Source organism: Strix uralensis, chromosome 27, assembly GCF_047716275.1.
Source record: "Strix uralensis isolate ZFMK-TIS-50842 chromosome 27, bStrUra1, whole genome shotgun sequence".
NCBI classification, from domain to species: Eukaryota; Metazoa; Chordata; class Aves; order Strigiformes; family Strigidae; genus Strix; species Strix uralensis.
This window is the reverse complement of record NC_133998.1, coordinates 5963649-6225187: the sequence shown is the minus strand read 5'-3', so window position 1 is coordinate 6225187 and position 261539 is coordinate 5963649. Positions and strand designations below refer to the sequence as shown.

Sequence of the window (261539 nt, the reverse complement as noted above, 5' to 3'; positions counted from 1 at the left end):
GTCTCCTCCAACAGCGGGTACGTGTCGTACAGGATCCCTGCCGGGAACACCGGAGACGGTCCGTTAGCCGGGAGAGACCACCGAGGCGCCGGTGGGGCTCACGTGCCGGGGGGAAGGTCCCTGTCGTGGCCTGTTACTATTTTTTCCCTATTTAAAATTGCACCCCGTGTCTTCAACCCGAGAGGCGGCGATGTGCTGCTCCCCAGAACAAGGTGCCGCTCCCCGGGGACACCAGCTGGGAGCTCGCCTGCACCCTGGGCTCTGCCGTGGCGACCCCCCACCCCACCGCCCCCCTCCCCGCTCCCGCCGGGCTCGGCTGCGCGGTGCCTCACCCCTGAAGTGCCCGTCCGGCAGCGTCGGCACCACGTCCTCCCACAGCCCCTTCAGGGCCACGACCTGCGGGTGGGAGGGCAGAGCCGTGAGCTCCGGCGACCGACACCCGCCGGCACCGCACACCGGCACGGCCCCCCCCAGACCTTGTGCGGCTGCGTCTTGGCCCACTCCTCCAGCCGCCGGAAAACCCCCTCGTTGCACTCGATGATCCAGTGCTCCTCGATGTCAAACTCCTCCACTTTGGTGGCGGCGATGGCCATGCCGAAGCCGACCTCCAGCACACGGCCGCCTGGGGACAAGAGGGCAGCTGGGGGGGGCGGGTTGTGCCTCCCAAGCCCAGCACACGCAAAGCCCTGTTTTTTCTCCACCTCAGAGTCCCCCCAGCCCCAAATGCTGCCCCGTTCTTCCCCCGAATTGGGGTTTTTTTGGCGCAGGTTGGGAAGGCGTGGTGCTGCCCGCACTGGGGTGAGAAGCCAGGAGCAGCCCCGTGTCCCTGTCACCCGCTGCCTCCCCAGCTGCGCAGCGGCCCTTTGCCCCCACCAACCCCCCCCCACCCGAGCAGTTGCAGCGGGAACAAGCAACCGCCCGCTGCGGCGCTGCCGAAACCCTCCCACCGCCGGCATGTGGGAAACGCAGCCCGAAAAGCAGCAGGTCCTGGCCGGGCTGTGCTCTGCCCCCGCGCACGGCTGCATCACCCCCCCCGCGGCCCAAACCCCTTTTGGGAATGTGTCACCCTGACACGAGAGCACAAGTGTCACCGCGGCCCCGCTCCCACCATTGCTGCGTGGGGAGCACCGGCGGCGAGCGGGGCGCAAGCAGTGGGGTCCCCCAACAGTAACACCCCCCCAACACTGCTCACTCACGGGAAAGCTGCCCACTCCCCACGCCCCAGCGGAACCTCCCAGCACGGCCCCGAGCCCACGGGGCCCCCGTTACCCCTCGACGCGGCCACGGCCGCCAGCGAGTGCATGTAGGGAGTCTCCCAGCGCTCCATCACCGGCTTCCCCAGGATCTCCAGGTGCGCGTCCGGCGCATCGTAGCCGGCCGCCGCCTCCCGCCAGGCCGCCCGGCAATCCTCGCCCTCCGCGAAGATCGGCCCCGCGGCTGCCGCCTGGGTGCTCATGGCTGGGCCGCGGCGGCGGGGAGGAAGGTCCAGCGGCTCGGCGGGGCTGGGGGAGGGAAAGGGCCACCCGGGCCTTGGCCGCCTTTAAATAGCCAGGGCTGGAAAAGTGCTGAGTGTGCGCAGCGGGCTGGGGCCTTTCTGGGGGAAAGGGAGCCCTTATCGGGAGCGGGGGCGGCCGGGGGGCACCGCGGGGGCCGGCAGGATGGAGCGGCCACACACGGCTGCCTGCACCGGCACGGCCGGCAGGAGCGACCGGTACCGCCGTCAAAGCGGGGCTGGGGGGGTGCAGGGATGGGCCCCGCTCCCGGTGGCACCGCGCTGGGCATGGCCGGGGTGGGCACCACTGGCACGTGGTGGGACGGACACACAGACACAGACACACGGAGGGTTCTTCCCCATGGGCCGTGCCCCGGGGATGGGCCGTGCCCCGGGGATGGGCCCGGTGCTGAGCCCCACGCTCCTCGGTGGCCGGGACGAGCCGCACCCCCACGGCAGAACCGGGCTGCGCCGCACCGCGCGGGGGGGAGGGCGGCTCCCGGGGGGGGGGGAGGAGGGGGCTGCAGCCACCGCTGAGCCACGCACCGGCCCGGCCGGGCGGCCCCGGGAGGCCCCAGGAGGCCCCGGCGGCCCCGTCCCCCCCCCCGCGGCGGCCGCACGTGCGGCGGGCGGACTGTCCTTCCCGTCGGCCCCCGCGCGCCGCCCCGCCCCGCCCCGCCCCTCCCTGGGCGCGGCCCCGGAGACCCCGTAGCGAGGGCAGGTGCGCGCGCAGCGGCGGTTGGTGGCGCTGAGGGAGCGCGAGCGCGCGGCGGGGGGGGGCCGGGCCGGGCCGGGGGCGGCCGTTGCGCAGCTCGGGAGAGCCGGGGGGGGGGGGGAGGAAAAAAAAAACCACGGGGGACGGCGAGGAGCGCCCGTCCGCAGCCCGCGACCCGCCGCTGGTGCTGCCGCCGCCACCGCCGGAGGAGGGAAGAGCCGGGCGCGGCCCCGGATACCGCCGAGGAGCCGCCGCCATGAACAGCGTGGGAGGCGCCGACGAGATCGGGTGAGGGAGGGGAGGGAGGGGAGGGGAGGGGAGGGGAGGGGAGGGGAGGGGGGGGCGGCCTGAGGACGCGCCGGGGCGGGGGAGGGGCGGGGGTCCGGCCTCCCTTTGCTGCGCCCTGAGGACCGCGCCGGGGTGGGGGGGGACCGCCCTCCCCTCCACTCCCCTTCCTCCGTTCGCCTCGGGCCGCCCCCCCCCCCCCCCCCCCCGCCGTCCGCCACCGGGCCCGTCCGCCATGCTGGGCCCCTGCGGACCGGGAGGGTGCGCGGGCCCCCCCATCACGTGACCGGCCCGCGGCGGGCTGCGGCGGCAGGTGCGCGCGGCCCAAGGTCACCCGCGGCGGTTCCCGCGCCCTCCCGGGAGCCCCGGCCCCGCCGCGGCAGGGAGGGGGGCGGCTCGTTCTCCCCTTCTCCGTCGCTAACGAGGGGACGGGGTGTAAAACCCCGCCGGTGACTTTGTGCCGGTGACTCATCAGGGCTTCCCCCGCGTGTGCCCGGAGGGGCCGCGGGCCGGGCGGGCCGCGGGGCAGGACCGGGGCTCTGCGCGGGGGGGCGGCAGGACAAAGGCGGCGGGCGGGGGCCTCCCCTCGCCCCTCGCTTCCCTCCTCTGGGCTGCAGACGAGTCCCTGCGCTGGTTGCTGCTGCCCTTCCAAACTTCCCCTCCGCTGACAGACGCCTCCTGCGAGCTGGCCTTAGGCGCGAGCTGAATTTCAGTCGGAAAAAGGCTGGTTTTACTTTAAAGGCTTTCCAGAGGTTTTTGTGGCTTCTTCAAACTGATAGCCTGACATAGGTCGAGTTCTTCTGAGATGCCTTTAGTACTATTCTACTTCCGTGCTGCATTCTGAAGCCTAGCGACGTTTAAATTACAAGACTATCGACTTGGCACATTAGAACTGAAAATAGCCAAAATAAAAAAAGATTGGCTGCTTAGCTCTCAGTGCAAGTTTTGGCACGGAATATGCACGTCGTAACTGGTCACCTGTTTCGGTGGACACGCACCAGGCTTCCGTTCTCACGCTGTCTCCAGCGCGTAGTAAGCTGCTTATTTACTGTGCGTGTTCTTAATTTGCCCAGTCTTAAAAATACAAGAGGCAGGACAACTGTTTTGAAAGTAAGATGTTGCTATGAACACCACATACGGTGTGAGCCGTGCTTAAACGTGTAGGGTTTGCTCTGAAATTATTTTTATTTGGTCCTCGGCCTTAATTACCGTCTAGTGCCTTGTGAGAGACCTGATGAGCAAACTTCTGTGTGCTGCTGTTCTGGAGCGGTAGGTGAGCGCAGGCGGCGAGTTACTCGGTGAAATATTGTCAACTTTCATCCTGAACAGGCCCGGTTGACACAGAGCGTGTTCCCAGTTGCAGACTGCTTAGATTTTGATCCTTCTGAGGTGTAATCAGATTTGAAAGGATTGGATTTTAATCAGAGATGGTAATTTTCTTTCCCCCAGAAGTGCTCAAACAGAAAGGTGAAAGCATGAACTGCAGTCAGCTGCCTGTAGTTGTGTGAAGGAAGTTCTGTTCTGAAAGCTGTTGTGAGATGCAAGTCTTAATAGGAAGTTATGAGTTTAGCTGCTTTTCTAGACAGATTTTAAGTTAAGAAAAACTACTTACAAAGGCTGAGGCCTTGCAGTGGTGTTGATAGGAGTAGGTAGGGCCTTGTGAGCGTTATTTGTTGTAATTAGTACTTGGGAGTATTTTAGATGAAAGAAAAGTGCTGATCTTGAGATCCTTCTGTCCTGCAGGACGTAGCTGGTTGGGACTGTGCTAAGAGCAAGGATAGATGTTACTCAAACTGCTAGATTATTTTACGTAGGCAAAGAATTTGTGCTTTTGTTTCAGCAGTTTTAAAACACCTGTATGTGCTTTCTGGGGTTAGCTGCTCCAGCGACACATAGATTTATGGCAGAAAAGAATAAATTAGCAAGTAAAAGTTTGTCAGGAAATAGTTGAAGCGAAACATGTGGGTTCATGAAACTTGGTTAAAACTTATGATACGTCCTGTAGCTTCTGAAGAGTCATTATTCCACTTCCTGCTCCCGCACTGAGCGCTGCGAGGAGCGCCGCCGCTTCAGCGCGCTGTGCCGGTCGGGGTCCCTCCCTTGCTGGTGGGCAGGGCGAAGCGTCCCACCGTTGGTGGCGGAAGGACAGAGCTGCCCAGAGAAACGGGCTGTCACGTCCTTCCAGCACTACATCCGCAGCTCCGTGGGGGTGCGTGTTTTTGAGCGTGGTGTAAATAGGTATGAGGATGGTGATGTCAGCAGGCTCAAACTGATAGCATCATTTTAATAACTACCAGCCCATAAACTCTTTGAACAAAAAAGTTTTGTAGGAGGCCAGGAAGCAGCGTACGTAAGACCTTATGAACGGGCTGGTGATGCCAGCTGAGCACAGGGAAACAAACACTCGCCTGCCGTTATTTCATACATCTGTCTTGCATCTGGCAGCCGTCTTGTACGATACCACATCTAGATTTTTGTGTTAGGTAGGGATTAGTTAAGTCTTGCATTTGTTCAGCGTGTTCAATCCACCGAGGAGTCCCAGGCGGGGTAGTCCTGGCTTTTCGCATTCTGTAGTGTGCGTATAAATGCAAACCATGTATTTACATACAGCTGCTGTAGTTGACCTTGGGCAACCCGGCTTTTTTTGTTTGTTTAAATGCATGTAGGGTGACTACAAATAATTAATAATGGAATTGAAAGGTTTCAGTGACCATGAACTGCAGGGAGTCCTCTGTCCCTGCAGACAGCTTGATGTTCTGTCAGAATGCAGCTGGTATTTGCAGACTGATCTTATATAGATTGATATTGTATACCAAGCTATCAAATTTAGTTTAAAAAAAAAAATCCTAAAATGTAGCTGACACACAGTCACGGGCTACATCAGAATTTTAATCTGAATACAGCATTAGATCAGTTATTTTTTTCTTTGCTATTAGGAACTAAAGTTATTTCCCTATAGAACTTACTTTCCCTGAAAGTAATGGCACAAGAAGGGGCACACGGGTTTGTGTGTCCTGGATGCGGAGAGGAAACGTCGTGAAGGGACAGTCGAGGCCGCCAGGAAGTCTGAGCGTGGTGAGGACTGGGTGAAGTTTGGCTGTTACCAGCAGATGACCTGTTGCTGGGGTGGAATCGGCTCCTCGAAGTGGTGCCACGAGCGAGCGCTTTGCCGGTAGAGGGAGGTGGGGGGAGGTTTCCGATCTTTGAAACTTCGTCATCGAAACAGGCCGGCTTTCAGCACGGGTTGGTCATGGCCCCGGCGTCCTGCTTGTGCTATCGGATGCGTTACGATAACGCAGGAGCAGATGCAGCCGCTGTTTTCTGCAGCACTCTGAAGACTGTACTTCCTTTGCATGCTACCACCACAGTTATTTTCTGGCCTGCTTAAGAAGATGCTTTGATCTGTGCTTAACAGTTGGTCTCTTGTTTTTTTTTGAAAGGCAAGACTACATCACCTCTCAGCTAGTGACTTAGAAATAAAGTTTCCCTCAATGGAACAAGACTTGTAGGTACTGTGTAACACCAAATTTAGTCGCCCCTTCCTTTGGTGTGTAGTCCACCTGCACTCTTAAGGTGTTGGTTCAGTCACTGTTGGCTGTTGCGTGAGGTTCATCACACGAAGTCACATCACAGAGAGATGAATCGTAGCAGGGAGGCTGCCCGGCCACGCAGGACCTCCCGGTTGCAAGGCTTTCACTTCCCTGGTGCTCCCCGTGCACCAGCAGCTCTGACCAGGGAGTGGGGGGGGGCGATTTCTCACTGCAGTTAGCTGCTCCTGAAAAAAACAGGCGAGGGGAAGTTTAATTTTTTTTCAGTTAGAACTTCAACTTTCCCCATGTAAGGGAAGGTGAGCAAATTCCCAACCTCAGCTGAGCTGCAGCTGTGCTGGGATGTATCTGAGGGCCAGTAGAAGACGAAGCAGAATATGGTTCCTCTCTTTGAGCTCTGATAAGAGAAATGGAGGGCATCCTCCAAAGAGAAACTATCCCAGCACTCCTCTGTGCAGACCCATGAAACTATTAACAGAAGAGCTTCGAGTTGGTGCTTCTTACTGAAAAGGGCCAAGTGTTGAGGTGGCTTTGAACTAACCTTTAATTATGGAGTAAATTACTTTGCATGGAAGTATTGTCACACCCTGGACTTGATAAAGAGTTGCAGAGCAGGCAGTCTGGCATCTTGCCGCTCCTCTTTGTGTGCTTACCCAAGTACTTTGGCGTGCTCGGACACGAAATGGTGCAGATTCGGATGAGCTTTTCAGAAGATGAGTTGGTGCAGATTTGTCTTTTAAGTTTTAAGCATGGAGTTTGGTTTGGGTTTTAGCCATGACTTTCTCATCTATTTGGAGATATCTTTAAACCAGATTATAAAATGGTTTCACAACTAATTGCCGAATTAGTGCTGCTCTGTTATTTAGTACTTGCCTCACAAGTTTGCCTTCTATCTTAGACTTGAACTGGGTAGTTATACTTTTGCTTTCATTTAACTAGAAGATAATGGTAGACAAAAGTCATTCTGACTGGTCTTTCTGGGTGGGTGAGAGAGTAGCGTATAAAAGGAATGGATGAAGGTTTTTTGTTTGTTTTAATCAGCAGTTGAAGGACTTTTCTTTACCAGGACAGTACTTTGAGAACACAGGGGCAAGGAAGTCTGAGGGCTGACTTAAGCTTTTTTGATCTGAGGATGGAAAAAATTCACACGCTCTCAGTTTTACCCAATTATGCAGCTAGAGAACAAGTACAGAAATTCCAGGTGGTGCCCGAATCCACCCACTGCACCCAGTTCAGCGTTCCTTCCTGTGGAATCTGTTTCTTTTAGCTGCGATGCCCGTTGGGCTTTGACCTTCTGGCACGTGAAAGTTGGCCTGATCGTCCCAGGGCAGATGCGTTTACATTGCTTATTATTTGTAAGTTGGTATTAAATAACTTCAAACGCTGGCGTTACTTTTCATGTGGCGGTAGCTGTAGATGTAGGACGTGGTAACATTGTGTTGAAACTTCAGTGTCTGGTGTTATTTTTGCTGCAATACCTGTTACAAAAGGGCTGCAGCAGCTGTGTTGCTAGTGTATTTTTGTAGAATAATCTTTTTAACCTATTTTGGTTGTCAGTTATGTTTCTGGTAACATTCAGCTAGCAAATGCACGTAGGAGAGCTCAGCTGTTCTTCGAACTTGGCTTTGGAGGCCTAATGCCAGACTGCACCCCTCTTGATCCTTAACCTGGGATTTAAGCAGTTAATGAAACAGATTTGAGTATTTAAACTAGGATGTCTGGTTTTCTGTGGGTTTGCTTTATCTCAGAAGTTTTGGATTTTGTTTTCATCCTTAAGTTGGAACTGCAGGGACTCTGCAGCTGTTTTCTTCTGTTGCTAAGAGAAGTCCTGTAAGTAACTTGGAGCCAAGGATCCAGTCCTTGGCAGGAATCCAAACGTCCCGTTTTAATTGGGGGGTGGGGGTTAACCAGGTACAATGACTTTATAACGGTGTTCTTGGATCAGTTTTCAAATTTCAGCAATGCTTTATACATATTTTTCTGAACTATGAAGTGTTGCATGCTGGAACTCCTTTCTGCCCCAGAAGAGCAGATAAATGAACCTCCATGGGGTGTTCTGTGTTGGTTTTTTTCCTTCTGGCTACACTAATGATTTCGCAAAGCCACACGGCCTTCTCAGCCGTTTGGAAATCAGAAGTTTGGAGGAGCTTAGGCTATTCTGATATTCTTGTGTTCTCTTTGCATGAAAGAATAAAATGTATTCCTGTGATAAGCTTACGATCTGTGTTTGTGCTTGTGATACACAAAACCGGATGCTTCAGTTTTATGTGAATCTTCATGAAACAGAAAGTAGCTGCCACAAAGAATAGTGAATTCTAGTGAAGAACGGGCTTTGTAGTGTGTTGTGGAGGCCGCAGTACCGCCAGACCTCTTCAGAATAGCTGACTTCTGCGTTAAATAAGACGAAGCATCTGTCGTGTAGCACCCTAAAACTGCTGTATGCTTCATTTGCAGAAAACTGTTTGTGGGTGGCTTGGACTGGAGTACAACACAAGGTAAGCTATGTATTCTACAGTCGTTGAGCCGGGCTTTGTGAACAGCAAAACAGTGGACAGATACGTAGCTTTGTAACAGGCAGAACTGTGGTAGGAAGACTGGGATGAGATTGTGCTGCTCTCTCCTGTCAATGAATCAAATTTTCTGTGGAGAGAGTTCAAGTATATGTTCATCACGTTTGGTTTTGTATTTTCTGTCAGTGTTTGGTACTGAAGTTTTTGTCAACTCAGAAGGTGACAATGTTTTATCATTGCTTTACTACAGTACTGCTTTCCTTTGTATGAGTGGAAATAAGGCATCGTATACCACTTGTTTAGAAGAAGTAAAATTTGATCACTTTCAGAAGATGAGTTTGCACTTGTTCAGCTGTTTGCTTATCTTTTGTCTCATAATTGTGAACACAGCATGGTAAAATTAATATCTGGTTCTGTTTAATATATGCTTTTTTTTTTTAACAGAAACTCTTCGTAGCTACTTCTCCCAGTATGGAGAAGTTGTAGACTGTGTAATAATGAAAGACAAAACAACAAACCAGTCTCGAGGATTTGGATTTGTCAAATTTAAAGACCCCAACTGTGTGGGAACAGTACTGGCCAGTAGACCTCATACGTTAGATGGCCGAAATGTGAGTTGCTTTTGTGGTTTTTTTTGTTTTCCGCTTCAGAACTTTCTGCTCCAGGCTGCTTCAAAGTTCTGTTTTAAATTCTGGCTTCTTATTTGCAGACTGGATAGTGTAAAAGTTACCTGGATGTTGGTTTTGATTATTTATCGTAAGACAGTTTTAACCTGATGATTTGTGTCGCGTTGTAGAAGCGATGTATTGACGATAGCTTTGATCTGAGGAGCTGGATTTCAGCAGTGCTGTGTTCAGCTGCCATAAACGTAACTTTTAGAACAATATTCTGCACGCTGAGATCTGACCAAACTGGAACTTCTTCCAGATTGATCCAAAGCCATGTACACCTAGGGGGATGCAACCAGAAAGGACACGACCGAAGGAAGGATGGGTAAGGAAAGATACTTGGTGTATCCTGCCTGTTTTCCAATTTTGGCTTCCCTTCTAGTAGTCTGATTGAATTCACTTGGATTATATCCATGTTTTAAAATCAGGAGTCAGTATGCAGGCCTTGAGTGTAAATGTTTTTTCTTTAAAATGTCTTCTACTTAGATTTCTATGGTAAGACTCCAGGTACAATACAGTGTTAACAAACACTTTGTGTCAGACTCTGTGGGTGTGGTGTTTTCTTAAGCTCTTAGCAGTGCTTTTAGTCGAGTTCTTCAAAACTTGAAACAAGTGTCTGGAAGTGCACTCGCAGGACTGATGCTCTTTTCCAGCCTACTTCACACCCTGCGGGTTAATATGATTTCACTGTAAAATTAGTAAATGGCCTCGGAACACAGTCCCTACTTCTCTGATCTTCTCAAGAGCAGAGACTGGGTTTTAACTGCGAACATGAAACTTCTGAGCTCTGAACATGCAGTTGCTTCACTTTAATGACTAGGAGACTTCAAGCCTGGAGATGGCTCCCCCTCAGCCCGCGAGAGACCATTGTTCATGTTTAAGTGTAAAATGATAGAAATAGCCAACTTGATTTTCCTCTGACTGAATTTTTTTCCTCCTTGATTTAGCAGAAAGGATCCAGGAGCGATAACAATAAATCAAATAAAATTTTTGTTGGTGGAATTCCTCATAACTGTGGCGAGACAGAGCTCAGGGAATACTTCAAGAAATTCGGAGTGGTGAGTCATTCCGCATGATGGCAGTTATCAGTCAGTTGCAAGATGCTTTCCCTCCCCACTGCCTTTTCTCAGATTTCGTCAAGCTGTCACATTTTGGGTTAACTTAAACAAACTGCTGTAGGGACGTACTGAAGCATTTTGTGATAAACTGTAGTAAACGGTCATCATCTTGAAATGTATCTTGCTGTTTGTCAGAATCTATTGCTCTGGTATGTAACTTCCTTTGCTGCTTCTGTCTCCTCTTGTTTAAGTCTACCTGATGAATTATTCCGTTCCCTTCTTGCAAAAACTCCTGAGTTGAGTTGTCTTAAGAATATTTTTTTTCTCTTTTCAATCGATAACTTACAGCTTGGCGATTAAAAACGTTTTTGTTGGGGTTTTTTTTGGGGGGGGGGGGGGGGACGGGGGGACGGGGACAGGGAGTACTTCAGTGAACTTATGTCTGAGATCCTTGTCTTTGACTACGTGTACAGATGGGTTAAATTCTGCAGTCCCCTGCCATTATTTTGGTAACTGTAGTTGCTTTTAAATCATCATCTGGAATCAGCTGGGTTCTGTCGTCCCTAGAACCTCCATTCTAGAGGCAAACTACTACTGATGTTACACACCTGTTTTTATTTCAGTTTGTAACCTCGGACTGAAATGACTATATCTTCCGATTTTAGTTTTTGGTTTCGATTTAGTTTTAATTCCCATTTAGCCCAACTATTGTTGCCCCTTTAAGATGGTAAACTTACTGAACTAAATTACTAAATTCAGCTGTGAATAAGTTTGAGAAACTTAAAGGTTGCCTGAGTTACATTCAAGATTGTGCCAGTGGGCGAGAACTTGCTGCCTCTGAGTGGCCTTTAGTGTGTTCTTCAGATGCTTTTTTTTAATCATCTTTCTCTAAGATCTCTTCTTAGTGGCAGCAAAGGATTTGTTGATTTTTTTCTCAAGTGGCTAAGTTTATCAACAGTACTGTATTTAGAATTTGATTAAGATCATTTAAAAAAAAATAACAAAAGGCAATGGCTAACAACTGTTTCTTTAGTTTGAAAGGCTGCAGTAGACTTGTAAATAAAAATGGGGGAGCATGTTCCATAGCTGTGGAGCATAAGTTCTAAAGGCTCTTCCTCACAGACTTTTGGCTTTCCAATTCTGACCTCTGGATGGCTTGGGAGATACAGGGTTATGTTCCACCAAATATAGAAGGCAACAGCCACTAAGTGTAAGTGCCTTTAAAAGTAAGTAGTAGAACTTTAACAATAGTCTAGAAATTGGGGAGTCTGGTGCTGCTAATGAGTTATCTTTGGAGAAGTAGAGGCTCTTATATATGTTTTGTGGCCACAGAGTGAAGAGACAAAAGCAGGCATTGCTTCTTAGACATGGTAATTGCTTGGTAAATAAGACCAGTGTGAAGAAGGGGATCCAAATGGACCAGTGGGGAAAAAAATCTGGCACTGTCACCTGGCGTAATCCCCAAATGGGGATAAATCCCAGCTCTTAGCATCCAGTGGGATATATTCAAGTGAGTGCATGCGGTGTAATAACTTGAAAAGTGTGTTTTCTAGCTGTAAGTGAAAGGTGAATTTGTGTCAGATTTTAAGCTAACTCAGGGGATCCAGTAAAAAATATCCTAAGATTGACTTGAAGGCACAGATGTGATTCCATGAGATCACACACGTTTTGTGACTATTCTGCATCTGAGAAATTTCAAGGCAGTTCCTTTCAACTGTTTTAATATTGTCTTTGACAGAAATGTTACACCTCTGGTCACAGTGGTGCTTATTCTGAAAAAAAATTTTGAAGCCCTCGAACAGCTTGCATTTTCCATTTTTTTTTTTTTTTTTTACATTTTTTTAAAGTTAAAATCACAGTGATACTGATCATAACTGAGGGGGTTTTTGTAATGTTATTTAAAGCATCAATTTGTAACGTACTCTGTGCCACACTGATACTCAAGTAATTCAGAGAAGCTGTGCAAGTTCTTAAATGTGTTTGGAGTTAAAGCCGCTTTCCATGTTGAGAGTGAAAATGTTTAAAAATGGAAAAAGTAATCTTTTACGAAGCTACACTGATGAATACTATGTTGAAAACCAGAAACCTTTGGGGTTTTTTTATAGGCTATAGTATGGATATAAATAGAGTAGCGACCTTAATGGTAGATTAAAATCTTAAGTGTGATGAGACCTTAAAAAGCCACAATGTAGCATCTTTTCAGAACAGATGAACTCAGGCTTTTCTTAAACTCCCATAAAGAGCAATATTCCCAGTTTGTTTGCACTGTGCTAGGACAGCCTGGTATTGATGGCTACATCGAGCATTTAATTGTGCTTTGTGAATAGAGTGCGGGAAACCAGCCTGTAGTAACTGTTTATAACGCTCCCCTGGTAGCACAGTGAGTAGAATTTCCCTTCTCTCTTCCAGGTCACTGAAGTTGTAATGATCTATGACGCAGAGAAACAGAGGCCCCGAGGTAAAGGCTGATCTAGTTTGTCCTTGAAATTTCTTCATACTCTCCTATAGTCAGATGGCAAACTATTTCACACCATCAGAAAAGGTAGACTTTTTTTTTTCTGTGTTGCCTCAGGAAAAAGAATAATTCACTGGGCAAATATCACTTCAAGTCTAGACTCTTCATCTACAGCTTTAGTTGGTATTTGTGCATTTAAAGTCAGATGTTTCATGTTCATTTATGGTTTTTTTGCTAGTTTTTTAGTTGAATGAAATTTGATTCTCAAGCCGCTCCTGTGGCTTTAAGGTACTATTGGGGGAAAAAAAAAAAAGCAGACTTTTCTCCTGTTCCACATGAAAGGTATGTTGCTGTCTGTAATTGCATGGGGGGGGTACTCCAGTTCAGAGTACTTCTGAACACGAGATTAGAACAGAATCCATCCATTATCTGCTTTTTGTTTTGGTTAAATGGCTTCACTTAAAATGAAAGAAAACCACTTCTTAAACTACACCGAATAATTCTGAAATATATGTATTTTGATTGGGACGTATCATCCCTGTATGATAGACTGCCTTTTTAACAAACAAAAACAAAACAAAAACGCCCAAACAATTGGAAGTTTCACTAGACTATTTAATCAAGTTGGTAACCTTTGGTCAAAATACGAAGCAAGTTTCGTGTCATCCACTTTCCATTGCATCTGTCATCTGTTTGACAATTAAGAGGCAATATTTTAAATACGTGAAGCTTAGTTGCACTGACCACCTTGTAGCATGTTCTACATGCTAGAGAATAGTTTGCCATCTGAACTTTCATTTCTCTTCTGACTCATTATTAAGAAATATATTCTTCACTTCATATTTATTAAGCTGTTAAGTCTTAGTTTTATTTTTAATTTAGACATACATCCTTAGTGACATATTTAAGTGTTTCATAGTAAAGTATGGTAATGTTAAGTAAGTTGTTTTTTTTTCTTTTCTCTCTGTGAATTGTTTGACTGTGATTAACGATATCTCTTTAGATTTCTTCTCTCTAGGTGATAATTTATCACAGAGGTACAGGCCAGTTCCACAGTCAGAGGAGGGACGGGCTTTGTCTTTTATTGGAGTGTAAACGAAGTTTCAATATATTTGTTTTTTTGTTTTCTTGCTTTAGCTATCTTAATCTTCTTTCAACAGATACCTTTTATTTAAGCAGAACATAAATTCATCTATTTAAATGCTCTAGAGCATCTGATTTTAAATAGAGGAAGCAGTGGAGACAAAGATACGGGCATCAATATAATTTGTGGCTGAAGTTCTGCAATATTTCAGTAATTATTGTATCATCTCTATCTTTATAATATTTAATCCCAGCCTTGCAGCCCCTGAGCAAAAGATACTAAACCATCATGCCTGGTCTGGATTAATCCTGGTCTCAGTTAATGGCTTCTCTGCTTAAAGCTATACTAAAAAAAAAAAAGAAATGGAGGGCTTTGGGTCCACTTACAGGTGGTAGCTTAAAGCAGAGGTGACAGACGTGCGCAGGTTTGAAAACCTGTGTGTCCATCCAGCGTGCAGATGTACTGCAGAGTGCTTTCTCCCTTAACTCTTCTGCCTTCTTAAACAACGTTCTTGAATCCTGTTGCTCTGGCTTTCATTTTTGTTCTGTTACATTCTTTTATGTAGTGTGGTAACTAACTCTCATCTCCAAAAATGGCCTTGTTAGTCCCTGGGGGTGTGCTAGAAAAAATTCCTCATAGTTTGTATTCAGTACTCCTGGTCATGCATCCCAGAATACATTTTCTCTTGCCTTCTTTTTCTTATCTGTATTCTGTTGCATAGCGTGCTGCTCAGTCTGTACACTTGTTCTTTTAACACGATACCTAAATGACTATATATTTATAAAATTTAAAAGGCCAATTCACTGTCATCTTCTACTCGTACCATTCTGAATTTTGCCTTCTTCCATAAGCTTCACCATCCTCGCGTTCTGAGCAGACCCCTTACTGCGTGTCATTTTACTGGTTTGCTGGTAGGAGGAGGGAAAAAATTATCCCTGTTACTAATCCCTGTAGCATTCATCTACCTTCAGCTTCTCACAAGAACACTGGGAACCAGATTCTCGGTTAGTGTCAGAGCTTCAGTGATGCCCTTGAGGAGCTGCTGTGTGTCTTCAAGTACCCAAGTTGTCTCTGCTCCCTCGCAGTCCCTACCTGCTCTGTTGGCTCTCCTGCAAGCAGTGCTCTCATCAAAATTCTTTCCAGAGTCCCAAGCATAAGCTCAGCCAGCCTTGTTATATCTTAAAAGAAACAGTGGCTTTGTTGCCGTCTCTGCTTCTCGTGCTTTCTAGTCTTGGCTAAACCAGCAACTGTGAAGTAATTTACAGGTTCTTGCTGTGTTTGTTCTCTTCTACCCCTTGGCTGCAAACCAGCGTCGCTGCTCTGGTCGGCAGTCCACTTGGATTCCTGCTAAATGCTATTAGTTTCTCTAGCTTTCAAAAATTTTCTTCGAAAAATAAAGCTACTGAGTGATAGGGCTCATCACTTTCACCGTATTGAAAATTTCACATTGGAATTTTGCTGTGTATTGTATTCTGATTTCTTCACTGTTCCTTATCTCGTGGTGTTTGACTCTTTTAAATACCCCCCCCCCCCTTTTTTTTTTTCTTTACCGGCTTCCTCAACGACCTGTTATTCTCCTTCCTCCTCCCCCTCCAAACCCCATCCCCATACCACAATCTGTTCCCCTCCTTCAGTCTTCTTGGAATCTAGTTAGACGAGCAACCTGCATATGTAGATGGTATCCATCGTTTTTCTTTCCCATGTCTTTTTAGATAAAGGCTGTAACACAACATGTGTGATTTAAATACCAATACTTTCCTTTTGGCTCTAACACTTAGATTGCTAGTTAACCTCAGACAAATATATTGTGATGAAATGCTGCTCTCGGTTTGGAGGCTGCTTTCATCACAGGTCAACAAAACTTCGTTTATACTGCCAGTCTCTTGTGTGTGGGAAATGCTAAGTTTTTTCCTTTTTATTTTAAGTTTATTTTAGTGATGTCTTTTGCTCTTGTTGCTGACAGCAGAATTTGACCTGCTGGAATCTATTTTGGCCTGTATCTTTGTGTATTTTTTTATATATAAACTTTCTCTACAATAGGCCTCTTTGGGCTTACCCAACCCAGTTGGATAAGCTTAGAGAGACACTAACTGTTATAGATACTGTATTTCTGTTTAACGCTTTAGAGCAATATATGGCTGCTGTCAGCACTAGCTGCAAAGCAAAATGCAAACCAAGGGGGAAATCTTGGGTTTCAGAAAAGCAGAAATGCATCCATGTTCCATATGCTTTTGATGCCGCACCTCGTTTTTCTTTCTAATTTTTATTGCTCTACCCTTAGCTAATCTAAAGAATGGCACAATTTATGTACTGCATGTGTTCTTACCTTTCCTGGGATTTGGTTGTTACACCAGCAGCGAGTGGTTGATGGCATGAACCGGCCGCCGTGTTCTGTGAAATTAACCACTATTTTGCCACTCTCTCGGCAGTATCAGCAGCTACAACCTAAGTGCAGTGGTTCTCAGAGTGTGACCTCAAAAAGCGATCTGGTCCTGGGGCTTTGCCTCTTTTCCAGCATCTTCTACAGGTGCCAGACACTCCCCCGCAACCTTTTTAAAAGCTGCTGGATTCAGCTGAGCTGCCACCATCGAGGGCTACGGTCAGATAAGAGCCATGAGCCACCCTTGGGGATCTGGAGGAGTCAGTAGCAATGGCTTGGGCAAAAAGAGGGACTGAAAGTGTTGCATAGGTTGTTTGTTTTTTTTTTTCAGTAGAAAACCAGCAGGAAATACAAGAAATAAAATAGATTAAGGGACGTGACAACAAGCATCGCATTCTATATAAGCAACACTTCTTTAGCTGGCAGGGCTTGCCGTGTTTGGAAGGAGTAACGTCTGTTATGTGCTTTTTCTAAGGTGTGGAAACTTGAGAACCTCTGATCTAGGTTGTTAGCTTCTGAAGCTTCTCATTCATCCATGGAGTGGTAAAATTTTTCATGCTTTAACAGCTACATTTCAAAGACAACTTTCTTCTTTTCCACGGAAAATATTCCGTAATTGGAAGACGGGATAAGGGATGGGAGGAAGTTGCTTTGCAGCTTTGGGGAGCAGGGACATAATAGTTTTTCCTTGGGAACCTAGGCTGAATCAAAGATAGGAGCAGCAAAGTTGCTTGACTTTAATCTGCTGTCCCACAAGTATATGTTTTTAATCCTGTGGCACAGTTATATTTATGACTATATTAGCACTTTTTTCCATTTTCTGGTAGGTGGGTTAGGAATAAAACCAAATTAAAAGATAGCTAACAAGCTCAGTTTGTAAGTTGCATGTGTGAAACCAAGATGAGGCATTAATTGCCTAATTACAGGAAGTATCCATTGCAATTTTCTCAGATTGACTTTTTTTGAGAATTTAACACAAGTCTCAGTTATCTGAAACCCCTGCTTGAACCCTTGGTCCGCCCCTAATACTGTTCATCATCCTGTTTTGTGTCACAACACCCTGCTACCTTGATTCACTCTTCGTCGTTGGCTAGGTTTTGGATTTATTACTTTCGAGGACGAACAATCAGTGGACCAGGCTGTCAACATGCATTTTCACGACATCATGGGCAAAAAAGTGTGTAGTTGTAGTTTTATTTTACCTTAAGAAAGAACCAAGTCTTGGGCAACTAGCAATTTCACTGGTGAAGAAAACCTAGTAATTGATGCAGTTAGGCGGGAGAGCATGTAAGTCCAAATTCAAGGCTTTATCCATGAAGGTGGGGAAAGTCTTCTGAGTTTGCTTCAAGGGGGGAGGAAGGCAGTTAGCTTGGGCTTAGCCCATAGGGAGGCACGGATCTTGAAAGCCTGAGAACTTAGGCTGTGGGCTGTCTTGTTTTGGGTAAGGCCTTGTGCTTACAGGCCTGGGGGGTCGCTCCGGCTCAGCACAGCTCGCATTGGAATGAATTGACGATGCCTGCCTTTGTTTCGAGCACTGCTTAGGTGCAAGGATAGAAGTTAGTTGTTTCCAGCTGTTGGAAAATCAGAATCCCAATGAAATCTGAGTTGTTCAAGGCTTGGTTTAAGATACCACTCCTTCAGATGTGTATTTGATACTCAAATTTTGAGGTGGTGTGAGACAACCTACTTTATATAATCTTAAACGTAAAAAGAAAAAGGAAAAAACATCATGAAGGATTGGTTTTTTAAAAAATTGGGTCACTTACTGTGAAACTTTGATACAAACCCACGTACTCTATATAGTATTTAACCACAATGCAGTTAAGTGACCTCTGGTTGTTTCATCTTCATACTGTGTTGTCAGCAAATGGATGTTTGATAGGGAGGAATTTTTTAGGCTTGCTTTGATGTTACACGGCAAGGAACGTGCTTGTACCTGTGGAAAAAACTAAGAGCAACGTAAATTGTTGCAGGACACCCAAGTTTTATACAGAGGAAATAATCACTTCTTAAAGAAAAACTAACCACAGGAAATTCTAGTACAGGTAAAGTCCCTGCAGCTTTACAGTATATCCGCAGTTTTTAAAGTAAACTGCTAACCTTAGTGAATAGGGAAACACAAGAACACTGTCACTTTCCTTAAATTATTGCATTGTATAATTTTACATTGTCTTCTGAAGTCTTTCTATGTGCTGATATTTCATAAGCATTTATTTAGCTGGCAGGGGATATATTCTTGCACATCAGGAGAATTCTGGTTAATTATGTAGTATATAATGCTTTTCTTCCTATGAACTTGTTTTGGGGTTCCTAATAATGGAAATGAAGCAAATGAAGAAATGCGCTTGTGTAATCAAGCCCATTAGTGTCTGTTCTTGATTACTGGTGTTTTCCTCTTGTGAGCAGCTGAGCGCTCCGTTTGTGCGCAGAGGCGCTGACAGCAGTAAATGTGCTTTGGTATGTGTATCAATTATCTATATCCTACGTGCATCCTCTGATCTTTCCTCGGAATTGCCTTAAACCTCCATGAACCACTGAAACGAGAGGTCGTATCACAAAGCGGCACGCTAGATATAAATAGGAACAAAGGATAGTCCATCTGCTGTAAGGGCTCTGGGAAGGTGTGGAGAACCCCGGGTGAGCCTTCCAAACATCACCTCTTACGCTGCCGGTTTTCAGAATACGTCAGGGCTAATTCAGAGTTCTCCGTTGTTTCCAAAACAATCTCAGTACCAAAACGAAATAATCTATTTTTGCCCACCCCCCCCCCCTCGCTTTTTTTTTTCCTTTCAATGACATAAAAAGCAGAAATGTGCAATGTTTTTTCAGCTAGGAGCAGTGGAGATGCCTCATTTCTTGGTGTAAACTGGGCTTTGGGCAGGTGTAGAATTTTAACCTCGGCACTAAGAATATTGCACAGGGGTTTTTCAGTCCTCGGTTTGGCAGTTCACCGCTTCCAAATGTGCACTGAAAAATTAATGGGATTCTTCCGCATAGATTAATGAATTCCAGAAACTCCGCTCTCTTCATTGACTAATAATGCCAACTTTAAAAATGGTATCTCTTTCTTTTTGGTAATTAAAAAGGTATTGCTGAAATGAATCCATATGTTGTTGAAAGGAAAAAAAAAATTAAAATTGCAAGGAGGACTCTGCTTTTGTAAGCAATAACTGAATTCCCTCGAGGCAAATGTGTTAAGACTCATTAATTTGAGCCCTTTGAAAAATTCCCTTGGTTCCTCTCTGGAAGGGCCTTCAGCTGACAGAGATTTGGTTACTGTCATGTCTCATGTCCTTGGGGCATCTGCAGTGGGGTGGGGGCGGGGGGCTTTGTCCTTGCCTTGTGCCTGTTTCCTGTTTGTTCTCTGACATGAATGGTTTTTAAGACATGGCAGGAAGAATTCTGAATACTTTATTTTCCATACTACTCAGGCCCATTGATGATTGAGATTTATTTTCTTTGTACTCTGGCACCCATTAAAATTAATCATAAAATAAAAAGGACTTTAATTCAGCATGCATGAGTGCTGAGAGTGTTTCATTAAATCAGAAACTGGATTTTTTTTTGAGAGGTTTATATTGAATGTGCAGCTTATTTTAAGTAGGTCAAATGCACTTATTCGATGGCTTGGAACACTAGGACACTTTATCTTTGAATAAAATAAGTTAAGCACTGTGGCTTACTAATTTTAAAAACAGGAGGGCTTTTGTCACTGACTTAACACAGTATGAAGATTTGCTTCTTATTGACTCAACTGTCCATTTTTATTACTTGCATGTTTGTTTACTTTTTTGTTAGATGTAATGTAAGATTCTCTTATCACATCCATTCCCTCTGACATTGTTTGAGTTAATTGAGATTCTTTAAGCGTTAGCCTGGGGAAGGTAAGTCTTTATCTTCCATTAGACATTTAAATAAAATCTAAGTTTAAAAACAAACCAACAAAAAACCAAACAAACAAATGTGTGTTTCTCAGGTATGAGCAGAGCTGAAATTGTAGTTAGACGGGGTGGGTTTAAACTGTAACTTTCAAATGAACCCCAAACATGTTTGAACGGTTAAAGCATTAGTACCCTTTTTCAGAGCGTACTCTTTACTCAAAGTTTTCTTTTTACCGAAAATGTCACCTTTAACTCCTGCCTTAAATGTTAAATTAGTATATAAATAATTTAAGATTATGCTTTTTTTAAGTGAAGAGCCGTTGTAAGAGGGTACTGCTGTTTTAAGATTAAAGCCAATGAATACTGTACTATGATGAAACATAAGTGATTTGTAGGATGTGTTTTACTTGAAATACCTCAACAGTAGGACTTGTAACGTCCTACCATCATGTATATTGTACCTGAGAAACATTTTAAATTACTGGCCTTAAGTTTAATAATTAAGTATTTAGACATAAGTCATAAGATGCTAAGTGTAGTCTTAAGTGTAATTAAGGGTGTGTGTGAAGGGAAGGGGGGTTTTTTAACCTGCACCATCTCTCCTAAATGGTGACTCTGTTTGTTTAGGTGGAGGTGAAACGCGCAGAACCTCGCGATAGCAAAAGCCAAACTCCAGGGCCGCCCGGTGCCAGTCAGTGGGGAAGCAGGATCATGCCAAGCGCTGCCAATGGCTGGGCAGGTCAGCCCCCTCCGACCTGGCAGCAAGGATATGGCCCTCAAGGTACTGCTTTAGTCACCTCGGACTCGCTGGCGCAAGAGTCTGGCCTTTGCAGCTCCCTGGTAATTTGGTGTTGCTGGCAAGTGACGTTATTCCCGGGTTTATCAGTGCCGTTGCTCTGCCGGATTGCCGGTAGCAGAACTGAAATTCCACACGTCGGTCCTTCCCGAGTCTGCTGAGGTTGTTCCTTCGCTTCTTTTCCCAAAAGACTTTGTCTCGTGGGGCTGAAGTCGGTGGGTTGAGCCGAGTCTAGCGTGTGTCCCAGGCAGCGCTTGGCCTCTTCGGTTCGGTTCTGCCCCGCCCCAAGTAGCGTCGCCGTGGGTTTGGGTAACGCGAAGAAGGTGTTGGGAAAGCTCAGCGGCTCAAGTTGTGACTCCAGCTGCGGGATTGTGGCCTGTGTGAGACCCTAATGAAAAATTCTGTTGAAATACGGGTTTTCAAGGGTGAGGCAGTTTCAAAGGAAGTTATAAGTAAAATTTGAAAGGGATGGGAGAAAAACAGATGGTCTTGTCTTTGGATTTTATTGCTTAATGTAGCCCGGAAAAATAACAAGCAGCTATGGGGCTAGCAGTGGTGCAGGGGAGCACTTACTGCATATAATTTTCTTGATTTAGCTTGAACCCTTCAGGGCTGAAAGGAGCAGCCGTGTGTTTTGGGTTTGATGGCTGAAACCCCCACAAGATTTTGAAGACAGGATAAATATGCTGAGTTCATCCAAAGACAGTTTTGATAACTTCTGGAGAAATACGGTGGTATAATTGAGTTGCGTTTGACAGAACAGAACTTGCTTGCTCTGATATATGAGAAATTTTCACCTGGGGGGCTAAAGGGAGTGTCACTGCTTCATCTATTGCTACAATAGATGATACCTCAGTGGAGGGATTGCTTGTTTCCCCATGGTGCTTATTAACTTGAAAGCTGCAGCTGAGGCTTTGACATTCTGCACAGATGTGCTAATCTGCAACTGCGCAAATTGAGAAACTGGATTATTTTCGATGTGGTTATTTGTAGAGAGAACGATATCTGATGTGCTGCAGAGATTAACGTAAAACATAAATGCATTTATCTTTCAATCTTAATGCTGCAACAAATGCAGATGATGGTGGTTTTTATGGTTCAAAAACTTCAAAAATAACTCTGATAAACCTGGTAGTGTATTAAAAATGCTTTGGATATGTAGTCTGTGATTCTCAGTGGGTTTGTTCTTTATACCGGGATAGTTTCCTGCTCTTGGTATGCTCGCAGCTCTTGAACGTTCCATCTGATTCGAGTTGGGGACTGCTCTCTCTTCTGTGCGTTATTTGCTGAATGATTCAGAGTCTTTTCAGAATTGCGTGTTCAGAAATAGTCCAAGACTGTTCCTTGGACCGTAGATCTGTAAGGGACACTGGGAGGATAGCCAGAGCCCAGAGCAAGATCAGCTTTCTTTTAAATCATTCCTGTTTCATCGTACGCAGCTTCAGTGCATGTGTAAGTTGCTTTTTTTGTTCTGTTTTAGGGATGTGGGTGCCAGCTGGACAGGCAATTGGTAAGTACGTTATATGGGACCAATTCTAAAGGAAAAATCCTACTGAACAAGGGTGCAGTTCCTTTAAGAATTCAGTGATTTGTGGATTTCTGTAGTATTTAACCTTCATTTAAAAGCTTGATTGAATTTGTCCTGAAAGAAGGAGGATAGTGCATTCCTAACAAATCAGTAACGGGACCTGACACACATCCTGCTCTTGCCAACCACGCCAATTTGTTACCAGGGAATTACATACTGAACTGCAGTTATTTACAGTGGGGATACTCAGAACAAATATTTCCCAAAGTAAGAATTCGTAGAAAGCTGAAGCTGCATCTGAAATTGTATCAAACAGCTTTACCCCATCTAGAGGATGCTGACTTAAGCGGCAACTTTTCGTCATTAAGCCGCTTTAGTTCGTGGTTTCTCTTTATTTTCCAGGTGGATATGGACCACCTCCTCCAGGAAGAGGAGCCCCTCCACCACCACCACCATTTACCTCATACATAGTCTCTACACCTCCGGGAGGGTTCCCACCTCCACAAGGATTTCCACAGGGCTATGGCACCCCTCCACCATTTAGTAAGTCACCTGCAGGAGTTTGAGTACAGTCCAATACCAAATTCAGTTTTCAGCTTTTGCTTATCTTTCTCTGGACCTGGATGTTTTTTTTTTTCCCCTACGTTTCATCTATCCTTAGATGTTTTGCCTAGATTGTGTATTCTGAGCTATAATTAACTATATACGTATTTTTGTCAGTGAGTTGGGTTACTTTTTTCTTGGGTGCAGTAATCATGTGTGTTCTCTAGTTTAAATCTGTGTTGCTAAACAAATTTAGATTTTTGGTGTACCCCTGTTACGACATCTGAGAGAAGAGTTAGAGATTACTGCGTGATGACCTGGGCTAGACACAGGCTGGGATCTTCAGAGAAGCTTAAAGAATTAAGGTCGTAACTGGCATTGGAAATGTAAATAGGATTTTAGCACCTACACCCTCAGGCCACCTTTTGAAAAGTCTAGTCTCAAACCTGCTTTAAAAATAGCACCCAGTTATCTAAAATTACTTCTTCCTGTGAGTGCCTGGAGTCTGGTCCCTGGTTCTACTTTATCACTTTCTCTTTGCTGGTGGCTGATGTGGCTGCAGCCTTCCTTTGGGGTGCGATTTCATGTTAGAAGGTATGTTTTTGGGGTCTTTTAGCCACAGTGGTTGCCAGAGTGTAGGAGTGAATGGCCAGCTGTAGGTAACAAACACTTTGGTTTTAGTAGACTTGGAAGTATTTTTAAAATAATTGTATCGCACTCTAAAGCCAAGCAGGAGGTCAGGGTGTCTCTTCACATGTGCTGTACTCTCCTCGTGTTGCAGGTTTTGGTTATGGTGCTCCACCTCCTCCACCTGACCAGTTTGCCCCACCTGGAGTACCCCCTCCACCTGCCACTCCAGGGGCAACACCACTAGCTTTTCCACCACCACCACCACCATCTCAGGCAACTCAGGACATGAGCAAACCCCCAACTGCTCAGCCGGAATTCCCTTATAGTCAGTTTGGTAAGTAACTGCATATAAAATAAACTCAGCTTGATATTTTTCCCCTTCCTGCTTTTCTTTTATACTTGAGTAGAAAGTCAGTGTTCAGAAACAGTTTGCTAACACTGAGGCACTTCTCTCCAGGATGGGAATGCCAGCCACCAGCTCTCAAGTGATCCTTAAATCATGCAGTATTCTAGCCAGGGGGTATTTTCTTAATCAACTCTAAAACACCGCTTGTATGCTGTGAAATAGTCTTCAGGGGCTTGGGCACTGCCAGGATAAGTTACTCATTCGCACTCTCCCTGAATCTGTAGTCAAAAGTTTTTTTCCAAGAGCTTCATGGAGCTTGAAGGCAACTTTTTTGTGTAATGGCTTTGATCAGGTTGGAGAATAGACTTCCAGAGTAGTAACAACATGGAGAGGCAAGCAGTACAGGGTGTAAGAATCCAAGCTGCGTGCCTTCTCCTCCCTTCTCCCATTCCTTTCCTGTCTGTCTCAAGTTATAGTTCTGTCTGAAGTCTGTAAAGCTTAATTGTGCTCTATAGATAACTCTTTAGATAGCTGATAGAAGACATTGATGCAACAAGTTCTAAGCCAGGCAGACAGTGCTACAAAATAAAAAAAAATACATTGCTAGACAAGTGCTTGTGCTCCTCAGTAGAATTTCTGCTCCTCCCTGTGGAAGCTGAGAGGGAGTTCTCATCTTGCTCTTCCACTCAGCCCTGGTTTTGAGCAGTGTTCTCCAAAGAGCTGTTTGTGGCATACTGGGTTTTTTTGGGGTTTGTTTTTTTTTTTTTGAAGGGACAGTAATTGGTCATTTTTTACCTCCGAAGTGAACTTTTTGCATGCAGTAGGCCCATGGGTTAAGACTGTTCCCCACTTGAACAAGTTCTCCATGTGCCTACTGCTGCGTTTGAAGTGCCTGCAGAAACTGTTAGGAGATGAACACTTCATAAAGTTATTTACATAGATGCTGTTCGAAGTTCCAAAAATGTGAAACAGACTCTGAAGGAAGATTAGCCTTTCAGATGTGTTTATAAAGCAAGCATATGTTTTCATGTTGATTTATTTGAAATGTTTTTCAATTTGTTATAAACACAGTTGCTTTCGTAGATAGCTTTGCCCTTGTGACTCAAGAGGAAGTTTTTCTTGTCTTGCCAGAACTTGTCTCTTTGCAGAGTCTTTTTGAAGGGGGTGGACCTTACTAAATAAAGTATAAATACTGGGCACGATCATTTCTATTCAGCGGGGAGCCAATATTTGGGATGTGTTGGAAGTTTAGGAAGAATCTGTTTTCCAACATTGTGAAAAACTGGGGAGTGGAGATTCCAGTATTTGGGGGGTGTGTGGTACCACTTGCCTCTTGTATATTCTAGGAAGCCTCTTTGCCAGTGTTCTTAGTCTCTTAAGAGTGCTGGGCAGGGAGGGAGGAGGGAGGAAGAGGTGTGTAGTACTGCATTTTGAGGAAGAAGGCCAGGAAGAGAAGTTGTTTAAACCACAACTGCAGTTAGTCTCTCACCTCGAGTGCTTTTCTAGCCTGAAAGCTGTTACAAGTGCTACCAGGGATAGAGGTGTTTAATATGCTACAGTACCACAGAGTCATCCACCTGTTCATAAAGCTGTGTGTAAAATCTTTTATGAAACTTTTTTAAAGAGCTTCAGCACTTCATGTGATCACAAATTAGTTAGCAGCATTGCTGTACAATAGGCAGTCTAGCTGCTCTGCATGTATTTACATAAATGCATAAAGCTTATGGGCTTTAAAGAGGCACTGAGTTATCTAATCGTTGTGGCATTTTAAGATTTGTCCTGGCTTGACAGCATCTTAAATGCTGCTATGTTTGCAGCTAGGATGAATGTAAACACTAGTAAATTAAACGCTAACATGGGTGTGTCTCCCTCACCCTGAAAAATTATCTCTGTACAGGGCTCTCTTGGGGTTCGTCACCCTGGTCTCCTCATTTCTTACTAGGGCTGGGTACCTATTCTCAAGACCCTTCAGGCTACGCGCCAATACTTTGTTTACACTCTTATGGTCAGGCTGAGCAGTGAGAAGCCTTAGGTAGGTGGTGCCTATTTACAACCAATGCTCTTGATATATCTGCGTTTGGGAAATTAACTTGTGTTTCTTGCAGGGTCTCTTTTAAGAGGGCGGGGGGGAACAATGCGGCTCAAATGTTGACTTTTGTGAGTAAGGGCAACGCAGCCCTTTCTGTTCATTAGCTGGCTGAAGTGAAAACTCACGACTGAAGTGTGACTGAGGCTGCTGTTCGCTTCCCAAGCTGCTGCATTGGCGAGGCTTTGTCCTGTGGCATCAAACGGAGCTCAGGTTCTTCAGACAGCACGAGCGTAACGGTGGGCGCAGCTCCCCGAGGGAGTGGAGCCCCTGACACGGCGGGTGGACGGTGTCCTCTGAGGCGCTGGTGCAGGCCGAGAGCTGCAGCAGGAGTTGACAAAGCCGGGGGAAGACAGTATCTACTTAAATGTCTGGCTGTTCAGGTTTATGCTGTAGGTTTCCTTCATGATAAACAAATGGAGAACTGTGGTTTCCACCACTTAATGCTGTAACGCTGCAGTGTACAGTGAGAATAACTTGATTTTTTTTTTTCCACTCCGAGCCTCACCCCCTGGCAAACAATCAAATCGTATTTTTGGTTGCCTGCTTATCTCTGCCTGAAAAAAAAAAAGACTGGATTAGCATTTTGAGCTAATAGAGGCCTGTGATAGATGTGTTTTAATGCTCATTAGTGGTAGCAAGTCCTGAGAGACAGGCAGAGCTTGAAATTGAAATACTGAAGACATGCTAAGAGACTTTGTTTTGGATTAAGAGAGTTAAACCTGCTTTAAGCCTGCATAGAGAGAAGCAGAACTGCAGAAATGTACTTAGTAATTAGGACTCTTAATACCATCTTTCATAGCAGAGGCTTGCACTGATGCCACTATTATGATTAAGAGTCGTATTTAATTACAGGAACTTTTATTAAATTTCTCAGTGTTCTCAATTTACATCTAGTTGTCTTTCATATTGGCAGCGAGAATTCCAGCAAGTCTTTCATCTTCACCCTGCCTTCCTACCCCCAAATTCTGCTTACTCTAGACCTCTGCTGAATCTGGGCTTAGGCAGGGGCCGTGGTGCAGAGCGGTGGTCGCCGCCCCGCTGAGCGGGCAGGAGAAGGGTTTAGTTCCTCAGACTGAGGAAGAACAAGTCAACGTGTAACTCACAGCACGCGTTAGCGTAAACTTTAGTTGAGAGACAGTTCCTGTTCAGGCTTAAAACTAACCGAGCTTGGGTGCAGTTGGTGGTGCAGGGGACGTGGGAGAAGGGCGTTAGAGTTGCTGACTGACTGCTGCTCCTCTGCAGCCGGGCTGCAGGCGTTCGCCACCCTCTGCAGTAGCAACAGGGTGTCAGGTTTTGGAATGCAGCTTTGTTTTTTGAACTCGCAACAAACACACTTCAGCCTGCCTGTGCAGTGAGTTTTTGGGGAAGGACGTTAGTCCTTTCTAAGGGCACCTTTGGACCCAGGGTTCCATGGTAAAGTATATAATGGGCGCTGTAGTCGCAACCTTCTGGCTTCTGCTTTGCCAACTTTGCCCCCTCAAGCTTCAATTGACATTTTTTGAGCTGAGTATTCCTTGAAAGAGAGGCTGATTAGTTCGTTTAAATATTTGGGCAGCAGTACTCTGTTTTTTGAAAGTGAGCTTAAGATTGTCTTCTCTGGTGTGTCTTTTCAGCGAAGGAAGTTTTTTGACTGTCCAGGGAAGGTGGTGGAGCTGGTTCGACAAAGCCAGAGTCTAAGAACTCTGCTCAGTCAGGCTGAGGTGCTGCAGTATAATAGCTGTGAGATTTCAGGAAAAACTTCCTTGCTACATCTTCATCTCTGCTGAACCTGACAGTACTAGTTTTTAGCCCATAAAAAACCCAACCCAAAACAAAGTAAAAATACTTGGAATGAGCTGACAGCAAACCTGCAAGCCACTTCAAGCTTCTGAACAGCCGTAATAGGATAGTTTTAACTTCCAGCCTGGGTAGGATTACCTCAAAAGCAAAACCTGCCATTTCTGCACACCTATTCAGTTCTGCTTTTTGCCCGTTTCTTCTGTATAGAAGGTAAATAACTGCAGGAACTGAAAGCAGCTGCTTACCTTAACGTGTAAGACCGAGGTGTTTGTTCCTGAGGCCGTGCACGGGGGGAGGGAGCGGCGGCCGGTTTTGAATTTGCGCCTCTTGTCGTGGGTGGGGACGACGCTGGGAGCTGACTGCTGCCTCTTTCCCCTTCTCCCCAGGGTATGGACAAGACTTGAGTGGTTTCGGACAAGGTTTCTCTGATCCCAGCCAGCAACCCCCTCCCTACGGAGGCCCCTCGGTGCAACCATCCAGTGGCCCACCGGCAGGAGGAAGTGGTTTTGGACGAGGACAGAACCATAATGTGCAAGGATTTCACCCCTACAGGCGCTAGCGTGGGCTGGCAATCAGGGAATTCTGTCCACAGGGATGTCTGGTACCAGCCGAACCCAGGAATCCCAGACTTCTGAACTTGTGACAATCACATACTTGATGGAAGAAAAACCTAACAACATTTTTTTTTTTTTTTTGGGGGGGGGGTGGGGGCAGATGGCTTCTGAAGGCAAAGCTGTGGGTGTTTGGACTGCAGTTTTTAAATATTTTCCTTTCTCTAACCCATCAGCACAAATAAAGAAAATGTCACTGGTTCAAACTACAGGGTTTTAAAAATGTCTTCAGCTTTAATTCAAAACTTCAGGTTTCTTTTTTTTGAAATTATTTTTCCTGAGCCTTTGTTTTACCGTATATTGTAAACTTTTATGTTTAAAAGAAAAAAATATATACATTTACAGATTGTGAAATTTTTAAGAGAAATTTTCTACTATGTATGCTGGCTTATTTTTTAATTTAAAACAGGGTTTCCGTTAGCACTGTTGGAAGTGAGGGTAAGCTGCAACCCCCTTACTCCTGACATTAGTGGTGGGGCGGATGGTTCAGAAACTCTGGGAGTTAAAAGAAATCTACTGAGTGTATTTTGCTTTTGTTACCTGATGGTATAGAGCTGGTAACAAGGCAGGTGCAGACTTGTTGACGCACAGAGTCACTTACGAAGCGCAGTGTTAGATCTGTGCTTCAAACGCTTTCAAATCCTCTGTGGATTTCGTTAGGGGTTAACGGAGGCCTTGTTAAGATGTAGATTTCCCTCAGGCAAAAGGTTTAGGTGCATTTTGCACTAACCAGTGATTACCCCTGGTTTGAATAAAGAGAAGTACATTTGGACTAGAAACACAAGCCTGTCTCCATTTTTTTTTTTCTTTTGACAAAAAAAAAGTTTCTTGTGAATTTGTGTTTTCATGAGAAATCAATTGGCAGCCATGAAAATCACGTCTTAACATCAGCATACAGGCTTAGCTGTGCCTCAATGGACTGTTAAACCACTAGCAGTGGGGTTCCCCCAGCGGCTCCTCGGGAGCGGACGGGCCGCGCTGGTGCGGGGTCCGGGGCGGCGCTGCCGGCTTCGCCTTCTCACGGCTCTCGTTGGCCCGGACCTGACGCGGCCAAGGGCTCCAGGGCTCTTGCTCCGAGGCTCCTAAACCCGGCGGCGAGCCCGCGGGCGGGTCTGCGCGCGTGGCGGTGGGTGCTGCTCCCCCTCTGACCCGGAGGCTTCGAGGGGCTCTGAAAAATGTGTTCTTGCCTGTGCAGAGGCCTCACGGGTTTGGGCAGCTGCAGGAGCGTGCCCCTCGTCTCTCTTTCCCCGCTTCTGAAATCCAGAGGTAATTTTGCTGGTGACGTGATCTACTGGTGCTTCCTCGTGATCTACTGGTGCTTCCTCGGGGCTCACGCTCCTCGTCTCTGCCCTGAGGTGGCTCTCGCTGCCTCCGATGGATGATCCAGTTACCCTGTACCTCCTTTTTGGGCCGTTTCTCTCCAACTGCTGCGTAAAACGCTTTTACGAGCATCTTCGTGTAGCTTAAGTGTCTGTAACTATTTGACCTGGGTCTTCTAGAACCCGCTTCAGTGCTCGTCTCGTTAAAACACGGGGTTAAGCCCAGGGGAGAGGAACTGTCCTAATAACCCCATAAACGGTGCAAGGTGCTTCCTGTTGTCCGTCCTCTACGTGAGGCAAGTGCCCTGTCAGAACCAACTCCTACCCAGCGCACTGCTGGGTGGGCGGCTGCGCTTGTTGGTCCTCTCTGCTCTTGTTAATTCATTGCTGTTCATAAGGCTGAACTCTTCAGGTGTGGATCAGTGCCCTGCTGCAAGTTTAAAAGACTTTTTGCAGGAGCAGACGTGGCGTTGCTAAAATTCAGGATGTGTTGGGATGTATCCGTGGCGCTGGGGGTCACTGGGTTGCTCCTGGAAGGACTTTGATCAGTTCAGAGGTTGGGTTGGGTTGTTTTTTTTTTTTGGTGGTTTGTCTGGATCGTATCAGTTCCACTCGCTGTGAATCCTCTTGGCTCTGCTCCTCCCTCGGTTACCTCCATGAGCACAAAGTGTGCGGAGCCTCCCTGCCAGCGCGGGAGCTGCTCCTTTTTGTCCCTTTGCCCAGGGGTGACGTCCGTGCTCTGCCTTCCGCGTGCTGCGGCCGCTTCGGCTCAGCTTCGGCTGCCTCGCGGAGGTTCTGGTTTGTGACTTACTGCGACGGGAAATACACCGCGGGAAAGGGGGGGTAATGCAAACCCGTGGCACTTCAGCTCTCCTTCCCTGCTGCGTGCTGCTGAAGTTGCTGCTCTTTCAAGCTCTTCTTGGCTAAAAGGTTTCGGAGACGGATACCTTCTGTGCAGAACCGGCTCTAGGCCCTTGTGTCCACGTGAAACTCAGCCCAGGGACAAACCGAATCAACCTCCGCCGAGAGACGAGCCGGCGCTGGTCTGCTGCCCCCCGCTCAGCCCTGCGAGCAGGAGGGGCTCGGGGGCGGGGGGCGAGTGATGTCCTCGGGACGGAGGAGGCACCTGAGGCAACAGCCCGGTGCCACCGGGGAGCAGCTTTGTCACCCGTTCTGCTCTCCCGCTGTGCCTGTAGCACCTGTCCTGCCTTCAAACCTCTGCCTGAGCTGGAGCCGCTGCGCGGCTGCGGGGGGAGGCGGGAGGCGGCAGCAGCTGAAGGGCTGTGGCTGGAACACGAAGACAAGCGCCAGGGACGGACACTCGGCGCTCGGCACGTGGCGGCAGCACCGCTCCCCAGGCCGGGACGGTGACTTCGGGCTCCATCGCTGCTGCTCTTGGGTCCCACCTTGGGCCAGCGGCCCGGAGCAGCCTCCCCGTGCCCCCCCCGGAACAGCAGCGGCCCTTGGCCCCTGGCACGGCGCAGGGCTCCGTCCCCCGGCCGGGCGGCTCCTCTCGTGCTGCCGCCCTGCCCCTCGCCTTGGGCCGCGCTGCCAGCGGGAAGCGGCAGCTGGAGGAGGAGGAGCAGCAGGTGGAGGAGGGTCTGTCCCCCGCACAGGACCCGTGTAGCGGTTCTCTGCGCCCCCGCGTTATACCCCGTTCCCCGCCTTCCTGGAGGCTGCGGCCCCTTTAAGAGAAGTGAGGGCGGAAGCGCTGCCTGAGGCCGCGGGGGGCGGGGCTTGGCGCCACTTCCGCCCCGCCGCTGCTCTCGCGAGATCCGCCGCTTCCGCCCTGCGCGCGGCCTTTTCCGAGGAGACGCGGCCAAGATGGTGGGTGCGGGCGGCGGGACCGGCGGCGCCAATCGGGCTCCATCTCCCGCGGAGGGGGCCGCCGGGGGCCGGGGGCGCCGAGACCGGCGCGGCCTCTTCCCTGGGGGGCGGGGGGTTGCCCCGGCCGGGTTAGGCCTCAGCGCGGCGGGAGCGGTTCCCTGGGCCCGGCCCCCCCCCGGCCGGGTTAGGCCTCAGCGCGGCGGGAGCCCGTTTCTCCGGGGCTGGTCGCGGCGGTGCTGAGGGAGTCGCGGGGTCGGCGGGAGGAAGCCGGGGGGGGGTTGGGCGTCCTGCGGGGCTCGGTGCTTGCGGCCTTTCCCGTGTGTGTGGTGGGGGGGGGTGAACGCGGCCCGGGGCGGCCCTGACACCCCCCTCGCTCCCTCCCGGTTGCAGGCGGAGGTGGAGCAGAAGAAGAAACGAACCTTCCGCAAATTCACCTACAGGGGGGTGGACCTGGACCAGCTCCTCGACATGTCCTAGTAAGAGCTGTCAGGGGCCTGTCCTCGCGCTCGGGCTGCGTTTAAAAAAAACCCCACGGGTTTGGGTGGTTTTGCAGTTCTGTGTCTGGGCTGTTTGAGGCCCCTGAGTGGGGCCCGCGGCCGGGGCGGGGTCCCGGGGGGGCTCCAGGCGCTCAGTCTCTCCGTCCCTCACAGCGAGCAGCTGATGCAGCTGTACAGCGCCCGGCAGCGCCGGCGCCTCAACCGCGGCCTCCGCCGCAAGCAGCACTCGCTGCTGAAGCGGCTGCGTAAGGCCAAGAAGGAGGCACCGCCCATGGAGAAGCCGGAGGTGGTGAAAACCCACTTGCGGGACATGATCATCCTCCCCGAGATGGTGGGCAGCATGGTCGGCGTCTACAACGGCAAAACCTTCAACCAGGTGGAGATCAAGGTGAGGCGGCGCGGCGGCGCCTCACGCTGGGCCGAGCTCAGCGGCCTGAAGGCCTCTGTGTTAGTTTTTTCACGCTTTGTGTAATCCTGCTCCTGCCCTGTGGCTGAGCGGGAGGTCGAGGCTCCTTCTTGGGGCAAAGCTGGTGTTGAGGGACGCCCAGGAGTGTCCGAGGGACACCCAGAAGTGTCCAGGGGATGCCCAAAAGTAGCCAAAGTGTCCAAGGGACGCCCAGAAGTGTCCAGGGGATGCCTAAAAGTGTCCCAAGGGACACCCGGAAGTGTCTGAGGGATGCTGGAAAGTGTCTGATGTGTCCAAGGGAGGCCCAAAAGTGTCCAAAGTGTCCGAGGGACCCTCAGAAGTGTCCAAAGTGTCTGAGGGATGCCCTGAAGTGTCCAAGGGGGAGGCCCAAAAGTGTCCCAGAGACGCCTGAAAGCATCCAGAGTGTCCAAGGGACACGCAGAAGTGTCCCAAGTATCCCAGGGGTGCCCCAAAGTGTCCCAAGTGTCTGAGGGACGCCCAAAAGCGTCTGCCCTGAGGACGGGCTCCTCACAGGGGGGTCTCGAGGCTTCACTGCGGTGTGGAAGTAACAAACGTGGTTACGAGCGTGTGTGGGGAGGGCCGGGGCCCCGCGCTGGCTCCCTGCCTGCTGACACCCGATGAAACGGATCCGTGAGGTTTCCGGGGAGTGGAATAACCCGCGGGGGGTGTGACCTGATACCTCTGCCGGGATCAAATGGTGTTTTCTGTGGTAAATGCGACCAGTGCACCAGAAAGCCCCCGAGGCTGGTGCGTCCCCTCTCCCGGGTGGCTGGGGGCTCCTGGGGGGGCAGAGGGACCCCCTGACCTGCTGAACCCCCCCATCTCCGCGCGGAGCCAACTGCAGCGGAGCCTCTGCCCGCGCGGGGACCAGGGTTGTAACTGGGGGCTCCGGGGAGGCCGGTGGCCAGTGGCCCTGGGCCAGGCCGCCGCCTCCAGCGCGGGTCTCTCCTCTTCCAGCCCGAGATGATCGGCCACTACCTGGGGGAATTCTCCATCACCTACAAGCCGGTGAAGCACGGCCGGCCCGGCATCGGCGCCACCCACTCCTCCAGGTTCATCCCGCTGAAGTAACGCAGGAGCCTTTTCCACCTGTAAATAAAGAAATTTCTGCCAGCTGCCTCGTGGCCGAGCGGTTTGCGGGGCCGTGGGCTGGGCCGGGGCACGGGCGAGCAAAGCTGCTGTCTTCACCATTCCGTGTTTTCCTGAAGATTTCCTCTTTTTTTTTTTAGCACATTTTTCAGCAAACACTTCTTTTCAAGGGGTTTATTAATGAAATTCCTCGTCCTTCGCTGGGAAGCGAATGGTGTGTCCATATTCTTGATGGTGCTTCATCTGTTTGACTTAATTTGTGGCGTTTCAGTGACGCTGGGAGCGCGGTGAAGCGTGAGCTCGCTGCGAGCTTAGCCCTGGAGGTAGAGAAAATGGGGGGGGGGGCTGTTCCCTGGGGGTTCGGAGCCAGCCCCTCTCCTGGGGGAAGCAGCTGAGGACGTGTCGCAGGACGCCGAGACCCCAAACAATTAGTTTTTCATCTTAAATTTGGGATTCTGAAGGGTTTTGGTGTCTGTTGCCTCAGGGTGGTGGCGGCTGGTGGTTCACAGCCTGGGCTGGGGGCGGGACGGGGAGAAGCTGCTCCTCGGGATGGGGTTGGGTGACCCTGGGTGGGTGATTCTGGGCAGATGATGCCGGGAGGGTGATCCCAGGTGAGTTGTCCCGGGTGAGTTGTCCTGGGTGGATGATCCTGGGTGAGTTATCCCGGGTGGATGATCTAGTCAGGGCCAGGAGCTGCCCCGTGGCCTGGGCCCAGCCTAAGGAAACCCAGCCAGCACCTGGTGCCTGAGCGGAGCCGCTGTCAGGGATGGGGGGGGACAGGGGCGACTGCCCAGGGTGTGGTGGTGACCCCCACTGCGAGGAGCCAAAAGCCCCCGGGCCGAGTCCCCAGCCGCTGCAGTGCTGAGGCCCGGCGCTGCCGCGCTCTGTGAACCCATGGCCAGAGGTGACAGAGAGGCCGTTTGTCACCGTCCCCGCTGTTCCGGGCACGTTTGTTCCCCGGTTTTCCTCCCCGCTGTCGCCGCGTCGGCACCAACAGCACCACCCTGCCCCGACACGTCGCGGTGGCGGGCGCTGGCACAGGCTGCGCCGGGAAAACCTCACGGGCAGAGTTGCAGGCACATGGCCACGGCCTCCCGCGCCGGGGACGGTGGCAAATGGTCTCATCCCAGTTTTACTGGGACCGAACGGCCGCACCTTTGCCCCGTGAGGCCTCGGCACGCGGAGCCGCTGGGCTCAGCATCGGCCCGGGCTGCTCATGGAGGGGACGGGGACAGCAGGGGCCGTGCCTGGGGACACGCCACGCTCCAGGGTGGCTTCGGCTCGGCCCCGCCTCTGACCCAGGGAGTGTTACGGGTCACTCGGGGCCTGGCGCCAGCCCTTGGGGTCTCCTAAAGACACCCCAGCCCTTTCCGCCTCCCCGGTGATGCCGCAGCACGGCTGGGGCCGGTTGTCCCTTGGGGAAGGTCTCACAGGGCTCCGGGTCCCATTTAAGCAATGTGACCCCGATGATCCTTGTGCGGCTCCTGCTGGCGGGGGGGGACGGGGCTGGGGTCACTCTGCCTGGTTGGGGCCGTGTGTGAACCCTCAGCCCGGCTCCGGCCCCCTGGGCCAGCCCTGGGGAGTTGCCAGGATGATGACACCAAGATGGTGACACCAGGATGGTGACACTGGGACAGACGGTGGCACAGGGATGGTGATGCTGGGACAGACGGTGACACCGGGAGAGCCAGGGTGCCCCAGCTGGGAGGGGGGTGCCAGGGGTGCACAGACAGGTCACGGCCACGGGCAGAGCAGCAGGATCCGGCCCGGGGCAGGATTCGGCCCCAGGTTGTGTCCAGCCGGTCCCTGCTCGATGCTGGGGGGGGGTGGAGCTGATCGGCCGGGGGGTCCTGCTCCTCCCGGGGTGATGCCGGGGCTCAGCTCTGCACCGGGCAGGGTGCGGCCCCCCCAGGGCTGATCCCCCGGGACACGGTGACACCCCGGGTGACTGGGGGGGGGCAAATTCAGCCCCAGGACAGGGGGAACGGGGCAGCTCCTGCAACCCCCAAGGCTTTGGGAGGGGTTAGAAAAGAGGCGGCGGGGGTGGGGGGGGGGATGGAGACCTCCATGGGCAGCGGGGGGGCCCCTTCTCCCCCCGGCCGGGCACAAACCTGGGGTGGGGGGCGCGGGGACCCCCCCGGCTGCCGCCCTCTAACGGCCGCGGCGCCGCTGGAAAATCCCGGCCGGGAGCGGCGGGGGGGGGCGGGGGCGGGATGCGGCTGCTCGGGGCCGCGCCGGCTCCTCGCCCAGCTCCGCAACGCCGCCGCCGCCGCCGGGGATGAGGTACGGCCGCACCTGCACCCCCCCCCGCACCCCCCCGGCACCCCCCGACCCCCCATCCCCGACGGCAACGGCCGATGCAGCCGCCGGGAATGGGGGGGACCCAGGGGCGGAGGGGGGGGGAGCTGCGCGGTGGGGGCGGGAGGGGCCCCCCGGGGCCGGGAAAGGGGGGGGGGGGGTGTCAGGGTGCGGTGCCGGGTTGTGGGGGGGCTGGATGCGGCCGGGGGGGCCCCGATCTTCGCCTTCTCCCCACCCCGCAGCGGAGGGACCCCCCGGCCCTGGCTGCGCTGAATCGGCGCTGCGCTGCGCTGCGGCGGGCGCGGCTCGGTCCCGGGGGGTCGGGGGGGAATTGGGGGATCGGGAGGGATCGGGGGGTCCGGGGGGGGGTGTGTCGGGCAGCATTTAGCCCCCGCGTCCCGCATCCCCGGCTGCGGGGACAAAGGCCGGACAATGCCGGGGCTCTGCGGGGGGGGCAGCACCGACCGTCCCCGTCCCCATCCTGCGGGCAGGGCGATGGGGGGCAGCGGGGACCGCGGCTGGGAGGGGGGGGGTGTCCCCACTGGGGTGGCACATCTCCCCCCAGAGCCCCTCCCGGGGGTCCTCGCCCAAACCGCTCCCGGGGCGGGGGGGGGGGGGGGCAGGCCAGGAGGCTGGGGCTGAACCCCGGACCTGAAGCCCTAAATCTGCACCCCAAATCCGCATCCCCCCCCGCAACCCTGCCCCTCAAAAATCTCAGCCTCTAAACCAGCACCTCAGCCCCACCCAAGGCGGGGGGGGGATCCTGTGGGTCCCCGGGCAGGGGCGTCCCCAGCCCCCCGTGGATGTGGGGGTGCGAGGGGGGTGCAGCCCCGGGTGGGGGCTGGTGACGTTCTGGCCCCGGTGCACACGGGCTGGGGCGTGGGGTGGGCGTGGGGGTCCCTGCATGGGGGTGTCTCTGCTGGGGGCAGGGGGGCCCCCATCGCTCACCCCACTGCAGCCCTGCCAGGGCCCCCAAGGCCGTGACACGCGTGTGCATGCGTGTGCATGCAGCATACGTGTGTGTGCACACGCGTGGGGGGGGTGCGTGGGAGCAGCCGCTGGGCGGGGGGGATGTGGGTGCTGCGGGGGGGGGCGTGGGGAGGGAGCGGGTCCCCTGTGCCCGTGTCCCTACGTGTGCCCCCACGTGCCCCTGGGGCTGCGTGTGCGGGGCTGGCCTGGTGCTCCCCAGGGGGGGGTTGGATTTTTTTGCTGTGGTCGGGGGGTCCCCGGGGCCACCGCGCGTGGCCGGGTCGATCAGCGGGAGCTGGTGACAACACGCTGTTTGTTTAACGTCCCCGGGGGCTCCGGGGGCCGCAGCCGGTCGGGGGGCTCAGATGTGGCTTCTGGCGGAGGCGGCTGCGCCCGCCTGACACCGCAGCGCTGGGACCAACTGTGGTCCCCGGCCTTGTCCCCATCCCCGTCCCCATCCCCAGCGCTGCCCAGGGGGTGCGGGGAGCAGGGGATGCGCGGGGTGCGGGGCTCCCCCAGCCCTGCCCAGGCCAAGGCTTGGGGCGGGGGGGCGGGTCGCGGTTCGGTGCCATGAGGCTGCAGCATCTGCCGGGTGGATCAGGCCCTGCCAGCCCTCGGCCAGGCCGGGGGTGCCCTGAGCAGCTGTTGGGGGTCGGAGGAGCGGGAGGGGTCCCCATGAGCCACCACAGCCCCCCAGGGCGTTGCCCCCAGCCCCCTCATGGCCCTGCCTGGGATCCAGCCCGTGGGGGGGACACCGGTTCCGTGGGACAGTGACCGTCACGATGCTGGAGCGTGGGCTGCAGGAGCTGGAGCTGCAGCCCTGTGCCCCCCCCTCCTTCCCGCAGCCCTGTGCCTCCCCCCCACTTCCCGCAGCCCTGGCCCCCCCTTTCCCGTTGTGTCTAGACGCTTCGCAAATGCAGGTGCTGCCGCGCCAGCCCCTCCCCGCAGGCTGCAGATCCCCAGCGCTGCTGCAGGCCGCTGCGCTCAGCCCCCCCCCCGCCAGGGGACGTGGGGGTCCAGAGCCCAGACTGCCCCCCCCAGCCCCCCCAGGCTCCCCCCCAGCCAGGGCAGGAGTGGGGCAGGAGCTGGGGTGAGGCTGGGGGGGGGGGAGCGGGGCTGGTGGCATGGGGTGCCCCAGCTCTGCATCTGCACTGACAGCCCCCCCCCGACCTGCGGGGGGGTCCCACAGACTGGCCACCGCCCCACTGAGGGGCTGCAGCAGCCCCCAGGCCCTTTCAGCCCCAGCAGCATCCCACCGCCTGCAAAGTGAAGCTGTCACCGCAGAGCTGGGGAGGGGGGGTCCCGGGGAGCAGGGGGGGGGAAGCACCTTTGTGCCTCAGTTCCGCCCCCCCGCCAGTGCTGGTGCCATGGGGTGTCCAGCAGCCGAACGGCCCAGCCCATCCTGACCCGCCGCAGCATGACACAGCGCGGGGGGGGCGGGCGGAGCACCCCGACATGGCGCAGGGTGGGGGCACCCCGTGGGCAGCCGCGGGGGAGGGGGCTCAAGCAGCACCCACCTCCCAGCTCAGCCGGGGGGTCCCGACTCGGGGCAGTTGGGGTGGCGATGAGAGGTTTGGGGTACCGGGGGTGGGGACACGTTCCCCTGCAGGTGCGGGACCCCCCCGCCGGGTTTCATCCTCACCCCGCTGTGTCCCACAGTCCTGAACGCCCCCCACCCCCCCCGTGTCTGGTGGGTGCTCAGGAAGGGCCAAGGACCGGCCTGTGCTGCCCCATCCTCTGTCGCCATAGCAACGGGAGGCCGTGCTCAGCCCGCAGCCCGCATCCCTCACCCATCTTCCCGCATCCTCTATCCCGCATCCCTCCCCCTGCATCCCGCATCCCGCATCCCTCCCCCCATCCCTCCTCCCGCATCCCTCATTGTCCATCCCGCATCCCACACCTGCAGCCCGTGTCCTCACCCCCCCCCATCCCACACCCCCATCCTTCCGCCGCCACCCACCCCTTGCGCCCCCACCCTCACCCTCCGCCCCGGCCCCCCGCTTTACCCCTCCCAGGGGTTATTTCCCTCCTGGGGGGTTATTTGCTGCCTGGGCAGTGGTTGCAGGGGGGGATTTGGACTGTGGGGTCTTTGTCTCCCTCCAGACGCGTGGCAGAGCCGGGGGGTGGGGAGGGGGTGGCACACCCAGCTGGGGCAGGATGGGGGGCGTCCCCCAGCTGGAGTGGGGTGCAGGGATGAAGGAGCAGTTTGGGGTGGGGGTCTGGGATGGCTTCTGGGGTGGGAAGGACATCAGTGGGCCTTGGGGAGGGTGCTGGGTCCCACTGCTGCCTCTGTGCTGGAGTGGGGGGGTTGGACACCCCCCCCCCCCCCCCCCCCCCCCCCCCAAAGGGCTCCCAGGGCGTTCGGGAGCCTCCGTGGGGCAGCTTTGGGTGGGCCAGGACACACGGGGGGTCGATCTCTGCCGCCGTCCCTGACCCAGCTGCGGCCGGGGGACGGGCCCCATCCAGCCCCTGGATGCAGGGGCTTTGCAGTGGGGTGGGGGGAGAAGGGGACACCCCCCCCTTCCACCATGCACCCCCCCCAGTCTGTGCACACCCATCGCACGCACACTCGTGCACACACGTGGCTCTGACGAGGGTGGTGGGGGGCCCTCGCGCTCTCAGCCGCCAGCCTGACACTCTGGGGGGGTGATGAGGGGTCCCCAGCCCCGGCCCTCCCCATGCCTGCGTGTGCCGGCACCGTGTGTGCCCCCCCCGGCAGGTGCGAGGGGCGGCCGCGGGCACTGCGGCAAGGAGGAGGTTTGGGGGGGGGGCCGGGGCCGGCTGGTGGGGGGTCAGGGGGGATGGGGGCGGTGGAGGGGGCAGAGTGGGGCTGGGGGCGCTGCCGGGGGGGGCTGGGGCCGGCCCTGCTGCGGGGGGGGTGAAGCGGGAGATGGTTCAGGGAAGGAGAAGACAAAAGCGAGACAAAGGGGGAAGGGAGCGGAGGGCTGAGCTGCTGCGGAGGATGGAAATCAGGCAGGGGCTGGGGGGGGCGCTGGGGGGGGCCGGGGCTGCCTTGCCTGCGGGGGAACGGGGCCGGACACCCCCCCCCGTGCTGGGGTTGTCCCTTCTGGGAGGCTTTGGGGGGGCACCGCTTTTGCAGGACAGCCGGGGCGGGGGGGGGGATGCATGGTGAGGGTCTCCCAGGCCAAGCTGCGATCCTGGGTGGGTGGTGGGGTGCTGGGGGGGCAGTGAGGGTGCTCAGGGGGGGGCAGGCTGCCCACCTTCCCCCCCCACACCCTGCAGGCGCTGGAGGAGGTGAAGATGTCCGGCTCCATCGCCTCGTACGACCAGCTGGTGCGGCAGGTGGAGGCGCTGAAGAAGGAGAACAGTCACCTCCGGCGGGAGCTGGAGGACAACTCCAACCACCTCTCCAAGCTGGAGAATGAGACCTCGGACATGAAGGTGAGGACAAACCCTGGGGCGAGGGCGGGGGGACACACGACACAGACCCCACGCTGGGGCTTCCCCTCCGCATCCCCCCGCCTTGCCCCGACGGCTCCATCCCTGGTTTAGGAGGTCCTGAAGCATCTCCAGGGCAAGCTGGAGCAGGAGGCGCGAGTCATGGTGTCCTCGGGGCAAACGGAGGTCCTGGACCAGCTGAAAGGTGGGTCACAGGCCAGGGAGGGGGGGGGGGGGGCGGGGGGGGGATCCCCGCTAAACCCACCCTCACGCCGCTGTCCCCATCGCCAGCCCTGCAGATGGACATCACCAGCCTCTACAACCTCAAGTTCCCCGCGGAGGCGGCCGGAGGCGGCCGCGGGGCCGAGGACACCCCCCTGCCCCCTGCACCCCACCGCGACGGCGCCGGGGACCTGGGCAGAGCCTCCCTCCGGCTGCTGGAGGAGCTCGACCGGGAGAGGTGATGGGTGGGATGGGGTGGGGGGGGATGCAGGGGGTTGGGGGTGGCCGTTCTGATGTGGGGTGTGTGTGTGTCCCCCCCAGGTGCTTCCTGCTGGGGGAGATCGAGAAGGAGGAGAAGGAGAAGCTCTGGTACTACGCCCAGCTGCAGAGCCTGGCCACGCGCCTGGATGAGCTGCCCCACGTGGAGACGGTGAGTGGGGGGCACCCCACCAACCCCCCAGGGTGCAGGCAGGACCCTGCACCCCCCCTTACGGCGTGTGTGTGTCCCCCACTTTACCCCCCCCCCAGTTCTCCATGCAGATGGATCTCATCCGGCAGCAGCTGGAGTTCGAGGCGCAGCACATCCGCGCGCTGATGGAGGAGCGCTTCGGCACGGCCGACGAGATGGTGCAGCGGGCGCAGGTCGGGGGGGGGCAGGAGCCGGCCATTCCCCCCCCCACCCCCAACCCTGCACCCGCCCTCCTGCTCCCAGGAGGCTCCAGCTGCCCCGTCCCAACAGACTCAACCCCGTGTGCCCTCACACCCAGCGCCGCGCAACCCTGCACCGAGGCCTGTGCACGCTGCACCCAGCCCCCTGCACCCAGCATTTGCACCCTCACACCCAGCTCCTTGCACCCTTGCACCCAGTTCCTTACACCTTTTACACCCAGCTCCTTGCACCCAGTTCCTTACACCTTCCACCCAGCTCCTTGCACCCTTGCACCCAGTTCCTGGCACCTTTACACCCAGCTCCTTACACCCAGCTCCTGGCACCCTGACACCCAATTCCTTGCACCCTCACACCCAGCTCCTTGCACCCTTACACCAGCTCCTTACGCCCTTGCACCCAGCATTTGCACCCTTGCACCCACCCACCCCCGTGCCCTCTTGCATCACCTCTGCGCACCCCCAAGGCCACCTTCAGCCCTGCGCACCCTCACGCCTGGCTCTGGGGGTACCGGGGGCCCCGGGGGGGGTATGGGGGGTGTCCTGGCCCCCCGCTGACACCCGCTGTGCCCCCCCAGATCCGGGCATCCCGGCTGGAGCAGATCGACAAGGAGCTGATGGAGGCGCAGGACAAGGTGCAGCAGCCGGAGCCGCAGGTGACGGGGCCGGGGGCCACCTCGGGGTCTGTCCCTGCGGAGGGTGGAGGAGGGGGCCAGCACAGCCCCCCCCCGCCATTGTCCCCGCACTGTCCCAGTCACCCGCCGGCGCGGCACAGCCAGGGCTTTGTGTGGCTCGGGCACCGTGAAATGGGCAGTTGCCATGGAGATGAGAAGTAGGCCATGGCGCGGCGGGCGGGCGCGGGGGCTCCCGCAGCATCTGCCGGACGCCAGAGCTGCCAGGGCGGGCACCCCCCATCGCCACGGCCCCGCCAGCACCCACAGCTGCCCCAGCACCCACAGCTGCCCCAGCACCCACAGTCCCTCCATCACCCCCACCCCCATGATCTTTGGCCCCTCTGTCACCCCCATCCCCTCCATCACCCCCAGCTCCTCCATCACCTCTGGCCCCTCCATCACCCCCAGCCCTTCCGTCGCCCCCAGCCCCGCCGTCGCCCCAGCCAGCCCCACATCCCGCACAGCCCCTCCCTTGCCGCCCCCCGCAAGCAGCTCCGTGGGCTCGGCCCTGGCACAGTCCACGCCGCCCACCCCGCTCGCCTCACCCACACTCTTCCTTTCCCGATCCTGCGGCTCTGGCAGCGCCCCCCCCCCCCCCCGATCAGCCCCGATTCTGGCTTAAAATACAACCCCGGCACTGACGAAAGCAGCAATTGCACCGATGGGGGAAACGCTGCCGGATTTAATGGCACCAGTGGGCTCCTGAAAAGCGGGGAGGGGCCGGGGGTGGGTGGGCGAGGGCGGCGCGTTGCAACCCGGCCCCATCTGCCCCCTCCTCTGCAGCTCTGCGGGAAGGTGCCGGGCGTGGAGGGGGACGGCAGCCTGGACCCCCCCACGCACCCCGAGGAGGGGGGCAGCAGCCTGGGCAGCAGCAAGGTGAGGGGCAGCCCCACTGGGCTGGGCTGGTGTGTGTTTGGGGCGGGGGGGGTGTGGCTGTGTGTAACCCCCAGTCCCCCTCCCGCAGGTGGAGGTGGTCTTCTGGCTCCTGTCCATGCTGGCCACGCGGGACAAGGACGACATGTCCCGCACGCTGCTGGCCATGTCCAGCTCGCAGGAGAGCTGCTTGGCCATGCGCAAGTCGGGCTGCCTGCCCCTGCTCATCCAGATCCTGCACGACTCGGACGGAGAACCGGGCCCCCCCGAGAGCCCCGCCGGGGCCAAGGACGCCCGCATGCGCGCCAACGCCGCCCTGCACAACATCGTCTTCTCCCAGCCCGACGAGGGCCAGGCCAAGAAGGAGATGCGGGTGCTGCACGTGCTGGAGCAGATCCGCTCCTACTCGGAGACGTGCTGGGACTGGCTGCAGATGCAGAGCAGGGACGGGGGCAGAGGCCCCGAGGGCGGCGCGGGTACGGAGCCGAGCGGGGTGCCGGCGGGTGCGCGTGCGGAGGCGGCGGGTGATGGCGGGGACCGTCGGTGCCAGGCCCTGGGGCTGACCCCCGCCTCTCCCCGCAGCGCCGGTGCCCATCGAGCCCCAGATCTGCCAGGCCACCTGCGCCATCATGAAGCTCTCCTTCGACGAGGAGTACCGGCGGGCCATGAACGAGCTGGGTGAGCTGGGCGGGGCGGGGGGATCCATCCCGCTTGCACCACGGCCGTCCCTGCCCACCCTCCTCCCCGGTGCAACAGCAGCAGCGCTGGGGGGGGGCGGTCCAGGGGAGTCCGTTGCCTGAGCCATCCCCTCTCCCATCCCGCAGGCGGGCTGCAGGCAGTGGCCGAGCTGCTGCAGGTGGACTACGAGATGCACAAGATGACCAGTGACCCCCTCAACCTGGCGCTGCGGCGCTACGCCGGGATGGCTCTCACCAACCTCACCTTTGGCGACGTGGTCAACAAGGTTGGGGAGGGGCCGGGGGCTGTGGGGTGGGGAGCGGGGCTGGGGGGAGGCTGCGCCATCGCCCTCACCATCATCATCCTCCCCACAGGCGACGCTGTGCTCCCGCCGGGGCTGCATGGAGGCCATCGTGGCTCAGCTGGGCTCCGACAGCGAGGAGCTGCACCAGGTGGGTGCTGGCAGCGCAGGGGGGATCCCCCGGGGAGGGGGACGGGCAGGGGGACGGTCCCTGCGCCCACCCACCCCGCTTTGCCCTCCCAGGTGGTCTCCAGCATCCTGAGGAACCTCTCTTGGCGGGCTGATATCAACAGCAAGAAGGTGCTGCGGGAGGTGGGCAGCGTGACCGGGCTGACGCGGTGCGCGCTCCACGCCGGCAAGGTGAGCACCGGGGTGGCGGGGGGAGAGCGGGCGCCGGGGCGGCTGGACCGGGGGCTGACGGGAGGGCTGAGAGGAGTGTGTGTGTGTGTCCCCGGGACAGGAATCCACGCTGAAGAGCGTCCTGAGTGCGCTGTGGAACCTGTCGGCGCACAGCACAGAGAACAAAGCCGCTATCTGCGGGGTGGAGGGAGCCCTGGGCTTCCTGGTGAGCACCCTCACCTACAAGTGCCAGAGCAACTCGCTGGCCATCATCGAGAGCGGCGGCGGCATCCTCAGGAACGTCTCCAGCCTCATCGCCACACGGGAGGACTACAGGTGAGGGTCACCACGGGGTGGGGACAGCACTGGGGAGGGTGTCAGGGACCTTCCTGATGGCTGGGGATCCGCCCCCTGTCCCACAGGCAGGTGCTCCGGGACCACAACTGCCTGCAGACGCTGCTGGGGCACCTGCGCTCGCACAGCCTCACCATCGTCAGCAACGCCTGTGGCACCCTCTGGAACCTGTCGGCCCGTAGCCCCCGCGACCAGGAGCTGCTCTGGGACCTGGGGGCGGTCAGCATGCTGCGCAACCTCATCCACTCCAAGCACAAGATGATCGCCATGGGCAGCGCGGCCGCTCTCCGCAACCTCCTCACCAACCGGCCCCCCAAGTACAAGGACGCCGCCGTCGTCTCGCCGGGCTCCTGCATGCCCTCACTCTACGTGCGCAAGCAGAAGGCGCTGGAGGCCGAGCTGGATGCCAAGCACTTGGCCGAGACCTTCGACACCATGGAGAAGCAGAGCCTGAAGAGCCAGAGCGTGAAGAAGCCGACGCGGCACATGGAGAGCCTGGTGAAGGACTACGCTTCTGACTCCGGCTGCTTCGACGATGACGAGGTGCCCAACATCTCCACCGGCGTGGAGACGGCCAGCGCCTCCGTCCTCTCTATGTTCCTCAACTCCTCCTTCCTCCAGGGGCAGGCGCTGCCCCGGGCGCTGGCGCAGAGGCGATGCCCGGAGCCGGAGAAGGACGGCAGCGGCAAACCGGCCGAGCCCAAGAAGCCGCCGCTGCCGGAGGATGACGTCTCACTGGCCGCCGAGAAGTTGGCCAACAAGATCTCCAGCACGGTGGCCAAGATCGACAAGCTGGTGGAGGACATCTCTACCATGCACACGTCCTCGGATGACAGCTTCAGCCTCAGCTCGGAGGACCACTGCCTGGACTGGCAGTACGGCCCCGAGGAGGTGCACGAGGCGCGTGCCCAGTCCTGCTCGCCGTGCCGCCTCTCGGACGCCGGCGGCTTTGCCAAGCGGGAGAGCCTGAGCCGAGCGCACACGCTGCTGCGCCTGAAGAGCGCCTACACCAGCCTGTCCAACGACAGCCTCAACAGCGGCAGCACCAGCGACGGCTACTGCACCAAGGAGCACATGAAGCCCTGCACCAGGGCCGCCTTCCTCGACTACCGGGATGAGCTGCAGCGGTACCAGAAGCGGCCGAGCCGGCTCGACCTCAAGAGCATCCTGGGCAACAAGCCGGAGCGGGGAGAACCCCCCACCCTCAAGGGCAGAGACCCGCCCGAGCCGGACAAGCTGGAGCAGCGAGACCTGCCTGAACGGGCCAAGAAGACGGTGACGTTCCCCAGCCCCAAAGCGCTGGAGAAGGAGCCCGAGTGGAAGAAGGAGGCGGGCAGCAAGCTCTCCCCCGACCCCCAGGTCCGCACCATCAAGCTCTCCCCGTCCTACCAGCACGTCCCCCTGCTCGACAGCCTGGCCAAGAGCGGCGCAGCCACCGGCGCCAGCCACCACCCCTCCCTCCTGGGCAGAAAGCAAGCCTGGCTTCCCCCCACGCTGCTGCAGACAGCCGAGACCTTGAGCAAGATCCCGGAGAAGCTGCCTGCCCACCCGCCGGCCACGGCGGAGCAGGAGTCAGTGCAGAAGTACTCGGTGGAGGACACCCCGATCTGCTTCTCCCGGTGCAGCTCCCTCTCCTCCCTCTCCTCGGCGGATAACGTGCTGGACGGACAGAGCCACAGTGAGAACGACCTGGACAGCGACTCCTCCCTGGAGATCCTGGAGATGGAGGAAGGGGACGGGGAAGGGGAGGACGGGAGGCAGGAGAAGGAGAAGGCTGCGGATCCGGGTCTGGCCATGCCGGTGGGGATTTCCCAACCCATCACCATCCCCTTCCCGAAGCGCGACAAGGTCTTCCTGCGGGAGTCCTCGCCATCGCGCCAGGAGGACCTTACGCCCTCGAGCTCCTCGGAGAACTACATCCAGGAGACGCCTCTGGTGATGAGCCGCTGCAGCTCCGTCAGCTCCCTGGGCAGCTTCGAGAGCCCCTCCATCGCCAGCTCCATCCAGAGCGACCCTTGCAGTGAGATGATCAGCGGCACCATCAGCCCCAGCGAGCTGCCCGACAGCCCTGGGCAGACCATGCCACCCAGCCGCAGCAAGACACCCCTCTTCGAGCTGGGCTGCCAACCCGAGAAGGAGACCAGCCAGTTCAACATCCAGTGGGAGAACAATGTCAAGAAGTTCATGGAGATCACCGACTTCAAGGAGCGCTTCCAGCTGCCCCAGGACCTGGACTCCATGGTCTACTTCACAGTGGAGAAACCCAACGAGAACTTCTCCTGCGCCTCCAGCCTGAGCGCCCTGCCCCTCCATGAGCACTATGTCCAGAAGGACGTGGAACTCAAGCTGATGCCCACCTTCCCAGAGAAGAACAGCCTGAATTTCGCAGCTCACGAGAAGCGGGAGGAGCGGCGGGAGGAGCGGTACCTGGAGGGCCGGCGGCGGGCCGACCGCCCCGAGCCCCCCTCTGATGATGACATCGAGATCCTGAAGGAGTGCATCAGCTCGGCCATGCCTTCCCGCTTCCGCAAGGTGAAGACCTCCCTGCTCTCCGGCCAGGTCCTGCACCCCCAGACGAAGAAGCCGGTGCATGTCCCTGTCTACATGCTGGTGCCAGCCCACGCGCACCCCAGCGTCCCCAAGCACCTGCGTGCCACCGCCCGCGACCTCTTCAAGGACGACGACTCCTTCACCGACTCGGCCGATGGGACCCCCGTCAACTTCTCCAGTGCCGCCTCGCTGAGCGACGAGACCCTGCGCTACCCGGCTGCCGAGGATGCTGAGCACCCCCGCGGGCCAGGGCCGGGGGTCCTGCCCGAGGGGCACCGCGAGGTGGGCAGCGCTGCCGCCGTCCCGGCCAGGAGAGCCGCCTCCGGCAGCTCGGCACCCGGGCGGCTGAGCTCAGCCTGCAAGGGGAAAGCAGGGTCGAGCCGTGGCCAAGGCGGGGAGGGGAAGCGGGGCCAGCCCCCCCTGAAGAGTGGACCCAGCCTGGAGCTGGAGGTGGGGAGGAGCAGCAGTTCCCCCGGCAGGAAGGACGTGCCCCAGGAGGACGGGGTGGCCTTCCAGTCGCTGTGCCACACCACGCCGACCGAGGAAGCCGTCTACTGCTTCTACGAGCAGGACTCGGACGAGTTGCCCGAGGCGGGCAGGGAGGTGCCCGGCAGCAGAGCCCAGCCCGGCCGTGCACCCAGGCGGGAGCGCTGGGGCGGCTCCATCCCCCGCAGGGACCCCGAGCCCGGACCCCGGCCAGCAAAGGCGAAGCCGCAGAACAACCTCATCGCCGATGAGACGCCGCCGTGCTACTCCCTCAGCTCCTCCATGAGCTCCCTGAGCGACGCCAACCTCTCCGACGGCGAGGAGCGGGGCCAGCCCTGTGGCAAAACCCCCCGGCCGCGGTCGGCAGCGGCGGCAGGGCAGGCACAGGGAGGGTCCCCCAGCTCCCCCAGCCTCAACTCGGAGGATGACCTGCTGCAGAAGTGCATCGGCTCAGCCATGCCCAAGCGCCGGCGGCCCTCTGCTCGCCGGAGGATGGCGGAGCGCAAGCAGAAGCCGCCGGCTGCTGGCGGGAGGGAACGGAAAGCTGATGCAAGGCATCGCCCCGCCGAGGACACCGGCTCCGACCATGGCTCGGACCTGGACAGCGTGGAGTGGCAAGCCATCCAGGAGGGTGCCAACTCCATCGTCACCTGGCTGCACCAGGCCGCTGCCTCCCTCTCGCGGGAGCCTTCCTCCGAGTCCGACTCCATCCTCTCCTTCATGTCAGGGCTCTCGGTCGGGTCCACCCTGCAGCTCTCCCTGGGCAGGCAGGAGAAGCAGCGAGCCAGCAGCGCGGCCGGCCGGGACGCAGCGAGGAGGGAGCACAGCAAGAGCCGCCCAGAGAGGAAGGATGCGCCGGGTGCCCGTCCCGCCGGCCGCGGAAGCGCCAGGGCGGAGCAGAGCCCGGCGCCCACCAAGCCGGTGCCCAACCTGCCCGTGGTCTTCCGCGGCAGGACCGTCATCTACATGCCCAGCCTGGCCAAGGATGCCCCCAGCCCACGGGCCACTCCGAAGAAAAGCCCCACAGCGAAGCCCGAGGCGCCGCCAGCCAAGAACCTCTCCCTGAGCCAGCAGCGCTCCCGGAGCCTGCACCGGCTGGGCAAACCCCCCGAAACCGGGGACCTGGCGCTGCCCAAGAGGAGCACGACGCCACCCGCCCGCATCGGCAAAGGACCCCCCTCCTCGGGCTCCTCCCGCACCTCCACCCCCTCCCAGCATGGCCCCAAGAAGCTGCCGTCACCCTCCCAGCTCGCCAAGCCGGCTCCCCCGGCCACGGGCAAGGCAGGCAGCTCGTCCTCCCCACCGGGACCCCCGGCCAGAGCCCCGGCCCCCAAGTCCCCGGCCCCCAAGCAGTCCAAGACGCAGAAGTCGCCCGTGCGCATCCCGTTCATGCAGAAGCCCAGCAGGAAGGTGCTGCCGGGCCGGGGGGCCATGCCGGTGCTGGAGGAGCAGGCGGACGGCGGCAAGGTGCGGAGCGGCAGGCCGGGGGGGCCGGGGGGCAGCCGGCTCAACCTGGTGCGGATGTCGTCCACCCGTTCCAGCGGGAGCGACTCAGACCGCTCCGGTTTCCTGCGCCAGCTCACCTTCATCAAGGAATCCTCCAGCCTGCTGCTGCGGCACCGCACCGAGCTCTCCCCGGCGCAGCCGGCGACCTCGCTGCCTCGCCGCACCTCCCCACAGCGCAGCCGCGCTGCCCTCCCGGCCGTCTTCCTCTGCTCCTCCCGCTGCGAGGAGCTCAAGGCGGCCAAGCCAGCGGCCCCCGGCCCACGGCCCCTCGTCCCCAGAGCCCAGCCCGGTGGCAAAGTCCCCACTGGGGTCAAGCCACCGCGGAGGACCAGCTCCGAGAGCCCGTCCCGGCTGCCGGTGAAGACCAACATCCCCGCACCCGAGCCCTTCAAGAGGTACTCGTCCTCTCCCAACATCAGCGTGGCGCGGAGGACGGGCAGCCCTTCCTCCGTCCTCTCCGCCCGCTCCGAGGCTTCGGCGCGGCGGCGGCAGAGCGAGGCGGTGGCCGGCGGGCAGCCGGCGAAGCCGCCGGTGGTGGTGATGAAGGGCACGTGGCGGAGGATTCGGGACGAAGACATCCCCCACATCCTCAAGAGCACGCTGCCCTCCTCCGCCCTGCCGCTGGCAGGCGCCGGCGAGGAGGAGCGCCCCAGCACCCCTGGCCCCAGGAAGACCAGCGACGCCGTGGTGCAGACCGAGGACTTCTCCACCACCAAGACCAATTCCAGCACCTCTCCCACGCTGGAGAGCCGCGAGGGCCCCCCCCACGCCCGCGCCGCCTGCGATGGCGAAGCTCCAGCCCCTGCCAAGGCCGCCCTGCCCATCTCCTTCGGCCACGAGGCGCCTGCTGGGACCTTCCCCGCCAGCCGGCACGGCTCCCCGAGCAGAGCCGCCCGCGTCACCCCCTTCAACTACGTCCCCAGCCCCATGGTGGTGACAGCAGTGGCCGACAAGGCGGTGGAGAAAATCCAAGCTTGAGCAGCTGCTGCAGCTGAAGCCCTGGTGAGGGTCCCCTGATACCCCCCCGCCCCACAGGACCTGGCCAGAACTCTGCAGGGACGGGGGGACGGTGACACGGGACGGCTGGGGACTGGCGAGTCACCCCACCCCGCTGCCTGCCCCAGCTGTACTGGAGCATCACAGGTCCCAGCACTGAGGACTGGGCAGAGCCAGGGGGACCCGCTGGGCGCTGGGGCTGATGCTTCAACCTGGGGTGAGTCTCGGTGGCCATCTCCTCCCGCTGATGGACACCCCGGGACAATTTGAGGGGTGGCCGTGTGTCCCCATGTCTCCTTGTCCCACTCGCCCGCCTCAGGCAGGGGCTGAACCCTGATCCCACGCGCCACCGCGCCCCAACGCCAGGTCTCCGCCGCATGCTGCAGCTCGTCTCGGCACCAACACCCGGCTCTGCCAGCAATCACAGCTCATTTATTAACGGGGGGACGGGAACGCACGGCTGGATCGATGAGGGGAGAGGCTTCGTGGCAGGAGAGCGCGTGGCCGTGGGGAGACGGGGGCCAGGATCCCCCACTTGTGCTGCTGGAGGCTCCTAATTAAGGTGTGCGGCTGATTGCTAATGGGTAACCCGCAGCCGTGGTGCTTCCCTGGAAAAGGCATGGGAGGAGCTGGGCAGGGGCCCCGCCGGGGTCGTGCCACCGGGCTGGGGAGCTGCCCTGGGAGGGGACGGGGTGCTGAGCTGGCACTGGGGTGCCCAACCCTCAGGGAAGGGTCTGGGGCCCCTCGCCCCCATCCGCAGCCCTCCCAGCATCCCACCGCCGGGGTGGAAGAGCCCTGTCCCAGCTTGCAGGCAGGATCCCGGTGCGTCCCCGTGGACACGAGTCCATCCAGGACTGGATTACGCCCACGGGCGTGGGGGGCTCCCAGCCCCCCAAAGCACCAGGGACACCCCCATTCCTGCTGCCGCTGGCCCTATCTGCCGAGGTTGGCGTGTGCAGGAAGCGCCTCGGCCCAGGGAGGGGATGGGCTGTGAAGGGACCCCCCGAATCCGGGTGCTCCCCGACCCCCCCGGGTGTCTCCCGGTCCTCCCACCCTACGGCTCGCTGCCTGCTTTGGATGGGGTGACCTATGGGCCCCCCCAACACCAGCGCCATGGCGGGGCTGCAGGGACAGAGACGGGGCTATGGGGACACAGGGATACACCTGGAGGGCCGTGGGGCTGCGCAGTGGGGTACACAGGGAGACAGCAGGGCTGTGGGGACATGCGGGGGGTCCCCCAGGATGTGCACAGGGGTTGTGGGGGTGGGCACGTCCTGGGGGACCTCGGCTCTGGCAGCAACTGGGAGGCTGCAGCCAGCACAGCGGGACCCGCGCCCGGGGCTGAAAAAAAGGGGGCAAAGTCCTGGGGGGCAGCGTGTGTCCCCACTCCCGAGTGCCATAAGCGAGCCGAGGATGTGCCAGGAGGGCCAACATCACCCCACACGCTCGGCTGCGGCCCCCGGTTCAAGCCCCACTGCCCAGCCCCGCTGTCGCCCGTCTCTGCTCCACGCGTGCCCGTCGGCCTCAGCCCTCCCCTGCGGACAATCCTGCCGGGTTTCGCGGTGCCCTGCTCCCCCCGTCGCTGTATGTATGTACTAAGGATGTTATTTTACCGGGACTCTGGACAGTATTAAGAATTAAAAGCCAACCTGTGTAAATAGGAAGGGGTGGTCTGTGTGTCCCCTGCGCCCGGGCTGGGGGAGCAGCAGCCCCTCCGCAGCGTTTTCTGGATCCATTTCTTGTGCTTCACAGCCGAGGTGGCGACCGGCGGCTTGAAAGGGTCGGTGGGGTCTGGGCTGCTGAAGGACAGGACACCGGCCACCGCCGGCCGCTTCCCGCACACCAAGGGGCCCCCGGAGTCACCCTGGGTGGAGGTGACAGTGGGGACGGGACCCCAACCAGGGGCTAGGGACCCCCCCATGGCCGGGGGGGCCCCTCACCTCTCTGCTCAGGGTGAATCCCAGAATCATCTGGGTTGGAAAAGCCCTTGAAGCTCCTCCAGTCCCACCATGAACCTCACCCTGACCGTTCCCAACTCCACCAGATCCCTCAGCGCTGGGTCAACCCGACTCTTCAACCCCTCCAGGGATGGGGACTCCCCCCCTGCCCTGGGCAGCCCATTCCAACGCCCAACAGCCCCTTCTGCAAAGAAATCCTTCCTAAGAGCCAGTCTGACCCTGCCCTGGCGCAGCTTGAGGCCATTCCCTCTTGTCCTGGCGCTGGTTCCTTGGCTCAAGAGACTCCTCCCCCCTCTCTGCACCCTCCTTTCAGGGAGTTGCAGAGGGCCATGAGGTCTCCCCTCAGCCTCCTCTTCTCCAGACTAAACCCCCCCAGTTCCCTCAGCCGCTCCCCATCAGACCTGTGCTCCAGACCCTGCACCAGCTCCGTTGCCGTTCTCTGGACACGCTCGAGTCATTCAATGGCCTTTTTGGAGTGAGGGGCCCAAAACTGAACCCAGTCAAGGTGTGGAAATCGAGGTGAGCATCCTCCCCAGATCCCCCCACACCCAGGAATGGTGGCTCGGGGAGGGGGGGACGGAGCTTTGCAGCCACTTGTTCCCCTCGCAAAGCCCTTTGGCCCCCCCCAGCTCCTCACCTTGGAGGGGGCTGAGCCCTTGCGGTGTCCCTGGAAGCAGATCATGGCGGGGGTGATGTCGCCGTTCCAGAAGCGGCTGTTGTTGCACATCCGCGTGTCCAACACCGTGACCTCCAGCTCCTGCAGCGTGGGCGAGAGCCCTCCGTGCCCGCGGGACCCCCAGCCCGCCAAGCTGCACGTCACCCCGGCCACCGGCTCCCGCCCCAGCAGCCCGATGAGCCGCCGCGTCCTGCTCAGCGTCACCGTCCCCTGCAGCTGCGGGCAGGGCAGCGTCAGAGCCCTGGCGGCGGGCGGCTGAGGGTGAGCGCCGAGCGGTGGGAGCGGGGAGATGTCACCAAGCTGTGACATCTCCGAGGTGAGAAGAGGAAATGTCACCCAGCCCCTCGCGCGCGCGGGACGAGCCCGCTGGGCCCCTTCCCCGGCAGCGCTTCCTGGCGCCGCCGCCGCCGCGCCCGCTCCTGCAGCCCCACGGCAAACCCTTCCCCGTGGCCGGCGCGAGCCCAACCTGGAGCAGCAGAAGGTCGTTTTCCAGCGTCCGTCGGTCGTAGCCGGGGTGGGGACAGGCCTCCCGGATGGGGAAGGTCTGCGTGGCCGCCCCGCGCTCCCGCAGGTTGTGCAGCCCCACCACCACCGTCCCGGTGGCCCCCGTCCTGCCCCGCAGCGGGACCCAGCGTTGGTGGGAGCCCGGTGCCAGCCACAGCCCGGTGCTGGCCACACCGAGCCCCCCCACCACCACCATGAGCCCCCCGTCCCTGCACCGGGCAGGATGCAACCGCTGCGGACTCACCCCCGGAGGCAGTGGGCGGCCGTCAGCACCCAGCGCCGGTGCAGCAGCGCTCCCCCGCAGGCGTGGACCCCCCCAAACCGGACAGACACCACGTAGGGCCTGGAGTGGGGTTTGGCCTCGTGTCCCCCGATGACCGACGGCCGGAGCCAGCCCCGCGCTGCCGGGGAGATGAGAGCCTGTCCCTGGTCCTGCCGCCACATCAGCCGCCCCACCAAGAGGCAAAGGCTGGGGGTCCCCCCCCCAGCACCCCCCAGCACCCCCATCCCTGTGAGGCAGCTGCCATGCGGCCAGCGATGCCAAGAGCCCACCGGCCACCCCTGACCCACTGCCCCGGCGCTCACCGGGCCCGGCCAAAGGGAGGGTGAGCAGCAGCAGCAGCCCCAGGCTGCCCCTCGCCCCCATCCTGCGCCCGCCTGCTCCGCGTCCCTCGGTGAAAGCAGAGCGGGGTGGCAGTGGGACACAGACCCCCCGCTCAGGGGGGCAGGAAGGGGAAGAGGCACCCACAGGGTGACGCCTGCGGGAGTGGAAAACCACCCACAGCCACCCCGGTGCTCCCTGGGGTTTTACTTTTGACTTCAGCCCCACCTCGCCGAGCGAAATGAGGGCGCGCGGACAGAAAGTCGCATCTTCAGTTCTCCGAGAAAGGTTTTTGATCAGATTTGTACCAACCCCCAGGCGTGGGGGGGCAACACGTTCCCACCACCTTTATTAGCTGTACAGGACAACTCTGCTATCGCCGCGGGGCTGCAAAACCGTCCCCGGCCACCCCCGGTCCCTCAGCTCTTGGCTTTGGAGGAAGGCGCAGGCCTGGCTTTGCGGGTCGGCCTCAGGCTGTCCACGAGCCGGTTGAAGAAGAACTCGGTCTGGTACTCCAGCTCGATGAGGTGCCGCAGGAAGGGAGGCACCTCGGCCTTCTTCACGCCCACGTACACGGGGATCATCTTGGTCCCGCGGCGGTGGATGATGTGATACAGGTTCCACTGGGAGACACGCTGGCACCACGGGTCGCGCAGGGACTTGGCGGAGAGGAGGAGGATGGCCACCCGGCTGGCCTCGATGACCTCGATGGCGGTCAGGACGACAGACGTCCCAGCCACTTGGTCCTGGTGCTCTGCGTAGCCCCGAAAACCCTCTTTCTTCAAGCGTTCCGAGATGCGGGAGGCAATGTGGTCATCCTCGGGGCAGTACCAGATGGAAAAGTCGTAAGTGAAGCCGTGGCACGAGGGCGCAGACATGTCACCCGCCGGGGACGAGGGCATCAAGTTCATGGACAGCAGGGACCGAACTCGGGGGGGTCTGAGCCTTTCCTCCAGCACCGGGAACCCGCCGCTCCCCGGGGAAAGGTTCAGCTGCCGAGGCGGCACAGCCCCGGCCCTCTCGCGCGCCGGCAATGCCGGATCCTTCCGTAAGTCGAAGGCGATCGGTTCTACCCCCGATTTGGGGAGGCAAAACCGCAACCGCGGGGTGTCCCGAGGCACCTGCCGCAGTCCAGGAGCCCCGCGAGCACCGTCACGGCCCGGACGGGGGCCGCGGCCTCAACACGCTTTCTGCCTCATCTCCGCGATGCCGCGTTCCAGCGCCGCCCCCGCCCGCCGCAGCTCCTCGCGCTGCTCCCGCAGCCGCTCCCGGGACTCCTGCAGCCGCTGGTTCATCTCCACGTAGGAGCGGCTCTGCCGGTACAGCCGCTCCCTCTCCTCCGCGGCAGGGCCTGGGGGGGTGCAGGGGCGGGGGGGGCTCAGCAGGGGCTGGTGGAGCCCTTCCTGCTGCTCTCCCTCACCCCCAGAGACTCACCTGGGGAGGGGTCGTGGTCCCGGTGGGGCTCCGCGGGGAGGAGGAAGACGGGGTCGGCCGGGTGGGTGCCCCGCACGTCGGCCAGGATCTGCTCCAGGCTGGGGGGCTCAGGGCGGGTGGGCAGCACCCGCTTGGCCTTGGAGCTCATCACGGGGCGGCCTCATGCGCGGGGCTGGGGGGGGTGGAGGGAGCGTGAGGGGGCTGCGCTGCCCCCACCCCGACCACCAGATAGACAGACAGACTGACAGACCCCCGCCACGCTGCCCTTTGGACAGACACACAGACATTCCCCCCTCCCTGTCACCCCCAGGCAGACAGAGCCCCCTCACTGCCCCCCAGGTCAGACCGACTCCCCCCTACTGCCCCAGACAGACAGACAGACCCCCTCGCTACCCACCCCAGACAGACCGACTTCCCCCACCACCACCCCGGACAGACAGACCCCCTCATTGCCCCCCCAGGACAGACAGCAGCCCTCTCGTTGCCTGTTAAGACAGACAGACCGACCTCCCTCCCTCCCCCAGGACGGACAGACTCCCCTCCTGGGACTGACAGACTGCCCCAGCCCGCCCTTAGGACACACAGACAGAGCCTCCCCCCCCCCGCCTTGTCCACCCCAGGACAGACAGACAGAGCCCGCCCCTCCCTTCCCCCGGGACGGACAGACAGACGCCCCCCGCCCTCCTCGGGACGGACAGAGACGCCCCCCGCCCAGGAGGGACAGACCGACCCCCGTCCGGACGGACAGACGCTCCTCGCCCGCCGCCTCCTCCCGGCCCCCGTAGCTCCAAGGCCCCGCCCCTCTGCGTCACTTCCGCCCCGTCCGTCACGTCCTCCCGCCGCGCCCCGCCCCCTCCGTGCGGCCCCGCCCCTCTCGTAAAGGCCCCGCCCACCTCCCGCCGCTCTTAAAGGAGCCGCGCGGTTTCACGGCGCCGCCGCCCCCAGGGAACACACGGCAGAGGCGGTTCGCGAAGCACCGGGACCCCCCGGGGGTTTATTGGGGGCAGCAGCGGTGGGGCCTGGGTCTGGGCTCAGGTTTGGGGGACCCAGGCCTAGGCCTGGCCTAGAGAGCCCCAGACACGGGGTCGCGGTGCCGGTACCACCGGGGGCCGCTGTCACTTGCTCTTCGCTTCCCCCGCCGCGTTCAGGGCTGCTCTGGAGGCTGCGGGAGACACGGGCGTGGCGTCAGGGCCCGTCCCCGGAGCAGCGGCCACCCAGCCGGTGGCCCGGGGGCGAGCCCAACCCGGCCACGCGTCCCCATCCCGTTCCCTCCCTCCCCGCCGCGCTGGCAGCCGGCTCCTGCCCCCCCCGAGGCCGGCGGGCAGCTGCCCGCTCCCTGCCCGAGCCCTGGCCCCCAAGTTGCCCCCAGCGCCGAGGAAGACACAGACACGGCGGGGCCGGGGGAGGACGCAGGCGCGGGGGTCTGGCTACGGAGAAGCAGGAGGGAAAGCGCCTGCTCTACCCGCGCCGAGGGACGAAGGGACGGTTGTGCGTGAGCCACGCCGGCGTCTGCAAGAGCAGGAGCTCGGCCTGGCCAGCGCCAAGGTGGCCACAGCCGGCCACAGCGGCTGGCGGTCACGGCGGGGCGATTCACGCAGAACGGGCCCTTCTCCCGCCGGCGGCAGCGGGAACGGCGGCTCTTTACATACAGACAAGCTGAGCTGCGGTGCCACCTCGGCCGTCAGCCGGGCTCGGCTGCTGATCAGAGTCTGCAGGACTGGACCGTGAGGCGCAAAGAGAAGAGAAGAGAATTACGGAGAGGGGGAGAGCGAGCGGCCACCGCGGCGGGACGGGGCTGCGGCTGCCAGAGCACGGCCCGCGGTCACGGAGAGACTGGCCGGTCATGAAAACGAGAGCTGCCCGTGTCCCAGCGGAAAACCGCCTGCCCTGGACACGGAGCAGGATGGTGGGACCAGGGGACCCGCGTTACCTTCTCGGGCGATGCCGGAAGCCGCGTCCAGGGCTTTGGTGCTGAGGTTGCCCAACACGCTGTCCACGGCCTCGTGGTGCCTGAGGAAGCAGGGCCGGATGACGTTCTGGTAGAGCACCTGCGACCCGTTCCAGGACACGGGGGCCATGCACCACAGCAGGAACAGGCACTGCGGGGAGGAGAGACACGCCAGAGCTGGAAGGTGGCCGGGCAGGGCAGGGGCAGGGACGGGGCAGCAGCTGAGCTGCTCCAGTCCCCCCCAAAGCCTGGCCCAAGGCTGGAGCTCACTGGAGGTACCAGGCCCTCAGCTGGCTGCGGGGAGCTCCACGCTGGACTGCGGCCCCACCACTGCCCCGCTACCAGGGCAGAGCCCACCACGTTCAGCCAGCGGGAAGGAGGACTCCGACCCCAGCAAAGCCATTACCTTCCCAGCGTAGTAGAAGGGGAACCAGTAGAGGAAGGTGTCGGAGAAGAACTCGGCTATGCTGAAGACGCCGTACACCACCCAGTACGTCAGCCACGTGGTGTCATCCTCCTTGTTGGAGCTCTCGATGGCTTTGATGCTGTGGCAGGAGAGGGGCAGGGCACTGCTGCTGCTGCCAGGGTTGGCACCTCCTTCCCAAGTCCTCCAAACCCTGGAGCAAACCTGCCTACGAGGTGCTGCTGCCCCAAGCTGGGACCGTGCCAGGTCCCAATGTTCTCAGAAAGGTCTCAAGAGCTTCCCAACCATAACTGCCTGTTCGTTGACCAGGGAGACCCTCAGCTAAGGGCAGGGAAGGCTCCCCAGATGCTGCAGGGGGGCTGGGCTGGGCCATGGGTACTTACGAGACGTAAGCGGGGTAGGCGAAGCCGATGAGGTTGCAGAGCAGCGAGGCGCCGTAGCCAAACACGAGGTACAGCCCCAGGAACGCCACAGAACCTGCCGGCGGGGACAGAAAGGACGGTCACGTCCGTGCCGACAGCCAGACGGCGAGGAGAGACCGCGGCTCAGTCTGCTGAGCGGGTTTCTCATCCCAGTAGTGAGAAGAGGCGCATGCTGGGACCCTCCAGTTGGGAATAACAACCACCCCCAACTAATTCCAGCACAACCCTCCGCACAGCAGACCGCTGAGGTGCTTGACACGCCGCTCGCGCAGCTGCACTGAGCCACGGCACGTGGCAGAGCCTGTCGGGGGACGCAGGTGCTCGCTCATCTGTTTGTCTGTCACCGTTTGTCCCCTCCCTGGCCCGGAAGGGACTTGACCACAACACACTCGCAGCGCTTTCAACCTGTCACCAGCCTGGACCCGGGCCAAGGCTGCAGAGATGTCGGAAGCGGAGACTGTAACACACACCTACAGTCCAAAGTCAAGGCGTTGAGCTTCTCCATGGGGCTTGGAGCCACTCGGCATTTTGATAACGACTGTTCAAGGACAAGCCTTGTTACCGGAGCCCAGTGCCAGGAGCAGCCTTGCTGCCAGAGCCTGAGTCTCCTTTCTGCTCCCTGTACGCATCTGCACGTGCTTGTGCCGAGCAACAGCCGCTGCTCCTTAAGGATTCAGCCCCCTGAGAACCAGCAATCCAATCCTGCTTCCCTGTTATTCAATTAAATCGTTCAAATTAAATGTCAGCCAAGGCTTTGGTCATCTGGAGCCTGCCCAGCCCTCAGCTGCTTGCAGGAGGCAGGATCAGCAGAGCCGGGGGGCAGCCGGCACAAGGAGCTCTCGCTGCCGAAACCACAGTCACAGCCAGGAGCCCTCGCTCGTGCCTGGGCTCTGAGGGCTGGGAGACGCCAGCACCCAGCAGCTCCCTCCCAACCTGCCCGAGGCAGCCGAAACACAGACCCCGAAGGGGCAGAGGAAAGCAGAGCCTGAGTCGAGGGCATTTACTGTCACAGCCCAGCAGCACCTCCCCTGCCCGGCGTACACACTCCTCCATTAACGTAAGCGCCTTGCCCTGCCGTGGGCAGGAAAGCCAGGACTTAACCTGTCTGTGCTGGTGAATTAGAGGAAAGCCCTTGCTCGGGCTCGGAGGACGGATTATCCCTGCTCTGCTCACTGCAGCATTTCTGTGCCCTGCTCTGGCCCCTGGTGCGGGGCAGCCGCGGCTCCGGGTACGAACGGGGCTTCGGGTCCTTCCCAGGAGACGGGCAGCAGCAACACGGCTTTGGAGCAACCACAAACCCCCCTTTAAGGCAAACTAACAGGCAGGTTCAGGCAGTGCTGGGTTTTGTTCCTCCAAGAGCCTTAGAAAGGATTTCATGGGCTAAGTTGTGCCCCCAGAGAAATTTATGTAATAGCAAAAAAACCAAGCAAAAGGCTTTGCTTACAAAGAAGAGCTGCTGAGGGGGGCGGCTGGAGCCATCCCACGGTGCCTGTCCTGGCAAGGGGGGCAAGCAGCCAGCGTGATGGCCAGCCTGGCCAGCCCCGGGAAGGGGACACCGGCCTCCCCCGGGGTGATTTTTACCAGCTGAAGGCACCACGCAGCTGACCTGGCTGTGCTGCCCAGAGCCCAGGCACGATGGGCTCCAAACTGCAGCCCGTGGGTCACTGCTGGCTCCAGAGATGCAGAACTGACCCACACGGGTTCAAACACAAATCAGGAATTGCTCCAGAGCTGAAGGAGGGAGAAATTGGGTATTTTTAGTTTAGCAGCAGCTTCCCCTTTCCAGGACAGGGACCGAGAACGTGGGACCATCGCTCTGGGGCGGAAGCGGTGCCTCCGCGCTTCCCCTGCCCCCAAAGTCCATCACACCTGAGCACGACCAAAGCCCCGGGTCTGTTTTGCTCGGAAGACGCCCAACCTCCGCACACCACATCCCAACACAACCTGCTCGCAGCGGCACGTGCCCGTTCACGGACCCTTTTGCCCCTTGGAGTGGGAAAACGAGCCCTGCAACAGGTAAAGGGCCAGGAAATCGCACCGAGAGGTGAAAGGGGGGACACAGGGAACTGCGAAACCCTGAGCCCCTCCTGGGAGGTTTTATATCAAAAATATCAATTCGGAGAACGCAGATGGGCGAGTCGTAACTTGGCAGAGCGCAGGACGGGGCTGAGGGTCGGAGCCGCAGCGAGGACAGAGGAGAGGGGTCACGTCGTGCCAGGAGGACGCTCCCCGGGGAGATGGCGGCTCGTTTCTCATTAATGAGCAACAGGATCTGGTAACAGCCGGACCTCTGCCCTCCCGCCGGGGAGGGAGGCGAGTCCCACCGGGCGAGCGGGGCACGGGGACAGGCGCTCCCGTCCCCAGCGCCTGGTCTGACGCGCCACAATTTGGGGGCTCAGCCCTCAGGGAGCAAGGACACCCCCCCCCCCTCCCCCCCCATCAGGGCCAGGCTCCCTCAGGGGTCTTGAGGGTCCGGCCGACACCTCCGACACACAGACCCCCCGGGTTTCGGGGTGCGTCTCCCCTCGGGTCGGGGTGCGGTACTTCGCGCCTGCTGAAGGCGAGGACAGACGGCACGGCCACCCCCAGGCCCCCATCCCCGTGCGGCCCCGCTCTGCGAGAGCGCCTAGTGACCCCCAAACTGGGGGCCCTGCCCGTCCCCTGCCTGCCCTGCCCATCCCCTGCCTGCCTTACCCCTATCCCCTGCCTGCCCTGCCTGTCCCCTGCCTGCCCTGCCTGTCCCCTGCCTGTCCCCTGCCCCCCCGCAGAGCCCAGAGGCACGGTGAGGGGCTGCCAGGGCGCCCCAGGAAAGAGGAGGGACCCTCGGGAGGACACCCCACTCCCCTCCCCCCCAAAAAAAACCGGGAAGGGCAGGAAGGGAGCGGGCAACGCAGCCCCGGAGCGGGGCCGGGGGGTCCCGGGGGTGCCGGTCGCACCTGTGGCCAGGTAGAGCCGCCGGACGCCGGTGCGGGTTTCCAGGCGACCCAGCAGGTCCCCGAGTGGCCCGGGGCGATCGAGGAGGCGCTGCAGGCGCTGCGGCACCGTGCCCATGGCTGCGGCCCCGGCCCCGGTCCCGGCCCCGGTCCGACCCCCCCCCGCCGCCCCGGGCCAATGCGGCGGCGGGGCGGGGCGACGCCGGGGTGGGCGGGGCGACGCCGGGGTGGGCGGGGCGACGCTGTCGCCATGGCAACACCCGCTCAACGCCTGCGGCCTCGATGGCGCCGCCGAGGCCACTCCCGGGGCCGCTCCCGGGGCTGCTGGTGCTGGTGGGCGCAGCCGCCGCCGCCCCGCCGGGCCCCACCGAGCCCCGCGTCTACCTGAGCAGCTGGGCCGTGCGGGTGGCGACAGGGCCGCGGGGGGCCGAGGGCCTGGCCCGGCGGCACGGCCTGCTCTGCCTGGGCCAGGTGCGGCCTGGTCGGTGGGCCGGGGGGAGCCCTGCACCCCCCATCCACGCACCCTGGTGTCCCCCCGCCATGTCCTCCTCTGCTTGTCCCCTCTGTTCACCCCCAGCAGCTGTCCCAGCGCAGGCCGCTGGTTTAACGTTAAAAAGGGGACGTTTGGTTATTCCCCGCTGTGGTTTTAAACCCTGACAGCAGGAGCGCAGGAGGGGGGCGCGTCACTAACGGCCTCTGCGTGTGCGGGGCTGAGCGAGGAAACCCCAAGGGCACACACCAGCCGTCCCTGGGAGCCCGCCCTGTCACCAAGGGACACTTTCTGCCTGTCCCGCCGCCTACGACTCCACTAAATGCGTCTTTCTGAGCTCTGCGGCCCACGCAGAGCTGGCACAGGTATCCCCAGCCCTAGAAAAGTCTCTTACAACAGCTCTTTGTGCCTGCAGGTGATGGAGGGGGAGCCTTATTACCATTTCAAACACCGAGGCACCAGGCAGAAAGCCTTGAGCAGACACTGGGGCTGGAACATGCGCCTGAGAAAAGAGCCAAAGGTAGGGAGGAGGCGGCTGCAGGGAGCGAGGCCACCGCATGCCATGGTGCGCAGGCTCTGCCGGCCACCCACAACGCTGCTTCCCACCCAGGTCCTCTGGTTTGAGCAGCAAACCATAAAGAGACGCACAAAGAGAAGCATCAGCGTGGTGCCAACAGATCCCTGGTTCCATAAACAGTGGTACATGGTGAGATTTTGCCGCTCTCGCTTCTAATCCTCAAGCACCTCACCTCCCCGACGCGTAAACAGGACTAATGCTGACGGTGATGAGGCAGCAGAAGAAGCCTTGAAGGTCACCCGCAGCCTGCTGCCCAGGGGCTGATCAACTTTAATCCGTTTTCCAGAATAATGACATCAATCCTGATCTAAACATCCTCACTGCTTGGAGCAAAGGGTACACCGGGCTGGGGGTCGTGCTGACCATCCTGGACGATGGGATCGAGAAGGATCATCCGGACCTGTCTGCCAACTACGTAACTACGATGGGCTGCAGCAACCGGCTCCTGCGGGGCAGGTTGTCTCCAGGGGAGGGTGGGAGCTGGGCCTTCATCCCACCCGTGGGACTGTGCGGTGGGAACTCAGCCTCTCCGGGGCTGGATCAAAAGGTTTGGTGTCTCCCGCAGTGAATTCTCACATCAAGGAAACGTTAGGACTTGTACACGCTCAAGCCCCCAGAATAGACGTAATTACAGCAAGCTGCCGAGCCAGTAAAGCTGGTAAATCCTCACATGCTCTGAGAGCTGAGAGGAAAGGGTAGGTCAAGCTTAGTTGTTCAAAACAACATCGTTTCAGTGGTTTGTAGTTCCCCTCTCCTAACTGCGCGGGCAGCAAGGCTCGCCCCCGGGTGACACCCCACACTGGCCTTTCTCCCCGCACGTGAGCCTGGGCCCAGCGAAGCAGCACAGTGACATGTGAAATCACGCTCCTTTAGCGAAACCCCGTTTCCAACAGCTCCAGGTTAACCCAGGGCAGTTGGGGGGGGGTGCAAAGGGGCCCCCCCTGCCCTATCCGGGCCGGGCAGGCAGCGAGCTGGCAGGCAGGCAGGGCAATCCCCGCTGCCAGGCTCCGGGCGAAGGGCCAGCAGCCTGTCGAGCTGACACAACCCGCGCCGAAAGGCAGTTTGCTCATGCTGGTGCCTCTTTTTACAATAGGACCCCCTGGCAAGTTACGACTTCAACAGCAACGACCCCGACCCCCAGCCCAGGTATGGCGCCGGGGATGAGAACCGGTGAGTTTTGCCCAGCACCCTGGGCTGGGTGATTTATCTCTCCAGGGTGGGGGCAGAGCCTGGCCTGGGCCCCTGCACCCCTCACAGGCTCCCGCTGTCCCTCAGGCACGGCACACGCTGTGCAGGAGAAGTGGCGGCTGCAGCCAACAACCGATTCTGCGGAGCAGGCGTCGCGTACAACGCCAGAGTCGGGGGTGAGCTGTTGCTCCAGCGTGCTGGTGGGATGGAAGTTCCAAACCAGCTTCAGCACCCAGGCAGGGTGGCTCTGGGGGGTTGCAGGGGACTAGAGGGTGCTGTGGTGTTACCGCACATCTGGCCACGGTGCAGAGCTCAGCCCTCGCTGGGGTTTAACACCCATCACAGCACTGGGCTCTGGCAGGCAGCACCGTGCAGGCTCAGGCTCCCCTGTGGAAGCGAGTGGGGCAAAGGGCACTAAAAGCTGGGAGAACTCACTGGGCTTAATTGCAAAAGGCTTAACGGGGAGCTTTGGGAACCAGCTCCCAGACCTGCAGGAGCCTGATCTCCTTAGGGCAGCGTGGTGGGAAAGGTGCTTAAGGCAACGTGGGGGTGTGGGGTGTGAAGTGGGGGTCAGCAAGAGGCCCCTCAGCCCTTCCGCTGGGGTGACACGTGTGAGAGTCCCATCCAGCCGGAGCTGGCGTGGCCTCACAAGCGCTGCCGCCCCTCGGACGCGGCTGCTCCTCGTCCTGGCCCTGCAGGTGTGCGGATGCTGGATGGTCCCATCACGGACGTGGTGGAGGCTCAGGCCCTGAGCCTGCGGCCCCAGCACATCCACATCTACAGCGCCAGCTGGGGCCCCGAGGACGATGGGAAGACCGTGGACAGGCCGGGGGTGCTGGCCACAGAGGCTTTCTACAGAGGGGCCACCAAAGTAAGCTCAGCACTAGCCTCGGGGACCTTGCTGGCACAAGGACTCCCTGCTCACCCCCCTCTGCCTCCCCCTGTGCCAGGGACGGGGTGGCCTCGGCTCCATCTTCATCTGGGCCTCCGGCAACGGCGGGATCAACCATGACAACTGCAACTGTGACGGGTACGCCAACAGCATCTACACCCTGTCTGTGGGCAGCGTGCTGGCGGGCGGACAGAGGCCCTGGTACAGCGAGGGCTGCTCCGCCATCCTCACCACCACCTACAGCGGCAGGACCAGCGGCGAGGAGGTGCAGATCGTGAGTGCTGAGCGGCTCCACCGCTTCCCAGCACAGAGCGGGCTCATCCGAGCCCTCCTTACCCGGGGAGGGAGTGGGGGGCTTTATTAAAGTGTCTGCAAGACCCCAAAAAGCACAAAGGGAGCTGGAGGGAGTGTTTGCTGAGGTTACCTGACTGCAGGCAGCGGTGCTGAGACCCCCTCTCTCCCCCCCAGGTGACCACCGACCTGCACCACCACTGCACCAACAAGCACATGGGCACCTCGGCCTCGGCCCCGCTGGCCGCGGGAATGGTCGCCCTCGCACTGGAGGCCAAGTAGGTGACGTTGTGGCAGCAGGATGGGCCCCAGGGAGAGCCTGGTTCCTCGCCAGGACCTTGCAGGGACAAGGAAGGGGGGCTTTGCTGCCAGGGTGGTTTGGGGTGCGGAGCTGAGGTCTCCCTGGGGTTTTGGTGGGGCAGCATCTTCTCCCAGAACGCTGTGGGAGAGCGGCCGGAGGCAGGAGAGTTCTCTGGGGTTTCTGGTTCTCCCATTTCGGCAGCAAAGGAGGTTGTGGGGGGCCCAGTTTGGAGCCAGCCAGCTAGCTTACCCCCATCACAAGTTGAAAGAGCCAAATGTCCCCCTCAAAAGCTACCTCAAAGCAGAGGCCTCTGTCCCCACGTCCTCCTCGCCTCTAGCCCAGCGCTGACCTGGCGGGACCTGCAGCACCTCGTCGTCAGGACCTCCCGGCCCGCTCACCTGCAGGCAGAGGACTGGGCCCTGAACGGGGTCAGGCGCTGGGGTGAGTTCAGGAGCAGGCAGGGCAGGCAGCGCTGAGCCCTGCCTCCTCCCCCGGCTGTGGGGGGGATGTGCTGCCCCTCAAAAACTCCTGCCAGCAGACCTGGGGCAGGAATTGCTGGCGCTCATTCAAGGGTGAGGGGCTCATGGGTCCTCTCTGGGGTGGAATGTGTTTTTCAGTGAGCCACTACTACGGCTACGGGCTGCTGGACGCGGGGCTGCTGGTGGAGATGGCCAAGGCGTGGGCAGGAACTCTGCCTCGGCGCAGGTGTTCGGTCAAGGCCCTTCACGCCCCCCGGTAAGGGACGATACCCCCGGGTCTGGCCTCACCCAGGGACCTCCCTGTACCAAAGTGACGCTGCGGCCGCTGTGGGAACAGACGCGGCTTCTCCGGAGGGGCGCTGGCGGAGGGCGGGATGCCCGTGGAGGGGGGAAGAGGTGCCCTTCCCTCCACCTTGCCCTTGGCAGGACCATCGGCTCCCAGCTCACCGTCTCCACAAACGTCTCCTCCTGCTCCGGGAGGACCAAGTGCATCCGCGCGCTGGAGCACGTCCAGGTCCAGCTGTCCCTGAGCTACAGCCGCAGGGGGGACCTGGAGATCGCTCTGACCAGCCCCATGGGGACCACGTCCACGCTGGTGAGCGCACGGTAAGGACACGCTCTGCGGCCTCACGGGGAGCGTGTGGCAATGAGACTGCTGGGGGGGGAGAACTCCTCTCCCCCTGTCCCCCACATCAGTGGCTGCTCCTGGCCCCCGCAGTGAACAGGCTCACCCAAAACTCTGCTGTGGCCCTGCCACGTCCCAGCACTGCCCCCTCACACTGAGAACAGGGTGACTGTAGGGCCCCCGTGGGCCAAACCCCTCCCCTCCCGGCTCTCCTCTCCTCCAGCCCCTACGACACCAGCCAGGAGGGCTACAAGGACTGGACCTTCATGTCCACACACTTCTGGGACGAGAACCCCAACGGGACCTGGACACTCCGGCTAGAGAACAAGGGTGATGCCTATAACACAGGTGGGTGCCCCAGGGGACTGAACCCCACTCACGGGACTCACCCAGTGCCCCATCGGTCTTTCTTCTTCCTTCCCCCACTTTGATTAGTAACTTGTTTACTTGTTTTCCTGCTGCTTGCCAGCGGGTGAGCCCGCTTTTTCTGCAGGGCCACGTTTGTTTGTTTTGAGGGTCTCTCTGGCCAGGAAGGGGGAATGGCTTGCTCCCCCCCCTCCATGTAACCCTGAGGCTTCCAGCCCCACACCCGCCACCCTGCAGCCCCCAAACGCCACAGCGTGGGAACCAGCACCCAGCCCTGTCCCTCCCACCCCCAGGTCTGCTGACCAGCCTCACCCTGCACCTCCACGGCACGGAGGAGGCCACGACAGCCAGACGCTTCGCAGCCTCTGCCCCGGACGAGTGCCTCAGGCGGGACGCGCGGGGAGCGTGCGAGGGTGAGTCTCGGGGCGGGAGGGGACAGTGCTGGTGGCCCGGGGCAGCCCGACTCAGGCCACCCTCCCTCCGCAGCATGTGGCGGCTCTTCATATGCCCATCAGGGCTCCTGCCTGGCCTACTGCCCTCCTCACCACTACGGCCACAGCCAGCGAGCTGCCACCAACATCACCCGCGTCTGTGCCAGCTGCCACCCCTCCTGCTACACGTGCCAGGGCGCTTCAGCCAACAACTGCACGGCCTGTCCCCCCTCCCACACCCTCAATGAGCTCGGCCACTCCTGCTCCCCTCCACTGGCCTCCCGTGCCAAGGAGGGGCTGCATCCCAGCCTCCTCCCTGCCCTCATCGGTGGGATCCTCTCAGACACCCTCTCTGTCACACACCACGTGGCCTTTTGCATCGTGACACGGAGCTCCTGCTGTCCCTGGGCGGGAAGGACACCGTGACACCAGCCCAGGCTGGATCCTTCCTGCACTTCCAAAATAAACTGTTTGTTGCCTTTCCAGACCGCCCTCTCCGAGGGGTCACTCCCCTTCCCGGCAGCACCCGGGCGATCCCACCCCATGTCCCGGCTCTGTGTGGCAGCGGGGCCACGCTCATGACCTCCCTCCCCACCCCACATGTCCCCTCGCACCCCGCAGGGCCCCGAGTGGTGCTGGGGGGCCCCGGCCTGGCACGCTGCTGCGAGGGAGCGATTTCCAGCAGGGCCAGGCCGTGTGGCCGGGTGCCCTGTGCCCTTTCCCAGGCGTGGAGGCTGCGGGGAGGAGGAGGAGGAAGAGGAGGAGAAGATGTGATTTCTCTCCAAGCAGCTTCCCCCAAGTGACCACAGCCAGCTCCTGGGGCTTGGGCAGAGGGGCAGCAGCCGGACCTGTGCCATGGTGCAGCCCCCAGTTCCTGTTTACCAGTCCTTAAAAAAAAAAAGGGGTCCCAGGGTTGCTGCACCCCACAGCCACCCTGCTCTCCCCTCCCAAAAAACACCCCCGGCCCTCACTGTTCCCTCAGAGCTGGCAGCGGCGCGGTGGCAGCTGCGCCACGGCACGGCGAGCACTGCCAGCTGGGGCCCTCCCGGGGGCACCGGCACCGCGCCGGGCGCTGGCTCCCAACCGCAGGAGCCCGGGGCCGTGGCGCAGCGGGGTGGGGGCAGGTTGTGCCCCCGCCAGCTGAGCCACCCCCGGCCTGTTTGCGAGCCAAGGAGTTAGAGAGCGAGAGCTTTGTCCAAGCGTATAATCACCCGCAAAAAAGCCCTTGGCCGGATCTCGGACAGGAGGGAGCCAGGACGGAGCTTTTCCTCAAAAGGCAGCTTGAGAGTGTGTCGGGGGGGTGGGGGGTGTCTCTGCAGTGGGACCCCCCCAGCCCTGGGGTGGGAGCCACAGGCCTCGCAGCGTGGAGCGGAACGTGGCTGCAGAACACCGAGGGGCAACGGCTGGGCCAAAACCGCGGCCGGCCCAGCGCCGCAGGAGGGGCTCGAGCCTGGATGCGCTTCCCCCCGCGGCGATGTCAGACCCACCAAGGGGTCTGGTTTGGGGTTTTTTTTCCCTCCGTCCCGCTCCGGCCTAGTCCTCGGCGGGCAGCGTGTGGCGCGGGAACTGCCGCTGGATCTCGGCGCGCACGTCGTCCTGCACAGGGAGAGCCGGGGATAGGGGAGGGCTGTGCCCGGAGCAGCCCCGTCCCCCTCCCCAGCGCCCCCCCGGGTTCTCACCGCCTGGCCGAGCTGCCCCAGCAGCGGGGTGAGGCGCAGCAGTTCCTCGTCCTGTGGGTCCCCCCACCACCTCGGCACCGGGATCCAGTTGGCAGCCTGGGGAGAGAAGGGTGACCACTGGCCACAGAGGAGCCGCGGTGCTCCTGGGGTTGGGGGGGCTGGAGGCGACAAACCCCCACCTCCGTGAGGCCAGCGCTGCCGGTACCTGCGCAGGGAAGCCCTGGATGGTGTGGTCCAGGGCCACCGTCTTGGCCAGGTCCCTGCCCAGGCGGGTCAGGTCCTTCCAGTAGCAGCCCTGGGCACAGAGACAGTCCCGCTGGGAGAGGAGGTGCCTGGAGGGGGGAGGCAGAGCCGTGGGGACCCATCCTGCCACGCAAAGTTGGGGGGTCCCCAGTGGGGCTTCACCTTGGCCATCACCTGATCAGCTTCTTCTTGGGGTCCAGCACAGCCAGAACCTTCTCGGCATAATCCTGCTTTGCAGTTGTGAAGACAAAAATCTGGGGCGGGGGGGAGAAGGCAAAAGTCCCTGTGCACGTGTTTCCCACACACGCACCCCAAAACAGGGGCACCCCATGAACCCCAGGGGAACGTGGCGGGTTCTGGGTACCTCGTAGGTCTTGGAAAGGCTCTCCAGGAACTGCTGCACGTGGGGACGCAGCTTCACGTGGACCTGGAAGGGAACAGGGTCCCCGGGCAGCCCCAGAGAACCACCAGCACCCACGTCCTGACCCCAAGGTGACCCCCCGGGAGGGGAACCAGCAGCCTGAGCGGGACCCCCTCAGCCACCCTCCCCCCTGGGATTTCAACCCCCAGGACCCCATCTACAAGGGAAGGGTGTGGCCATGGAAGCTTTTTGTTGCCATCCCACAGCCCAAACTCACAGCGCCCCCCCCCCCCCCCCCCCCCCCCCCCGAGGACCCCAATGTCCCAACCCCAGCACCCACCTCGTAGGCATCTCCCTGGAAGGTCGTGGTGACAGTGGCCATAGCGCCTCGCCGCCAGCCAGCCAGCACAGAGGAGCAGACCAGGGTCCCCTCCTGCAGAGCAGGAGCAGAGTCAGACCCCAACCCCGGGGTTGCAGCCCCCCCCAGAGTCCCCCCCGCCCCAGCTCACCAGCTCCAGGACGAGGGTGCGCCCCGGAACGCTGCGGGTCTTCCGGGGACCATCCCAGCCCAGGGCCGCGGGCACCAGCCTGGCCGGAGGAAGGCAGAGGGTTGGCGGGGCTGGGAGGCCGTGGGGACCCCCCCCTGCTGCGTACTCACGGGCTGGTGGGAGCAGGATCCTGGCACTCATCCGTGGGGAGCCCCGAGAAGTAGATGCCCTTGTAACAGGGCTGCAACGGGGGGTTCGCAGGCTCTGCAGGACAGAGGGGGCCTGTCAGCGCAGCCTGGGGGAGCCCCCCCCTTCCCCAGGCAGTGGGGGACACACACACTCACCCCTTTCCTCGGGGCAGGGCGGGGCAGATGCCAGTCTGCGACGTTCCCCTTCGTGATGCAGCCTCACCAGCCGGCCCTTCCTGGGGGTCTCGGGCGCCAAGGGGGGACATGGGACACGTCCCCAGCAACGCTCCCCCCAGTGCCCTTCTCTCTGCCGGCTCCGGGTCCGCCGGCGAGCCCCAGCCTTGGTGGCCGAGAGCCCCCGGTCCCCGCTGCTCTCCCTGCGGGGCCTTTTTGCCCGTGGGGTGACTGTCCCCACAGCCGCCATGGCTGGGACACCCAGGCAGGGACACCCCAAACCCAGGAGGCCCAAAGGTGACAGCGCAGAGTCCCAGCCCAGGGACTGCCGGGCATCGCTCACTCCAACAGAGCTGCTGGAGCTGAGGGTGCTGCCCTGGGGACCCCCCCAAAGGGTGCAGCAACCAACACACCCACCCACCCACCCAGGGACAAACCCCCCAGCAGCCTCACACCAGCCATGGGGGGGTGGGGTTGGAGGGGGCACTTTTATAGGGTGGAGGCACCTTTCCAGCCCTAATCACCGCAAGGAGCCTCCGCTCTGGCTCCAGAGCACCTGGTATCACTCAGGCTTTACTGGGACCAGCTGGGGAGCCCAGTACAGAGCCCCAGCTGCCCCCAGGGCTCATCTCTGGCTCCTGGTGATTAATTACCCAATGTACTAATGACCCTCCTGAGCTGGCAGCTGCCACTCGGGGCACCCCAGGGCACCCACCCTGGGTACCCCCCAGCCTCGTGCCTAGTTTGGGAACAGTCACCAGCGACACGAGCTGGGAGAGCTCAGCACCGGCTCCAAACCCACTCCTGGATGGGTGCGAGAGCACCCACAACCCTCCCGGGCACGTCCCGTCCCGACACGGGGCCCCGCGGCTGCGCCCGCCAGCCCGCGGGTTGGGTTACGGGCGAGGGGGCTCTGGCACAGGGAGGGACCCGCTCGCCTCCGCCGGAAGAGAGATAAGCGGCAGGTCCCCGACCTCGAAAGGCAGAACCTGGCCGGCGTCCATCTCGGGGACAGGGACACGCTGCTGGGCCGGCGCGTTGCTCCAGGGGCTCAGCACGGGGACGCGGGAGGGGACACCCTGGGACGCGGGTGGGGAGGGCGTGGGACACCCTGGCTCCAGCCAGGAAGGGGCACACGGCGAGCAAGGTGATATACGGGTTTATTTTCTGCAAAAAAATAAATTACCACCCTCCTCCACCCCCAAGTTGACCCCAAGGACGGCGCGATGCCCAGCACGGGGCAGAGGGCAGGACTGGGGGGGCCCTGGCCCCTCCCCAGCCATGGAAATGACTCGGTGCACGGCAGGAGGGTTTCCACCCCGCGGGTTCACGCTCGGGGTCCCACCGGCCGCCCCCTCCCCGGGCGATGGAGCTCAGAGCGGGGGCTCAGGGCGGCCGGGGCTGGGGGCAGTGCCGGGCCGCCTCCCGCACCAGCCGGTCCTCGCGGGGCGTCCACGGCCGGGCGTAGCCGTCGTCCTGCAGCAGGAGGCGGTTGAGCGTGCGCTCGTAGTTGACGTGTCGCCGCGCCATCAGCAGGTACTGGCCCCCCTCCCGGAGCGGGGGGCAGCCGCAGGTGTTGGGCACCCACACGTATTCCCGGGGCACCAGCGGGAAACGGTGCCGATACGGCGTTTTCACCTCCACCTCGTAGCGCGTCTCCTGCCCCACCAAGCGCCGCGCCAGGATCCGGCCCTGGAAGACTGTGGGGGGCGAGCACAGGGCAGCCTGAGCCGGGCACGTCCCCCAGTGTCGCCCCGAGCCCCTTCCCACCCCTGGCACCCACCGAAATCGCTCTGGCAGAAGTGCCGGATGCGCTGGGAGCGTCCCTTGGCCGGGCGGCACCTCCCGCATCGCCCTGCGGGGGCAAAACTGCAGCAGTTTAGGGGGGAGAGGGGACACAGCACCCCCAAAACCCCCTCCTGCCACAGTGGGAGGGGGCATTGAGGGTCCACACCCCATAAGAAGACGGGACACAGGGGGGTCCCGAGGGTCCTGGGGAGGGTTAAGTCAGGGGGCCTTTTTTTAGGGTCCTCATTTCACGGGGAACCCCTGGGGCTCCCCAGGAACCCCCCCCGAGGAGAGAGCCCAGGGGTGCAGGGGGCTGTGGGGACCCCCACGGGGGAACAGGCACCTGTGGCAGCCCCAGCCCCGCTCCGGCCAGGGGGGCTTCTCAGTGGCGGCGCCGTGGCAGAGCCCCAGGGTCGGGGCGGTGGCGCGGGGGCCGGGCTGACCAGGGGCTCCTGTGGCGGGGGGCTGCCGGCCCCCCGGGGCTGGGGCTGCCGCAGGGGGCTGGCGTCACCACGGCCAGGCTGGGGGTGCCCGCGGGGCAACCAGAACTCGTACTCGATGCCAGGGTTGGGCTCCTGCAGCAGGACCTGCGTGGGCAGGGGCAGAGCTAAGGGGAGCGATTGGGGGCCGGGGGCCGGCTGCCCCCCGTCCCCGCACCACCCCCACCCTCACCATCACGTGCAGATCCTCCTCGGTGGGTCCGGGCGCCTCCAGGCTCTCGGTGCCGTCAGGGGCCCGGGCATAATGCAGCCGGGTGCCGGCCACCTCGTACGGCCCCGGCCAGGCGATGGACCAGTCTCCGTTGAGCACGTAGCGCCCGTCGCTCGTCATCAGGGCTGCGGGAGGGAGCGCGTCCAGGGGCCGAGCACCGCATGGTCCCCGCGACCCCCGCGCCGGGGGCAGCCCGGCCGCCTGGGTCCCCACCGGAGGCCTCTCCCCGAGCGGGGAGGGCAGCGTGGGCTGGGAGAGCTGCGCTCGGGCTCGGGAGAAATCTGCTTTCTTGGAAGATCTTGGCTTTGGTCCCAAGCTGGAGCCAAACCCTGGTGTGCAAAACCCCCCGAGCCCCCAGGCCCCGGTGGGGGACGGGGCCCCCACTGCAGTGGGAGGGGGACTGGGGGGGTCTGGGGACGGGGGTCCCAGTCCTGGTCCCATGGTGACTGCCCTGGCCCCACTCCAGCTCAGCCCTTCCCAAAACCCACGGCCGCGGCCTCTGGAAAATTGCCCCGAGCGCCAGCGAGTTCCCTGAACCCACGATGCTCAAAACAGCATCTGAGTGGGGGAACCGGCACAGCACGGCCACCCCCACCCTGCCCTGCCTGCACCCACGGGTGGCACCAACCAGGACCGACTGGGACGGACTGGGACTGACTGGGACGGAGACAGGACACGTCCTACCGAGGTAGTTGCGGCTCTTGTCCGTCACCTTGATGTGGGTGGCCCCAGCTGGGATCTTGGTCACATTCATGTACCCAAAATAACCTGGCAGGGGCGGGGGGGGGGGGGGGGGGGGGGCAGAGTCAGGGCAGAGCCAGGGCACGGCCCGAGGGGACAGTGTGGGGATGGGGGGGGGGGGATGGGGCAGGAGGGAATGGGGCTCTGGGGCAGCCCCAGCCCCATCCCAGGCACCAGCAGCATTAACTCAGCCAGGCCCCATGTGCTGGGACATTTGGGGCACCTGATGGTGGCCCTGGGGGGCCCTGAACTGCCATCGAGGGCTGTTTGCCCTCACGGGGATCATCGTCCCCACAGCCTGGCCAGGCACCCCATGGACCGTGTCCCCAGGGACCCCTGGACACCCCCTGGTGACCCCAGGGGTGCCCCAGAGGAGCGATAACCTCTGCGACGAGGCAAAATCACCCCAGTGAGGGGTCTCCTCTGAGCCCGCCGTCCCTGTCCCTGCATGCTGAGGACAGGAAGGGATTGGGGACGATGTCCCGGTGGCGACGGGGCAGATGGAGAGGAGCCGGGGTGACAGGGGACCCAGGCGATGCCTTGGGGACACAGACGGGGGACGGGAGGACAGGGGAGCCAAGAGCCAAAGCATTCACCCATGGAGGGGGCCGGGGCAATGGTTCATTCACCGGAGGAGGGCTCCGCGCCCTGGAAGAGCCGGTGCACGAAGAGACACGAGTCGTGGTCGCCGCCGCACTGGCCGCAGGCGTCGGGTCGAGCGCCCGAGCCCAGGATCCCGTCACAGCCCACGCTCTGCGGGGAGCCGAGACATGGCCTCAGGGTGGGGGGGGTCAGAGCTGGGGCTCCCGGAGGGGTTCCGGGGGGGGGTCCCGGCCCTGCGCACACCCACCAGGCAGCGCCCACCGACGCAGAGGTCCGGGGAGCCGGGGCCGCAGCGGGTGCCGTCCAGCACCCGGCCGAAGGTGTAGTAGAAGTTGTGCCCCACGGCCAGGCAGTTGAGGTCGCAGAGGTTGGGGGCTGCCGGCGCCGGGCGGTAAGGGAAGAGGGTGATAGCGGTGGCAGCCGTGGCCCCCGCTCAGCCCCGGTGATGCCACCCGCCACCCTGGGGACTCACCTCCGTGGAAGGGCACCCAGCGGTACCGGGCCGGCGTGCCCAGGACAGGCTTGTTGTCGTAGAGGGAGCACTGCATGGCACGAAAGGGCACGGAGCCGCCGGGGCAGCCCTGCGGGAGCGGCAGGATGGAGCCCGGCGGTGCGGGGCGGGGGACGGAGCCCAGCGCGGGCCCCGAGGTGGCCACGCCGTGTGCCACGGCCCCCACACGCTCACCTGGAGCTGGCAGAGCCGGTACTGCCGCGGGTCGCCCGGGCACGGCTCCTCCTCGGCGGATCTGCGGCCACAGCCTCAGCACGGAGGGGCCGGGGCACGGCCCCCCCAAACAGCCCTGCCTGCACCCCGCACCCCCCACGGGGACTCCCCCTCATCTCCGGGGCCAGGATGGCACCGAGCCACCAAGCCACGAGTGCTGCTTCCCCACAGGGGAGCCAGAGCGGGGCCCACGATGTCTTGCGTGGGGCCGCATCCTGCCAGAGCTGCACCCCAGGATGGAGGCACCACGGTTCGGCTCCCCCCCCCTCCCCGTTCTCCCCCCTCCCAAATCAGGCTGAGGTTTGGTGAGGGCGTAGCGCGGTGCCCACAGGGACACGTGTGGAGGTGGTGGCAGAGCCGTGGCTGCCGGATTTGGCCGCCCCGCCGGGGTTTGGGTGCTGCGGGGGGTGCAGGGACGCCCCGGGGGGGGCCACGCTGCCCCGTCCCCCACTCACCGCAGGCACCTCCGGGTGCGGAGCGCGACGCCGTCGCCGCAGGAGCTGGAGCAGGAGCTCCAGGGTCCCCAGGGCCCCCAGACACCCCGTCCCGGCTGCCGGCGGGGCCGAGCAGGGGCTGGGGGCTTGGGGACCCGCGTCGGTGTCCCCAGGGCTGGGCCCTGCGTGGAGGAAGGTGCCGGTCAGCGCCGGGGCCGGGTTGGAGGAGCCCGGGGGTGCCACCGCGCACCCCGAAACCCCCTCACCTGCGCTGTGCCGACGCCGCAGCCCAGGCTGAGCCAGGCCAGGAGCAGCAGCCGCCACGGCCGCCGGCACCTGCGGGAGCGGAGAGCCCTGAGCCCCGGCGTCCCCAGGGAGCGGGGGGGCGGCAGTGGGGTGCCCCACAGCCATCGGTCCCACCAGCGCTGCCGAGGGCCGGGGGGGGGACCCCAGCGAGGGGGAAGGTGGCGAGATGGAGGGAAGGGGAGCCACAGCGGGAGGGTCCCCGGCGGGGATGGGGGGTCCGGGGCCTCCGACGCCGCGAGCGGGGCCACGCGGGTGGGTGCAGCCGAGCGGGCGACGCCGCGTCCCGCACACGTGCCCAGGCGGCAGCGGGCACCGGAGACGGCACCGCCGCACCCACGGCCCCGCGGCGGGAGCCGGGCCGGGCTCGGGGCCTGCCGGGACAGGACCAGACCTGTGCGGCGGGGCTGGGGCTCCGCGTCGCTCCCTGAGCCGGATCCGGCCCCACCGTGGGGTGAGCAGGATGGGGGGCTGTGGGAGGGGGGCCCCCGGGTCCCCAAGCGTCTGACTCCGGAGAACCCCAACCTGCCCAGCCCGGGGGTGCAGGGGGGTGCAGGGGGGTGCACAGGGGTGCAGGGGGGTGCCGGGGGGTGCCGGGGGGTGCCGGGGTCCCAGCCCCGTGTTGGGGAATCCCCCAGCCGAGCCGGTTCCCTCCCGCCGCGCAGCTCCCACAGGAACCGGGGGACCCCCCGGCAGGGCTGGGGCTGGGCGCGGGGGGGGTGGCGGTGCCGTCGCTCCGGGGTGGGGGGGGGGGGGGGTCCGGACCCCGGTCGGGTGGTGCCAGGACCCCGCTGGCGGCCGGGGGGGGGGGGCGGGCACCGCGTGCCTCAGTTTCCCCGCAGGAGCGGAGCTGACCCCGGGTGGGGCGGGGGGGGGGAGGGGGTGGGTGGAAGTGGGGGTACCTCGGCGGTCCGCGAGGGGTTAAGCAGAAATCGGGACCTTACCCGGCACCGTGGGGTCCCCCGCGGGGGACCGGGGCTCCCCGACACCCCCACCCGGCCATGCCGCCCCTCGGCCGGGGCGTCCCGGCGGCTCAGTCCCGGCCCGGCGGCGCGGCGGCGGGGAGGGGGGACCCGGGACGATCGGGCATCGCCTGCGCAGCTCCGGGGGGGCCGGGCGAGGCTTCCCCCCCCCTCCCCTATCCCCCCCCCCCGCTCGCCTCCCGTCCCTCCCCGCCGCGTTATTAATATCCAGCCCCAAAGGTGCGCCCAGCCCTCCCCGGCCGCCCGTTAACCCTTCGGGGCCCGGAGCTCCGGCGGCTGAGGGGGGGGCTGCTGGGGTCCCGGGGGGGCACAGAGGCGTCTCCGCAGCATCTGACGCCCCCCGGGACCCCACCAGTCCCAGTTGCAGAGGGGAAGGGGCAGACGAGACCCCCCCTCCCCGGTCTCATCCTGATCCAGGACCCTCCCGGTACCCCCTGATGCTGGGGGCATCCCGGGGGGGGGGGGGGGGTTGGTCGCAGTGGGGGTCCCCGCTTAGTGATCGGTAGATGCGGCGGGATCTGCCGGGGAGGGGGGAGCTCGGAGTGCCGGGGACTGGCAGAGCTCAGGGTGCTGGGTGCCCCCCCCCCTCGCACCCAGCACCCCCGGGCCCCATGGAGCAGCCTCAGCCACCCCCAGCCCGGAGCTGAAGGGGTTACGGTGCAGGGGTGCGGGTGTCCCTTGGGGTGCCCCCCCCGCGGGGCGCAGCAGAGCGGGCAGGATGGTCCGGGGGTGCGCGGGGGACGAGCTCCCGGGGTGCTACATCGCGGACGCGGGCAGCGGGACCCTCTACAAGCGGGGTCAGCTCCTGGGAGAGGTAAATCTGCCCCCCCACCCCCATCCCCATCCTGCCCCCCACCCCAGCCAGCCCCCCCCTCCCTGCTCAGCACCCCGGCAGCACCACACACCCACACCCCATGGGACTGCAGGGGGTCCCCGAGGTGTCCCACCCTGAGGGGGACCCACCACATCCCCTCTGGGGAAGGGGAAACTGAGGCAGGGGCCTGTGGCCAGCACTAGCCACCCTGGGCTCCTCAGCCCCCAGGGAAGGGCATGTGGCTGGGCCCCCCAACACCTGGGCCCCCCACTTCTGCCACAGTCTCTCACCCCTCGGCTTACTGGGGGGGGGGGGGGTGGGGCTGCTCACCCCCACGGGACCCCTCGTCGCAGGGGGCTTTCGGGTGCTGCTACCGGCTGGTGGAGGTGGCCAGCGGCCGGGTCTATGCGGCAAAGGTCATCCCGCGAGCCCAGCTCGCCGCCGTGGGCGTCGCAGAGAGGGTGAGTTGTGGGGGGGGACACCCTAAAAATCCCCAGGGAGGGAGGGGGGCGATACCCACGGGGACCCCGCAGAGCCCTGCCCTTGTCTTCTCCCTCCTTCCCGGTCGCCGGGTGGGTTCCCATCGCTGTCCCCCCAAAGGTGGGTGCTGGGGGGGTGGTCCCCAGATCCAGAGGTGGTGTTGGGGGGGGGGGGGGCTGCCGGGCTCGTGCCACCGCAGGTGGAGCGGGAGCGGGAGCTGCACGGTCGCCTGCGTCACCGGCACATCGTCCGCCTGCACGGGCACTTCGCCGCCGGCACCCACCTCTACCTGCTGCTGGAGTACTGCGGCCGGCGGGTGAGCGAGCGCCCGCACCCCAAAACCCAGCACCCCCACACCGGGGCGGCCCCGGGGCCCCGAGCTGGCGGCTGGTTCCGTTCCTCAGTCGCTCGCCCACATCCTGCGGGCGCGGGGGAGGCTGACGGAGCCGGAGGTGCGGTATTACCTGCGGCAGATCATCTCGGGGCTGCGCTACCTCCACGGCCAGGGCATCGTCCACCGCGACCTCAAACCGAGTGCGTGGGGCAGCGGGGAGGAAGGGGAGGGGGGGGGGGGGGGTAAGCCACGCCGGCCCCCCCACCTCGGGCTCATCCCCGGCCGCAGGTAACTTCTTGGTGACGGAGAAGATGCAGGTGAAAATTGGGGACCTGGGGCTGGCGCAGCGGGAGGCACCGGCCGGCCGGCGCTGGGGGTGAGTGGGGGGCTGCGGCGCTGCTGGGGGGGTGCTGATGGGCTGAGGGGGGGTGCTGCTGCCAGGCCGGGGCGGTGACTCCCTGCTTGTGTCCCCAGGGCGCTCTGCGGGACACCCAGCTACCTGGCCCCGGAGGTGCTGGACCGCAAGGGACACGGGGTGCCCTCGGACGTCTGGGCGCTGGGCTGCAGCGTGTAAGCGGGGATGTGGAGGGGTGTGGGGGGGGAGTGGGGGGGCCCCGGGCCCTGCTGAGCAGCTTGGAGCCCCCCCCGCCCCCCCCCAGGTACACGGTGCTGACGGGGAGCCCCCCGTTCGAGGCGGCCGAGCGGCAGGAGCTGTACCGGCGCATCCGGGCGGCGCGGTACCCGCTGCCCCCACACCTCTCGCCCCACGCCCGGGCCCTCATCGCCCGTCTGCTGGCCCCCGAGCCCGCGGCACGGCCCAGCCTGCGCGACGTGCTGGAGCACGGCTTCTTCACCCAGGTGGGGGGGGGGGACGGCGAGGAGGGGGGGGGACACAGCCCATGGGGACACCACGGGGGAGTCACTGCCTCTCGCTCCCCAGGGTTTCACGCCGGCCAGGCTGCCGCCCCGCGCCTGCCGCTCGGTGCCCGTCTTCGTGGGACGGGAGCCGCTGGGCAGAGCGCTGCGGGGGGCCGCTGCGGCGCTGGCGAGGGGGTGGCCGTGCCCCCTGCCCCCCCGCGAGAGCAGCTTCCTCGGCAGGACCCGAGCCACGCAAGCAGCCGCTTAGGAAAACCTTTATTAGTGCTGGGAACCGTCTAAAATCCAGTCACTGAAACAAGCAGGGTGGGACGTGACCATTACGAACGGCACACACGCGCTGGTTTGCCCTTAAAAAAGGTTAACAGAATAAAATAAAAAATAAAAACAAAGCCAAAAAGGCCCTCTCTGCCCCACCAGCCTGGGACGGGATGGGGATGAGGAGCTGGGAGGGAGAAGGTGCAGCTCCAAGGAGCCAGGTGGGGGTCCCGGGGCTCACCCGTGCGCAGGGAAGGGCAGCGCTCGGAGGGGCCCCCAGTCCCCCCAGTCTGCCCAGCCGCAGCCTCCGGCAGCGCCCCCCACCCCCACCAGCACCGGGGGTCACTGCCAGGAGGAACGGAGGCAGCGGCGGCCCGGGACGGAGGGAGGAAAGCGCGCGGTTTCCCTCTTCAGCTTCGAGTTCTCTCCCTCGAGAGAAAAGCTCTGAAAGAAAACGCTGGAAGCTCGGTAAAACGTGACACATCACACACGCGTGGCCTCCAAAGCCCCTGGGACACTCGCCGGTGCCTGAAACGGGGCGGGGGGGACAAAGACAAAATGCACCAAGGAGGCACTTTCCTGCTTATAGACCCGGCCGCGTGTCAGGGACCGGCGAGGGAGGTGGCACCGGGGGAGGGCGGGAGGTGACAGCACCGACTCTGTGCCTGGGGTCGCTCTCGTCAGCGGCGGCGGGAAGGAAGCCGGAGCCGCTCTGGTGACAGGGCCCAGATGGGGGGAGAAGCAAAAGGAACCAAGTGCCCAGGCGGGGAGGGAGGGACGGCAGCTCCCGCGCGCAGCCCTGGGACCGGGGCGGTGGGTGCGAGCGCGCGGCCTCTCGCCGGCACCTTCCGTGTGCCCAAACGGCGGAAGAGCTGCGGGGACCGACCCTGCAGCCCTCAAATGGCGCCACGCGAAGTGCCCGAGGTTGGAGGTGGGGTGGGACACCAGAACATGAGTCTGCCCTCGGTACCCCCTCGCCACAAATCCCTCACAGCGGCGGGGAAGCTCACAGCTCCCCTCCCTCCCCTCCGCCTGCCCCGCACGCTCACAGAGAGCGGAGGGAGCCACGCCACACCACGCCACCGCCACGCCACCGCTTTCAGGCCTTCTCCAGGACACGGCAACAGCTGGGGAAGGGCAAGTGGCACAGCCCGGTGGCTCCCAAGGCCGGGCAAAGGGCTGGCTGCCGTCCCCCAGCTCGGTGCCGCACCCAGAGCTCGGCTGCTCAAGGCCTGGCACAAAGCCCGCTCGATATTTTTATCCCCGGCATCCGTGTTGTTTGAAGCTGTCCACTTTTTTTTTTTTTTTTTCTTTTTCCACAGCCATCCCCTGTCCCACCCTGGCTTAGAGGTGACAGCAATAGCAACGCACCCTTCTGCTGCTCCGACCTGAGCCCAGAAGGCATCAGCTGCCCTAAGACGGCCCCGGCAGCCCCGATACGGCCTGGGGGAAGGTACAACCCCCCCAAGGACGCTGGGCAGCGCGCGGGGGCCAGGCCACGCTCCCCACACCCCCTGTTCTGGGAATAGCTGTGCCGGCAGCCTCCACCCCCCCTCCCAGCCCTGCTGCTCTGGCAGGAATGTCCGAGGGGCTCGGGGCAGGACGTTCCAGTAAATGCAATGGATTTTAAGCTCTGGGATGTCCCCATCTTTATTCCACAGCCGCCAGCTGCCCGAAGACAGGGAGAGCACAACCCCCAGCGCAGCTTCTCAGGCCGCTTGTTTCGTGCTCCGAACAGTAAATCTGCCCCGCGGCACAAAACAAGCCAAGCCCGGTGGGAAGCCTCGTTTTTCTTAAAAAGAAGGGATTTTAAAACAATGATTCAAGTTTGGTAACTCCTCTCACCCTCCTCCCCGGCTATAAATGAGGCCGAAACTCACCCTCGTGCAGAAATCAGGTTCAAAGTTCAGCCAATTTGTGTGGGCCACCGACAGCCCCATCCCCCTCGCGGGGGTGACAAGGGCAATACAACTCCCTTTGCAGAGCCCTGGCCCGGGGCTGAACCCGGCTCCTGAAGCCCGGGGTGAGCTCGGAGCAGGATCCTGGAGGAACGGCGCCAGGCAGGGGCCGGCCCGGGTCGCGTTTGGTGACAGAAATACCGGGTACTGCTTGGCCTGAGAGGGCTGGTGCGTCGGCGAAGGAGCTGGCTTGACTCAGAACGGGCTGGAGCAACGTCTCAGCAGGCCGAAGGCAGCGAGTTGCTCTCCACCTTCAGTCCTTTGCTGGCCAGGAAGGCGTCCTGCTTGGGCTCGCGGCCCAGGAACTTCCTCAACATGTCAGAAGCATCCAGGGAACCGCCAGGATGCAGGATGCAATTCCTGTAATCCATGCCCACCTGCGAGGGGAGAACAGAGTGGGACGCGTGGGACGGCCGCCCCGCCCCGCACCGGGAGCCCGGCGGCGCAGGACGCCCTCCCTACCTTGCAGTTCATGATCCCCTCCTGCTTGAAACGCGTGTGGAACATATCCATGGAGTACACCTCGCTCCAGAGGTAGCCGTAGTACTGGGCATCGTAGCCTCCGGCCAAGTGGCCAAACGTAGCGGGCATGTTTGTACCTTTGAGGCAAAGGAAGGGAAGGGGTGTTAATGGGGACGGCTGCCGGAACCGCTCGCAGCGCAGAAAAACCCCTCCGTGCTGTAAACGTGTCAAAGCAGGCACTGGGTCAGCGGGTTCACAATCCCAGGGGGACGAGGGAAGAACTTTCTAGTTCTTTTTGTATAGTTTTAGCTCCGCTTTTCCTGGAGCCAGCAGAAACGGTCCCCATTGAGTCAGCCTGAAGCCCCGGCCTTGAAAAGAACCTGCTGAGCCAAGCTTGCAGGCCAGGGCTAGAGAGACAGCGAGAGCGGGACCCCCCAGGCCCCTGGGTACCTGGGGTGGCAGGGACGCCCAGCACCTCCTCACACAGCCGGGCAAACACCTCCACGGGGTCGGCCTTCGTCTGGGTGTGCAGCGCCTGGTCCACCTTGGCCAGGACGATCTGCCGCAAGTTGAAGAGCCCTGTTCCCGGGAGGAGGAGGCAAACTGAGCTCCTGCCTGCAGGCAGCAGCGTCTCCGAGGCCGGGACGCAGCAGGGCAGGCCTGGGGGACTCCCACACTTCTCCCCACACCCAATTTCTGACCCGCTTCCCCAAACCAGCCCAGTTCAGCAGCACCCACTCAGGCCTAAGCCGCAGCCCCTGCCTGCGGGTAATCTCTGCCCTCCCCGGCACCTCCTCTCACCGTGCCACCACCCAGCCCGCTGCGCCTCTGCCACGTCACCCTCGCTCTTCCCAGATTAACAGCAGATGTGGCTCCTTCCCCCCCAGTCCCCTCAGTCCCCACAGCGGGTAAAACAAAGCCTTTTTGCTACCCGGCCAGGTCACTAAGGGTCCCCTTCCCCTCCCCATGCACCAGGGACACCACGGCGAGGCTCTGCCCTGGCTGAGGACAGCACAGAGCCCTTGCCCCCCGCCACCCCCTCCTTGCTGGCTCCCACTTCCCTCTGCAGGGACCTACCTGTGTTTGCCTGCCGGGATTTAATGAGCTTCTCCAGCAGTTCATCAGGGATGGGGCTTCCAGTTTTGTAGTGCCTGGACATGCGCAGCAGCGGCTCCTTCTCCCACACCCAGTTCTCCAGCATCTGTGACGGTGCCTCGACAAAGTCCCGCTCCACGTGTGTCCCGCTGAACATGGCAAACTCCGCCTAGGAGACACGGCAAGCTCAGAGCCGGGTGTCATTTAACCCCCCCAGGGAGCACGGCAGGGGAAAAGCAAGAAACCAACCCTCTGCCAGCCCAGCCAGGCCTCACCTGAGAGCAGAGCTGGTGCATGACGTGCCCGAACTCGTGGAAGTATGTCTCCACTTCATCGTGCTGCAGCAGGGAAGGTGCATCCGGCGTGGGCTTGGTGAAGTTGGCCACCATGGCAGCCACCGAGATCTGCCGGCTGGAGTCCGGCAAGAGGCAGCCCGGCTGCAGGCCGAAGCAGGCCGCGTGCCCGTACTTCCCCTCCCTAGGCCGGGAAGAGGAGGCTGTTACCTGGATCCTCGCCCACGACCAGCCAGGAGCCACTGCGGTCCCGCGCCGAGCAGAAGCCCCCGGCGAGCCCACGCTCCTGCCCGAGCTCACACCGCTCCCTCCGCACAGCCACGCGCCTGGGAGCGGGACGGCCTCTCCTCTTCCTCAGGCGCGAGGCAGGCTCTGCTCCCCGTGCCCTAACCCTCCTCCCTCGCTTCGCCTTGCCCAAGGCCTCACCGTGGGTACAAATCCAGGTAGAATTTGCCAATGGTCTCCCCGGAGGAGGTGTCCTTCACCGTGTAGAGCTGGACGTCCTCGTGCCAGACCTGAGCCTTCTCTTCCAGGTGGAAGGAGAGCCCCAGCAGCTCCTGGTAAATGGCCAGCAGCCCCGTGGTGACCACCTGCATGGGGAAGTATTCCTTCAGCAGATTCTGGTCCACACTGTACTTGGTCTCCTCCACCTGGTTCATGTAATAGCGCATGTCCCAGGCATTGATGCGGTTGTCAAACTCCAGGCCGCGCTTCTCGCACTCTTTCTTTTTCAGGTCCAGGATCACAGCCCGTTCCTTCTCCCCGAGGGGTTTCAGCTTCTGGGCCAGCTCATCTAGAACCAAAGCAGGCAGGGTTAGTGCCCCAGAGCAGCACACCCGGCCCAGCGCACGCCCCTGCCCTTCCCCTCTGCAGCCACGTGCCGTACCCAGGAAGGTAGCCACCGTCTTGCTGCTTTTAGCCATGTTCATCTCCAGCACAAAGTCCGCGTGCGTGTTGAAGCCCAGCAGGCTGGCTTTCTGAGCCCGCAAGTCCACCAGCTCCTTGAGGATCAAGCAATTCTCCTGCGAGGTAGGAAGAAGAGTGAGGTGGGGTACGTGGGCAAGAAAGGAAGCAGGAGCCCCAGCGTGGGAAGCAGCACAAATCTCAGAGACCCCTTCAGCGCCCGGACCCGACCCACATCCCGTCTGGCCCTGCTGGCAAGCAGCAAGGCCAACCTACCTCTTTGCACCTGGAGTTGAACATTTCCTCCACCTTCCTCCTCGTCTCAGGCACGTAGCACTTCTTCAGGAGAGGGAAATAGTGCGGGTATTTCAAGGTGACTTTCAGTTTGCCATCCTCTGTCTTCTCCAGGGAGTTCAGGAAGTCCTCAGGGAGCCCCCCTGAGAAAAGACAGGACTGATGGAGAACCCCGGCCTCTCCAGAAATTCCAGCTCTGGGGCTGAGCACAGGAACAGGCTCCTTGGCCAGAGGAATCCATGCACTCAGGGCCACACCAGCAGAGAAATAAGCCCGAGCGCTCCGTACCTAGTTCCTCCTTCGAGAAGGGCAAGTAGGTGGTGTCTTCATTGAGGTTCTTGTTGAAGTCTATGCAAAGGACGCTCAGCTTTTTCTTAATAGCTTTGATTTTCTTTAAAATACAGATGAACAGAGAAAAGTCAGTCCCAAGGGGGAAGTCAAACAGCACCGCTCCCCGGCTCCAGCCCGCCTGCCGAGTGGCCCAGCAGACCGCTCTTGGCTTTTATTCAAACGCAACGCTGCAGAATTAATTGCATGCAGGCGCTGAGCTCTCAGCCTGGAACAGGCTCCCTCTGATCACACCTGGTAGGGAAGCAGCCACCTCAGCAAGGTCCCAGCTGTCTCCTGCCAGCTCAGGAGCTGCAGGTGTTTAAGCAACAACCTCCTCTACCCTTATTTCATTTCACCTTCTCTTCTATTTTTAACCCAGCTTCGAGCTCCTTCACTGAGCTGCTGGCGCATGGAGAGAGAAGGGGACCCTGAGCAGCTCAGCCCCCCCCAGCTCCAGGGGGGACCTGCCCTCACTGTCCCTTTGCACCATTTGCAATTTCAGCTTCTCAGGAGCCCCCCAGCTCCCAGCGTTGACCCCACTTTGTAAATGACCTCCCCTTCAATGGAAAGGAAAAAGAGGGGCACGGAGACATCACCCAGAGCACCCAAAGTCACAGGAATCGGCGCAAAATTCAGGAGTCTGAGCCTCAGTCCTCTGCTCTAACGCTACACTGCAAGGCCTCTTCTAGGCGTCCTTACTTCAAGCTCTGTGATCTCACCTCCTGCGTTTCCTCAGGGAGATGGAGACCGTTTCTTTTACCCAATTTGATCAGCCTCTCTAGATATCTCTTCGCTTCGGGCTTCAGCGCAGCGCTCTCTGCTTTCTCCTGTAAAACAAAACCTATCAGCACAGGGAACTGCAGGATCAGGTGTTGCAGAAAGTTGGTTCCTGGGGGGAGTTGTGGGTTATTGTAACACCAGTGACCCAGAAGTAGGTGGAAACACCCCACAAGAAGGCTTTGGTGTATTGGTTCCTATCAGATTGCTTTAAACACCTCAGCCTTATGCTGTATTACAGCACTTTTCAGGGCGTTACGCAGCCCCTCCCCGCCTCAGCCAGGCTGGGTTTACTAACGTCACTTCACCAAAGGGACAGTCGAGGCCCTCAGCAGGAGCAGAGCCCTCAAACACCAACTCCCCAGTTCTCACTAACAGCTGGACCATTCTGCCATGATCACACAGCGATTCAGTTCCAGACCTGACTCGGTATCACTCACTTCTAAGTTCTGGGGCAAAGGAAAAGGCTTTTCTGTAATTCCAGGAGGTTTCAGTGCGCTGCTCAGGTGTATCCCTGACAGAGCATCCTCCCAAGCACACACCTGGAGCCAGACAATCCTCTGGTACACGTCCTGCCTCATGCTCATCTCCACGTCGAACTCCGAGAGCTTCTTGTCAGCCTCGGTGCTCGCCGTACGGATGTCTTTGCAAGGAGAGACGTGCTGGGGGAAGTCCAGCATGTTCCGACGAACTGGAAAGACAGAGAAGGGATTGGGGTGAAGGCAATGGCTTCATGTCCCAGAACTGCTCACGAGTGGGAGCGTACAGAGAGCCTGTGTTAATTGGGAGCCAGTTTGATGACCCTGGAGCCTGACCTGCCTGCCCACACAAAGGAAGAGCAAAGTACTGCTGCCAGAGAAACCCAGCGCTGCGCTCTCTGAGCAGCACCCAGTCACCCACGGTGCCTGTTCACCCCTTCCTCGCTGCCGAGCACATCTGTCCCACTGGTTTCCCACTACAATCCATCTTTCTGACAAAACTCACAGGAATTTCATGCCCCTGAGTTCCCAACACGTTTGCCCCAGCTACAGCTGGTATCCTGGTATCAAGAGTTTCAAGAATCACAGGACTCCTACACTGGCAGACACATGGGCAGCATCGCTACGTGACTCCTCTCTGTAGAGGACCAGGCTAAAAGTGACACGTCTTTACTGCAGACGCTCTTCAAAAGCCATGTCCCAGGTGTGCTCTGTCCTGACGTATTCCCAGTTTAGAAGTGAAAACAGGGAGAACATTCCCTTCCACAATCTGTACAAAACCTCAAATAACACAACTCCAGCGGGAAGGGGCTGCCCTCCGCGCACAAGCACTCTCCACCCAGCAGAAGGTGAGCAGGCAGCTCCTCTCTGTTGCCCAGGGAAAGTGCTGACAGTTCTGCTGAAGTTAACATTACCCTTGCTTAGTAAGGGCTTTTCCTCTTATTTTAGTAAAAAGAAATCAGAGAGAAGAAAGAAGAGGCTTGTGGGCTGGCTGCTGCTTCGTACAGACGCGACACCTCGCAACACGGGCAGTCAGGACAGCTGCAGATGCCGTGAGGCAGGAGGGGGGCTGCGTGACTTTGGCACTCTACTGCTGTGAATAATCAGCCAGAGATGTATCGAAACCGGCATCATCTGCCAGCACGATGCCACCATGTCATGTCACCTTACACGCAATCTCTACAGCGATAGCAGTGTTTAAACAAGGCACACGGAGAGATGTTTATCCGCTGTCTCAGGGAAAAAGTTAGAAAAGAGCTGCAGATTTCTTAGATCACCCGAACCATTTCTGCCAGTGCACAATTTGTTCCCACTAATGCACCTTGACACATAAAAGCAGGAGACAACCTTGACAACCTCGCTACTCCTCCCGCGGACCATCCTGCTGCCAAAGCGTCGTCCTCGTTTTAGACTCGCTCTTCCGTTCCAAATCTACTCTAATCTTTGTACTTATGTCTAGCTATATAAACACTAACTGGAAAAAAAAAAAAGCCATACTGCTGAGGGAGCCAAGGGAATTAAAAAAAAAAAAAAGGAGATGACAGCACGGAGTAAAAAAAAAAACCACACCTTAATAACCACATGTTGCTTCGCAGACAGCCAGTACTCCCTCTCGGTGTACGTACCCGTATATTCCACTTCCACATCTGCCAGTGCCTTGAGAGTGTTTTCATAGGACACCTCGCCCTGCTCCTGGGAGCCCACCCGGTCGTACACAAGCTTTGTCCTCTCCGTGAGCTCTGCTGCCATGTTTTCTATCTCTTCGGCAGTCAGGTCCCATCTTAGCTGATTTGCCAACAGCCTGGGGGACTGGCTATCCACAACGTTACCTGGGGACGTGGGGAGGAAACGGTCTGTGAGATACAGTCGTACACGGCCTCGAAAGAGAACTCTGCTGCATAGCTAAAGCTCGATAAAAGCACTCAAAGGAGAGGCCCAGCAAACAAACCATGCTGACGGGCAACCCGGCTTCTAACGAACCGGGGCGCTGGCAGCAATCGGCAGCCGGATTATTTTCCGGGCACTGTTTACCCTCTCGGTCATGACAAGCCCTTCCCAGAAACCTGACTCCCTCCCCGCCCTCTCCCCGCCGTGCCCCTGGCAGGTGCCTCTGCCCACGGGACGGGGCGGGGAGGGGGGCGGCTGTCGCAGCCCGGGGTGGGAGCTGGGGGGCAGAGAGGTGACAGCAGGACATCCCACGCGACCTTGGGGGGCTGCCCCCAGCTCCCTCCTCCTGCCCCCGTCCCTCTCTCCTCCATCTTCCCCTTGCCACGCCACGCCAGCCCCTCGCCCTTGCCCTCACCTCCTCCCCTCCGTCGCCCCCCCGCCGTGTGCTCCCCCCCTCCAGCCCACTCGCTGCCCTCCAGGCCTTCCCCCGCCGCCGCCCGGTACCTGTGGGGGGGGCCATGCCGGGGGTGCCGGGGGTGCCGGGAGGCCCCGTTCTGCTGACGAGGCCGGGAGGAGACCGCGCCGGCCCCACGCAAGGAGCATGTGCCCCAACCATAGAGGCGGGCAGAGAGAGAGGCCGCACCGAGGGATTCTGGGAGCGCGGAGGACTGGGCCGCTCTCCCCTTTCCTTCCCCCCATCCGGACCGGGGGAAGCGGCCCGCCCGCCCGCTCGCTCGCGTACAGCTCCATCCCCGCCCCAGCCCTCAGCCCTGGCGGCTGCGGCGCGGGGTCACGGGCCCGGGAGCGGGAGCGGAGCCCCGCCGGGAGCAGCGCCCCGGCCCGCGGCAGCCGCTCGCCCGTTCCCATGGCAACGCCCCCTCTCTATGGTAAAAATCAAGGCGGAGCGACAACCGCACTTCCGGCCTCCGGCCCCGCCCCCGCGCGGCACACACTGCGCCTGCGCCGAGGGCTCCGCGCAGCGTCCCCGCCGCCTCCCGGCCGGACCGGCGGGGCGGGGCAGGGCGGGGCCGGGCGGCAGCGGCGCGCAGGCGCGGGGGGCGGAGCGCAGCGCATGCGCAGTGCTGAGCCCGCCCCGGCTGAGGTGAGTGTCGGGGCGCCCGGTGAGCGGGGCCGGTGGCGGCGGGGGGGGCCCGGGCCGGGCTGCGCTGCGCTGCGCTTCCCGCCCCGCCGGGAGCTGTCCGCCTCCAGCCCTGGGGGGAGCAGCGGTCGGGCCGGGGCCGTGGTGGGGCCTGGCGCTTCCCTCTCCCGGGGCCCGGTGTGGGCCGGGGCTGTGGCGGGGTGTCCCCCCCCCCCGCGCAGGCCGCGAGGGCCAGCCCCGCCTGTGCCCGTTTCCTCACGAAGCCCTGGGGGAGCGGCGCTGCCCTGCCGGGAGTGGGGCGGGGGCCCGGGGCCCGCCGCACCCCTTGGGCCTGCCTGCCCAGGGGCACCGGTAGGAGCTGCGGGCACGGCCCCGGTGTACCGGGAGGGGAGGTGCCTTCTTCCTCTCTGCCGGCCCCTGGGGGGGTCTGGGGGCTCTCCTGGCCTCGCCTGTCCCTGGGGCTGGGAGCCCGGCGTAGGCTTTCACCCAAGGCACGCACCCGCCATGCCTGTCTGCGACTGGGGCCAGCTTAGCTCTGTTGGGCTCTCCCTCGCAGAAATTGTGTTTAAACAATTTAATTTCTCTATTAAATCGCCCTGAATGGTTTTCTGTGCTACAAACCCAGTTAAGCCTTCTGGAGAGGCAGAGCAGTTCAGCGCAGCAGCAGTGCCGTGCAAGGAGCTGCCTCTTGTGCTTACAGGATCTGCCTCAGGGTCTCCGGGAAGCCCCAGCCTTGGGGTGTGTTTGCGGGGGTCGCTTTGCTTTGGGTCTTCGCTCTCCTTTGCCATCAGCATCCTGGCAGGGGAGGCTGGCAAGTAGCACGGGGAGTTGGCAGCCCTGAACCCCAGCTCTGCTCACAGGGGCAAATTGCTTCAGCGCTTGTTTTTGTTTCAGAATCAAATTATGCTCTGGAAGGGGACGACTGTGGTTTCGTAGTGGTGAACTGCTCAGTGCTCGGTTTGTCTAGTCCTGGTCAGCCAGAGATGTTTTGGTAGCCAAAGTGCCTGCAACACCTTTGATGTATTTCCCTTGGCAGGAGCATTGTGGGGCAGGACTGTGCTGTGCTGCTCACGCTGAAGAGGGTGACTTGAGGCCTGGAGAATTCAGGTAAAGGGGTCGTGGTTACAGCAGAGAGTTTAACGAAGGCTCCGGAGGCCTTGGCCAGTCCCTTATCCCCCTGATTCATACTGGGGGAGAGCTGCAGAAAAGCTCTTTGACTTCTTCCCCATCAAGTCATATAACTTCTCTCTGTACAGGCTTTTTTTTCAAAGGTACAAGAAGTTGAAACAAACTGCTCGCAGCCTCCCGGAATGGCAGACCAGAAGCGCCTTGCCTACTCCATCATCCAGTTTCTACACGACCAGCTGCAGAATGGGGGTCTGTCTCCAGACGCTCAGGAGAGTTTGGAAGGTGGGTGGTTGTACGTGCGTCCCAGTTCACACGCCTGGGTCTGTCAGCCCAGCACGTGGGGATGTTCGGACACTGTTGCTCTCTTGTGCATCTTACTTGGCTGGGCTGTGCCTAACGTCAAGCCTTGCTCAACTTGAAATGAGTTTGTTGTCTTGGGGAGGTATCCAGGGCATTAGGGATGCTGATTGCTTATCTGATTTCTTGATATCTCTTTCAAAAGCAGATTAGCTCAAGGAAGGGATATACCTGAAATCAAAAGCCCCTCTGACCCAGGCTTTGAGACTTACAAGTTTTATCTTAAATGAGGTGGAGTCAGGAGGCTTGAAGTGTAAAATGCAAACTTTGTACGGAAGTGTTTTGTGCTTGCAGAGTGCTTTTCCCGTTCTGCTATCAAAATGCTTTTCCACAGCGTGCCCTGGAGTATTTGTACAAGCTTTTTCAGAGGGCTTCACTGGTAACAAGAGCACATGGGTCTTAAAAGATCCACTTAAGGCGCCTTAGTCTTTAGTCTTGTACATTTGTCTCACTGAAAGAGAGCCCAGGCACGTCTGCAGAGTGGTGGGTACATTCCTGGCTGAGGCAGGAACAACAGAGTGGAAGGAGGGTTTGTTCCTGGTGCTTTTGGACTGTAAAATATGGCACGAGAGCTCTGTAAAACTGAGCTCTGTGTTGCTGGGCTTCCCCTCTGTGCTGGGAACGGCTTCCCGCCCAGGTGCCTGGTGAGGGAGGAGGGTGGGTGGGTGGTGTCGGCACGGAGCAGCCACCCTTTAGCAAGTGAGACTTGCAGATCTCTCCCTGCCCTGTCCACCCGTGGCTGTGGGAATGTCAGCAAAGGCCCAGCTGGGTTAACTTCTACCCCCAGCACATGGGAGTTGTGACTGACTCAGTGCAGGAGCTTGATCTCTAGAGCTGAGGTTTGCCCAGCTCTCAGGTTTTGGCAAAATTTGAGGATATGGCCCAAGTACTAAGCCTGGTCTTTGGAATTGTGTAGTTTAGAGTGGCTTTGTTTTCCTGTTAGTTCAACAATAAGAAATTCAGGTGCTATGGGAGGAGGCTAACTATTTCACAGAATCATCTAGGTTGGAAAAGACCTCGAAGATCAGCTAGTCCAACCATTAACCTCACACTGACCGTTCTCAAATTTAGATGAAGTGAGAAAAGCTAATTACCTGACTCTTCTTGCCCAGTGGCCATCCAGTGCCTGGAGACAGCGTTCGGGGTCTCGATGGAGGACCAAGGTCTAGCTGTGTCCCAGACTCTGCCGGAAATATTTGAAGCTGCTGCAGGAAAGGTGAGTGCCCTAAAATATGTGCTGAGTTTCTATTTAAGCAGCTAAAGCGATGAGCTCTGCTTGATTTCCGTGGCGATGCTGCCCCCTCGGAGGTGTGTGGGAGTGAAATGTTTTGGGCTTGATGAGCCAGTGCCTGGAAAGGGGGAGGTGTAGTACAGCTTGACGGGAGCCCTTACTGCAGCATTCTCCCTTTCCTTGTAAGGAGCCTGAACACATCAGAACAAATTCGGAGCCCATCACCCCCTCTGAAGATGACATAGCTGAAGCTGAAAGGCTCAAGACTGAAGGTAAGCTCCTCTGGAGCTGGTGTATGACGAGGTTTAGATGAGAGCGGGGAGGGAGACTTAATTCACTCGGCACCTGGGGAATGCTTGGAATGGGGAAAAAAGCAAATGGGATCAACCCTTCCATTTGTGCTTGTTTCTCTGCTTGTGCTCCAGGAGTGTGTGTAGGTTGGCATAATTTAGCTGCCACAGAGCCTGGATAGACAGCTGGGTCAGCGTTTTCTTTTGCATCCTAAGAAGCCGGCGCTGTGTAGAACAGGGCATCTTCCCTCCGGAGCTCTCCCCTTTGTGCTGCCTTTTCTCTGCTCTGCGAGAGCGCGTGATTAGTGCTGAAGGACAATGGAGAGCTTTCTCTGAGCCAGCACCCTGCAGGGCTTTTCAGGACGTGGTGCTGCTCTGGGGGGAGCCTCAGGTGTGCCCGAGGAGGGGGGACAGCTGAGGGCGCTCGGGGAGCTTGCGGGATCAGGCAACCTGGAATTGCCAGGACGCGGGTCCCCTCCCTCGCTGCCCACCGCGCCTCACGCTTGCGAGTGGTTGAATTGACCAGCAAAAGTTGCAAGCGGTTGGTTTCTCTCTTGTTCTATTTTCTGAAGTAGAACGTAGATCCAGGCCTGTTGCTTTTGTCCCCTTTTTTCGCTTGTTAATGAGCGTTTCCTCCATCTTTTTAGGAAATGAACAAATGAAGGCAGAAAACTTTGAAGCTGCTGTGTCTTTCTATGGAAAGGCAATTGAATTAAATCCATCCAATGCTGTGTATTTCTGCAACAGGTACTGATTATCCCTTTCTCCACCTTTGTCCACCTGTGGTTTTGTTCTGGCTGCTTCCATCTAAGACTCCTGAATGGTCAGAATCCCTTTTTTATGATTCTGTAGACTGCTTATTCTGTTGCTGCTCTTTGTGTGGTTTTTTTTAAGCTCATAGTGACACACTTTCCTGTGCCTCCTGCCAGCTCTGTGCCCTGGCATCTCTAGATAGGATGTGGGTGTGGAAACAAACTCTATTAGGCATTTGAGGAGATCTAAGGATGCCAAGAAATGCTGTCTGCTTTCATGCAATTAACTCTAAGTGGGATAGAGAGCCCAGGTTTGAGAGGCTGTGTTGATAATAAAAACAAAGGGGTGAAATGAGACAAGTTGAAGGCTCGTTAATGAGAATTGTGTGAGCTGATGTGTGTGCAGAATTGGGTATGCAAGCGAATCTCCTATTTTTCAGCGCTAAGCAGAAGTGTTTGAAAGTTGCTGGGAAGACAGTTGTTGCATAAAGCACTTTGAATTGGGATTTGGTTTAGTTATGTGCTTATCATGAGTACATGCGTGCAGCTGGCTGCGTGAATAACGTGTCTGTGCACTCGCCAGTGCCGTGGTGAGGTGTTTCTTGGGGCAGGGAACTGCAGCTTTTAGCTGAGCTTTGCTTCAGCTGCCTGAGGGTCAGTCCCAGGAGGTTTTGGGCAGGTGCCCTGATGTCAGTAAGAGTTGGGAGATTGAGCCTTGAAGGAGCCATGTTATGGTTTCCAAAACAGTTTTCCCTCTTACGCGGAGCGTGTGGGGAAATGGATGAAACGGTCGTTATGACTAAAATCAAGGTGTGAGGGAAGCTGGAGCTGGCGAGTGGGATACTTGGGTGCCTCCCTGCGGCCTGGGCTCCTCTTGGAAAGTCTGTACGGAGAGGTAAGAGCCTCGATTTATTTGCAGTAGAAGCGGAACGTGGAGCTGGGTGTTTGGAGAGCAGCCTGCTCACCTAGATATGGCCTGGATTTATGTCAAGTTCACACTTGACCTTGCTGTGTGCAACAGGAGACTACAGAGAGGGAACAGGGGTGACCTTGATCAGCATATTCAAGCTAAGTCTTTTCTGCACATCTTTCTCCATTCCCTCCAGAGCTGCTGCGTACAGTAAACTAGGAAATTATGCTGGAGCAGTGAGAGACTGTGAAAGAGCTATAGGCATTGATCCAAACTACAGCAAAGCTTATGGCAGAATGGGGTAAGTAAGAGCAGGGCTTTGGGCTAATTTTTTAATCTCAGAATGCTTTGTGGGGGTGAATACTATCAGTGGTATTCTGCCCCGGAGTGGCGTGCAGAAATACCTAGTGTTTCACTTCGGGGGGTGGAGGAAGACTGCAAGTGCTTCTCTAACTCTGTGACTTTTTATTTTATTTCCACTTTAATAGCTTGGCCCTCTCCAGTTTAAATAAACACACAGAAGCTGTCGTTTACTACAAAAAAGCCCTGGAGCTGGATCCAGACAATGACACCTACAAATCGAACCTTAAAATAGCTGAACAGAAAATGAAGGAGACTCCTAGTCCAGTAAGTTCTGAAACTAATGCCTGTTACACGTGGGGAGGATTAGGAGGAGGCTTCTTCACTGCAAGTGCTACCAGGTGCTGTCTGGCAGAGCCCTGATGACCTGGGTTGTGTTTAGAATACAAATCCTGTTTGCAGGCAGAGGGGAGATAGGTAATGAGTCCTGCTGCGGCCCTTTCTGCTAATATCCAGAGAGAGTAACTTCACTGCTTGAGCACAGTCACCTTGGGCGTATTTGAAATGAGACTCATTAGAAGGGAGTGTTTTGAAGGAGCAATTTTGCCTTAAGCACCTTTCTTAAAGTCACTACTAAAATCCAGCTTTTTGTTTCTAGTGACCTGTTAGCGATACCAAAAGGGCATTTTAGGTGGCTTTTTTTCCTTATCAAGACTCTTTTCTTAAGAAAAGAGACCTGGAGGTTTCCTAGCCAGAAAGCTGGTGACTGCGCTGCTGACGTGCTCCGTGCAGGACCATGTTAGTTTATCATTTTGAAGGGGATTTTAATTTTCTAAAGACTTCTCCAGCGCGAAGGTGACCAAGTGGATGTGTTTAATTGGGAAACTGTAACGGGTTAGAGCTGTAACGTGGCTAGTGTGGCTCAGCTGGTGAGAGGTGACCAGTAAGCCACGTAATGGAGACATCTGCCCTTAGTGAGCCTAATCCCGAGGCTGCCTGTGACTTGGAGCTTTGCAGAGAGGGTGTGGACAGAGCCTCTTCGCTTTGCTGTGGTTTAAGGGCTGGATTCTGCTAACAGCGGGAGTAAAGTATTAATGTTCATTGCAATGTGCGTCAGGAAGTGAGAGGATGTCATCATCTGCCTGTGGTTTCTTTATTCTCACAGACGGGAGGTCCAGGAGGATTCGATTTAGCTGGCTTGCTGAACAACCCCGGCTTCATGAGCATGGTAAATCTGGGCACGGGTCACAGCCAGGCCGCGCGGCCCGTGCCTTGGCCTGCCCAGGATGAAACGTATCCCTACGTGGCGCGGGGAGCTCCTCTTGTCTCTTCAGCAGATTTATTTTCATTTCATGTCTCGGTGCTGCTGTGTGGAAACTCTGCTTGTATCTCCTGAAGGTCAAATGACTTATTGACAGGCTTCTCCTCGCGGTGTGCCGGGTGTGGAAAGGGTGCCTGTTCCGCATTACCAGCCCTGCCTTGTGCGTCGCGCTGCGCTTCTCTCAGCTATTTTTATCCTATTGATCTGTTTCAAATCTGCCCTCACTTTGTTTGTAGTTGAATGGCACATCATCTGCATATCTACCCAGTCATTTCTGACTAAATAGGGTGTCTTTTTTTCTCCCCTCTTTAAATAGGCGTCTAACCTAATGAACAATCCACAAGTACAACAGCTGTAAGTTTGATCCCATCTTGTATTTCCTCTTTGAATCGCTCGTTTGAGGCTCCGTGTGTGGTTGGCATTTGCAGTAGGTCTGAAGTGGTGGGAGCAGGGTGGTGTATGGAGGGCAGCCCTTAAACCAGTCCAGTTGCCTGAGTTAGTGTGTCCTCTGAGTACTCGGGACTGTGCTGAAGAAGGGTCTTAGTATAAAGGTTTGCAGAAGGGAGGTGGGGGAGATCGTGGGGTTGGGAAGCTCGGGGTCAGTTTGGCTCTGCTGCGCAGGATTTATGTGGCCTGGAGACAGGATTTCACAGCTCCATCTCAGAGTGAGAATATCTCTATTCTTTGGGCTACAGGGTTGTGAGGATCAGTTCCCAGTGTTTGTGAGATGCTTACATAATACAAAGGTATAAAATTAAGAAAGCACATACCTCTCCTGACCGTCCTTTCAAGAGCGCAGGTGGGCAGCGAGTTAGAGACCTTCTGGAGCTCATCCTCTGATTACCGTGTGAGATAATTTGGCCGAAGGGCTGAATGTCAGCCACCATTTCCGTTTGCTTCTGCCTGCTCCTTCCACTGCTGCTGCCAGCTGAGGTTCTGCACCAGATGCAGCCTGAGGACTCCTGGAGGAAGGGGCTGGGTAGACCCGGTGTATTCTGGGCTGTTCCCCGTGAGGGAATCGTGGTTAGGCTGCCCTGTCAGTAGATCTCGCTTGATGCAGAGCAAGCAAATAGCTTCTGTGAGGAAGGGCAGTGTTTAAATGTAACACAGGGCTTGCACACAAAAGGGGGAATCTCTGGGAATACAGTAACTGACACTATTAGAAATATTTCTACATATTGTGCAGCTTAATGTTAGTTCTGCAGTTAATGTAAAAAAAGTTTTTGCAGACGATTCCCTTGCAGGTAACTTCATAATCTGTGTGGGAAGGTGCTCCAGTTACACTGACACTCCCCTCCCAGCGTAAACCAAACAATTTCTGTGGGTTTTTTCCCCGCTCTGAGCAACGACTGTTACTTCCACAGCATGTCCGGGATGATTTCTGGTGGCCACAACGCCATGGGAGCAGCAGGCACCAGCCCCTCCACGAATGATCTCGCCAGCCTCATACAGGCGTGAGTAGAGCTGGGTGTTTCCCATTGCCTCGGTCAGGAAATGGATTTGGGGGTTTCCTGACCAGAAGTGGAAATTTTAATGTAACAGTTGAGGGAGGCTTAAATGCTGGGTGAATTATCGCCGCTTTTGGTGATGCAAGCTGCGTGGTAGAGTTTTGACAGTCGGCTGTGGAGAATTTCTGAGCACCAAACCGTGTTTGCGTGTGTGTGAGAGCACTAATGGGGCAATTTCTTGTTCTTCAGGGGCCAGCAGTTCGCTCAGCAGATGCAGCAGCAGAATCCTGAATTAATAGAGCAGCTACGAAGCCAGATTAGGAGTCGAACTCCAAGTGCCAGTAACGAAGATCAGCAGGAATGAGCACTCCAGGTGAGGCTGTAGCCGGGAGTGCTGCTGTGCTGTGGCCAGCTGAGTGAGAATTTAGGAATTTGGCTGCAATATCTGTCTTGTGCCTTAATTGAGCGATCTGGTGTGTCTCCCCTCCACGCAGACGGGGTTCTCTGTGTCAGTACTGCGCCTCAGGTGTAAGGCTCAGCCCTGAGGAGTGGTGAATAAGAGCTTCCCTCACACACTGTGTGACTGACAAACGAGTCTCGTGATCTGGTGTTCACGGTGGTTAAAGGGACGCTTGATTTTCATAAAAATTGAATTTGCGAATGTCTTGTCTCCCTGTCTCTGCAGCGCAGTCCATGGGAACTATGTTCTTTGCTTTAAAAACTGGAAGCCATGTGCGTGTTGCCATTTCTTGAGTTGGAAGTGTCCAAGAGGGGGAAAAAAATAATGGAAAAACAAAATACTTTATATGACCTGCATGTTAAAGACAGATTCACGCTTTCTTTCCCTAGTCTTCGTCCCTGCTCCTCCCCCTCAGCCTTTCCATTAGTCTTTTTTTTCTTCTGGAAGATCCAGCAAGCCGAACACAAACCAGCATCAACAGTCTTTCTAAAGAAACTCAGAAAATTAACTACACTGTTACATTTCTATGTTATTTGCTACATGGGAATTTTTTAACCCGTTTTTGAAGAACGATGCACTCTTCACTACAGGACGTCTTCACTTTCCTGCCCACGTGCCACTTCAAAGAAGTGTTCAAGTCCTACCTAACCCCCGTCCTGCCTCGTTTAATCTTCCTGCCAGTTAGAGACAGTAGTGTTTGACCACTCTGGGGATCACGGCATCTTCTTGCCTCCAGGAACAGGGTTTCTGTTGATTAGATTGACTGCGTTTCTCCTTCAGGTCTGTAGCAACATTGCCAGCGTTGTTAGTACACGGGAGTTTGGTGCTCGCCTCTCACAGGTCAGTGTAAATGTGTCGGGGGTTGGGACTGGCCGTGTGCGACGGCTCCTTTCCTGAGGGTCTCCTGGCACGCTGCTTGAGGTTCTTTCCCAGTCCTGACAAAATTTGTCTAGTGTTTAGTAATTATGGCTATGTTGTTGGAATGATCCAATCTGTGAACTAGTCAGGTGGACAGTAAGAAAGATGTTTTTGGTGTTTAAAAGGATTTTTTTTCTGCTTTTTTTAATCTTTTATGCATGTAAGTAATCAACCTGGTTGTGCTAATGGTAGGAGTAGAGGGCGCCTGAGTAGAGAGCAGAAGGAATAAAAAATGCTGCTTGGATAGTCAGAAATCAAGTGGCTGCTGGTTCAACGTGGGGGACGGGCGAGGAGCGGTTACACCTCAGCGTAGAGACGAGGGGAAAAAGCTCCCGGAGCCAACTCGAGCCACCCGCAGCTTTCCACCCCTCTAGTTCCCTCCCCGGGTCCTTCCTCGGGCGAGCGGAAAGCTCTGGCCCCTTCCCCTAGAAGTCACTAGTTGAGGCCAGAGACTTTTCGATGGACCTCAGAATTGTTTTTAAAGTAGTTAATTCAGTTGTTTGTGGCCTGACCACGGGGCAAAAAGCGTCTGGTCTGAGCGTGGGGAGGTGCGAGGTGGGAAGCGCCCTTTCACGAGACCCGCTGGTGGGAGCGAGCAGGTGTATCTGAAGATTAATATCAAGAAAAAAAAAAAAAGATTTGTAAATGCTCCATAAAGTAATATGTGGTTAATGTAACTTGTGAAGAATAAAATATTTGGACACTTTCTTTGTTATCCCTCTTGCCCCGATGACTGAAGCCAGACCCGGGTGTGCGATGGGCTGCGGTGCCCCTTTCCCAGCGGGGTCAGGGCTCCGCTCCCTCCGGGCCGGGCACATCCCCCAGGGACGGGTTTTATCCCCCTCTTCCAGTTTTTTGTTCTTTCCTGCTGAAATGCTCCTCCCGTGTGTTCCTGCAGCACGGGAAGGGGAGCTCTCTTCCCATGGCTGCCTCCCCTGCGCCCTTTGTTCTCTCCAGCTGTTTTTTTTAGTCGAGCAAAGTGGGATATTTGGGGGATGTAGGACAGCGTGGAAAGAAAAAGCTCAAGAATTACTGAAAAGGGAGCTGCAGGGATTTTTCCTCCTTTTTCAGGGCTGTTCCCCTCTCTCCTTACCCTCCCCGCTCCGCTGTAGCTATAGATATTTTTTTTTCCCCGTCTCTTGATAATTTTCTGTTTACACCCGTGAGTTCAAGGCGCAGCTCTCCGGGGCCGAGCTCCTGCCCGGGCAAGGGGGGGCCCGCAACCCCGCTTTGGGGGGCCGGAACCCGGCTGCGCCCCCCGCGTTTCCCGCGGGCGCCCTTCGGCAGCGCACCGCACCGCGCTGGGCGTGGGCGGGCTGACGGGCGGCCCTCGCGGCCAATGGGCAGTCGGGCTGCCCGCCGCGGCCAATGGGAGGGCGCCGTGGGCGGGCGGACGGTGCGGGGGGCTGCCTGGATGGGGCGCGAGCGGGAGCCGGCGCGTGAGTGGAGGGGAGGGGGGAGCCGTTACCGGGGTAACCGGAGGTGGCGGTTGGGGTAAGGGGGGGGCCGGGGGTAGTTTCGTGAGGTAACGGCGGGGCCGTTTCGTGGCTGATGTTACGGGGGTACCACCCGGGGCTGGGGGGCTGTTACTGAGGTACCGTGGGGGCTGGGGGGGGGTGGGCGGTGGCGGGGTTTGGGGGTGCGGGGGGCCCCGGGAGAGCGGGGCTTCAGGCGTGGGGGACACCCCGCGCCCCGGCTGAAGCGAACCCCGGCCGAGCTGCCCACCCCCCCTCCCAGCGACACTCATAGCGTCCCCCCCAGTTCTGCACCCTTTTGGGGTGCTCAAGCAGGTTTGGGCCTGCTCTGGTGGTCTGGGAGGGCCCCCCCCCCTCCCCGCACCCCCTTCTCCAGGGTGACCAGGACCGTTTCAAGTGCCTCCAGGTGTCGGGAGGTGCTGGGACAAGTGCGGCTCTGGGGAGAATCCAGCCCGGTTTCAGCATCACACTGTGCTGGTGTGTTGGGGGCACCGTGAGTGTGTGTTTTTAACAGAAAAACTGAGATTTAAAGGATCGCGCATAAGCAAACCCTTTTTTTTTTTTCTTTCCCCAGAGGGCGGTCTGCTTTATAGAATATTTTTCATGGCTTGAATGTCTCATTATGGGCCACTAAGCCAAGCAGTACCTGTCCTGAGTTAATTCTTTATTACAGAAGTTTTCGGGCTGGGGGAATAGTCCAGACGTTGGCGGCGCTGGCTCCTGAACGCCGTCGGGAAGAGCAGGCGGGGAGAAACACCAGGTATTTCTCATACTTACAGCTTCATTTGTCACTAAACTGCTTTCTGCCCCGGGTCAGGGGGCACTGAGGGGCGGCTGCGCCACTGGCTGTCAGGAGCTTGAGGCTTCACGCTTTGTTGGGGTGTTGCTGGGTTAAAAAGAAAAGAAAAAACAATTAGGTTTGGGGCGGTTCTGAATTTCTGAGTGGAAGCCAGGTGTGTTCCAGAGGAGGTGTGAATTCTGGAAAAGGAGGTTTTTCTTCCTCTCCGCTGTCCTGGGAGCTGTCTGGCCGCCTCACGCAGCCGGTGTGGGTGGTACCTTCGCACCCGCAGCCTCCAGCTCTCGTGATCAGTGATCCCGCGGCGTCGCTGCCAGCGTTGTTTTCTGAGAGAGTTCATTTGAGAAGCTTGGCAGAACGACCCACCGTCACCCCGCGAGGTGAAATCCTTGTCGTTCTGTTGACGCCGAAACCGCAGCGCGTGCTTTACAAAGGCGGGGTGACTCGTTAGCTGTGTCAGCGCGGCGCTGACGAGCCTTGGCAGTCCTGGAGTCAACACCTCGGGAGAGGGAGCCGCGCTGACAGGCTGCCTGCTGCGGAAGCCCTGTCAACGTACACCGAGATTTCAGGCTCTGGGCTTGTTCAGACCTGGCTCGTCTGCTGGGTTCACCGGGGAGCGAGTCAATCAGTGTCATCTGAGCAGGGTTTTCTTCTGATGAACATCCCTTCCTGGGGACACCCGGCTGAGAACCAGAGCTGCCGCAGATGGCCTGACCGCTGTGACCTCTCTGTTCGCTCCTGCTTGAACTGCAAACTCAGAAAAAGGCTTTAAACTCCCTTACTGGGTAGGGTCATTCAGTCCCTCACTTTCCTTTTAGTAAAAGCACCATTTATGCAGCCCGCTGCGCAGAAATGGTGATAATGATTAATACTGGCAGCCCTCAAGGGAGACTTTAGCCTCAGGAATCTTTCGTATTAAAATTAATTTGCCGCTCCAACAAACAGGTATCCAATTATTTACCTTGTCCATCACGGGTGTGGGTGTCAGCGTGGCTGGGGGTGTTGGGTGTTAGTTCCGTACCCCGAGGCGCCGTCGCGTCTCCTCAGGGCTCGGGGCTGTCGGCAGCCCTCACCTGGGTGACCTGCAGGAGAACCCTCGAGGTGCCGTGGATTTGACTTTACAGGTCAGTTTGGTACAAGTGGTAAGTGAAATCCTCCGAGGTGCTGGCTGGGCTGCTGCGAGAACGAGCAGGAGTAGAGGGACCTGTTCACACTTACGTATTTTTACAAATAGATTTTATAAATAGCGCTGTTATTTTGTATAGAAAAACAAGTTTCACTGCTAGCGCATGTAACCTGGAGGGAAACGCTTTTACATTTCAGATTGAGTCAATTTTTGTGACCTAGGCAGCTCAAACCGTGGTGTTTTTCTCTTGTATGAAACTAGCATCTGCCTCCTCTTTTGTTACACCCTGTGGGCAATAGAGAACCTTGCAGTGAATTTCTCTGTAGGGTTTCTCTTTAGAGACGTGCGTATCGATCGGCAACCGAAGCTTCCGCCGACTCCTGGTACAGAGCAAACAAGCGACTGTACAGGCCGTGACCCACCCTGGTGGGATGGTGACGGTGGCTCGGGAAACCGAGCAGCAATGAATCCGATAGTCTTGTGTCAAGGACAGTACAAAAAAAAAAAACCAAAAACCTGTGTGAATATCGAAGGGAGATATTTATGTTTATTTCTGGGCGACAAATACCACCAGCTCAAGTCCATGTTATTTCCTCATGGTTAAAAACCAAAGACTTGATCCTTTGGTTGGACTCAGGTGGATTTCACCACAAGATCAAGGTTTTGTGTCTGTCACGGTGTCGGCATTTCAAATGAAACCTCTCAAAGCTGAGGCCGTGCCGGTTCTGGGTGGCCAGTGCATTTCTTACAGGGTTTTTAAGTTACTGTTTGCTGCAGTTCCATTTTTCTCTGCCGGTTTCTCTACCCGTTGTGTGTGAGGAGCTGCCGCTGTGCTCCCCACCCCTTGCCTCTGGGGAGTTACGGTGAGGGCTAGCACGCAGTTTGGGGTGCAGGGTGCTGTTCTGCATGATATATGCTTATATAGGAAAATCTCTCTTGTTTTAGTCCCGTCCCCAGGTGCTGAGCCCAGGAGCACCTTTCCCTCGAGGTCTATCTGTGCCGTCGCCAGCTCTAACAGCAGCCGGAGGGGCCCCCACCAGCCACCGTCCACGGGGAGCGTCCACCAGGAGACACGATGAAGATTGTGGTCGCCAAAGTGCTGTGTCTGATGGGCATCTGCGTCCTCATGCTGGCTGGGTCCCTCCTCCCCGTCAAGATCATTGAGGCCGATTACGAGAAAGCGCATCGCTCCAAGAAGGTCCTTGCCCTCTGCAATTCTTTTGGAGGAGGGGTCTTCCTGGCCACCTGCTTCAACACCTTGCTGCCTGCCGTGAGGGAAAAGGTAACAGCTTTTGGGTGCCACTGGGTATGTGAGGTTCCCCTGTATGGGGGCACCACCCTGCCCTCTCCTGCCCTGCAGCAGCCCAGGCCACCAGACCTCTGGCTCTGGGCACGTGGAGGGTCTGTGTCTTGCCAGAGTGGCCCATGAAGCCTCCTCAGAAATGGCTGTGCTGGGCCTGGTGTTTCAGATCAGGAGGGCGAGCTGCGCCCGCCTCCCGTCCGGCTACTGCTGGCTGTCCGCGTGGAGTAACTGGAGATTTTTTTGGTCTAGAAGAAGACTGAGCATCGCCGGGGTGTGAGGCTTCAACTCCTGCTGTTTAGCGTGTGTTTAACACACTTGCAGGCAGCCACGAGCCTTCTGCTGGAAGGGAAGTAGGTTCCTGTCCCTTACACTGAGGCCTGTACACCAGGGTATTAAAGCCTCATGGATCAATTTAGTGTCTGTTTAGAGTTGTGTGAACTCAATCGGAATATTTCCCTTTAGAGGGACGAAGGTGATTGATTCCCTGGGGTTTGTTTGCTTCATTCCAGCTCGCTGAAGTTCTCAGGCAGGGGAACGTGACCACGGACTACCCGGTGGCCGAGACCATCATGATGGTTGGCTTCTTTGTGACGGTCTTTGTGGAGCAGCTCATCTTGACCTTCCAGAAGGAAAAACCCTCCTTCATTGACTTGGAGACCTTCAACGCCGGTTCGGATGTGGGGAGCGACTCTGAATACGAGAGTCCCTTCATCGCGTCTTCCCGAGGGCGCACGTTACACAGCGAACACGGTCAGCGCTCCCACAGCCACGGCCTGAACATCCAGGAGCTCTCCCGCTCCGGACCCTTACGGCTCATCGGGCTGGTGTTTGCTTTGTGTACGCACTCCATCTTCGAGGGACTGGCCCTGGGCTTGCAGGAGGAGGGCGACAAAGTCCTGAGCTTGTTCCTAGGAGTTGCCATTCACGAGACGCTGGTAGCGGTGGCTTTGGGCATCAGCATGGCCAAGACCTCGTTGCCGCTGAAGGACGCTGCGAAGATGGCCGTGACCGTGAGCCTGATGATTCCTGTGGGCATCAGCGTCGGGATGGGGATTCAGAGCACCCAAAACGCAGCCAGCAGCATTACTTCCCTGCTCCTGCAAGGCATCGCGGGGGGCACTTTCTTGTTCGTCACCTTCTTTGAGATCCTTGCGAAGGAGTTGGAAGACAAGACCGACCGTCTCCTGAAGGTTCTGTTCCTGGTGCTGGGCTACGCGGCTCTGGCGGGGCTGGTTTTCCTCAAGTGGTGAGCGCGGCAGCGATGGGCAGCAAACCTCACCTCCTTCCCTCGCAAACGGCGCCGGGGCGAGCTCCTCTTCAGCCGAGGGGGACGCTGAAGCTCAGCCGCCAGGTGGACCATCACGGGCCAGGCTGTATTTCCGTCTTGACCCAAAGAAGGAGAATTTCTCCCTGTGTGCTCAGAGGGAAATAGAAATGAGGAGTGTCCCAGTGTAGGTGTCATAAGGTCTTGTCCCTGCCCCTTGGATCTGCGGGTGCAGCAGCTTGTGCGGAGATTAGTCGACACAAACATTAAGAATCTGGTTCTGAGGCCGCCTTCAGAGAGCTCAAGCGTGTGGTTTCCTGCTAATCTGCACAGGCAGCCCCCTCCCTCCATCCCCCCACCCTCACTGCAGAAACTGTGGCTGAGAGTCTCCTCCCTTCGCTCTCGGGCTCCGAGAAGGTGAGAAACAGTAAGAGAAATAAAGTCAAAAGCAGGTGGGCTGACGGATTGCACAGCTGCACTAAGCTGCTTTTGCGAGCTTAGTTTTGAGCAAAACCTGGCTGTAATAGCTGCCAAAAATAACATCCCTGGTGGGGCTGCTCGGTGCCACGGCTCCCCCCGCGCAGAGCTTCCATTTTAGCCCACGAGTGGCTCTGGGAGCTTTTGTCTCTCGGAGTGATTAACAGAAGAAACGAGGCCGGGCCCGTCCTGCGCGTCGTTTTCCGTACGCTGAGCCTTCCCCAAAGCAAACCCCCAGCAGCGTGGCCCTGTCTGAAGGCCTTTCCGCAGCGCTCGCCCAGCCTGGGATCCCTTAATTCCTAAGAAACAGGCCGCAGCGATTTCCAGCGTTAATATTTTAGGGCAAGTGCTTGTGTTTGAAGGGTCTGCAGCGATGAGACGGGTTTAGCCGTCGCCATCGGCCGCGGGCGCTCGGCTCTCGCTGGCGGCGGACGCGGGGGCCCTGCTGCTTACAGAGGCTTTGCCGGGCGTTTTGTTGATGTTTTCAAAGGAAAAAAAACCTCTTCCCCGGGGGTTTATGAGGTTGGGGAAGGGCTGATCGGAGGCGCTTTGCAACCTGCCTGCGCACCAGCAGATCTCTCCCTGCGTCTCCAGAGCGCGTCCCCCGAGGAAGCTCAGCCTGGAGCTGATCCCATCGGATTTTCCCTCCCAGGCGGGGAGCTCAGATCCGGGGTCGGAGCTGGGAACCTTCCCCCCACACACACCCACCCTCCCCGGCTGTGACACCCGTGCGCGGCTCCCGCTCCGCGCTCCTGGCCGGCCTCTCGCGGGGGGATCCGTTTTGGTTAGACGTAGCCTTCGCTTCTGCGGCGGCTCCCGCAGGCAGAGCAGAGCTTTGGGGGAGCACGGATGGAATTCTAACCGTGCCGAGCGGGGCTGAGCCGCGGCGCAGTCCCTGTTCCCGTGCTCCGAAGCGGGAAGAAGGATGAGGAGGGGGGAGACACGGAAGCGGCATCTCGGAGCCAGCGGTTGGCACAGCTGCGGCGTACGGAGGCTGATGGGCGTCACCTGACAGTTCCTGGTGCTCGCTTATTTTAATTGCTGCAACGTACTAAAGGCAATTAATCTTGCTTTGAAAAACCTGGAGTGGAAGCGGGGAGGGAGGGTTATTTTAGGCCTCGGATGACACAAATTAGCAGGGCCTGATGCGACTGTAGCTTGCCTGGAGGTGGTGAACCCCCGGGTGTTGTTTCACCGCGCGCGGGCACGGCAGCGTCGCGCCCGTCACCTGTTTCTCCGGGCCCGTGGTTGTCCCCGGTGGGTGGGACGAGGGGGGTGAGGTGAGGGGTGACGCTGGGTTGGCCCCTGGGTTCCATTTGCCTCTTCCTTTCTGCAGCTAACCCTCTTCTTGGAGTTTGTTTTGGGTTTTTTTTCCCCATATCTGGGCAAATACGAGCAGCTCCCTGAGTACTGGTGAAGGCAGAGCCCCAAGGGCAGGGTCTATCCTAGCGCCCCGTCCCCCCCCTCATCTTCCTCATCCTTCCTCTCCCCCGGCCCCATCTCCAGGCCGGGGGCTGATGTACTGACCCCAGCACGAGCTGCTGAGGGGAGATGGGGGGAGGAAATTTCTTCCCCAGTGCCCAAAAGCTCAGCAGGGATCCGCTAACAGCAGCAGGAATCGGGGATCCCCCTGCGGTCAGTGTGACAGTGGGGGGGGGCCGGGCTGCAGCCTCCATTTTACCCCCTTTTCTTCTTCTGGGGTGTCTGGGCTCAGGGCTGGCCGGGGGTGCAGGGAGGGGGGCTGTGAAGTGCCGTGAGCTGTCACCCCTCTTCCTGCCCCCCTGGGGGTGCTCCCCGGTGCTGGGGGGGGGGTGGTGGTGAGGGGGGGGTGGTATTCACCTGTGAGCAGCTCCTGGGGTGGTTTCGGAGCGGGGAAGGACGAGCCCCAGCTGCTGCTCCCAATAAAGCCTCTGTGCTTCTCCCCGGGGTGTCACTTGTTTATTTGAAGTCCCGTGTCGTCCGTCCCCCCCCCTCAGTCCCCAGCTCACGCGGTGGGTGCACGTGCACGTCCCCGAGGTGGGCTGAGTCCCCCTGACAGGCGAAGCCCCGCCTGGGGACGGGGTGGCTGGACCCTCCAGTTCCCCCCCCCCACAACCCTGGTGGGGTTCAGCCCCCCCCCGCAGCGTCCCCGTTGCGTCGGGCTTGGCGGGGAGCTGGGGCCTGAATGAAGCGGAGGAGGAGCCGCGGCGAAAATGATGAAGGAAACTCATTCATTTCCGCTAACGAGGAGCATCCCTCCAGCTCATCACGCTGGGGGGGCACCCGCCGCCGTGGCTTTTCGCTGCGGGAAGGGGGGGGGCTGTGGCTACCCGCCACCCCTGTGGCTACTAGCCAGCGCTCTGTCCCGAAGGGGAAGGCTGGTGGCCCCGCTGGGGGCCAGGTGGCTGCAGCCCCCCCCCGCTCCAGCGACGCTTCTCCATGGGCTGCGTGCCGCCAGCCGCGTGGGTGCCGCCATGGCCCCGCTCCGCCGCCCGCAGCTATTAATAGCCGCTGCGGATTTTAATTGCTGCCGCTCGGGGAGGGAGCGTGAGTCACGCAGGCCGGGCTGGCAACCCTTCCGCCAGGCCAGTAGCCCCCAGCCGCTGGCCCCAGCAGACCCGCCCCCCCCCCCGCCACCTCAGCCAAGGACCTTTGGGGCCCGTGGTGGCCTTGGGCTCCAGCCCCGCTGTCCCTGTGCCAGCGGTGGGGCGGTTTTCCTCTGGGAGTGTCCCCTCGAGGGGACCCTCCGGGGTTTTGGGGTTCCTGCCCCCGCTCTGTCACCCCGTGGTTGGTGACAGAGCCCCCGTGGTGCCACCCCAGGCTCCCGCAGTGACATGGTGTGGCATGTCCCCAAGGCCAGACCGCCTTGCCCAGGCCACCCCCAACCATGGCGGGGGCTCACGGCACCCTGCACCCTGCCAGCTCGGGGTGCGGGTGTCCGTCTGTCCTGTCTGGGTGTCCTCATGTCCCTTGTCACTGTCCCCATGGCCCCAGGCTGGGGAACATCCAGGTTTTTCTCCATGTGTGTCCATGTCCTCACCTGTGTCCGTGTGTGGTCCCTGTCTGTGTGTCCCCATGCCTGTCCATGTGTCCCTGTCTGTCTGTCCCCATCCCTGTGTCCCCATTGCTGTCTGTCTGTCCCTGTCCATGCGTGTTCCCATGCCTGTGTCCCTGTCCCCATCGCTGTCCATCTGTCCCTGTCTGTGTGTCCCTGTCCTCATCCCTGTCCGTCTGTCCCTGTCTGTGCATTCCCATCCCCATCCGTCCCTGTCTGTGTCCCTGTCCACGCTGTTCCCATCCTTGTCTGTCCCTGTCCCCGTGTGTCCCCATCCCTGTCCGTCCGTCCCTGTCCGTCTGTCCCTGTGTCTGTGCATCCCCATCCGTCCCTGTCCCCCTGCGTCCCCATCCCTGTCCGTCTCGCCCTGTCCGTGCGTCCCCGCCCCGTCTCTCCGTGTCCGTCTGTCCCCGCCGCTGCTGCCGCCGCCCCGTCCCGGAGCCGCTCGGGGCTGGGCCCGGGGGTCCGGCGGCCCCGGGCGGGGCGGGCGCGGCGGGCGGGGCCGGCGGCGGGGCGGGATCGGCTCTGCGGCGGCCGCACCGCACCGAGCCGCGCCGAGCCGAGCCGAGCCCAGCCGAGCCCAGCCCCGCCGAGCCGAGCCCAGCCCCGCCGGGCCGGGCCGGGCCCCGCCGCACCGAGCCGAGCCCCGCCGCGCCGGGCGGACCGGAGCCGCCGCGCCGGGACCGGCCCGGGCCCGGGCCATGCGCTGAGGCCGCCGCGCAGCCAAGGGCGGATCCCGGGCAGGACACGGTGAGGCGGCGGCACCGCAATGCGACCGGCGGCGGGGGGGGCCGGGGGGGGCCCCGGCAAGGGAGGGCACGGCCGGGAGCGGGGCCGGGACCCCGGCCCGGGGCGGTGCGACCCTGGTCCCTGCTCGCCATCTCCATCCTGACCCCCCATCTCCATCCTGACCCCCCATCCCCATCCTGAACCCCCATCTCCATCCTGACCCCCCATCTCCATCCTGACCCCCCATCCCCATCCTGAACCCCCATCCCCATCCTGAACCCCCATCTCCATCCTGAACCCCCATCCCCATCCTGACCCCCCATCTCCATCCTGAACCCCCATCTCCATCCTGAACCCCCATCCCCATCCTGAACCCCCATCTCCATCCTGAACCCCCATCCCCATCCTGACCCCCCATCCCCATCCTGAACCCCAATCTCCATCCTGACCCCCCCATCTCCATCCTGACCACCCATTTCCATCCCACCCCCATCTCCATCCTGAACCCCCATCTCCATCCTGACCCCCCATTTCCATCCCGCCCCCCATTTCCATCCCACCCCCCATCTCCATCCTGACCCCCCCGCCCCACTACCCTCCATCCCAACCCCCAGCACCCCCTCAGCTGTTTGTCCCCCCCAGCGCTGGGGGTCCGAGTGGGAGGATGCTGGAGGGGGAGCGCAGAGCCCGCCGCCCCCCGCCCCTGGCAGGATCAGTGGCGAGTGGCCCCATCCCGGGGGGCGAGGGGCGGCTGGGGGGCCCGACCCACAGGCACAGAGGGCTCTTTGGGGCTGGGGGGCTGCAGAGCACAAGCCGGGGGGGGGCTTTGGGCCCCCCCTCGACCACCGTGAAGGCCCCATCCAGCCCAGCCCTCGGCCCCAGCGCCCCACGAGGCCGCGGGGCCGCTTTCGGCTGTGCCGTGGGCAAGTGGGCCAGGCGGGACGGTTGCCAGCCCCGGCCGAGGTTTGACGTTCCCACACACCAGCTCAGCCCCGGCGCCCCCCCCGTGTCCCAGCGGCGCTTCCAACGGGGCGGGGGGGGGATCCGAGGGGCATTTCCGTGGGTGCCCGAGGCCGTGGCGATGGGCTCCTGCCCATCTCCAGCCACTAGCCCCTGCCCGGGCGTTTGGGGCTGTGCCGGGGGGCCGGGGGTGCTGTGGGGACGCAGCCGGGGGACGAGGGGGCTGCTGTGCCCGGGGCAGCCGCCAGCGCGGGGCCGTGTGTCCCCCCCCCCCAGCCTGTTGGTCCCCGAATTGAGGTGGAGGGTGGCAGGAGCGGAGCCGGGTGGGGACAGACCCGACCCCCTCCAGCATCCGCCCCAGGCAGCGCCCAGGGGCCCCCTCCCTCGCCTCAGGCCACCTTCCAGAGGTCCAGTGGCCCCGTGATGGCCCCGAGGCTCTGTGATGTCCCCGTGGGCCCCGGGGCCACCTCCCGGGGCAGAGCTGATGCTGCCGTTCTTGCGCTGCAGTGGGGAAACTGAGGCAGGGCCCTCTGCTCCCCCCTGCATCCCTGGGGCAGGAGCGGGGCAGAGGGACGGCACGGGGGAGGACAGGGTGGCACGGGGTGACAGGGCACAGCGTGGGGTGACACGGGGTGACAGGACACAGTGCAGGCTGGCATGGGGTAGGACAGGGTGGCACAGGGTGATGGGGCACAGAGTGGGGTGGCACAGGGTGGCACGGGGTGACATGGGGTGGCACAGAGTGGCAGGGCACAGCTTGGGGTGACACAGGGTGACAAGGCACAGCGCAGGCTGGCATGGGGTAGGACAGGGTGGCACAGGGTGATGGGGCACAGAGTGGGGTGACAGTGGCACGGAGTGGCAGGGCACAGCATGGGGTGGCATGGAGCAGCACAGAGTGGCAGGGCACAGTGTGGGGTGGCACAGGGTGGCACAGGGTGACAGGGCACAGCACGGGGTGGCACCAGGTGGCACCGGGCAGCGTGGCAGGCGCCGACCTCTGGGTATGAAATGGCACCTCCGTACTCAGCAGCCGCAGCCACCGCGCGTGGAAGAGCCAAAGGGGCCGGTGCCACCAGGTGCCACCAGGTCCTCGCTGGGCCGGTGGCTGCTCCTGCTGCCCGGGGGGCTCTGGGGGTCCCGCGGGTGCCCAATGTGCCCCCCGCACCCCCCCCCACCCCCCCAGCACGCTGCCTTGGCCACAGCTGCTGCGCCGGTGGCCACGGCTCGGCCATATGGCCACAGCGGGCGGCCAGTAAAAATAGCAAATGCTGCTGCACCCCGGGCGGGTGGCGAGTGCTGGCCTGGCCCGGCCACCTGGCAAGGGCGTCTCAAGGGCGCGGGGGGGGCCGGGACCCCCCGTTTGGGTTGTCCTGGTTGGAGCCGCTGGGGCGGCCGCATCTCAAAGGGGGGCTGTGAGCTGGGGTCAGGGGTGGGGGTGCCCCATTCTCCCCCCACACTGGTCCATCCCAAAGCCCCCCCCCGCCTCGCTCCCGGCGTGACGCCTCCCTCTGCTCCTCTCCCCCGCAGCGGCGGCGGCGACTCCGGGGCAAAATGCCGGAGCAGAGCAACGACTACCGGGTGGTGGTGTTCGGCGCCGGCGGCGTGGGCAAGAGCTCGCTGGTGCTGCGCTTCGTGAAAGGAACCTTCCGCGACACCTACATCCCCACCATCGAGGACACGTACCGCCAGGTCATCAGCTGCGACAAGAGCGTCTGCACCCTGCAGATCACCGACACCACCGGCAGCCACCAGTTCCCGGCCATGCAGCGACTCTCCATCTCCAAGGGCCATGCCTTCATCCTCGTCTTCTCCGTCACCAGCAAACAATCCCTGGAGGAGCTGAAACCCATCTACCAGCAGATCGTGCAGATCAAGGGCAGCGTGGAGAGCATCCCCATCATGCTGGTGGGCAACAAATGCGACGAGACGCAGCGGGAGGTGGAGAGCAGGGAGGGGGAGGCCGTGGCCAAGGAGTGGAAATGCGCCTTCATGGAGACCTCGGCCAAGATGAACTACAACGTCAAGGAGCTCTTCCAGGAGCTGCTGAACCTGGAGAAGCGGCGGAACGTCAGCCTCACCATCGACGGGAAGCGCTCCAGCAAGCAGAAGAGGACAGACAAAATCAAGGGGAAGTGCAGCATCATGTAGAGCCCCGGACTGGCCCGCACCCCCCTCTCCGGTACCCCCCTTCCCCCTCCCCCCCATCACAAAACGGCTGCGACAGCGGGGCCGTCCCCTCGTCCTCGGTGCCATCACTGTGACTGTGCGGGGACGGCGCAGCGGCGGCGGCGTGGGCTGCACTGGCCCCGGGTCTGGGGGCGAAGACGGGGCGTCCCCCCGAGCTGAGGGATGCTCGACCGCCCCCGGTGTGACGGGGACCGGGGACACGCGGCCGGGCGCCGCCGGGGAGCCCCCCCCAACCCCCCCCCAACACACACTCTGCAGCACAAGCGGCGGCACCGTCCCCCGTCCCCTCCCCGCTGAGGGAGCCCACGTCGGTCCTCGTGGGTGGGAAGGACGGTGTAACGTGGGGGTGTCGGTGTCACCCTTGGGGACGGTCCCAGGCCCTCCCCGCGCCCCCGGCCCCACGCCATAGCGCTCTGCTCCTGCAGGCAGAGACCCCCCCCGGGGCGGGAGCAGCCCCCACACAGTGCCCCCGAGCCCCCAGCCCCATCCCGGTGCTGCGGCCCCTCCTGTCCCTGCTGCCCCCGAGCCCCACCCTGTCCCCGCTGCCCCCCAGCGCCACGGCCCCTCCTGTCCCCGAGCCCCCAGCCCCGTCCCGGAGCCGCCAGCCCAAGCACAAGGCATCGGGGCTGAGCGAGGTCCTGACCCAGCACAATCCTGGTGAGCTCCGGCGGGGGGGGGGAGACCCCTGGCCCCGCAGCCAGCCGGGCCCCCCCACACCCCCCTTCCCGCGCAGGATGAGCCCCGCAGCCCGGCTTGGCCACGATGCCACGGTGATGGGCGCCGCAGTGCCCCGCTGGCGGTCAGCGTGTGTGTCCCCCGCCCCAGCTCCCGCAGAGTCCCTGCTGCGGGGTGACCTGTCCCCACACCCTGGGGACTCCCGACAACCCCCCCCCCCCTCACCCCCAGCTCTGGTGCAGCCCTGCTTGTTCCCCCCCCATGGCCGGAGCGGGGTCCCCCCGCGCTGTCACCAGCCCCTCGTCCCAGCGGGGTTTGTCCCCTCGCTCCGGCCCCGCTCACCCTCCGCCGGGGCCCCGAGGGGGTGTCCCTAAGGGGGTGTCCCCGGGCAGGCTGGGCCCAGCTCCCCGCAGCCCCCCCCCCGGCTTTTTACAACACGACCCACGCACCCAGGGGGACAAGGTGACGTTACGATGTAGCCTTTATTCTAGAAATAGTCTTCCTTCAATAAAGAGATGAGAAACGCTCGGAGCAGCGCCCCAGGGTCACGGCGGGGGGGGGGGGGCACAGCTCGGCCCGAAGTGGGTGAAGGGAGGGATGGGGGGGTGCAGCGTGGACGTGTCTGTGCATGCAGGACTGTGGGCGCGCACACGCGTGTCCGAGCCCGCGCACGTGCCCCCGCCGCCTGCACACACGTGCCGTGGCGTGTGCCCACGTGTGTCCCCGCGTGCCCGTGCGCCCCGGCAGCCCCCTGGTGCCGGTGGGTGCCCCCCGCCCCTCGCTGCCAGCGCGGGTTGGCGTCCCCCGTGGGGAGGGGGTGGGAGCCCGGTGCGTGCGTCATCATGCCTGTTGCCATGGAAACCATCTGCTCCCCGGGCGCGGGAGCCGCGTGGGCACGCGGGTGCGGGGGGGGGGTGGCGGTGGCGGGGGGGGGGGAGCGGGGCTGCCGCAGGCTGCAAGGGCCTTGGCAAGGGCACGGCTCCGTGGGGATGTCACGGCTCCGTGGGGATGGTCGTGGCTCTGTGGGGACAGTCACAGCTCTGTGGGGACATCACAGCTCCATGGGGATGTCACAGCTCCGTGGGGATGGTCGTGGTTCCATGGGGACATCACAGCTCTGTGGGGACATCATGGCTCCACGGGGATGGCTGTGGCTCTGTGAGGACGGCCACGTCTCCCTGGGGACAGTCACAGCTCCGTGGGACAGTCACAGCTCTGCTGGAATAGTCACAGCTCCGTGGGGATGTCACAGCTCTATGGGGACAGTCGCAGCTCCGTGGGGATGTCACAGCTCTGTGAGGACACTCAGAGCTCTGTGAGGACAGTCACAGCTCCGTGGGGATGTCACAGTTCTGTGGGGACAGTCACAGCTCCGTGGGGATGTCACAGCTCCTGTCCCCATGTCCCTCCTGTCCCGCCTGTGGGCTGGGGGCAGCCAGGACCTTCAGTGGGTGTGGGGGCAGGAGAGCAGGGTGGGCACACGTGGGCAAGGGGACACTGGGACCCACCTCCTGGGACCCTCCCAGGACCCCCTGGGGCTGCGGAGGCCCAGGCAAGGCTGGGGGGCTCACAGGTATTGGGGGGGGGTGGCCCCCCCTGGGCACTGTCACACCAAAAAGAAGACTCCTGCACCTCCACTCCTGGGTCTCCCGTCCCCTCCTTTCTCCCCGCCAGCTTCCGTCCCCCCGCTGTCCCCCCGCCCCAGGGTGGGGACCCGTCACCACAGAGCAGAAGAGGCTCTTTGGGGGCACACGGTGCTGCAGCATGGGGTGTCCCTCAGGATGTCATTCGGGATGTCCCTCGGGATGCTCCTGCTCTCAGCGAAGGTCACTTGCTCCCAGGAAGGTCTGGGTGACCCTGGCCACCGCAGGTCCCTGTGCCCGAGCCTGGCACCCTGTATCCATCAGACCACCTGCACCGGGGGCACCTTGAGCCCCCTGAAACCCGCAGCCCTGAGCCCGGCTGGGCCACGGCACGAGATCGAGATGGACGATCCTCGCAGGGCACCCGGCGCTTCCCCCGGGCCCGGGGTTTAAACAAATCGTTCCTGAGCATTCATTAGCGAGCGGCGGGACAAGCCGTGGTGCAGCCGTTTCCCATCGCTCCCCCAGTCGATGAGGAGCCGTCGCTGCAGCCCGCAGCCATAAAATGCACAAATCCAGCATTTGGGACCTGAACCAGCTCCTGGCACCGCGCGTCACGCCGGGAGCTGGTGGCTGCGTAGGACATTGTCCCTCGTGTCCCCCCAAGGGAGGGCGGCGGGGGGAGGCTCCCGGCAGCGCTCGTGGCCTTTGTACCCCTCGAGGTGCCAGTCTGAAGCTGGGGGGTCCCGGTGCAGCCCCATCTGTGGCCAAGGTGGTTTATAACACGGCGGGCGAGGGCATATGGGAGCAAACTGGATTAGGAGAGAAATGAGCCTTCATCCCACTGACAGGATTATTGGGTTTTCAGCCCAAACTTGGCACAGCCGCCGGCGAGGGCTGGCGTGCGCCCGGCAGCAGCACCCAGTCCCCCCTGGGGTGGGGAGAGCCGGCGGGGACAGCCTGGACCCGGCGTTTCAGCGCCTTGGTTCATACCGGGATATGGAGCTGCAACTGGTACGTACTGGTGTGGCCCTGCCGCAGGCCGGCACCGCACTGGGATGTGCTGGGAAGCACAGCTGGGGTGCAGCCCCTCCTGCCCTGGGGACATGGTGACTCCCGGGGGGGACACCAGGGCCCCCTCACCCCGCTGGCACCGCAGCCGGGAGCCAGGCACCACTGGGACGCGGCCGGCGGCAGCTGGGGGAATCAAAGCCTCGATTCATGGCGGGGTCGGGCCAGTGAACGTGATTTCCTGCTCCCCCGGCGCCGCCAGCGTGACTCCCGCCCGCTGCTGATTCATCCCCCTGGATTTTCCCCTCGCTGCCCGCAGAGAGCAGCTCCAGGGCCCCGAGGTGGGGGGACACCAGGGTGGGGGCCCCCCGCGGGCAGAGCCCGTCCCGTCCCGGCGTAAGCTGGAGCAGCCCCAGTACTGCTGCACCCAGGGCCAGAGCATCAGGGGGGTGTGGGGTGGGGATAGCGGGGTAGGGGGCTCTGCCCAGGGGCACGGGGCCGCCCTCTCGCCCCCACCCCACGGGCTGCCGGGCACTGCAGCCCCGGGCTGGAAAGGCTCTGCCCGGGGGGCTCGGGGGGTTTGGGGTGCCTCGAGTCCTGCAGCGGGGTCGCGGAGGGGGTTTCCAGGCCGGGTGGGGGCTCCCCCTGCCCCCCCGTGCTGGGAAGGGGAGGTTTCAAGAAGTGGGTGACTCAGAGCGAGGAGGGACCCGGCAGCAGCGGCCTGTGGCCCTTCCTCTCCCCGGCTGGCCACGGGCCAGCAGCCACGCAGCCGTCGGGGGTCCCGGGTGGGTGCAGAGGCGGTGGCAGGAGGGGACCTGGGGGTAAGGCCACACGGGGGGTCCCCGGGCTGTGTCCAGGAGGCCAGCCCCCAGCTCCCCTCCCAGCTCCGAGGCCCGTTGCAGCCCGCCGGGGCGGCCGTGCTGCGGGGCGGGGCCATGGCGGGCCCAGGGGTGCCCTCGCCGCGTGTCCCCCCCCCCCCCCGCGGCAGCGGGCAGCGCAGCACCCCGAGATTTCGGGGGTGCCCCGGGGTCTCGCAGGGGCAGGGCCAGGCTGCATCAAGGACCCCGGTGGGGGGGGGGGGGGGGGGGGGGGCAGATCGGGGGTCCGGGGAAGTGGGGGGGCCCGTCCCGGCTCTGCAGCGGGTGCCGGTGCCTCGCGCCTCGGGCGCCACGTGCCGGCGCACCGCGCCCCCCCCGCTGCGGCGACCCGCTCATGAATATTAATAGAATATTTACATGCGGCCGCCCTTTTTTCCCCGCCCCGCTCGCTGATTGGCTGCCCCCCCTCCCCGCCGCTCCGCAGCCAGTCCCGCCCCTCCCTCCGCTCTCACCGCCCCTCCCTCCGCGCCGCCGTCGCAACCGAACGTGGCGGCTGCAGCCGGCCCCGCCCCCCCGCCGTGACGCCCCCCCCACATCCGCGTGCCCCGCGGCGCCAGCGCCCATTGGTGGGTGGAGCTGCCAGTCAGGGTGGCGGGGCGGGGTCGGCGGTGCCCGCGCCCGGCCGGGGCTGGGCAGCAGGGTGCGTTGCGCGGCGGCGCTGGTGTCTGAGGCGGCGGCTCCGCTCCTCCGCCCCTCGGTGCCCCGGCCCCGCCGAGACCGGTGAGGAGCCGCCCGCGCCGCGGGGACTGAGGGGGGGGGGGGGCGGCCTCCGGCGAGCGGGCTGGGACGGGCCGGTGCAGGCCGCGGCTTGGTGGAGCCCCCGGCCTGGCCTGGCCCTGCCCTGCCCGGGGCCCCTCGCGGCCCGTTGCGGCCCGGGCGGCGGGGCCTGAGGGTGGGCCCTGGTGGGGCTGGGCGAGGGGCGACTGGGGCGGCTCGGGGAAGGTCGTGAGGGGACCCCGAGCAAAGGGAGAGGGGCGGTGGGGATGGGGATGGGGGGGGGGTGTCCTGGGTCTGCAGGTGAAGGAGGTGGGGGTGAGGGGGGGGCCCAGGGCAGGGGCTGGCGGCTGAAGGGGGGCTGGGGTCGGAGGTGGTAGGGTGAGGGGGCTGTGGGGGTGCTGGGGCCTTGAGGGTTTGGGGCTGGTGGTGAGGGGTGCCTGGGCAGGTGGAGGGGGGTGCTGGGGGCCGGGGAGGGGCTGAGGCTGGAGGTGGAGGGATTGTGAGGTCCTGGGGGTGCTGGGGGTCCTGTGGGGTACGAGGGGTGAGTTGGGCTGGAGTGGGGGGGTTAGGGGGGTGCTGGGGTCCCGGGGTACAGGGCTGGGAGGAGGGGAACCCCTGGGCAGGTCAGAGTGGGGGGAGGCTGGGGGCAGGGGGGTGAGCTGGGGTGGGGGTTAAGATGCACTTGGGGGGGGCAAGGAGGACCCTGGGGGTGCTGGAGCTTGTGGTAGAGGGGTGAAGGACAGGGATGAGCAGCTGAGAGGGTTTTGGATGGGGATCACGGAGTGCTGGTGGGTCGGGGGCTGTCATTTCTCCATGAGGATCAGCGCGAGGAGGGGACCCGGGGGTGTGTTTGGGGGTGGATGCAGAGAGGGGCTGTGCTGGGTGGTGGGGGGCCCCGAGGTCTTTGGGTGAGCCGCAGCGGGAGGGTGTTGGGTGGAAGGGGCTGTCGTGACGGAGGTGGGGGGCAGTGGGGTGTGTGGCTGGAGCTGGGGTGATGAGGGGGGTCTTGGGCTTTTGGATGGATGAGGCCAGAGGGGGCAGTTGGGATCGATGGGACGCACAGTTCAGCGTGATCTCGCTTTGGAAGTTGGCTGACTTAACAGGGAATGGGTCTAGACCCTCTTGGGGTATAAAAGGTTAGGAAGCTTGTCAGAAGGGCTAATATCACATAATCTACTTATTTTTTTCTGTGCATGAGTTAACAGTGGGTTGGTGTAGAGAGGTTGCGGAGAGAAGGGGAAAATAGCTGGAGGAGTTGATGGCTGGTGAGGGACAGTAATGGTAGCCTGCCTGTTCTGGGCAGTACTTTGGAGGCATTAGTGAATTGTAGTGCACGGGTTATATAAAGGAGGGGTTGCTGCAGTATCTGGATTTTCTGTATTATTGAGGTAGAGCGGAGAAGAGATAAGTGGGCGCCGCAGACAAAGAGAGAAATCTATCTCCTTCTCCTCATTTCCAAATAGAAGTGTGGATTGAAAAGGCGGGTGTCCTTTAGGAGGTTAAGGGAAGCGTGTGCTGGGTAGGTAGCAGGGACTGGAAGGTGTCGCGGTGCCCGGTTTTGGGAGCTGGAGCCGGGTACCTGATCTCTCTGCAGCTCGTTTTCCTCAGCAGTGCTGGAGCAGGTGAATGGGATTTACCTCTGTACTGGGCCACTGCCATCAGGTGTGGCTTTAAATAAAACCCAGATGGACTGGGATAGAGATTCTGCTCTAAGATACATTCTCTGTTGCTGCTTGTAAATGAGGCAAGAGGTTATTGTGGCTTTTAAGGTGCTGAATTCTCTTTAATGGGTTTTGGGTTTTTTTGGGGAAAACTTGACAACCTTCATGTTTGTTTATAGCTGTGGGCTTCTTGTAAAACTGACCCGGACAACTACAACTGTGGTGATTACTACCAGGAGAAAAACTGGCTTGTGGTAGACCACAGAAGTCAGTAACTTGATATTTAGTCTGAGTCTGTAAGTAAACTTGAGGCCTTTTAGGTAATTGCTTGGTTTTCTTAACGTACTGCTTTTCAGAGACTACTTGCTTCTCAGGCACGTAGTACTGAAGTCAGACCTTCATCCCTCGGAGGTTTTGGGTGTCTTTACCTTTTCTGCCGTGTGGGACATCCCGTTGTGTGCAGCAGATGAGCAGATCGCCGCAGGTTTAGGTTCCAAGTCAGCTGCGTGGTCATAAAGCAAACGCACGGGAGCTCTGTGACTACGTAGCACCATTTATCATATTCTGGTTGTAGCCAGTATTGGGGAAAATGCACCAAAAAAGCTGGATCAATATGTTTAAATAGAGCTTATTGTCTGAGAGGTTTTCTTCTGCCATCTGTAGCTGTGAAACAAATGGAAATAGCTCTTTTGTGTGGCTGGAGTATTGTTGTGGATTTTAATGATTTACACAGGAGGCACATTTCAACGTACCTACCAGTTTTTCTTCTGTATCCACCTTATCCCTGGATATAGTATTTAACTGGTGTTACTCGAGGTAATTAATGCTTTTTGACATCTGGAGTTATCTTAGGAAGGCATTATCCCTGTTTGAAGGGAGGGGAACGGCACCACACCGGGAGATTTGACTTCTCCTGGTTCAAAGGGGCAAGAAGAATAATTCAGTGGCCGGGAGAGGAGCGTGTGACTCGGGAGCCGTAGGTTTGTCCTCTGCTCATCGCACTTCCCCTGCGGCCGGCCCAACTTCTGCCTTCCTGCCTTATTTCCTTATCTGCGAAATGGAGATAACTGCTCTGCCCTACCTCGTGCGCTGGGAGGTTGTCGTGCCCTGAAGTTCGTTAGTGTAACGAGGCGAGTGCCTGGTCCTGTGGTCCTGCTGCTCGTCCCTGGATGTGGCTCCAGAGGAACCAGACACTCTGCCCCTCAGAAAACACAGATTTTCATCGCTGGTGACCCCCATTCTCCTCTTGCTCGTGTGCGAGTAAGGCAGTAGAAGTTGTCGGTGACGGGGAAGCGTGGCTCTCCCTGCCAGAAGTCGTCGCAGCGGTTAGTCTGCGGAGCCGTGGGGCTGGCCAAGTGCCAGCGCCTAACTAATTGCTCTTAGAAAGGTCTGTTTTGTGTAGGGCTTGAAGTAGCCGCTTGTCCACTTGCCAGGGCTGGGGGAAGTTTTCTTTGACGTCTTTGGGAGGAGGTGGCGAACGGCAGAACTCGAGTTGTCACTAAAAAGAAAAAAAAAAAAATCACCTTCTTGCCCTTTTGGCTGTGAAGATTAGCTCGGTTGGAAAGGTGGGATAGTTTGGTGGTCTCGGGCGCAGCTCTGAGCTTGGAGGAGGTTACTAGCCCCTCTTCCACACGCTGGGGGTAGCCACGGAGGTGGCGAGAGGGTTGGCAATCCTGCTGGGCTGTAGGAAGGCGGTGGCTGGATGACCCCAAAATGATGGCTGCGTAAAAAGCAGGGGGAAAGTTTGTAATTGTTTGGGGATTCTTGCACGGGGAGGGTAGAGCGAGAGGAAAAAGGGGTTTTTGAAATAGTGCATCTCTCCCCAGGCAGGAGTGGGTACAGTTTGGAGGAGGGTGCCCGCCGTGGCAGCGGCGCTGGGCCGCTCGCGGGGCTGGTAGGTCCGGTGTTGGTTTCCCCACCTTCATGAGAATTGAGATGCAAAAGTCTAACAGTTGAGCTTTGAGGAGGAGAGCTCTCTAGAATTGCTCAAATCATTTTAATGGGCTTAGCCAGAGACCAGACACCTTTCGGTGGGATCCTGTGCATACGGCGAGTTTCAGAATGTCCCAGTTGTAGCAGCTCTGTCTTTTTTGGACAGTGTCTGTCTGTCAGTTCTGCTCTCCCGTTGCCAGATAACGTGATGCACGATCTTTCTCTCTTATGGGTTTCCTCGCTTGATGTGCACAATGTCAGAAAAAATTAAATTGGGAAGGGAACAAAACTAAAAGAAAATGTAAATCCAGTTCCCTCCTGCTGTGTGCTCTGGCCGTCGTCGCAATAAGGACAAAGCGGCAAAGCTGGAGAAAGCTTTTTTTTTTTAAAAAAAATTAATTTGTCTTTGATTTACCCACTTAGTTTGTATTTAAAAATAAATTGCTGGAACTTAGAGAGAACTGGAAGAGCCAGACCTTGCTTTTGGGTACCAGCTGGAAGCATCTGGTTTCGGCGGCCTCGTGCGGGTGTGAGCGCTGGGTGGTTTGCTCCAGACGCCTCTGCTCCGTCCCTGGGCGATAGCTGCAGCCACACAGACCTTGCTGCTGTCACGTCTAAGCGTCCCCTGTTATCATCTGATCGCTTCGCCTTCGTTCTGCTAAAAGGCCCTTTATTAAAATACCAGAACAAATAGGCCGTTGTGCAACACAACCACGTTTTCATTTTAAACGCTATTTCTGAAAGTGAAAGTTGCTCACAACAGTCTCAAGTTTCTCGTACGTAAATTTTCTCTTCCAGCGAACCCATCAGTTTGATAAACACTTTAAAATGTTCTTTGTGTTGCGCAATTGTGCTGACGGCTTTCCTCGGCCTTCCTGCTGCTGCTCCTCCAAAATACCTGAAAGGCCACGAACTAACTTAAAAACCAACTAAAAGTGGTCACGACATCAGGTTTGTTTGAAAAGGCTGAGTACGGTTAATTCTTGCTGCTGGTGGTGTTCAGCGCAGGCAGCTGTTGTGCGAGAGGAGCTGAAGTATGTTTAATCTTTGTTTTAAGGGGCGTAGGAGCTGGATTTTTCCTGGAAATGAGTTACCAATTCAGCTGATGTTTCAAACTGGAACGTGCTTGAAATCTCCAGTAGTTCTAGATCAGGTTTTTGTTAAATGGATGGGTAGGGATTGGCCGTGATGTTTAAAAAAAAAAAAAAAAAAAAAGAGGAAATTCAGGCACACTGTTAATGCTGAGACACAAAACAAGAAATTTAGTGAAGGATTATGCTTTTTCGTAATTTATTCTATGGTTTTTTTCCCCTTCCTTCTAACAGACAAGGAAAAGTTTTGAAGTACTCCAGCCTGTCTTGGTCCTGTATAACTGAAAATGTTTCCAAATGTGCAGTTAAAGATGTATTTTTTTAATGGACTTCTGAGAAGCTGTAAAAGCTGAGAAACATCGGTAACTCCTGCTTTGTTTTAATTTCATTCTACAGAAGGGGGGGGGGGAAGCTAGAAAACAGACCGTGTAAGAGCAATTTTAAAAATACCTCACTCCTAATGTGAACATACGAGTAGCAAAATGGGGTCTGGCCTGCAGCCAGCGTTAGGACTGGGGGCCCGGGGATGGTGGCAGGGCTGGTCCCCGGCCGCTCGGGTGGCAGCGCGGAGGTGACAGCCTCCTCTCATGGCTCCGGGGAGCAGCCAGCAAGTGAGATTGACAGTCTGCTAATGTTCTCCAAAAGCTTTTTTTTTTTATTATTTTTTTCAACTTAGCCCTTTCAGAAAAAATAATTCTATTTTTAAATATATAGAGTAGTTTGGGTTTTTTTGAGCCCTGAAGTCTTTTTGTCCATTTCTGCCTCATCTGCTCTTTGAAAAATGCACAAGCTCTAAATGTTTCTTGTGTGTTTTAACCCTTTGCAGTTTTTCCTCAGATGTTTCTGCTGCAGTTCTGAAACTACAGAAGAATTTCTCTGTGGACATGCTGCAGAAACTGCTTTTAGGAGGTTATTCCTGCTGTAGTCATGGTTATTCTCATTTCCTCCAGTCTAAGGGTAACTTTTTTTTTTTGCTGGCAAAGGATCAGTGTTTATGCTTCAATAAATCATGACGTATCACAGTTTCTCTTTTCAGTTACTTGCTATGAATTATGGTACAAATGTAGTGAATTTAATGTTACTATGCAACTTTTCTGTTGGGAAAAGAAAAAAGGCCTGAGGGGCTCTTCTTTTTTTCCTTTTTTAAAAGAAAGATACTTAGTTAAGGCCAAGAAATAGGACCTTTTTGCTTCTAATTTCAGAATTATGTTGATAAGCATAATCTTAGCAGTGGGTGCTCTTCCAGCCGGGGTGGGGTGGAAGCGTGTGTGCGGTGGCGCTGGGTGTCTGAGCAGACGGCTCCAGGTAACGCGTTTCCAACGATTAAACGGATCCGGCATCATTTTCAAGGAGCATCACACTCATTGTGTCTTGGGCAAAATGTTGGGAAACCCTTTTTCCTGTAACCCACGAGTGTCGTGAGCGTCCACAGTGGCATCCGACGGCCAGCTTGTGTTACGCCAGTGTCAGGCAGGTTTAACCGCAGCTCATCCCATTAAACGTTGTTGTCATTCCCGTCGTTGAATCGTGTGTGGAGGTACACTGTTGATCTTGACCCGTTGGCCTCCATCCTTGTAAGATCCTGACTGGTAAATCTTGAAACAAAAGTGGTGCTGATCATCTGGAAGGAGATAAAATTAGTTTTTGCCAAGTATGTGTTAAAGCTAGTAAATGGAAGTGGAACATGCCTCCTGGTAGCAGCACATTTTCTGCTTAAGTACCGGAACTGTAGCTCAGAAATGGGGAAATAAATATTCAGTAAGTCATATTCTTTACATGAAATTTTGGAAGGTATCGGTTTTAAAAAGCAAGGAAGGATGAAAAGAATGTTCTAAAATAAAGAAATATTATCTAGCAGTTGAGAGTGGGTTGTTGACCAAGAATGGAATGAAGTTTGGAGACGAAACTGTACAAGACTGGAAATTCAAGTGTTGATGGTCTTTAAACTGTATTTTTTCATGTGGTCAGGGAACCACTAAGCTTAATTTTGTTGGTTTGGTTTGTGGGTTTCTTGAGTGTTTGTTGGTTAAGGAGGAACACAGGAAATGTGTAAGTGAAGAGGACCCTTCCCCCGTGCTCTGGTTGCTGTCTGGAGTCGGGTGAAGGTGACTGCAGGTGGCTGGATTAGACGCTGGACAGCACAATGATTTACTGGGGGTTTTGTTACAGGCGGGACCTGGAGCTTGGTGTCAGGTGGATGTGACTAAGAAAAGTTCTGAAAGAGGAATGTAAAAGTACTTGGAGACAAACTAACCTCTCATGTCTTTCTCTTCCCGTTTATAACCCTGTGCTGCTTTGCCTACAAAGGGTTTCCAGAACCATCTGTTTTCCAGAGTCTGGGTGTCTGTCCGTCAGGAGACCTGTAGGCGCTGTCGGTTTGGATCGGGTGTGCTCGGTGAGAGGTGGGACTGCGCAGCGTGCCAGGCTTTCGGGGAACAAACCCATGATTGGGACATACTCGGGAGACCTTCAGGCACAGCAGTGTGCGCGCCGGTACCTTTTTCTCTCCCGAGTTTCTCCTGCAGCCTGCTTTACTAAGTTGGGTTTGGCTCCCAGCGCTCCAGTAGCCATCTGAAAGAGCTGCTTCAGGCTGTACTGTGCGTTCCCTGCTCCTCTGAACGAACTCGCGTTCCCTGGTGTCGGGAAGCGAGCGGTGGGAAGCGCGTCCCCAGGAAGAGCTGCGGGAGCAGCGGGTGGGTTTCTCCAGTTGTGGTGAGTCCGTGGTCGGTTCTGCGCGTGTTAAAGCGTAAATCCCACCCTGCGCTCTGAAGGGGCTTACTGCAAATATCTTTTCTGGGAAAGGCAACAAAATCCCGTGTTTTCTGCTGATGTACGCTGCAGAGGTGCAACGCCAGATTCATTTGTCAGCGCTCAGATCTGCGGCGCTACGGTCCCTTGTAGAAACTCGTCGAGCGCAGAGCGTTTCCTTTAAAGTCTGATCTATTAGCGCGTGTGATAAATAGCAGATTCACTTCGTAAAGATGCCAACAGAAATATGCAGCTTTTTTAACATAGGGCACTGGGGTGAAAAAAAGGATTTCACATTTGTTAGCGTAGATATAACAGGAGCAGTTGCAAGTGACAGCAGTGGCTCTGCGCTCGCAGCATACCAATGCAGATGGAACTGGTTGGTTGCCAGATATTAGTCATGGCGCACACCTACTTTGGAAGAGTAGCCTGTGGGTTTAGAGAAGTAATTATTTTCTAACAGCCCTGTGGGGCACAAGCAATTCAGCTTATGGAGGACAAGGAAGGGCTTGCTCCAGAACGTTAGTTAAAAAATTGTGTGCATATGAGCTGCAGCTGGTGACGACTTGACTAGAATTTAATTTGTCTGGGCATTGTTCATTACAGGCATCGTGGAGGACACAAGCTTCTGAAGGCTGAAACAATTGCTGACCTGCTACAGCTTTTGTGGCTAATTGCAGTGGAAGTGGGATCACGAGAGCCGTGGTGGGCAGCCTTTCAGCTGAAGAAGCTGAGCTGCTCTGATTTCAGACCTTCTGGTAGATCGTCCCCCTCAGCCCTTCATCTTGCAGCACTGGCTGCTTGTAGCAATTAGCGGCTCTCTGTGTTAGGGACCTGAGCGAGAGCGGCTCCGGCTGAACTGCAGCGCTTGCACGGGTCAATATTAAGCTTTTAAGAAGTCAGCGCTTCTGACTGATCACAAAATTCTTCTTTCTCTGATTGCTAATTAGATGGTTAACATTCTTTGCCTTATTATCCCACCCTCAGCTTTTCTTTCTGGGGATCTGGGTTGACACTTTCTACAGGCTCCCGAGGCGCAGTTAACTCTTACAATTCTTTAGTCTAAAACCAACCTGCTCTTTTGGAGCATGTTTGTGAAAGGTATTTGTGGTGCGTTTGTGTGAAAAACAAAATGATATGCTCTAGATTTAACACTTTTGTTAGGAGTACATATGGTATTGACTCCATGTTACGTCACTTTTTCTCTTTCTTTCTGGTTTATGGATATTTCTGGGGATAGTTCCAGGGTAGACTGGCTGTGGCTGTGACTTCGGAAGGACGACGTTGCTGGTCTGTTGCCAGAAGGCAAAGTTCTTGTCAGGATAGAGGGAATAGATGCTTTCCTGCTTGTGGTGAAGAATATCTTTGCGATAGCCTGGGTAAGACTATTTTGCCCATTCCAGCAGGACAGGAAGTGGGTTACAGGGCAGTGACTAATTTCGTTTTAATCGTCTCAGCATCCCCATGGGTTATGTGTAAGAAAATCCCATTAATGCAGGGAGACCCTGGCTTCGCTGGGGAGGGTTCTTCACCTTCTTGCAAAACTTCTTAAAAATCCATGATGATTTTTTTTTTTTTAAAAAGTGTGAAAAATGCTGTTCTTGTGTTATCTGGAAATAGTTCTCACCTTTGAATAATACTGTTCGGCAGCGCTGGAGAGGCACAGCGCTCAAAATAGCAGCAGCTGCCATAGGCCGGGATGGAGCGGAGTCGAGCGGGTTGTGTTGTCAGTCATGGGAACATAAATCCAATTCCACCTGCAGATGAGCATTCCCGAAATAGAAGAGGGTTGTCAACTAACAGAGGAGATGTATTGTGTGCATCTCTTTGGTGCGCTGTTACTGCGCTCCCTTCGTACTGCATTAAGAAAAAAAAAAATAAATTAAAAGTCGCTGTGGTTTAGCTGTAGCTGGAGAGAGTAACCACTTCCTACTCTCTTCAGTAAATAACAGCTGGGAGAGGTTGTTTGGCTAATAACTGTGTACGCTGTTGTTTTGTAGGTAAAATACAATCTGTCTGCAGGCAAACCACCCTGATTAAAAAGTGTGCTGCTCCCTAATTTTCGGAGGAAAGTTCTGCTAGCCTGGGGAAGATGCGAAAGTCTCCGGGGTGCGGAAGAGCGCTTGGGGAAGGTTGGTGGAGGGGCAGGAAATCTTGTTTGAGGCTTAACAAAGCGAACTGCTAGTGGTGTAGGAAATTCGTTAACACCCTGAGCTGAGGGAGGGGCCGCAGGCTGGCAGGAGGGTTGCCGCCGCTGGAGGTGATAAAGTTCAGCGCCTTTCTGAATTTTTAGCCGTGAGGATCCTGGTGAGTGCTCCTGAGGCATTTCGGGTTCAAAGTTCTCCCGTGCGCAGGCGTTTTTCCTGTAGTTTGAGAAGCCAAAGAGTCCTTGGTGCCACTGGTTTGCTTCTAAGAACTTCCTGAATCTGCTAGCTTTCTGCATTTAACTCTTTTTCCTTGATTTAATCATGTCATCCTTGACTGTTGTCCCCGGCACAAATAAAGCCTTTCTCCTTCATATTTTCCATGTGCAGACTGCTGTGATACGCTGTAATTATGGGTTCAAATTCCTGTGGGGACTGATTGTCTCGAGCTAACCCGAGTGCTAGTGCCCGTGGGTCGGGTTTTGGACTGCCTGGCAGAGCAATGCGGCTGGCTTCTCTTGAGAAGTTGAATTTTTTTAAGTGCATACAAGGTAAAAATTAATCAAATGCAGTATTTTTTTTTTTTTAATTAGTGCAAAAGGGCTCTGTGTTGGCTCTGTTTCTCTCCATTTTTCTCTTGCTGGCTGCTTGCTGTGAATGGTATTGCACTGGAAATTCCCATTCCTTCAAACCCAAGAAATGAGGGACCTGCTGGCTTAACCTGTAGCCTTATGCTAATTAAAAATAAAATATAATGGCTGGGTGGGAAGAAGGATGGTCTTGGACACTTTCCACTTAATCCTATAACAGTATTTGAGAGGCTTTTGTCCACATCTTCTGTGTTTCTTCTGCTTATTGTTGGTTGATACTTGAGCTCGCTTGCAGGTTGCATCTGATCAGGAATTTTTCTTCTTCCAAGTGCTGGTAGCGCTGGGCAATCATAAATTGTGGAATTCCTGCGACGGCGTTGCACCGCGCGCAGCCGGCTCCCGAGGACCCTGCGTACCTGCGTGGTTCTGGCTTCGTGTGCAGAGGCAGAGCAGCAGTGATGCTGTCCCTGGGACAACAGACTTCAGGAACTTCCCAAGGCTCTGATTGGAGATTTTTAGGAGCGTCAACAGGATTATGAGGCAGTGGAGATTTTTTTTCAACACCAGATTAGTAGGGAAGCAAACTACTGCTTCTTAAGAAGCTTTCGATAAAAGATACCAAAAAAGGGCAAAGTATTATTTGGATGCTGCTTTCTAAATATGTTTTTTTAAAAAGGCTTATTTCTGTGATGCTCTCAAGCACAGCAAAGCTTTGTTATGCGAGTAGTTTTTCTGTAACTACAGGGCCTGGAGATGAAGAACACATGCTAAACGGCTCTGTTAAAAACCAACAAACATACATTTTGTTTTGTGGTGCCGTCTCATAACACTAAGTAATTTTTCTTAAATATTTCAGAGTGTGAAGCTGTGTGTTGAAAGCATTGTTGTTCTGGTCCCCACTGCTGCGGCTCAGCTGGGCAGGGATGGGGCTGTGCCGTGTCGCGTGGGCTTTTGTCCTTGCGTTGGTGGAAAGGCAGCGAGTCCTGCGGGGCTCTGCAGGGCGATGTGGGATCTGCGGGGGCATCTTCTGGCAGAGGGCACCACGCTTCAGCTGGGTGCAGGGCCTGGGGTTGCTGCGTGATGGGCAGAGCGGTGCTTTAGCTTCAGGAAGTGAGGACAGATGTGGTTGCTGGCATGCTGCTGCCTTTTTCATCGAGTCTTTTGGGCCTTTTTTTACACTTAAATTTGTTTAGAACCTGTCTTTGAACACTAGGTCTATTTTAACAGGTTTTTTTTGTGGCGGGAGGTGAAGTGATAAAGGAGCTCAAAAGGAAAGGTTTAGCAGGGATGATGCAGATGGCACTTCTGATGCAGCCTTTCTCCATGCTCATCCGTGGAATCTACGTATCTCTGGCAGCAAAGAAAAAGAATAATTTATATCAACTTAAAACGGTCTGGCTTAGTTCTGTTTTATTTCACGTGTTAATCTCAGGCTCCAGCAGCAGCAACCTCCCCTGTGCTCGCCTACAGCTGCAGCTTCAGAGGCTTGCTCGGGAGGGGGCTCGAGGCAGACACCCCTCCTGGACGGAGGCGCCTGGAAGGCGGGTCTGGGACCCTCGTGCCTGTTGGGCAGCTGCGGGGTTTTGCTTTCAGCGGTTGTCTCTGGATTTTTAGCCCAGAGAGTTGAGTTGATAGGAAAGGGAACAAATACATGGGCTGCTAGATATTGATGCCTCGTGGGCTGGACTGGAGTGAGTCTAGCGGGTGTCTTAATGCAGCAGATTTCTTGGAAGCGTAAGAGGACTTGACGTTCTGCGTGTCGTCTTAGCGGTGCCCGTGTCTGTCTGACAGCCGGGTTGGAGCTGTGGTAGCTGATGATGCTCCGAAGCTGCAGGCAGGAGACCGGTGCTGGTGCACGGCTGGGTGGTGGCCGTGCCTGGAGCCTGCCCGTCCCCGGCCGGGCGTGTAGCACGGGATGTCTGGCACCTCTTCCCCGGGGCTGATGTGCCACGCAGGCAGCGGATGGTTCATGTGCCTCCGTTTCTATCTCAGGCTCTTACAGGACTCCCAAGCATGCTGCTTCATCACAGAATAGGGTCCTGCGGGTGCCCGCTGGGGTTGGTTTGCCCTCCCAACCTTACCAGGCAAGTAACGGGGCCGATACGCTTTAAGTTTGCACCTTTCAGACTACGTAAGTCTGCAGTCTTTGTGGCAAGCAGGCTCACAGCGCTGCCACTGCTGCTGCTCCTCGTCTTTAATGGCAGCGGCAGCAGCTTAAAATGCCCCAACGTGTGTGATCTTGCTGCCTTCAGCACGGTGGAGCGAATGCTCTCGCTCTTTGGATGGAGGTCTGAAGAACAACTAGATGACACTTTCTAATTCTAATTTATATTGTTTCCTGTGAAGCTGTCCCCTCTGCAGGGGAAACACGGTAGAGCCATAACAGGAACAAGCAAACATCCCGCGCTTCCTGGCGACTGTAATGACTCTGCGGACTTGAAATGCGTCCTGGCTTTAGTCTATCACTAGCTGACTTTTATCTAGGGTGTTTTTTACTGTTAATGATTAGACATTAAACGGTTCCCTCTAGAAACAAGCTCTGCAGCTACTTGCCCTGGCAGAGCTTGCGTCTGTTTTAGTGCTGTTGCCATGAAAACAGGCCAAGCACCAGCAGCAGCCCAGTTATTGCCCTGTGGCCCCTTGCAGCACCAGCCGTAGTTACCCGATTGTTTTAATCCCACCTTAAAGGAAAGCCAAGCTTGCAAAGGCTTTACCTGAAATAACAACATTCATACTCTCTGTTCCCTTTGTGCTTTCTTCCATTAAATGTTCTAGCATGGATTGGATGTTTTCTTTCTAATAGCTAGAGAGGGTTTCATCTAGGGTCAAGCCTTGGAGGGCTCTCGGTAGCTTTCTGTTCGGGGGGTTGGCTGGCTGTTGGAAATGCTGAGGTGACTGCCTGTCACCATGAATTAAATACTGAAGTCGCATCTGGAGCTTCGGACACAGTGCAATGCAAACAGAAATGTGACTGGGATGTTTACCCTTAAGTCAATGACAAATCTTGCCTGACGTCAGTGCAGCCAGGGCTTTATCAGAGATGTTTCCAAAGGTAGAAATTAAATATTGTGAAGGTTCCTGAAGAAGGGTTGATTAGTAAACTGCAGGGCTGTAAGTGGGTCCTGGGCACATGCCCACCCCAAGTTCTGGTTTTTATGTTGTGTCAAAAAAACCCAACAGCAAAAACACCCCCCACCCCTCCCCAAAAACCTGTTGAGGTCTAAACCTTGTTGGGCTGCGTGTGTGTGCAGGTAGCGCGACGGCTGCAGCTGCAGTGAGGACGTGGGGGAGGCGCTGGGATCTTTGCACAGCTACTTTTGTGTCCTGTCACTGTCACTTAAACACCGCCCAGCAGGGCATATGGGGCCCAGAGCTCCTTAGGTCCAGCTTGGTAAACCCATACCTAGGATTTCCTCCGTTTCCTTCTGGTTCTTGCATGATGGGTCCAGATTCCACATTTTCTTTTGCAGATTTCATTATCTGCTGCTTGACAAAGGAATATAATGCAGCAATTTTCCCAACCTAAATAGTGATTCTGAATGACTGTATTTCCAGCTCCCCTGTAACTTGTACTTAATTTAAGTGTGTGGGCTTTTTAATTTGATCGTTGTGGGGAGGAACAAAAAATGAACTGCGGCAGATATGCCTTCCTCTTCCCTTTCTTTAGTTAAATCTGTCTTTGTCATTCTTTTTGACTTCCATGAGTTGCTCAGGCTATTTTTCTCTAGTTTCTTTTGTTGTAGCTTCTATATCGCAGTCTTACATCTTTAGAAATATATAATGCATGTATGTGACTGCTTCCTTGCCTTCACAGCATCATTGTTGTCAGCATATGACAAATAACGTGTGATTGATGGCTGACTAAGCATTCTGAATATTTCTGCATTCTTTGTGTGCCTAATGATATTTTTTTCTTGTGCATAGGGAGGCTTGCGTGGATGGCATCTCCTGTGCTGATGGAGCCATCTTCAGACTCAGCTCTGAAACTGCACTGAGCGCAGACAGGTGCTCTGCCTCGGTGGCAGGAGTCAGCCTGAAAGCTGGCCGGCCGTCAGCGTCACTGAGTCCATGTGACATGGCCCTCATACCTGTGGGGTGACTTGAAATAGTTCTGTAATAGCCAAGTCTAGGCTGGTTTCAAGCAGGGAGAAAATAGTGCCTGTGTCTGTCAGTGTAAAAGGGGTCTTTGTAGCCATATGGCTACTATGTCTGCCTTCATTACATGAAAAAAAAAAATAAAAGGTGTGAGGTGCTTCCGCTGGCTGGATCAAAGCCTGACGTTCAGAGTAACAGGCATTCCCTGCAGGAACGTTTTAGTTGCTGAAACCTCCCTCCGTTTCCTTTTTTAGGAGAGCTGTCCTTTTTCAGGCCAGAGAGCGCATCTGCCTTTGTGCTGAAGAAGCTGCTGTGAACACCCTCCGAGCAGGTATGTTTACGCAGCAGTGCACCCCAAAGCCGCCCAAACCATCTCTCCTGCCTCACAGTTAATTTTTCCCCATCTTTGTATCCTTGGCTCCCCAAAGCAGGGATATCTTACCAGGCAAGTAGTGTGAGTTTGACCAAGGTAAGTGTCTAGAATTGCCCCGAGGTCACGCCGAAAGCCACCGTTGGCTGTAAGCTGGAATGGTTCTTCTGAATTACGTTGCTTACAGGTGATGACCATTACATATCCCAGCATCACCCTCTTTAGATGTTATAACACTCTCCAGGGTAGACAGAGTTGTGCCGTGCCTTATCTGCCATACAATTCCAGGTGAAAAGATCTAAGTTTTGATAGGATGTCATAAAGGTACTTATAAAGGTTATTAGTCAAAACTGACCTACCTTAAATGCAGCTCTTCCGAAAGGCGCTCGCCCTTCCTCAAAGCGATCTATCGGGCAGGGGGGGCGTTAGCAGAGTTGCTTGTTGCCTCTGACTTTTCCTCCTGGGCAGAAATTATGTTTTCAGAGGTGCCAACAGCGTGTTGCTCTTCAGCGTCCTTCCATGGGGCTGCTTTTGGAGTCCCCATGAGAGGGCAGTGTGGCCCTGGCAGCTGGACCGTGCCGCCTCGGCTTCTGCTCCTCATCTGAGCAGCAGCGTTAGTCCCCTGAACGCTGAGAGAGCCTAAGTCCTTGAAACCATTTGAAATGAGTAATTGACTGGCAGACTCATTAGCAAATGTATTAGGAGCTGTATTTCATCATGTGACTGTTGGTCCTTTCCCCAGACTGTGGCAGGGATACGGCTGCGCTTCCTCTTGCCTCACTTTCCTAAAAAATGTCCTGTCTGTCCCACTTGCGTCATTTTGCCCTACTTTTTGCACTTGGTGTCTCCTCCAAGAGGGGAACGATGTTCGTGGGATCAGCGTAGAGCTTTGCTGTGAGTCAGAGTCGACTGGAGACTTAATTCAAAACATAAGGAATTGGGGAGAAAAACAGAAAAAGGAAAACTAATGGAGGTTGTTATATTGTAATATTTCGCCTTAGGGCACCGAACGGGAAATGCTTGTGCCAGTCTCCATCCCAAAAGCAAATCTTTGTTCACTAAAGAGGCAGATTTTTATGGAAGCATGCATCTCTCTCCAGCCCAGTGTGTTTTTTTTCCTTTTTAAGCTGTTTCTGCAGCAGGGCCTGTGAGCGAGTTGTCCCTGCGAGGTTTGGCTTGTGTTTGCAGGACCCCTCGCTGCGTTCAGCTCTGCGTGGTGAATGACCAGCAGGTCTCTGCTGCCACTCGGGGCTCTCGCAGCACCCATCTGTTATTGAGGAAGTGGTTTTTAATCCTGACAATTTTTGGCTGGTTCTTAAAGTTCTGTCTTGCAGGAACGGTGCTGCCCTGGCCTAGTAATCGCTGATCTGCCAGGAGCAGCCTGTTTCCCAGGGTTCATTAAGGCGTTTTGGTTTATTAATTGACTGTATAAAATTGCTTGATAGCCCCTAGAAGATAGGGCGCTTGTATAACATGAAAGTACATTGAAATAACCTCAAAAGTTGCTTTGAGAGAAAAACGTATCCCAGGAGAAACATCCACATTTAAAACAAAACTATTAACCTTGCTCCGAAATCCTTCCTCGAGACATTTTTCTCCTTCCCCTTCTGTAATGGCAGGATGAAGTGAACTTTACCCATCTGGTAGGAAAGGGGGGAAGATCCCCTCCCTGGGGAGTGCTTTATTGCTAGCTTGGAAGCAATGTTAGTTTGTCGTTATTTTTTTTTTGGTGTGGGGTGGTTTTTTTTTTTTTAGTGATTTGAAGTCAATAGCCTGTTGATGTTTAGTATTTGTTTTACTGGAACAGTTGCTGAATTGTCGGTGCAGCCTATGAAAACAGCTATACTTTATGCCGTTCAGCTGCTTGTCATAATATTTAAAAGCAAATGCCTGTTCACTTTTATAATGGCACTTTAAGAATTATAAACCTCAGCATCCCATCTGTGTTCCACTCTGGTATTTACAGTGTAATGAATTCTCCCTTGCTGCTTCAGCTGGATACTCTTTCACCTCCTCTTCCTGTTTCAAGCAGTTGTTAGGTTGGTGTACGTTTTAAAATTCCTCCAATTTTTAGGAGGCTGTCAGGGACATAAAAGAACTTCTTGTATTGCTTATTTGCCTGGCAGAGGCACTGAGCTAATCTAATTATGTTAAACCTAAGCATCCGTAAAGAAGTGTATTGTCACTGGTTTGATCTGTTTATAACAGCTGGAGGCATTTGCTAAAACTGGAAGATTTTTTTTTAGGAATAAACTTTAAACGTTTTTTGCTGCAGACATACAGATTTTCTTACTGCTATTCTTAATCTGTCCTCTAAAAGGAGGAAAAGGTGATTTTTTGGATGAAAGTAAGTTGGAAAGTCCAGAAACGTATCTAGCGTATCTCCTAGCAAAAGAAGGCTGTTGCTATAGCACATTTTTGTTCCATTAGTGTTTGTACATTCTTAAATTTAATTTTCCAAACAGCTTAAGGAAATTGGCATCCCATAAGTAAAACTTTTAAAAATAGCTTTGTTACGGCTGAAATAAGTCCTGTTATTTCCATGGACTGCTGTCCTGAGTGTATTACTGGCTCTCGAAAACCTTGGAAGTGTTTAGCGTGATACTGCTAAGAAGAGTTGTAACCCCAAATATTTACTGAGGAATTGGTTTGTCCCATTTCTTCAAAGAATGAACTCTTGCAAATGGAATGCTGCTGTCTGCAAGGTTTATTTTAAACTTTTTCCTCTTTTGCTTAGAGGAAAAACAAAGCCTGAGCAGGAATGCACGATCGTGCAGTAACTGCCCCTCTGAGCACCCCCGGACTGCTCGGAGCGCGCTCCGCTGGCTGCAGGCTGGCCGGGCGCTGGAGTCCCACGCTGTGCTGCTCAGTGCCACCCCTCCGTGCTCACCTCTGCTCCTTTTCCTGAGATCGACGAGTGTTTGAGGCATTTCACACTTCAGTTATGAATTACTCTTTATTTTTACCAGGCTCTGTGGTCTGGAGCTGCACCTTCCCCCCGCCCCGTGAAACAGCTCACGCGTAGATGCCTTTGTGCGTGGTGCTGGGCTCTGCTCTGTGCTCGTGCAGCTGCTGCAACGCTGCCCCTTGCTCTGCTCCAGGACCCCGCAGGAGCTGAGCTTTAGGGGAGCAGCTGCTGGTCAGACTCTGCTTCTGGAGGGGCTTTAAAGTGACAAGTGGAGTAGCAGGGGTCCTGTCAAATGGTTTCTGCGGCCTTTGAGCTTGAAGCATAGATCCCTTGAGGTGTCAAGCACTGCGGGACGAAGGGAAGGCCCTTTTTGCTCGCCTCTCCTCCAAGCCTTCCCTTTTTAGGACTTAAAAAATGTTCCAGAGCAAGTTGCCAGAACAGACTTCCTAGCAACTTCACAATTAGCGATTTGCTTCCAAAAGCAAATGTGCCCTGGCTGTGGCAGCTGTTACTTAGCAAAAATCCTGGGCTGTGTGCTGGAAAATGGCAGGAGCTCTGTGGACAAGGGAAAAAGAATCTGCTCATCCCTTGGAGGAATTAATGGGAAAAAGTTAAACTTTACAGGCTCTCCCTTTACCGTGGCTATTTTGTGTTGGTTGTCCAGATGCAATTGTTTGATAATGATTTACTATTTATAGACCCATATTTTTAGAGATATGACAAAGCCTACCTCTGGACCAAGCTCTTTTGCCTATTATTAGAGTACTAAGTAGCAGAATTAAAGCTGCCATTGCTTATCCCATTAAGGTTATTTAATTTCGAGTGTGATCTGAGCAACTTCACCTTCAGTAACACGTTTCTCTCCCTTTAACTTCACTAACGTCAGCACTGGGGGAACCTGAACTTCTGGCCTGGGTCTGCGCCCTGCCTGCCCGCAGTGAGGAGACGTGCCACGCGGCCCAGCAGGTCGTTACCTCGTGTCATTGCAGCACTGCTTAATTGCAGCGCTGCTCTGAATCACAGTCTCGTGCTGATGCACCTCGGTGTCGGTTCGTTATCTGTCGGTCAGCAGTACCTGCCAGTAATGCTTTAATTTAGCCCTGTGGTACGGCATGTAACAGTTCCCACGTTGCTTGATTAGGGATCCACCAGGCATCTGAAAAGGAGCCTTTTGCCATTTGACAGCTTCGTTTCCCATGAGCTGTTCTGCGTTACCCAACGGCGCTGAACGAGGTCGCGTCGTCCGCTGGGCCGGGGAGGCCAGAGCTCCGTCCCGGGAGCACACGGCGCGGAGCGGAGCAGGGCTCCCCTCGGGAATGGGATGCTGACTGGCTCTGTTTTTTTTTTTTTTCTAAAATGCACGGGCTCTTTAGTGCTCAAAATGTTTGAATTCCGACAGCAAAATGAGCAGACCGCAGGCTGCAGTTACTCTTCGGAGCCCGTGTAAATGCAGTTTTTTCTAGTTCTTACTTTAACACCCCGAGTCAGTTTGTCAAGAACATTACACATCAACCTTCATTTGCAAAGGTGGTAGGGTTGGTGTCTCGTTCACTGTATGAATGCAGCGTCTTTCACGTTTACGCTTTTTCATGTATTGAAGCATTCTTTAAAAATTTTAAGGACCGGTAGCACGATCAGCAGTCACCTGCTACAGAAGGATGAGGTTTTGAATCTTGTATTCCTAAGTTCTCTCTGATCTTTTCATAGAATGTTTTATTAATCACAAACTGGTTTGGGTTGGAAGGGATCTTAAAGGCCATGCATTGCCACCCTCTGCCCCGGGCAGGGACACTTTCCACCCCGTCCAACCTGGCCTTGAACCCTTCCAGGGAGAGGGCAGCCACAGCTTCTCTGGGCAACCTGTGCCAGGGCCTCACCACCCTCACAGGGAAGAATTTCTTCCTTGTATCTCATCTAAATCTGCCCTTTTTCAGTTTAAAACCATTACCCCTTGTCCTATCCCTAGCATGGGACCTCCCCCCTTTCCTGTAGCCCCTTTCAGTCCTGGGAGGCCGCTCTAAGGTCTCCCCGGAGCCTTCTCTTCTCCAGCTGAACCCCCCCAACTCTCTCAGCCTGTCCTCACAGGGGAGGTGCTCCAGCCCCCCGAGCATCTTTGTGGCCTCCTCTGGCCCTGCTCTAACAGGCCTGTGTCCTTCTGATGTTGGAATATAACCACAGTTGGAATAGTTGATAGCATCGGCCTCCTGCCCACTCCACGATCTGCCGGATCTTGGAGTGTCCGAGGGAAGTATAGCAAGTTCCTCCTGCCGGTGAGCTTGGCTGGTCCTCTTGGAAAGGCTCTTCTGCAGAAACTGCCTCCCACGGGGTCCCTGGCACCGCGGGGCTGCTGGTGGGCTGGAACGGAGGATCTGGCTTCCTTCCAGCCTTGCCCTGACTTTGAGGGAACATTGGCAGCTGCAGGCTCCGGCCCTGCGAGATGCTTTGCATTACCAACTGTTGCTGCTTCCAGTTAGTTGGGAAAGGAATTCCCCTGCTTGCTGCCCACACCCACTTCAAGGTATCTCTTAAAGTGTTGGTACTTGCGAGCCGCTTGCACGGTCGCAGAGCCGGGTTGAGCAAGGGGTTCTGGCCCGCACCGTAAACAGGGCATAGGTCAGGAAGGTCCAAAGACAACAAGGGGTTTTTTTCCAAACCTGTTGGTGTGACAAATTCCCCTGACGAGTGGCTGTTTCTAATGAGAGTGGTAGAGCTGCTCCGAGTCTTGCACGACGACTTTTAGGTTCTTTGTTGAGGCCTTGTTGCCAGCAAGTGCTGGTGTGCAATATCTGCCTGGAGGAAATTGCAGCCTGCTTATCGCCCGGGTAGGAAATGGTTCGAGGGGGAGCTGGGGGAGCGCGGCTGGCCACGCACGGAGAGGGCTGTGCGGAACAGCCAGCGCTGCGCTCGCCCCGCCGCGGGCCAGCTGATTTACTGACGAGACCTTTGGCCAGCCGGGAAGCGCCGGCCGGCGTAGCCCGACGAGGCAGCAGGACCGTGGCCAGTTTACCTCCTTGGCTCTAGCGCTCTTGTTTTCGATGTCGGTAAACAGGAGTATGTGCGGTCACGCTTCGTCCCGCGAGCTCGGTCACGCTGCTGGATATCATGTTCTTTACCTTTGCACTGGGAGAAGCGTGGAAGGAAGGAGGGGGCAGAGTTTATTCCAGCACACTGAGGTCAGGCTTGTTTTCCCTCTTTGAGCAAGAACAGACCAGCCCCTGGAGTCAGATTCTGCAAGCCTGTAAACAAAAGGCTCGTTTCTGCGGAAAGCCAAAGATGGTATTGTGTTCATCTGGAAAGTTGTTGGGTTGTTTTTTCCCTGCTGCAAACTGTTCCTTGTGTATTAACTTCCAGTTCAAAAGTCTGTGCAGGAGAAATGCTGGTGTTGTTCATCAGGCACAGTTTGGGGTGTCTGCAGAGCTGGTACTGGTGGCAAACTGGGGGAGAGGAAAGCTGGGAGGAGCCCAGGCAAGAGGCTGCTCCTGCAGCAGTGCTGGCCCATGTTAGTTTGACTCCAGCCTAACAGCCTTCCAGCACGGGGCCTGCCTACGGGCACGTCTCCTGCCCAGCTCGCTTTGGAGAGGCCAGAAACCAGTACTGCAGAGCTGGGCTGGCTGGGATGCTGGGGGGTTAAACGTCCTTGTCAGAATCCTAGTGTGTGTCACAGGGAGGGGGGTGGTGGAGGTGTTATTCCCACCTTCGGCATGGGAGCTGCTCAAGGACTGCCTTCAGCTGCAGAGACTTCTGCTGTGGTTCTGGAATACTCCTGAAATAGTGCCTGCAGAAAACCTAAACAGCTCTTAAAATGGTGACGGATTTTAAAAAAAAAAATAAATTAAAATTGGCAGCCCAGAAGGCTCCGTGTTGTTAAAACAAAAGGAAAGAAAAAGCAGTCAAGACAGGTGCACTGACAGTGTTCAAGGAAGAACAATACAAATAAAAATTAAGAATGTGTGTACTGTCATTTCAGGTTTTCACTTCAGTTACAGCTTCAAGACTTCATTGAGTCAAAAGGTAGATTTGGTTTTGGGTGTCTTGTCTCTGAACGAGGCGTCGAGCGCTCTCCTGCAGCTTGGAGGTGGTGACTGATTCCTGTAGCAGCTTGGCATTTATCAGCTCTTACAGAGCACCAGAGGCACTTAAACAACTGCACATACTTCACGGGGCCAAGCTGCTTGCTATTTAAATCTGTTTGCAATTTAGAAGCCGTAATTATTTTTTCATGCTATGAAATCACGTATAGCTGGAAGAGTCGGGAGGCAACGGAGTGGGGATTGCAGCTGAAGGCTGGCTCAGCGCAGGCTGTGATTTATGGGGGCAAATTCATCTTTTTCAGCAATTAGCAAGATATTGGGAAAGTAATGGTAATTTATTTCCGTTGGGAAAGGCACGCCATCCTGTGTGGGAAGGGCTGAAGAGCGTGCTGACTTCCTGAGGGCCGAAATTCCTCCAGAGTGCTCATTGCACCCCTTTTGTGTAGCAGCTCGTTAACCTGGGCTGCAGGGAGAGGCAGAGCCGCGTCTCCGTGCGCTGGAAGCGCCTCCTCGGAGGCAGAGCGAGGGGCCCCCGGGGCCCGCTGCTCCTGGGAGCTTGTTTTTCCGTGTTCCTGGTGGCTGTTCTTACCTGCAGGACCCCTCAGGTTTTTCAGCTCCGCAGTCCTCTCTCCCATACCGTATTCTGGGAGGGCTGGGCCGCTTCATCAACAAAATCCCCCGAATTTCAGTCCCTTTGGGTTTATTCCTGAATTCTGCCGGGGATCAGGCAGGCCCGTGCTGCTTGAGCAGGAGCGATGGTGCTGAGCGAGGCCCCAGCTTTGGCATGTGCTATTTCGGGCCGGGAGGAAGGCGCAGGCTCCTCTCCACCTGCTCTGCTCCGGCCAGAGCCTCGCCGGGGCCGTGGAAATCTCCCCTCGAGCAGGGGCAGTGTGAGGAAGCAGCAAGTGGCTTTCAGACCCTGGAGGGGTGTGTGGGTGCAGGTGGGCTGGGAGCCGTGTGGAGGCTGATCACAAACCTTGTGCTGTTTGCTCGGTGTCTGAAGTGTTTACGCCTTTACCCCATGCTCCTTTTTGGTCTTTTGGTCTCCTAACCGAACGCAAGTTCTTCTGTTTCATAGTAAGGCTTTTTCTCTTGCTCTCACCTTCGTATTTGTGTGGAGAGCTGGCCTTCGCCGCTCTTGTTTGGAATATGGTATTTGTGAGAATTGCTAGTCTAAAAAAAAAAATAATTAAATATTGATTTTAAAATGATTGTTTTGGCAAGAGAGCTATTCCTTACCCTTTGATTTACTGAAATCTGAGGAAGATGGAGGTGAAAGGGGCAAGGCAAGCCATGGCCTGAAACCCAGTGGAGAGTAAATGACGTGGGTTTTACTCCTTTTAAAAAAAAAAAAAAAAAAAAAAAATTGTTTGTGTTCAGACAGTAAGTGGAGAAAACAAGCGGGGTTGGATTTCAGCTCAGATGGATTCTTGGAATTAATCCATAGCGCTCGCTCACAGGAGCGTTGACTTCAGCGGGTGAGCTGGGCTGACCGGAGGAGGGTTGGGCAATGCCTTCCTGGTAGGCAGGAAGCCTGCGGAGCCGGGTAACGTGCTGTGGCGGGCGCATCCCCGCGTGTGAGAAAGCTAAACATGCCTTGGTTTTTCTCAGGGTGTTTTTAATGCTTTCTTCAGGCCAGCTTATTGCTAGACCCTTTTTTTTTTTTTGGTGCTTGTTTCTTGAAAACTAAGCTTGGCAGTATGTGTTTAGCCACAGGACTCTGCTGGCTTCTTTGCTAAAACACTCCTCTGCAGCGTTCCCCCCAAAAATACAAAGGTGCAAACGCCTCTGCCACCACGGGGGGGCTTAAGCTCAACATCTGTTGCCTGTAGTCCAGTAGTTAGACTGCAGTGAAATCTAGAGCAGGATATTTAAGTGAACTCTCATCCAGCAGTTGAAGTCTGATGCCACACATTCACGTTCAGTGTCTGAAATACCCAGCGTGACCTCCAGGTCATGCGTGTTATTTATAAAAACAAATGAAAATGGGTTGCCTGTCAATGCCTGTGTCTGTTGTGTGCAACAAAATAAAGATGTGCTTGGAAACACTACAAAATTCAAACAAATCACTGTTTGTTTCAAAACATACCTGGGACATTGAGTTCTTGGTGAGGAAAACTGCTGTCGGTAAAACCAGACGATGGCAGCGAACGCAGCGCCCAACTTATTGCACTAATTATTGAGGTAAATATTGCTACAGTGAAACTGCAGTCAATGGAGTAAAATCTATTATTTCAAATTATAACTTCATTAATAATGCACCATCTGTTCAGCGTATCCTGAATTCCCATTTCCTTTCCAGAAGGAACCCAACCGGGATCCCCGGCAGCCACGCGCCCTACGAGACAGTAGCCGAAACTGCTCCGCTGCAGTAAGAAGGTGAGCGAGAAGAACTCGACCCTTGTGAAACTTGCAGTATCGTTTCATTATTAATTTACTTTCCACTGATGGTTTAAGCTTTACCTGCTACAGGGAAAACGCCGCAGCAGTTCAGACCGTTGTGGTGTTTGCCCAAGAGCGTTAGCTGTTTGACTCTTCGTGCTCCTGCTGGTCGGAGACAAAGGCTGGTGATTACTCGCTGCCCACGTGGAACGATGTTCTGCTCGTTATGTAACAGTAATCCACCTCCTTAATTAGGGAAGAAGATCTATAGATTCCAAAGAAGACATGTCCCTCTTAGTCAGAAGGCGTGAGGGGTGTGTGGGAGCCTTTGTTCTCGCTGGGAGCCAAGGGAAGCAGCAGGCTTTAGCTGCTGTAGCTGGATGATGTTCAGTTGCCTTTTTTATCTGGCTTTTGCTGGAACGTCTGTGTGTGTTAACCAGCAGCAGACGAGCAGGAGGTGCTGCAGATGATGGCTTTTTCATCCTGTGTAATAGCGGTTTTGCTCAGTGCTGGAATATTAGATGCTGCAAATGTCCTGTCTTCTCCCAGCCCTCTAAGCAGAGTGGTCGAGGGTAGAGGCAGGAGATGCCACACGTGATTTAAGGTGTGTGCCTCACTTGTCCTGTGCTGTTCTCCCTCATCTTTGGCTTCACATTGATCCCACTGAAGCTGCTACTTTCTGGAAGTACGTGACAACCGTAATGATTTTTGTCCGTTCTGCTGAGGACAGTTCTTGCAAATCACCTTGTATTCCATTAAAATTATTAAATCATCGGTTCCAATCTTCCCTATACAAATAATCAACACTAGAACATTGTCTGGTAGTGCTGACTAACAAACCCTGTAATTAGTAATCTCCAGTTAATGAAGCAGCATGGTGATTAAAGCCTCATGACTTTTCCATAGAAGAAATAAGTTAAATATCAGTCGTGCTGTTTTAAATTGCCCTAGAGCCCGTGTGATCTCAGAGCACAGAATAAATCAATAGTACTGTCCTGAAGGTTTTAGGCTAGTTCTTCCAATTTGTTGATACTTTCCCTGTGTGCCCCCAAATACAATATTTAAATTTGATTTTGGAATGATGCCTGCAGCTATAGTTCACCTCCTAATAAGCCGCACTGCATAAAGGAGACGGGCCACACTGAACAAGTGAACTCCAGTGTGCTTGAGGGAGATGATGGTGAGATTAAGCTTGGTGTTCGGTCTGCACCGACTTCCTAGAAACAGCATTTTACCCGCCTATTTCCACTGCTTCCTTTTCCAAAATAGCTTCTGCAGTTTTTCACAGCTCCTTGGCTTCACATATCTCTTTCTTCCGAGCTCTTGACTCTGGTCTGCCGTGCGGGTGGCAGTTCTGCGACACCGCGCGTGACGCGATGCAGTTGGGTCTAACCACATCCCATTTGTCCGTCGTTTCCCTGCTGGTCACCAGATGCTGACTTATAAGTGCAGCTGCTTGTATGAAATAATTCTTAGGAGGCTTTAAAGAAATGATATCTATTGCTACTTGGAACACTCAATAGCTGGAAATTTCACAGGGGACACGGACTGCGGTACACGGGTGTTGGTGTCCCTTTCTCTGGTCACCTCCGTCTTCGTAGTGTAATCCTTGGCACGAGCGCTTTCTGTGGAGCCTCAGAAGTCCCGTCGTGCATCAGCAGTCCCTTTTGTGAAATCCTATATTTCCTGTCCCATGTGTGAAATACCGGCAAGGTAAAGGAACTTAAGCTTGGTGAGATGACTAACCCATAGCTGAGAATAGAGTATCTTGCTCACATAGTTCTGTTGTCCTAGAGATGGATTATCTTTAGATCAAGGGTGCCGTATTTCAAAGAAGAGGAGGAGCGTTGCTTGCTTCTATTAGTGTCCCCGTTGGAATTGACGGGGCAGGAGGCTGAGCGCGTGTTTCAAACCTCCCCGTTTTCGGGAGGCGTGTGATGTCCCCGCTGGGGCTGTGGGGAGAGGCGGCTCAGGCTGATGCTGCTTTGGGGCCGGAGGAGAAGTTGGGCAGATGATGAACGGTGGCTGTTGTGCTGCAGTCGCTCGGATGAGCTGACATCTCTGGGACCCCAGAGCCAGTGGTTGCGTGTCCGTGTGTGTCGCAGAGGCTTCTGGAGGTGGAAATGGTGGCTAAATACACACCTTAGTGCCTTTTGGGTACCTGAGCCTCTAAAACCCGGTTTGGTGGGAAAAACTGCATCTGTCACTGCCTGCAGTGAGCCGGTCTGAACTGCAGAGGTCTCTGTTAAGCCACCTAAGCCTTTGGAGTAGTTTAAATTTGAAAGCTGCTGTTATGCTGAGGCCTGTTAGTATTAAATAATGTATATGCATTTTAATCAGAGAGACTGTCACGCTGCCGTTGCTTTAACTGCAGCCGCAGCGAACAGCGCGGTGCCGCCAGCACAGAGCAGCAGCCGCCGCAGGGCACGCGAGTCCTCGCAGCTCTCCCTGGAGCGCTTGGAAGAGTCAGTTTAGGCTTTGTGACGAGGAGGAGGATGGCTTTGCTCGCTCCTCTTCCTGCTGAGCCCAGCTCTGCAGAGCAGTCTGCTCCAGAGATGCCTACAAGCAGCGAGGTTTCTGCCGCCGCGGTGGGTGTCGGCAGATGGCAGCACCCTGCCCTGCGCCGGCTGTTATTTCTGGCTGGGAGATTCCTCGGTCCCCTGGATTCAACACCACAGTCTAGACTTACTGACAGACAGGATTTTTCTCCTGTTAGGTAAGCAAGATGTAGACGCCCATTATGCAAATTCCCAGCCATAGTGTCCCTCTGTAACATTTTTCAAATTGTCTAAATAAGGTGCTGTTTCATACAAAAATTTGCAGCGAGGCTTTTGGGTAGCTTTCAGCTGCCTTCCCCTCTAGGCATGATTTTTTTCCTTGAAGACAGCAAATCAGTGCTTTTTGCTCGGAGCAGCTGCCCAGAGATGGAGCAGTAGGAAGAGGCAGGCTGCATAAAGAGTGTTCAAATAAGGAACTTAATGGCCAGGAGCTCTTGTCCCCGGCACTGCAGCCTGTCCATGCAGGCTTCTGCAGGGATTCTAGTAAACAGAACACATTTTTTTGCTTTCTGAGCACTCCAAGTGTACTTCCTGGGGAAGAGAAGGGTTGGAGGGTGCAGTGACCCAGTGCCTTTGCCCATGGGGCTGTCAGATCGGGACGGAGGTGTTGCCCTGTTCAGCGGCTCGTCTGACTCATGCCCTTCGCTCCTGGGCTGGAGGAGGTGGGGATTGATCACGACTGATTGTCCAAAGTGGCTGGAAATGTCTGTGGCATTTTTACTCTTTCTTTTTTACCAGAGAAATTAAATGAGCCTTTCAGGCCTGATGACTACTGACTTATCCTTGCAGCTGTAGACCAGAGAGGCTCTTGTCATGTACTTGTTATATCAGCACTAATTTCTGAGCACGTAGTATTTCTTCAAATGTTTTATAATGTGGTTCTGTAACTATTATCTGTCCTTCTGCCCCCAGTCTGAAGTTGCTTTAGACTCTTCAAGCCTCAGAGCACACGGTTTGACACAAATAGCTGGGAAGAGATGACTGGAAGCTTAATAAGACGCTCGTTGGGTCAGTGTATGGCAGCCAACCAACAAGGCAGGTTTTCAAAGTGCTGTTCGTACTGCATGGTGATCACATCTCTTCTCGAGAAAACATTGGAAAGCTTCCTCATCTCGAATTCGCTGCGCAGGCACATGATTTTCTGGGAATTAGCTTGAATGCACTGCAGAATGGTTCATAAATACCTACATGGCCTAATATTAGATAATGGAAAAACAAGTACAGCGGGGGTTTTTGTCAGTTTTCTCCATGGTGGCCCTTCAGCCAGCCCTGGTGGCCCGTCTATTTATACCAGCAGCTGCCAGCTTTGATGTTTCTAGTCCTTACCTAAAAGAGGAAAACCATTTGTATTTCTTAAGTTGCAACATTACTCCTGTTTTACTGAGTGTTATTTGTTTTGGGGCATAGTTAATTCTGTAAAGAATTTTTAAAGCTGTTTTCAGGGGAAACAATAACAGGCTGTAGGCTGTGGTGTCTGCAGAGCTGGTGTTCAGGCTGGTGTTGATAGCCAGGAGCAGGAGTTTTGTCCTTTGCCCTCACGGTGCTGGGTGGGACTCTCCCTTCCCGTCATGTGTGCCGTGACCCCATCCCTTCCTGCGTGGGAAGGCTCCTCCTGCGCTGGGGTTCCCTGAAATGTGCTCTGCCCCGTAACGGCTTATTGCAGCCCCCAATTACTGTCGATGACTGGCGATACGATCTTTCATCTGCAGCTTCCCAATACATCTGTGCTCTTGGTGACTTGCATGAGTTGAAACGTCTGCCAGCTTCCAGCAGCATTATATAAACCATCTCCAGCTCGCCTTCTCATTTTGAAAGCGTATCTTAACATTTCTGCTGTAAGATCTGAGATAATGAAAGGGGGTGAGCGTTGCTGAGTCAGTTCTTACTGGCTCTGGTTTTTGTCCTTCCTGCCCTCCCACATGCTCCACCTGCGCACCGAGCTAACCTTCAGCAGCGACAGCCCCCATGGGCTTTCCTCTGAACAGCTAGCAGTAAACAGAGCCTGCGTTCCTATTCTCCTGCTCCTTGGCCCGAGATAACAACCTCAGTTTTTTGGAAGAGCCGTGGTTGAGGAGCGTTTGGAGATCTGGGAAGGAAAAAGGGGGTCCCTGAAGTTTGGGCAAGCCGCTGCTCTGTCCAAACTGGCACACAGCCAGGATGATTAAATCAGCCTTTCCTTTGGAACACCTAAACTCTGGGTAAACACAAATATATCCTTATGGCTGTTTGCAGCTGCAGAGCTGAGGTTTCATTGTTTGACAGTATTGTATGCAACCCGGAGGTGCTCCACGTTGTCATCTGCCGGCCCGGGAGCTGACCGAGTTAGTCACACGTGACTGAGCAAACCTGACATTTGGGCGTGCGAGATGCTGAGGGACATGCAAGACGTTACCCATCACTGTTTAGTGAGATGGTAATGTGGCATCTATTGTGCAGGTCATATAAATATTGAATTTGGTAGTGTTTTGGTTGTTTTTTTTTTTAGAGAACCATCGTGCTCTAGCACTGCTCACGGTATCACAGTCAGTGAGCCTCAGAGCTGGTCTCTGCCTAAACCAGGTTTGTCTGGCTTGTAAGAAATTCTTTGAAGTTTAGAGCTGCCTAAGCACTTTTCTATCGATGTGCAAAAATGCTTACTGTGATTTTTAAACTAAACCTTTTATTTTCTGGTGAGATAGGAAGCCCTGGTTGTGGGCTAACTGGAAGAACAATTCAGTCCTGTGTGAACTTGTAGACAAGATGGGGAAACGATCTGTCCTGCTGTGAAATTCGGTCTGTTTGAAATGCAAATCGCTGAGAGGGTGCAGGGGATTTAGGTGAATAATCCAGCTGTCAATTGTTTCTGTAATTGATTTCCAACTTTCTAGCGTGAAAACCCTCGATCTCTTCTTATCTGGATCTCGTTGAATTTGTGCTTTCAAGTTGCGGAACAGAGTTGCATAGGCATATTGTCATTAAACAGGCTTGCTTGTTCTTTATCTACTTTTTCTAAGTATAGATATATGTAAAAGTGCCTAAACAGCACTAACTTTACATATTTCCAGCTGGTTTCCCATCCCAGCTCCGGGTGCACATACAGCTGCTCTCTTGCTGCCGTCTGGACAGGCTTGCATTCCTCAGCCCTGAGGCCAGCATTCCTCTGCTCCTCTGCACCAGCTCATTTGTTTAGTATTTGTTTAAATTCTGAATCCCAGAACTGTCTCCAGATCACTTAAGCTACCAGACACCTTTATTAGTTGTACATACAGCCCCCACCCTTTGGCATTTTACATCTTGTTCATACTTATTCAAATAAAATGGATATTGGCAACTTTCAGTTGCTTGTTGCTGTAGTTCACTGGAATTAATCTGGAATCCCCGAATGCCATTTGATTGAGTAAAGGCAGTTGCAGTTTGCTTATTAGGCACTCAGCTATTTCAGTTAAAAATCTGAAAGGAAAGTTGCTTTTTTTAACGTCTTGATGGCAGCTTGGACTGGAGAAATCTCCTCTGTTTTGGGTTTCTCCTTCTCCGCTCTGTGTACACAGGAGCTAATACGTGAGCTGTTTTTTCCTTAGAATTCAGCTTTTCTGCCAGTCCAGTCCAGAGAGACTCAGTGTTACTGTCACATGCTCCCAGCTGTACAAGGCCACGGGGAAAATGTGTGTGCAAAAGTTTCTGGTAAGAGCCAGATTAGTCAGCAATTAGCTTGGGTGCCCTGCTTCTAAACTTGAAGTGCATCTCTGCTTTCTACCTGGTGCTTTCCTCAGCTTGATTTATTGTTGGTAACTATTTGATGGAGATGGATAGTCCACGTCCCCCAGGTCAGACCAACCTTTGTCTGGGGGAAAAACAAACCAGCCCCAAACCCCAGACAATTCATCCCATTCCTCAATGCCTTTGATAGAATTCTGAACTTAGTTCAGCTCCAGCCCAGGCTGGAGGCACCAGGGCAGCAGCGTTGGAATTCTTCATCTTTTTAAAAACTAGACGTAAGTAGGTTTTTATTAATCTGGACGTTCAGTGTAACCACGAGGACATGGTCGGGACGGTGCCAGGCGCAGTAAATCATTGATCTGGAAGAAACAGGCACCCCCAGTACAAACAAACGAAGAACTTGAACTTTCCTTGGAAGCCACCCGTCGGAATGTTACCGTAGCCCGATGATGAAATGTGATCGATTCGCAGGATTTGGAAGCGTTCCAGCAGGGCTCTGACCGTTAATAGCCAGAGGTTGGACAAAGCCTGATTTAACTGTATTGCATCATCTGTACTAGGAGCTTCTTAAACCTGAATCTCCTGGGACTTGTCTTTGCTTCTCCTGGTCTTGGCTTCGGTAGCGCTGACCTGAAGGGATGCTTTATTTCCTCGGCAGATCTCAAATCTGTTTTGGTGTTTCTGCAGATAGTCCCCAGGCTGGGGACAGCTTTTGGTTCTATACAAAATACCTGCTAAGAATAACTTTGCAGAGCATCTGCAACGGAATACAAAAAACCCCTCAGTAACATGAGGATAGGCAGTTTCGTCCAAGAAATTTCCTTATAAAGTATTGCAACGGCTGCAGAGCCTTGCCAACAGGAGTGGCCCGCGCTGCCAGTAATTTCTCTCCTTTTCCTTTCCCTGTTGCAGTAAAGACCGTGCTGCTGCCAAAGTCCCACCCACTGCACCGCGATCGATGCAAAAAGTGTGGAGATGGAAGATCCACAGTACACAGATTTTTTTTTTTTTTTTTTTTTTTATGCCTGGCTTTGGAACTGGAGATGAGGAGAGGGTAGTTCTGCCGAGCAGTTGTGGAGGGCCCACACTGCCACTTGTAATCCTATTGCAGCCAGCCCCAGGAACAAAAGGGAACGGTTCCTTCGCGTGCTGAACACTTGCTGCCCCTCCTCATTGGTTTCACTGTGGGGGGGAAAAAAAAAAAAGTGTGAGTCATGTAAACTGCTTTTGCAAGTCTTTGCCTCTGCAAACCAGTCTGGCTCTTCATTTTTCTTTTACTCTGCAAGGAAAAGTGGCTAAAAACACATTAACTGCTAGTTTTTGTGGGATGGCAGCTAAACATCCAAACTCTTCTTGAAGCTCTGTAAGAAACCTTTCCCTTTCTTTTTGAATTATTGCACTTGAACTAGGCAGCACAAAAGCCTTCATCCTAGCACGTGCTGCTGCGATGGAGCTGCTGGGGATTAGCTTTGGGGACGCAAGCTTTGGGAAGCTCAGATCTGTCAAGAATGACCAAAGCTTGTCATGCTTTGGCGCGAGGAACAATGGGAAGTATTTTGGGGCTGTCCCCTTGAAGCTTGGTTCCTTTTAAAAAGCAAAGCAGATCAGCTCGGAAGGCAGAAATTCAGATTTTTGGGCTTGTACCCTCCAGGGTTCTCTCGTCTGCAGCTGCAGGAGCTGCCCCGGTCCTTGGTTGGAGGGGAGATGACTCTGATGCAGGGCTGGGGGCTTTTATGTCATGGCTGCGTGTTGGAGCAGCCACAGAGTGAAAGTTGTTCATGTTTTGCAGTAAACCTCGTGGTCAGCAAAAAAAGGTTACTCAGTCTGCAAACACATTATGTGGGCTTTGAGATAAACTGTAATTCAACCCTTTAGGTTGTCTTGAGCAGGTTTTTTTGTTAGTTTGCTCCCTACTGACGATGAATGTATCTTACAAAATATTTGGTGGGGTTTTGAATGGCTTGAAATTATCTCAGGACTTTTTGCAGTGTCATGTGAGATTGCGCCAGGTGATCCGTGGAGGAATAATCGTTAACTTCTGCATTGTGCGAAGGATTTCTTTGGGTTAGCTGCTGGTCCTTGTGCAAGCACATTTACAGCTTTATCAGCATGGACAGGAATCCTGTCTCCTCGGTGACAAATGCTGTTTTCTGTCTGTGTCTGAGTGCTTTGTTAAAATTTACAGTGGCCTCGAAGGAAAAGAAGGTCGGTTGTTTTCCCAAGGTCGTGCAGGAAAGCTCTGGAGGAGCCTGAGCCGCAGCCTTCGGGTCTGTGGTTTCACCTCGGGGCTCTCCTTGCTCACTGTGTAGCTCTGAAATGGAGGGTGAGAGCGACTGACTCAGAGGACCCACTTATTTTTTAACTACACTGTGTGCCTCTGCAGAACTGGGCATGACTGGCTGTTCTCTGAGGCAGGCATTAAAGCAACTTTGCTCAGAAAATGCGCCGGGGAACGTGGTGATCTTGGAAGAAGGCTGGAATAAACCAGGCTGCTGCCTTCCCGGGGTTGCTGTGCTCAGAGTCGAGCTGACAGGTGAATTTGTGCCCTGTCTCTGGTGCTCGTATTTAAAAACCAAAAACAAAACCAACCCACTTCTAAATGCAACAGCTGCTGCTCAAAGTTGGATTGCATTTGAACGAGGACAGGACTTTCAGTTCTCCACATCTAATTTGAGCTCAGCGAGGCGCTCAGAGCGTTTTCTTAGACGCTCATCCAGCACCACTTAATGACACCTGATTTCTCAGAAGGTCCCTCTCATGTTCCTGGCTGACAGCTGAGTTGTCACATTTTTCCCCAGTCTGTAATTTGTCGGTGATGGACCATTCTTTGATGTCCCTTCTCTTCACCTCTCTTCTACACGTGACCTTACAAACCAGCTTTCTTTCCCTCCTATGTGCTCGAAATGCTTTTCTAAGAATTTACTTTCTGCAGCATGTGCAAAACTCCTCTGCATTTTTAATCAGACACAATCAGCAGTGTGCAGATAAGCAGGGGAAAATTCCGAGATCGTGGCAGTCTCTGTGTATGACTTTTTAGTATAATTGAGATAATCCCAGTTTAACATGTCAAAAAAAGATCTGGGGCAGCGTCCTGATTCTCTCTCTCCAGTGGCCGTGTTCAGATTTCAGTCTCCTAAGAGGTACCTCGAGACGCTGCGATTTTGTGACCCGTTTGTTTTCACAGATTTCTCCTTTCCTCGTACCTCTTAACATCTTCAGTGTTAAGTTTGTATCAGACTAAATTTGGCGATATGAACACACTTTCTGCCAATTTTCCATGAACTGCAGCCTGATGGTGAATTTTCCTCTGTATACAGAGAAGAGACATGAGACCAAAGCTCAAACAACTTTACCTCAGAAATACAGAGTCAGGGTTTGCTTAGTTGGATGTTTAAAGGAAATCTGTTCTGCTGAGCGTATAGACCAACACCAAGCAACTATTTGGTATCTCTGTCACAATCACGAGTCACCCCTAAAACATTCTTTTTGCAGTAGACTTATCAGTAGGTCTCCTCCGAATGCATTCCTGGTCCCTCTGCTCGGGGCTGCCCTCCAGCCGTGTTACGCTGCAGGGCTTTACAGAGCCTGGCCTGTTTGGGCCCGTGTCTCCTTCGCTGCCCTGGGGTCATCCTGACACAATACCGTCCCTCGGTTACACCGAAGGGGAGCTGGGGGGCCTTTATTTTGGGGTACCCCGAAGCGATGGATGCAGCCCTTTGAGGGGGGTGGTTGCAGACCTCTGGGAGACCAGGGGGAGGGTGTGTCCTGGGAGCACCCACTACATTATGCCCGTTAATAGCACCCGCTCTTACCATTTTCTCAAAGCTGGCTTGTCAGTCCAAGGATCTCTTGCTATTTGGCTGAATCGTGGAAAAAGGAGAGGGGAGAACTGATGCAGGGGTTCAGGTTCAGTGGGCAAGACAACGATAAGGGCTAGCTACCCTCATCTCCCGTGGTTAGCTTGAACAAGTGCAGGGCTGTGAGAGTGCGATCAGCACCAAAAATCTGCTCTATTATAGCTCGAAACAACTTGAGCTGGACGCGACTGAAATGCTGCAGTTGCAGTGGAGGAGTAGCTGCACACATCGCTTGGGGATACGCACAGTGTATTTATTTTTGCTTGGTGGGATCTCTTCCCGTTGCTCTCAGATCTGATGCTGCCTTTGGTCTGTCTTTCTCAGTACGGATGTTGCTATTCGTTCTGCGAATGAGTCGACACCTCTTTGTTTTCCCTAACTTTGGGGAAATGACCTCTGCTTTCCCACAGTCGGGTGCTGGATTTCACAGCTGGCTTCACCAGAACGGGTTTCTAGCCGGTTCCCATTTGAGCATCACATCTGGGAAATGCATTACTGGGTAAGAATGGCTTGAAATAAGGTTCACAGGCCCAACAAGTTCAGTTTAAGGAGCGCAGTTGGTTTCGGAGAGCTTGGACCTTGGGCGAAAAGGGCAGTGATGGTCCCTGGGGGACCCTGAAAGGCAGCAGGACGGGAGGTGAGCTCAGAGCTTGAGATGTTTTGGAGTAAACTGCCATAGTGGGAGAGTGGGAACGGCTGTTCCGTTGTCTTTGTGCCAAAACAACACTGGGAGTCTCCCCAGGAGAAATAAAATGGCTTAGGTCCAGTGTTTACAGATGGATGGGGAAGAGCAGCGAGGTGGTTGCAAGCCGTTCACACGGCTGGGGCTGTGTGAATCATCTCGCAGAGTTACCCAGCCCGGCAGGTCATCTGTCTGCCTCGCCTGGGCCCCCTCCCATCGCCTCCCCTGCCATTCCCGCCGTGGGAGGGCAGGGGGAAGATGATGTGGTGAACTCGGTGAGTTTCCTGCGGTTGGGTGACTGAATCAGTGCTCGGTTGTGTTACTCACGCTCCTCGTGTGTCACTAAGCTGCTCTGGCCTCAGCACCCGAAACCTGCTGGTGCCCGGTTGGCACGTGGGGGCAGCCACCCCTGGTACGGCTCTGGAAACTGCCTCAGAGACCAAATCCTGCTCGGCGCTAGGATGCCTGTGAGCGTACCATAACAGCTTGTATGAGAACTATTCCAGAATGCAGTTCCCCTGGCTGTCAGGTTTTCTTAATCTAAGCTGAATTTAGCCTCTTGGAGCCTCAGCCTGATGCTCCTGGTTTCGATGGAGCCCGGTGGTGATTGTGGGTTACCGCCCAGGTAGGCAGTGTCCCTCCACCCAAGTCTAAACACCCAGTTTCTTTGAACAGCTTTTGCCTGGGTGCTGTGCCAGCATCCTTTTCCAGAACTCCTAAGTGTGAAACTTGCACTTCGGAAAAAACAGCTGCATTTCAAATGATTTCTCTCTTGTAATACCCAACTGCTTTATTTTTCTTCCCTCTAACAAACAGCAGAATTAATGAGGTTTGCAGGTGATGTGCAGCTAATGGTCTCTGTTAATCCTCGCCCCTTCCTTCCTGTTGCTCTCAGGGCTTGCTCTAGTCTCGAGTGTTCAGGGACTGTAATAATTTGCCTCCTTCACACCACTGCTCCTTCCTAATATTAGACTGAAACTAATAAAGGTATAGCTGTCGTTATTCTGAGCATGCTTTGCCGTAATACCTCACCTGCCAATTAAAATGGTCAGCAAAAGTAGGAAAGCGTAAGATTACGTTAGAACAACAATATTCCTTAATGTTTTCAGCTGTTTCTGTGCCTACTGTAGAATTTCAGCGATGAATGTGCTGGTTCATGCCTGCAGCGTGCCATCTCTGGCCGAAATCCCAAGTGACACCCGTATCCCTGAGCATCTCTGGTTTGCAGAGGCTTCACAGAAAAGCCTATTGAATCTCTTTTATAGTCATTAGCTTACAAACCCATGTCACAAAGTTTGTGGAAGGATTATCCACGTCCAGACATCTTGCTCCTGTTTTCGGCAGCAATTTCCTCTGCGTTCCCCAGCGTAACCTCGATGCCTCCGCTCTGCCCGTTGTCCTGCCGGTGACACCACCGCTCCTCGCGGCGCTGGCGGCTCTTTTACATCCTGCAGGGCTGGCAGGGCGGCGTGGCGGGGAAGCCCTGGGCATCTGAAGACACACAGATCTGTTCCCAGCAGTGGTTACTCCGGGAAGAGCAAGCGTGGACGGATTAATGGCAAACAGAAATGCTATTTACGTGGTTCCAAGCAGAGCAAAAAAAAAAAAAAAGATTGCTCAGAACTGCAACCGTTGCCGGAGCTCGGTTCAGCGCCAGGGCTGTCTGTGTTGGTGGCTGGCTCTGCTCGAGTTCGCACCAGCGGCTAAATCAACAGGCAGTTCAGTGTGATGGAGTTCCAGGAAGGGCCTGAGAAACAGCTTTTTGCTGTGGTTGTGCATTGCCCTCTCTCCCTGACGTGGAGCCCTGAGCTCGCAGCGTCCGGATCTGGGGTCTGCACAGGTCCAGGGCACAGGCCGGCGGCTCCAGCCCGGCTCCAGCTCTGCGAAGGGGAGTGGGAGCGAGCGGCTTAATTCAACAAACTGATGCTTAAGTTTGGCCTTCAAATGTTTTTCATATGGGGGCTGTTTATGTGGATGATTTCAGGTGGAAAGCTTATGAGTTAGTTGCATCTGAGGCAGCTTTTTCCTCTTTTGGAGCTGATAAAATTATGTTCTTATGGATGAAGAGCTCAAAGCAGCTTTTCAGAAACCGTGCTGATCCAGCTTATGTGCTGCTTAAAATTGTCACGGTGTCAGCAGGTCACTTCACAAGAAACGAATCCAGCGCTTTAAAGAGCCCGTACAAAGTGCTCTGGGCTGTTTAGTCTACGAGCTGCTCCGCATTCTGGGTTTGCAGGCTTTGCCCTGTGTCCTGCTGCAGGCTCTAGGGCCGGCCGAAGGGGGACACGCCACGACATCGAGGGGTGCAGGAAGAGTGTCGCTGCGCTCCCTCGCGCTGTTCCCGCTCGCACAAATCTCGTCGCGGTCAGTGGGACGAGCGCGGTGCGCGAGCTGGCTGCCCCTGAGGCCGCACCGCAGGCGTGTGGGATCAGCCCCTCGCACTATTTACTTTCCCAGAGGAGAGAAACAGTTGGGAAGTAGTTTAATTCGGGGCTTGTTGGGATAGGTGGGAGGTGGCAAGCAACACCTCGGGTGTTTGTTTCTTGTAATGAGTTTCCCACGTTGTTAGCAAGGCCGTAAATGAGACGGAGAGCTCCTTTCCATGGTCCAGAAATATCGGGTAGTTTAAAGAGACCTGTTTTGTTGCCAGAATATACAAAAGCATTTGTGTGTTGCTCTAAGTTCAGCAGGCCTGGGGCCCTCCGTCTTTGCAAAAGAAGTTGTTGGGTTTAACGTGCTATTAAGAGAAATTTATAATTAGTTTGCTGTTGAGAGCCCACTTCTAACATTTTTGTAGGATCCTAGCTCTGCGTGCTTTTGCGAGTGTCCGATTTAAAGATTTGTTCTCTAACTGCAAATTTATTGTGAGTTGTTTGTTTTTTTTTTTTTTGCGTTCCTAAAGAGGTGACGGCCGGTGGTGGGATCCACAAACATCCAGCAAAACTCGAACTCCCCGCACTCGAAGCTGTTGTGCAGGCAAGGCTGTCCTATAGAAATAGGCGCAGAAGTAAGACAAAGCTCGAGGTGGAGGAAGGTAACCGCGAGGCTTCCATGTGCCCTTGAACCAAGGGGCCAGCTGCCAAACAAGCCAAAAGCAGCAAATACATTTATCATAAATATTAATTATTTGGAAAGGAAAAGGAGGAGAACTGTGGGGTTACTCTTGGTGGTACTCTGCTCTACGACCTGCTCTATGACTCAAGCGTGCCACATGCTTGGTTTTGCCTCCTTTAAAATGTGACGAAGACTTAACTCTAGTGCTTTTAATTAAGAGTTGTTTGTGTTCATCAGTACAGGGTGAAAACAGCCGGAGGGTAGACACAAGCTATCCTCCACATCAGAAGTGAGTCCAACAGATCATATTTTGTCCCTACGAGACAAAGGCACAGCACAGCGAAGACTGACCGCGTGGCTGTGCTGATGGTGAGTTCATTCCTGTTCAGGGACAGGCTTAGCCTATCTCGCCTGGCTAGGGCTGTAGTAGAACTGGAGAGGTGACAAACATGTTCTTGGTGCGGACCTGTGATGCATTAACCTTTGCTGTTTTCATTTTTTTTTTTCCCTGGCTGTGCCTGCTGCTATTGAATCTGCCCTTGGCTGATGCTGATTCCCGGGCAGTGCTGTTTTTCCCCAAATAAGAGCCGTAGAGCCTCAGCCCAGTGATCTGACAGCGATGGCAGCGCGCACCGATGACCACGGGAGCTTCTGCTGTTTATCAGGTGGCTGTGGGGCCGTGTGTCAGGCAGTAGCTGTTCAGTGGCAGCGTTAGGCTGTGCCCAGAGGAAACGACAAACCACGCTCCTCTCACTGATACGATGAGCCAAAGCCCAAGTGGGTGCTTAGGTGCTTACCAGTGCACCCTGGTTTCAACAGCCAGACTCTGTGCTTGTTCCTAATGTTAAGACACCAAACCCCTGGCTTCCAGGCTTCTAGGAAAGTCTGCAGATCCGTGATGATCTCTTTTTTGCAAGGGCAGTGGTGTCAGCAGTGGAAGTTAGCTCGAGGTACTCCGGGGCACAGCACAGCTACCTCAGAGTGCACCTGGCCCGTGCTTTGATTTGTTTGCGCCCACCACAACCTGCCTAAACATCCGTGATACCACCCCTTTCCCTCCTCGAGAGCCTCTTCCTCAGCACAGTTACACGCAGCTGGTGGGGCTGCTCGTTGTCAAGGTAAAGTCATCTCCTGCTGCCTGCCCCCGTCCTGGCTGCCAGGGTGCAGGAAGCAGCACGAGAACAGTGAATCCAATTCAGTTTCTGCTCAAAGATTTGGCACGTCCTGAAACACAACAGCCTCTTCCAGAGGTACGCTGGGATGAATCTGTAAAGCAAGATGTTCCCAGCCTCTTCTGTTGTTTAAGACTTAAGTCATGTAAAGACGAGTTTATGTCTGTTTTATCCATCATCCCCTTTCTAATATACCCAAATCTTAATAACAATCATGTTGTGTCTAAAAGATAAGCTTTTAATACCTTTTGCGAGGACGCCGCCTGTGTTTCACTAGTTAGGGAGGTTCATGTGGAGGCGGCACAGAGCCCGGGGTTTGGTCTGTGTAAAGGGTGGCTGGACACAGCACGGATGCTTCTGCTGCTTACCTGGACGTACCTGCCCTGCCCTTGCAAACAGACTCCGTTCTGGTTTCTCCGTGTGGCCGCGCTGCGTGCCGGGCGCCGAGCGGTGCCTGCCGCTGGCTGCTCGCTGCCTCCACCTCCCCGACCAGGGGCTGCACTGGATTTAGGAAGCGCGAGCTGATCTCAGGTCCTTTACGCTGTCAAATTAGTATCTATAGGAGAAATGTTTTGTTTAGATACCGACGGATAGAGATTGTACGTCAAACTCATGAGATTTGCTGGTGAGTTTTTGTTAATTAGGAAAGTGTTCCTTTAGAATTATCTTTCCTCTTGTCTCCTGCCCCTTTCCTGCTCAGGCAGGAGAACAGCAGCGGCTCTTGGTCTGCAGACAGCCTGCTCTCTGCTCCCCGCTGTCGTCGCGCTTTGCTAGGCCAGACCTGAGCCAGACCTGATCCCGGGTGCTCTCAGCGCAGCGGCAACACCAGACGTTGGCAGCAGCAGCTCCAGTTCCGGGGCCCTGCCGGGAACGGAGGAGATGCTGTAGTAGAGCACACGGGGAAGGAAGGGGTATGTAGGAGTGCAGGGGGGTAATTGAAGATCTGCAGTTCGCTGCTTTTCTGTGGTGCTGTTGCCTCCAGAGTCTTGCAGCAGTTTTTCAGTTAAATCGGCCCTTTCAGCACACTCAGACCTCCAGGACAGGTTAACATTCCAGATGGGTGTTGTCCAGCTGTTGGCACACAGTGAGTGCTGTGTAACTGATGTCCCAGGTTGGAAGGAACAGATGAGATACAGTGGTGATAAGGGAGGAGCCTCAAATCATTTTAATTCCTGGAGCTTTAGAAATCGTAAGAACAGTAGCTATGACCCAGCGGGACTGCCCGGTTTCTTGCACATTTTCCCTCCTCTCCTGCTGGCTGCTATCCAGGGTGAGCAGCTTTGCACAGTGGATCTTTAGGCTGATGCCCCATCAGCTCTGTAGGGGTTCTGTGTGTAGAGGCCGACCATTTTTGTTGGAAACTCCTCCATTCCTTCGTTTAAGTTCGTGGCTTCAAAACACACTACATGCAAATTAATCCGAATCTGGCAGATTTAGAAAAAAAATCTCTAGTGAGCAGAGGAGCTCTTGATCCTTAATCTGTGGCATTTGTATAGGTGGTGCTGTTCTAATTGCAGGATTCTGCAAAACCAGTTTGTGAGTGTCACAAAGAGCAGTTCGGCACAAGCAGAACAGGCTGATGCGGAAGGAGCAGCTCGTTGCGCAGAGCCCGGCGCCGGCGGAGGAGCTGCCTCTGGTCAGGACAGTCTGCGCTGCAGCTGGCTCTGTGCTCGGTCGAAAACAGACAAGTTGTGCACTTGGAACTGGGTCACTGTGTGTTTTCTGGGTTGTGTTTTTCTTGTAGATAAGAGGAGAGTTCTCCAGATGTGCCTGAAAGGAGCGTTAAGATCTGCCAAGAGCTGCGGTGAGACGGTGACAGTGCAGTCAGGGGCTGCTGAGGTTTATCAGCACTGAAGCTGACGGCTTTTTAATCATGCATAGTTTTATTTAGTGGGATTATTTACATGCACTCAAGTGTTTCCTTTTATCTAGTTTAATTCTGTTGTGGTAAATGGATTCCAAACCGGTGGTGAGAGCACCAGTGGTCGGTGCTGTTTCACTGAAGCTCGTCAGGTCCCTTTTCCAGAGCAAAGCTGCTGGTCTCAGGCCAGGGCTTGAGCTCTCTGCTGTGGCTGGTCCACGTGAATATTAATGCTTCACTTTTGTTGTTCTGGAGAACTATACATAGCAATAACCCAGCCTCTCTAAGATAGCTGTGCAAAAATAGGTTATATATCTCCTTTTTCCTCTTTGTGGTATTCGTTGGGACAGAGCTACAGTGAGCACCCCTGGGACAGGCACTGGTTGTGCCGTGCTGAAGGTGCAGCCTGGTCGCTGCCCTTTTATAAGGTGTGTGCTGCTGATCTGCAGTCGAGGAGTTAATCTGGACCATCCAAGGACTGATGTTTATACAAAGTTTAAAGCCAGTGACATTTACCAGGCACTTACTGGCACAGTTGATGGGGAGTCAGTGGATGGGGATTTATTTTTTTAGCTGTCTTTGTTCTGCAGGGTTGCTAATATTCCCAAATGGAGTGTGCTCTTAGCGGCAGCATCTGTGGTGCACGGTCTGACTCATGTGCTCTTTGAGTGAGGATGACAAATGGAGAGCGGAGACAAACAACTCCCCGGGATCAGCGTGCACCAAGAGGGGGGGAAGGAGGGAACGGTCACCTCGGAAGGCATTTCTAATAACGCCCTAATTACTGCCCTCATGTGGGGAAGTTTGGCCTTTTGCTTCTGCAGAAATCTAATTTCGACTCCTTTGGAGGCAGAGGAGGGAAAACGAGCACAAAGGGATTGGAAAACTCTGCAGCTCCTCAGTTCCCTGAGTTCGCGGAGCAGCGTGCCCCCAGTGCACCTCTAAGGCCTTGCCTTGGGTGCTTGAGCCATCTCGGCGTGTTTGCAGCACCCGGGGGCGGTTTGTTGTTGAATACACCCTGCACATGCTTGTCTGACTCACAGCGCTGAATTTCAATCTCCTCCATTCCGGCAGCGGGCTGTCATCCCGGCGCAGCTGCCCAGCAAAGGTACCGCCTGTCCCCTGGCAGCAGCTACAGCCCTGGCAGCAGCACAGGTGGAAACAGCCAGTGCTGACTGTTAAAGGAGCTCAGTCACACTCTTTCCTTTGGTTCATACTCGTTAGGAAATGTTTACCACACCACACACGGGGTTTTAACCTCGTTTATTCAGCAGGTGAAATGTCAGTGGTGCTCCTGGCCTGTGCAGGGCTCGTGTGGTTACCAGTGAAATGCAACTTCGCAAGTGAGCTCTGAAAAATCCAGTCGGAGCTCGAAAGCTGCGTGTTCCCAGCTGGGCCCAGCTGAGACTGGAAGGGCTGGGGAAAACAAACCCAAAGCCCTTGCCCGGGGCCACCTTCTGAGCAAGCGCCTCGGTTGTCACAGCCTCCGTTCTCCTCGTGCTGCCGACGGGTGGGAGCACAGGAGGGATCCGCTCGTCGCTCTCAGTTTTGAAGAGGATTGGGGGCAGGTAGAGGAGTTCCCACACAAACTCTGCTGTGAAGCTGGGGGTACGTGTGTGGGTGGGGAGGTAGGTGAGGTGGTGCTTCCAAATGCCTTTCTGGGAAAGTGAAGTCCTCATTCCGACACTTGTTGAAAGAGGATTGCCTACAGTCATCCTTTTTAGGAATAGATGGTGTGAAATTAAGCTGCCTTGTTTCACTTTGATGTTCCTTTTAATTTTCACTAGAACATACCCATTTGCTCTTCATTTCCCCTATGAAAAATGCTTTTTTAAATTATTCTTTAGAAGAGACCACTAACTGAAACTAAAACACAGTCTTCAAGAAATTGTACAACTTTGATCACTGAACTTAAAAGCTAGGAAGGAGATGGGATTAGTGCTATGACTTCTGCAGATAAATATTTGTGAGCATTTGTGACTCGAAGAGAAATTAAAGGGGGAATAAACATCTGTCCTTTGATCAGCTCTCCAGCTCATTAACCTGTTGAATGCAGTATCTGGCTGAAGAATTCAAGGCCAGAAGAGGTTCAAGGTGTAGGAAACAATCACAAATCTCTTCCCCTTTCTGCGGACAGTGTTTTTTTTCCTGTGGTATTTTAATTGTAAACACAGCAGGACGCCGTTGGAGCATGTTAAATTACTCAAGGTATCTCTAGCCTTACCCCATCCATAACTTCATTCTGCCCAACGGCCCGAGATGCCTTGAGCTGTACCTCGGGTTGGGCTCGTGCGTGAGGTCTTTGCTCGAGTGCAGCAGTGCTTTTGAATTCGGCTTGGCCGGTGGACCTGGAAGGTCTGGCAGAAGACGGAGATGGCTCCGGCCCTGCGCCGAGCGGCGGGGAGCTGCACGTGAGCCACCGGTGTCTTCCAGACATCCCGGGGGTCGGCTGGACAGACAGATGGGTCACTCTCCTGGGTGCCGTGTATCAGTTAATACAGCGTGTAGCTTTTCCCGTGCAAAGCTACATCAGAGGTTTAATTTAAGTTCTACTTTCATGATAACCCTTCACTTAATACTGCTCCGGAGCTTTTAAAGCCAGGCCTTACTGGAGAAGACTACCAGCAGCCTGGCCATGGGCTTACCCGAGCGCAGGCATGCGCACCAGGGTATTGCACGTGGAAGCCGACTTCTGCTCCGAGCGCTGGGTCCCAAACGCCTCCCCGAGGGAAGAGGGAAGATCCCCCCCACCTGCTGACGAAGCGTGAGCACGGCGCAAGGGTGTCGTGCCGGAGCCGCGGCGCAGCCTGCAGCCCGCTGGCTTCTCTGCCCGTGCCCCAGGCTGCTCTTCCAGGAGCTTGGGATAGTTCTGCAGAACTTCAGTAGAAAATTAATTTATCTTGTTTTGGCACAGAAGTTGCAGCTTAATTGCCACGCTGTTTATCTTGCTTGAAGCAGAGGCCTGAGAAGTGGGACGTGTTTACAATAAACTTGCAAATAGCCTTGGACAGCTACTGTAGCTCAGATTTAAACCCTTAGAAAGTGATGTCTGCTGCGGAGAGAGTGCAGCAGTGGGTTAAAGCAATTAAAGCAGCCTCTGCACTCCTCCAGCACTTCCCAGATATCTTCAAAGAACTGTAATTTTTGCATTCTGTACACGCAGAACTGGCTCTGCCGCAACGTGGTGATGCTTCTTTCCTGGTACTTAAAGACATTTGTTAATTTGGAGGGGAACTCGTTAGAAGGATTGTGCATTGCGTGGCCTTTTATTGCCTGAACGCTGCAAACGTACGGCCGCAGCCGCTGCAGGAGGCAGTTGTACCGTGGCGGGCCTTCTCCGGGGGGGGGGATGGCTCGGCAGGACGCTGCGCTGGCTTCCGTGGGCCCCGCTCCTCCGCGGCGAGCCAAAGCCCCGGCGGGAAGCCGTGCGGCACGCTGAGCTCTGCCTCGCTTCTGCGGCTCCGGCAGCAAAGTGGAGCTTTTTGTAATTATCTCAGATGCTCTATCTGGAGCTCCGGGCTATGTAGGAGCCAAGAGGCTCACATGGAGCTTTAGCCGTTTATTGCTTTTAGCTTTGGGATGCTGCTGCCTTCAGATACACTTCCTCACTTTCTGTAGGTCGACCCAAGGGTTTATTTACTCCAGGAGAACATTAGCTCAACGCTGGCTGGCTTTGCCACCTGACGTATCGCAGTTTCTCTGCTCGTAATTCCGAACCGAATGTCACCGCGCTTGTCCGTCACTCGTGGATTTGAGCAGGCGTTTTGTCATCTTGTCGCTGCCGTAAAATTGCCAACGATTTTAGGTTGGCAGCCAAATCTTAATGTGATGCTGGCGGGAGCGAGGTGGTGGGGGGGTGCTGTTCTCCAGCGATGATCTTTGAGGACCGAGGTATTTGGCGTTAGAAGTGTGCAACGTTGGGTCAAAGTGGCTTTTAAGATGTTTCCCTGATGCTCTGACTCGGAGGAGCAGTTAGGGCTGGTGGTGATGAAGTGGGTGATTGGGGGGTGATAGGAGACTCACAGGATTCCTGCAAAACCCTGTCTGAAGTGTCAGCACTGGTTGGCGAGTGAGCTAATATTAACAATAATAAAAATACTGTAAGACTGGCAGTGGATTTCTTGTTACTGTGTGCCTGTTCTCAGTGCTGTCAGCTCCTTTCAGATGTTAATTGGGGTGCTGATCATCTTCTTAATTTCTCTTGCCTTAAACAGCCTCTGGAAAACTTACTAAGCAGAGTCATTTGAAGAGGCTCCTAACATGGAAGCAAACGCCGTGAAGGGAAGGCTCTGTCTTATTCCTACCATCTGTCTCGCCGCACACTCCAGATGATGCAATGTGCTGTATGCTGTATCAAAATAAACCCTTTATTTTTAACGAACTGCATTTAAGACACTTTAGCAGAATATTCAGCCAATCCCTAAATTTGGGACTGACCTTACTTAATTCCTCAAGGCACGCTACCACACTGTGCATCCTTGGGCGCTGGAGCTGGCACTAACGAGCTGCGGACTCCTACTCTGACATTTCAGAAAATGAGACTCTGTTCCACCGTAGTGCTCAGAGCGGCGCTGACTTACGCTGATTCACGGGGTATAAGCAGTGTTTATCTTCAAAGGACGTGCGTGTGTGCTCACAAGGCTCGACTGTAGAGTAATCTCTAGGACAAATTGAGTTTAGAGCTGAGTCTGACAGGTCTGGGCGTGAGAGACCAAAGCTTTGGAGATTAAACTGGTGGAAGTGGAGGAGCCGGAGGTGCCATGGCCACCAGCTGGCACCTGGAACGCCGCTCAGCTTCCCTGTGCCCTGCGAGCTGTGGTCAGGTCACTGGAGTATCAGCTGTTCTTTTTCATTACTAGTTTGTTTTATTTTGTTTGCCTGCAGTGTGGGTGGCAGCATGAGATGTGTCATGATTCTCTGAGTGGTTTAATGACTGTTCTCTGCTTTCTTCTCCCTCTGCCAGCTCTCCCCGTTGTCCTGCAGTTATTGCCTTTGTTCTCCTGTGACCAGGCTGGTCATACTACAGCTGGGCTGCTCCGTACGCCCTTCTGACTGCGGAGGCATGCGTAATTAGTCCTTGCTTAAAATCTGTAAGTCAACGCGGAGTGCTCTGAGTGCAGGCTGAGGACTGTTTGCAAGCAGCAGATCTGCTGCTGTCAGACATGTAAAACTGTCAGGTCTAAGCCATGGCTGGTAAACACACTGGCCTTGGGCACGCAAGCTAGCAATAATTGTGGATTTTACTGCTAGACCATTTGGTGGTGTTTTAAAATTTTGCTGAAAGTGCTTGAGCCATAGAAGTGCTGCCTTAACCCCCGGTGGTCTTCAGGATAAGTAGCTTCTCCTGTCTCCAGCCTGCTCCAAACTGTCTCTTTTTTTTTTTTTTTTCCCTTTTTTGGCTCGCTCAGAAGCAAGCCAGAAGCTTGTGTGTGGGATGCTCTAGCAAAAAAACTAGCTTGCTGAAGAGTAGGAGAAAGTTAGCAACGGGCTGCTCTTGCCTGTGATCCTTGACCTGCTGCCCTGTAGTCGCTGTAAATCAGTTCCTGTATCAGGAACCTTGAGGGTGTTTGGGAGGTGAATGGGTGAGAGGAAAGCAGGCTGGGCTCGAACCAGTGCTTAAAAACAGTCTTTTCTAGGTGAATGTTCATTTTTTCAGGAATTCGGTTGCTTTTCCTCTTTCTATTCTGGTTACAAAAAAAAAAAAAAAAAAGGCAAAGCACCACTTTCCTTCCCATACAACTCAGAGGTATTTTCAGGGCTTGTTTTGTCCATCAGTCAAGAGTGAAATTCAGTATTTACATCTCCTGAGGATGAATGAGGTCAGAGCAAATGTCATCAGTACAGATTCCTGTAGTCCCTATTTATGGAAGCATTTCCTTCCACTTTAATAAGTAAAAACAAGCCGATCTTCCCTTTGCATCAGTCTAGCCGTTGCCCCGGATCAACAGCCTGGGAAGGAGCTCACCAAAAGTCCGTTGCCATCTTCTGCGGTGGTTGAATTCACGTCCTAGTGACCCGGCCGCTTCCCCTGGCACTTCCAGCTCCGCTCTGTGGGATTTACCTGCTGTCAGAGCGATGCCCTTCCCCTGCAAGAACTCGATTTACCTCATTTCACCCTTAACGTGGAGCCGTTCTGCGTGCGATGTCTGCAGCATCCCGAAGCCCTCGGAGGAGGGGATGAATGAACACGCACGCTGGATTTATTTGTGTTACTAGTCTTCAGTGACTAATCCACCTGGCTTCTCATTGTCATATTCTGCAAATGCTTTTACCTTTTCTCTCCATCATTTCCTGCTTAATAGGAAATACCGGTGCTCTGGAGCGAGCACGTTGCCTTTCCTCCATCAATTACCCACTCATCAACTTGCAGGTCGTAGTTCAGTTACTAAATTGGGTCGTAGCTCCTCCTTTTTCCCCACACCGTTGCTAAAACATCCTCCTGCCTTTGCTGTCACTAAGAGCTTATACCGCAAACTCCAGCTCTGTCAAGACAATTTGTAAGACGCTTTTCTGAGTAAGACTGAAATTTCACCAAAAGGTTGCACCCTTGTGAACATTCTGCTCTTGACTGGGAAAAGCTCTCTCTGTGTAAGCACGCTTCTTACAAAATGAGTAAGTGCAGGGTAAAGTGAACTTTCTCCCCTTGTTGTTAACTTTATTCATAACTGTTTGAAAACCATTGGATGGTCACAGGAGTTTTGAGTGGCAAAGCAGGTTCTGCCTTTCTGTAGCGACTGCGGTGGGAGCAGAGGGTGCTCCGAGCATCACATGGGTCGCTGGGTGCTGCCTGTCACAGCGTGTCCCCAACAATCTCTGCTGTATCCTTGGCAGTTTCCAGAATAATAGATTCCCAGGGAAGAGCGAAGGAATATTGTGCAGCAGCTGAAATGATCCTATTTCAAACCATTTAGGAGGAAAAGTACCTTGTGGATTTACAAGCAGAAGTCCCACGAGCCGTACTTCTCCATCAGCTCGTCCACTGCTGCAGTCAGACAGGGGGGATTTTTCTTGCCCCTTTCCCACCAGAACCTTCCACCGACCCTGCGTGCGGCGGGGAGGAGAGCTTGCACGCCTGGTCTGGGCTCCTCGGGGCTCGAGGAGGCGGCAGCGCCGCTCACTCGCTTCAGATGCCGAGTGGCAAAGCGCGGCTCCGCTCTCCAGCCAGCGCCGGGGCGGCTGCGTGCCGGGGCTGGATCCCGGCCACCCGCGGGAGGAGGAGGAGGAGGAGGAGATGCACGATGCCAAGGACTATACTTGTGCTGCCTAGCAGGCTTTTTTTAGCAATAGTAGCAACTGATATCAAAGCAGCTTTTGGCCACCCTGACAAACCCAAATCGGCATTTTTCACAAGATACTAAATTCCTGCCTTTCTTCCCTTTATTTTTAGTATAGGAGACTCCAGGTAGGTGCAGCACTAATTAATCTTAGCGTGAACGAGAAACTTCAGGCAAATAGCAGCAGTCATTTGAGGTTCTCGTATAGCACGAGGACTTTCCCTTTTTAAAATAAACCGCCCTATCTGAGCTAGCTGCTAGGAATAGCCTCTGCCTGCCACCGACGAGGCAGCGCGGGCCTACGCATCATGTCTCTTAATTCCTGCTTTTTGCTGTGAGCCCCTCGGGATGCTGCGGTGGAGCAAGCACTGAGAAATCTGCAGGGCTTCCTCTTGGCTTTCCTGAGACGAGCCTGGTGTGAATCAAATCTCTCGGCGATAACATCAGGCTTTTAGTAGTATCTGCAAGCGGGTCGGGTTGGGTTCCCGTTGTGCAAGGTGCTGATGGAGTTTATGCTTCGGAAAGCTCGCTGTCCCGGTCTGCCCCGCGGTCACCGGCTGCACGGCCTTGAAAACCTGCTCGGAAGAGAGCAGAAATGGGCTGGGAGAGCCGTAGTGCAATCGGCTTCAGGTCTGGGTCCTTTTGGATGTAGCCAGGTTAGTGCCAGACTTGAACAGGTTAAGCAGTGGGAAGGGAAACTGGAGTCCGGTTTTTAATTACTTGGAATTTGAGGAATTGACAATTAGCTTTCATAGCAAAGCAGAGCTGCTAGAAATTGCACTTCTTGCTTAGTTAAGACCTGTCTTTTTTATATGTCTAAATTAAGTTCTGCAGACAGTCAGGAGCCAGTTGCAAAACAAGCCCATAACGTGTAGTTAATGATCCTGTATTAAAATGAAAGTGCGTGAAAGTCCGGTGTGTTGCAGCGCAAACACGGCTGCCATAAATGTGCTTTGCCTGGCTTATTCTGAATTTAATTTTTTTTTAATGATGCCTGAGCGAGAGCGGGGCAATCGCTGTGTCAGGACCAGCTCTTCCTTAGGACCTTTGAGAGAGGAGATTGTTTGCATCCCCATTCCATGCTCTTGCAGGGGCACCCCTGGTCCCTCGGGCTGTGCCTCCTCCCGACCCCGCCGTGGGACGGCTCCAGCCTTTGCATTTTACCTCCACACCTTACAAACAGCCGCCTGTGAGTTAGCGTCTGACTCAGCTTTGTCCTTTTACTGGAGTGAAAAGCGAAGTCTTGGGGGTTTTTTGCCTTCCTCCCCCTCCTCTCGCCGAGCCGGCGGCGCTGCGGAGGGGAGCGGTCCATGGCGCTGGCAGCGTGGGCAGGGAGATGCTGTGGGAGGGTTCCCCGACCCCGGAGCCGCTGCAGTGATGCAGCCGATTGACGTTATTTCGCCTGCATCAAAGCGACGGTTGCCTGGCTGCCTCGCTGAGCCCGGCTGCTTCTTGTGTTTAATATTAAAGTACAAAGCTGCGCAAAACCCACATGCTTTTTTGCTCTTTGAAGTGGTGCTGGCTAACTGCCTGAAAAACATTCTCCAGTGGTGGTGGAAAAAAATCCCATTACGTTTTACAAATATTTTTGTTTTATTTCACCCCCTTCTTTCAGAAGCTTGACAATGGTCCTCTGGAGACTTGATCTCGTGTTGCTGGCAGAGGCTGACCAGTCCCCACAGCTGCCTGCCTTCATGCTGCCAATGGGACTTGATATTAGATTTTTGAAGAAAAAAAACCTCGCATTTAGGTGGCTGGTTTTGTGTTTAGACAGTGTACAGCACCTTATCCTCATCTTGCTCACTGTCTGGCTCTCGGTGAGTTGAATGAGTAGGCAGGAGTTTAAGTTCAGGGCTTAAGTCCAGAGGTTTTTAAGCAGCTTGAGTGTGTTACTGCTAATCCTAATATAGTGGGGTTTAAGATGAAAAATATAATAAAATGAGTGAGGTGGTGTTTTCAAAATTAACATGCAGTTCCTGGGCAAGAAACACTGGACAAAACATTATTGGAATGGGCAAGAAAAGGGGGAATAGGGTCAGCTGTAGAAGCTGACAGCGTGCGGCACTGCTGGCGTGCGTACGTAACCTGTAACTTTTAAATGCCCTGGTAAAGTGTTCCTCGTAACTTCAGCTGCTGAATGAAGATGTTAATTACCCAGGGATTAACAACTGTGCTTTATGCATTACAGTGCCAGCTATACACACCTCGGGTGAGTCTCTTGTGTGATCTTTATCCAGGCTTGGTCACTAAACAGCAGCATTGCAGTGAGAGAAGCGGCCGTCTGTGCTTCGGTGGTCGCACAGCGGGGCAGGTGGCAGAGCTTTTTCGAGCAGAATAGAAATATTGTGTGGCCATGTTGTCTCAAATGCAGTTAGCGTTAAATTGCAGGTATGCGAATTGGGGCTGCAGGGCACACGGCTAGGCTGGACTTGGCTTCCGAGTCATTTCAAAGGTAAAAGGGTTTTTGCAAACGTGAAGGTCAATAGAAATCTTTCCACGAGACTTTTAATATCGGTGCTCATTCAGCTTTCTTAAATACATCAAAATCCATTGCCTCTTTCGGTGGGGGATGCCACCCACGTATGCAAGGCTGTGCTCTGCTTTGTTTATTGTAAGTTAGGTCTTAGCACGAATTCTTTTAATTTTCTCGTGCAGAGGTGCAGCGGTCGCTGAAGGGGTTTCTGCAGCTGTGATTTAAGAGCCAAACCATCTAAACCCTCTGCGGTCCAGGCCCGGAGCGTTCAGCTCCCTCGGCTGTCGCTGTGCGGTAGGCGACGAGCGGCCTGGCGTTGGACAAGCAATGCCAGCGTGGTGGTTCGTGTATCTGTGTAAATGGCTTCGAAAACTAGTAAAATTCCACTAATCCCTCTGTAAGTGAGCTTATCGTGGGATACGAATTTCCTGTTGCCTGTCCCCTGCTGCTGAACGCAATAAAACGGGCAGCCAGAAGATCACGTTGGTTCCTGTATCGGTGCCTGTCGTTTGTTCCAGTTCGGGTTAACTTGCCCCTCTGGAGGTGATGGTTTTCCAGTTTTCCTCTGGCTTTCAGCTCTGTTTTGGTATTTAGAGATGAAGCTTATAAACAGGTCTGTTTAAAATACACAAGCATGATATAAGCTGTATTGACACAAGTGAATGTGGGGAGGGCAGGGTGCTGATGAGCAGACACCTGTGAAATACCTTTTTTGCCTTAAAAAATACGGTATAGTCCCATCCAGTCTCTGCACAGCACCCAAGGCTGCGGAGTGAGTTAAGTGTTGTATTTGCTGCTGTGGCTAAATAAGCTTGATGCATTCTCTCTCCCTTTTATGTGTTTTTATTAACCGAAACAAGGGATTTCTGCAGCGCCGGCCTCCCCTAGGAATGCTGGCTATGTGAAAAATGCCCCGTCCTGCAGCGCCGCTGCTCTCCCTTATCTGCCCGTCCCTCGCTGCCCGCACCATGGGCACGGGCTCTGCTCGCCGCGCAAATACCTTCCTGTCCTGGGAAGTGTCACCGCTGCCGCCGGCGTTCGTCAGCGCCTCTGTCGTCCCCAACCTGGGCCGGGCCCCCCCGGCAGTGCCAGCACACCCGGGTTGGGATGAGCAGGAGGGTCCCCCGGGCGCTGTCGGCACGCGGAGGGCACACGGCAGCCGCCGGCACGGCAGCGGAGATCACCGGGTGTTGTGAGCATCGCCCGTGTCTGATATCACAGGCTATGAGATTTCTTGGTTTCGTCGTTGTGAGGAGGCTGCAGGTGTTTTATAGGGCTTTCTCAATCACTTTGTGTTGAATATTTGTTTATTCTTTCTTCTGTTTTCCCAGGAATATTCCAAGAGTGGTGGGAAACGGTGTGTACATGTTGTGGCCATTTTTTCTTGGAAAAATCACTGAGTGATACTGGATTGAGTTTTTATTTCTTGACACAGCTGTCCACAAAGAGCAGCTTTGGTCACCTGTACTCTTCAGCCTTCGGCTCTCTCTGCTCCCTGGAGTCAAACTGAACTTCGGGTCCATCGTGTACCGGTTTGAATCAATCTGGTTTGAAACCAGGGGAGTGGGTCCTGGTGCACCCCTCGCCGTTGCCAGCTGGATGGAGGTGGGGATCAAACCCCAGTACCTTGGGGTTTGTTTCACCTTGGAATGATCGTACCAAAAGTAAAGGCGGCTTAATTTTTGTCTTTTACTGGGATAATTATGTTTGTTCAAGCTCTTCACTTACTAGGCAAAGCAGGATCTAAATTGGGTGCCTCTTTTAACATCTTTTCAGCGTACGTGGTTTTTTTTGGACCACGTTTAAAAGTACTTTTGTCCGTTGTGTAAACTTTCTTGAAAGGGAGTGAGATGTGATTGTCTGGCACATCTCGGGGTGGGCAGGCAAAGCCCGAGGTCTCATCTGCTCAGGAAGCTGCTGCTGTTGAGTGCGTGGACTCACAGGCCAGTGCCTGTACCAGTACATCTCCCCGACTGGAGGTAGGCCTGCTCTGGAATAGAAGCACCTTATACTGGTTTTAACTAAACCCAGTTGTAGTTGGACATTTTGTTGTAGATTTAAATGGGAAGACTGGGCTGACTGCTCCTTTTGCTTAATTGCCATCACTGTCAGTCATCACTCCCACAAATGAAGAGCCTTGATTGATGGTGTGAGAGCTGCTACTTGCTTTTTGCATAAGGGTGGTGAAAATCTCTCGCTGATTATTTAGGCTCGTCTGGTCTGACTTTACATGGAAATGTTTTAGGAGCCCTTACTGTCTAAACTGTCTAACAGTTTAAAAAGAAATATAAGCAGGAAGCCCCAAACAGCTCGAGAAGATAATTTTTAACCAGTTTTTGCTCTGCCTGCAGGATGTTTTGACCATTTCTCTCCCCCACAAACATGCTTCTTGAATTCAGATTAAGCAAACAGGAACAAAGCGTTCTTGCTCAGGATTAAAAGTGGATGCACGTGAGGGCTGTTTGCGGTAAGTCCGTGTATAGATGAGAGCACTTCTGGAGCTGGGGAGAGCTGTCTGGGCGAAGGGTTGGTCCCCCTGAAGGGCTCGTCCCTCCCCAGGAGCCGCAGGGCTGATGCTCGTGGCCAAGAGGCCATCAGGTGCCTGCTCTGGCACCCCCAGGGCCTGGCACGCCCGGCTGGAGAGCTTCGTGCTCCCCAGGAGAAGCAGGAGGCTTGTCGTGCTTTGGCCAAGCATACACAGAAATCTGTTTCTTAAATGAGACTTTTATCGGAGCAGAGATTTTTTTTTTTTATTCAGTGGTATATTTTGCCTCAAGATCTGTGTGATTTGAAGTAGGCCACCTGCGTTGGAGACTCATTATTATTAAAAATATTCTTGGTGTCCTGCGTTTTCCTGTTTAGACACACAACTGGAAGGCAATACCAGTATTTCTGTGATAACGAGCAGTTTCAGGCCCTGTGGCCCGTGATTGTATTTTCTCTCCCAGCTCTGACTGAGCGGGTGCTGCCGGTACCGACCCTTCTCCAGATGTCAGGGTTTGTGTTGCCGTTGTGCGCAGGGAAAGCTTTCGCCCTTCTCTTTCTTTCGGTTTCAAGCCAGCAGCCAGGCACAGGAGTAATTTTTCTTTTCATTTGGCAAGTGAGTTCATACAGAAATGGGGGGTTAAAGAAGCCGCGGAACTGGGTTTCTTGTCCAGGGTGTCGATAAAAACTGGGGGCAATAAGTGCCACTGGGCAATTCTCAGAGTTTCGGTAGAGGGTTGACTTTGCAGTCCCCTGGGACTTGGAGGTGCAGGCGAGCGGGTGCCAGCGATGCTCAGGTGGGTGCAGTGTGAGAGAGAAGGATGGCACCTGCGTAACAGCAAGTGCTTAATGCCGTGAATTCAGGCAAGTTTGAATGTTTTACATATCTCTGTTTTTTTCTCACCTGTAGTAGATGATTTTCTAAATATAAGCAAATAGTCAGTGAGCCAAAGGTTGCCCATCACCTGAAGGCAGATCCCTCACGTGCTTTCTGGTACAACCCTTTCACACAATGTGTAAAGTTCCTTTTTTAGCCTCTGCCTGGTTTCCAGCCCCAGCCTTTCCCCGGCAGTTCCCAGTCCCAGCCCTGAGCTCAGAGCTGAACCGCTGCCAGCCCAACGTGACTTCTCTTCCTGTAAGAGAGACAAAAGAAAACGACCTTCTGCTTCCTCTCCGTGTCTGCCCAGCGGATTCCAGCGCCGATGTAGGAGTTGCTCCTTGTTGCAAACCCTCACATGATGTTGCAGTCATCGGTATTACCAAAAGACCCGGGTTTGCATGAAAACAGCCGCACAGACGCTGCAGTCACATGGAGATACTGGCCTTTTCTTTTAGGGTAATTACTTTGGCGGTTGAAACAAGTGCAAAAGTAGTCATCGGGCTGATCAAACTGTGTCCTCATCCCCGGTTGGAAGCAAGCCTCTTCGGTTTTGCCTGCCTGCAGCTGACTTGGGGAGGGAGGAGGAGCCCCCAGCTCTGCTGACCTATTGTGAGTTTCTCCTGAGCATCATTTTTGCCCTCTGTAGCCACATCAGTAACAAAAACAAGATGACTAGAAGAAGTCACAGGACTGCTCTCCTATCAGCGTTTTATGGGTGTATGAAGAAAGCAGCAGTATTTACTCTCATGTGATGTCTCTGCTGCAAAAGGTCACTCACATTTCCAGTGACATTAGAAGGAGCTGACCCCAAATGCAAACAAGCCCCTTCTGGAGTCAGTAGCTGGCAGGGAACAAGCATCCCACAAGCGAGTGTCACACCAGCCCAGGATGCCTCGAGCTGTTAATTATTTCTGAAGCATGTAGTGAAGAGTTTGAGTTTTTGCTTAACACCAAGCTATAGGGAGTGATTTTTCAGAAGTACCAGTGTGGAATTACAGGTCTGAATTTTCCCAGTGTAGATGAGGTTCCTGCCTTATGAAAAAGATTCTCATTTTGGGTTTATATTAGCAAAAAAGGTATGTATTTAGTGCAGCACATACCCAGACACGACCGGCTCAGACCTTGGAGCGTGCTGGACAGATGTTGTGATGTTCTGCTTTGCTGTTCAGTACCCGAGATGAGTCCTCCACGCGTGCTACGAGGATGTGCCTGTTCACTTTAGCTCAGTCCCAGCAATTACACAATCATCGATGTTGCCTAATTCCGTGCAGAATCGCTTTCCTCCTTGCTCGTAGCTGTAAGTAGCTCTCTGGCAGCATGTGAGATATTAACACGGACTGGGATCGTGTTTGTGTCGATTCAAGGTCACTGAAGGACTCGCAGGGGTTAGCTTAGTGGAAACTGCTCTTTTCTCACTGCTTGAGGTCTGTAGTCGCTGTCTGGACATATTGCCCATGGCTGTCGAGTCAATGCGTTACTTAATCGGTGTTGCAATATTGAACTTTCTTTAGCAACAGGCTGTCTAGGCGCTGTGTTTTTCAGGGTGCTGTGTTGTTCAGGGCATGGTTGTCTTGATTCATTGATGGCACCATTATGTCTAGAGAGATTTTTGCTTTCAGTCTCTTTGCCCTGAAACCCCTGTTGCTCCACTCCAGCACTGCTTACGAGTTCGTTCACATCTTCCAGGTGACTCCGTAGGACGAGCAGCGAGCGGGTGTTTCAGACCTGAGTTTCACGTAGATTGGAAAAGTGTTGCAAGCTCTCGCTGCAGGTTCGGGTGCATCTGATTTCTTCGCTGATTCCGGATGCAACTGCTATAAACTGAATTCAGGATTTTAAAGCTATATTGTGCTTATTTTGCTGCTCACATCCTCACCCCAAGAGTATTTGCAATGAGTAACCTCACCCACAGCACTACAGAAGTAGAAAGCATTTGCAAAACTAACAGCAGAAAACCTTTGGTGGTAAAGCAAGCGGGTGTGACCCAGATGTGTCCAGAGCAGATGCACTGAGTAAAGAGGTCTCCATGTGGCTGTTCCTTGGCAATAATTGCAGTTTAAAGCAAAGGAAAAAATTCTCATGAGCGGCTCACAGTAAAGATCTGATCTGTGAACCTGGAAAACCAGCTCTTCTGTGTTTTTGACAGAGGAAAGCAAATGCCAGTCAGTGTTTCAAGCTCTGCTAGTTGAGATGTGCTGAAGGTTCTGCTAAGAAATGTACTTTAAAGGCCTCTAGCAGGTTGTTGTCTGGGTGCTGAGACACCCAGCTGATAGAACAACCAGGAATTTAGCACAGAAATATTTGAATCGGCTGGGCAGGTGACTCTTCCCCTTGCTTTACAGAACAGAGTTCCTGGTATTATTATTTAGACCGTTCTTATTTTCACTTAAGATATCACGATGTTCTGAAATGGGGCAGACTGAAAACAGAAAAGCAAAACTTTCTCCATGCAGTGATTATGCAAACCCCATCTGGGGCCTTGGGGCCAACCTTTTAGTCACTGCTGATCGCGGCAAACACAACCAGCAGGAGCCAAGTATTGTGAACGCTCTGGTTTTGATAATGTGGCTTCACAAAGACTTTCTGGACACACGAAGTGTAAAGCAACGCTCTGACAGCCACAGCTATACGGTGATTTATGTGCTTTCTTTGGAAGCTGGCTTAGGTGTGCTGTAGCCAACCCTGTATCAGCCTCTTAGGTCACACAAAAGAGGCTGAAATGCTTTTGGCTCCCGTTCCTAAAGAGGTTTCTTCATGGCTCTGTGCTACACCAAAGCTCATCAACGAGCTAGTCAGCATTTTTCTTGTTTGCTCAGCATCAGCTGAATGCTGCTTCCCAATACTGGGAGGCTTGTCTAGAGAACAGTCATACAAAGAGGTTCGCTTATCTTCCTGCACTTGAGCAGAAGGTATTTAATTTTTAAGTAAATATTTTTGCCATAACCTCAGGCTTCCCCCCCCCAAGCTTGATGGTTGCAAATACTCCCCTTGTGCAGGCACTGGAATGAAACCGATACAAAACGGAAAAATCGGAGGGGCGGTCGGCACATCTCCCGCCCCAGGCTGGGGGTTAATTCCCTGTAGCCTTACAGGGCACCGGCGCTGCTTCTCGGTTTGATTTTTGACGTTGCAGAAAGTGGGCTGAAGGGGGAGACTTCACCCTGAACTCCTTCAGTGCAGGCAAAAGCCTAGAAGGAAATAAATCAGCCTTGAATTCTGGTCCGAAGGTCAACAAGAGTGACGCTGGAGCAGATGGCCCGAGTGCCTCGGTGGGGGATGTCGTGTCCTCGAGCATCAGACGATCTCGTCTGCACCTCCCGGGTGACCATCTCTGCCGTGACACCATCAGAACATCTTCAGACCACGCCGGCTTCGGTCTGGCCTGCAGAGCAGTAACGAAAGGTCTCTCTGTGTGTTTATAAAAGGTTCAATTACAGTGAATTCTGCTTCCAGGCTTATTCACACATGTGTGGGATCAGATGTCTGGTCTCTGCGTGCCGCCTCCCCGCTGACTGTAACTGCGGCGTTGGGTCAGTGCCGGTTCCGGGGGAAAAACACGCTCCGTGGCAGCTCGAGGGATTGCTCAGCTGGTTATTTGAGCTTGATCCTGCTGGGGCAGGATACTGGGCTGAAAGTGGCACTGCAGACCGGCTGAAAACAATGAAACAAGGGTAAACTGCTGTTTGCTTTAGCAGTGGTTGGAAGGCTATTTTTAGCTACTTTGAAATGCCATTCAAATGCACGTAGGTATAATAGCTGCAGTCAGGGTAAGGAACAAACCCTGTTTCTTTTTCCATAACACAAGAGAAGGTGGCTGAGGGGCATATTGTGCTGGGGAGGTTCCTAAGAGCTACGCTACCCCGATTATTTACCAGTTCCCTATCTTCTCAAGAAGCCTTGAGCAAGCTCTGCCAAGCGATACAATGGCTATATTGTAGCTTGTGGTTCTGATGTAATTCCCACCAAACACACTTTCCACAATGAAAACTTGAAGTGGCTTGAAACCAAACTCCTTGCCCTTTCCATCCCCTGCACGCAGAGCTGTGTGAAGTTCAACAAACATGCTCGGCCGGGCTTGCTCAGCACAACCACCCTCCCAAGCCCTGCAAAAGTCCCAGTATCTTCTAGTCAATAGAGACTATAATCGGCACAATGCCTCTAATAAAGGCTGGTCCTCACAGTGTTTGCCTTGAATTCTTATTTTAGGCTTTTCTTGTAATCTTCTTTAAGGTCCATGTGGTTAACTTTCTTGCTAAACATGTGATCCTATTTTGGGGAGAAGCAAAATAAGCTTGAGATAATAAAAACTGAAGGCATTCTGCTCACAGATTGCCAGCAGAGAGGTGGCTTTGAATTCATCAGAATGCTCGTGTGGCACAGGAAAATATTGGCTGTCTGGGACTCTCAGGAAAGAGACCCCTGTGATAAGATAACTTTTAAAGGACAGTTTTATCTGGGCATTGCGGTGACTTGAGTGTGGAGATATGTCAGGGACTTGTTTCTTTTAATAGCCATGCCTTACTGATGGGGAAATTCTCGGCTGCTTTCTCCACCAAAACACAACAGCTCAGCCAGCTGACTCAGACCTGTTGCCCTCACCCCTGTTTTCTTTCCTTTTCCCTTAGAAAAGAGTTTGGCATCTCCTTTCAGCATTTCCAGCGTAGCCTGGTTTGGGGTCTCCCAGGTAGAAAGTGGATGTTTAAACTGGGCTGAAAAGCTTGAGATCGGGCAGCGATACAAGTATCTAAAGAGGAAACCGTGGGCACAACTACCAGTGACCAAAGGGTCCCTACTTGAAAACAGGGAGGGTTTTGGGTGGCTGGCAGTCCTTCTCGTGCACCCTCTGTTCAGGTTTTGGCGTGCAGGTCCGGGTGCATCTGCCCGTTCCTCTGCTTCCAGCTGAAGATGAGAGCATGGCATCTGCGTTTCGGGTTTGGGGGAAGGTGAGTGGGGCTGCTTTAGGCAGAGGGTTCTCCCTCTTCACGCATTTGCTTATCTGCAGAAAACTCAGGACCCTTCCAGCCCCTGAGCAGCCAAGGAGTTGCCCAGTTGCCAGGCCGGCCGCAGGCGGCTCGCTCAGCTGTGTCACGGCTGGTGCCATAAAATCTGCTGATCTCACGATGAAGTAACTTTTGTACTCGAGGCTGATAAATTGATGTGACCTCGTGGTGCAGCTGGAGTCGCCTTTGTACACTCAGTAAAGGAGGGAATGAAACGCTGCACCATGTTAAAACCTCCCCTGCCTGCTTTAGATGTCTTGGGTGCTGGTGCTTGCGACGTTTCCCAGCTCAGATCTTGGGAGCGATGGGAAATTCTCAGGAAGCTTTGTGATACTCAGCCTAAACTTCCCTTTCTTTTATCTCCTCCTATAACTTAATATTCCTGTGCCATGACACACCCCAGCTTCCTGCTTAGTCTTTAGACCCTCCCGTTGAATGTGGAGCTGCTGTCAAGCCCTCCCAGACAAGGCCAAACGCCACAGTGGTCTGGCTGGGATATATGGATTTAGTTCTCCGTGTGCCCGCTGAAATCACTAACTCGGGGCCTCTTTTCAGGCCATAATTGAAGACACAAGCCTGGGTTGGAATTGTGTTTATAGCCAGCGCAATCTCTGGACTCAAGGACCTAAAAACTTATCCTTAATCGTTTCCAAAACGATTGCATATAAAAATAACAACTTAATAAGAAGGACTCATCCTTCTTATCGCTTTCAGCAGGCTGATTGGGGTTTGGTGTGCTGGTGGTGTGGGTTTGCTGCTGGAAGGCTGGAGTGAAGCTGTGTGCTTCCCTTGCAGGAGCTGCAAGGACAGATCCATGTATTTTTAGTTCTGCTGTTATTCAGACATATACTAACCCAGAGTGTTTTTTAAAACGTGTTACTCCTCATAGTCCCTTTCTGGAAGGAAAGCCTGGGTGCCTCGGTGGGGGTTTTTGTCTGTGACACCACCTGCACTTGAGCATTGCTTAAGCAAAGCAGAAATATTCTGGGACTTGACAGTGGGCAATTTTCAACAAGCCAGACTACAAAACCAGCCTTCATTTCGGTGCTTTGTGTGAAGTACTCATTCTTTCATCCCTTTTCTTTGGGTAAGATCACAAAATCTGTTAGCTTGCGTTTCATGAAGATGTTTGAAGAGCATGTATTTACTTCAAAGATCATAAATGTCCTCGAGTTTAAAAATCTTCACAGAAGTGATTAACATTTTGCTGAGGCAGTTGTGGAGCAGCAGATTTTAAACGGTCCTTGAAGTACAGGAATTGACAACCTGATTTTGAAGAGCACGGTGGAAGTTCTCCTTTCTGTGTGTCTGAAGAGAAGGCTTTCGTGCTGGGGAGGAGATCCGGATGTTGGGGGGCTCATGAGTTCTTGCGATGGTTTCTGCAGGCAGAGGGGTGGCATTTATGCAGCTCAGTCATCTCGAGCACTGAGAATTAGGAGAGGAAACAGCAGGTGACTGGAGAGGAGCAGATTCAGAGTGAGAGCCCGTAACGCTGGGCTGGGGGTGAGAGGTGTTGGGGTGCAGCACTGGCTCCTGCCAGAGCCAGCTGCAGTTTTCCCTCTGCAGAAGCAGTGGTGGCTCCGGCAGCAGCTCCGGAGCTGCCTGGGCACAGATCACACCTGCACGGTGCTGGAGCAGCTTCTGCTCTTCTGCTCGTCCTTCCTTCCTAAATGGCTGCTGCTCATGCTGGCCGAGAGCTCCGAGTTGCGCAGCTGCTCCGAAGCACGCGGGGAACGAGTGGCTACTGTGAAGTTTTGTGGGCTAATTCTCGTAGCAGTGCTCCTGTGGAAGCCGTGAGCGCTCGCTGCCTGCACGCAGGGACCTGGTTTTCCCCTCTGTGCTTTATCTGTGACTGCACTGACCAGAAATGCAGGAAGGATGAGGACGGGGCAGACTCTGCAGTGCAAGTTCTGATTTATTTACTACCCTCAACCCGTAACAGCCCTCGAGCACCTTGACTAAAGCCCAGCTTTGGTTCCTGGTTTAAATTATATGGTGGAGCGTTTATTCTGTATCTGGCCATCTGTATCGTACCGTGGACTAACACATGAGCGCAGTGGTGGCTCCGGACCTTGGCCAGGGTAGTTGGGAACCTGCTGCTCGCCCGCGGGCAGGCTGGCGCGGTCGCGGTTGCAGCCGGTTCTCCCGAGCACCACAAACACATCTGCAGCTCCCACACACGCAAGGAGAAACCTGAAAGTGCATCTGGCTTTGCATTTCAAGCCCAGCGCCTTGCTGGTTGTGTTACAGCCCCTGGGTGATGGCTCCAGGTAACGACTGATGGAAATACCTTTGCACTCTTGCTTCTTTTTTCTTTTTTTTTTTTTTAAATGCGTGGTCTAAAAATAAGGTTGGAATGTGCCGCAGTGACTCAGGGTACACAATCTGCAGCACCAGGGTGGTGATTGTGTGTAATTGCCCTGGCAGTCCTGCCAGAGGTCTCCACCCAGCTGGCACAAAAGCTGCTGCAGAGAAATCGGAGGGAAGGGGGAGTTTGAAGCCAGACCTGACACCACAACACCAGTTCACTGCGTGGGGGGTTCGGGCTACCCTGCAAACAAGGTCTCTTGAATGTTCTGCAGCTTAGCTGCCAGATGTGTCCTGCAGGAGTTCACGCTCTCGCAGCCAGGTAATCATTGCCTTTAATGGGAAGGAAATGGAGCTGCACGTCTCTGGGGATGCTCTCTCCTTCCAAAATCCTTGGCCAGATTGAAACTGGAGCAGTTCAAGAGACAAAATACTTGAGCAATTAATGGATCTTCTGGTAAAGCCAGAGCTGTGTCCGAGACACATGCCCCCTCTCCTACATCTGTGCTACACGCTGGTTGCTGTTAACTTGTGACACAGATACCCAGGAGGAGTGGCAAGCGGCTGAGCACATCCTCCTCTTCAACTGGCCTCCTCTGAAATTTAGGCAGAAACTTTTTAGGGCTCCAGGGCTGTACCCCGTGTCGCTGTGCCCCTCGGCGGGGTGGCTACTGAGCCCACCGCCCCCCTGCTCTGCGTGGCTTCGTGCCTTCCCTCGGGGAAACCCTGGAGCCTCCACTCAGAGCTTGGGGGTTTCTGTGCCGCACCACAAATAGAAAAGCAAACAAGCTGCTTTCCCACCCAGATTGTAAAAAAAAAAAAAAAAAATTTACTTCTGTGTGTCAAAAAAACCCAAATCTCCAACACGTTGGCTTGGGTGGTTTCCATCTGGAAACAGACATACTGAGATATTGGAGCTGGAAAAATAAACCCTGAAAAACAAATTGCTCTCAGTATGGATGTGGAATTGAGGCTAAGACTTCTCTTGGTCTAATAATGATGTGATTTTAAGCTTCTAAGATATTAAAAATGAGCTGGAGTGCAAGGCCCTGGTGACAGCAGCTCCGAAGGTCTGTCACTGCCAGGCTGGAGCTGCTGGTGGCTGCAGGAGGGACGTGAAGTATCGTGAAACACGTGGCCTAGTTACAACCTGTTGTAAGGAGGCTGTAATTTATCTGGGGAGGGACAGCGTGAGGGGACGTTTTGCAGATCTAAAGGAGCTTACGGGCACTTCGGTAACTTGTTTACTGCTAAAGTGAAATGCTCTGGCGTCGCCGCCGCTCTCCCGTGCTCATCGTGCTGCTCAAGCTGCAGGTGATGCAGAACAAGGTGTGGAGAATAAGCTGGATGGTTTCAACACTGAAAGGTGGATAAACCCTCGTCCCGAGCAAGAGGCAGCGTGAAGTCCGGTGCTTCCCACCGCTGCCTCTTTAAGGAGAGTTTCTCCATCCTGGGATGGCTCCTCGGCCGAGCTCCTCGCTGCGCTCTCCCCGAGTATTGTCCCACGCCATAGAAATCTGGAGGTCTTAAAGGAGGAAAAAAAATAAAAAAGAAAAAATTGCTGCACTCAGGAAAAAATTCAATAGCTCATTCAGCTGTTAAGCTACTGATGCAGGAAGTGTAAAAGAAAAATGGAGCCTGCTTTGTTCTGCCCAGACAAGGAGTAAATGCCATTGCCCTAACAGCCTTTTTCTGTTCCAAAAAAGCATGAGGTCATCTCTAAAAGCAGTAACCACCGCGCGGGTTTACACTGGGTTACCAGTCCCAGGCTCCCCCCTCGTCCCCCCCTTTCACTGGCACCAGCCCGGCTCGGGGCTCAGCGCGGGGTCGCTCCGGTGAGGTGCGTGTTGCTCCGCTGCGGTGCCAGGGCTGCCGGTGGGCGCCTGGGCCGGGGGCTCGGGGCGCGGCAGGCCGTGTGCCGGGGGTCGCCTCTCCGGCCACGCTCGGACGCCCTCGGCCTGCCGGACGAGGTTGCCAATCCCGTGTTGGGAGATGGTTGGACTCGATGATCCCGAGGGTCTTTTCCAATCTGAATGATTCTGTGATTCTCTGGTTTTCTGCAGGTGTGCGGTGAGACGCTGCTGGCGGTTGGGCTGCTCTTTCAAAGCAGAGTTTGGTTAAGGCTGAGCTCTGGGAGGGCGTTCTCCTCCCTCCACCCTCTCCCCACATCCCTCCGTCCACACAGGACCCTGGTGCCTCGTCCCACCAGCCCCGCAATGGATGGGAGAGCGCTTGGAGGATGATGCTGGTGGCCGCGGGCTGTGAGCTCTCCCGGTGCTTCCCGTGGGCAGCTCCAGCACAGGGACATCCACCCAGAAGCACCAATCTCATCCATTTAATTTTTTTTTTTTTTATCTGGAGGGGGGGAAGACAAAAGCAGCATAACTCTGGCAGTTACTCAGATGTTCGCTTGTTTATTCAGCCTGCTAGGAGTGGCTGCTTCCAGCTATGAGAAGTATGGGAAGAATTCAGAAACTAGAGAGATCAGTGCATATTTCTTTCCTAGCGTAATGCTTCCTGCTGCGGGGCTGGAGAGGCTGCGGGTGGGAGCGTGCAGGTGGCACCGATTGCATAAAGGAGAAAGGGGTTTTGTGCCGAATCAATGATGAACAGTTTTGGGTGTCGCTCCTGCAGCGCAGCGCCGGCCGCCTCGCGGGGTGCAGAGCAGGGGCGTGCTGAGGCAAGCCCGGGTTCTCGGCACGCCGCGATGCCGAGGGTGGCAGTTTCACCCTCGTGACCTGGATCCTGCTGTAACGTTTCGGTGCGGCGCCGAGGGCAGGGTGAGGCGAAGGGTCCCTCCCTGCGTCTCCGGGGATGGAGTGAGCTGTGCGGGGTGCTGAGCCCCGGCCCGCAGCCACCTGGCTCCATGATCCCTCACCTCTGAGCGGGGAAGCGCCGCCGGGGCAGGGTTGGGAAATGGATGAAAGGGCTGAGCGGGCAAAGTCCTGCTCGGAGCCAGACCGAGATGCTCGACAGAGGAGGCGTCTGCTTCGACAGGGAGCTCGTGCTGAGTCACGGCTCGTCAGAGCCAGCGCTGCTGTCACCGCTGTTGCTGCACGCTTCTGACTCAAGAGCTGCACCAGTTTTGGTTGTTTTTCTCCCACTAAAGTAGCCCAAATCATTACCTTTGCAGGCTACCTGGCACAGGAAGAATTAGCTTATAAAAAAGAAAACCTCTGCGAGGAGCGGAGGTGCCTGCTCCCTAGTCAGAAGTCGGGCTTGCTCTGACGTCAGAGGGCTGTGCAGAACAGATTCTCGGTACTGAAAGTGCAAAACGCTCCCGTGGAAATGCCTTTTTCACGCTTGCCTCGACGGAAGCATTGGAGCGCTGATAGCAGCACGCTGCCTGGAGCACCCCGCCTTTGTAAACACTGAAAAACCTTTTTTGCTGAAGGTATATGAAGAATGTGAATGCCAGAAATCTGCTTTTGTAACACTTGCTGCGATCCTTTAAATTCTGTTTAATGATGAAACCTGATCTAGAAGAGGGCAGTTGTGGTTGAGGCAAAGGCTGGGCTGATGCAGGACACAGTTATGAGCATCCTGACCTGCTTTCGGCTCATAATATGCAAACCAGTTTAAAACAGCAAACCCTGATGGTTCCAGAATTTATCCTAACTGAACTGCGTGGACTTTTCCTCCCGTGCTTTCCCTAAAAAAGGCAGAAATGCTCACGGGATGTTTGCGCTGCAGCCGAATCATAACTCGAGACTTATTTGCTCCATTCTTGAGCCTGCTCTGCCCTGCGCTTCTGGCTCCCTGTTTACTTGCTGCGAGGTTTCACAGCCCTCCCTCCCTGCTGCTTTTGTTGGCACTGACCTTGAAACACCACTGGGTAACGTATCACTGCCCATGCTCTCGCGTCCTCTTCTTTTTTGTTAATTTTCAGTGTTTAACTTACCGCGGCGGCACTTTTCATACGCCGTCCTACAACCACACGGGTGTGAAATCTTGCTGCAGCCCCAGCCCTGCTCGTGCCTCCGCAGCCGCCCGCCAGCTCGCTCCGCTGCTGGAGGAGCAGGGACGGCAGCCCGGAGAGTTGCAAGACCGTCTGATGACTTCAGCCCTCCTGGAATTGCTTACACGACGGCGTGAAAAACGCACGCTGAGCTAACACTGCGTTAACGCAATAAGAGTCGTTTCCAAAAATTGGGTTGTCCTCTCTGGGCAGCGCTGCCCTTCCCAGGAATGTGCCGGGGAGAAGTTGGAAGATGGATTAGCCGGGAGGGCAGAAGGTGCTCTGGCAAAGATGCGGGAAGATTTATTTCCTGCTGAATGATGGTTGGTTGTGACTCAGCAAAAAGCGAGTGGTGTCGTTCTGCAGAGTCATGAGTAGATACCGGGAAAGGAAAAGTCTGTCCTGGCCGGGCGCTGGCCGCGCTCTGCGGGCAGGGGCGGGGGGAGGTGGGTCACAGCCAAACACCGAAGGCTTCGCCCGCCTCGCAGGAAGGAAGCCTGCCTGTACGGATTATTTCCCCGCCGTCAGATGACAGAGCGGAGGCAGGAGGATGTGCACGAGACCTGGGTGTCCTGACTGTCCTGTGCTTCCTCCCCAGGCCCAGCCGCAGACGTCGCCTCCCCGTCCTTTTCCAAATGCTGTTTTTTTGCAACATAAAGATTGGAAAAGGGGCGACGTAGCCACGTCCTGCGTGTCATCCTGATTTGCACCACACATGCTTCGCTCCACATGCTTCTGCATGGCTTTTTTCCAAATACCTTTACCTCACAAGTTATTTACACACCCCTGTAAGTCTGCTGAATGACATCTTTAAAGTTTGTTTTGGCTTTTAAAAAATCCTAAGGACGCCCTTCATGTGCCACACAGCAACCCACTGGATCTTTTGTATTGATGGTCTCCAGTTGCTAATGACGCTCATAGTTAATTATTCACCGAGGTAACAGAAGCCAATTTTAACCTCCTGCCGGGCAGAGCAGCCCCAGAGCATGGCCGGGTTCCCTGACCCGTGCTGGCAGCCCGGACTCGGGCATCGAAAGCGATGGGGGTCCCACCGTGGCTCTGCAGACCCGGGACCACGTGGCTGCGGTGCAGGTGCTGCCCAACCAGTACCCGGAGCCACCGAGGAGCCTTAGGGGTGCTCGGGACGGGCAGCCGCTGCGGCTGGAGGAGGATTTTGCATCCAGCAAAACTCCTCTTCGCTTTTCTGAGAGCTTGGCTGCTGAAATTTGTACTCAGAAATAATTTTAAATGCCGTAAGAGGAACTGCGCCGTCAGCGCGGCGCGCAGGGAGCCGCTCGCTCGGTTCCCGGATCCCCCGGGGGAGCTCCACGCCAGCACCGCTGGGTGACAGCGGCTGAGGAGGAAGCAGAAGCTGCTGCTGCAGATTTTGTTGCTGTAAAACCACCAACCTTGTGCTCAGTGGCGATTGATGCTGCTCTTTACGCTTGGGAGAGGCAACGTGCGTTGCTGCCGTAGGCAAAGCGGGGTCTCGCGGGGTGGGAGGTGGTGGTGGTGTGCTGGAGGTGGTGGCTTTGATGCTGTAACGACCCAAGGAAAGCATCATTTCTGATTTACAGGAGCTGCTTTCGCTTTGGGAAGACTCCATGAAACCAGGCTACGGGGGAGTAGGGAGCAAAACTTCTCCCCCTTGCCAAGGACTTTTAAGCCACTCATTTGCTAATTCCTGCCACGCGGCGGGACTCTCTCCGTGCTGTACAAAGTAAAACGTGTCCTTCCCTCGGCCGGGCTGGTGTCCCCGTGCAGCAGGAGCTGTGGGATGCTGCGGGGACGGGGACACGGGCCGTGCGTCTCCCAGCGCTGCAGCAGAGGCAGAAGTTCCCTTAAGTAACTCGCCCTCGACTGATTCATCAGCCCTGTTCCATAAACAGGAAGCTGGGAAAGTACAAGCAGGTGATCTTGTGCTGCTGCAAACATAAATTATATCTGATTGCTTGTATTTTTTTTCCTCCAGCTGCCTGCTAACTCTTTATCCAGGTGAAGAATTGTTTTGTCAGTGAGGAGTGAACTGTCTGCAGCAGGGAGATCTTTCAGGTTCACAGTGCAGATTTAGGAAGAGCTTGACTTTGAGACAGAGCTTTTCCCCCATCCTAATGCTGCCTGCACTGTTTTGGAGCATTTCAAATCAGAGCAGGAGAGGAGGATCCTTCCCTCGGGGACCAGCCTGCTTCCTTCTCCCAATTTCCACAGTACCAGACTGTATTTCAACAGCGTGGCTTCCCGTGTCGCCCTGACTAACGTCTTCCAGGACTGGAGAGGCGGAGATTTCCGAATAACCCTGCTAATTCAGGGAATCGTCCCATGGCGGGGTCGGTAACGCTGGCTGAAGCACCGTTTGTTTTCTCCTGTAGCACTGGGTGTTGCAAACGAAACCGATTGCCGCTCAGGGATTGAAAAGTGCAGCACACGTTGCATGCTGCTGCCAAGCAAAATAATCCCCAAGAGTACTGTTGTGGTGTGGAATAAACTCCCTTAATGTCTAAACATAGGCGAGACAGCTCAAGTCTGCTGCATTCTCAGATGGGGCAGACGCTCCCCCCTCCTCCCCCCGGTCAAGGCAGCAGTTCAGCATCTGCTTTGAAGCTGCCGGGCCCGGGGAGAAGACTGCAGGAGTCTGTAATTAAAGCTCGCACGGGAGGGCCGCGGTGGGCGGCTGGCTGGGGCGCTGGGAGCGCCGCTGGTACCTGACCCCGTGTTTGCTTTGGCTCTTTCCTCCTCCCACCAGCATCTGCTGGTTTGTCAGGCGGCGGGAGGGGGGAGGTGGTACTCGCTGCAGCCCTCGCCCCCTGCTCCCCGCCGCTCGTGCGTGGTCAGGGGCTGACTCACAGCCGGGCAGGGCAGTGACTTTTCCTGAGATGATCATAAAGAAATGACCTGAGAGCGGTGTCTGGCCAAGGGAGTCCGGCTTGGGCGGCGAGGCCGGCGCTGCGCTCCAGCGAGCCTCAGCCCTGGCTCGGGCCCGAGTGACAGTGATGGATTATTTTGGTCTCGTAGACAAACTTCTTCAGTTGCTGCGTTTAAATTTCGAGGAGGGTTGTTTAACCGCCGGCGTTCTCGCTGCCGGGGTGCCCGGCTGCAGCGTGGCGGTCGCGGGGACACGGCCCCACGGGCAGGTCGCAGCCGGCCGGGTGACAGGTACATTAAAGCCCCACAGTCGGCACAGCCGCGGGTGGGTGCAGGGTTTGGCAGCCGGACAGGGTCTGGGAGACCCTCAGAGACCAGACACTTGTGCACAGAAGGGGGTCGTGCCTTGGCACCGCTCCGGTCCTGCTCCGCTCTGACTCTGGCCCGCCCTGCCGTGCTCTCCGCATTTCCATCTTCAGCCAGGCCCTTATTTTGCAGCATTTTTGTGGAAGGTGCATTCAAGACACGAGCTATCGGTGCCTCTCGTGCTTTCGTACCCGGCCGTGTCTGTGCCCGGGCCTCGCTGCCCGTCCCCTGCCTCCATCCAGTGCTCTGGCATCTGAGAAACCTCTGCTGAGCCTGAGCCCTGGCTTTCCACCCAGCCTGGGACCATCTGTTGCTCTTCCTTTGTTTCTTACTCTACTCTTTTGAGGGACATCGATTTGCAAAAGGATGGATAAACAGCACAGGTCTGAGTTTGTGCAGTATCGAGCGTTTCTAGTTGCTGCTCGGAGCCTCGTTGTGCCGAGGAAATCCTGACACGGGAGTCGGGGGGGACGAAGGCAGCGGTGCAGCGAGCAGATGGAAAGTGAGGGTGAACGTGCAGGAGCTGAGCGTGGCCCCGTCGAGCTGTGTCCCTGTCACCGTCCCCCTGCCTGGCTCGCTGCGAGTGGCGCAGGGCAGGTTACAGGGGCTGGAAACTTTCTGTTCCCTTTTCCAGTCGGTCAGTTGAACTCATCTGGCAGGGTTTTCTGCAGAAAAAGTTTCATTTTTCCCCTCTCGTCGGCAAGTTTCTGTTTGGTTTTTTTAATCAAAGAAAGGCTGAAAAGCGTGCAGAAGAGCGCTGTTTAAAGGAAAAGAGAACTTGAAACAAAATGAGGAAACGTTGAGTTGGTGTCATCAGTTTAGAGCTCGAGGAAGCCCTTGGCACGTGGCTGTCGGTGAGGACACGGCACATGGCCCTTTCCACGAAGACGCACGGCGGCACAGTGGCTTCGTGCATGATGCCAACCCCCCTCTCCCCCCTTCTTGTTTCGCAGGATTCTCGCGTGCTGGGGCCTGGAGCCGATGGCAGACAATGTCAACAACTAACAACATAGCGCAGGCCCGGAAGCTGGTGGAGCAGCTCCGCATCGAAGCCGGCATCGAGAGGATCAAGGTGAGGGCAGGAGCTGCAGCTGCACCACACGTGCCGCTCCGAGGTGGGCAGGGACGGAGCAGGAAGGGGCCCTGGGTTTTCCCCGAGCACGTGCATGTTGCTGCGATGTCTCCGGCTCAGATATTGCAGCGTTTGTAGACGGGATCCCTCCCTGCAGACACGGCTCACACCACGAGGTCGGGTCGCAGCCTGGGCAGCTTCTCCCCGGTGCCAGAGGCGACCGCGCCATCCCCAGAGCGAGTTCCCGGGGCTCGGCGGGGCACACGCAGCCCGTGAAGGCCCTGACGCCGCAGGGGCCGGAGCAGAGCTCTGCCCCAGGCACGCTCACATGCGTTCCAGTCTTGTTTCCCAGGATGGTTTCACTGTCCATAGGCAGTTTGTCTCAGAAAGTCGCTGCCTGCACAGTTATTTCCAGCTGCTGCGCTCTTGCGAGTGAAAAGGACGGCGGCACGCCGTCGCTCCGGTTCGAGGCGTGTTTATGGTAGAACTAGGGAAGGTTTGTTTCGTGCTGCAGTTGGCCAGGACAGCAAACCGGAGTCTATTCGCAGCCGTGTGCTGGCTCCGCAGCCATCTGCTGGGGCAGCAAAGGACCCCCAGAAATAAAGCTCCCTTTGGCGCTGGGGGGTTGGAGCAGGCAGCGTGCTCACAGTCACGGTGTCCCAAGAGTCGGGGACGGGCCGGGAGCTTTCGCTCTGTTCTGGGAACCGCCTCGGGGGCTGCGGTCCCCGGGCTCGCTCGGCCACGTGAGCTCTGGAGCGCGGCCTTGCTGGAGACAAATCTTAGCGTGCGGGCAGCAGGTCCCAGCTCGGTGAGCGAGACACCCCGGGGCACTCTCCGAATTTACGCCTCTTAAGCCGCGGAGGAGCCGAGGAACCACATGTGCTGGGCTTTGCCTGCCTTGGGCTCGAGAGGCTCCCTGGGAGGGGAGGAGAGCCGAGATCTGTTCCTGGAAAGTCACTTGTCAGTAAGTCACGCAAAGGAAACCCCCGTGCATGGTGACGAAAGGCACAGCGAAACTGAAATACTGTAAAGCACAGAGGTGTTAAATCCAGCTGAGAGTTTTTAATTCAGTTTCCTGGTCAAAGAATGTTTTCTCTGACGTTCAGTCCCTGCTACTTCTGCAGCACCAGCTCCTCCGTCATCTCTGGTTTTAATGTGCAGGAGCTGCTGCTGCTTTGAATATCTTTTTTTTTTTTTAAAGCCATGAGGTTTTGGAGCTGTTTTTAGGGCCACCACTTTCCAGACTCCAGTCATGCACCCATCAGCGAGGCCATCTTAGGGAAGACAAAATAAATTACAGGTCTTCCCCCAGCACAGACATTGCTGACTCCCCTTAAGAATTGCCATGTCTCAGCTCCAGCATCCCAAACGGTGCACGCCGAGGAGGAAGGAGGGGGTGTGTCTGCTTTCCGACCTTTGTAGCTGGGACTGTCTTAAATGCTTTACTGGGAAAGAGCAACAGTGGTGGGACCACGACATGCTGCTATTTAGGCTGAGTGGAGAAGACGGGCTGTCTGGGCGAGCTTTCCATAAAGCCGTGACCCGCCAGCGCGGCTCTCGGGCGAGCGTGCCAGGCCAGCCAGCTCCCAAGCGCAGCGTCAGGCGAGCGCTCGCTCCCCCAGCTCGGCGAGACGCGTGTTTGCCTCCAGATAAACGAGTCGATACGCTTCTGAGATGGGGGGAGCGAGCGCAGCCTGAGGAAGCGTGAGCTGGTGCAGGGTCTGGAGCACAGGTCTGATGGGGAGCGGCTGAGGGAACTGGGGGGGTTTAGTCTGGAGAAGAGGAGGCTGAGGGGAGACCTCATGGCCCTCTGCAACTCCCTGAAAGGAGGGTGCAGAGAGGGGGGAGGAGTCTCTTGAGCCAAGGACCCAGCGGCAGGCCAAGAGGGAATGGCCTCAAGCTGCGCCAGGGCAGGGTCAGACTGGCTCTTAGGAAGGATTTCTTTGCAGAAGGGGCTGTTGGGCGTTGGAATGGGCTGCCCAGGGCAGGGGGGGAGTCCCCATCCCTGGAGGGGTTGGAGAGTCGGGTTGAGCCAGCGCTGAGGGATCTGGTGGAGTTGGGAACGGTCAGGGTGAGGTTCATGGTGGGACTGGAGGAGCTTCAAGGGCTTTTCCAACCCAGATGATTCTGTGATATTCTGTGAACGCCCTCCGATTCCGCCCTGCGAGGCCCGACCCAGTGCTGCAGTCGGCGCAGAGCCCCGCCGCCGCGCTGCCATTTGCCTCCTCGCCAGCCCGAGCAGCCCTGCGTCTGCTAGAGAAGGGCTGGGCCTTTGGAGCCTCTGCGGCGGGTTCATCCTGCCCTGGAGCTTTACGAGGGGCGCGGAGGTTTCCAGGCCACTTGCTCTCATAACAGGTTCAGCCGCGCTCCCGGCGAGCTCATCTCCCCTTGCTTTGCTCTGAGATTAGGAGTAATCACTGTCTTATGCAAGTAATAGGTTTAAGGTAGAGCCTTGACCTTGTCTCCGCAGTTCTGCTGCTGGATCCCCATGTATGTGATAAATATGTTTAAGTGCAGGCCAGCAGCAGATGGTGTTCATTAGGAGGGTTCATTACCGGTTAGGACTTTAATACTTAATATTGCAATAATACCCACAAAAGCACCTTGTTTGATGCAGTCTCTGGACCAGCCTTTCCAGGAGGCACCAAAATAAAAAGGAGGAGGATGCGCCCCCCGTGCTGTGGAAGCACAGGTTCGATGGTTTGCCCAAAGCTGCGGAGAACCGGGGTTTTGTCACAAGCGCCGTTTCTCCTCCTCGCTCTGCAGCTACAGCAGGTCCCATCTGGGCCTTCCCGATGTGCTCTGGTTGCATCTGTGGTTTGTGTTTGCCTTATGTTCAACCAGCTATTAAGTTAATTAAAAAAAAGTTGGTCTCCAAAGCTGCCGGGGACTCTCCCGGTGCCGCCCGCCCTCGCTGCCGGCCGGTGCGGCCGCGGCGCTCGCCCACCGCCGCAGTCCCCTCTCCGCCGGGCTGCTCGGGGCGCTCAGTTCCCAGAAGATGGCTTTGAACTAAAATAAGCAGAGCCTTAAGTAATGGTTTCTAACAGTTTCAAAACCTCCATTTTTAACATCAGAGGATGGCCGCCTTCAAGCAGGCATTTTTTCCTTCCTTTTTTATCCCAAAGCCCTTTAAAATGAGGACAATAATATCTTCTTTTAAATCTCCTGCTCTCAGCTGGGAGTCTTTTTCCCATACTCATCACTTATGTCAGATCTTACAAACTTCTTTTTCCGTGCCCATTTCCCCTTTTCATTTGTCACCATCTCCGTAAAGTTTCTGTAACAAAAAGCTGAACCGCAGTTGGGTTTCTTCCTCCCCACGGCGCTCAGGGGGAGTCTCGTCCTGCCTCCCCCTCTCCTCCTCCTCCTCCTCGCGCCCATCGGCCCCGCTTGGGACGTGGCGGTGCCGCCTGGGCTGAGCTTTGTGCCTGCACCTGAACGTTCTCACTGACCTTCTGCTTTCTCACAACACCCAGGTCTCGAAAGCATCTTCCGAGCTCATGAATTACTGCGAGCAACATGCCAGGAACGACCCGCTGCTGGTTGGAGTGCCCGCTTCGGAGAATCCTTTTAAGGACAAAAAGCCTTGTATCATCCTATAGCTTCCCTCGCTCCGGCGCGTGCGATCTCTCAGGCAGGGCACCCGTTCTCCATCAACTGAAACCAAGCTACAAACTTACAACTGCGCCGAGGGGTAAACACTAAATGTTGGATTCAAATAGAACTTAAATCTCAGAAAAAAAAAAAAAAAAAAAAATTGCAAGTGGTTTAGGGAAGGGTGTCTGCTCCTGGGCAGGTACCGCATGGAGAGGGGTCAAAATTTAAAAACAGGAAAAAAAAAAACCAGGGTTGAGGGGTGGGGGGGAGTATTTTTAATAGTGACATTGGTGCCGCGGTGGTGGAGGCGGTGGGGGTTTTATTGCCAGTGGGATGCCAGACCTGAGTCCTGGGAGCTGGCGGGTAGAAGCTTTGAGCAAAGCTCTGCGTGGGGCTGATCCAATTAGTTTCCAATTAGCACATGGTTGCAAGGGTTTGCTCTGTTTCTTGAGAGGGAACAAGGCAGAAGCTTCCAGGTGGGGAGCTATTTTGTAGAAAACTAGTACAAAAAAGAAAAAAAAACAAACAAACCACCAACCAAAACACAGCTTGAAAAATTGCTGTTGCACATGGATGAACCGAGGCTGGGGGGAGGAGGAGGATGGAGGCCGGGGGGGTCCCTCCCCGCGCCGCGCGGCTCCGCTCGGACGAGGGGACGGCGCCGCGGGGAAACGCTCCCCGGCGTCGCGTCCGTCGGCCGAGAGAGTTTCCGTGAGCGGCGTTAGGAAGCCCGAGGCTCGCTCCTGGGGTTCCTCTGCATCGGTACCACTGGTTGCCCCAAACGGGGCTGTCCTGGGGGCGGGGGGAGGGAAGGGGCTTTCTGTTGCGCAGTATCACGTGAGAAATCTTTTCAAATTGGCCTTTTGGAGAGTCTCAGTCCAAAACACTAAAATTGGCAGATTTACTAGTGTTTCCCATCTCCCCTTTTCTCACTGAGAGCGGCGGGTGGAAGTTGTTCCACTAAACCCAGTTAATTTGGGGAGATGAGGGTAAGGCTGTAGAAGAAATAGTTCAGTTCCCATCCCTTGGAAATCTTGAAACGCGATTGAAACGGGAGCGCTTTGTTCACCGGCGTTAAACGCCCGAGCCGGGGGTAACCTGGCTGCGAGGAAGAGGAGACAAGCAGGCGAGCCTTCCTCCCGCTGCCCGCCGCAGAGCCCTGCGGAGCCCCGGAGCCCGGCGACTCCACGCCGGGGCAGGCGGATGCTCGGGAGGAAGATCAGAGCTCGGGGACGTGCCACCGCGTCTGAGCCGCGGCATCGCTCGCCGGCTTCCAGCGCTGCCGGGGGGAGGACGGGGCCCGGGCGCTGGGTTTAAGGGGCTGAGCTCGGTCGGTGTCCGGGGCTCGGCGCCTCCTCGGAGGGCGGCGGACGCTCCCCGTGGGGGGCACGGGCCCGGTTTGGTTTCCCGTTCCCGGTTGTCCAGAACACCGGCCCCCCGTGCTGGTGTCTGAATACAGGCGGTGCCGAGTTTCGGTTTTTGGGAAGAGAAGGAAAAAAAAAAAAAAAAAGAGAAAACAAAACACACCTAATGTGAAATCCTGGGAATTCTCCCATTCCCCCAACGCTTTGGATTTGGTTTGGAATGCCACGACCTCCCGCTGGGGTGGGAACCGCCCGCGGCCGACCCCTTCGTGGGCCAGGGAGTGGTTCCCAGCGCCGCGGCCGCCGGCAGCTCCCGGGAGAGGGAGGCTGGAGGAGACCCCCGGAGTCGGCTTTCGGGGAGACGGCCGAACCGCGCTCCCGCTCTCCGGAGGGAGGCAGCGTTGCAGCCCGGCCTGGGTGCTGCGGCTGCTTAGACTGGTCGGAGTCGCTGGGCCGGGCCGGGCACTGGGAGGCTTTGCTGCGTGTTTTTTCGGAGGTTGACGCTGCTCCCGCGGCGGCCGCCGGCTCCCAAAGGCTCGGGGCGATGGCGGAGCTCGAAGGCGGGGAGAGGAGCGGAGCCTGCGGGCGTGCGGCTGGTACCCGGGGAAGGCCCGTTGGCATCTTCCAGGAGGAAGGGCAGCTTCGAGGGTCTTCCTCCCGCCACGCAGGGGTGGGCTGGGGGGTGTCGGGCTGAGCGCAGCCGGCGGAGGCTGTGGTTAGCAGAGCTGCTGCATTCACACTTCTTGGTTGCAGGTATCTCGCCATCGCTTCGTTACGTACGCGATCACTTGCCTTTTTAAACGAAGTTGGGAAAAAAAAAACCAACACAACAAAAAACCACCCACATTTTTAACACTAACGCAAACCACAGCACCTCCCGTGTACGTCTTGCAGCTGCTTCCCTGGGGTCCTTTGCTGATCTGAGTGTTGGAAACCTCCCGTCTTCCCCCGCGCGGTGTCGTGGGCTCCGGTCGTGGCACCCCCAGCCTCGCCGGTGCCCCCCCGGGCCTCGCCCCGTCCCGACGCGCGCGTTGGGGGAGGTAGAGCGGAGGGAGGGGGGTTTGTTTCCCTCTGCGGCTGAGCGTGTCCCCAGCCTGGCACCGTCAGCCGAGGGCGGCAGCCCCGGCCCAGCAACAGGCAATGCCTTTTTGTTGTTGTTTGGTTTTGGGTTTTTTTTTTTTGTTAAAATCTTTCATCCAACATAACTCCAAGCTCTCGAACGCCGCGTCTGTAGCGGGAAGCGAGCACAGTCCTGAGGTGCGCCTGGGTTTTGCCACAGCAGGGCTTTCTCTTCTCCACGAGGGAATTTCCTCTGTCCTTAATCTAGTACAGTTCCAGCCTTATTTTTCTACTCCAGATTGCTGATTCTTCCTCTATGTTAGAGACCAGAGCATGGTGCTATAGCCGGTGACCCAGGCAAGTGCCCGAGCTGCAGGTCAGCCAGAGAAACCTGCGTGGCAGCGAGCGAGCGGCCGAGGGAACCGCAGGAGCCGCTGCTCTGCTCGACACCCGGGCAGGGGCCGTGTCCCCCCGCCCCGTCATCGGCTCGTGCTGCCCGAGGGGGCTCCCCGACACCCCTACCCGGGTGCCCTGCCTGCACCCTGCCCTCCCCGGCGTCGCGGCGGGACGCTCCGCCGGCACAGCCAGGCGCGCCGCGGGCCAGCAAACGGGGCTCAGCCCCTCGTCCTGTCCCCCCACCCTCAGCCCCGGGGTCTTGCCCGAGTCGTGCCAGCGGTGGGATGGGCCCAACCCCGGTGGCTGGAGCTGGGAGAAGGGGACAGGGAGCGTCTGCGTGGGGTCCCCTGGGAGCTTGGGGACAGGGCTGGGGGCTCCCGGCACGGCGGGGGGGCTGGTGGCAGTGGGGGCCAGCTGGGAGCCGAGCGGGGCGGGCAGGGGGCTGCCGGCGGGTGCTGGTGTCTCTCGGTGGGTGACTCGTTAGGTGGAAAAATCCTCGACTTTTTTTTTTTTTTTTTTTTTTTTAATTTTTTTCCTCGTCTGAGTAAATCGGTGATCATACTGTAGATGTTTTTGTATAGCATAAATATAAGTGCAAATTACAGTAGTTGCTTGTACTTTGTTAGTGCATTTGCCAAAAAAAAAAAAAAAGAAAAAAAGGGAAAAAAAAAAAAAAAAAGACACTTTTCAGGACTTTTTAAGTGCTCCAGATGGCGAAGGGGGAGCGGGGAGCCGGGGCCTCCCTTGTGCCGCTGGTGGGGCGCGGGCAGGCGGTGCCAGCAGCCCCGGCTCCACAAAGGCCTTTTTTTGGACGTAAACACATGCCCAAATCTGTCTGGCGTTTCTTTTTAGCGTGTGGTGAAGCCGTTGCCAAAAATAGAAAGGAGAGAGACTGCAAAAGAAAAGGGAGAGAGGAAACATTGCTTCTATTTAATTTTTTGGTCCGTTTTCCTTGTCCTTCCCTCCCTGTCTCGGGGACCCTCCCGGGGCGCAGCCGGAGCCGGGAGACGCCCGGGGACCCGCACGGCACCGAGGCCGATGGGATCCGGTGCCGGAGCCTCCCGAGCCCAGCAGATCCCCCTTCCCCCGAGTACTTAAAAAGTCAACTTTATTTAACAAAGTAAAAATAACGCATTTACTTCATTGAACAGAAGCCACGCGTCTGATACTTCGCGCTCTTAATTTTTTCTCTCTGGTCTATTATAATTATTATTTGCCAAACTCTGATCTTGTTGCCAAACGCAAATCAAGGTTTGTAAAGACTGTACTTAGGAAGTAATCGGTGTCTGTAACGTGCTCCTCATACCGTCTGCATTTTTGGATCTCTGATTTTTATTTCTGGTGTGCCATAGACCAATTTCTTGCACAGTGTTTAATATTTTGTGGAATTGTTGTTAAGAAGTGAATTGATAACACAATAAAAAGGCTCACTTTTCATTTTGCCAGATGTCCCGCCCAGCCTGTCCTGTCTCCCGTGCGCCGTTGGGTGCCCCGGGTGCTCTCCGTGCTGCTGGCCCCGGGGCACGGTGACCCCCCGCCCCGGCCACTCGCCCCTTCCAGGCTGCGGGAGGGGAAGTCGGGAGAGCCGGGTCATGGCAGAAACAGCCCCTCGGGGACCCCCTTCTCCCACCCTCGGGGGGCTGCTCACCCCACCCTGGTGCTCGCCAGCAGCTCCGGAGCCGCCCGTTTGGCATCGCTGCAGCACCGGGGCCCTCCCGTCTGGCGGGGTCACAGCAGAGCAAAACCACTTTTTTTCCCTTTTCAGAGAAAACGGAGGGACCTCGGCCTGCCCCGGCAGCGCCCGTCTCCCCGCTCCCCTTCCCAGCAGCTCCCACCCAAAGCAGCCCCGGGGTCCGGTGCCGGAGCCAGCGGGGGCCGTGGGGGCCACGTTCCTGGACGGCAGCGGCCTCCACACCAGCGGCTTTGGAGTGAGTCCTGCCCGCTCGGCCTGGCAGGAATGTGCTGCTGCGTGCGGGCAGGCGGGAGCCCCCCGCGTCCGCTGCCTGCCTGGGATAGCCGGGATTCTTCTGTGTCTGACCCAAAACGCTGAGCTGGGACGGGCAGCAGCGGGACGGGCAGCGGGACGGGCAGCGGGACGGGCAGCGGGATGGGCAGTGGGACGGGCAGCGGGCAGCCCTGGCTGCAAACTGCCTGCCTGGCTCTGCCAGCTGCAGCTGCCGAAGGGCTGAGCCGTGCTCCTCGGGCCGAGCCCCGTCCCCTGCCCCGGGGACACCCGGCTGCACGGCAAGGTCTGGGGTGGCCGGTGCTGATCTCGGGGTGTGGGGGGGTGGCAGAGGGAGGCAAAGACATGTCTGCGCCCCAGGGAGCCGCAGGGGAGCAGAGGGGCCACGGTGTCCTCACGAGTCTCTGGCCAACAGCATTTTGGGGAGACGTGGCCTTGCTGGAGCCACCGGCACCATCTCCCGGGGGGGTCATGGCCAGCCCCATCCCCTCCATGGCCAGAGCTGGCACGTCAGTGTCCCACAGCCGGGTGGGGACAAGTGGAGCTGCACTGGTCCCTGCACCCGCCATTTCACTGGTGCCCAAACTCCCCCAAATTCACTTAAAACTTGGGGATGTATCGGGGAGGTCGGGAGCGGCTTCGTTCCGGCCTCCCGGGGAACCTGCTCCGAGGCAAACCCGGCCGGCAGCGCACAAGGCCGCCGGACCCTCCTGGTGGCACCGAGCCGCGGGCTCCGGCGCGTGTTGGGGACGGCTGGCTGGTGGCGTGGAGCCGGGAGCGCGGCTAAAAATAACCCGCCCTCCTTCACGGGGCTATTTTTAGCTCTTCTGCAGTTATAATTATCTGCCCTCGGCGTCGGGGCCGGGGAAGCTGCTGGCACCACAGGCCGGGGCTGCAGGGACGTGACCGGGGTGGCCCCAGGGACAGACGCGGGTGCCACCGGGGCTTGGCACCAGCCTGTGCCCGCAGCAGCGTCCGGGTGACACCAGGGTGGGGGTCCCACTGCAGCCGTGGACCCCCCACGGTACATCCCACCATCGCTGGGGACCCACGCGAGGGACATGGGGGCTCGGGGCCACCCACACCCCACCACAGGGAGTCCCTCCGTGCGTGTGTCCCCCCCCGCCGCCCCCGTGGGGGATCCCAGGCTGTTCCTCTCCCCGGCGTGACGCGGGGGCACCAGGACACCACGACGCACTGGGACCGCCACCGTGACGCCACGGGGCAGCTTCCTGCGCCGGCATCCGGCCCCTGTGTGCCGTGACACGGGTGCTCATGGCGGGAGGGGAGCGCGGGGGGGGCAGCACGGGGAAAAAACACCCCCCCCCGCCCCGCCCCAAGCTGTTGGCCACCAGGGACCACCCCGGCTCCGTGCCTCAGTTTCCCCACCTGCAGCACGGCCCCTCTCCAGGGGCTTGTTGGCAGCTGGAGCCCGGGATGGGGTGAGGTGCCAGGGGGGTCCCGCGGCGTTGGGGCAGGCGATGGCCCCCCCCATCCCCTGGCAGAGGGACGGGCAGCCCCTTGCCTGGGGGGTCCCCAGTGTCCCTCCCTGGGTGGACGCAGGGGCAGCCGAGGACAGCCCCGGGGCCGGGGCCAGCCCCCGCCAGCCGCCAGCAGCCACCCAGCCCAGACCCATAAATCAGCGGCTGCAGCCTCCCCCCGCGCCGCGCTCAGAGCGAGCAGGATCCAGCCCGGCCCTGTCTGGCTGCACCCGCCCCAGAGCCAGCAAGGGGCTCGCTGTGTGTCCCCCCCCCCGCCCCCCAATCCTAAACACCCCCATCCCTGAGCCCCCCCTCGCACACACACGTGCACACACGTGTCCCCTCGCCCCGTGCACGAGGTCCCGCTGACCCCCCGCACACACAAACACACGTGCAGCCGCTTCCCCTCCTCTGACCAACGTTCCCAGACCGGGGAGGGGGGGACACAGCTCCAGCCCCCACCTTGGCATCAGCCCCAGCCCCACCGGGGCCGAGGGTCGGACATTTCCCGTGGAAAACGGTGGCACGTGCCGGGATGGAAAAGTACCGGCCGGCGGCGTCAGCCCCGTCCCCGAACCGCCGCAGTGTTCACGCGTGTCGGGGCACACGCGTGTGGCTGCCTGCAGGCATCAGGGCACACGCGGGTGGTTTTTGGCTTCCACGTGTCTGTGCCAGGCTCTGGGCAGGGGCTGCCCGGCTCAGGGCGCGCGCCCAGCACCCATCCTGCACCCCCCGGGCTGGATGCGGCCTCATTGCAAGCCCCCGAGGTCTAATTATCACCCAGGGTCTAATTATCGCCCGGTGCTAATGCCGCCGGCGTCGCGCTGGCCCTGGCCGGCTCCCCCCGACACACTGGGACCTTGTGCCAGGGAGGTGTGTGGCCACCGGCCCCGCTCCAGGCCCCGCCGCGGCGGCGATGCCGGGGGGCCGCGGTAGCCGGGATGTTGGGGGGGTCACGGTGGCGGGGAGGGGGGGGCCCATGGCTCTCACCAAACCAGCCCCAGGCCCCCCATTCCCAGCCCTGGGACCCCTCTCCCTGAAATCCCCCGCCCCGGTGCTGGGTGCCAGGGTGGGGGGGTCCGGCCGTACGTGGCCCCGGGGGTGCTGAATCAGGGCCTGCCCCCCCCTCCCCCCCCCAGACCCCCGCAGCCGCCCTCGGTGTCTGGGCCGGTTCTGGAAAGTGCAGCTCAGCGTCCAGCCGGGATCCCGCCACCCCCGCGGTGACTCAGGCCAGCCCGGGGACGCCGCGGCTCGTCGCGGGGGGGCCGGGGAGCCCTGGCCGGGGGCTGCAAGGGGGGAGCTGTGGCTACACGGGGAGGGGATCCCATTGCCCCCCCCACCCACTGCAGAGTCCCGTTGCCGCCCTCTTGTTGGGGGGGTCCATGGGTGGTGTGTGGTGGTGGGGGGGTGTCTCTGGGGTCCATGGGGCAGCGTTGGGGGGTCTGGGGGGTCCTGGGCAGTGTGTGTGGGGGGGGTCCCCTCCTGCCTGTGACCCACTGCAGGATCAGGCCCGTGGGGTGCTGTCTGGGGGGGCCCGGGAGGGGTCTCTGTGTCCATGGAGGGGTGGGGGGTGGGGGGGGGGCGTGTGCATGCGTGTGCGTGATCCGACACACGTGTGGGTGGTTCCATGTGTGCTCCGGGGTGGGCTGCGGTCGGGGCTGCACCGTGGGTGTCCTGCCCCGGCAGGGTGGGGGGTGCTGGGGGGTGCAGGGCGCCGTGGGGCCGGCTGGGAGCTGCAGGGAGGGGTTGGGGGGGGGAGGGCCCATCACCCACCCACCGGGGTCGTGACTCAGCCCGGCCTGACACACTCATCACATGGGTGGCTGCGCGGCGCAGGCGCGGTGTGGCCTCCCCGGTGACACCGGGGGCAGGAATGGCGACGCTGGTGCCGGGCTGGGGGTCACCGGGGCCTCGTGACCCGCTGCCTCACCAGTGAAATGAGTTTCGGGGAGGCTCAGCCTGGCCTCCGGCCCTTTCCCTCCCGCCTTTCCCTGGGTGCTCCCAGGGTGCCGCTGTGTGTGTCCCCCGTCCCCCCCCCGTCGTGTTCCCCCCCCCACTTTGGTGGGTGCAGCCTGGGGGGGGCTGATGGCTACAGGCCGACCTCACCGTCCCCGCTGCGGCCGGCTTGTCCGCCCTTGGGGGCTGGGGCCCCATCCTGCCCCCCCACTGAACCAGCCCCATCACCCCTCCCCTCAGCCCCCAGCTCCGAGCTGAGACCTGACAGCTCATTGCAGCTGTGGCCGGGCAGACCCAGTGGGCCAGGCTGGGTGGTCCTTTGCTGTGTGTGTGTCGTCCCCCCCCCCCCCCCGCAGCTGCAGGGTGGGGGCCATGGTTTGGGGCACCCAGCCCAACCCCACGCCCTGGAGGGGGGGTATGACCCTCAGTGAGGGTCTGCCTGGTCCTGTGGGACCCCCGGGTGACATTTGGGGGGGGGGGGTGTCACCCACTCCCACGGCTCCAGGGACGTGGTGCTGCGGGTGGGAGGAAGCCGGGGGGGGGGGGGGGGGACTGGGCTGGGTCCCCACCTGCCTCGGTGGCCTCAGCCAGGGCTGTCACACGCCACTGTCCCTTCGTGCCTCAGTTTCCACCACCCCCCCCCAGTCAAACCCCAAAGGGAGGGCACAAGGACACGTCCCCAAGGCACCCTGGGACAGTCCCTGTGTCCCCAGGCAGGCAGGACACCGTGTCCTCCCGGCCGAGTCCCGTGTCCCTCCCAGCAGCCCGGTGCCGGCCACGGGGCTGGCGAGCTCCGGCAGGACGGGGTGTCCCCGGCCACGCGGCTCGGCCGGGGCAAAGCCAGGACCGTGACACTGTGACACCAGCGCCAGGGGATGTCACATGTGCCACGTGTGTGCGTGTGAACTGGGGCGGGGGTGCTCAGGTCGGGGCCTGAGCTGGGCCCCGGCTTGCACACACATGTGCACACACACACACACACACACACCCCCGTGCCCAGGCCCCCCGGAAGGGACCTGGGGACCCCCCGCTGCCGGTGGAGGGGGACACCCCACACCCCACCATGGCGGGAGGGTGGCAGGGAGCAGCCGCAGCACCCACATGTTGCTGCCTCAGTGTCCCCCGAGCCTTCGGGCTCCATCATCCCCCCCCGTGTCCCCACAATCAGGCACCCACTTGGCTGGGGGGGGGGGGGGTTTCTGTGAAGAACCCAGGAGTGCGGGCACCCATCTGGGGGTGGGGGTGTCCCACGGGGGTGGGGGATTCCTGCACCGCAGCAGCGGGACAGCCTGGGGGTGGGGGGGGGTTTCCTGGCCCCGGTGGGGCTCAGCCCACGGGGGGGCGGTCCCGGTTCCCACGGCCGGGGAGCGGCGGTTTCGGGGGGGGGGGGGGGGGGGGGGAAGAGGAACCTAAAACCCCCTGCTCAGCCCCCACCCTGGGTAACCCCGGAGTGGGGGGGGAAATGCCACCTCAACTTCCCACAGACCACACGGGGGGTCCCAGCCGCGGGTGTTTTTCATGGACAGACTCTTTTTTTGAAGGGGGGGGGGGTTTGGTCCTTCCCCAGGCAGCGTGGGGGGTCCTGCAGGGATGGGAAATGCCCCCCCCGTGCGCAGCAGCAGAGCCGCAGGAGGGGGTGGGGAGCAGGGCCGGTGCCAAGGGCGAGGGGGGGCCCCTCCCCACCCCGAAACCCGCTGATCCCGCTCCCCGTGGGAACGGCTCCGGCCGCAGAGGAAGGCAGACAGCGCTCAGTTTAAACATTTTATTGCAAATAATTTTTTTTTTTTTTCTCTTAAATCAGTATAAGAATAGACTCTGGACTAGATTCAGATCAGGGTCTCCAAGTGGCTTGAGTGCAAAAACTGAAACTGGTGTTGCAGGTCCATCAACGCAGACGATAATTTATCCCTCGGAAAAAAAAGCAGTTCTGCTGCAAAAAAAATCCGTCCCGCTGCAGTCCTCGCCTCCCTCGAGTCACAGATGCCAAAAAAGAAAAACCAAACCAGCCTCCGTCTCCTCCCCGCGCTCCGCAGACGCCCGTCCCGGGGCTCCTCGACACGGTCCCACGGTCCCCGTGGCCGAGCACAACTCCTGGGCACGGCTCCGGTGTGCTGCGGCCAGCGTCCCACCGGGCTACCGGCCCGGCCACCGCTCGCCTCCTTCCCACGCCCACCGGTGCGGCCGGGCTGCTCCTCTCTCCTCTCCGGTTAAAAAGAAAAATAAAATCGGTGGGTGTTTTGGGTTTGTGGTTTTTTTGAACTGGCCATTTCTCCTCCTTCTTCTTCTTCTTGCTGTTTTATTTTTATTTTTTTTTTTTCCTTCTTTCAGGTAGAGCCGGGATCAGCCGGCACCGGCTCAACGCTCCTGCAGACAGACGTAGGGCACCCACTGGTTCTTGTCGCGGCTCTCGGCGCAGTAACTGGCCACCTCCGCCAACCCTTGGCTCTTCCAAGCGTCCGTGTGCGGGTTCTGGGGAGCAGAAACACGACGTTTAGCGCCGCCGTCGCCCCCGACACGTGGTCCTGAGTGTGTGTGTGTGTCCCCCCCCCGCCCCGTCCCCACCCCATCCTCGGGGCGATGCCCGACGTGAATCACGGGGTGCATCACCGCCCCGCTCACCGTGACTAAGAGGCAGTGGAGGTCGCGGGGCTCGGCGCCGGGCTCGGGCTCGCCCAGGATGGTGGCCAAGCGCTGCATGCCCGAGACGCGCAGGATGTGGATGTCGTTGTCACAGCAGAAGGCCTGGATGAGGGTGAAGTGGATCTGGAGGGCGATGTCACCTTCGTCCTCCTCGTCGGTGGCCAGCAGGCACAGCACCACGCTGTCGGGGTCCCTGTGGGCGCGCCAGGCGTTAAGTCTCACGCCCGTGAGACGCTGTCACCCCAGGTCACCCCCCCCAGCGAGGAGCTAAAGGATGGGGGACAATTCCACCCCCCCGCAGCGCTGGGGTTGCTCCAAGCAGCGCCCCCCCCCCCCAACCCCTTTGCAAAGAGCCACCTCTCAGAGCGACCACCCTCTCCCCACCATAGTGCAACCGAGGTTGCCCAAACCCCCCCCCACTCGCCTTGCGCCACCCCTGCGAGCCCCCCCCGGGCTACTCACACGTTCATCAGCTTGGCGGACTCGTAGACCCCCACCGTGAGCCGGTCCTGGCGCTGCGCCGCCACCAGCACCCGCTCCACCGCCTCGCTCACCGCCTGCATCCTGCGGGAGAGGGAGGAGGGAGCCGGTGAGCAGCAGCGGCGGCGGCGAGAACGACCCCCCCGGCCCCCCCCCGAGCCCCGGGACCGCCGCACTTACTTGCTGCTGTCGCAGGGCACCAGCTCCTCCAAGGTCATGGTGCAATTGTAAATCCGGGGCGGGCGCCCAGAGGCCGCGGGTGGAAAGCGGAGTGAAAAATAAAAAATAACAATCAAAAAAAAAAAAGGCAAATCCCAAGAGCGGTAAATCCCGAGCGCGGTGTCGGTGTCGCCGCGGTTCCGTCGCGATCGCTCGTCCCGTCCGGCCGCCGCCGCTGCGCGATCGCTCTGATCCGCTGCGCGCCCGGCGCCGCCTCTTATAGGCTCCCGCAGCGGGGGCGGGGCCTGACGCGATGCCCCGCCCCTCTTCGCCCATTGGCCGGTTCAGCACAAAGGGATCGGAGGGCGGCGCGGGGATTGGGCGCCGCTGTTGGGTCCCACGTGGGGGCGAGAGCGCGTGGGGGAACCCCCGCCCCGAAACTTCCCCCCCCCCAAACCGGGACCGAGAGGGAGCGGGGGAGGCACCGGGGGGTCGGGGCGGGCACCGGCGGCTGCACCGGGGGGTCCGTCCGTGCACCGGGGGGTCGGTTCTTGCACCGGGGGGTCGGTCCGTGCCCCGCGGGTCGGTCCGTGCACCGGGGGCAGCACCGGGGGCTCCGTCCGTGCACCGAGGGGTCGGTCCTTGCACCGAGGGGTCTGCCCGTGAACCGGGGGGTCGGTCTGTGCAACGGGGGCAGCACCGGGGGGTCGGTCCGTGCCCCGGGGGGTCGGTCCGTGCACCGGGAGATATCCCCGCGGGTCGGGGCGTGCACCGGGGACGGCACCGGGGGTCGGTCCGTGCACCGGCGGCTGCACCGGGGGGGCTGTCGGTGCACCGGGTGGTCGGTGCGTGCACCGGGGGTGTAAAGAGGGGGATCGGACCGTGGACCGGGGGATCGGTCCTTGCACCGGGGGGTCTGCCCGTGGACCGGGGGCTGCCCCCGGGGGTCCGTCCGTGCACCGGGGGGTCTGTCCGTGGACCGGGGGTCGGTCCGTGCACCGGCGGCTGCACCGGGGATCGATTTGTGCACCGGGGTGTCGGTCTGTGCCCCCGCGGGTCGGTCCGTGCACCGGGGGCAGCACCGGGGGGTCCGTCCGTGCACCGTGGGGTTGGTCCGTGCACCGGGGGGTCTGTCCGTGGACCGGGGGTCGGTCCGTGCACCGGCGGCTGCACCGGGGATCGATTTGTGCACCGGGGGGTCGGTCCGTGCCCCAGGGGGTCGGTGCGTGCACCGGGGCTGTAAAGAGGGCGATCGGTCCGTGGACCGGGGGCAACACCGTGGGGTCGGTCCGTGCACCGGGGGATCGGTCCTTGCACCGGGAGGTCTGCCCGTGCACCGGGGGCTGCACCGGGGCGGGGGGTGGCGGGCGGGGCAATTCGTGCACCGGGGCGCGGGGGCTCGGTCCGTGCACCGGGACTTGTAACCGGGTCGGTGCTCTCAGAGCCGGGGGACGCGGGGACACGCGCTGGGGCCGCCCCGCACCGGGGCTGCGGCGGGCGGCGGCTGCCACCTGCCGGGGACGCCCGCGCACCCCCACCCTTGCGCCCGCCCCCGCCGCGCCCCTCCCCCGCGTGTGTCCACGTTGTGTCCCCCGCTGGCACCGTGTCCGTGTCCCCCCTCCCCGCCCCGCGTCCCCGTTGCACCGGTACCGCGCTCCCCCCGCCCCGCCCCCTCTCGCCAGCAGGGGGCGCTCTGACACACACCCCCCCCCCCGCTGCCCCGCGCGCTGCCCGCTGGGAAATGGAGTCCGTGGAGGGCGGGGACTACGTTACCCAGAAGGCCCCGCGCTGGCGGGTGGGCGGGGGCCCGGCGGTGGGCGGGGTGTGGGACCACGTGCGGGGGCGGGGCCGGGCCATGGCCGAGAGCGCCCCGGGGCCGCGGGTGGGCACCGGGACCGGGACCGGGGCTGGGGGCGACCGGAGCGGGGCCGAGCTAGCCCAGGTGGTGGGAACGCGACCGGCGGCGGGAGGGAGGGAGGGGGCCGGGGCGGGGAGTCGGGTCTCCACGCCCCGGCCCAGCCGGTGTCAGGGCCGGTCCCGGGACGCTCCGCGGGTGTCCGTGTCCCCGCCCCGTGACGCCGCTTTTGCTGCCCGCAGGGTCCCGACCCCCGGGCGGGGGGGGGCCCGTCCTCGGGGAAAACGGCGATCCCGGGGGCTACCGCGCTCCGCTCCCCCCGCACCTCCCTCCCCCGGGACGCACCGGGAGAGGGGTCGGACGGTGACTCCGAGACCCCCACTTCGAGCGTGACCCCCAGCGAGGAGGAAGAGGAGGAGGAGGAAAAAGAAAGCGGCCACCAGGTGAGCAATGTCCCCCCCTCCCCAAAGCCCCGTGGGATTTGCGGTCCCCCCGGGACCCCCCCGGCTGCCCCCCCCGCCCCGTCTCCCCGCAGTGGCGGGTGGGGGACGCCTGCAGCGCGGCCTGGTCGGGGGACGGGCGGCGGTACCCGGCGCGGCTGCGGGCGCTGGACCCCGCCGCCGGCACCTGCGTGGTGGAGTTCGACGGCTACGGCAACACCGAGGAGCGGGCGCTGGGCGACCTCCTGCCCCCCCACCCCGGGACCTGCGGCGGGAGCGACCCCCCGGCGGGGGAAACTCCCCCTTCATCGTGGGAGCTGCCTCCCGGTGCGAGGAGGAGGAGGAGGAAGGGCGAGCAGGCGTCCGGCTCCCCCCGGCCCCCCGAGGTGAGTGTGTGCCATCCCCCCAGGTTTGGGGCACCCTGAGCCCCCCCGCCTGGTCTGTCCCTAAGGGGCTGTGGGTGCTGCTGGCAGGTGATGCCCCCGCCGTGGCCCCCAGCCCCACCCCACGCCCTGTGGGAGGAAGAGGAGGAGGAGGAGGACGCCTTGGCCATGATGCTGATGGCCTGGTACATGAGCGGGTACCACACCGGCTTCTATGTGGTACGGCGAGGGTTGAATGGGAAGGGGGGGGAAGGAGGGGGTCCCTCCCAGTGACCCCCCACTGCTCTGTGCCCCAGGGCCTCCAGAAGGGCCAGGCAGAAGCCGCCGAGCCCCCCCCCAGGACGGGCCGCCGGCAGAAGCAGCCCCCGCGCAGCTAGGAGGGGGCAGGTGGGTTTGGGGACACTCTGGGGCCGGGACCCCCCTCCCTGTGGTCCCTGGTGGGGCCCCACTCTGCTGGGGGGGGGGAGCGGGGGAACCCCACAGGGATGCTGTGGGGCTGGGGGACCCCTAGGGGTGTGGGGGGGGTGCCTGAGAGGGTTGGGGGACACAAAGGGACCCCCACAGGGATGGTGTGGGACTGGGGGACCCCCCAGGGATATGGGGGGGGACCTGGAAGGGCTGTGGGACGCAAAGGGACCCCACAGGGATGGTGTGGGGCGGGGGGACCCCATGGGGACACAAGGGGACTTGGTGTGGTTGTGGGACACAGGGTGGGGGGCTGGGGTATCCCATCAGCCCTTTCCCGCTGCTCACCTGTGTTCGCTCCCCCCCCCCAGCTGGATCCAGCCCCCCCTGTGCTCTGCTCCCACTCTCCCCTCACGTGCAGAGGGGGGTGTTTTCCCCCCCGGGGGATCCTGGCTGCAGGGATGGGGGGAGCAGCCTTCCTCCACCCCGGCCGGCTCTGCATCAGAGCCCTGCTCCGGGGAGAGGGGGCTGCAGCACCCCCTCTGTGTGCGTGTCCCCCCCCCCATTTGTCCCCTCCTTTGGAATAAAGCTGTTTGTGAGACCCGTGTGCCAGCCTGTCTGCGCCGTCCCCAGAGGGGGGGCCCTGGGCTCTGCCAGCACCGCGCCGGGATGAGCCACCACAGCCGTGTTTGCTCAGGGAATTGGCAGTGGCCTCTGCCTCGCTGCGGGGGGGGGGGCTCAGCCCCAGGGAGGGGGGGCTCAGCACCCGCCAGCTCTCGGGCCGCTCCGGCTGGACGTGGCGCTGACGTTGACGCCGCGGGCGCGGGGCACGTGTGTCCCAGGGGATGCATCTCCCGGGGACGTACGTGTGTGTGTCCCCCCCCACCCTGCGCCTTGTCCGGCTTGAGGACAGCGTCAAGGTTTGGGGGGGACACACGTGCGCCCGCTCCCCATCTGCGTCAGCGGGTGTTTGCCCACGCCGGGTGGCTGCAGGGGGGTGGCGGGGGGGGGGTATAAAGCTGAGCCGGGAGCATCCGTGAGCATCCAGGGACGCGTCCGGCAGCGGGAGCATGGGGAGCGCTTGGCTCTGCCTGCTCTGCCTGGCCGCCTCCGGCCTCATCCTGCCGGGCACCGCAGAGCCGGTGCTGGGGCTCCGGCCGGCCGAGAGCCTGCCCGGGCAGAGCCGGGAGGAGACGGAGCTGGTAAGGGGCTGGGGGAGCGGTGTCTGCAGGGACGGGGGACCCCACAGCCCCCACATTGCTCTGGGACACCTCGGGGTGCTCCTGCTGCTGTCACCCCACTTTGGGGGTTGGTTCTGGCTGTGCCAGGGTGTCCCCAGGGCATTGGGGAGGGGGTGAACTGAGAGTTCACCCGTCGCTGCTCTCGGGGGGTTCCTCGCAGCGGCTCCCCCAGGGACATCCCGCAGCACGAGGGATTTTGCATCTTTTTCCTGCTTTTTTTCTCCCTGTCCTGCCCCGACGGGCGGTGAGGGGAGATGCTGTGCTGGGCGATGCTGGTGCTGGGGAGGGGACATGGGGTGTCACCTGGGGGGGGTGGGATGCACCCAGACATTCAAAGCCCCCTCATCCCCCTCCGGCAGGGACCGACCCAGAGCCAGGCCCAGCGGGTGTGGAGCGGCAGTTACACCCCAGGGTGCAACCTGTGGGGATGGGTGCTGCTTGGGGGTGGTGCAGGATCCAGCACTCACATCCCGGCGGACTCAGGGTGACATGGATCAGAGTCCTGGGGGGTTTGGGGTGACACGGTGCTGTCTGCGGCAGGTCGAGGCGCTGCAGGAGGTGCTGGAGAAGTTGGGGAGCCCGGAGCCGCCGGCGGTGGAGAAGAGGCTGAGCTGGGTGCCCACGGTACGGCCGCGCTGGGGGGTGGTGGGTGCTCAGCCCCGGGTGCTCGGGCTGGCGCCGGAGCTGGACCCTTTGGGTGCTGATTACGGGGGTCCAGCCGCAGTACGGGGGGGCCGGGCTGGCCGGGAGCCCCGGGGCTGAGGGGTGCTGCTGTCCCGCAGTGCGAGCCCGGGGAGCCGTGCGCGGTGCGGAGGGGGGCCCGGATCGGGAAGCTCTGCAGCTGCCCCCGCGCCACCGCCTGCAACTTGTTCAGCCTCAAGTGCTCCTGAGGGACCGGGGACACCGGGGACGGACACCTGGACACTGCCACCCGCCAGGATGCTGCTGGCCCAGGCCGTGCCCGGTGCAGCGGAGGGGGAGCCGGGGACCCCCAGCCCCCTCCCCGCGCTGGGATGTGCCTCCACAGCACCTTTGGGTGCCGCGGTCCGCGGGGCTGTGGGTGTCCAGGGCCACATTAAAGGATTTGGATTCCCATCTGCTGCCTCCTCTCTGGGGGATTCCGGGGCGCCAGCACCCCAATGCCGCTGGGTGGGGGGCAGGGGGGGTCCCGTCCTGCTGGGGTGTCTGTGGGGCACCTGGGGCTGGGGGGGCGAGTGGGAGGGGGGACGCTGCCGGGGCGGGCTGGGGGCCAGGGAATGGGCCTGGGGGGCTCCTGTGGCCACTGCGCTGGTTATCGCTGCCGGGCTGGAGGCTGGTGGGTGGAGGAGCAGTCTGGGGGGAGAGGCCTCGGCTGGGGCCCCATCCTGCCCCAAGGCCCGGCACTGCACCGCACTGCACCGCCCCCGCGCCCCACAGCCCCGTCACCACCCAGCGCTGTGCAGCCTCGCCTCTGTGCTGTGCACCCCGGCACTGCGCCCCACTGCATCGCACTGCGCCCCACTGCTTCACACTGCACCCCACTGCTTCACACTGCACCCCACTGCATCGCACTGCGCCCCACTGCATCGCACTGCACCCCACTGCTTCACACTGCACCCCACTGCTTCACACTGTGCTCCACTGCTTCACACTGCCCCCACCGCATCACACTGCCCCCCACTGCTTCACACTGCACCCCACTGCTTCACACTGCGCTCCACTGCTTCACACTGCCCCCACCGCATCACACTGCACCCTACTGCTTCACACTGCACCCCACTGCTTCACGCTGTGCCCCACCACATCGCACTGCGCCCCACTGCATCACGCTGCACCGGACACCCCCAGGGCTGCGCCGCACTGCACAGCCCCATCCCTACGCTGCCTCCCGTCTCTGCAACGCCCACCCCCAGCTCCGCGCTGGCCTGCGCAGCCCTTGCACTGCACGCACCGCACTGCACCGCACTGCACTGCGCGGGCGTCCGGACCCCACCCACAGCGGCCCCACCCCGCCATTGCCCCTTTAAGACCTCCCCGCCCGCCGCCGCTCCCCCCTCCCCTCCCGTTCCCCGCTGAGCTCTCTCATTGGCCGCCGGTGACATCAGTGGGCGGGGTTTGGCGCCGCTGACGCACCGGGGGGCGTGGCCGGCGCGGCGCGGCGCGGCGGGCGGGGGGCGCCGAAGATGGCGGCGGCGGCGGCGCGGGCCGCGGGGGCTGCGGAGGGCGCGGGCCGGGCGGCGGCGGCGGCGGTTCCGGTTCCTCCTCCCGGCCCCGCCGCGGGGCCGCGCCGCTACTCGCTGCTCGCCATCGTGGGCGGCGGTTGCCACCGGCCCGGCCTGCTGGCCGCCGCGCTGCAGCAGCTGGAGCGAGGTGAGCCCGGGGCGGCGGCGGCGGCCGCAGTGGTCCCGGTGCTGCCCCGGGGCGGGCCCGTGGGCTTGGCCCTCCCCTGCGAATGATGCTCCGGGCTCGGGCCCTCTCCCGACCTGCCCCCCGCCCCGGATCCGGCCCCCACCTCGCCCCCCCCCTCCCACCCCGGGGTCTGACACCCCCCCCAGCCCGGTCCCCCGGGGTCTGACCCCCCCCGCCCCTGGCCCTCCCGGTCTGACCCCTCCGGCCTCAGGGGTCCAGGGTCTGGGCCCCCAAGATCCGCCCTAGACCCCGAACATCCGCCCTTTCTCCTGCCCCAGAGCCCCCAGGATCTGCCCCCCAGAGCCCCCAGCATCTGCCCCCTCTCCTGCCCCATAACCCCCAGCATCTGCCCCCTCTCCTGCCCCAGACCCTCAGGATCTGCCCCCCCCCCCCAAGTGCTGTTCCCCCCTCCTGCCCCTGTCCCCCAGGATCTGCCCCCTCTGCCCCTGGGGTCCGTCCCCAGGCTCAGGGGCTGCGGGTGGCCCCCTGCGACCTGTCCCCTCCCCTTGTCACCACCTGGGTCCTTGCCCCGTGCTGCTGCGGGGGCCAGATGCTGGGCTGGGGGGGCTGCGCTGTGGGGACCCCCTTTAGCCCCCCACTCCCATCTCCCCCTCCCGGCTGTCCCGGAGCTGGGGGGGTCTCAGTCTGCAGCATCGGAGCACCCCCACGCTGGACCACGTTCCCCAAATCATGGGGGGGACACGTTGTTGTCCCCCTCTTCGTGGGACCCAGCACCCTGCGAGGGCAGGACCGAACCCTGCTGGCCCCAAACAGTGAAACCCCCCAAAAACGGCCCCAGGCCTCGCCCGGCGCCTTGTGCAAAATTTGTGCAAAATTTGTGCAACCCCTTCACCGAGGCCCCGTCTTACGCCATCGCCCGCCGCTTTGCCGGGCCGTTAACGGGGAGCGGTTGTGGCCACGCTGGTCGGCCGCCGTGATGGGGGGCTGGCAGCCCCCCACAAATCCCCCTGGGGGGTCCTGAAGGGGTTGTGGGTGTTTTGGGGCTGCACCTTGCGGTTTCCAACTCCGCTCTGGAAGCCGGGAGCACCCTCACCGGTGCGGGCAGGAGCCCCGCGCGCCCCGAATCCTCTGGCACCGTTAATTCCTTTAATTGCCGCCTTTGAAGAGGTGCCGGCAAGGTGCGCCCGGTGCCGCGGGGGCCAGGTTTTGGGTTGGCGGAGCTGGTGCCGCCGTGAGTCACCGCGCAAGGTGCTCACCCGCCGGGCAGCCGGACGGTGCGTCGGCCTCGTGCTGGGCTCTGGCTGGACTTGGGGACCCACTGGGGTCACCCCAAGGCTGGCACGGCTGCGTCTCGAGGGGGAGGTGGGAGAGGGGACAGTCCCCACGGTGCTGCTTGTCCCATAAACCACTCCTGTGTGGGTGCTGTGGAGTGGGGATGAGGTGCTGGTGGGTGCCAACGGGGCTGAGCTCCCCCCTCTGTTTGTGTGTGTCCCCCCCACCCCCCAAAAAGGAATCCGCTCTTGGGACATCGATCTCTCCTCCTGCAACCTGGACGAGCAGCTGAAGCTCTTCGTGTCCCGTCACTCGGCCACTTTCTCCAGCATCGTGAAAGGTAAAAGAGGGGGCACCCCCCCTCCCTGGGGTGGTGTTTAATTCGTGGGGTGTTGGAAACCGCCCCCCCGGTCTCTGCAACAGGCTTTGCTTTGTGCTCCCCCCCCCCCACCCCCCACCACGGCCGAGCCCTGTGATCCCCCACGTGAGAAACCGCTTCCTTCACCCACCCCGGGGCGGGATGCGATTTCCCGTGGGGAGGGGGTAAAGGAGAAGATGGAGCCGGGGATGCCGGGGCTGCTGCGGTGCCTCTTCCCCACCGCGTCCCCTTGTCACGCCGCGGGGTCACCCCCTGGCACTGGGGGGGGGCTGTGGGAGGCGGTCGGGTCTGCAGTGGGTGCCCTGTGTGGGTTCCTGCCTGCCTAGAAAAGGGGGTGCAGCCCCAAGACCCATCCTGGGAGCACCCAGGGCTTGCTGCGGTGCTCGGGGGGGCAGAATGGGCTCCCCCAGCCTGACCCCCCCGGCTTCTTTCCTCCCCTCCCTGCGGCAGGAAGGACGCGGGAAACGTGTCCTTCGGCTCAGCAGATCCGCTGGCCCCGCGGTGTCCGGGAGCGGGACGGTGGCCGTTCCTTTTCCGTGGGGGAAGTGGGCAGGCGCTGGCCCTGCCGCTGTGCGTGTGTCCCCCCCAGTCCCATCCCCACGGGACAAGCCCGCAGCGGGGTGCAGCCCCGTGGTTTTGGGGAGGGGGGTGTCAGCGCTGGCTCCCTGCAGGTCAGCGGACCCTCCACCACCGAGGAGATGTGCTGGAGACCCTGGTGCTGCTCAACCCTTCCGACAAATCCCTGTGTGATGAGGTGAGCTGGGGGGGGGGGCACCGGGGGGACGCAGCCGGGGCCCCTTCAGAGCTTCTGGCAGGGGAGGGCCACCACCCCGAGCCCGGTGGCATCCTCATGTCCCCCCTGTCCTCGTGTCCCCTCCGTCAGCTGCGAAACCTCATCACGGACGTGTCGCAGCACAAGCTGCTGGTGTTTGCGGGGCCCTGCGTGGAGGAGACGGGGGAGCTGATGCTGCAGACGGGCTGTTTCTCCCTGCGGGACTTCATCCAGATCTTCACGGATAAGGAGGTGCGGTGCCAGGGAACCCCCCCTGGGAAGGAGCTGTCGGCTCCCAGGCCCGGCTGTCGGTGTGCAGAGGTTGGGAGGGGTTGGGGGGGGGGGTGCTGCTGCCGGAGCGACTGTCTGCTCACGTTCTCCGGCGCCTCGGCGGGGAGCGGCGGTGCGAGGGGGGAACTGGCCCAGCCGTCTGCTCCGCAGGCAGCCGCGCCGGCACGTCCTTCCCGCCGCAGGGCTGGGGAGGGGAGGGGAGGGGGGGCCATCGGCCGCATCCTGGCCCTGAGCCGCAGCTGGCGGTGAATGGGGGAGCAGCTCCCCCTCCCCAGGCACGGTGCTGGGGATGGGGAGTGGGCTGGGCTGCGGGAGCTCCCCCCTGTGCTTGCTGAGGGAGGGTGGGGGCTGTGGTAGGGCACAACCTTGAGCTGCCTCATCTCTGGGTGCCCCGTCGCGCCTGAGGCTCTGGCTGTCCCCGTCCCCTCGCAGGTCGGGGAGATCCTGAGCTCCGCGGACCCCTCGGCCAAGGCCAGGCTGACCATCAGCTGCCCCGACTTCGGGGAGTGGAAGGACTCGGGCTTGGACCATCACAACCTCCAGGACTTCATCGAGCTGCGCTACAACCCGGGCTGCATCCTGCCGGAGATGGAGGGGCTGGAGGAGTTCATGGAGTACCTCTCGGAGTCGCTGGAGCCCCAGTCCCCCTTTGACCTCCTGGAGCCCCCCACCATGGTCGGCTTCCTCAAGCTCTCCAAGCCCTGCTGCTATATCTTCCCGGGCGGGAGAGGGGACTCGGCTTTTTTTGCCGTCAACGGCTTCAACGTGTTGGTCAACGGAGGCTCCAACCCCAAATCGTCCTTTTGGAAGCTGGTCCGGCACCTGGACCGCATCGACTCCATCCTGGTGACGCACGTGGGCACCGACAGCCTGCCCGGAGTCAACAGCCTGCTGCAGCGGAAGCTGGCTGAGCTGGAGGAGGATCCGTCCCAGGGCTCGCAGGGCAACGGGGACTGGGCCAAGAACCTCATCTCCCCGGAGCTGGGCGTTGTCTTCCTCAACGCCTCTGAGAAGCTGAAGGACATCGAGGGTAACTCCCGGGTGCTGAAGAGCTGCGATGAGGCTGCCCTGACCCTGCACTACCTGGAGAAGCTGGGAATCCGTCCCAACCCGCTGGCCCGCGACAGCGGACCCCGCGCAGAACCCACCGTCCTCTTCCAGAAGATGGGAGTGGGCCGGTTGGACATGTACGTCCTGAACCCCGTGAAAGGCACCAAGGAGCTGGAGTTTCTCCTGCAGCAATGGTCGGGCAACAGTTACCCCAAGGAGCAGGACTTGCCCCTGCAGTGCCTGACCTCCGTCTGCGCCCTGCTCGTCTGGCACCCCGTCAGCCCCTCCGAGAAGATCATCCGCGTCCTCTTCCCCGGCTGCACCCCCCAGGGCCGCATCCTGGAAGGGCTGGAGAAGGTGAAGCACCTGGAGTTCCTCAAGCATCCCGTGGTCACCAAGAATGATCTGAAAGGGCCGTCGGCGTCCCAGCCTGAGAAGCTGCTCAAGCAGAGGAGGGCGGAGAGCAAGGAGAGCCTGAAGTCGGCTTCCAAGCTCAGCTTGGTGGATGCCGGGACACCGGCGCCGAAGGAGAAGGCTCCAGCGAAGGTGGAGAGGAAGGAGGTGAAGGCAGGGACCAAGGAGAAGCCCAAATCCCTGGGGGAGACGGCCAGAGCGGGGTCGGAAGAGGAGAAAGCCAAGGACGCCCGAGCCAAGCTGGACTCTTCGATGGAGAAGCTGAAGGTGGATGCGAAGCCGAAGGTGAGCAAGGAGAAAGCGGTGCCCAAGAAGGAGCCTGTTCCCCGGAAGGAGGAGAAGAAGCCACTGAAGAAGGATGAGGGGGCTGAGGCGAAGGGGGAGGCCAAGAAGGAGGTGAAGGTGGTGAAGAAGGAGGTGAAGGCTGAGACGCTGCGGAAGGACGCAAAGGAGAGCAAGGCAGAGGCCAAGGCTCCTGCCAAGACCCCGGCGCGGAAAACCCCCGTCCCGGAGACCCGCAAACCCCTGGGCAAGGCCGGCAGCATCAAGAAACCTCCCCTGAAGAAGGAGCCGGAGAAGCCCAAGGCCAAAGCCCCCCGGGAGGCAGGTGGCAGGAGGGAGCTGGGGACGTCGGATGGCTCCAAGTCCTCCTCCCCCGAGGACATGCTGCCGGAGGCCGAGCGGGGCCGGGGGGCCGCCTCGCTGGGGGCCGGCGGGAGGAGGAGGAAGGAGGAATCGACGGATGAAGGCATCACCACGGCCGAGAGCGAGCTGGAGCCCTCGCCGCTGGAGAACGGGGGGGCCGGGGGGCCGGCGGGTCCGGGGGACTCATCCTGCCTGGAGAACGGCCTGGAGGAGCCCGACAGCCCCCAGCGTTTCCGCTACCTGGAGAGCAGCCCCTTGCGAGCCGTCTGCCCCCCCTCGCCCCTGGCCAAGACCCCCAAGAGCGACCGCAGCGTCAACTTCGACCTGACCCCCACCGGCATGCTCAACCACGGCCCCGAGGGCGGCGAGGACGCCTGCGGCAGCTCCGAGGAAAAAACCCTGGAGATGATGTCTCCGGCCAGCTCGGGGCCGGCCAGCGCTGGCCACACGCCCTTCCACCAGTCGCCGGTGGACGATGGCACCGAGGAACCGGGCAGCGGCAACAACCGGCAGCCAAACCCGTGGCCACCGGCCGGGGGCAAGGCCTCGCAGGACAGCTGCTCGCAGGAGAAGCAGGCGGGCTGCCTCTCCCTCAGCCCCTTCAAGGACGACGTCCCCGACGTGTCCCCTACCGTCACCACCCCCTCGCTGCCGGCCGAGGTGGGCTCCCCGCACTCCACCGAGGTGGACGAGTCGCTCTCGGTCTCCTTCGAGCAGGTGCTGCCACCCGTCAGCGAGTCCCCGCCGGGGGAGGGCAGACGGTCCCGGGGAACCGGGGGGACACCGGAACCGGAGGCCACCAAAGGCGGGTTGTCGCTGCCGCTGCGGCCGTGCCACCACCCGCCGCGGGCTGAGGGCGACGCGATGCTGCGGCCCGGCCGCCGTTCCGACTCGCCCCACGACGTCGATCTCTGTTTGGTGTCGCCCTGCGAGTTCGAGCATCCCAAATCGGAACGGTCGCCCTCGGCCGCCGCCAGCCCCCGCGAGCTGTCGGACAGTGACCCGTCGCAGGAGCTGGTGCAGTGCCGGGGCCGGGCGGGTGAGACGCCCCCCACCTCCGTCAGCGAGTCGCTGCCCACCCTCTCCGACTCCGACGTCCCTCCGGCCACCGAGGACTGTCCCTCCATCCTGGCCGATGGGCTGGAGTCGGACGAGGACTCGGAGCAGCCCCCCCGTGGCGTGGCCAGGGCCCGCGACCCGCTGCCGGCCCCCATCAAGGACCCCTGTCCCCTCCCCGCCCAGCCCGGTATCTGCATGGTGGACCCCGAGGCGCTGCCGGCCGAGCCCCCCCGCGCCGGCAAGAAGGAGCCCCCCGGCAAGGTGAAGAGGACCCCGTCCCGCGTGGGCTCGGCGCCCGCCGCCCCCAAGGCTGAGCCCCCCCGGCACCCTACCTTGAACCCCAAGGCCAGGGGCCCCACCAGCTCAGCTCGTGACACCGGGGACAAGGCCAAGCTGCCCCCCGGGGACAAGAAGGGCCCTTCCAGTGGGGACACCCGCACCCCGGGGCCCCCCCGCAGCGCTGGAGCCCGGGCTGGGAGGGCATCGCCGGCAGGTACGGGGCTGGGGGGGTGGGGGGGGTGCTGGGGGGGGGGCTCCCGGCTCTGGAGCAGCTCAGGGGTGCAGTGGGGTTTGGCGGAGGGGGCGGTTTGAGGGGCTTCTACTCAGCGCCGTACCCCCGTCCCGCCAGGCACACGTGCTGCAGCCCCCCCGGGCCCCCCCGTTTACGTGGACCTGGCGTATCTCCCCGGCTCCTGGAGCGCACCGGACGGTGGACGAGGAATTTTTCCGGCGCATCCGTTCCCTTTGCTACGTGGTCAGCGGCGACGACCACCTGAAGGAGGGGGTCCTGCGCTCCCTCCTCGACGCTCTGCTCGCCGGCAAGCACCAGTGGGGCACCGACGTCCAGGTGAGCCCCCCAGCACCGCCCCCCCCCCGCGGCAGGATCGGTCCCCTCGCGGTGCTGGGGGGGTGACGCGCTGCCGTGGGTGTCTCCGCAGGTGACTTTGATCCCCACTTTTGACTCGCTGGTGATGCACGAGTGGTACCAGGAGACCCACGACCGGCAGCAGGAGCTGGGGATCACGGTGCTGGGCAGCAACAGCACCGTGGCCATGCAGGATGAGACCTTCCCTGCGTGCAAGGTGGAGTTCTGAGAGCTGGGGGGGGTGAGCCCCACAGCGTGGGCTTCATCCCCATCCTCCTCCTCCCTCTGCACCCCCCCCCTCCCTCCCTCCGCACCCAGTGGCTGCGCCAGCCCCCGCTGAGGCTCGGAGGGGAGGGAGCGGGGGGGGGAAATGAGGTTGTGTGTGTGTCCCCCCCCCCACCACCACGACCCTCCCAGGCCTGGCAGGGGCTCCCCGGGGACCTGCAGCACCCACACGCCGCACCCACACCCGCCACGTGGTTCCCGCATGCCCACGCCGGAGCCGGACACTCCTCGCTCTGCACCCACCGTCGGCCGGGGGAGGGGGGTCAGGGACCAGCTGGGGACGGGTGACTCTGTCTCTTGGTGGCGGGGGGGACAGGACTCCGTGTGTGTGTGTCCCCCTCCAGCACCGAGCCGGGAGCGAGCCCCAACCGCGCTCGATTTAACAGGGTAAATTTTGTTGTTTGCTGTTCCTACCCCCTCCCTGGACAAGCCACTACTGCCACCCCCCCCCCCCGGTACCCCCAGCCCTCGGGGGGGGGGGGGGCCGGGTCCCCTTCTTGGGGGGCACTGGGGGGTTCCTGTCCCCGTGGGGCAGCGCTGGGGCTCGTGCCCAGGCTCGGGGGGCTGCTCCTCCGGCACTACAGCCACGGGCTTTGTCCCTGGCACTGTTATTGTCGTGTGTCGTCCCCCCCCCCCCAGCCTCCCCGGGCACAGCCAGACCCCGTGGCCACCAAGAGCAGTTGTGTGTGTGTGTGTGTGTGTGTGTGAGTGTGAGAGTGTGTGTGTGTGTCCCGCCATCACGTGCAGCAGCTCCGGGGGGGGCTTTTCTCTCCGCCGGGCTGAGACCTGGCAGCTCGCTGCACGGGTGGCTCTTCCCTCCCTGGCAGCAGTTGCTGGAACGTTGTGAAGAAACCAAATGTCTCGTGCAATTTTTAAGGGGTTTTGTGAGCAGAGAGCGGAGGGGGGGGGCCGGGCTGGGAGGTGGGGGGGGGGGGCAGGATTTAGCCCCCCACCCCCTTTCCCGCCTGGGGCAAACACTAACCCGTTTTGTAGGAGGCTCCTCGCTGGCTCTTTTTGTAATGACTTTTTAAGAAAAAAGGAGAAAAAAAAAAAAGAAAACAAAACACAAGCGAAAACTGAACAAACCAAACGTGTTTTGGCGGGAGGTTATTTATCTGTGGCCCCCCCGGCCCCCCCCCAGGCACCGGCTGGTGACCGTGGGGGCTTTTACCTTGGATTGTATCGTTGTACGTGTTCGGGGAGGGGGGGGGCTGAATGTTTCACCTTTAGTGCTTTATATAATTTTTTTTTTAGCTGGAAGCTGGTTTGGAGGTTGGCTGGGGGGGAAGTGGGGGGCGGGATTGTGACCCCCCCCCTTGGCCCTTGCCCGCGGACGCCGGCACGCTCCCCGTCTTGCACGCCACGTTCCTGTTTGGCAAATGTGTTGAAAATGAGCATTAAAGAGAGGATAGCTCCCGGCCTCCTGGTTGTTTGGGGGGGGGGGGGGCAGGTTTTGGGGGTCCTTGCGGTGGGGGGGGGGACAGGCTGGGTGCCCCTGTGGGGTCCTGGGATGCTGCAGGGTGATTGGGGGGGGTGGGGGGGGTGAAGGCTGGGTTGGGCTCAGCCCTGGGGTGTGCGGGGGGAGGTTCTGGTGGGAGAGGGGCTGGGGGGGTCCAGGGCATCACCCTGGCTGGGGGGAGAGGTTGGGGAGGGGCTGGGGGGGATCGCGGGGGGGGGGGGCAGGGGCTGAGCGGGGCTGGTGCGCCAGCGCGGCTGAGGATGGATGCGGGGTTGCCATGACAACTGCATCCCCATCCCCGCCGCCCCCGGCCCGCAGAGGAGGGGGCGGCCGCGCTCTGCCCCCGCACGCCCGGCGGGGGGGGGGGGGGGGGGGGGGGGGGGTGGGGGGGGTCCGGGGAGTGGGGGGGGGCAGGGTTGGAGCCTCTTCAGGGCTGGGGGGTCCCGGCTGCGGGGCTGAGCCCCCACCCTGTGTGGTCAGCCCAAGCCTGGCAGGACCAGGGAACCAAAACCCCCCCAAACCCCCCCCAGCTGCTCCTACCCCCCCCCCTTCCCCAAAATCCCCCCATACCCCAAACCTGCCCCTCCCCAGGACCTTCCAGGCCCTTTCCTCTGGCGGTGGCAGCGGTTTGGGGAGGGGGCTCCTCAGGCCCTGCAAAGGGAGGGGTTCACTCGCCACGAGGCCAGTTGTGGCCTCCAGTGCGAGACCGCGGCGGGGGGGGGCCGGGGCTGTCCCCAGCGCTGTCACTGTCCTGCCAGGCCCCCCCGAGCCCCCCCGGCACGGCAGGACGAGGCTTTTTGCCAGCGCGGTGATGGGGCCCGGTTGGCTTTGGGCTGCGTGAGGTGGGGGGCCAGTGGCCATGGGGGCTGGTGGCTGGGGGGGGCCAGTGACTGGGGGGGGGCCAGTGGCCATGGGGCCAGTGGCTGTGGGGGCCAGTGGCCATGGGGGCACTGGGGGCTCCCCCAGCATCGCTGCCCCGTTGGCGGCTGCCAGTGGGGTCACGGAGGTGCCGGTGAGAGCGGTGGCAGCACCGGCAGCTGCCTGATCCCCGTGGACCCCCCCAGCCCCAGCACCAGGGGGCACCGGGGGGTGTTACGGGGGCACTGGGGGGGGCTCAGCCTGGCGCAGCCGTGCCGGGCCGGTGGCCCTGGGACAAAAGGGACCGTCACCGAAGCCGCCGCCTGACGCTCGGTCTCGGCTCCATCACCGGTGGCTGCAGCACCCCGGGCCGGTGGGGGGGGGGGGGGCGGGTCCCCGTCTTGGGAGAGGATCCTGGAGCGGGGTGGGGGGGATGTTTGTGGTTGACTCCCAGGGTGTGTGTGTCCCCCCCACCCCGGGTGCCCCCCCCAGCCTCTCCCGGGGCAGCCCCCGGCCGTGCCCGCTCCCGCCCCGCAGCTGCGCCGCGGCCGCCCGGTGTCAGCCGGAGCCGGGGCATGAGCTCAGCGGGGTGCGAGGCACCGGCTGGCACCGGGGGGGGTGCCGGAGTGGGGGGGGGGTACGAGCGGTTGCCCCCCGTTAGGAGCCCCGGGGGGGGGGCAGCGCCGGGGGTGCAGGTGCGGGCGGCTCCGGACCCGCCCCGCATCCCCCCCCCCATCGGTGTAGTGGGGCGGCGGCCGCTTTAAAAATGCAAATCACCCCCCTCCCCGCGCGCGGCGCGGCGGCCGCCTGACCAATCAGAGGCGGCGGCCGCTGGCTGCGGTCACCGCTGCCGGGCGAGCGGACCAATAGCGAAGCGGCTCGGAGGGTCGGGGGCGTGGCCTCCGCCTTCCCCCCGCCCCGTTCCCCAGCGCCCCCCCCCGCGGTCCCGGCGCGGTCCCGGGGCGGCGGCGGCGGAGCGGAGCGGGGCGGGGGCGGCCCCGCAGGTGAGTGCGGCCCCGACGGGGGGGCCCGGGGAGCTCGGAACAACCCCCCCCCCATCCCCGCTCCCGGTGCAGCCCCCGGCCCCGCCGTGCCGCTCCCGCGCGGTACGTGGGTGCAGCCCCCCCCCCCCCCGGCTTCTCCCCGGTGCAGCCCCCCCCCTCGATCTCGCCCAGACCCCCCCCTCCTCTGCAGCGCACCCCGCCCCCGGTGCCCCCTCCTCAATAAAAGCCCCCCCGGGCACGGGTGTAGCCCACCCTCCCCTCCCCAAAACGCCGCTCCCGGTGCTGCGGGCAGCCCCCCCCGCGGCGACCCCCCCCCCCCCCCGCTGCAGGTGTAGGGCTCAGCGTTTTCCCTCCTTTTTTAATTTTTTTTTTGGGGGGGGGGGAGCATCTGCACCCCCTGTGCACGCCCCGACCCCCCCCCCGCGGTGCCTCCCCCTCCAACAGACCCGCTGCATGGATGGGGGGGGGGGTGCGCAGCCCCTACGCACCCCCCGCTCTGAGCAGCCCCCCCCCCGGGAAGGTGCAGCCGCTTCCCGAGCCCCCCACCCACCCCCGGAGCCCCCCCGCACCCCTCGGGGACCCACCCGTGTCCCCCCCACCCCCCCCCGGTGAAGGTCACCGCTGCGGGTGGTCAGGGCTGCCCGGGTAGGGGGGGGGGACGCGGAGGGGTCCTGGGGTGACTCCGGCGGGATGCTGTGCCCCCCCCTGCACCCCCCCTCCCCGATCCCGCTGGGGGACTCCGGTGGCCGCTCCCCCCCCCCCCCCCCGGGGGACTTTGGCCGACGGCGACGGGTTCGCGGCGTCTGTGGCCGCTCGTGACCGGTGACAGGTCGGGGTCCGGCCGGGCCCTGACCCCCCCCCCCCCCGCGATTTGTGTGTGTGCCCCCCCCCCCCCCCCAGCGCCGCTTCCCCTCCAGCCTGACAGGGGGAAGCTGGGGGGGGCCGCGCTGAGCCCGCCCCGCTCGTGGCACAGGTGGCTCAGGAGGGACTGTTGGATCGGGGGGGGGGCAGGCTGGGAACGGGGTTTGGGGGGGCTGCAGCGTACTCTAACCCCTCTCTCCCCCCTCCCCCAGACTCCTGGCGTGCCGAGGATGATCGGGGGGGCCCCACGAGCCCCCCAGCAGCCCAGGGTGAGTGCCCCCCCCCCCCCCATCACGCCAACCCCCGACCGTGCAAGATTTTTCGGTTTCCTGTTTTTCTCCAGCGCGTGATGGGGAGCGGGGGTGGGGGGGGCACAGGCTGGGGAAGTGGAGGGGGGGGGGGGCACAGCCTGAGGGTCCCCCCTGCTGAGTGCTGGGGGGCTGCTCCGCTGGGTGCCCCCCACCACGGTTGGGTGCATGGGGGGGGGGTGGGTGGGGGCGGATGCCTGGGTTCACGTTTCAGGGGGAGGTGGGGGGGGGCAAGGGGCTCCCTCAGGCAGGGAGGGGGGTGGTGTGTGTTGGGGGGGGCGGTTTGGGGGCTCCACACCCCCCCCCCCCCCCGAGCAGCGCGGGAGCAGCCGCCGCGCAGCAGCCGCTCATTTATTATTGAGCTGCAGATCAAGTGTCGGGCCCAAGCGCCGCCCCAGTGGCCCCCCCCAAACCCCCGGACCCCCCCTCCGGGGTGCCGCACACCCCTGGGGAGGGGGCTGCGGCGGTGGCGGGCTCGCGGAGGGGGGGGAATTTGCAGTTTCCATGACCACGGGGCTGCGTTTTCCCGGCAAAACCGATAAATACCGGCGGGTGCGGGCGCGGTGCGGGGGGGTCCCCACCGAGTCACCCCCCCCTAAGGGCCAGGTGTGTCCTCAGGGCGCCGGGAGCTGAGCTGCGGGTGTCCCCCCCCCCCCTCCAAGATGTCCTACTTCACCGAGCACTTTTGGGTAAGCCCAGACCCCCACCCATGGGTGCCCCCACCCTGCGAGGGGGTCCCCACCCTGTGTGTGGGGGGGGAGGTTTGTTGCTGCCGGTAATTTTCGGGGCTTGATGGCTTCGTTAACGCTGTGAATTAATTGCTGAGGGAATGGGGCGGGGGGGCGATGGGTGCGGGGGCCTGTGTGTGTGTCCCACGTGTTCCCCCCCCCCCACACACCCTGGGGATCCCCGTCCCGGCGCCGCGGGGGGGAAGTTGGGTGCGAAGCGTCGCCGGCGCTTCCTGGTTCGTCTCTGCCGGGGTCTGGCAGCTGCCTGCACCTTCCCCTTCCCCCCCCCCCCTCAGTTTCCCCAGGTGGGGTCACTCCCCCACCCCCCCCCCAGCTGGGCCACGCTGATGGGGGAGTGGGGGGAAGCCCCCCCATGTGCTCAGGGGTGGGGGGGGGAGGGCAGCACCCAAAATAGCACCCAACGTCAGGGCTCAGTGCACCCCTTCCTGCGCTGCTCGCCCTGGGGAGCCCACGGGTCTGGCCCCCCCCCCGCGGGGGTTCAGGGTTGGGGGGGGCTCCACACCCCCTTGTGCAGCCCAAGATGGGGGATCTGGGCCACCGTGCCCCGTTTGGGGTGTTTCCACCCCAAATAGTGCTTCCTGCTGTGCCGGCGGTGGCACTGTCATGGGGGGGGGGGTCCCTGGGTGCCCCCGCCGCGGGGTGCTGGGTGGGTTTCGGGAGCTGATGGGGGGGGTCCCCTGCCAGGGCGAGAAGAACCACGGCTTCGACGTGCTCTACCACAACATGAAGCACGGGCAGATCTCCACCAAGGAGCTGGCCGACTTCGTCCGCGAGAGGTACCGGGGAGGCGGGGGGGTCACTGGGTGGGGTGTGGGGGGGCGGTCCCTGGCATCACCGGGCTCCATCCCCCCCCCGACTGTCCCCAGAGCTGCCATCGAGGAGAACTACGCCAAGGCCATGGTCAAGCTGTCTAAGATGGCCACCAACGGGACACAGTTGGGGTGAGAGGGGGTCTGGAGCACCCTGAGGTGGGGAGGGGCGGGGGGGGGCGGTGTCCCTGCTCATCCCTGGCTGTGTGGCCCCCCCCCTCAGGACCTTTGCGCCGCTCTGGGAGGTTTTCCGCATCTCCTCGGACAAGCTGGCCCTGTGCCACCTGGAGCTGATGAAGAAGCTCCACGACCTCATCAAGGAGATCTCGCGCTACGGCGAGGAGCAAGGCCGGGTGCACAAGAAGGTACCGGCGCCTCCCAGCACCCCCCCGTCCTCCCCCCCACCCCTCTGCCCACCCCCTCTTTGTGTGTGTGTGTCCCCCCCAGTCCAAGGAGGAGGTGTCGGGGACGCTGGAGGCCGTTCAGCTGCTGCACGGGGTGGCCCAGCTGCTGCCCAAGTCCAAGGAGAGTTACCACAGCAAGTGCCAGGAGTACGAGCGGCTGCGCAAGGAGGGCACCAGCCAGAAGGAGATCGACAAGGTGACACCCCACACGTGTCCCCCCCACGATGGTCCCTGTCCTGCCACCCCCCCCCTGCCATGGCTCATGCCCAGCGCTTGGCCCGCAGGCAGAGGTCAAGTCCAAGAAGGCGGGTGAGGCGCTGCGGCGGGCGGTGGAGAAGTACAACGCGGCGCGGGCTGACTTCGAGCAGAGGATGCTGGATTCTGCCATGGTGGGTGCTGGGTTTGGTCATGGTGGGTGCTGGATCCGGCTGGGGTGGGTGCTGGGTTTGGCCATGGTGGGTGCTGGATTTGACCATGGTGGGTGCTGGGTTTGGCCGTGATGGGTGCTGGATCCAGCCAGGGTGGGTGCTGGGTTTGGCCATGGCGGGTGCTGGATTTGGCTGGGGTGGATGCTGGGTTTGGCTGTGATGGGTGCAAGATTTCGCCAGGGTGGGTGCTGGGTTTGGCCGGGATGGGTGCTGGATCTGGCCATGGTGGGTGCTGGATCTGGCCATGGTGGGTGCTGGGTTTGGCCATGGTGGGCAGCGCCGGGGTGCGGGCAGGAGCGGGGTGTCACAGAACAAGCTGCCCCTTGGGGCTGTGCCCCCCCTGCTGAGCCCCATTTCCTGGGGATGCTGCTCCCTGGGGACGTGCCACCCCCCTCCTTGGCGATGCCACGCCCTGGGGTTACCCCTCCCTGGGGACGTTGAGCCCTTGGGGACGTGCCACCATGTTTAACCCCCCCCCCCCACCCCCCCACCAGCGACGTGCCACCCTGGTTGAGCCCCGTTCCTTGGGGCTGCCCAGGTGGTTTTGGGGACATTGTCCCTTGGGGACACGCCACCCTTCCCAAGCCGCCCTCCCTATCCACACACCATCCCCTTGGGGACCCACCAGCCTGGCTAAACCCCCCCCCCTTACTCTGTGTCCCCCCCCCAGCGCTTCCAGGAGGTGGAAGAAGCCCATTTACGCCACATGAAGGGTCTCATCGGCTCCTACTCGCACTCCGTGGAGGACACCCACGTCCAGATCGGGCAGGTGAGTCCCCAGGGCGAGGTGAACAACATCAGGGACAGCCCCAAGCTGTGTGTCCCCCCCCCTTTTTTTTTTTTTCTTCCCCAGGTGCACGAAGAATTCAAGCAAAACGTGGAGAACATCGGCACCGAGATGCTGCTACGGAGGTTTGCCGAGAGCAAGGGCACGGGGCGAGAGCGGCCAGGTGAGGGGGTGGGCAGCATCGCGGTGGGCTCCCCCGCTTTTGCACGAGGGCGACGCTCCCCCTCCTCGCACGAGGGCTTTGCCCTCGTGCGAGGAGGGGGAGCGTCGCCCTCGTGCAAAGGACCCGCAGCGCTGAGCTCATCCCGCTCTCGCTGCGGCAGGAGCGTTGGATTTCGACGAGTACCGCCTGGCCCCAGCGCAGGAAGGCAAGTACGTCTGCACCCAGCAGCCCCACGCCGGGGATTTTGGGGGTGTTGGGGTGGGGGGGGGGGCTGCTGACTGCTGACCCCCCCCTTTAGGACCCAAGAGGAGCCGTAGTAAAGCTTTCCGTATCCCTGGGCTGAGCCGGAAGGAGCGGGACCGTGACGCCGTGTAAGATTTTTTTTTTTTTTTTTCCCTCCCCTCATCCCCATTTTTGGGGGTCTTAACGCTGCCCCTGTCTGTTCCCCAGGGAATCCCCGGATGCTGAGGTGGTGAGTTGATCCCAGTACCAACCCTTTTTCCATACTGGGAGAACTGGGGGGAGCCAACACCTCTCCGAGCATCTCCCCGTAGGGCTGCCCGGAGGTGGATGAGGACGGGTTCACCGTGCGCCCCGACGTCGCCCGCAGTATCCTTGTGCTATAAAAGTGTGTGTGTGGGGGCACACACGGGTGATTTTTGGGGGGTTCTGAGCGTGGGGTGTTGCCTTGACGGGGAGTTTCAGCCGAAGCAGAGAACCACGTCTGCTCCTCCAGCGACTCCGACTACGACGAGGACGAGCCCCGCAAGTTTTACGTCCACATCAAGCCGGTGCAGCCCCGGGAGGCGGCCGGCAGCGCTGAGGCCACCATGGAACAGCTCAAGGCCACCGTGGGGAACCTCATCCTGCCCCCCAGTATTGGGGTGAGCCTCGCCGGGAGGCGAAGGGGGGAGTACAGGGTCCCCGGGGGTCGTGCCGGGGACGACTGACCCCCTGTCGTTCTCTTGCAGGGCACCGTCAAGCGACAGTCGTCCCGTAAGTGCCACCCCAGGGTGCAGCTGCAGCTTGGGGGTCCCCCCCGGGCTCCAATATCCGCCCCCCCCTGGGCTCCAATGTCCCCTAACACCCCTTGTCCCTCCCCCCTTGTCCCTCCCCCCTTGTCCCTCCCCAGGGCACGTGGCATCTCTGACCCCGGCCCCCAGCGACGTGGACCCCGAGGGGACTCTGGTGGCAGGTGAGGCCATGCTGGGGGGTCCCAGGGATGGGGGGGGGGGGGGGGGCGGGGTCTCAGGGATGTGAGGGGGTCCCAGAGAAGTGGGGGCCAGCGGCTCTGCAACCCTCAGTGTGTCCCCCCCCGCAGGTGACGGTGCAGGGAGGGGGTGTCCGGCAGCGCAGGTGAACAGGTATGGGGGGGCAGGGAGGGAGCGGGGTGCTGTGGGGGGGTGCCGTGGGGAGGTGCACCCCATGCTGCCACCTCCCCCGGGGGGTCCCCGGTGGGTGTTGAGCCGCCCCTTCTGTCCCCTGGTGCAGTGGCCCCGGGAAAGCCCCTCCCGAGGCCGTGCCCCCCGCCTCTCTCTTCGGGCCCCCCCTGGAATCGGCTTTCGAAGCGGAGGATTTCCCGGGTGAGGATTTGGGGGGTCGGGGAGGAGGGAGTGGGATGGGGGACCCCAGCATCCAGCGTGCTGTGTCCCCCCCCCAACCCCCCCACCCCCCCAGCGCTCTGACACGGGGGTCTCCCCGCAGCCCCCCGTGCCTACGTCCTCACCTCCTCTTCCTCCCCCTTCTCCTCTTCCTCCCCGGAGAACGTGGAGGACTCGGGTTTGGACTCGCCCTCGCACCCCGCGCCCGGACCCTCCCCAGACTCGAGACCCTGGACCCCGCAGCCGGGGACGCCGCAGAGCCCCGTCCCCAAGCGGGGTGGCCCACCGGACCCGCCCCCCCCACCGCCCCTCCCCGCCGCCCGGGACCCCGGTGCCTGGGCGCCGCGGCCCCGCAGCCCCGCCGGCCGCCTCCCCGAGCCCCCCAGCTTCGCCGTCTTCAGCGGCCCCGGGGCCGAGGGGCTCTGGGAGGACGGGAGGTCGGTGCCCCGGGGACGCAGCCGCTGCCCCAGCGGCCCGGCCCCCCGCGAAGCCCCTTCGCCCGACCCTTTTGGGGAGCCCCCGCCGTGGGTCAGACCCCGCAGCCCCAGCGGGGACAATCCCCCTCTGCCTTGTCCTTCCTCCAACTCAGCCTCCTCCTCCTCCTCCTCCCCGGCCCCCCCTAGCGGGGGGGAGTCCTCCAGCCCCTCGCCGTGGACCTGCCAAGGGTCGGGGACGAGGCTGAGCGAGGGTGGCACGTTGGTGGCTCCCCCGCTGCAGCCTGAGCTGGGTGAGTGCTGGGGGTGCAGGAGCTGCCCCCCCGTTATCCTTAACTCTGCCCCCCCCCCCATTACCCTTAACTCTGCCCCCCCCGTTACCCTTAACTCTGCCCCCCCCGTTACCCTGAACTCTGCCCCCCCGTTACCCTGAACTCTGCCCCCCCCCGTTACCCTGAACTCTGCCCCCCCCGTTACCCTTAACTCTGCCCCCCGTTACCCTGAACTCTGCCCCCCCATTCCCTTTGGCTTGGCCCCCCCCAGCTGTGTGCAGGGTCTCACCCAGCTGAGAACAGTGCTCAGACCCGCCAAACTTGTGGCACGGGGGAGACCCTGCTGCACCCCTCCCTGGGGGGGCCCTGCCGTGGGTGGGTCACCCCCTATTTGTACCCCCCCCACCAGATGCTCTCCCCACCCGGCCCAGCGCAGCCCCCCGGGAGGTGCCGCTTGTGGCCCCCCCTCGCCGTTCCCGCACGAAGAGGCCGGCGGCTGGTCCAGCTGCGGGCAGCAACACTGACCTGGTGCGTGGGCTGGGGGGGGCGAGGGGGGGCAGGAATGGGGCTGGGATGCAGGACCAGACCCCCCCCCAACACCGTCTTGCCTTGCAGTCACGCTCGCTGAGCCCCTCGCCCTCCTGGAGCTGCGGCCCCTCGCACTCGGCGCCGGCCAGCCTGGGCGAGCGGGGCTTCTTCGCCGTCTCCCAGCCGGCGCTCGGTGGGTCCTGGGGGGGCACGGGGGTGGGTTGGGGGGGGGTCCCATCCGGGCTCTGACCTTGACTGACTCCCCAGGGCTGTCGCGGGGTCCCAGCCCCGTGGTGCTGGGCTCGCAGGACGCGCTGCCCGTGGCCACCGCCTTCACCGAGTACGTCCACGCGTACTTCAAGGGGCGCGACGCCGACAGGTATGGGGGTCCCAGGGGGGTCGGGGGACCCCCTCCTCGTCCCCCCAGCCACTTCATGCTGCTTGGGGCATCCACTGACCCCCGGCCTGTCCCCGGCAGCTGCCTGGTGAAGGTGACGGGGGAGCTCACCATGTCCTTCCCTGCCGGCATCGTCCGTGTCTTCAGCGGCACCATGGCCCCCCCCGTGCTCAGCTTCCGCCTGCTCAACGCCGGCGCCATCGAGCAGTTCCTGCCCAACACCGAGCTGCTCTACAGGTACGGGGGGGGCACACGGGGGCACCGCGGCACTGGCTGCGCAGGGAGCTGATATCAGGGTACAGGGGGTGCCTGGGGGGGGATGCAGGGACCTTGGGAGGTAGTGGGTGCAGTGGTGGGGAGCTAGTGTTGGGGTACGGGGGGTACCAGCATCCTGGGGGGTGGTGGGTGCAGTGACAGGGAGCTGATGTTGGGGTACAGGGGATGCCAGGGGCGTGCAGGCACCCTGGGAGGTGGTGGGTGCAGCGGTGGGGAGCTCTGTATCGGGGTACAGGAGGGGCATGGGCACCCTGGGTTGTGGTGGATGGGAATTGGGGTACAGGGGGTGCTGGGGGGGGGTATTGGCACCCCGGGTCATGGTGGATGCAGTAACAGGGAGCTGGTGTTGGGGTACAGGGGTGCTAGGGGGGTATTGGCACCCCGGGTCGTGGTGGATGCAGTAACAGGGAGCTGGTGTTGGGGTACAGGGGTGCTAGGGGGGTATTGGCACCCCGGGTCGTGGTGGATGCAGTAACAGGGAGCTGGTGTTGGGGTACAGGGGTGCTAGGGGGGTATTGGCACCCCGGGTCGTGGTGGATGCAGTAACAGGGAGCTGGTGTTGGGGTACAGGGGTGCTAGGGGGGTATTGGCACCCCGGGTCGTGGTGGATGCAGTAACAGGGAGCTGGTGTTGGGGTGCAGGGGTGCCAGGGGGGCACAGGCATCCTGGGAGGTGGCGGGTGCCGTGATGGGGAGCTGGTGTTGGGGTACAGGGGTGCCAGGGGGGTGCAGGCACCCTGGGAGGAGGCAGGTGCCGTGATGGGGAGCTGGTGTTGGGGTACAGGGGTGCCAGGGGGGTGCAGACACCCTGGGAGGAGGTGGGTGCCGTGATGGGGAGCTCTGTATCGGGGTACACAGTTTCTGGGGATGCCCGGGTGTCCCTGGGAGCCGGTAGATGCCACGACGGGGAGCTGGGTTCCGGGGTTCCCAGGGGGCCTGGGTGTCCTCGAGAGCCGGTGGGTGCTGTGGGGGGGAGCTGGGTGTTGGGGTGCCGGGTTTCCCAGGGTGCCCTGTCCCCTGCAGCGACCCCTCCCAGAGCGACCCCAGCACCAAGGATTTTTGGCTGAACATGGCGGCGCTGACGGGGCACCTGCAGAAACAAGCGGAGCAGAGTCCGGCCGCCTCCTACTACAACGTGGCTCTACTCAAGTACCAGGTGACCCCCTCGGGACACCCCCCCAGCTCCTGGGAGAGGTTGGGAGGGTCTCACTGACCCCCCCCCCCCCCTCCCTCCTTGAACCCTTCGGTGCTCCCCAGTTCTCGCGGCTGGGCCCCGGCGCGGCGCCGCTGCGGCTCTGCGTGCGCTGGGACTGCTCGCCGGGCGCCACGCGGGTCAGCGTCGACTACGGCTACAACGCCGGCGCCCTGGCCCTGCCCGTGCCCCTCGCCAACGTCCACGTCCTGCTGCCCGTCGACGAGCCTGTCGCTAACCTGCGGCTGCAGCCCGCGGCCAGCTGGTAAAGGGGATGAGCTTGGGGGAACGGGGGTGCGGATGGGGTGAGGGAGGTGGGGACAGGGCGAAGCGGGACGGGGGGTTTGGGGACGTGCCCGTGGTGTCCCCGCAGGAATCTGGAGGAGAAGAGGCTGCTCTGGAGGCTGCTGGACGTCCCCGGTGCCCCGGGACAGGGAGGTGAGGCTGCGCCTGCATGTAGGGGAGCAGGGTCCAGGCTTGGGCCCCTGCAGACCCCCCCTCAAACTCTTTGCTGTCCCCCCCTCTTCCAGGCTGTGGCCGGCTCTCAGCCAGTTGGGAGCCGCTCAGCGGGCCCAGCAAGCCCAGCCCTGTGGCGGCCCAGTTCAGCAGTGAGGGCAGCACGTTGTCAGGCGTCGAGGTGGAGCTGGCGAGCGCCGGGTACCGCATGTCGCTGGTCAAGAAGAGGTTTGCTACAGGTACGGCTGGCGGGGGGGTGTGGGGGGGGTCCCTTCGCCAAGGCTCTGGGGGGTTACGGGGTCCTCTCCATCTCCTGTGGCCTCAGGGTGCACGGGGTCCCTTCCTTGGGGTGCAGGGGGTCCCTTTCCCGAGGTGGATGGGGTCCCCTCCCTGCTCCTTGGGGTGCACAGGGGGTCCCCTCCCTGCTCCCCATGGCCCTGGGGTGCGTGGGGTCCCCTCCTTACCACCCCAAGCTCCATTTCCCCCCCTCACTGGCCAATGCCCAGCCAGGGGAGGGTGCAGGTAGCCCAGTTTGGGGCCAGCATCGAGCCCTGGCCACTGGGCAATGACCATCCTCGTGCCAGGCACATGCCCCCCCATCCTCGCAGCCCCTCCTCACCGCCTTTCCTCCGCAGGGATCTACCTGGCGGGGTCCTGAGCCACCTCCCACCGGACCCTCCGAGCCACCCCTGGGCTTCCCCTTTGGTTGTGTGAACTTGAAACACTGGATGGAGGCCGGCTGGGGGAGGGGGTGCCGCCGGGTGGGAGCCCCCCCCTCCTCCTCTTTCTCCTCCTCCTCCTCCTCTCCCTCCGGCCCCCCACTCTGTGGCTGTCATCGCGTCGTCTCCTGCTGCCCGGTGGTCGGTCCCCTCCATCCCCCCCCCCTCCATGCTGTGAAGGGAGCAGGAGCTGCTCTTTTATTAAACACTTTATTTTCTAATAACCCCCCCGCCGGCTCCCGCCTGCCTCCTGCCGCGACGCCCATCCCCGGGGCCTCCAGGCTCCTCCACGGAAACGGGACTCGGCCGACGTGGCCACGGCTCCCCGGGGGCTGCGGGGAAACCGAGGCAGGGAACTGGCGGCGCTTCGCCGAGCCCTTTCCTTGCGCCCAGCGGGTGCTGCCGCCCCACCTGCGGCGGGTGGATGGGCAAAGGGGTGGGGGGACGGACGGACGGACGGACAGAACCTGGGGCCGCAGCGCTGCCGGCTCGGGGAGAGTCGTGGTGTGAGGATGGCCCCGAGCTGAATCTGCAACAAGGTACTGGGCGGGGGGGTCTCTTTGGGGAGGCTCGTGGCTTTTTGCAGTGTGGTGGGGGCCAAGCTGGCACCCCTGGGGGCCACCACCTTGGCAAGGACCGGCCAGATCTGTCCTCATCTGCGTGGCCTCTGTGTGGTGCCGGTGGGCAAGCAGCACCCAGGCTCTTGCCGGGGTCCCCGTGTGCTGCCCGGGGGACCCCCACCCCAGTGCTTTGTCTCCGAGGGCGAGGGCTGCCGGGTGGGCTCCTTGCACCCAGGGCCACTCTCCCACCTCCTCCCTACACCCTGCGCCAGCGGTAACTCCCAGGGTATCCCCGGGGGGGCTGCACGCACTGTTGGCCCCATTCCCAGGTTTGGGGGCCGCACCCTGTGTTTGCTCCCCCAAAGGAGAACGGCCCCATCCCGGAACCAGCAGTTTATCGCTGCTTTTTTCTGGCTCTGCTGCGCGTTTCCCAGCGCAGCCGGAGGAGTCGGACACTGCCCCGCACCCAAGGGTGCCCTGCCCAGCCTGGGCTCTCCCAACACCTCGCTGGTTACCCGGGTGTAACCGGTGCGGGGAGATCCCCCCGCTCCCCCCCCGCCTGCCGGGAGCTCCGTGCTCGGGCTCCACAGGGCAGGAGGTTGTGCCCTGAGCCGAGGGGTTCCGCGGGGGCTGCGGTGCCCAATCCCGCTCCCCGGCTCTTGCAGAGCACGTCCCCGCGGTGCTACAGGCTGGAGCTGGGGCCTCTGCTCGCCGTGGGGCTCCTGGGGCTACCTGCTCCACCAGCCGCGGCCCAGCGTGGCCCCCGAGCGCAGCACCCCCCAGGCTCCCCCCACCCCGGGCTCTGCCTGCGCCCCGCGTGGCCAACACCTCGGTGCAGAACATCTCCGGCCACGTGCGGGACTTCACGCGGTACCGGCGCTGCTGCTCCTTCCCGGCGCTGCTCGGCGGCAAACGCGGGGGGCCCGAGGGGTCCCCCAACATCTCCCTCCTCTTGGCCATTAAGTCATCGCCGGTGAACTACGAGTGGCAGGAGGTGATCCGCAGGACCTGGGGGTAGGAGAGAACCTTCGAAGGAGCCTTCATCCGCAGATCTTCCTCAGGGGGGTGGCCCCCGGGATGCCAAGAAGCTCAGCTGGCTGCTGCGGCTGGAGCAGCGGGAGCGCGGGGACGTGCTGCGGTGGGACTTCAGGGACTTTCAGGGACTTTCTTCAACCTGACACTGAAGCAAGTGCTCTTCCACGCCTGGCTGGAGGAGCGCTGCCCCCACGTCCGCTGCGTCTTCAACAGGGACGACGTCGTCTTCATCAGCATGAAGGGGTTCTAGGGGGACCAAGAGCCGCTGAGGAAACCCCCGGTGCACCCCGAGGGCCGCTTGGGCTCCGGCTCTCCCCCTGTCCCTGGTAGCTGCTGCTCGGTGCTGCCACGTTGCTGGCAGGGGGGTGTCCTCAGGGCTGACCCCCCCACTCTGCCGTGGTCCCCCTGGGATGGCTGAGGGCCACTATGCCCCATCCTGTTTCTGCCTGGTTTTACCCCAAATCTGCCCTCCAGGGGCCAGGGGAGCCCCCAGGCATTGGAGGGAGAATAAATGAACCTGTGTTGTTAATGAGGATGTGGGGGTCTGGAGCCTTCCTGGGGGACAGGGGGTGTGGGAGGGTACTGGGGGGATGGATTGGGGGGAGCAGGGGCTTGGGGGGGGCTCAAGGTGCGTGTGAGGCCAGTGATGACCCTCGGCGGAGGCAGCCTTGGCCCTGGCGGGATGCTTGGACCCGGGAACAGGTTAGGGGTCTGGTGGGGTTGGGAAGGGTCAGTGTGAGGGTCATGGTTGGACTTGGAGGATCCTCAAGGTCTTTTCCACCCGAGATGATTCTGGGATTCTGAGCTTCAGGCTGCGGGTGGAGGATATCAGCGGTGGGTGAGGAGCAAAATCCAGCAGCCTTGGGGTGCTGTGCCGCAGGCGCTGTGCGGTGCTGGGTGCTGGCACCCCCCTCCCAACAGCTCCACAGCAACCAGACCCCGGCATCCCCTCTCCCTGTGTGTGTCCGTCCCCCACATCCCCTCTCTGTGTCCCCCCCATCCCCTCTCCCTGTGTGTCCCCCACATCCCCTCTCACCTCACTCCAGCTGGCAAATTTACCAAACTTTACTAGAAAATGGCCAAATCCCGCTGTGGTGGGGGCAGCAACAGGCGGAAGGGGGGTAAAAGACAAGCGGCATTGCACAGCGGGGGGTCTGCCTGCTGCGGGGAGGGGGGAAGCAGAGCAGCATTGCATGGGGGGTGGAAATTGGGGGCCACATCCCCCTGTGCCACACCCCCCCCCCCCGCCCCCCTCCACTGGCCCCGCAGCCGGTAAAGCAGGATGGAGCGTCGCCGTGGCCGTGTGTCCGTCCGTGTCACCGCCTGGTGCTGGGGAGGGAGGGGGGGTGGCTACCCCCGGGCTTTGCTCCGGCCCTCCCGCAGCGCCTCGATTTTGGGGGCCAGCTCCCCAAAAGTGGGTCTGGCGCTGGGGGAGAAGGCCCAGCAGCTCAGCATCAGTGTGTAGACCTGGGGGGGACAAGGGACAGGGTGGTCAGGGGAGGGAGGTGGCCCCCAGGACCCCCCCACTGGCCCCCCAGCAGGGCTCTCACCTCCATGGGGCAGCTGGCCGGCACCGGGAGCCGCCGGTTTTCCTTCAGGAGCTCCAGCAAGTGGCAGATGATCTGCGTCGTCTTCTCAGCGCCCATCATGCGGAGGAACTCCTGCAGGCACGGGGACAAGCGTCAGCGCGGGGCCACCGCGGCCGGACCGGGGACCCCTCCCCGGGGTAACGGGTCCAGGGTGGGGGCAGCAGGACCCACGCAGTGTCTCACCTCCGAGGGGCTCTTGCTCTTGTTGCTGTAGGTGAAGAGCTCGTAGAGGAGGACCCCGAAGCTCCAGATGTCGGATGCCCGGGAGAAGACGTTGTCTGCCAGGGACTCGGGCGCGTACCTGCCGGCAGGAGGGTGCTGAGCACCGGCTCCAGCCCCGTGTCCCCCCCTCCCCGTCCCCAAGTGCCACCCTCACCAGAAGACGGGGCTCTGGCCGGGCTCCCGCACCACGTAATAATCCTTGTCCTGCGGCAGCAGCTTGGCCAGCCCGAAGTCCCCGATTTTAACGTGGGTTTCACTCTCCACCAAGATGTTCCTGCTGGCCAGGTCCCGGTGCAGGCAGCGCTGCGCCCCCAGGTACTCCATGCCCTGCGCGGGACGCAGCCGCTCGCTGGGGCCAGCACCCAGAAGCATCCCCGTGGGGGGGCTCACGACCCCCCCACCTGCCCCCCGACATTGCTCCATCCTCATGCCAAGGAGAGCGGGACCCGCTTTGCCCCCAGCCCCACCTTGCAGATCTGCCAGGCGTAGAGGAGCAGGGTCCGGTGCTCCAAGCGGGGCTGGTTCTTCTGCAGGTAGTCCCGCAGGCAGCCGTTGGGCAAGTACTCCATCACCAGCCGTAGCCCGCGCCGCCCTGGAGGCAGAGCCGTCACCCGCCGGCCGGGATACGGGCAGAGCCGGGGCTGGGCGCAGGCAGCATCGCCGCGGGGACCCCTGCCCGCTCCCTGCCCCACGCCGCGCTCACCCCGGCTGTAGCAGACGCCGCGGTACCGGACGATGAAGTCGTGCTGCAGCGAGTGCAAGATCTGGATCTCCCTCTCGAAATCCTGCAGTTCCTTGGCCGAATCCTGCTGCAGCTTCTTCACCGCCACCAGCTCGCCCGTGCTGTCGCCCAGCGGGTCGTAGCGGCACAACTCCACGCTCCCAAAGTTGCCCTGGCGGGGGGAGAGACGACAAATGGGGATGTGGGGTGCTGGGGGGGGGGGGGGGGGGGTTGAAGGGGGGGCTCAGAGACCCCCACCATGTCCCCAGCGCTGGGTCCCCCCCTCAAATCCCACGCACAGGTGAGGCCGCGGGCACAAATCAAGCATTTCTCAGCTTTGAGGGCAAAACATCCTCCCAGGAGCCCCAGATGCAGGGGCGGGGGGAGGTGCAGGGACATCGTCCACTGAATCTTGGGGCCCCCTCTGCCCCCCCTCACCTTGCCCAGCAGCGAGATGTACTTGAGGTGCCGCTCCTCGAAGTGGGTGGGGTCCTGGCACATGGCGAGGGGCTCGTACCCCCAGAAGCTGTCCCGGAGCGTCGCGTCGGTGGGCGACAGGTCCGAGAGCAGCTCGTAATCTGGGGGAGGCGAGCGGTGAGGGCGCCGGGGGGCAGGGGGGGCAGAGCCTGTCCCCCCCGCACCGTCCCGGGGCTCACCCGAGGTTATGAGGCTGTTGAGGTCGCGGATGAGGGCGCGGAAGCTGGGCCGCCGGCGGGGCTGGTAGTCCATGCACTGCGCGATGAGCGTGGCCAGCTCCGTCCACTTGGGCGCGGGGAGCTGGAGGCTGCTCTGGTAGAAATCCAGCTTCTGCGGGGGTGGGAGAAGGGGCTGGAGCTGGTTGTGGGGTGCCCCCCCCCCCCCCAACAGCCCCCATGCACCTTGCCAGGCTGTGCAAACCCCTTGCCCTGAGCATCATCTGCGGGATGTTAGTCTGGGGGGTTGGTTACTGCCCGACCCACAGCCACCTGCGCCGTGCACTGGGGCTGGGGGGGGTCCAGAGCCCTCCAGTCCCTGGCTCTGGGTGCTGTGGGTGCCCATCTGCCCCTTTTGCAGTGTGACTTGGGTCACCAGAGTGTCTGGCCAGCAGAGAAATCCCACGGTGGGGTTGGGGGACACGGGGTGTTCTCTGGGCAGGGGGTGAGTGAGCAGAGCCCGGGTGCAACAGGACAGGGCAGGAGGGTTGGGGTGCAGTGGGATGGGGCAGAAGGGTTGGGGCAGGAGGGTTGGGGTGCAGCGGGATGGGGCAGGAGGGTTGGGGCAGGAGGGTTGGGGTGCAGCAGGATGGAGCAGGAGGGTTGGGATGCAGTGGGATGGGGCAGGAGGGTTGGGGCAGGAGGGTTGGGGTGCAGTGGGATGGGGCAGAAGGGTTGGGGCAGGAGGGTTGGGGTGCAGCAGGATGGAGCAGGAGAGTTGGGGTGCAGCGGGACGGGGCAGGAGGGATGGGGCAGAAGGGTTGGGGTGCAGCAGGATGGAGCAGGAGGGTTGGGATGCAGTGGGATGGGGCAGGAGGGTTGGGGTGCAGCAGGATGGAGCAGGAGGGTTGGGGTGCAGCGGGATGGGGCAGGAGGGATGGGGCAGAAGGGTTGGGGTGCAGCGGGACGGGGCAGCCTCACCTTCTGGGGCTCCAGCAGGCTCACGGGCATGTTGCCGCCGCTGAAGATCTCCCAGAGGGTGGCCCCAAAGCTCCACTTGTCCGCCGGCAGCGCCAGGCTCTTGGGGTCACTGAGGCACTCGGGGGCCACCCAGGGGATGCGCTCCACCAGCACTGGGAGAGGGGCACGGCCCCGCTCAGCACCCACCGGGGGGGCCCTGCCACCCCCCAACCCGCCGCGTCACCTGGGCACTTACTCTCCTTGGCCAGGATGGTGACGCTGACTCCGGGGTCGTTGAGTTTGATGAAGGGGGGGCTGCCGCTGGCCACGTCCCCCTCCCGGGTCAGCAGCACCTTCTTTGCCGAGACGTTGCCGTGGGTGATTTTCTTGTCCTCCTGGGGAGGGGAGAGGGACCAGGAGTGTCAGCACGGCCCCGGCCCGTGGGGCAGCCCCACGCACGGGGCTGAGGGGGTGTCAGTGGGGGGGAACCAAGAGGGAGGCGTTGGAGCCGTGGGGCTGTGGGGGCCATGGGACATGGATGGGTGGGGGCCGTGGGACGTGGATGGGTGGGGGCTGCAGGACAAGGACTGGGGGAGCCGTGGGATGCTGCCATGCGGGAGCTGCCGGACACGTGGCCCCTGGGGCGCCGGGGCTTGCTGCGGTGCCGGCAGCGGCTCACCAGGTAGTTGAGGGCGTAGGCCAACTGCTTGGCCACCTGCAGCTTCCAGCCAGTGGTCACTTTGCCGTCCCCTCGGTTCTTCTTCAGGTAGAGGTCCAGGGGCCCGAACCTGACGTACTCCTGCACCATGACACCTGTGGTGGCGGGGTGGGGGGACACGACACGGGCAACTGTGGCCAGTGGCCTCCCGGCAGCGTGGCCGTGGCCCGGCGGGGGGGGGCCGGGGGCACTCACTGTCCTTCCCGAGGCTGACGCCGTGCAGCAGGACGAGGTGTTTGTGGGAGAGCTGGCTCATGATGCTGGCTGCCTCCAGGAACGACTGCGAGAGGCGGGGGGGGGGGGGGGGGGGGGGCTGGCTCAGCGGAGGGGGGGGGGGCCGTGGGGACCCCCCTCACCCCCCGGTGCCAGGCTGGGGGGCTGCCGCCGCCTGACCTCGGCGCAGTTGCGGTGGCTGCCGTCCATGACCTTGAGCACCACCTCGGTCTGGTGGTCCCCGTCCTCCTCCTGGTCCCGCTTGACGCCCTTGTAGATGTGGGTGAAGGAGCCCCGGCCCAGGCTCTCGCCCTGTCGCGCGAAGGGGACGCTGGGTGTGTGTGGGGGTGTCCCATGTGCCCCCCCCCCCAGCCCGCTGCCACTCCGGCTCCCCCCCTCCCTGTACCCGCGTGAGGCTCTGGGGGTCGATCTTGTGGAACATCATCTGGTTGAGGCTGCGGCGGGGGGCGGCGGGGGAGCCGGGGGGCTGGGGGCAGCCGCTGCGCACGATCAGCAGGTTGGACTTGTCTGGGGGGGGGGGAGCGGCCGTGAGGGGCGGCCGGGGTGGGCTGTGCCCACACTGTGACCTCACGCAGGCCGCTCCGTGATGTCACAGCCGGCTCTAGAACGTCACGCAGCTCGTTTTCTGGTGTCACACGGCCCGATCTAGGACGCTGTACAGCCGGCTCCGCGATGTCACACCGCCCGCCCTGTGACGTCACACTGCCCGCCCTGTGACGTCACACCACCCGCCCTGTGACATCACACCACCTGTCCTGTGACGTCACACCACCTGTCCTGTGATGTCACACCACCTGTCCTGTGACATCACACCACTCACGCTGTGACATCACACCACCTGTCCTATGACGTCACACCGCCCACCCTGTGATGTCACACCGCCCGCCCTGTGATGTCACACTGCCCGCCCTGTGATGTCACACCACCCGCCCTGTGATGCCACACCACTCGCGCTGTGACGTCACACCGCCCACCCTGTGACGTCACACCACCTGCCCTGTGACATCACACCACCCGCCCTGTGACGTCACACCACCCACCCTGTGACGCCACACCACTTGCGCTGTGATGTCACCCCACCCGCCCTGTGATGCCACACCACTTGCGCTGTGATGTCACCCCACCCGCCCTGTGATGTCACCCCACCCGCCCTGTGACGTCACGCCGCCCCGGAGGTGTCACCTCTGGGCAGGGGTGGGCAGCAGGCCGCCAGGCGCATGTGGGCCCCCTCCGCCTGCAGCCCGCAGCGCCCGTAGGTGCCCAGCAGCTCCCGCAGGCTGCAGAACCTCCGCGTCACCCCCGAGAGCCAGAAATTCCCGTCCTCGTCCCGGCGGATCAGGCAGCGCTTGTAGTCGGGGCCGGAGCGGGTCTGCGGGGCGAGAGCCGGGCTCAGCGGCCTGGGGACCCCCCTGGGAGACACCCCCCACCCCCCCAAACCCCTCACGCCCTGCGGGTGCCCGCGGCAGCTCCGGGGCCGTCCCAAAGGGCCATCGCTGGTGGCACCGTCGTGGCAAGCACCAGGTCTCAGGCCCATTTCCCTCCCTGCTCCCGCTGCCAGTGCCGGTGCCGGTGGCGGTGCCGGTGGCGGTGGCGGGGCAGTGGCGGTGCAGTGGCGGTGGCGGTGCCGGTCTCACCTCGGCGCAGACGGTCAGCAAGTAGCTGTCGAAGTCCTGGGGGCTGCGGCGCAGCAGGTACAGCCCCGGGTGGCTCCCCGCCACCTTCAGCTTGTTCACCGCAAACTCGGAGCTGCGATGGGCAGCGCTGGCTCAGGCGCAGCCCGGTCCCCCCTCGGGGACCACCCCCCACCCTCAGCCCCACCCCCCGCCCCCCCCAGGTCCCCCAAACCCATCGGGAGCTGAGCGTCACCCACCCAGCGAGCAGGATGCGGCCTGGCGCTCGTTGCCGTTGTGGCTCCTGCCCAAGGGATTTCTGCCCCCATCACCCGTGGGGTGGGGGGGGTCCCAGCACCCACCTGATGGGCCCGTGACACTGGTTCTCCACGTCCTCCAGGAGCCGGGGGGGGGCCACCTCCTTGCAGAAGTAGTGGTGGGCATCTGCCGTCAGGCGGTAGTAGCCGTCGAGGAGAGCCACGAAGGAGCGGGCTTCCCGCAACGTGGGGAACTCCATCTCCTGGGGCCAGGAGGCGGGGGGTCAGCCCCAGGCCAACCCCAGCCCCCCCCCACCCTGCTGGGGCTCCCCCCAGCTCACCAGCACCCGATTATCCGTCTTGGTGAGGGTGACGACGCGGTTCTCCACGGGGCCGCCCTCCCGACTCGCCTGCTTGATGCTGATGTCGGCGATGTCGGGGAAATCGCAGAAGTGTTGGCGGTTCTGGGGGGGGGGAGGACACATGGACATAGACAAGGGCTGAGCCTTCATGTCCCGTCCCCCGCCCCCACCTCACCCCGCCGTGGGACCCCCATATCGCCGCCGCCTCACCCGCACCTCGGAGCCGCCGCAGCTCCAGGCGACGCCGCTCTCGCCGGCCACGTGGATGACGATGGCGGCGGCGGAGCCCGGCGAGCGCACGGGGAAACTCTCCTCGGCCCAGCGCCGCTGCAGCCGCTCCAGGTCCAGCAGGTACTTGAGCTTCAGGTAGCGTCCGTCTGTCTGGCAGCTCCCGATCTTCCGCAGGGATTTGCTGAAGCGCCGGCGGATGCGCTTGCGGGTGAGGAAGTTGTGCTGCTGGATCTGGCACCGCAGCCGCTCGGGGAGGCAGGACTTGTAGCTGCCGGGGATGGGGAGGTGGGTGCTGGGCTGTCCCCGGGGGCACTGGGATGTCCCCAGGGGTGTCAGGTTGTCTCCAGGGGTGCTGGACTGTCCCCAGGGGTCCTGGGTTGTCCCCAGAGGTGCCAGGCTGTCCCCAGGGGCACTGGGATGTCTCCAGGGGTGCCAGGTGGTCTCCAGGGGTGCTGGCCTGTCCTCAGGCATGCCAGGCTGTCCCCAAGGGTGCCAGGCTGTCCCCAGGGGTACCAATTTGTCCCCAGGGGTGCCGGGCTGTCCCCAGGGGTGCCAGGCTGTCCCTAGGGGCACTGGGATGTCCCCAGGGGTGCCGGGCTGCCCTCACGGTCCCCAGCTGACCTGACGTGGCTGAAGACCTCGGCGGGGCTCTGCCGCTGCTCCTTGGCGATGCGCAGCATGTCCAGCAGCGCCAGGCTCAGGCACTCCTCCTGCGTGGGCAGGCTCAGCCCCACGGCCACGTGTCCCCCGATGAAATCGCTGCGGGACTGCGGAGGGTGCAGGGGCTGGGTTGGGGGGGGTCGGTTCCCCACACCAGCCCCTGCACCCTCCCCAGGGATGCTGCAGCCAGGAGCCTCGATGCACCCCAAGACCCCCGGGGGGGTCCCTGCATGAGGCCGTGGCAGGTGTCCCCTCACTGGGACATGCACCACCCTGAGGGGGGCACAGTGACCCCCACCTCAGCGAGCCGGGGTGCCCCGTGCCCAGCATGGGACGCCCACGAGCAGCTCCAGCCAAGCTGGGTAGCAGGACCCCCATCCTGCCAGCGTCGTGGAGGAGGAGGGTGGCCCGGGGCGATGAAGGCCATCGCTGCACGGGGCTTAACACATACCACACCCCTGAGAAGCCACACGGGCCCCCCCCATCCCCAGCTGCGGTGTTGGGGACAGACGCCAGCCTGGCGGGGCTCACCTGGGCAAAGAGGTAATCGATGACGGGGTAGTCCAGGACGGGGCTGGCCCGGTCGTTCAGCAACTGGAAGCGGTGGGACTGTCCCAGCCCGCACCAGTTGGGGAAAAAAAACCTGATGGGGAGAGTGGAGGGGGCTCAGCGCCATGTCCACCACCCCCCCCCTCCAGCGCACAACCCCTCTCAGCCATCAGGGAGTCCCCCGGGGAGCCGGGCCGGGGCTGTACCTGATCCTGTACACCACGACCTGGCTGCGGGAATCATCGACGGTGAAGATGTGGTTGGGGGGGAACCAGCAGCTGAGATCCTCGGTGGCCAGCGCGAAGAGCGGGTGGCAAACGGGCAGCACGCCTGGGGGGAGAGCGGTGCTGGGACCCCCCCTGCCGCGAGGACGGGCACGGCCGGTGCCCTGAGCCCATGGCTGGTACCCCGAGCCCACAGCTGGTGCCTCAAGCCCATGGCCAGTGCCCTGAGCCCACGGCCAGTGCCCTGAGCCCACCCACTACCCTGAGCCCATGGCAAGTACCCCAACCCCATGGCTGATACCCCCAGCCCACGGCCAGTGCCCCGAGCCCACATTTGGTGTCTCAAGCCCATGGCCGGTACCCCAAGCCAGTGTCCTGAGCCCATCCAGTACCCTGAGCCCACAGCCAGTGCCCTGAGTCCATGGCCAGTGCCCCAAGCCCACGGCCAGTGCCCCGAGCCCATGGCCAGTGAGCCCACGGCCAGTGCCCTGAGCCCACCCACTACCCTGAGCCCATGGCAAGTACCCCAAGCCCATGGCTGATACCCCAAGCCCACGGCCAGTGCTCCAAGCCCACAGTCAATACCCCAAGCCCACCCAGTAGCTTGAGCTCGTGGTCAGTGCCCCGAGCCCACGGCCATCCCCCCAAGCCCACCGGCACCAGGGGCCAATGCTCACCGCAGGCTTTGGCGGCCCGCACGCACAGCTCCTCGGCCGTGTACTCGCCGAAGGTGAAGGTGAGGACGGGGGCGGCGGTGCCGGGGGGGCCGCGCGGGGCGGGCGCCCGGTGGTACAGGTACACCTGGAGGGTGCCGGTCTCGGCGGAGGAGAGGCTGCAGGAGCGTTCCCCGATCAGCGGCGTCTCCTCACCCAGCGGGGCCATGGCGGGTGCTGCAAGGACGGGGGGGGGCTCAGCTGGCAGCACTGTCCCCCCCACCACCGTGTGACCCCTGCGTGGGGCAGGACCTTGCCCCGCACATGCCTCCTGGAATAACACCCCCCAGCCAAGCCTGCAGCATCGCCAGGGCTGGAGGCAGCCCGTCCGGGGGGGGGCGGAAGGGGAAACTGAGGCACGCAGCCGTTTCTCCGGGCATGTGGCCAAACCCCCCCTCCCCAGGCTGGCCCACGGCCGCTGCTCCTCGCCAGCCGGCCCAGGGCCCGTGTACCCGTGCCTTGCATCGCTCCCAGGCACGGGCAGGGAGGACTCGGCTCCATCCCCGTGCTGTGACACCGCGAAGCCCCCCCCGTGTCGGTGTGGTACCTGCTGCTGTGCCAGCGGCCCCCCCCGTGTGCTCCGGCCCTGGGGAGCGGGTCCCGGGCAGGGCTGTGCCACCGGGTCGGGCTGTGTGGGTGGCTGCTCCGAGTCAAAAAATCCCCTCGGTGACTTCCTTCCTGCCCGCAGCCTCCTCGGCGGGCGGCTTCCTGGTGAAGGAGGGGGTACGGGGGGGGGGGGGGGGGCAGAAAAGAGCCACCCCAGGGTGCAGTGTGATAGACAGTAAACTGTTTGTTCATCAAATTCCATTAAAGATACTGGGAGCTCGTGACATGTTATTCCATAAACTATGTAGGCCTAAGCTTAATCTTAACTATTACACTGTGTAACGACTGACTGCAAGTGCTTATCTCAGTTGAAATGCTGAAGCAAGGACTCCTACTGTGCAAAAGACTGAAAAGAGGGAGAAAGGGAAGAAGGACAAAAGGGAGAAAGACAAAGGGGAGAAGAAGAAGAAAAAAGGGGGTAGTGTCTGTACTCTGTAAGATATAAACAAAAGCTTTGTGAGCCACTCTCAGGAAAGCAGGAAATACGAGGAGTTGGTGACGCGAGGAAGACCCGGATGGAGCGACCCCCTAACTGCAAAGTGCGCAGACGCAGGGTACACCTCTCAGAGAGACCCGATACCGGAAGGCGGAGGATATAAAAAAGACGGACCCTCGGGAAGTGAGTGTGCGCCGTTGGTGGAGCAAGGACTCCCCGGCTGCCCAGCGCTGTTTTGCTTGTTGCCGCTTGCTAAATAAACAATTGAAATTTTGATTGGCTCTGACTCACATCAATTTGAGAAATCTACTTATAACACGCAGGAGTCCTGGGGTGAAGGGGCAGGGAGCCCCGGGCACCCCACTGGTGCTGTGGGTACCTCAGGGGTGGGCGATGCTCTGCTGGGGCACCCCAGCCCCCGTCCTGTCCCACCCCACCGCGCGGGGCGAGGGGCTGGGTGCTGCCCGCGCACCCCTGCCACCCCCTGCGCCCCATTGCTGGGACCCTCCCTGCCCCACTCTGCTCCCTGCCAGGCTGGGCTCGGCCCCTTCACCCCAGTCTTGGCCCCGGGGTGCCGCTGGTGTCACCGTGCCTTCAGGGTGACCGTGGGGCTGGGCCTGTGCCGGGCCCTGGCGCCGTGCGGCGTCGCACGCACCCATCGGCGGATGTGGCCGGGCCCAGCAGCCGCCGCTTCTTGTTTTTCCCCTTTTTGTTGCTCAAACCAGCTTGGCAAGGAGACAAAGCCTGGGGCAAGGCGGGGAAGGGGGTCCTGCCTGGAACATCTCCCTGGGGACAAGCGATGGCGACAAGGCCACCAAGGCTGGAGTCAGACCCTGGGGACCAGGGACCCTCCTGCACCCCACGGTGACGCCTCAGCGGGGACGGTGACCCCACGGCATCTCTGTCCCCACGTCGGGGCTAACCCCGCGCTGGAGGCTCATCCCCGGGGTTCAGGGCAGGGGGAGGAAATCCCCGTGGGCCAAACTTGCCCAGGGGCTGGGCGAGACAAAGCAGCGTTTGTGCCAGGGAATGAGGAAACTGGAGCAGCCCCACGCCCAAGTGCCACATATCCCCACGGCCGGGGCCGTCCCGCCATCCCCGCGCTCACCGGGGTCAGTGGCCCCTGCTTGCCATGTTGCCTGCCGTGTTACAGGCAACCCCACTGCCGCTCGGGCTGGCCCAGGGTCAGCCAGTGGCGGGGCGTGCGGGAGGGAAGGGGTTATATGGCTGCGGCCCCCGACAGCTCCATCCTCCCCGCCAAGGGTCCCTCCCCGACGCCCTGAACCTGCCTCCTGCTGGCGCCCGCCCCGCGGGCTGGAGGAGCTCGAGGCACCGCCGGCCCCTCGCCACGGCCCCGCCACCACCTCAACACCCGCCGAGGACATCGCAGCAGCCTCCAGCGACCCGTCGGACTCCCCAGAGACCCCCCGGGCTCCCCAGAGACCCCCTGGGCAGCCCCTCGCTCTCCTTCTCCCCGCCTCAGCACCAGGTCCTTGCTCCGCGGGCAGCTGCCTGCGAACGAGCTGCTTTTTTCTGGGTAAAGGTTTAGCTTTGGTTTGTTTTGACCCCTCGGCTGGAGATAAATTTGGCTCCCGCAGCGGCTCTGCCCCTCCTTGTTTGTGCTGCCTGGGGAGGGGGGGGGTCGCTCCCTCCTGGCCGTGTCCTTTGGGCAGCGACGCTTCCCTGGAGCTGCGGAGCCGGGGTCCGATGCGAAGGGAAGGGGGCTCCAAACCGGGAGGTATTTGGGGGAATTTCCTTGCCGAGCTCGGGCTGTCGCTGTTGCAGCCGAACACCCGCCCGGCTGCTCGGCACTGACCTTCCTGGGGACAGGGATGGGATGGGACGGGACAGGGTGGCAGCTCCGTGCTCGGTCCTTTCTGCTGCGCGTCGAGCGTCGGTCGATAATTGCACGGAGTTTTCTCCCCCCTCCAGTTTCGTCACCCTCGGATGCGCCGGTGCCACCGTGCCCTGGCCTAGCAGCGCGTGCCGCGTCCCCCTGCTGCGTCCCCGTCACCCGCAGGTGCCCGGCAGCCGCCACGCTGGCCCCGGCGGAGAGCCTGGACGTGCGGATGCCGGAGCGACTGACCTTCAGCCTCTGGGACTACGGAGTCTTCGGGCTGATGCTGCTGATCTCCACCGGCATCGGGCTCTTCCACGGCCTCGCCAAAGGCGGCCAGAAAACCTCGGAGGATTTTTTCACGGGGGGACGACGGATGTCAGCGCTGCCGGTGGGGCTCTCGCTCTCGGCCAGCTTCATGTCAGCCATCCAGGTGCTGGGGGTGCCGGCGGAGGCGTATCGCTACGGAGCCAAATTCCTCTGGATGTGCCTGGGGCAGCTGCTCAACACACTCCTCACCGCCCAGCTCTTCCTCCCCGTCTTCTACCGCCTGGGGCTCACCAGCACCTACGAGGTGGGCACCACGGGGATGGGGGGAGCAGCCCCCAGGGCGCCCCAATGCCGGGGTGGCCCCGACACGCTCCCTTGTCCTTGTCCCCAGTACCTGGAGCGGCGGTTCAGCAGGAGCGTCCGGCTGTGCGGGACGCTGCAGTATGTGGTGGCCACGGTGCGTGTCCGCGGCGCCGGGGTGGGATGGAGACGGTGGGGACGTGACACGCAGTGGGGGGGTTTGGATCCGGCTGCGCCGCCGCTGCCCTGAGCCCCCCCGTGAAGTGTCCTCGTTCCCGTGCTCGTGTTTTCCGTGACTCAAAGCAAATAGCGCCCGGCAGGAGCCCTGTTTGGAATGAAAACCCCAGTGTTTTCCCAGCGCCGGGTTTGGGCGGCACCGTCACGTTTTGGCCCCGTGGGCGCAGCCGTCACCTGCCCGGCGCTCGCGGGGACGGTGGGACGGGGCACTGACACCCCCCCCCCCTTCCCACAGATGCTCTACACCGGGATCGTCATCTACGCCCCCGCCCTGATCCTCAACCAAGGTGCGGGGGGGAAGCGGGGGCTGCTCCCCATCGTGTCCCCGTCCCTGCGTTGGGGACATCTCAGCCCTGTCCCACCCCCGGAGTGTCGTTTGCACCCCAGGGCTCCCCTCAGCACCTTCCCTTCCCCCCTCAGTGACCGGGCTGGACATCTGGGCGTCCCTGCTCTCCACTGGCGCCATCTGCACCTTCTACACCACCATAGTGAGTGAGGGGGGGGAGCAGGGGGGGGTCCTGGGGGTCCCTGGGTGTCCCTGGCGCTCACCCTCGGCTCTGTCTGGCGCAGGGCGGGATGAAGGCCGTCATCTGGACCGACGTCTTCCAGGTCTTGGTGATGCTCTCCGGCTTCATCGCCGTCATCATCCGGGGGGTGCTGCTGGTGGGGGGTCCCGCCAGGGTGCTGGGCATCGCCGCCAACGGCTCCAGGGTGAACTTTGGCGAGTGAGTCCCCCCCCGATCCCCACTCCCCCTGCCCCGGGGTGCTGGGGGGGGTCAGTGCCGGCCCCAGCTCACCCCCCGCCGCTGTGCCCAGCTTTAACCCGGACCCGCGGAGCCGGTACACGGTGTGGACGTTCCTGCTGGGCGGCACGCTGGTCTGGCTCTCCATGTACGGAGTCAACCAGGCCCAGGTCCAGCGCTACGTGGCCTGCAGGAGCGAGAGGGAGGCCAGGATGTGAGTCCATGGGGCCACCAAGATCCTGGGACGGTTCCTGGGGGCGAGGGGCTGCGAGGGGCCAGGGGCGGGGGGGAAGGGGGCTTCACACCAGCCTGTGCCCTGTGGGGAGCCCAGTGCCTGCACCCCCGCATGGCCCCTGCACCCTGCACAGACTCCGCGTGGACCCTACACAGACCCCGCACCCTTGCACGGACCCTGCAGCCCTGCACGGCCCCTTGTACCTTTGCACGGACCTTGCACCCTTGCACAGACCCTGCATGAACCCTGCACCCTTGCATGGCCCCTGCATGGAGCCTGCACCCCTGCACGGACCTTGCACCCCAACACAGGCCCTGCATGAACCCTGCACCCCTGCATGAACCCAGCACCCCAACACGGACCCAGCACAGACCCTGCACCCCTACACTGACCCTGCACCCCTGCATGGACCCAGCACCCCAACACAGACCCTGCACTCCTGCATGGCCCCTGCACCCTTTCATGGCCCCTGCACCCCTACACAGACCCCGCCCCCCCCCCGCATGGCCCCTGCACCCTGCGGGGCCCCTGCTCAGCGACGCGTTCTCCCCCCCCCGCGCTTGCAGGGCGCTGCTGGTGAACCAAGTGGGGCTGTTTTGCGTCGTCTCCAGCGCCGTGGGCTGCGGGCTGGTGATGTTTGCGCTGTACAAGGACTGCGACCCCCTCCTCGCCGGCTACATCTCGGCCCCCGACCAGGTACCGGCCCCCCCTCACCACCCCCAGCTCTGTCCTCTCCAGCCCCAAACCGAGGGCAGCGAGAGGGGCCCTGGGTGCCCGTCTCAGCCCCGCTGCAGGGGCTGGCGCCCCCCGGGGTCCTGCCCCCCGCTGCAGCCGTGTCCCCCCCCCCCCGCAGTACATGCCCTACCTGGTCCTTGACATCTTCGAGACATCCCCGGGGGTGCCGGGGCTGTTCCTGGCCTGTGCCTACAGCGGGACCCTCAGGTGAGGACGGGGCCCCCCCTCGCCCCAAGGGGACCCCAAACCTCCTCGTGGAAGGGGGCTTCAGCCCCCCCACCCCCCCCCGCCCCACCGCAGGCTGCCGGTGTCGGGGCTGAGCGCTGCCGCCTGCCCGCGCCGCAGCACGGCCTCCACCAGCATCAACGCCATGGCGGCCGTCACCGTCGAGGACCTCGTCAAGCTGCGGCTGCCCACGCTGTCACCGCGGAGGCTGACCCTGATCTCCAAGGGACTGTGTGAGTGGGCACGGGAGCCGTGCCGGGCCATGCCGGGCCGTGCTGTGCCATGCCGTACTGCACTGAGCTGTGCCGTGCCGTGCCAGGCCATGCTGTGCCATGCCACACTGCACCGTGCTGTGCCATGCCGTGCCGTGCCATGCCATGCTGTGCCGTGCCGTGCCGTGCCGTGCCATGCCATGCCACACTGCACCGCCCCGTGCCGTGCTGACCCTCTCCGGTCTCCCCGCAGCGCTCATCTACGGCACCTCGTGCATCACAGTGGCGGCTCTGGCCTCACTGCTGGGCGGCGGCGTGCTGCAGGTGAGCCGCGCCGCACCGGGCCAGATCTGCCGTGGGGTCAAGGTGACCCCGCTGCCCCCCCGCACCCCACCCCCCACTCCCCGCCCTGTTGCCCACCGGCGCTGCTTGGCCAAGCGGGACCCGGCCACGCACCGCTGGCTGCCGGAGAGCCCTCGAGCCGCCCGGGCTGCCGGGAGGTCTGGGGCAGAGCCAAGCACCCTCCTCCTCCTCCTCATCTGAGCCTCCTGAGCCCCCACAACCCCCGGAGCCCCCCAAACCCCCCGGGCCCCCAAGTCGGGGCGTTGGGCCAGAGCTCTGCGTCCCCCTTCCAGGGCTCCTTCACCGTCATGGGGGTGATCAGCGGCCCGCTGCTGGGGGCCTTCGTCCTGGGCATGTTCCTGCCGATGTGCAGCACGGCCGTGAGTCCCGGGGAGGGGATTTGGGGAGGGGGGGTTCGGGGGTCCCGCCGCAGCCTGCTCCCCCCGGGCTGTGCGGACCCCTCCTCTCCCCCACCACAGGGTGTGCTGGGGGGCCTGGGCACTGGCTTCGTCCTCTCCTTCTGGGTGGCCGTGGGGGGCACCCTGTACCCCCCCAGCGCGGCCGCCATGGGGGTGCTGCCCGCCTCCGCAGCGCTCTGCCCGCTCCACAACCGCACCGCCGGCGCCAACCGCACCGTCCCGCTGGGACCCCTGAGCCCCCGCCAGGACCCCCCCGCGCCGGCACGGTGAGGGAGGGGACGGCCCGGGGAGGGGGGGCGGGGGTGGCAGCTGGGGGGGTCCAGGGAGCACGGGTGGGTTGCTGTGATGTCACACGGTTTGCTTCGGTCACTGTGATGTCACAGCACTGTCCCTGTTCCTTCTGATGTCACAGCACTGTCCTTGCTCACTGTGATGTCACACCACTGTCCCTGTCCCTTGTGACATCACAGCACTTTCCTCATTCCTTGTGACATGACACCGCTCTCCTCGCTGTGATGTCGCCTGTTCCTTGCGGCGTCACACCGCTGTCCTTGTTCCCTGGGATGTTGTAGCACTTTCTCTGTTTCTTGTGACGTCACACGGCTGTCCCTGATCACTGTGACGTCACACTGCTGTCCCTGCCGGTCCCTGACCCCCTCCCCTCGCAGGCCAGCCATCGTGGGGGACTTCTACGCCATCTCCTACCTGTACTACGGGGCGCTGGGGACCCTCACCACGGTGGTGGCGGGGGTCCTGCTCAGCTCCCTGCCAGGTGAGGCTGGGGACCAGGCAGGGGGGTGTCCCCACCCCCCCCACAGCCCCTCCCCATGTCCCCCCTTTTCCATCAGGGCCGACCAAGCGGAGGCGGCTGCCCCCGGGCGTGCTGTGGTGGGACATCGTGAAGCAGACGTCCTCGGTGTCCCCCACGGGTGCCAAGGCCCCCGGGGAAGAGCCCCTGGGCAAGGCTGAAGCCCCCCCCCAGGCGCTGGTGGTGAGGCTGGATGGGGAGGGCGGCCCCCCCCGGGGCCCCCCCGAGCCCGCCACCGCCACCGACCTGCTGCTGCAGGAGACCCACGTGTAGGGTGCTGGGGGGGGATGGGGCACATGGGTGGCCCATGGGACAGCGGGATGGGGTGGGGGGTGCATGTCCCTGTCCCGGGGTCCCCAATAAAGGACGAGCTGTTCCCCGGGAGGAGCCTGTCTGTGGGGGGGCTGCGGGGGGGACGGCTGCCCACCCCTCTGGTGACATCGCTGGGCTTGGGGGGGGTCACACCAGGGTGGGGGGACATGGGGGGGCAGGTCCTGCCCTGATAAGCCCCGTCCACCTTGGTGACAATGGGCCCCACCCTGCTAAGCTGCACCCCATCCCAGCCTGATAACAATGGGTGCTAAACCTCACCCAGGTGACAATGGGCCCCACCCAGGTGACAATGGGCCCCACCCAGGTGACAATGGGCCCCGTCCTGTTAAACCCAGCTCCACCCGGGTGACAATGGGCCCCGCCCTGCTAGGCCCCGCCCATCAAGTGCCATCCCCATCCTTTAACAATGGGCCCCGCCCTGATAAAGCCTCCAGGTGACAATAGCCCCCGCCCTGTTAAGCCCCGCCCACCGAGGTGACAAAGGGCCCCGCCCTGTCAAGCTCCACCCACTCAGAGCGATTGGCCCCGCCCACAGCCGCCGCAGGAGCCGCTCGCCCGTGCCGCCAACTCGTGGGGCGCCGCCATCTTTGTGCCGGGCAGAGGAGGCGGCGGCGGTGGGCAGAGGGCGGGCTCTCCCCGGCCTTCCCGCCGCGCTGCGGGCGCTACCGTGGGCGGGAGCTTCCGTCCGACCCGCCGCTCCCCGCCGCCACCGGGGCCCGGCGCCGCGGCGTGGGCAGAGCCGGGCGTGCCCTCAGCAAAGATGGCGGCGGCGGGATGCGCGCCTGACGGGCCGCCGGCGCCGCTCGCCCCGCCCCTCCCGCGGGAGCGACGGCCGCGCAGCGGTGACGCGCAACGTGCGCGACGGCCGGAGCGGCGGGGACCGGGTAGGAGCGGGCCCGAGCGGCGGGTCCAGGCCTCGGGCTCGGCCTGAGGGGAGGGGCCGGGCCGGGGGTGCGGAGGGGAGCCGGGGGAGAGGAGAAGGGCTGGGGGGGACGGGGCGGGGAGGCCTGGGGGGTTTCGAGGGGAGGGAGAAGGGCTGGGGAGGGGCAGGCCTGGGCCCTGGGGGAGGGCAGGGGGCGGGGAGGGGGCTGAGGGGAGAAGCCGGGGATTTGGGGAGGGGTCGGAGGGGGAAAACTGTCCCTCTCCTGAGCCAACGGGGGAGGGCAGCTGCGGGGGGGGCTCTGCCGGGGGAGGGGAGGGCCGGGGGGGGGGGGTGTCTGTGGGGCCCCAAGGCGAAGTGGGGTGCTGGGAGCGCCGGGACCTACTTACCCTGCCCAGGGGAGGCGTTCGCCCTGGGCAGGGGCCAGCCGGGCAGCTCGGGGCTGGGCCCTCATGGCTGTAGGAGCAGCCCCGGGGGTGGGGGAGGCTTCCCGTGCTGTCCCGCAGCCCTGCCCCGGGACCCAGCCCTGATCGTGCTCCTCAAGAAGGCTCAGAGCACGGACTGGGGACAAGAAAGGATTTAATCCAGCCCAGACTTTGAAAGGCTTGGCACTCGAGTAGCTGGCCCTAAACAGCAGCCCTTCTCTCTTGTTTCGTGTTTAGCAAATAGTTATTTGCCATTAAAAGGAAAGATTTACGACACCGAACGTGGTGTCTGCACGGGCAGTGTGCTAAGAAGGGCCTTTCGTAGAGTTAATTTTCTGGCTCCCGTGGTGCCTGGCTTTTAGGATTTTTCCTACCCTGACGATGTAGGGGTAATTAATACGGCACATCTGCGTGGTCATTTATCCAAGTTAAATGGGGCCACAGGGTGCTGTTTCTGTACAGCCAGAGGGTGCGATACAGCGTTTGTGCTGCTTCATCCTGCTCTGCTGGCAGCAGTGAATTCCCCTTGGAGCCCGGCGGTGCAGAATGAAAGCACCCAGTTTCCTTTTGAGTCAGCAGCAGGGAGTGTTTTGTCTTGCAGAGCTGTGGCGCTTTTTGACTCGGTACCAGGAACCCAGCAGCTCGATTTGTCGTGTTGTTGCAGCGCAATAAACAGGCGGGAGGGACTGGCCCCCGCTGAGCATCTGGGGCGGAGTGAGCAGAGTTCCTCCTGGGCGAGCTGGGAGATTGCTAGATCTGTCCTGCCCAGGATCTTGAAATGGTGTGAGGCGACAAGAAAAGGGGGTTTTCATGGTGTGAACTCCAGCTGTTCCTGCTTCCCAGGGTGATGGTGAGCCCGAAATCCTGGGCAGGACAAGGATCTGAACCTCTTTTCTTCTCCACAGAGCACCTTGAGTGATGCCCAAGAAGTTCCAAGGTGAAAACACCAAGTCGGCTGCTGCCCGTGCGAGGAAAGCTGAGGCCAAGGCAGCAGCCGATGCCAAACGTCAGCAGGAGCTGGAAGATGCCTACTGGAAGGATGAAGACAAACACGTGATGAGGAAGGAACAAAGGAAGGTGAATGGCTAGTCAGGTAGCAGGGTGGCTTCTAGCTGGTCCTCTGCTAAGCCCGTGAGACCCAGGCGTGCTCAGAAAGGGGGGCTTCTCCTCTGTCCCCCAGCTGTAGCTGTCTCTGCATGTTGTCTCAGGCAGAAGAGCTGGAACTAGTGGCTTCTCTGGGAGCTAAAAGAAGCTGAGTGTGGGAGTAAGTGTAAGCTTTGATGTGTAATTCGGAAATCTGGTGGATCTTCGAGCTGACTTCCTGAGGGAGGCAGTAAAAGCTTTATTGCTGGAATCATTTAAAACTGAATTAAGTAAAACATCAGGAACTCTGCTGCAGAGCTTGATTTTTGACCAAGCAGTTCTTTAGCTTTTCTCCCTTTCTTTGTTCTTTTCTTTGATTTTTGTAGAAGGAAAAAGAAATCAGCAGGGTTCAGGATTAAAGAGCTTTTTTTTTTCTTCTCCTCCCTAACTTGGTGTGCCCTACATCAGGACGCGTCTCTCAAGAGATTTGAGTTTGCTCTTACCAGCTTGCTCTGCCCTGGGTACCTGTTTGCTTTGGTGTTTGATAAACAGAGCACTTCAGTGCTCGTTTCTGGGTTATTTGGTTTTTAACATCGTCCTGCATCAGCGTTAGAGAAATCTACCTTCTGGTTTTGTGGATTTTTCTAGAAGTTGTTGGTGATAACTTAGGTGCCTCTTCTGAAATGATTTCTTTACCTTTGTGCATACAGGCGGGGCTTCTGTTGGTGACATAAACGGGATTTATGGGGTTACTGGGTTTGTGCTGCTCTGAATTTGGTGCTTCCTGCACTTGGAGTGTTGGTACTCGAGCGCAGTGGCCGGGCAGGCAGGGAGCCAGCGCGTCCCCGTGACCTCGGTAGCTGCGTGCTCTGTACATCTGCATGAGTTCACCCCTAATATGTGTCTTGACGTTTGGAATGTGGAGCCCTGTGTGCTGTTCCCCCACACAATCCTGTAATGCTGCCTAATTACTTCCTGGAACAAGGACTTATTATTGCTCTACTTAAGACTTGGCCAGCAGTGACCTGTTTGACTGGGCTTCCAAAACAGCCTCCTGCAGGTGGAGGGGCTTGGGAGCTGTGTCGTGAGCTGGGATGGCTAACTGGAAAACCAGGGGCCGCCCCAGAGCCTCAGACTGGGTTTTAGAGAAACCACTGCAGCAGTTTCAGCACCTCAGCCGTCCCCTCTCCCCGCGTCAGCGTAGCCGTAGTCTCTAGGCCCAAATTTCACCTCAACGCCGCGTTTTAGTGCGTTTGCTTCCCACAAAGGCCCCTGGGGATGTGCAGCCCCACGGCTGAGCTGTCCTGCCAGCAAGGCTGAGTCTAACTGTACCTGCACAGGGGCTCTTCCTGCTGCAGGAGCCTCGTGCAGGCGCTGCCACAACCTAAGCAAAGGCTGGGGCTTTGGGGAGGTGGGCGAGTGGCCAGCAGACAGGAATGAGTGGGTTTGCTGGGGGGAAAATAAATCGGTGAAACCTTCCTCAGCTGCTTCTCCAGGCTGGAATATCCCCACGGAGGGTGGAAGGAGCTGCCTGTGCCCCAGCGCATCCCAGCAGGGAAGGAATGTGTGACTCATGTTGTAAATGACTTTCCATCCTCATCCTAGAGAGGACAGAAACCAAACTGTTCACAGGAGTCAAACTTCCCCGCAGAAGTAGCTGTTCCGCGGGTGGTGCTGGCATGGAAATAGCGCTGCTGGCCACGGCCATATGCTGCGGGAGGGACTCGTGTCGCTCTCGGCGACAGCACCCGGAGGAGGGGATGGCGGTGTGTGGAGGAGGATGCTCTCAGCACCTCGCAGGCAGCACTGAGCAGCTTTTTCCAGCTTTTCCCCAGCTCTCCGGGCGATGGCAGTAACGCATTAACGCTGCCGCAGCGCACCCGTGCAGCGCCTCTGAATTCCTGCGCCTCCAGCAGGCACCAGGGCCTGAAAGCCTCGGGGATGTGCCGAGACCAAACCCCGTGCACCCCTTCCCCCCCACGGATGACCACTGGAGCCTCGGTGGAATAAAGGAGAGCGCAGAGCTCGGTTTGTGTGGCGGGGTTGGCGGCTCTGCGTGGCAAGCCGGTGGCCTCGCTGGCAGCGGTGCGCCTCAGCATTAATACTTGGGTGTAGGGAAGCTTAATGTTGGAAACGCAGTGCCTGCTGCTGTGAGATTCGCTGTCCCCACACGACTGTCCTGTTGTTTGCTGCGTTTTGGGGGTTCTTTAAACCCACCGCCCCCTGCTCTGAGAGCAACCGTCCTCTGCTCGCAGAGGATGACGCTCGTTTGGGGGCTCTGTGATGCATAAAGGAACATCTGAGCTAATCTCACCAGCCTGCGATGTGTGTGTCCCTCCCCTGGCACTTCAGCACAAGTCACAGCTTGTTACCTTCCCTGGAGAGCTGGAAAGCACAAAATCTGCGTCCTTCTGGCTGGAAGGCTCGGGGTTTTACCTAGGTAACTGCTTTTCTTTTCAAATTCAGGTGTTTTCATCCTTTCCGTCCCTTCCCACTCTTCCTGGGCAAGGTTAGGCTGCAGCTCAAAGCCCGGCACTCCTCGTCAGCCCCGTCACGGCGGGGTTTTCTCCGTGCAATTAGCTGAAGTGTGTCTGGTGGTGGAACAGCTACGGACGTGCCTGTGTCCTGGGTGAAGCTGCGGGCAGGCTCCAAGGGTGACAAACCGCTCAGTCTGCTGGAGCCTCACGGGGAGAAAGGACCGGTGGAGTAGCTGGCGAGGGCAGAGGTCCTGCAGACAGTCAGACCTTCTTCTCTCTGCTGACCTTGGGGTTAGCCTGTGGGCACGCACAGGAAGGTCTCACTGGCCACCAGAGCCGTGGTGGCCGCTGGAAGGACTCAGCCAAATTCCCAGTCTCCTTCCCAAACTCCTGCTGGGGCTGTCTGGCCGAGGGAGGCCAAGCCCTTCTCCCCGTGCAGGCTGTGTTTGGCCTGGGCTCTGTTTGCCGAGCGCCCGTGTGCCAGGAAAGTGATTCCTCCTTGTTCAGCGGCGGCTCAAAAGCCTTTTGCCCATTTCTCTCTGCCCAGCGGGGTCGTGGCGTCAGCAGCCCCGTCCTGCAGAGGCCTCTGGTCTCTCCCGCGGCTTCGCCCGGTGCCCTCGGTGGGACGGCGAAGGGAGAGCGCGCGGGTGACGTGGGAGCGGGGAGACTTTTTGTACTCGTGTCTGCAGGGTCTGGGGAAAGATTCGCGTTCAGCGCAGGGCGGGTGCTTGTGCTGGAAGAGCGCAGATGGTGCACGAGGGAGCCGTGACTCTTTTGGTGCGAGTTTTCTGCCTTTCTTGTTCCCGTTAGCCGCGGTCACGGGGTGTGGGCTGGCAGGCTGGTGTACCGACGTCCCAGCTGCGGTGCTAGCGCAGACAGGCGAGCAGTGACTTTCTCTCCCCCCCTCTCCTCTGATTCAGCGTGGAATTACTCAGCCCTGAGCACCAGCTTTTATTCAGATAAAACGCGAGACAGGTCAAATGACTCTTCTTCCCTCTTCGGAGGACGTCTGCGTGGTACCAGGTACGCAATGCTGAAATCCGATGGCTTGAATGAGCAATGCAGGGGCGAGAGATGTAGCAGAGAGACACCTGACAGCACCAGGCTGAGCTTTAGACCCTAAACCCAGCTTTCTCAGGCTCCAGTATCCCGCCACTGTTTGCTCTGGCTCTGGTAGGCAGCAGAAGGGGTGTGCTTGACCCCGTCTCAAATACCTCAGAGCACTTAGACGTGCTCCAGGTCGGTTATGCCCCGCTTGCTTTCTGACTGCGTCATTTTTTTTGCATCCGTTTGCCCTTCTGCCGCGCGAGAAGCGACGCGCTTCGCCGGGCGGGCAGCACGCCCCAGCCTTCCTCGGGGCCTCGCGCGAAGAGGTTGATTGGGAGCGCTGCTGCTTCAACTGACCGCTTCCTCGCCAGGCCGCGTGCGTGGGACCTTGTTCTCCTCCTGTCTAGCAGGTGGGAAGCTGTTCTGAAAGCTAATTAATTGTTCCTTGCTCACGCAGTTCTCCGCAAGGCTGGAAACTCACATTTTAACACCCAAAGCCTTGGGAATCGAAGTGTCCAGCTAAAGGCAGCTCACCCACCGCTCCTCCCCAGGCCCTGCGGAGTGTGGCAATATTGAGGGTGAACGTTATTCACTGCCAGTTTTCTAACAGTGGTACGTTTCACTTAGACAAATCCCAGCCTCCCTTTCATCAGGACATTTAAGCTGCTTCATAAAGGATGATTTGGTTTGGCCCAACCTGAGAAAAGTCTTCAAAAATGAAGCTTCAGGCCCTTTGGGATTCAGGATTGGCCCCGAGCTCCTGCTTCTGAGCACCGTGCGAGGTGCGGAGCAGACCTGGACGTGACGGGCTGCTGGGGGAAACCTGAGCACGTCGATTTTGCAGGTCTTGTGACAAATTAGTAACGGTGCCAGCTTATTTACTTTCCGCAAATAGAAACTCAATTGTAAATGCCAGAGCAGGGAGTAGCTCACCCCAGCAGCTGGGGGAGAGGAGTAGCTGGGGGTCCCCTGCAGCACGGGAGGAAGGCTCCGCGCCCCGCTTGTGCCTCTGTTTCCCCATCGCAAAGTGGATGTGTCCTCTTTGAAGAGTTGTGTTTGAAAGGAGCTCGCAGCAGCAGAGCATTATCCTTGAATTTCTGCTCTGTCAGACGGGTTGTCGTCCCAGCTGGGGCTGCGTGATGTGAGGCGGGCTGCTGAGCTGGCTGCCTTGGAGGACAGTTCCCTTCCTGTAATAAGCAGGGGTAAAAGACAATCTTCTCGAGCTATAAATAACATTTCTGTTCTGAAACATCTTGCTCCCTTCCCTGAGGTCATTAGTACTTGTGTATCCACTCCTTATCAGTCTCCTGGATTAGTGAAGCCGCAGCCACGCCTGCGGCCTTGCCCAGGCGCTCTCCGTGCCAGCGCCTTCTCGGGGTTCCCTGTTCAGTCACCCCCAAGCTTCAGAGCTGGGACGGGCAGTGTGGGGACAGTTGCTTTGCACCAGCCCGTGGGCTGAGCACGATACCAGCGCCCTGAATACGCAGCGCTGCTTCTCTCGCTGCTTTACATCTAATTAAATGTCTTGCTCTCCGCGACTGCTGGACCTGCAGTGATTTCCATGGCCCTAATGCTGTTTTAGCATTAATCTCTCCAGTTTTGGGGTTTCTCCTGCGTTCTTCCTTACAACTGCCTGCTGCTCGGTGGTCGAGCCGGAGATCCCATCTGGAGCTGGAGCTGTCCTGCACTGAGTGAGGGTGGGCAAAGCCCCTGTGGCTGCTCTCGCTCAGGTATATCCCTGTGAATAAATTTTTAGGGGGGTAAGAGTGCCTCCCCCCTCCTCTCGTGACACCCTTCCCCTTCCAGGAGTGGCCAAAATCCCTCCTAATCAGGGAGAGTGAGTACATTTGTTTACTCAGCCTTTACTAGAAGAGGGAGAGGCCTGACAGGAAAGCAGCAGGCAGGGAAAGCCGGTGGCTGAAATCAGTGAGTTTGCACGTTGAACTCGTGCGCGGTCGCTTGCCGGGGCGTCGTGTCTCGGGGCGCTGGCACCGAGCGCTCGGTGAGCAAGGGTGTGAAGGCTGCCAGCTGTGAGAAAGGCTTCAGCCCTCTGATGGCTTTTTTCCCATCCTTGGCCCCAGCTGCTCAGACTGGAGCTAGGTGAGGCTTCCCTTTTCCTTCCCTTTTCCTTCCCTTTTCCTTCCCTTTTCCTTCCCTTTTCCTTCCCTTTTCCTTCCCTTTTCCTTCCCTTTTCCTTCCCTTTTCCTTCCCTTTTCCTTCCCTTTTCCTTCCCTTTTCCTTCCCTTTTCCTTCCCTTTTCCTTCCCGCGCCTGACAGAAGCAGCAGCAGCCCGAGGGTGTGTTTTGATTCAGCATTTGTGGGCTTTGTTTCTGTGTTTTGATGAGTTTTTCTTTAAACTCTGAGCTGTGGAGCAACTTCCGTTTTTTTTATTTAATAGACTCTCAAACCGCAGCCTTGCTCACCGAACTGGGCCCTACCCCAACGCTCCTACTCCTTAAGGACGGAGGAAGACGGGCAGTTGCGTTGCTGCTGGGCTGGTTTCGCCGCGCAGCTGCCTTCGAGTAAACCCGTCCCATTAAGGCTCGATCAGTTCCTTGTGCCAGCCCTGTGAATAATGGATGAGAGCCGTAATTAAGTGGCCATGTAACTAACCTAAATACAAAATGCTTTGCAGCATGTGACGCTGCCCCAAAGAGAGATGTTTGCTTGTTGTTCCTTTCTTTCTGCCAGACCTTACAGGCTTGGGGAGAGGAGGGAAAAAACTCGAAGCCAAAGTGCTGAAAGGCCCCAAGGGCCTGTTGCGTGATCTTGTCACCCTCTTCCCTGAGCCTCGGAGGGCAAAGTGGCTCTTAAACCCCTTCTGGAGCATTTTAAAATTGCCACAAGAGCTGCGTTGCTTGTTGAATTTGGTCTAATCACCTGTCCCAGCTCTTAGGAAGAGCGTGAGCCAGGCCTGAGGACAAATTCAGCCTCTTGACTGGCTTGTCTCAGACAACCGCTGAACTTTCAACCTCCGACCACTTATTAAAATTAAAGTGGAAAAACTTAATCTGATTGTCAGCAGTCCTGGCTGGTACCTCCTGCTCCTTCTCAACAGCAGGGTTGTGTTTCACAGCACCGACATCATGGGAAGCCAGCGCGTGGTTGCAGGCGGGGCAGGGACGGACGAGGGAATTATTATTCTGAAGGGACGGACCAGGCCCTTGCTGGAGGTCGGGGGGAACCAGCCAACGTCCCTTCTGATCAGGTGGTCAGTGCTGCCTTAGCTGCAGAAGTGAGGTGCCTCCTCCTCTTCAAGTGGGGTTCCCTGCTCCTGTGAGGGGTAGTTTGACCCCTCTGCCTAACGATGAAGGTGACCTGGTCCTTCCTCCCTGCCAGGAAGAGAGGGAGAAGCGGCGGCTGGAGCAGCTGGAGCGCAAGAAGGAGCTGCAGCGCCTGCTGGAGGAGGAAGACTCGAAGCTGAAGGGGAAGTCGCCCAAGCAGGTCACTCCGGGCAAAGTCACCAGGGCCCAGATCGAGGAGACGATCAGGAAAGACCAGCAGCAGAAGGAGAATGCGGACGCAGGTTTGGAGGAACCACAGAAAGGCCCTGACAGCCGCGGGGGGCTGGGGAGCGGGAAGGGGGGGCTCTTCCTCTTCCACCTACTGTCGCTGAAGGACAAGGTGTTGGGAAGGGAAGGGCTGCCTGCAGCTCGTTCCCTGCTGCCTGCTTTGCTGTGTCTGCGACCGACACCCAAACGGGGGGGGGGGAAAAAAAAAACCTTGTCACCTTGAGATGGAGAGAGCAGGCAGCTTCTCTCCCAGGACTGGGGCTGAACTCTGAGTTTTCAGAGTGCTTTGGAAAACTCTTCTGAGGGATTTGTGCAGGCTGGATTTGATGTTAACGGCTTTCCCTCTCCCCGTGCAGTGGAGAAGGAGAAGACTCACTTGGAGGTGCCCTTGGAGGAGAACATCAACAGGAGGGTACTGGAGGAAGGATCGGTGGAGGCCAGGACGATTGAGGATGCCATCGCTGCCCTCAGGTACGTGGCCGTGTCGTGGCGGCGCTTTCCTTACAAGAACTTCTTGCAGATCCTCCCTCCCCCAGAACTGGCTGCTTTTTCCACTTTGTGACTTTCTATCTCGACAGCGAGAGCGGGACACGACCCTGCCCTGTTGTTCTGGGGAGAATATTTGAAGTGGGTCGGGGAAGTATCACGGGGTTTTCTGCTTTATCACCCGAGTTACTCTGCGCTGGCGGGGCTCAGAGCGGGGCGAGGGGCCGGTGCCTGCAGGGAGCTGTCTCTGATGTGTCTCTCTCCCAATTCCCTCAGCGTTGCCAACGATCCGGACCGGCACCCCGAGCGCCGGATGAAAGCCGCCTTCACAGCTTTTGAAGAGGTCAATCTGCCCCGCCTGAAGCAAGAGAACCCCAACATGCGCCTGTCCCAGCTCAAGCAGCTCCTCAAGAAGGAGTGGATGAAGTCTCCAGAAAACCCCATGAACCAGAGGCACAAAGCTTACAACAGCCAAAAGTAGAACTAGAGCTGATCGTCCCCCGACCCCGGACAGTGGGCTGGAGCCCTAGGGCTCTGCTCCCCTAAAACCAGGAGACACAAGGAACCTCCTCTCCTTTTGTTTCCCTTCCCTGCCCCCACTTTCTGTCTTTCTCTGTCCTTGGATTTAAGATAAGCACGAGGCCACGGCTGGCCTGGGGACCCCACAGCGTCCCGCCGCCCTCGCTCACGGCCTGTCCCCCCACAAACACACTCACCCCCCCCACCCCCCCAGGCAGCTGGTGCAGAGCGACCCGGACGGACTAACACTACCTTCACGCTTCCCAATTTGGTTATTATCTTCCCCAAAAAGCTCCTGACTCGCTTCCAGACCTTCAGCATGGGCAGTGCTCGCGAGGGGCAGCCTAAGTCCCGAGGTCAGGACGCCCGCGCCGGTTGACACCGTGCGTTAACCCGCTCGCAGCGGGACCTGAGCCCAACTGCCTTCACGCTGCCTCTACCCTCCCTGCATTTTTGCAACCATCACGAGGAAGGCACCTGCCCTCTCTTGCTCCTGTCGCCCTCGGTGCTGGCCTGTCCCCGAAGAGATTCCAGACTGGGATCTGGTGGCCCCGCTGCCGGCCGCCTCCCTCCCCTCGGTCTCGCCCGGCGAGGAGGAACCACACCGGGAGCAGAAGCTCTGTCAGCGCCGCGTTGTGAGGAAGAGAGAAAAATAACCTTCCGTCCTCGAGGAGGAGCGGGAGCAACAACGCAGCACCGCGCGGTTCCCGCCTCGGCCGCGCAGGACACGGCTGCCAGACTTCTCTGAGTGACTTTCCTGGTGGCCTTGCTGGTGGGACAGGAGGGTTCCTGGGGGGGCTGCAGCCCCGCGCCGCCCAAGAACGGCCCCAAGAAGGGAAAACGCTGCTTCTCCCATCGCTTCTTCCCCTGCCTGCTCCCAGGCTCGGGCGAGAAAGTGTCCTGTGGGCCCGTGGAAGGGGACGTGGGACTGTCAGCTCAGCAGCTTCCCCCGCCGCTGGACCGTGGCCGAGCCGCCGCCGCTCCCCTTCGCCCGGAGCCCCGTGGTCCCTCCGCTGGCCCGGGCACAGAGGAATCGGTGAGCTCCCCCGCGAGGGCTGGGCTGGGGAGCCCTAACTCCTCGCCTCTGGGCTTTTCCCTCTCCCCTTTCCCATCTCTTCCCGCTCTCCTTTGGGAGCAAAATTCCCTCCTAAGGTCTAAACCCTTGACCGAGCAGCAGCTCCGTTGCCGTTGGTGCTTTACCTGGGTGTGGAACCGGGGGCTGCCAAACCCAGACCAAAAAAAAAAAAAAAAATCTCGTGGCTGACTTGGCGGCCCGCTGGGGTTTCTTCTGATGGTTTTCTCCCGACTTAGGGCTTCGTCCCCAGGCAGGGAACGGGCAGGGCAGGCAGGGAGGCTTGCGGGAGTCCTCAAGGCTGCGGAAGCATTTGCACTTTGGCGGGGAAGGGCTTTGATGCTGAAGCCGAGGGGCTGCGGCCGTTTCGGGGCTCTCCCCAGCCCTCTCTGCACCCCGCCAGCGTGTCCCCCCCCCTCCCTGCACCCCCAAACCCAGCCGGCAGAGCCAGGGAGGAATGCACCCGGTGTCTCCCCTTTCTGTGAGAAGTTTGTTGTGTTTGAACCCAATTAAAAATTAAAAAAAAAAACCAAAACCCTGACCCTGTTAACTTGTTGAGGGAATAAAGGCTGAGGGTGGAGGGCTCTGGTTTCCGGGGGGGCAGGGGGGGGTGTCTGTTCCCTGAAATGGCTCCTGAAAAATCCTGGAATTTGTTCTGTGGTTCCTGCCTGCCTTGGGGATCTCTTGGAGGATTGGGGGGGGGGGTGGGGGGTGCCTCCCCCCAGCAGGTTGTGGGGCGTGCGTGGCTCGGGCGCGGCGGTGGAGGAGGCTGCAGGCAGCTGCCCTGCCCCTGCCTGCGCTGCCGCGCTCTGAAGCCCACCGGCCGCCTCTCCTGCCTGCGCCCTGCCCGCGCCCTGCCCGCCCCTCCGGGATGCTGAAATAAGGAGCCCACGTGAGTGTTCCCCTCCCTGGGCTGAGCTGGAAACCCCCCCCGCCCCCCGCCCCAATCCCCCCGCGGGCTGTGTCCCCCCCTTATCCCTGGGGGGGTGCCCCCCTCCCTGCCTTCACCCGCCCCCCCCCCAACCATGGCGCAGAGGCCTTCGGCTCCTGCACAGCCCTGGCTTTGTGCAGCAGAGCCCACCCTCCTCCTCCTCCTCCTCCTCAGCACTGCGGCAGTGCCATGGTGTCCCCCCCGAGGGGGGGGGGGAGAATATTCGGGCAGTGATTGCACGGGGAGGCGGGGGGATGCGGCATGCAAGCCCCCCCCCCCCCCCAAAGATCCGGGAGGCTGAGCCCCCCCCACCATGTCAGCCTAAGGGGAAGGGGATCCCTGCCCCCTCCCCCCCCCCTGTAATGCAGGGGGCCCCCCCCGCTATGCTCAGTGCATGGGCAGGGGGGGTAGAAGGGGCTGATGCCCCCCCCCCAATTCAGGGAAGGGATCCCCCCTTCCGAGGGAGGGGTTAGTGGGGAACCCCTCCAGTGCAGGGTGGGGCTTCCCCAGTTACAAAGAAGGGATTAATGGGGGGAATCCCTCCCGGGGGGGGAACACACGCCCCCCCCCCAATGCGAATTAATGGGGGACACACCCCCCCACCCTTCCCCCAGGGCAGGGGAGGGGCCCCCCTATTGCAAAAGCGGGATGTGGGGGAATCCCGCGGTGCGGGGAGGGATCCCCGGGGCACGGAAGGGGTTAACGGGGGAACACCCCCCCCCTCCACTGCAGGGCGGGGGGCGGTGTGCCCCCCCCCCAGCGACGCGGTTACCGGGGTGGGGGGGGGGCTCCCCGCTGCCGGAGGGGGGGGCGGAGCGCGGTGGAGAGGGGAGGGATTCCCCGCCCCGCCCCTCCGGGGATTCCCCCTCCCTCTCTGTCCCCCCCCCCCCCAAACCCCCCCTCGGTGGGGGGGGGCCCCCGCGCTCACGCCGTGCGCAGCCTGCGCGGGGGGGGGGGGGGGGATAATGATGGGGGGGCGCTGCTGCCATGGCAACGGGCTGCGGGGGCGGGGGAACCCGCGGAGGGGGGGGGCGGTCACGCGGCCCCGGGATCCTCGCAGCGCTCGCGCAGCCGCGCAGCGCATCCCCCCCCCCCAAAAACGGGCATCCCCCCCCCGCGGGAACGGGCACCCCCCGCACCGAGGACACACACACCCCCCCCCGCAGCCCCCCCCTCCTTCTGCAGCATGTGCACGCTCTGCACCACCCCCCCCCCCCCCTTTGCACGCCACAGCCCCCCCGCGCACCCCCGCGCACCCCCCCGCGCACTGCAGCACCGCGCCCGGAGCTGGGCGGGCAGCCCCTGCGCCTCCCCCCGCCCTTGCACACGCACACGGGGTGAGGCAGCTCCTTGCACACGCACACGGACACACACAAAGCCACGTGCAATCCCTTGCACGCGCACACACAGTGATGCAGCCCCTTGCACACTCACACGGACACAGTGACGCAACCCCCTCGCACACACGTGGAGGGACGCGAACCCCTTGCACACGCACACAGTGCAGCAGCACCCTTGCACACGCACACGGAGCAGACACGTTGATGCAGCCCCTTGCACGTTCACACAGAGCGATGCAGCCCCTTGCACGCACGCACACACACAAAGCCACGTGTGCAATCCCTCGCGCACATGGACGCGGTGATGTAACCCCTTGCACACGCACACACACAGAGCCATATGTGCAGCCCCCTCGCACACGCACACACAATGCTGCAACCCCCTTGCACACGCACACACAAAGCTGTGTGTGCAGCCCCTTGCACACGCACACAGAGTGATGCAGCCCCCTTGCACATGCACACGGAGTGACACAAAGCCCTTACACACTCACACACAAAGCCACGTGTGCAATCCCTTGCACACCCACACACAGCGCCGGCCGCAGCCCCCTTGCACGTGCACAGAGCAATGCACACCCTTGCACACGCACACACGAAGCCGTGCGTGCAAGCCCTTGCACACACACACACAGAGCCCTGCGTGCAACATCTTGCACACGCACACACATACAAAACCACGTGTGCAAGCCCTTGCACACGCACACAGACACGGCCCTGCACCCCCCCCGTGCACCCCCCGTGCTTTGCTCAATGCACCCCCACAGCCCCTGCGCACGCTCGCAGCTGCTTGCACACGCGTGTGCCCTGCTGCCCCAGGTGAGGGGGGGGGGGGGGAGACACTGCAGGCGGGTGGGCAGCACCCACACCCCCCCGCAGACCCCCCCACCCTGCCCGCACGCCCGCTGCAGCCGAGCGCGGGTGCAACCCCCGCCGAATCCAGGGGCCTGCGACACCCCGACACCCACCCCCCCGCCTCCACCAGGCCTGGGGGGGGCCCCGGTTCCCCCCCGCCCCCCCCCCCACCCGGTGACAGTCGCACCCCCGGCAGCTGCACACCGAGGGGTGGGGGGCCGGTGGTCCCCGTGTCACCCAGTGCCAGGCCAAACGTTGGGCTGCTTTGGGTGCAACTGGGGGCTACTGGGGGGCTACCAGAGGCAACGGGGGGGGGGGGGGGGGGGCACCGTGGCCGGGTCAAAGCCGCGGTGGCTCCGTCTTTCCACCGCCCCGGGGGGGGCTG

General features: G+C 59.3%; 23 protein-coding genes and 1 long non-coding RNA gene across 51 annotated transcripts in view; 15 read left to right on the top strand and 9 right to left on the bottom strand.

Moving 5' to 3' along the window:
- The window catches only part of GAMT (guanidinoacetate N-methyltransferase), a 3496-nt gene extending 1452 nt beyond the window's left edge, over positions 1 to 2044 (bottom strand). The window contains exons 1-4 of the mRNA XM_074851463.1: positions 1270 to 2044; positions 477 to 622; positions 333 to 396; positions 1 to 37 (exon numbers count right to left, since the gene is read on the bottom strand). The exon at positions 1 to 37 is cut by the window's left edge and continues 31 nt beyond it. Coding sequence (XP_074707564.1) covers positions 1 to 37; positions 333 to 396; positions 477 to 622; positions 1270 to 1456 — 434 coding nt within the window. The 5' untranslated portion in view covers positions 1457 to 2044. The remainder of the gene's footprint in view (positions 38 to 332; positions 397 to 476; positions 623 to 1269) is intronic.
- Positions 2045 to 2307: 263 nt separating this feature from the next.
- Positions 2308 to 29182, top strand: DAZAP1 (DAZ associated protein 1). Of its 8 annotated transcripts, XM_074851403.1 has the most exons (13): positions 2308 to 2495; positions 8495 to 8535; positions 8995 to 9161; positions 9478 to 9543; positions 10166 to 10276; positions 12686 to 12734; positions 17290 to 17372; positions 20704 to 20857; positions 22353 to 22382; positions 22803 to 22943; positions 23725 to 23907; positions 25862 to 25951; positions 28174 to 28341. In XM_074851403.1, the coding sequence occupies exons 1-12, from the start codon at positions 2464 to 2466 to the stop codon at positions 25939 to 25941; spliced, it is 1137 nt and encodes a 378-aa protein (XP_074707504.1). In that variant the 5' UTR covers positions 2308 to 2463; the 3' UTR covers positions 25942 to 25951; positions 28174 to 28341. The 8 variants fall into 8 exon arrangements, with proteins under 8 accessions (XP_074707504.1, XP_074707502.1, XP_074707505.1 ...); XM_074851401.1 differs by lacking the exon at positions 25862 to 25951 and having other exon boundaries at positions 10169 to 10276; positions 28174 to 29182; XM_074851404.1 differs by lacking the exons at positions 25862 to 25951; positions 28174 to 28341 and adding an exon at positions 26113 to 26364.
- Positions 29183 to 31486: 2304 nt separating this feature from the next.
- Positions 31487 to 33581, top strand: RPS15 (ribosomal protein S15). The gene is made up of 4 exons (XM_074851399.1): positions 31487 to 31544; positions 31935 to 32020; positions 32195 to 32429; positions 33426 to 33581. The coding sequence occupies exons 1-4, from the start codon at positions 31542 to 31544 to the stop codon at positions 33537 to 33539; spliced, it is 438 nt and encodes a 145-aa protein (XP_074707500.1). The 5' UTR covers positions 31487 to 31541; the 3' UTR covers positions 33540 to 33581.
- A 2187-nt stretch (positions 33582 to 35768) lies between these two features.
- Positions 35769 to 51532, top strand: APC2 (APC regulator of WNT signaling pathway 2). 2 transcript variants are annotated; one of them, XM_074851395.1, is made up of 15 exons: positions 35769 to 35840; positions 40068 to 40226; positions 40338 to 40428; positions 40515 to 40683; positions 40767 to 40875; positions 40974 to 41087; positions 41690 to 41746; positions 42569 to 42661; positions 42750 to 43134; positions 43241 to 43336; positions 43483 to 43622; positions 43711 to 43788; positions 43881 to 43997; positions 44098 to 44312; positions 44399 to 51532. In XM_074851395.1, exons 2-15 carry the CDS (start codon positions 40086 to 40088, stop codon positions 49848 to 49850), a joined length of 7257 nt encoding a protein of 2418 aa, XP_074707496.1. In that variant the 5' UTR covers positions 35769 to 35840; positions 40068 to 40085; the 3' UTR covers positions 49851 to 51532. The 2 variants fall into 2 exon arrangements, with proteins under 2 accessions (XP_074707496.1, XP_074707495.1); XM_074851394.1 differs by having other exon boundaries at positions 41690 to 41767.
- On the bottom strand, positions 50281 to 53795 carry LOC141935297 (granzyme M-like). The gene is made up of 6 exons (XM_074851396.1): positions 53592 to 53795; positions 53251 to 53407; positions 52969 to 53113; positions 52464 to 52718; positions 51518 to 51732; positions 50281 to 50476 (listed from the first exon to the last, which is right to left on the bottom strand). Exons 1-6 carry the CDS (start codon positions 53650 to 53652, stop codon positions 50446 to 50448), a joined length of 864 nt encoding a protein of 287 aa, XP_074707497.1. The 5' UTR covers positions 53653 to 53795; the 3' UTR covers positions 50281 to 50445.
- Positions 53796 to 54730: 935 nt separating this feature from the next.
- C27H19orf25 (chromosome 27 C19orf25 homolog) lies at positions 54731 to 55830 on the bottom strand. Of its 2 annotated transcripts, none has more exons than XM_074851397.1 (3): positions 55774 to 55830; positions 55042 to 55214; positions 54731 to 54958 (listed from the first exon to the last, which is right to left on the bottom strand). In XM_074851397.1, the coding sequence occupies exons 2-3, from the start codon at positions 55187 to 55189 to the stop codon at positions 54786 to 54788; spliced, it is 321 nt and encodes a 106-aa protein (XP_074707498.1). In that variant the 5' UTR covers positions 55190 to 55214; positions 55774 to 55830; the 3' UTR covers positions 54731 to 54785. The 2 variants fall into 2 exon arrangements, with proteins under 2 accessions (XP_074707498.1, XP_074707499.1); XM_074851398.1 differs by having other exon boundaries at positions 55042 to 55213; positions 55801 to 55828.
- A 176-nt stretch (positions 55831 to 56006) lies between these two features.
- On the bottom strand, positions 56007 to 60956 carry REEP6 (receptor accessory protein 6). 2 transcript variants are annotated; one of them, XM_074851591.1, is made up of 6 exons: positions 60772 to 60956; positions 57797 to 57890; positions 57396 to 57534; positions 56972 to 57140; positions 56691 to 56758; positions 56007 to 56203 (listed from the first exon to the last, which is right to left on the bottom strand). In XM_074851591.1, exons 1-6 carry the CDS (start codon positions 60884 to 60886, stop codon positions 56186 to 56188), a joined length of 603 nt encoding a protein of 200 aa, XP_074707692.1. In that variant the 5' UTR covers positions 60887 to 60956; the 3' UTR covers positions 56007 to 56185. The 2 variants fall into 2 exon arrangements, with proteins under 2 accessions (XP_074707692.1, XP_074707693.1); XM_074851592.1 differs by lacking the exon at positions 56691 to 56758.
- Positions 60957 to 61050: 94 nt separating this feature from the next.
- On the top strand, positions 61051 to 66891 carry PCSK4 (proprotein convertase subtilisin/kexin type 4). Its single transcript, XM_074851517.1, has 15 exons — positions 61051 to 61239; positions 61674 to 61778; positions 61869 to 61964; positions 62122 to 62250; positions 62929 to 63005; positions 63111 to 63199; positions 63722 to 63894; positions 63974 to 64189; positions 64384 to 64484; positions 64845 to 64948; positions 65125 to 65242; positions 65413 to 65592; positions 65835 to 65959; positions 66271 to 66390; positions 66464 to 66891. Exons 1-15 carry the CDS (start codon positions 61051 to 61053, stop codon positions 66832 to 66834), a joined length of 2193 nt encoding a protein of 730 aa, XP_074707618.1. The 3' UTR covers positions 66835 to 66891.
- A 3793-nt stretch (positions 66892 to 70684) lies between these two features.
- On the bottom strand, positions 70685 to 75948 carry ADAMTSL5 (ADAMTS like 5). Of its 2 annotated transcripts, XM_074851448.1 has the most exons (12): positions 75790 to 75948; positions 74809 to 74878; positions 74564 to 74724; positions 74070 to 74130; positions 73857 to 73965; positions 73632 to 73759; positions 73411 to 73534; positions 72725 to 72808; positions 72002 to 72165; positions 71673 to 71916; positions 71325 to 71396; positions 70685 to 71241 (listed from the first exon to the last, which is right to left on the bottom strand). In XM_074851448.1, the coding sequence occupies exons 1-12, from the start codon at positions 75846 to 75848 to the stop codon at positions 70928 to 70930; spliced, it is 1590 nt and encodes a 529-aa protein (XP_074707549.1). In that variant the 5' UTR covers positions 75849 to 75948; the 3' UTR covers positions 70685 to 70927. The 2 variants fall into 2 exon arrangements, with proteins under 2 accessions (XP_074707549.1, XP_074707550.1); XM_074851449.1 differs by lacking the exon at positions 72725 to 72808.
- Positions 75949 to 76334: 386 nt separating this feature from the next.
- On the top strand, positions 76335 to 78724 carry LOC141935329 (inactive serine/threonine-protein kinase PLK5-like). Of its 2 annotated transcripts, XM_074851450.1 has the most exons (8): positions 76335 to 76642; positions 76996 to 77103; positions 77322 to 77438; positions 77527 to 77656; positions 77745 to 77832; positions 77931 to 78026; positions 78116 to 78314; positions 78397 to 78724. In XM_074851450.1, the coding sequence occupies exons 1-8, from the start codon at positions 76547 to 76549 to the stop codon at positions 78580 to 78582; spliced, it is 1020 nt and encodes a 339-aa protein (XP_074707551.1). In that variant the 5' UTR covers positions 76335 to 76546; the 3' UTR covers positions 78583 to 78724. The 2 variants fall into 2 exon arrangements, with proteins under 2 accessions (XP_074707551.1, XP_074707552.1); XM_074851451.1 differs by lacking the exon at positions 77745 to 77832 and having other exon boundaries at positions 77527 to 77744.
- Positions 78725 to 80214: 1490 nt separating this feature from the next.
- On the bottom strand, positions 80215 to 87831 carry THOP1 (thimet oligopeptidase 1). The gene is made up of 13 exons (XM_074851447.1): positions 87573 to 87831; positions 86807 to 87010; positions 85245 to 85393; positions 84645 to 84752; positions 83884 to 83986; positions 83578 to 83738; positions 83285 to 83420; positions 82825 to 83191; positions 82381 to 82582; positions 82088 to 82274; positions 81461 to 81589; positions 81011 to 81147; positions 80215 to 80925 (listed from the first exon to the last, which is right to left on the bottom strand). Exons 1-13 carry the CDS (start codon positions 87682 to 87684, stop codon positions 80767 to 80769), a joined length of 2154 nt encoding a protein of 717 aa, XP_074707548.1. The 5' UTR covers positions 87685 to 87831; the 3' UTR covers positions 80215 to 80766.
- Positions 87832 to 88129: 298 nt separating this feature from the next.
- On the top strand, positions 88130 to 97997 carry SGTA (small glutamine rich tetratricopeptide repeat co-chaperone alpha). 3 transcript variants are annotated; one of them, XM_074851411.1, is made up of 13 exons: positions 88130 to 88170; positions 89204 to 89274; positions 89424 to 89577; positions 90765 to 90868; positions 91071 to 91155; positions 91821 to 91920; positions 93032 to 93136; positions 93324 to 93462; positions 94301 to 94363; positions 94773 to 94810; positions 95821 to 95910; positions 96154 to 96277; positions 96590 to 97997. In XM_074851411.1, the coding sequence occupies exons 3-12, from the start codon at positions 89478 to 89480 to the stop codon at positions 96266 to 96268; spliced, it is 939 nt and encodes a 312-aa protein (XP_074707512.1). In that variant the 5' UTR covers positions 88130 to 88170; positions 89204 to 89274; positions 89424 to 89477; the 3' UTR covers positions 96269 to 96277; positions 96590 to 97997. The 3 variants fall into 3 exon arrangements, with proteins under 3 accessions (XP_074707512.1, XP_074707513.1, XP_074707511.1); XM_074851412.1 differs by lacking the exon at positions 88130 to 88170 and having other exon boundaries at positions 88725 to 89274; positions 96754 to 97997; XM_074851410.1 differs by lacking the exon at positions 88130 to 88170 and having other exon boundaries at positions 88729 to 89274.
- Positions 97998 to 98671: 674 nt separating this feature from the next.
- SLC39A3 (solute carrier family 39 member 3) lies at positions 98672 to 103716 on the top strand. 2 transcript variants are annotated; one of them, XM_074851623.1, is made up of 4 exons: positions 98672 to 98721; positions 99431 to 99517; positions 101625 to 101961; positions 102492 to 103716. In XM_074851623.1, the coding sequence occupies exons 3-4, from the start codon at positions 101755 to 101757 to the stop codon at positions 103230 to 103232; spliced, it is 948 nt and encodes a 315-aa protein (XP_074707724.1). In that variant the 5' UTR covers positions 98672 to 98721; positions 99431 to 99517; positions 101625 to 101754; the 3' UTR covers positions 103233 to 103716. The 2 variants fall into 2 exon arrangements, with proteins under 2 accessions (XP_074707724.1, XP_074707725.1); XM_074851624.1 differs by lacking the exon at positions 98672 to 98721 and having other exon boundaries at positions 99154 to 99517.
- A 3686-nt stretch (positions 103717 to 107402) lies between these two features.
- On the top strand, positions 107403 to 111840 carry DIRAS1 (DIRAS family GTPase 1). Its single transcript, XM_074851694.1, has 2 exons — positions 107403 to 107507; positions 109977 to 111840. Exon 2 carries the CDS (start codon positions 110001 to 110003, stop codon positions 110595 to 110597), a length of 597 nt encoding a protein of 198 aa, XP_074707795.1. The 5' UTR covers positions 107403 to 107507; positions 109977 to 110000; the 3' UTR covers positions 110598 to 111840.
- Positions 111841 to 115378: 3538 nt separating this feature from the next.
- Positions 115379 to 192871, top strand: GNG7 (G protein subunit gamma 7). Of its 8 annotated transcripts, none has more exons than XM_074851972.1 (6): positions 115445 to 115503; positions 120419 to 120546; positions 130016 to 130092; positions 139376 to 139449; positions 184890 to 185008; positions 188485 to 192871. In XM_074851972.1, the coding sequence occupies exons 5-6, from the start codon at positions 184928 to 184930 to the stop codon at positions 188608 to 188610; spliced, it is 207 nt and encodes a 68-aa protein (XP_074708073.1). In that variant the 5' UTR covers positions 115445 to 115503; positions 120419 to 120546; positions 130016 to 130092; positions 139376 to 139449; positions 184890 to 184927; the 3' UTR covers positions 188611 to 192871. The 8 variants fall into 8 exon arrangements, with proteins under 8 accessions (XP_074708071.1, XP_074708079.1, XP_074708075.1 ...); XM_074851971.1 differs by having other exon boundaries at positions 115446 to 115503; positions 139373 to 139449; XM_074851970.1 differs by lacking the exon at positions 120419 to 120546 and having other exon boundaries at positions 115379 to 115503; positions 139373 to 139449.
- Positions 133074 to 136182, bottom strand: LOC141935295 (uncharacterized). Its single transcript, XR_012626529.1, has 2 exons — positions 135694 to 136182; positions 133074 to 133594 (listed from the first exon to the last, which is right to left on the bottom strand). It is a non-coding gene; the product is annotated as an uncharacterized LOC141935295 (long non-coding RNA).
- A 5701-nt stretch (positions 192872 to 198572) lies between the features above and the next one.
- Positions 198573 to 200357, bottom strand: GADD45B (growth arrest and DNA damage inducible beta). The gene is made up of 4 exons (XM_074851625.1): positions 200125 to 200357; positions 199927 to 200028; positions 199444 to 199657; positions 198573 to 199293 (listed from the first exon to the last, which is right to left on the bottom strand). Exons 1-4 carry the CDS (start codon positions 200160 to 200162, stop codon positions 199180 to 199182), a joined length of 468 nt encoding a protein of 155 aa, XP_074707726.1. The 5' UTR covers positions 200163 to 200357; the 3' UTR covers positions 198573 to 199179.
- A 1577-nt stretch (positions 200358 to 201934) lies between these two features.
- On the top strand, positions 201935 to 203787 carry LOC141935283 (uncharacterized). Of its 2 annotated transcripts, none has more exons than XM_074851382.1 (6): positions 201935 to 201985; positions 202201 to 202401; positions 202494 to 202784; positions 202872 to 203000; positions 203078 to 203168; positions 203558 to 203787. In XM_074851382.1, exons 1-5 carry the CDS (start codon positions 201959 to 201961, stop codon positions 203156 to 203158), a joined length of 729 nt encoding a protein of 242 aa, XP_074707483.1. In that variant the 5' UTR covers positions 201935 to 201958; the 3' UTR covers positions 203159 to 203168; positions 203558 to 203787. The 2 variants fall into 2 exon arrangements, with proteins under 2 accessions (XP_074707483.1, XP_074707482.1); XM_074851381.1 differs by having other exon boundaries at positions 201950 to 202045.
- Positions 203788 to 204256: 469 nt separating this feature from the next.
- LOC141935285 (cocaine- and amphetamine-regulated transcript protein-like) lies at positions 204257 to 205317 on the top strand. Its single transcript, XM_074851383.1, has 3 exons — positions 204257 to 204388; positions 204968 to 205051; positions 205210 to 205317. The coding sequence occupies exons 1-3, from the start codon at positions 204257 to 204259 to the stop codon at positions 205315 to 205317; spliced, it is 324 nt and encodes a 107-aa protein (XP_074707484.1).
- A 1272-nt stretch (positions 205318 to 206589) lies between these two features.
- On the top strand, positions 206590 to 215225 carry MAP1S (microtubule associated protein 1S). The gene is made up of 7 exons (XM_074851516.1): positions 206590 to 206776; positions 208287 to 208388; positions 209099 to 209181; positions 209311 to 209451; positions 209923 to 213151; positions 213287 to 213505; positions 213597 to 215225. Exons 1-7 carry the CDS (start codon positions 206590 to 206592, stop codon positions 213617 to 213619), a joined length of 3984 nt encoding a protein of 1327 aa, XP_074707617.1. The 3' UTR covers positions 213620 to 215225.
- Positions 215226 to 217078: 1853 nt separating this feature from the next.
- On the top strand, positions 217079 to 227740 carry FCHO1 (FCH and mu domain containing endocytic adaptor 1). 4 transcript variants are annotated; one of them, XM_074851754.1, is made up of 30 exons: positions 217079 to 217129; positions 218203 to 218259; positions 218917 to 218987; positions 219732 to 219823; positions 219914 to 219988; positions 220080 to 220221; positions 220304 to 220456; positions 220545 to 220649; positions 221359 to 221457; positions 221542 to 221638; positions 221799 to 221843; positions 221937 to 222009; positions 222089 to 222110; positions 222193 to 222247; positions 222344 to 222522; positions 222610 to 222634; positions 222771 to 222833; positions 222960 to 223002; positions 223130 to 223221; positions 223343 to 223676; positions 223863 to 223966; positions 224355 to 224473; positions 224561 to 224666; positions 224741 to 224852; positions 224952 to 225107; positions 226169 to 226301; positions 226403 to 226602; positions 226711 to 226775; positions 226868 to 227032; positions 227429 to 227740. In XM_074851754.1, the coding sequence occupies exons 3-30, from the start codon at positions 218961 to 218963 to the stop codon at positions 227449 to 227451; spliced, it is 2904 nt and encodes a 967-aa protein (XP_074707855.1). In that variant the 5' UTR covers positions 217079 to 217129; positions 218203 to 218259; positions 218917 to 218960; the 3' UTR covers positions 227452 to 227740. The 4 variants fall into 4 exon arrangements, with proteins under 4 accessions (XP_074707855.1, XP_074707854.1, XP_074707853.1 ...); XM_074851753.1 differs by having other exon boundaries at positions 223460 to 223966; XM_074851752.1 differs by having other exon boundaries at positions 223343 to 223966; positions 225018 to 225107.
- A 2408-nt stretch (positions 227741 to 230148) lies between these two features.
- Positions 230149 to 240096, bottom strand: JAK3 (Janus kinase 3). Of its 2 annotated transcripts, none has more exons than XM_074851745.1 (24): positions 239337 to 240096; positions 238754 to 238966; positions 238059 to 238182; positions 237835 to 237946; positions 237265 to 237410; positions 236623 to 236911; positions 236392 to 236514; positions 236156 to 236313; positions 235818 to 235929; positions 235366 to 235552; positions 234569 to 234690; positions 234343 to 234474; positions 234145 to 234229; positions 233911 to 234044; positions 233488 to 233626; positions 233253 to 233404; positions 232296 to 232446; positions 232078 to 232217; positions 231622 to 231811; positions 231386 to 231510; positions 231073 to 231245; positions 230880 to 230997; positions 230658 to 230768; positions 230149 to 230574 (listed from the first exon to the last, which is right to left on the bottom strand). In XM_074851745.1, the coding sequence occupies exons 2-24, from the start codon at positions 238956 to 238958 to the stop codon at positions 230458 to 230460; spliced, it is 3345 nt and encodes a 1114-aa protein (XP_074707846.1). In that variant the 5' UTR covers positions 238959 to 238966; positions 239337 to 240096; the 3' UTR covers positions 230149 to 230457. The 2 variants fall into 2 exon arrangements, with proteins under 2 accessions (XP_074707846.1, XP_074707847.1); XM_074851746.1 differs by having other exon boundaries at positions 236629 to 236911.
- A 1904-nt stretch (positions 240097 to 242000) lies between these two features.
- On the top strand, positions 242001 to 246965 carry SLC5A5 (solute carrier family 5 member 5). The gene is made up of 15 exons (XM_074851515.1): positions 242001 to 242242; positions 242330 to 242395; positions 242711 to 242762; positions 242896 to 242963; positions 243046 to 243200; positions 243292 to 243432; positions 244020 to 244149; positions 244307 to 244395; positions 244534 to 244646; positions 244879 to 244949; positions 245261 to 245347; positions 245447 to 245652; positions 246055 to 246158; positions 246235 to 246463; positions 246758 to 246965. Exons 1-15 carry the CDS (start codon positions 242045 to 242047, stop codon positions 246963 to 246965), a joined length of 1917 nt encoding a protein of 638 aa, XP_074707616.1. The 5' UTR covers positions 242001 to 242044.
- Positions 246966 to 247290: 325 nt separating this feature from the next.
- On the top strand, positions 247291 to 258563 carry CCDC124 (coiled-coil domain containing 124). The gene is made up of 5 exons (XM_074851852.1): positions 247291 to 247411; positions 248738 to 248909; positions 255779 to 255965; positions 256308 to 256422; positions 256714 to 258563. Exons 2-5 carry the CDS (start codon positions 248751 to 248753, stop codon positions 256916 to 256918), a joined length of 666 nt encoding a protein of 221 aa, XP_074707953.1. The 5' UTR covers positions 247291 to 247411; positions 248738 to 248750; the 3' UTR covers positions 256919 to 258563.
- The last annotated feature ends 2976 nt before the right edge of the window (positions 258564 to 261539 follow it).

Coding starts and splice junctions, on each gene's coding strand:
- RPS15 (XM_074851399.1), top strand. Junction 32,021..32,194: donor CAGCTCCTCGACATGTCCTA/GTAAGAGCTGTC, acceptor CGTCCCTCACAG/CGAGCAGCTGATGCAGCTGT. Junction 32,430..33,425: donor TCAACCAGGTGGAGATCAAG/GTGAGGCGGCGC, acceptor CTCCTCTTCCAG/CCCGAGATGATCGGCCACTA.
- CCDC124 (XM_074851852.1), top strand. CDS start 248,751: ATGCCCAAGAAGTTCCAAGGTGAAAACACCAAGTCGGCTGCTGCCCGT. Junction 248,910..255,778: donor TGAGGAAGGAACAAAGGAAG/GTGAATGGCTAG, acceptor CCTCCCTGCCAG/GAAGAGAGGGAGAAGCGGCG. Junction 256,423..256,713: donor GATGCCATCGCTGCCCTCAG/GTACGTGGCCGT, acceptor CAATTCCCTCAG/CGTTGCCAACGATCCGGACC.
- LOC141935283 (XM_074851381.1), top strand. CDS start 201,959: ATGGCCGAGAGCGCCCCGGGGCCGCGGGTGGGCACCGGGACCGGGACC. Junction 202,046..202,200: donor GCGGGGCCGAGCTAGCCCAG/GTGGTGGGAACG, acceptor TGCTGCCCGCAG/GGTCCCGACCCCCGGGCGGG. Junction 203,001..203,077: donor ACCACACCGGCTTCTATGTG/GTACGGCGAGGG, acceptor TCTGTGCCCCAG/GGCCTCCAGAAGGGCCAGGC.
- THOP1 (XM_074851447.1), bottom strand. CDS start 87,684: ATGGTTGGGGCACATGCTCCTTGCGTGGGGCCGGCGCGGTCTCCTCCC. Junction 83,987..84,644: donor TCCCTGAGGAAACGCAGGAG/GTGAGATCACAG, acceptor TGTATTTTAAAG/AAAATCAAAGCTATTAAGAA. Junction 83,421..83,577: donor TCAACTCCAGGTGCAAAGAG/GTAGGTTGGCCT, acceptor CCTACCTCGCAG/GAGAATTGCTTGATCCTCAA.
- DIRAS1 (XM_074851694.1), top strand. CDS start 110,001: ATGCCGGAGCAGAGCAACGACTACCGGGTGGTGGTGTTCGGCGCCGGC.
- SLC5A5 (XM_074851515.1), top strand. CDS start 242,045: ATGTCAGCGCTGCCGGTGGGGCTCTCGCTCTCGGCCAGCTTCATGTCA. Junction 242,243..242,329: donor GGCTCACCAGCACCTACGAG/GTGGGCACCACG, acceptor CCTTGTCCCCAG/TACCTGGAGCGGCGGTTCAG. Junction 245,653..246,054: donor GACCCCCCCGCGCCGGCACG/GTGAGGGAGGGG, acceptor CTCCCCTCGCAG/GCCAGCCATCGTGGGGGACT.
- LOC141935285 (XM_074851383.1), top strand. CDS start 204,257: ATGGGGAGCGCTTGGCTCTGCCTGCTCTGCCTGGCCGCCTCCGGCCTC. Junction 204,389..204,967: donor GCCGGGAGGAGACGGAGCTG/GTAAGGGGCTGG, acceptor TGTCTGCGGCAG/GTCGAGGCGCTGCAGGAGGT. Junction 205,052..205,209: donor GGCTGAGCTGGGTGCCCACG/GTACGGCCGCGC, acceptor GCTGTCCCGCAG/TGCGAGCCCGGGGAGCCGTG.
- JAK3 (XM_074851745.1), bottom strand. CDS start 238,958: ATGGCCCCGCTGGGTGAGGAGACGCCGCTGATCGGGGAACGCTCCTGC. Junction 234,691..235,365: donor CTGCCCACCCCTGCCCAGAG/GTGACACCTCCG, acceptor CCCCCCCCCCAG/ACAAGTCCAACCTGCTGATC. Junction 234,475..234,568: donor ACCCCCAGAGCCTCACGCGG/GTACAGGGAGGG, acceptor TTCGCGCGACAG/GGCGAGAGCCTGGGCCGGGG.
- ADAMTSL5 (XM_074851448.1), bottom strand. CDS start 75,848: ATGGCCGGGTGGGGGTGTCGGGGAGCCCCGGTCCCCCGCGGGGGACCC. Junction 74,725..74,808: donor GCGGCGTCGGCACAGCGCAG/GTGAGGGGGTTT, acceptor TCCTCCACGCAG/GGCCCAGCCCTGGGGACACC. Junction 72,809..73,410: donor GGGCGCGGAGCCCTCCTCCG/GTGAATGAACCA, acceptor CGCCCCTGCCAG/GTTATTTTGGGTACATGAAT.
- REEP6 (XM_074851591.1), bottom strand. CDS start 60,886: ATGGGCACGGTGCCGCAGCGCCTGCAGCGCCTCCTCGATCGCCCCGGG. Junction 57,535..57,796: donor GCCTACCCCGCTTACGTCTC/GTAAGTACCCAT, acceptor CTCCTGCCACAG/CATCAAAGCCATCGAGAGCT. Junction 56,759..56,971: donor TTCCGGCATCGCCCGAGAAG/GTAACGCGGGTC, acceptor CTCACGGTCCAG/TCCTGCAGACTCTGATCAGC.
- MAP1S (XM_074851516.1), top strand. CDS start 206,590: ATGGCGGCGGCGGCGGCGCGGGCCGCGGGGGCTGCGGAGGGCGCGGGC. Junction 209,182..209,310: donor ACAAATCCCTGTGTGATGAG/GTGAGCTGGGGG, acceptor CCCCTCCGTCAG/CTGCGAAACCTCATCACGGA. Junction 213,152..213,286: donor TGGGAGGGCATCGCCGGCAG/GTACGGGGCTGG, acceptor CCGTCCCGCCAG/GCACACGTGCTGCAGCCCCC.
- SGTA (XM_074851411.1), top strand. CDS start 89,478: ATGGCAGACCAGAAGCGCCTTGCCTACTCCATCATCCAGTTTCTACAC. Junction 90,869..91,070: donor TTGAAGCTGCTGCAGGAAAG/GTGAGTGCCCTA, acceptor TTTCCTTGTAAG/GAGCCTGAACACATCAGAAC. Junction 95,911..96,153: donor CTCGCCAGCCTCATACAGGC/GTGAGTAGAGCT, acceptor CTTGTTCTTCAG/GGGCCAGCAGTTCGCTCAGC.
- FCHO1 (XM_074851751.1), top strand. CDS start 218,961: ATGTCCTACTTCACCGAGCACTTTTGG. Junction 222,010..222,088: donor GAGCGGGACCGTGACGCCGT/GTAAGATTTTTT, acceptor TCTGTTCCCCAG/GGAATCCCCGGATGCTGAGG. Junction 227,033..227,428: donor CAAGAAGAGGTTTGCTACAG/GTACGGCTGGCG, acceptor TTTCCTCCGCAG/GGATCTACCTGGCGGGGTCC.
- SLC39A3 (XM_074851623.1), top strand. CDS start 101,755: ATGAAGATTGTGGTCGCCAAAGTGCTGTGTCTGATGGGCATCTGCGTC. Junction 101,962..102,491: donor TGCCTGCCGTGAGGGAAAAG/GTAACAGCTTTT, acceptor GCTTCATTCCAG/CTCGCTGAAGTTCTCAGGCA.
- APC2 (XM_074851394.1), top strand. CDS start 40,086: ATGTCCGGCTCCATCGCCTCGTACGACCAGCTGGTGCGGCAGGTGGAG. Junction 41,088..41,689: donor AGATGGTGCAGCGGGCGCAG/GTCGGGGGGGGG, acceptor GTGCCCCCCCAG/ATCCGGGCATCCCGGCTGGA. Junction 43,623..43,710: donor TTGGCGACGTGGTCAACAAG/GTTGGGGAGGGG, acceptor TCCTCCCCACAG/GCGACGCTGTGCTCCCGCCG.
- LOC141935297 (XM_074851396.1), bottom strand. CDS start 53,652: ATGGGGGCGAGGGGCAGCCTGGGGCTGCTGCTGCTGCTCACCCTCCCT. Junction 53,408..53,591: donor CCTCCCTTTGGCCGGGCCCG/GTGAGCGCCGGG, acceptor TCTCCCCGGCAG/CGCGGGGCTGGCTCCGGCCG. Junction 50,477..51,517: donor ACCCCTTCCTATTTACACAG/GTTGGCTTTTAA, acceptor TGCCTTTTCCAG/GGAAGCACCACGGCTGCGGG.
- C27H19orf25 (XM_074851397.1), bottom strand. CDS start 55,189: ATGAGCTCCAAGGCCAAGCGGGTGCTGCCCACCCGCCCTGAGCCCCCC. Junction 54,959..55,041: donor GGACCACGACCCCTCCCCAG/GTGAGTCTCTGG, acceptor GCACCCCCCCAG/GCCCTGCCGCGGAGGAGAGG.
- GNG7 (XM_074851970.1), top strand. CDS start 184,928: ATGTCAACAACTAACAACATAGCGCAGGCCCGGAAGCTGGTGGAGCAG. Junction 185,009..188,484: donor CCGGCATCGAGAGGATCAAG/GTGAGGGCAGGA, acceptor CACAACACCCAG/GTCTCGAAAGCATCTTCCGA.
- DAZAP1 (XM_074851400.1), top strand. CDS start 2,464: ATGAACAGCGTGGGAGGCGCCGACGAGATCGG. Junction 8,536..8,994: donor GGACTGGAGTACAACACAAG/GTAAGCTATGTA, acceptor TTTTTTTAACAG/AAACTCTTCGTAGCTACTTC. Junction 17,373..20,703: donor ACGACATCATGGGCAAAAAA/GTGTGTAGTTGT, acceptor CTGTTTGTTTAG/GTGGAGGTGAAACGCGCAGA.
- PCSK4 (XM_074851517.1), top strand. CDS start 61,051: ATGGCGCCGCCGAGGCCACTCCCGGGGCCGCTCCCGGGGCTGCTGGTG. Junction 64,190..64,383: donor GCGGCGAGGAGGTGCAGATC/GTGAGTGCTGAG, acceptor TCTCCCCCCCAG/GTGACCACCGACCTGCACCA. Junction 64,949..65,124: donor GAACGGGGTCAGGCGCTGGG/GTGAGTTCAGGA, acceptor TGTGTTTTTCAG/TGAGCCACTACTACGGCTAC.
- GADD45B (XM_074851625.1), bottom strand. CDS start 200,162: ATGACCTTGGAGGAGCTGGTGCCCTGCGACAGCAGCAA. Junction 200,029..200,124: donor GTGCCCTGCGACAGCAGCAA/GTAAGTGCGGCG, acceptor CCTCTCCCGCAG/GATGCAGGCGGTGAGCGAGG. Junction 199,658..199,926: donor TCCGCCAAGCTGATGAACGT/GTGAGTAGCCCG, acceptor GCGCGCCCACAG/GGACCCCGACAGCGTGGTGC.
- LOC141935329 (XM_074851450.1), top strand. CDS start 76,547: ATGGTCCGGGGGTGCGCGGGGGACGAGCTCCCGGGGTGCTACATCGCG. Junction 77,439..77,526: donor TGGAGTACTGCGGCCGGCGG/GTGAGCGAGCGC, acceptor TCCGTTCCTCAG/TCGCTCGCCCACATCCTGCG. Junction 78,315..78,396: donor AGCACGGCTTCTTCACCCAG/GTGGGGGGGGGG, acceptor CTCGCTCCCCAG/GGTTTCACGCCGGCCAGGCT.